Source organism: Globicephala melas, chromosome 2 (genome assembly GCF_963455315.2).
Source record: "Globicephala melas chromosome 2, mGloMel1.2, whole genome shotgun sequence".
Classification (NCBI taxonomy): Eukaryota; Metazoa; Chordata; class Mammalia; order Artiodactyla; family Delphinidae; genus Globicephala; species Globicephala melas.
Genome location: NC_083315.2, coordinates 61,066,038 through 61,277,647, shown reverse-complemented (window position 1 = coordinate 61,277,647; position 211,610 = coordinate 61,066,038). Strand labels below are relative to the sequence as shown.

General features: G+C 39.4%; 3 protein-coding genes and 1 pseudogene across 5 annotated transcripts; 1 reads left to right on the top strand and 3 right to left on the bottom strand.

The window, feature by feature from the left end:
- Positions 1-742: 742 nt before the first annotated feature.
- REC114 (REC114 meiotic recombination protein) lies at positions 743-126,987 on the top strand. The gene is made up of 6 exons (XM_060294016.1): positions 743-811; positions 58,936-59,025; positions 107,440-107,523; positions 114,262-114,474; positions 123,829-123,915; positions 126,373-126,987. The coding sequence occupies exons 1-6, from the start codon at positions 758-760 to the stop codon at positions 126,535-126,537; spliced, it is 693 nt and encodes a 230-aa protein (XP_060149999.1). The 5' UTR covers positions 743-757; the 3' UTR covers positions 126,538-126,987.
- Positions 54,619-54,977, bottom strand: LOC115862822 (small ubiquitin-related modifier 1-like). Of its 2 annotated transcripts, XM_060293550.1 has the most exons (2): positions 54,762-54,977; positions 54,619-54,689 (listed from the first exon to the last, which is right to left on the bottom strand). In XM_060293550.1, exons 1-2 carry the CDS (start codon positions 54,922-54,924, stop codon positions 54,619-54,621), a joined length of 234 nt encoding a protein of 77 aa, XP_060149533.1. In that variant the 5' UTR covers positions 54,925-54,977. The 2 variants fall into 2 exon arrangements, with proteins under 2 accessions (XP_060149533.1, XP_060149531.1); XM_060293548.1 differs by having other exon boundaries at positions 54,619-54,977.
- LOC115862820 (eukaryotic translation initiation factor 5 pseudogene) lies at positions 64,320-66,118 on the bottom strand (annotated as a pseudogene).
- On the bottom strand, positions 126,637-182,426 carry NPTN (neuroplastin). Of its 2 annotated transcripts, none has more exons than XM_060294015.1 (9): positions 182,128-182,426; positions 158,277-158,624; positions 153,006-153,177; positions 149,236-149,330; positions 138,489-138,622; positions 136,086-136,359; positions 129,099-129,108; positions 128,177-128,251; positions 126,637-127,643 (listed from the first exon to the last, which is right to left on the bottom strand). In XM_060294015.1, exons 1-8 carry the CDS (start codon positions 182,216-182,218, stop codon positions 128,191-128,193), a joined length of 1,185 nt encoding a protein of 394 aa, XP_060149998.1. In that variant the 5' UTR covers positions 182,219-182,426; the 3' UTR covers positions 126,637-127,643; positions 128,177-128,190. The 2 variants fall into 2 exon arrangements, with proteins under 2 accessions (XP_060149998.1, XP_060149997.1); XM_060294014.2 differs by having other exon boundaries at positions 129,099-129,120; positions 182,128-182,425.
- Between the last annotated feature and the right edge of the window lie 29,184 nt (positions 182,427-211,610).

Genomic DNA, 211,610 nt, shown 5'->3' with positions numbered 1-211,610 from the left:
TGGATGAAATGGTGTCTAGGATTTGCTTTATAACACTGCAGCAAAAAAAAAATCATGGAGATAGATGAAATAAGATTGGCAAAGTATTAATAGTTGTTGAAGCTGGGTGATGATATGAGGGTTCATTTCACCAGTCACTCTACTTTTTATATGTTTGAAATCTTTCCTAATACAAAGTTAAAAATAATAAAATGAAATGAAAAAGGATAGGAAGATGGGGGCGAGGCAGAGACATGCCTGCCTCCTGGGAGGGTGGCCACATGCTTCTCCCGGAGAGTGCAGGAGGAAGGCAGCAAGAACACCCATGAAGGGCCCCAGACGCAAGTAACTTTCCTAACCAGCTCCATAAAATTTGGATAATAGCACTTGAACCTGAAATAAAGGACTAATTAATCCTTTCCAGGATTCCAACTGTGCATGCAACACATGGTATGGCTACTTTGATGTGGACTGTTCCAACCCTCCCTTCCACAAAGACGGTTCTATTTAAGGTCCGGTTACACCAGGAAGACTGGGGATTAGACGATCAAGCGTGACTGGGATGACAGATGACAGAAGAGTTACTGAGAATTTATAGCTTGACTTGTATGGTAGCTCTTTTCCATATAATTTTAAAAATTAGGAGATAAGTTCAGGAACCAAAAAAAGTATATAAAATAGTTGAACAAACATCCATGTACCTACCACTCAGCTTGGCAAATATTAACATTTTGCCATCTTTGTTTCAGACCTTTTTAATAAACTGAAATAAAATATTATGGATACAGCTGAAGCCTTCATGAATGGTCTGCAATTCCCTTTCTCCTCAGAGGTAACCACTAGCTTCAATTTGGTGTTCATCATTCCTATGAACGTTTTAATATCTAAACTACAGAGGTACGTTATCTGTAAATGATAATTAGTACTGGATTGCATATTTTTATTTTATTTCATTTTATTTTTTAACATCTTTGTTGGAGCATAATTGCTTTACAATGTTGTGTTAGTTTCTGCTGTATAACAAAGTGAATCAGCTGTATGTGTATATCCCCATATCCCCTCCCTCTTGCGCCTCCTTCCCACCCTCCCTCTCCCACCTCTCTAGGCGGTCACAAAGCACTGAGCTGATCTCCCTGTGGACTGCATATTTTTTAACTTTATATAAATGGTATCACACCTAAGTATCCTTTGGCAATTTGCTTTCTTTCACTCACATTTTTGCAGGATTTATCTATGTTGAGCCTGATTATATCACACTTATTCATTTATTCTTCTGTTGATGGACATTTATGTCGATTCCAACATTTCTCTAACACAAACTATGCTAAAATGAAAATTTTTTATGTTTTCTCATGCACATGTATATAGCTGGATTTCTATATAGCTGGTAATAAAATAATTGTTGATTTCTAGGGTGTACACATCTTATATTTAGTAGCTCCTCTCCAAAGCAGTTGTATAAGAGTCTGTGTTGCATCAGACTTCTTTTTTTAATACATCATTATTAGAGTATAATTGCTTTACAATGTTGTGTTAGTTTCTGCTGTATACATCAGACTTCTTAATTTTTACCCATCTGTTGAGTATGAACTGATACGCCATATTGTTTTAATTTTGCATTTCACTGATTATTTGTGAGGCCGTGCATCTTTTCCCTTGTATTGGCCACTGAAGCTTCCTTTTCACCTTTGCATTGTTGGTCCTTTTCTCATTGATTTGTAGAAGTTCTTTGTATATTCTATATACTGACCCTTTGTTGGTTTTATGTATTGCATAGCTCTTCCCGCAGTCAAAAACTTGATTTCTCAGTAGTTATCTTTTTTGTGCAAAAGTTTTTATTCTTAATGTAGTTGAATTTATCTGATTTTTATTGTTGTTGATGCCTTTCTTCCCTAACTTAAGACATCCTTTTCTACTCCAAGGTCACATAGATATTCTTTTATATTTTCCTCTGAAAGTTCTACGGTTTTGCCTTTCACAATTAGATCATTTAATCCATCTGGAATTTATTTTTGTGTATGGTATGAGCTACAGTTCTAATTTTTTACATAAGTATAACCAATGTTTTCAGCACCACTTACTTCTGATTCAAAATTCTACTCTATCATATAAGACATGAAACATCCATATAGGCACAGGCATGTTGGTGGGCTCTCTATTATGTAGGGTTTTCAATTTGTCAATGTTTATTCCAATAACACACTCTCTTAGCTACCATTGCTTTAGACTAAATCTTGATATCTGGTCAGGGGAGTCTCTCCTTCAGATCTTTCTTGGCTGTTTTTTATCCTTCACTATTCCAGGTAAATGTTAGGATCAAATTGTTTTGTTTCACTAAAAACCTTATTGAGATTTTGCCTGAAAATATATTGATTGTAGATATTTATTTGGAGATAACTGCCATCTTTACAATTTTGGGTTTAGTCAAATATAAATATTATATATATATATAAACATATATATAAAACATATCTCACACACACACACACACACACACACACACACACACACACACTTAGGTCTTTTTTAAAATCTTTCAATAATGTTTTGTGATTTTCTCCATTAAATGCCCTGAATGTTTTGGTTAGGTTTATTCTTAATTATTACTTTTGTTTTTGTTTCGCTGTTTTACTTGTATTTTTAAATTATATTTTATAAGTATTAATGCTACTGTATATGACTGAAATTGATATTTGAGCATTTTCATCTTCTATTCTTAGTTCTAATAATTTTACTGTGGATTGTCTTGGATTTTTCTATGCAAATAATTTTCTAATGCAAATTTCTCGGTAAATTATGATGGTTTTGCTTCTTTATTTTTAATACATTTTGACAGCTCTGTACTAATTGCCTTATGCTTTATTAGAGGTATGTTTTTTTCTTTCCAAGATCTTTTTTTTTCTTCTGCACTGGCTAGGAGCTCACAGTACCTTATTGAAAAGAAGTCGTATTGGTGGCCATTCTTGTCTTATTCCTAACTCTCAAAGGAATGCTTCTAACACATTTGCTGTAACTTTTTGATTAGTATCCTTTATCAGGTTGAGGATGCTCCCTCCTAGTCTTATTGCACTAAGAGGTTTTTTGTTTTTAATCGTGAATGGGTATTGAATCAACTGCTTTCTCTGCATCTCTTAAGAAAGTCATATGAATTTTCTCCTTTAATGTGTTGATGGTTCTGAGTTTCAGCATGGGCTTGTATGCAGGCTAGATTCATCTAGAGAGGATGCAGGAGGATGGTGACCACCACTATTAGAACAGGGTGCATTTCCTCTTTGTCCAGCTGCAGTTAGAATTCATGATGATATAGATCAGGCCCCACTGGGACAGTGTCCTCAGGATTTACAGCTGCCTCTCTGACAAGCTATTTTTCCTCTCAGAAAATGGGAGAATTTCTCTGAGGAACGCTCACACAAGCAGAAGACCCACATCCAGGGGTCCTTCTGCAAGTGAAGGCCCCACTGTGTCATGGGTGGCATGTACCTTCGAGACAGTAGGTCAAACTGATTTGGAGGAAGGCTGGAATGGCACAAGAGAGGTGGTCAGTAGGTAGATGGCTATAATGGGTGAGTCAATACTCCATCAAGAATAGCAGTGCAGGGCTTCCCTGGTGGCGCAGTGGTTGAGAGTCCGCCTGCCGATGCAGGGGACACGGGTTCGTGCCCCAGTCTGGGAAGATCCCACATGCCACAGAGCGGCTGGGCCCACGAGCCATGGTCGCTGAGCCTGCGTCTGGAGCCTGTGCTCCGCAACGGGAGAGGCCACAACAGTAAGAGGCCCGCGTACCGCAAAAAAAAAAAAAGAATAGCAGTGCAGGGACTTCCCTGATGGCTCAGTGGTTAAGAATCCGCCTGCCAATACAGGGGACACGGGTTCGAGCCCTGGCCCGGGAAGATCCCACATGCCGCGGAGCAGCTAAGCCCATGCTCCACGACTACTGGGCCTGCGCTCTAGAGCCCAAGAGCCACAACTACTGAAGTCCGTGTGCTCTGCAACAAGAGAGGCCACCGCAATGAGAAGCCTGCGCACCGCAACGAAGGGTAGCCCCCGCTCGCCACAACTAGAGAAAGACCGCACAGCAACGAAGACCTAACGCAGCCAAAAATAAATAAAAATAACTAATAATAATAAAAAAAGAATAGCAGTGCAGGAGACGGGGGACAGGAAAAGATGCAGGAAGAACCGCGTTAACCACATGGGGCTGAGGAGCGGACTCCAGATAACCCTTCGGATCCAAGTACAGCCCAATAGTGAGGGAAAAGGAACCAAAGCACTGGGGTAGACATGGTGAGCAGTTCTTTGTATGTTAAAGGGTTGAGGTGCTTCAGAGACTGATTTATTCTGGCCTGTGAAAATAAAGAAATGGGAAAATTCCCGCATCTGAGGACTCTCATTTATATCATGACTGACTCTCATTTCCATCTATCATAAGGGCAGATATTCTTGTTTCCTTTGTTCATCTAGACCAGAGCCTACTATACGAAAGGCATTCTACCTTTCCCATGTTTGTTAAATGAATGTTTGTCGACAATTGAATGAAACCCATACACAAAGCAGTCAGCACAGGGCCTGGCACACAGTGTTGCAGAAGCCATAATGGCAACTCTGGGCGCTGGTTGGAGAGATGCTAGGTGAGTAGAGGCCCTCACAGAATTTCCAGAGAAGTCTCAGACAGGCAGTGTCTCCCTGACCAAGCCCAGGATGAGAGAGCATAGTAAAAGGGCAGCTCCAGCCTCTCTCCCCTCCCCTGGCTTCCCTTTGCAAACCCTCTAAAGGGCAGTGGAGCCAGACAAAAGAAAAGTGACAGGAGCATGTCAATTCACAGAGGCTGCTCTCCTCGGTATGGCTTCCCCCAGCTCATGCTTATTTGTTTCTGTTTCACTAAGAGAATGAGACACATATGAGCATGTGGTCTGCTTTACTCCTTTCCCAGGAGCTGTCAGCTGGCCTGTCAGAAGTTATTCTTGCAAAACCATCAGTGATTAGAAAATACCATGGTTGGTCCCCTTTCCTTGGTGCCTCCAACAGAACTGCAGGAAAAGCACAGATCGCAGTTTCCCTCCCTCCCCTCCTATTACCCCTCTCCTCTCCTCTCCTCGCCATGTCCCTGCTGGGGAAGATTGGCCTCTCAACTTCCATTCTACTTTCTAGTTAGATTGATGAAAAAGATAAAAGCTACGTTTCTTAGACTCCTTTGCAGCTAAGCTCCTGGATTCAAAGTAGCTGTCGCCAATAAATGCTCTCAAATTATACTTGGAAATAAGAAGTGAGGGGGAGGCCATCTTACAGCTGCCGGTGGTAAGCAAGGTTGATAGGGTTTAAAGGCTATGGCAGCAGCTAGACTCAGGCTTCCACTGTCCAGTGCCCAGCTTTGTGGTCCAGTGGTGTCTGTAGAATTGGCAGCAGTAGTGCATTCCTGATAGCTTCAGTGGTGTGTTCATTTATTCAGCAGCCTGGTGGCAGAACCCTGACTTCTACACCACAAATCTCTTCCCAAAACATACCTAATTCCTTGTGTTAAATCTCCTTCTGCACAAAATACTTAGAATGATTTATGTTTGTTGCACTGAACTGCTTGATGCATCCACCCTCTGCTAGATCCCCTAAGTATAGGCAGACCTCAGAGATTCTGTGGGTTTGGTTCCAGACCACTGCAATAAAGCAAATATCGCAATAAAGTGAGTCACACGAATTTTTGGTTCCCCAGTGCACATAAAAGTTATGTTGACACTATACTGTAGTCTACTAGGTGTGCAAAAGCATTGTTAAACACAATGTTAAAATTGTTAAAAACAATGTACATACCTTAATGAAACATACTTTATTGCTAAAAATGCTAACCATCACTTGAGCCTTCAGCAAGTAGCAATCTTTTTGCAAAATAACATCAAAGATCACTGATCACATCACAAATATAATAATAATGAAAAAGTTTAAAATATTGCGAGATTACAAAAATGTGACACAGAAGACATGAAATGAGCAAATGCTCTTGGAAAAATGGTCCCAATAGACTTACTTGACGCAGGGTTGCCATAAACCTTCAATTTGTAAAAAATGCAATAAAGCAAAGCCCAAAACAGGTATATCTGTATGTAACATTTTGCCCAAGAGAGAGTTCATTTCAGTTCAGTTCAGTTCAGTCTGTATTTACGTCCACTGTGTGCCCAGTGCCTTTTCTTGGGCCTTGTCTTCGGGAAGTTTCTAGTCTGTTAAAACAGCAACAGGCTCACACGCAGGGGTCTGTGTTAATAGTTGCAGAAGGTACTGTTGGGGCTTTCCACACACTGCCTTTGTTTCTCATCACAACCCTGTGATATAAGTGTATTAAGAATGCTTTTGGCCATGAGCATTAGAAAACCCTTCCACTTAGACAAGTAAGGAGTTTATTTTTTTCCTGTATGAATAAGTTCAGGTTAGAAAATTCAGGACTGTATGGCTGGTCAAGGTCATTATGAAGAACTAGTTTTCTTCTCTCCACATGTTTTACCACCATTAGTGTGTTTTTCTTCCTTGAGTAAAATAGAATGGATGCTGCACCTCTAGACATCCCATGTTCCAGGCAGAAAAAAGGGGATTGAGGGAGATAAAAAGTAAAGGGTATAATCAACAGCCTCCTCCTTATCAGGCATTGCCTTTTATTCTAGAAGGGAAGGCCTCCCTGGGGCCTTCTGCCTGCATCTCATCAGCTAGAGCTGTGTCATGTCATGGCCACCTCTATCTGAAAAAGAAACTAAAATTTAAGTATTTCACTTACCAGCCTCTGTGGTACAGTGAGGCAGGAGATAATATGGTTGAAATGAATGCTGAACCAGCTGATCTACGGTATTTGCCAGGGCAGGTGTTATCCCAATTTTACAGATGAGGAAACTAAAGCTAAAAGAAGTCACATGATGAGCCTGAGTTAACTAAGGGAATGTGGACCACATACAATATGTCAATCTGTCCTGTAGAGAATTTGTGCATTGCACAGAGAGAGGTGAAGGAGTACCTTCCATCAGTGTCTATGCCAGCCTCCTTGGCTCCAGTGCTTCTTGTAGGCATCCCCAGACCTTGGACAGGAAATGTAGACTTGTAGAATTCTTGAGGGCGCTGAGTATCTCTTGAGAAATTGACCTTTCTGATGCTGGAGCATTACTGTGGGGATGTATACGGCCAACGTATCAAGGCCACTCGCCAGCAACTTTGTGTGGCACCAGCAAGGAGCATCAGGGCTAACAGAGAATGTTGCTCATTGTTGAGTTGGTGTAGAGGTTGGTTACAGCATGTGGGATAGCTTAAAAGAGAAATGGTGAAGAGGTAGATGGCTTGGGAAGGTAGAGGTGGAGGAAGAGTCTTTATCCCTGTTGAATTGGCTTGGGCTTGAGTGGAAAGAGAAACCTGGGGTGAATGATGGTGCCAGAGAGGAGCACTGGGGTAGTTCTGAGGTCAGCAGCTGTTGTGGATGCTTCAGCACAAGACCTCAATGAAGGTAACTGTAAATTTTTGAGAGATTTAAGGAAGGCCTAAATAAATAGAGGTATATGCCATGTTCATGGACTGGAAGCCAATATTGTAAACATATAAATTCTCCCTAAATTGATCACTAGATTCAGTGCAATCCCAGTTAAAATCACAAGATGCTTTTATACAACATGACAAGATGATTCTAAAATTTATGTGGAAGTGTAGAAAGTGAAGATTATCCAAGACATTCTTATGAAAGAACAAGATAAGGGAATTTGTTCTAGCAGATATCAAGATTTATTATGAAGTTATGGCAATTAAGACAGTGTGGTCTTTTGCAAAGATAGAAAATTGAGCCAATGGAGTAGAATAGAGAACTCAGGAATAGACTTGTGCATAGATAGACACTTAACATATGAGAAAAATAATATTGCAGATTATTGGGGAAAAGATATGAGAAATGGGAGGTGATCATATAAATGGGTATCCATGTGGAAAAAAACTGACCCTATTACCACATCATCTACAAAAATAAAGTTTTTTGGATGGATTGGAACATTCTGGGTAGATTGGAGTCCTAAAAATTAAAGGTAGAATAATAAAGTCTCTAAAAGATAATATGGGAGAATACCTTCATGACCTTAGGGTAGGAAAAATTTTCATAATACACACAAAAGGCACCACCCATAAAAGAGAAAATTATTCAACATTAAAAACTTTTGTTTATCAAAAACACTATTAAGGGCTTCCCTGGTGGCGCAGTGTTTGAGAGTCCACCTGCCGATGCAGGGGACACGGGTTCGCGACCCGGTCCGGGAAGATCCCACATGCTGCGGAGCGGCTGGGCCCGTGAGCCATGGCCGCTGAGCCTGTGCGTCCGGAGCCTGTGCTCCGCAACGGGAGAGGCCACAACAGTGAGAGGACTGCGTATCGCAAAACAAACAAACAAACAAACAAAAAACACTATTAAGAGAGTGAGTAAACAAGACACAGAGTGGAGGGAGATATTTTCCACACTGACATTATATAAAGAACACCTACAAATCAGTAAGAAAAAGACAACATAATTTTAAAAATGGTAAAAAGTACTCGAACAGATGCATTGTAAAAAACAGGAGGTCGAAATGGTGAATATACTTAAGGAAAGGGATTCAATCTTATTAATCATCAAGGAAATGCAAATTAAAACCACAATGAGATTCTATTACACGTCCATCAGATGGGTTAAATAAAATTCCAAAGTTTGGCAGCACTAGGCATTGGCTAGGGTGTAGGGCAAGGGGAACTTTCTTACACTGTTAATGAGAGTGTAATGTGGTACAACCACTTTGGAAAACTGGCATTTTCAAATAAAGTCGAAGATTTGCTAACTCTGTGACTCAGAAGTTCCCGAATAAGAACGTACATGGGCAAGAAAGTTCATAGCAGCATTGCCAGCAAAAGCATCAAACTGGAAACCCCCATGTTCATCAACAGTAGAATGGATAAACTGTGGTATATACACACAATGGAATATTATACAGCAACAAAAAGGAACCCAGCTATATTCAACAACAGATGAGTCTCACAAACACAATTTTGACCAAAAGAACCCAGAAACAAAGGAATAAACACTACATGATTCCATCCATATGATGTGTAAAAACCAGTAAAACTAAACTACCTCATCTAGGCTTGCATACTTTGGTAGGATGTGATTACTGTACATATCAGGATAGCATACACCTCTCGGGGAGAAAGGGGGTTGTGATTAGAAAGGGACACATAGAGGTGCATCAATGGTGCTAGAAATATTCTTTCTTGACCTGTTGATTATCTGGTGTTCACTACATGACAATGATTAAAATCTACATTCGTGTTTTATGTACTTCCCTGGGTATTATATTTCAGAATTGTACTCGGAAAGAACTTTAAGAGACCTTCTGATTTAGGCCCATCCCCATTTTCAGATGAGGCAACTGAGTCTGAGAGCTTTAAATGACTCATCCAAGGCTCAATCATCAGCACCAGGAATAGAATCCAGACCTCCTACTTCCAGTGTAAAGACTCTTCTCAATCTACTTTACATTTGTCTCAGCCCACGCATCGATAGTTCGAATCAGAAAGGATTAGCAGCACAGCTGAGAGAAGACCATTTCCGGGTGACCTCGGTCATCACTAGGGCAGGTAAAAAAAGCCTTCTCCTTCTCCTAGGGTTCCAGCCCCATGCTGATGGTCCAGGGAGTATTAGGAACTGAGACTGGAGACTTGACCCTGATTTCTCTAAGATTGATCTCCTCTTATTTCCCTGCTCTGCTCCACATTACCTGAATGGCCCTTTTGGACCTAAAAGTCCTGGCTGGTGTGACCAGCTCTTGTGATTGTACGTTTTATTTCCTCTCAGTCAAGAAGAGAATGACCTAAGAGACATAGAGTATAAGCTCTGAGAGGGCAAGAACCATGTAAGTCTTGTCTGCTAGGCACTATATTCTCAGCCCCTGTGCACAGGGGCTGGCACAAAGAAAGAGCTCAAGCAATACTGACTGGTCATTTGTTAAATGAGGGTTGGGTGGTCATTAATTGAATGGCCAGCCTAGGAGGGCTGTTGAGTGAGAAGGAGCTGGGAGTGAGATGGGGATGGGTGGAGCTGAATAAAGGTCCCATTCCCTACCCAAGACAGTCCATGATCAGTATATGGACTCTGTAAGCCACCAATGCTTGGGGAAGGGAGAGAGCAATTGTGGGCTATCTGGTCCAAGAAATCACATTGGAACTGAGTCTTGAAGGATAAACAGAAATTGATAAATGGAAAAAGAATGGAAGATATTACAGCATGGAGAATGGCAGTGATGTGGGTAAACTCCAGCCAATTGGGGGGACAACGATGGGTTTGCCCTCAGAGAATCATTCAGGTTGGAGTGTATCAATTCAGTCAGTGTGTCTCTCTGCCCTTTCTGATTTGGCATTCAGGAGAGCTTCACCCCATGGCTCATCACGGCCAGGGCTTCTGCACGGTAAGGTCATGCTTCCTCTATGGGGCCCAGCCCAGAGATCTGCACTCGGTGGCTTTGCCGAATCCCCCTTTAATCATTGGGTTCTCTGTCAGCAGTGTTCTTCCCTGTGACCATCTGGGTTCCAGATGACGGTTCTCCCAGATGTCCTGGTTTGCATTTTTTCAAGTTGAAGTACACTATTCCATCCTGGCTATCCCAAAGGCCCCAATCCTTCTTCATTTGGTCCCCCTGCCCCCCCCCCGATATTTTCAGCAACCAGTGTAATTAATGTGCTGTCTAATTTGTTTTCCTGGAAGTGTGATTATGCTCAAGGTATCTCAAAGCTTTTTATAGTAATTACTGGGAAAAGTCTTGGAGACTATGAACTGTGCATGTGGAGTGAGCTGTTATTTGACCCTTGGACACTTAGATATTAAAAATCTCTCCAACTGTGTCTGCCTTCATTTGCATTTCCAAATTTTTAGGTTAGAGGGACTTTCAGTTGATTGAATAATGGGTTAATGGCATCTTTGCTCTAATTAAATCGAGATTGTCTCTTTGTGAAAGTGCACACTTGATAGTCTCTATCTGGATCATTCTAACTGCATTCTTAGAGCATGCCATGGGAGCTTTAAAGAAGTGACTGTCCTGTGTGAGGGTAGAAACTCTGTGCAAGAGGGAGAGGGGCAGGTCCAGGAATGCTCAGAGGCCATCTAGTGCTGTGTATTTGGTGTTGCTATAACATAAGACTCAGGAGAGCAGGGACCTGCTCTGTTTTGTTGAGTCCCATATATCCTGTGTCTGCCACTGTTCTCAATGCTGGTCCTTGGTGCTCGAAAACTAGTTCTTGAATGAATGAGTGAATCAATGAATGAATGATTTACAGCTGTGTTGTCATACTGACAACCCAGTGGGTAATCTGGATGGTTGCTTGGATACAGTTTAAATCCCAAATTTCAAAATATGGTTTTAGGATCTAGAGCTTGAGAAGGTTCTGGACATAGGAGAAGCTAGGTTTGAGCAGTTTCCATGTCTCTCCAAATATATGCTCCCATAATGAGCATTCTGTTGTAATTGGAGAGGCCATCTCCTCAACAAACTCTTGCCTTGCCAATAGCCATCTCTTTTCTATGCCAGTTACTCCATATGTCAAAAACTTTTATGTGAAATCCTCTCCTGATACAAATTCTGGCTAATCTAAAACATACTGCTCCCTCTAGCCGTGCATCTCTATGCTTAACTCTAATCTTTTTTTTTCCTTAAGCCGAATAATCCTTGACTGCAGAGAAAGACTCTGTGTTGTGGTGGGAAAAGTATTCTGGGGATGTCCACTACAAAGACTTGGACATAAAATATAACAACCATTATATATTTTTTAATGTGTGGTCAAGCTTACAAGCAAGAAAAGTGAGTCTTTCATTAGCCATCAGGGAAATTCAAATTAAAACCACAATGAGATACCATTTCCCACCCACTAGGGTGACTATTAAAAAAACAAACACAAAATAAAAAGTGTTGATGTGCATTATGGTAATTACACCCACATTGTCTCTGAAGTTATGTGCTGCCTCCTGACCTCTCTATTCCAGAATTCTATCATCCCGTTGATGCTAGGGCTGCCAGATCTGCAGCAGCATCTCGTACCATCAACCCTGGCCTACAGAAGGCAGACCACACTGAGCCCCCTCACTAGGATATTCCTCATTGCCTTAATGAAAGTGTCTTCCGGGCCTTCCCAGGGAACACAGTCAACTGGAGTGCTCTCTGGTATTACATAATAAGCCCATTCTAATACTTACCTCTTTGAGGGTTTTGACCTCCTCCTTAACACTCTGCTAAGGCACCTCCACCTTATTTCCTATAGACCATCATTGGTTCCAATCTTCAAGGAGCCATTCCAACAGCTTCTTAGTGCCAGCTCCAGGCACCCTTGCCATGATATTAAAGACAAAGTAATGGAAGTGTCTCCATATCATTAAATCTTCCATACCAGCCTTATATTCAAATCTTTTTGTCCAGTAATCTTGAGGTCCATCCCCATATATGTTTTTTCACATATTTGCTATGTTCTGCGGCTCTTTTGGGGAATAATCTCTTTTATTCCATAGGAAGGACAATATTTTCCCCCTGAGCCATGCTGAAACCTGACCCTAGTTATCAATCTAGGGGTGGCAATGGAAGGCTGCTCTCCTAGAAGTTGGTGGGGGGCACCCCTGCTGGCCCAGTGGATTCCGGATTCTCAAAGGCATCTACCCAAATATCCCTATCCCATGTGTCAGGGTCCTGATCTCATCTTACCAGGGCCCTGAGTTTAGCATAGATTTGTTAGGGCTATGAATTCATTTTCCTTCACAATCAAATCTTGGCCTGATTTTTTAGCACAATCTGTTCTCTAGCTGAAGGAAATGAGGGTCACTTTAAATATTGCCATGCAGGCCCAACGGCCTTCACAACGTGTCTTGATTTGATAGTAGGCTGCTTTGAGCTTGCTTTTTTTTTTTTTCCTTTTAGATTTCTATGGCAGTTAACCAACAACTATGCTTTGAGTTGCAAGAAATAGAAAACCCAAATCGAACTGGATTGAAAAATACAGGGGATTTATGGGCTCACATAACTGAAAAGGACAGGGGTGAGGAGAGCTTCAGGGCCGATTTTGTTCAAAGGTTCAGCGATGCTGCTCCCCTTCAGAGACTGGTTTCCTTCCCTCTTTCTGTTCTGCCTTCCAAGGCTCCAGCTTTACCCCAAGGCTGGCTCCCTTCATGGTGCCAAAGTGGCTACAGAAGTTCTAAGCTTTGCTGATACTTACCATGATGTCCCAGGGAGAGGACCTCTCTCCTGGCAGCTCTTTCAAAAGAAGAGGAAAATTTTTTCTCATATGGCCCAGACCACTGACACTTGAGTCTCCTTGGTCATATTGTGTCACGTCTCCATTTGTGAATCATTATCCTGATTATCTCGGGACAAGCAAGGCCCACCCAAAGCAGATGGGCTACCATGGGGAGGGGTAGATATCTGAAAAAGATCTTGGGTATTGCTAGAGTCCTGGCTAGGCAGCTAACAGATAAATGTATTTAAGTGTATTCCAAATTTTTACTTACAATGAACTAGTATTTCTTTGGGAATTTAGAAACCATAAATGTAAAAATGCTCTTTGATATTTATAATAATAGTGTTCTAAATGCAACAAAAAGTAGCAAACTCCTTTCACTAGACTTTTTCATAGTAATGTGTAGAATGAGGCCAGCATTCTGAAATCAGCCTTAATTTAATAATACAATTAGGGGTGATATTCAAAATATTTAATGAGGGCTTCCCTTGTGGCACAGTGGTTAAGAATCTGCCTGCCAATGCAGGGGACACGGGTTTGAGCCCTGGTCCGGGAAAATCCAACATGCCGCGGAGCAACTAAGCCCGTGCGCCACAACTACTGAAGCCCGTGCACCTAGAACCCGTGCTCCACAACAAGAGAAGCCACTGCAATGAGAAGCCCACGCACTGCGACGAAAAGTAACCCCTACTCACCACAACTAGAGAAAGCCCGCGAGCACCAACGAAGACCCAGTGCAGCCAAAAGTAAAATAAATAAATTTTTAAAATGTTTAATGAGCAGTATGGCACAATTATTAATCAATCAGGGTGGTCACCCAATCAATCAGGTGGTCAGTGGCTCTTACACTGCAGCAGTGACCTCAGCCACAATTATAGTTATTATCATTTAGCAGACACCATCACATACAGCAGTCTGGTCTACCTTCAGTCACTGGTGCTGGGCACCCCATAGCCCAGGGATCCTCGCTGACACCCAGCCCATCACTGTACATGGACAGGGGGATTCCCACCACCAGACACACAGCTTCAAGGGAGGTCAGGACTGTCACTGTCAAACACCAAGGGAACCATGGACTAAAGAGAACAAAAATAAAACTCAGCAAAAGCCTTCCTGGTCATCTGTTGCGATTAGTGAAGAGAGACAGCATCGGAGTCAAGACAAGCCAGTGTCAAAATGAGCTTGATCATTTGTAGCTGTGTAATGCTGGGCAAGCTACTCCACTTTGCCAAGCTTCAATGTTCACATCTATAAAATAAGTAATATAAGAATTGCCCTGATAATTGGTTATGAACATTTAGAGGTAATGTAAATAAAGTGTTTAGCTCAGTGCTAGACACTTTAGTTAATCACTGAGTTAATCTAACATAAGTGTCTGTTATTACCATCTTGAAGACACTGGTTGAAAAACTTCAGACAACCCAGGGGCTTACAAACATCCTTGTAGAAAGATTAGCTCTCTGATTTCTGAAGTAAGGAAACTCAGCCACAGACCTCTCCATCATTTCACCCCCATTTTGGGCTTGAACCATCCATTCGTCCATGCTGCCCCTGTCTCTATAAATATAATGGGCTGACAGCCACTAGTGCTGGAAACAGCTCTTCCTGAACTGGAATTTCTGACAGCTAACTTCCACAAGCTGTTCATGAGTTATTTCAAGGGACATTTTGCTGTCAATCACTTACCCCTGAAGTGGACTGCACAGTCTGCTCTGCACCCAGGATCATGAGAGGGGTGGGAGCAACATTTGCTTCTTGGAAATTAGAACACTAGTTAGTGACCCAAAAAAGGAAGTTGAGAAAAGGACTGCAATGCTAAACAAGGAAAGGAAACTAGTCTTACCAAGAACTCCATACATGTGAAGCATTATGTTACCTTGCAGAATCCTTGTAAGAATCCTGGGAGGCGGGTAATAGATTCCTATCTTACAGGTAGAGAAACTGAGGCTCAAAAATGATAATTTGCCCCATCCAGTAAAGTGAGGTGATGAGTTTCAAACCTAGGGCTCTTGGACTACAAAGTTCTTCCAGTATTTCTCAGAGGCGGTGCTGTTGGTATTTGGGGTGAAACAGTTTTTTATCGCACAACGTTTAGCAACTCTGGTCCCTGGATATTAAAGGTCAGTAGGATGTCCAGGTCATTGCAACAACTAAAATTGCTTCCACACATTTTCAGAGCTCCCCTCATGGAGGGGTGGGATGCCCCAGGCTGAGAACCACGCAGATAGATCGATCTATGACGAATCTATCTGTAATAGAACAGCAATTTCAGAACAGGATCCTGACAGAGAGTAAGAGGAGGAAGGGAGCTTTGCAGATTTCCACACCTAGTGTGGAAATGCATTTGTGAATCTGAGTATGTGTCTTCCTACCTGGAGTTAATAATGCTCCTCTACGCATAGTGTGTGCATGCAAACCAATGTGCACATGTATGAGGTGTGCCCTTGAGTATGGAGTATCAAGTCCCAGGCTCCCAGGCCCCCTACTTCCTTCCTTCACCTTCCATCAGTCTCTTCTGTCCTGTTGAGTCCCCCTCCTAAATACATCTCACACCCATTCCTGCTACCCTGCTCTACATCAGACCTGTTCACCTCTCATCTGGACCACTGCCATGGCCCTGCCTATGGTTGCAGATACCAACGATTCATTCTCCACACCGATGCCAGCTTGATCTTTCTAAAAGGCAGATCAAAAGACCACCTCACTCTCTAGCTCAAAATTCCTCTGTCACCGCCATTGCCTTCACAGTTTTAGAAGCAGACCCTATATCTAAAGGAAATCTTCCAACAGAAGTGCAATATGTAAAGCAGCTAAATGCAGGACTGCTCTGTTGAATTGTACAGACTCCTTAGCAAGGCATACAAGGTCTTTCATGATCTGTCCCCTGCCTACCTCTCCAGCAACATCTCTTAAGGCTACAGAATGGGTGTGGCTTGGTGGCTAAGCCACCAAGGACTCTAGAACCAAACTGCCTGCCTTCAAATTCTTTGCTCTCTGTGCACTTACTATCTGTGCAAACTTGGGGATTATTTTTTACATCTCTATCGCTGGGTTTCCTTACTGGTAAAATGGGCTAATAGCACTTCATGGAGTTTTTTTAAGAATTAGGTTAGTTTATATTGTGAAGCACTTAAAACCGTCCTGGCATATAGTAAACACTCAGTAAATGTTAACTCTTATGACCTTTCTTATATCTAACCTGGAGTTGCCCTAGACTACAGGTTCCCTGAAATGTTTTGCTACCCACTCCATTACTTTGCACACTGTATATGTGTGTGAGTAGCTGTGCAGGGCTTGGCTGCAAGACCTGGAGTTATGAGACTACTTGAGAAAGGAAGGGACTTTATTGTAAGCACACGTGTGGACAGGATCTAGCATCAAGAAGCTATCCAGTACTCAAGGGGACTCCAGGCACCAGAGGCTCTAGCCAGGTCCCCTCTTCTCTCCGAGCACAGGCTTCATCATCCTTCTACTCTGACTGGACAGCCCACGCTGCATTCTCTAAATTCTTAAGGGGTTCAGTCTGATTGGCTAAATTCAGTTTCCAGTGCCTCTTAATTGGTTAAAGCACTTTGTGCCCAGTTACTTCACAAGACACTGTCTTCCTGTCAGAAGGCCACCTCTCGTCCAATCAGTGGCCTCTGTACTTCAGAGGATGCTTTGCTTTTCTTTGAATTATGTGCTGTGGATGAGGCAGTACAGCTGGAAGGGAGGTTATGATCAGTCTTCTCACATAACATCTTGCGACCTCCACTGGAATGACCTCCTTCCTACCTCTCTGCCTGGCAAACTTTCTATTTACCTATCAAGTTTGAACTCATGGACCACATGCTTCCCTGGTTTCTCTTCCCTGATTCTCCCAAACAGAATTGGGTGCTGTCTTTACACGTGTTGGACCTGGGTACAACTCTTCACTGGAGGATCTATCTTATCAATGTGTGTATTCCTGACTGCCTATCTATTTTTAAAAATACAATTCATATATAACATTGTATTAGTTTTAGGTGTACAACATGACCATCTTTTCACAAGAATTTCTCTTGTGTCTCTAGCACCTGGCACACAATAGGTGCTTAACTGTAAACTTTATTAGTGAATGAAAGAAATCTAGATATTTATTCAAAAGAAGGTAAATTTCAGCCCATGTTTGTTCTCTTTGCTGACACTGTATCTTTTCTTCAGAGCTAAGACAAGTTCAAATCAGAGAGGAAAAAATAGAAAATTGGGAGAAATAGATGTTGTTTCTGTGACATTTTCAAACCCACCCTCACTACCTGGAGGCAAAATTGCCTCTCATATCTGCTTTCTCTGCTCCCTCAAATTGGAACGTCTTCCAAAGGCTCCTCATGTCCATCCCTTGTCGACCTAGTGCACAGCTGTTCACCTCTGAATAATCTCTCATGTGTTAGCTTCTCTAGGAACATGTCTTTGACCTCCTCCCCTTCCGGACCTAGATACATCATTCCTCTGTGCTCTGTGCTAAGTTTGTGTGGTGCCCTATAGTTGCTTTTGTTACATTTATCACATAGGATGGAGATTTATTTCCTTATGTATTCGTCTTTTTGCCTAGAAAGGAGCTCACTGAGGGCAAGGAGAGGGATTTATTCATCTCTATAGCTCACATGCGCCCAGGATAGTCCCTGGAATGAAGTAGGTGCTCAATACATGTGTGTTAAAAAAAACAAACAAGGGCTTCCCTGGTGGCGCAGTGGTTGAGAGTCCGCCTGCCGAGGCAGGGGACATGGGTTCGTGCCCTGGTCCGGGAGGATCCCACATGCCACAGAGCGGCTGGGCCCGTGATCCGTGGCCGCTGAGCCTGCGCGTCCGCTGAGCCTGTGGTCCGCAACGGGAGAGGCCACAACAGTGAGAGGCCCGCGTACCGCAAAAACAAACAAACAAACATGTGGGATGAATGAATGAATGAATATAGGGTGTGTAGCTATTCCAAAATAGCAGAACATTCCCAAACCCTTTAGCTTAGTCCTTGAAAAGTGATCTTCTTGCTGCAGACCTCCTTTTTTCATTGTGTTTGGTTCAGAGTGAAACTACTTATTTTCTCTTCTCATAGTTTTCACAATCTCCCTGAACGTATTTCAGCTGACTAGAGGGTGTAAGGGGCTGGAAAAATATTCACTAATGTTCCACTGAGACCCACTGTAAACATTTTCAAAGTAGTTTTTGTATGATCGCTTTGCCTAAACAAGGTCTCAGCACTCACATTTGGACGCTATGTGAAATGCCTCTACTATCCCTAGTTTCTTCATGCTTCCTCCCTCCTTTGCTACCTTTCTGCCATTTCTAGGTCTGACAAACGTGCATTGTGCAAAATGCCAAGATGTTTCTGCAAGAAGCATTATTTAAGGAAAAAAAAAAAAGCTTCTTCTCGATGCTTATTAACTCAAAAACACTGATTCCTCACACCATGCATGAAAATTAATTTCAGATGTATTAAAGACCTAAATGTGAAACCAAACTGTAAAACTGTGAGAGGGGAAAATAAGTAAATATCATTATGAGCTTCCAAGAAAAGAAGGATTTCTTAAATAAAACATAAAAATTACAAACAATAAAGGAAAAAATAGATTTGAGTCCATTAAAAATAAAAAACTAATTATCATAGGGAAAGTTAGAACACAAGTAAAACACTGGGAGAAAATATTCACAACATATCTAGCAGATAAAGGATGGGTATCTAGAATATATGAAGAACTGCTATAAATTAATAACAAAAAGACAAACTCAATAGAAAATTGAGTTTCAAAAGGATATAAATGAGGAATTCATATAAGAAGAAAACAAAATGGACAGTGAGCATATGAAGAGATGCTTAATTTCACTAGTGATCAAGGAAATGGCTATCAAAACAATAATGACTGTTACTTGCAAGAATTAAAATCAGACCACACCAGTATTGAAGAAGATGTGGGAAAATGTGAATTTTCAACAGCATGGACAACAATGTAAATTAGTACAACCACATGAGAAAGAAAATTGGCAATTGCTAATAAAATTGGGAAAATACATACATGTGACTGAGCAATTCTATTTTTAGGTTTACACCCTAGAGAATAAATTATACATGGTTACTTGGAAACACATAAAAAAATAAAGCTGGATTTTTTTTTTGTAATCATGATAAATTTGGGAACATTTTATGTCATAGTGTAGATTCACCCCCAAAACAGAGACCAAGACAAAGTCTTGCATGTTTATTTTGGGAAATGATTCCTGGAAATAGAGGTGGGGGAACTGGGAAGAATGAAAGAGGGAAGGAGAGAAAGCCAGTCCAAGAATAGGTATCTAACTGGTTACCATTGTAAGCAACTCTAGGGGGGCTCCATTCCACTATAGATTTCTTTGGGAACCACAGAGAAAGCACCATGAAAATGTATTCTCCAGGGATAGAAGATGAGCACATTTATCCATGGTCTTCCAGCTTCCATTGGTCCAGGATTGTCCATATGTCTCTTACTTTTCCATGTTGTATGCTTGTCAGAATGGCTGAGTAGGATCTACTGGAACTCCCAGATTGTTCTTATCTTTTCTTTCACATGCTCTACCTCTTTGTCTTTTTGTCCTACTTTCTGAGAGAGTTCCTCAACTTTATTTTCCAACTCCTCTACTTTCTTTTATATCTGTTCAACATATCTTTTATTTTCTGAAAGCACTCTTTTCTCTAATTGCTTCTTTTTTCATAGCAACCTGTTCTTGTTTTACAGATGCAATAGATTTTCATGTCTCTCTGAAGATTTGAATTATTATTTTTCTTTTCTTCTCTATGTTGTCTCTTTTCTCTGTGGTCATTTATCCTTTCTTGTTGTCTCTTTTTTATGGTGGATATTTTTCTCAAATATCTGATAATATTGTGGGTTTTTATTTAAGAGTGAGGCACTAAAAAACTGATTGCAGCTATAAAACGGGTTGGGCTGTAGAATTGGTGAACTTTGCTTTATGTTATCAGATAGGAAGTTCACTTTTACTCTGAGTAGCCCCCAAATGACAGATAAATAGGAGTTATTTAATCTCTCCATGAAAGAACCTTCTGCTTGAGGAGACACCCTGTGGCTAGGTATTTTACATTCAAGTAGTAAGAAGGTGTTCCATTCATAGACATTCCGTTAATCCATCTGTTTTCTGCCCCACATTTTACTCTGCCTTCTGGGGATACATGCCATCTCTGCCGGGCATGTTGGATTTCTTCTAGGCTATATCATCCTTCTAAGATTCTCCAGGCTGCAGTTTCCTTTGATCTACTCTATCAGTTACCCTTCCTCATGTAATTTTTTTCTCTTCAGAAACTTGTTGAAATGTGAACAAAGTTCATAAAGTTCTCCTCTACTTTACTTTGAGATCATAGTCTTTTTCTCCAGGTGAGTTGATATCTACATTTATTAATATGAAAATACATTTGGTCTTTCATATTTCTGTTTTCAATACTTCTTTTCTGATATTTTGCTATACTGATATTTCATTTTATAATCTGCGATTACTTTTCTTTGTGTGTACCTGTGTGTGTGGTGTTTTCATCTGATAATTTGAACATTTTATAGTCTAATGATCTTCTAGTTGATAATCTTATAATTCTAACTTTATATAATGTAATTAATTTTATCATATAGCTAAACTTGAAAAGTATGATTTGAAAATTTATGTTTTTAATAATCTATTAAAAATCGATTACATTTTTGTGAGTGTCTATATGTTTGAATTTTCAGTACCAGGTTACACATGATTTCTCTTTACCATTTTTCTTTATTTTTCCTTTTTATTGATAGGTTTTTCTTTATCCCAACCCTCTTGTTTTAGTCTACTCCTTTGGAACAAAGATTACACTTCTATTTTTTTTAGTAGTTTCTCTAATTTGTTGAATATATACACACTAAACTAACTTTTCTAACAAAATTGATGTTATCAAATATTTTAATCCTACTTTCAGACATTGCCATAATTTAACTAGTTTTTGAACATCTCGTCCTCCATCTTGTTGCACTTCTTTAGAATTTCCATTTTACATTTTTACACAAAAAGTATTTTTTACCAGTCAATTTCTCTGCATTTTAAACAACTTTCTGTGTTATCATTAAATAAATCCTTTAATAATTATTTTAATGAGGGTCTGGAAGTATAAACTTTCTTAGTTTTTATTACATTGAAAATGTATTTATTGCTTAAATTGAACACTGAATTCACGAATATTGAACCATTGCTCCTAGGGGAAATGCAGGGTTAGGTTCCTGAGAGCCTCTGGTCACCACATTTCATCAACTGATCAAAGCCAACAGCACTATAACTCATGTCTGAAGGAGGCTTATCTAACACATATATTTTCTCCATAAGGCATGTCACAGCTTGAGCTTAGGAACACCAGCCAGAACTTCAGCATTATGCTTGGGAGCCATTTTAAACAGTGAAATCACCAACAAAAAAGATAAAAATGTGAAAAACATGGCAGCAGGTAGACTACAAAAAGGACCCTAGGTTATGGTATGAGAGCTGAAACAAGAAGGCTGAGTGTTGCCTTGTTCCACTTAGGTGAGACCACAAGTGTCTGATGACTCAGAATTTTCCCTTCAATGCATATGTCTATGAAGGACCAGAGAGGTGTAGCATGTATTGATTGCGGTGGGGGGGAGGGGTTACAAATAAATTTTAGTGAGTAGGCAAATTTGCAAACATGGAATCTGCAAATAAAGAGGATTGACTATATATGTAACACAATGACTTTTCACAAAATGAAGGCATCCATGTAACAAGCACCCAAGTTAAATAAAATATTTCTAGCATCCCTTTGGGCCCTCTTCCAAGGGTAACTACTGTCCTGACTTCTAACATCGTAGATTAGTTTGTCTTGATTTTTTTTTCACATTATGTCAATGTAAGCATTTGTTATGTATTCTTGTGTCCAGCTTCTTTTTTCAATATTATATTATCTGTATTGTTATATATGACATATAATATATTCCATGAATTATATTCACCCATGTTGTTGTAGGTCATAATAGTACTGATCATTTTAAAACATTTTTGTTAGTCTATTTTATACAATTCAGTTTTTCAGAAGTGAGTTTGTATTGCTATTGTTGCTTTTGTTGTCTTTCCTAGAATTGTATTTCCTCATGTATTTTAGACTTTTGATTTTTTAAAGTCATTTTAAGTGGAAAGTTCTCTGCTTCTTCATCTTTCCTTTACTTTCTTTTCTTATTTTTTAATTAAAACAATTTTTTTTGGAGTGTAGTTGATTTCCAATGTTGTGTTACTTTCTGCTGCACAGCAAAGTGAATCAGTTATACATATACATATATCCACTCTTTCCTTTACTTTCTAGTAGTGGAAGGGATGTGTTGCTGCCTTCCTCTAACCTCCCAGGCCCCAGTCCAGAACCAAGTCTTATAGGGGTGTTTCAGCGCCCCTCTTCTGCTGCAACGTTAGGGCTATCCCGTCACAGAGGCTGCAGGAGACTTGGCTCAGTTCCTGCTTGTGAGGTTGTGTCTGTTCAGCTGCCTCCTTAGGTTCCTATTAACCTGGAAACAATTATACCAAGCATCAGGGTGGCAGCCTTGTTAGGCCCCCTTCAAAGAAGGGGCACTGACTCTCACTCCTGGCTTCGTGCAGGGAACCTGACTCTATTCTGTGCCTGAGCTGTTTGGCTCCTGTTTCTCTGTTGGAATGAGTCTCCTGGACTGTCTGGGTCCAGACTTGGAGCCCAGCATGACCCTGGCTTCATCCTTACTCACTGTTGCAAATTTCTGGCCCCAGAGTTGCTTGCCTTGTCTTTGATCCCAGTTATCTCTTTTTGGTTATCTCTTTGGTTATCTCTTCTTATATCTGACCTGTCATTGCTATGTGTTTGGAGATGGAAGAAGCTGTGGAGTAGTAACTTAACTATATACTATGGTGCCTGGAAGTCTGTATTGCTTTGTTTTACAAGGATAGAAAAGCCATTTTTAAAAATTTATTTATTTATTTATTTTTGGCTGCATTGGGTCTTCTTTGCTGTGCACAGGCTTTCTCTAGTTGCGGCGAGCAGGGGCTACTCTTTGTTGCGGTGCACAGGCTTCTCATTGTGGTGGCTTCTCTTGTTGCGGAGCACAGGCTCTAGGCGCACAGGCTCAGTAGTTGTGGCTCGTGGGCTCTAGAGCAGAGGCTCAGTAGTTGTGGTGCATGGGTTTGTTGCTCCACGGCATGTGGGATCTTCCTGGATCATGGCTCGAACCCGTGTCCCCTGCATTGGCAGGCGGATGCTTATCCACTGCACCACCAGGGAAATCCCATGCAAAGCCATTTTTATTCAGATAAATAAAGCACTGTTCAAGAGTCCCCACCCAGGTGGAGACAAACCAAATGTCCATCAAATGATGAATGGTAAACAAAATGTGGTATATCTATATAATGGAGTATTAGTCAACCATTAAAAAGAATGAAGTACCAATGAGACATGCTATTTACATGGATGAATCTTGTAAACATTATGCTAAGCAAATGAAGCCAAACATGAAAGGCTGTCTATTGTATGATTCCATTTATATGAAATATCCAGAACAGGAAAATCCATAGAGATGGAAAGTAGACTAACGGCTTCCAGAAACTGGGGGAGGAGAAAATGGGGAATGACTGCTCCTGGGTATGCTGTTTCCATTTGGAGTGATAAAAATGTTCCAGAACTAGATAGTGCTGATGGTTTCACACCATTGTAAATGTCCTAAATGCCACTGATTGTACACTAAAATGGTTAAAATCATGAATTTTATGTTATGTGAATTTTACCACAAGACAAAAAAGAGTCTCCACCCTTCTGCACACCTTCCCTACTGCTCCTTTTTGAATGTATCACTCCTACTTTGCACCAACAAAATACCTGGTCTGTACCTTTAGGGAGCATCTTCCACATTACACTGCAAATTAGTTGTTTTTGTGTCTGTCCCTCTACCAGACTATAAGCATTTTCAAGAGAAGAGCTGTGTCCTATTCAGATTTGCTTCTCTGTTACCTTTCTTAGTGTCTGGCACAGAGTAAGCCCAACAAATGCTAGCTGAATAAAGGAATGAACGGATTAGCTGAACTCACATGACCACGAAAAAAAAATCACCCTTTCTCCCCGTCTCTCAATTTATTGTTAGAATGATCCCCTGGGGAAAGGATTTTCATTTGGAAACATATTGTGATGCACTCAGGGCTGCAGTCTTTGGCATGAGAAAACAGTACAAGCAGCCCTGACCATTCCCTGGGGTCCCCCTAAAATTTTGACCTCCCAGCTTCTGCCAGTCCTAACCTACCATCTGCTGGAGGTGCAGTTGCAATGGCTGCAGGCTCAAATATTCAAAATATTCTCAACAACTAAGCTAAAAAATGCTTCTGCTGAGTCACCCTCCGGCACAAAGCGTTTTCTTTACAATGCTCTCATCTGTCCTCTGAGGCGTAAATTGTAAATATTGCAGCCTCACTCGTAAATTGTAAATATTGCAGCCTTACTCTTCAGAGGTGGGTTAAATGACTTCTCCTGGGTCAGGCAACAAATGATGGAATAAGTGGTGCATCAAATTGGAAGAGACTTCAAGGGGGTCTTCCTGTCTATGCTCTGATATTTGAGTATATATTTGTAGGCTTCAGGGTTGTAAATTTCCTGAATATACAGCTCAGAGATTAAGATTTTGAGATACAAAAATTTCTTCCTCAGCTTTAGCTTCAGTTCTTTATGATATGGCTGAAGATGTTTCTTCTTGTTCCAACTTGTGTGGAGATAAAGATAGGAAAGGGTTACTAACCACCTCCCCGTGTCAGCCCTTTATACCCTCAAAATGATTTTTAAGTTATCCATTTCACTCTTCCATATTAAAAATTGCAATCTTTTTGTTAAAAATAATTGAGGACCTACCATGTGCCAGGAACTCTGGATTCCAACATAAGTACAATATAAGCCTTCCCTTGAAGGTATGAGTTCATGACCTTTCTTTAGCCTTTGCTTAAAGTTCCTATTTCTGACTCTAATCCACCTTGGTAAAATGTGCCCCCAAATCTACCAGAAGGCAAACATTTTACTAGCTGATTAGTATTCTCTGTGTGTTTAACAAGTGGAAAAAGTCTGTATTAATCTCTCTTCATGTTGTACCAGTGATCAGCAGCCTGTGGACAGGTTGGAATTGTCTGTGCTCAGTCACGTGGAAATCCATTCAATTACCTGAAATGGAGCAGTTAGTTTTGCCTGCGAAAGAAACAGAGCAGAAACTTGAAAATAATTGCTTTCTAGAAGTGAGTGTAGAGTTCCATGGAAACATCCCTTTCTTACACAGCATCCCCAGGTCTGACATCATGGAGACACCTCACCTGGCTTGACTTATGCAAACAGGGCTTTTCTGGGAAACCCCACAGCCGCCAGCAATGCCCTGCAGCTTCCAATCACTGTGTGGTCCCCAGAGCTGTTGCTGAGGGACATGGCAGGCGAAGTAAGGGTGCATATTTCTCTATCATCTAGGAGACCCAAGGAGACTGAAGCGATCATTTCCTTTGCTGACTCAGCATCCTAGGGAGAGGGGTTGGATGGGGTCCCTGGCCTGCTCTGAAAGAGACGTGTGAGGATTCCAAAACCAGCCCTGCAGCCTGCCTCCAACGATTATGCTGACTACTCATGAAACCAGCATCTCTGTCATTTGTGCCACCTGCAAAATAGAGTTACACAGTAAAAGGATTTGGCATCAAAAAATGTTCAGTGAAATAAATGACTGCTTTTTTATACTTTGGGGTTAGGTTTTAAAAAGCTGGTAACAGTCTCCTAAGAGGGGGATGGAGTAGTTCATAGTCACCTGTTATTCATTAGTCCTGATCACAAATGCTGTTGTTCTACTGCTGCTGGTCAGCAAGGCATTGGAGCGTCTGCTTTCGATGTGAGAGTGACTTTTCCCTCCTCTTACTGCCTTTTATGCCATCTTCTTGCATGTGACTATATTATAGCTAAACGTATGAAGGCAGGGAACTTCTGCCTTGTTTGTCCCTGTCTTAGTTTGGGTTCCCCCAGAAGCAGACCCTGAGACAAAAATTCAAGTGCACGTAATTTATTTGAGACGAGATCTCAGGCAACGCTGGTAGGGGAGGGAGACAGGGAAGAGAAGTTAGCCAAAAAAGAATCATCACCAAGCAAGTTACATCATGGGTAACTAGAGCCTGATCCCACGGGTGAACTCTGGGGAATGGGGTATTACACAAATCTCAGAGTTGTCCACTTGAGAAGTGAGGAAATTGGGGTATGTATATGCCAGTTTCCATCAGCCATTGGTTGAGGGCTGTTCCTGTGTAATATTAATTTTATATCCATATAAGAAAATGAACCTTAATTTTTACTTCACTTTATACAAACAATTTAATGCAAGGAGGATCATATGTAAAAGACAGAACTATAAAGTTTCTAGAAGAAAGCATAGGAGAATATGTGTACAACCTTAGAGTATGCAGGGATTTCTTAGGTAGGACAAAAAAAGCACTAAAGAAACCCTGAAAAATTAATAAATTGGACTTCATTCAGAATTAAATACTTCTGCTCTTTGGAAAACATTAAGGAAATGAAAAGGCAATAGAATGGGAAGAATATTTTCAATACATATATCTGACAAAAAACTTGTATTTAGAATATGTAAAGAACTCCTACAAATCAGTAATGGCAAAAGTTTTGAACAGATGCTTCATGAAATAAAATACACAAATAGCCAGTAAGCCATTTGAAATGGGGCTCAACATTATTCATTATCAGAGAAATGCAAATTAAAACCACAATGAGATACCACTATATATCCACTAGAGTTGCTAAAACTGAAAGGACTGGATGATGCAAATGTCAGCAAGGACAACTGGAACTCTCATATTTTGCTGGTGGGAATACAAAATGGTACAACCACTATGGAGAACTCTGGCAGTTTTTATAGGGTTAAACATATCTAGCTCTAGAAACTAGCAATTTCACTCAATAGTTATTGAAGATAAATGAAAGCACATCTCTACAAATAAGACTGGTACAGAAAAATGTTCATAACAGCTTAAAAGGCCAAACAAACAGAAAACAACTCAAATGCCCATCAACAGGTGAGGAACAAATCGTGATATAATCACACAATAGAACGCTTATTCATCACTAAAAAGGAATGAACTACTGGTACATACAACAACATGGATGAAGCTAAAAGACAAAATAACACTGAACAAAAGAAGCAGATATAAAAGAGCATATTCTGTATGGTTTTATATATATATTAAATCCAGAAACAGGAAAGCTAATCTACAGTGATTAAAATCAGACAAATGGTTGCCCTTGGGAGTTGGAGACTGACTGGAAGGAGGCAATCCTAAGGGAACTTGGGGCTTTTGGAAATGTTCTGTATCTTGTTTGGATGGTGGTTACATGAATGTATATAGGTGTCAAAACTTGCCTAATCGAACATATAAGATCTATGCTTTTTATTGTATAAAATTACACCTTAATATTACAGATTTCTCTTTAACAAAGAAAACACAATGGCCATTAAAAACATGGAGTAATTTGCTCAATGTTCTGTCTACCTCCCCGTCTCGCCCCCAGACACTAGATCATATGCTTCAGGAGGGCAGTAGCCACATCTGTTTTGTCATCTACTATATCCCCGGCACCTAGTACAGTGTTTGGGACCTCTTGAAAGCTCAAGTTACATTTGTTAATATCATAGGTTTTTAAGAGCCTCTGTGCACTGAGCTGTGGCTTTAATCTCCCTTTGCAGACGTGATCTGTTCTTGGCAGACGTTGGTGGCCCCAGAAGCTTGAGCACTGTCTAGGAAGGGAGCTTGCAGGTGGGAGCCCAGCAGGACCCTGGGTGTCCTTGGGCACTGACAGGGTCCCAACTGTGAGCACCATCTGCTCCTGTGAAGGGTTCTGACAGCATCCGCAGCCCTGGATCTGGAAGGTGAGCGCCTCTGAGACCGAACGTCAGGCTCCCATTCCCATCCTCCTGCCTATAGGGAGCCCACGGAAAGTCACTTTAACCCTGCAAATAGAAAGTACCCACAGTGTACCGCTTTGTAATTTACCAAGAAATTTCCCACATATGATCTTATTTTATCCTCCCTAGGACCCTGTAAGGTGGGTATTTGCTAACCCTGTTTCACAGAGAAGTTAAGTGATATCCCAAGGTCACACAGCTGGCAAGTGCTGGAATTGGGATTCAAACCAAGTTTCTAACCATTTACTACTATATTAAATACAGTACTACTGTGTCATTTAAGGATCTTCAGAAGCCATTTCTAAAATCTGACCCCTTCAAGCTCTACTGGACTAATGGAAAGATAACTAAAATATATCCCTTGTCTTGAATGCAATTTATTCTACATGTCCCTCAAAGATTAGTCTGCCTGGACCACCATTATGAGAGTGTCACTCCCCTATGCCAATTTTCCATGCTCCTCACCATCTACAAGTAAAACTCACTCTCCTTAGCTGCTGTTCAGTGCTCTTCTGCCTAACTCACCTTTGTAGCCTCATCTTCCTTAAAATCCCTTGCATTCTGGCTGGTTATGTCACTATCCTCATCTCTGCAACTTTGCTCCTCAACTTGCCCTCCATTTGGAATACCAATTTCTTCCATCTTCCCTTGGGATGCTTTTTCTCACCTTTCAAGTTAGGACTGAAATGTCACTGCCATTCCTGTTTGCGGACTTTTACCCTATCTGAATCCTTAGAGCACCTTTCACTTGGCATTAACTGTCAGGTATCATAGGTACCTCTCTTTGTCTTTTTTATTAGATCCTGAGGTCCTAGAAGGATAGATGCTGCCTTACCCATTTCCATAACCCCTGTGGTGACTAACATAGTTATATACTGTAGATATTTAATGGTGCTTTGTTGAGTGAATAAATTACCACTTCTCCAACCATTGTCTATACATTTAGTACCCTTTGAAATGCATGGTTTTAAAAATTGTTTACATTTTAACTCTATTAGTTTGGTTAACATAGCTTCCATCTTCCATACACAATGCTTCTGATTTGACACAAACTGGACAGATACCCAAATTCTTTGCAAGTGGGGTGGACACATGGAGAGATTGCAGAGTCCACAGTTCTACTCTGGCTGTGCAACCTTATACAAGTTGCTTCTACTATCAGGACATTATTTTGCCTCCATCTATTCAACGGGGGTAAAAATCTCTGTCTTGCTTCTTTAATTTACCACAAGGTTATTGAGAGGAGAAATGAAATAACAGGCGTAGAAGTGCTTTGTTGATTATAAATCACTCAGGCCTGTCACTGAGTTGCACCTGCTTTTGATTGAGGTACACCTTTCACTGTCGGCAACATCCCACCCATTCTCTACCTTCTTTAAAAGAGAACTTGCCCGTGTGGGGGAATATGTCTAGCGGGCTGCAGGATGATGAGGAAATAACCCTACTTCCTGAATGGTGGGTGGAACTGGGGCTGTGCTGCGGTGGGGTTTAAGTGAGCAGCGCCACTGTCATCTGAAAGTCTTCTGTGAGGAAGGAAAACACACTTGTCCAGACAGCCTCAAAGAGCCGGCCTAGCCCCAGCACGTAGAAGTTACAGGGAGTCGGCCAGTTTTCCCAAAGGTCTCAGAGCAGCCGGACAATGACCTGGGCTGCCTGAGGGAAGGGGAGGGCCCGAACGAGCAAAGGCAAGACCAACTACCATTTATAAGCGTCACAGTCCCACTTCAGGATGGAAGTCACCATCCTCACTTTGTCCAGCACGACGAGAAGACGCCTAAGGCCCACCGCTACGACTTTAACCCCAAGAGCACCGCCCCCAACCCCTACTCCCCTCCAACTCTCCCACCCCGCTCCTCCTCACCCCGCTCCCCGTTCGAGTCTCCGGGGCCTGTCCATTGGCTTCCACTCTTGGGGAGGGTGGGCCTTGGATCACCTCGCTTCCTGATTGGTTAGTTGAGCCGATTGGCAGGCACCAGCGAGCTGCGGCTGCGCTAGCCAGGAGGCCGAACATGGCGGAGGCGGGAAAAGAGCACGCGGGTTTCGGGCTCCCGGGAGGAGGTGCGGCACAGTGGCCTCTGCAGCGGTATGCCCGCTTCATGCCCTCGGGCACTGGAGAGCCACCTGGGCCTGGCCAGGAAGCTGGCACAGCCTCTTCCCCAACATGGAAGGTGAGGCCTGAGGGCGGGAAGGGCCGGGAGGCTCTCACCCACCGCGGGGAGGGAGGGGAGGCTGTGGCCTGGTACCTGAGTGCCATGCCGAGAGCCACGGCGACAGAAGGAGAGGACTGATAGGGGCGGTTAGCCGACAGCTAACGTAGGAAATACGTATAATGATTGGAACCCAGTGCATTCTCAAAATAATTATGCAAGGGAGTGGTAAACATTCATATATTCGACAGATATTTACTGAGCGTCAGTTATGTGTTAGATTTTATTCATTGTGCTCGGGGATGTATATCAGTGAACAAGGTATAAATGATCCCTACCCTTGTTTGTTTTTAGTCTAGTGGAGGACATAGTATTTATGCAGATACTGTATAATTATGTAAACTAGTTTCACCTCCCTTATGTGGAAGGGAGGGTTGAATAGTCTTTAATCAAGTTGTCTTTCTTCAGGCAGCCAAGCGTCACACAGAAGAAGGACTAAATTTGAATCCTAGCTTTGCCACTGAATTTCTGTGACCTTGGTTAAGCTACTTATTCTCTCTGTACCTTATTTACCTTATCTTAAAATAGGGATGATAATAGTATCTACTTGGTAAGATTGTTGTGAGCACTGATTAAGTTAATATATATAAATCACCTGAAACAGTGCCTCATATAAAGTTATGTAAGGGTTTACTGATATTATCCTTTTTTTTTTTTTTTCTTGTCCTGGTGATATGTTTTAATGCCATGGGTTGCTGATCATTCAGTTCCTTTTGGTCTGGCTTGACTATTGGATGTGGACCCTGGGGTTTTGGATTGTGCGTGTGTGTATATGTTGGTGTGGTTTGGGCAGCAGCGGGTAGGAGAAAAGTAAAAGAAAGAGAACAATTATTCCAGGTAGAGGATGCAACGTGTGCAGTTGCCCTGCACCTGGAAAACCTCAGCATGTGTAATGTGCAGACAGAAAGAGTAAGGCTGGTACTTAGAGAACAAGGAGACTGATAACATGGAATGAGGTTGTCTGGAGAGGTAGGCAGATGCCTTGTGAACAGTGTCCTAAAACCAATAGGAAGACACTGAAGGATTTTAAGTTGGAACATTTTCATCTTTGAAAGTTCACTCTGGTTGAAGTGTGGAGACAGAATTGGAGAGGAATATGAGTAGAGTCAGGAAGATCACATAGAATGCTTTTGCAGTGTGGCAGGCACGAGATGGTAATGACTTAGATGGGAGGGCAGGGGTGGGAGGATGGCAGTAGAGATGGGGAGACCGGGCATGTTAAAGCTATATTTTGGAGGCCAAAATGACAGGACTTGGAGATTGATTGGGTATAAGTGGTGAGAGTAAACAACTTTTGGGTTTCTGGCAGGATCAACTGGGTTGGGAAACATTGGAAGAGGAACAGTGAAGGAAAGATCCAAGACTTCAGTTTCAGATGTATTGGGTTTCAATGTGTTTATGCAGCATCCAAGTGGGGGTATTGAATGGGTAGTTGGGTATGCTGGTCTAGACTCAGAAGAAACATCTGGGCTGGAGATGTAAATGTGTCATCAACACGAAGGTGACATTTATAGTTATGAGATGATACGAGATTCCAGGACCAAGCCCCAAGGTAGGTCAGGAGGGGACCGACTTCCTAAAGAAGATTGGCAAGGGACAGAGAGTTGGGAGGCACCCAGGAGAAAGCAGGTCCATCAAAGCTACAAAAAGTTACTTCAAGAGGGAGAGAACAATTAACTTTGTTGAATAATGCCGCAGAGTGAAGGATAATGACAACTAAGGGGTGTCCATTGGATTTAGCAACATGAAGTTCCTTAATGGTCTTTACCAAGAGAAGTTTCAGTGGAGTGAAGGGGGTGGAAGCTAGATAGGGGTGGGCTGAAGAGTGACTAGTAGGTGAGGAAGTGTGGCCAATGTGCATGGACACCTCTTCTGAGAGACTTGGCTGTGAATGTGAATAGAGATGGGGCATAATGAATTGTTCATCAAATCTAGACTGTTAGAGCTAACACCATTAAAAAAGGCATTAAATACTTAGTTGTACTCTTGTGGAACATGGTAACCTGAGAAATTGTATAGGCTGCAGATGCAAAATGGGGTGAATAAAGAGTTAAATCGAAGAATGACTAATCTATAATAGGATCTTGTAAAACAAACTGGGAACGTTTGAGGACATAATTAATTTTTGAAACTGCCCAACAGGTTCCTTGATACCTTCTCTTAACACCCTTTAAACCTTTTCACCTCAGGCATCTTTGTTGGATGCATGGCCTCAGATGCAACTGGGTAACTATTAGATTCCTATATTGCAACCCAGAGGCCAGGGACATTGACCATCCTAAGGAACTGTTATTACTTTTTTTCCCTTTTCTTTGCAAAGCTCTTCATAATTGCTTATAAGGACCGGCACTTCTCAACAGTTTTCTGATGTTTGGCATAAAGCCACAGCTACAGTGACAAGGGATGAGGTTTGGCTTTTGCAGTGCTTTTGAAAACTGAACATTTGTACCTTCCTTTGAATCTGTGCCGAACCATCCTACCTGCTGTGATCAGTTTCAGCCCAGGTCTGTCATTTGGGGAGGGAAAAACGAAAGAGAAAACAAGATTTGTTCTATTTTATGAGTTCTGTGACTATTGTGCAATAGTAGTGATAAAAGATGAGCCATCTAAAGAGCTTCACCAAGTCCCATGTGAATTTCTCATTTTAAAAATATGTGGTACCTGCAGTAAAAAAATATGTGTTAGGTAAAGCATAAAAATATATTATTGTGGAGAATAGAGTCATTCTGGGCTTTTTTTCTCTAGGGGACTTTTAAGTTCAACCTTGAAATCTATTTTGAGTTTTTTCATTTTTTCCTGAAATTGTGGGGACAATCTGATTTCCTGGTACTGTTCTATATAGTTGTTTAATTACAGAGAAGACTTTCATCACAGTGGCTACATGCTAAGGCAAAAATGTTGACTTAAGAGAAAAAATGAATAGTACAAGTCTAGTACTTCTAAGACTTGAAGTCCTAGTTGAGAGGTAAGGTCAAGTCTAAGACATCTTATATATAGACTATGGAATGTATATATTGATTTATTTGTCTGAGTTGAATTATTATGAAAAGTTACTATCTGTAGATAAGTTAACCACAATTTGGAAGCAAATACACTTTTTGTAATACTGTAAGAAAAAAAAAGTGTGAAAAAAATCAACAGTTTAGAACTGTGCTACTCAGATGTCAATGTGCATGGAAATCACTTGGGGATATTTTTGAAAAATGCAAATTCTGACTTAGTAGGTCTGGTATGGGCAGTGAAATTCTGTAGTTCTAACCAGCTTCCAGGTGATGCTGCTGCTGTTGGTCCAAGGACGAAACTTTGCGAGGCAAGAGTGTAGAAGACCTTGAATGAAATGGGCAGCCCTATAGTAAAATTAATAAAATGAATTTGTGGAGTCATGAGGTAAGGCAATCAGATTCATAATGAATATACAAACATTTTATTAATAGGGTTAATATTTAAACCGTCTGTCATTTAAGTGGAATGAGCAAATGAAATACATCTTGAACTTGATTTTAATTCCTTACATCTGTTAGCCCAGGCTTTCTGAATGGATTATCATAATAACAGATTGGTCCATTTTATGTATTTTATGGCTGAATGTAATTTAGTTTACTAATTTGAGAATAATTTTGAAAGGTGATGTTAATTGCAGGTTGCTTTTATTTTATTTATTTTAAAAACGTCTTTATTGGAGTATAATAGCTTTACAGTAGTGTGTTAGTTTCTGCTGTATAACAAAGTGAATCAGCTATATATACATATATCCCCATATCTCCTCCCTCTTGCGTCTCCCTCCCACCCTCCCTATCCCACCCCTCTAGGTGGACACAGAGCACCGAGCTGATCTCCCTGTGCTATGCGGCTGCTTCCCACTAGCTATCTATTTTACGTTTGGTAGTGTATATATGTCCATGCCACTCTCTCACTTTGTCCCAGCTTACCCTTCCCCATCCCCGTGTTGTCAAGTCCATTCTCAACATCTGCGTCTTTATTCTGCTCCTGCCCCTAGGTCCTTCGGAACTTTTTAAAAATTTTTTAGTTTCCATATATATGTGTTAGCATATGGTATTTGTTTTTCTCTTTCTGACTTATTTCACTCTGTATGACAGACTTTAGGTCCATCCACCTCACTACAAATAACTCAGTTTTTTTCTTTTTATGGCTGAGTAATATTCCACTGTATATATGTACCACATCTTCTTTATCCATTCATCTGTCAGTGGACACTTAGGTTGCTTCCAGGTCCTGGCTATTGTAAATAGAGCTGCAGTGAACATTGTGGTACATGACTCTTTTTGAATTATGGTTTTCTCAGGGTATATACACAGTAGTGGGATTGCTGGGTCGTATGGTACTTCTATTTGTAGTTTTTTAAGGAAACTCCATACTGGTCTCCATAGTGGCTGTATCAGTTTACATTCCCACCAACAGTGCAAGAGGGTTCCCTTTTCTTCACACCCTCTCCAGCATTTATTGTTTGTAGATTTTTTGATGATGGCCATTCTGACTGGTGTGAGGTGAAATTGTAGTTTTGATTTGCATTTCTCTAATGATTAGTGATGTTGAGCATCCTTTCATGTGTTTGTTGGCAGTCTGTATATTTTCTTTGGAGAAATGTTTATTTAGGTCTTCGGCCCATTTTTGGATTGGGTTGTTTGTTTTTTTGATATTGAGCTGCATGAGATGCTTGTATATTTTGGAGATTAATCCTTTGTCAGTTGCTTCATTTGCAAATATTTTCTCCCATTCTGAGCGTTGTCTTTTCGTCTTGTTTATGGTTTCCTTTGCTGTGCAAAAGCTTTTAAGTTTCATTAGGTCCCATTTGTTTATTTTTGTTTTTATTTCCATTTCTCTAGGAGGTGGGTCAAAAAGGATCTTGCTGTGATTTATGCCATAGAGTGTTCTGCCTGTGTTTTCCTCTAAGAGTTTGATAGTGTCTGGCCTTACATTTAGGTCTTTAATCCATTTTGAGTTTATTTTTGTGTATGGTGTTAGGGAGTGTTCTAATTTCATTCTTTTACATGTAGCTGTCCAGTTTTCCCAACACGACTTATTGAAGAGGCTGTCTTTTCTCCATTCTTGCCTGCTTTATCAAAGATAAGGTGAACGTTTTTTGTGCATGGGTTTATTTCTGGGCTTTCTATCCTGTTCCACTGATCTATATTTCTGTTTTTGTGCCAGTACCATATTGTCTTGATTACTGTAGCTTTGTATTATAGTCTGAAGTCAGGGAGCCTGATTCCTCCAGCTCTGTTTTTCTTCCTCAGAATTGCTTTGGCTATTCGGGATCTTTTGTGTTTCTAAACAAATTGTGAAATTTTTTGTTCTAGTTCTGTGAAAAATGCCATTGGTGGTTTAATAGGGATTGCATTGAATCTCTAGATTGCTTTGGGTAGTATAGTCATTTTCACAGTGTTGATTCTTCCAATCCAAGAACATGGTACATCTCTCTATCTGTTTGTATCATCTTTAGTTTCTTTCATCAGTGTCTTATAGTTTTCTGCATACAGGTCTTCTGTCTCCTTAGGTAGGTTTATTCCTAGGTATTTTATTCTTTTTGTTGCAGTGGTAAATGGGAGTGTTTCCTTAATTTCTCTTTCAGATTTTTCATCATTAGGAAAAATGATATTTAAGAATGCAAGAGATTTCTGTGCATTGATTTTGTATCCTGCTACTTTACCAAATTCATTGATTAGCTCTAGTAGCTTTCTGGTAGCATCTTTAGGATTCTCTATGTATAGTATCATGTCGTCTGCAAACAGTGACAGCTTTACTTCTTCTTTTCTGATTTGGATTCCTTTTATTTCTTTTTATTCTCTGATTGGTGTGGCTAAAACTTCCAAAACTATGTTGAATAATAGTGAGGAGAGTGGACAACCTTGTCTTCTTCCTGACCTTGGAGGAAATGGTTTCAGTTTTTCACCATTGAGAACGATATTCGCTGTGGGTTTGTCATATATGGCCTTTATTATGTTGAGGTAAGTTCCCTCTATGCCTACTTTCTGGAGAGTTTTTATCATAAAAGGGTGTTGAATTTTGTCGAAAGCTTTTTCTGCATCTATTAAGATGATCATGGCTTTTCTCCTTCAATTTGTTAATATGGTTTATCACATTGATTGATTTGCATATATTGAAGAATCCTTGCATTCCTGGGATAAACCCCCACTGGATTTTATCCCAGCATAATTGATCATGGAGTATGATCCTTGATCATGGTGTATGGTCCTTTTAATGTGCTGTTGGATCCTGTTTGCTAGTATTTTGTTGAGGATTTTTGCATCTTGTTCATCAGTGATATTGGCTTGTAGTTTTCTTTTCTTGTGACATCTTTGTCTGGTTTTGGTATCAGGGTGATGGTGGCCTCGTAGAATGAGTTTGGGAGTATTCCTCCCTCCACTATATTTTGGAAGAGTTTGAGAAGGATAGGTGTTAGCTCTTCTGTAAATGTTTGATAGAATTTGCCCGTGAAACCATCTGGTCCTGGGCTTTTGTTTGTTGGAAGATTTTTAATCACAGTCTTAATTTCAGTGCTTGTGATTGGTCTGTTTATATTTTCTGTTTCTTCCTGGTTCAGTCTCAGAAGGTTGTGCTTTTCTAAGAATTTGTCCATTTCTTCTAGGTTGTCCATTTTATTGGCATATAGTTGCTTGTAGTAATCTCTCATGATCCTTTGTGTTTCTGCAGTGTCAGTTGTTACTACTCCTTTTTCGCTTCTAATTCTACTGATTTGAGTCTTCTCCCTTTTTTTCTTGATGAGTCTGGCTAATGGTTTATCAATTTTGTTTCTCTTCTGAAAGAACCAGCTTTTAGTTTTATTGATCTTTGCTGTTGTTTTCCTTCATTTCTTTTTCACTTATTTCTGATCTGATCTTTATGATTTCTTTCCTTCTGCTAACTTTGGGGTCTTTTTGTTCTTCTTTCTCTAATTGCTTTAGGTGTAAGGTTAGGTTGTTTATTTGAGATGTTTGTTTCTTGAGGTAGCATTGTATTGCTATAAACTTCCCTCTTAGAACTGCTTTTGCTGCATTGCATAGGTTCTGTGTTGTTGTGTTTTCATTGTCATTTGTTTCCAAGTATTTTTTGATTTTCTCTTTGAGTTCTTCAGTGATCTCTTGGTTATTTAGTAGTGTATTGTTTAGCCTCCATGTGTTTGTATTTTTTACAGACTTTTTCATGTAATTGATATCTAGTCTCATAGCATTGTGGTCAGAAAAGATACTTGATACGATTTCAGTTTTCTTAAATTTACCAAGGCTTGATTTGTGACCCAAGATATGATCTATCCTGGAGAATGTTCCATGAGCACTGAGAAGAAAGTATAATTTGCTGTTTTGGGATGGAATGTCCTATAAATATCAATTAAGTCCATCTTGTTTAATGTATCATTTAAAGCTTGTGTTTCCTTATTTATTTTCCTTTTGGATGATCTGTCCATTGGTGAAAGTGGGGTGTTAAAGTCCCCTACTATTATTGTGTTACTGTCAGTTCCCCCTTTTATGGCATTTGCCTTATGTATTGAGGTGCTCCTTTGTTGGGTACATAAATATTTACAATTGTAATATCTTTTTCTTGGATTGATCCCTTGATCATTATGTAGTGTCCTCCTTTGTCTCTTGTAGTAGTGTTTAATTTAAAGTCTATTTTGTCTGATATGAGAATTGCTACTCCAGCTTTCTTTTGATTTCCATTTGCATGGAATATCTTTTTCCATCCTCTCCCTTTCAGTCTGTATGTGTCCCTAGGTCTGAAGTGGGTCTCTTGTAGATAGCATATATATGGGTCTTGTTTTTGTATCCATTCAGCCAGTCTATGTCTTTTGGTTGGAGCATTTAATCCATTTACATTTAAGGTAGTTATTGATATGTATGTTCCTATTACCATTTTCTTAATTGTTTTGGGTTTGTTATTGTAAGTCTTTTCCTTGTCTTGTGTTTCCTGCCTAGAGAAGTTCCTTTAGCATTTGTTGTAGAGCTGGTTTGGTGGTGCTGAATTGTCTTAGCTTTTGCTTGTCTGTAAAGGTTTTAATTTCTCTGTTTAATCTGAATGAGATCCTTGCTGGGTAGAGTAATATTGGCTTGCAAAGTTTCTGCTGAAAGATCAGCTGTTAACCTTATGGGAATTGCCTTGTATGTTAATTGTTGCTTTTCCCTTGTTGCTTTTATATTTTTTCTTTGTATTTAATTTTTGATAGTTTGATTAATATGTGTCTTGACGTGTTTCTCCTTGGATTTATCCTGTATGGGACTCTGTGCGCTTCCTGGACGTGATTGACTATTTCCTTACCCATTTTAGAGAAGTTTTCAACTATAATCTCTTCAAATATTTTCTGAGTCCCTTTTTTTTCTCTTCTTCTGGGACCCCTATAATTCGAATGTTGGTGTGTTTAATGTTGTCCCAGAGGTCTCTGAGATTGTCCTCAATTCTTTTCATTCTTTTTTCTTTATTCTGCTCTATGGTAGTTATTTCCACTATTTTATCTTCCAGGTCACTTATCCGTTCTTCTGCCTCAGTTATTCTGCTACTGATTCCTTCTAGAGAATTTTTAATTTCATTTATTGTGTTGTTCATCATAGTTTGTTTGCTCTTTGGTTCTTCTAGGTCCTTGTTAAACGTTTCTTGTATTTTCTCCATTCTATTTCCAAGATTTTGGATCATCTTTACTATCATTACTCTGAATTCTTTTTCAGGTAGACTGCCTATTTACTCTTCATTTGTTTGGTCTGGTGGGTTTTTACCTTGCTCCTTCATCTGCTGTGTGTTTCTGTGTCTTCTCATTTTGCTTAACTTACTATGTTTGGGGTCTCCTTTTTGCAGGCTGAAGGTTCGTAGTTCCCGTTGTTTTTGTTGTCTGCTCCCAGTGTGTAAGGTTGGTTCAGTGGGTTGTGTAGGCTTCCTGGTGGAGGGGACTGGTGCCTGTGTTCTGGTGGATGAGTCTGGATCTTGCCTTTCTGGTGGACAGGACCATGTCTGGTGGTGTGTTTTGGGGTGTCTGTGAACTTATTATGATTTTAGGCAGCCTCTCTGCTAATGGGTAGGTTTGTGTTCCTGTCTTGCTAGTTTTTTGAGATAGGTTGTCCAGCACTGTAGCTTGCTGGTCATTGAGTGGAGCTGGGTCTTAGCATTGAGATGGAGATCTCTCGGAGAGCTTTCGCCGTTTGATATTACATGGGGCTGGGAGGTTTCTGGTGGACCAATGTCCTGAACTTGGTTCTCCCACCTGAGAGGCTGAGGCCTGACACCTGGACAGAGCACCAAGACCCTGTCAGCCACATGGCTCAGAAGAAAAGGGAGAAAAAGAAAGAGAGAGAGAGAGAATAAAATAAAGTTATTAAAATAGAAAAAAATCATTAAAAATAGAAAAGTGATAAAAAGAAAGAGAAAGAAGAGAGCAACCAAACCAAAAAACAAATCCACGAATGATAAAAGCGCTAAAAACTATACTAAAACAAAAGCAAAAAACGGACAGTAAGAACCCTAGGACAAATGGCAAAAGCAAAGCTATACAGACAAAATCACACAAAGAAGCATACACATACACACTCAAAAAAAGAGAAAAAAGAAAAATATATATATATGTAAAAACAATTAAAAAAGGAAGAGAGAAACCAAATCAATAAACAAATCTACCAATGATAATAAGCTCTAGATACTAAACTAACATAAAACCAGAAACAAGTTAGATGCAGAAAGCAAACCCCAAGTCTACAGTTGCTCCCAAAGTCCACCACCTCAATGTTGGGATGATGCGTTGTCTGTTGAGGTATTTCAGAGATGCAGGGTACATCAAGTTGATTGTGGAGAATTAATGCACTGCTCCTGAGGCTGCTGGGAGAAATTTCCCTTTCTCTTCTTGTTCACAGAGCTCCTGGGGTTTAGCTTTGGATTTAGCCCCGCCTCTGCATGTAGATCGCCTGATGGCATCTTTTGGGAAGTGTGAGGTCTTCTGCCAGTGTTCAGTAGGTGTTCTGTAGGAGTTGTTCCACATGTAGATGTATTTTTGATGTATTTGTGGGGAGGAAGGTGATCTCCCTGTCTTACTCCTCCACCATCTTGAAGGCACCCCCGCAGATTGCTTTTCAATTAAAGTTTTACCACGTTTTTCAGATTCCAAGGATTTCTCAGACATGCCCTAATTGGTTGAACCTGACAACTTCTTATTTTTTCCTTTCAAAGGGAAAAAAATCCTTTAATTTTTATAGAAGGAACTTAAAATAATTGCCCTACTTAGAAATTAAGAAATACAAAATGAAGTTTGTACTTGAACTGTTAAATGCAGATTCAACATAAGATATACTTTGGGTCCTCTTAACAGTGTCCTTTTTTTCTTTATATTCCTTGTGCCTACATATTACCTAGCATATGATAGGTGCTCAGTAAATGTCTGAGTGTGTGGTAACTTTTCTGAACTTTTCTTATGATAGTGTGCTAATTATGATATGATAGCTACTATTTATTGTTTACTTCAGGATATTTCTTATAGCAGCCCTATGAAGTAAATATTATTATCCCCTTTTATAGATAAGGGAACTAAAACTCAGAGAGGTTCAGTGGCTTGCCCAGGAACACAGATAAGTTAAGAGAGAATTCAGACCCGTTTTTCATGCCTCTAAAGCTTGTTCCTTTAACCACTATGCTGTTTGTCTTAGAAGTGTTAATATTTCATTCGGGGAATAGCAGTTCAGTTATGTAGATGAGGACTTTTGAGATTAACACACAGGGTGAAAATGATAAAAATGATTGTAGGTTTTTTTTTTAAGGAAAATTTAAGATTCAGTAAAAGCCCAAGAAAATTATTTTTGAAAATAGTGAAGTAGTAGTTCTTCTTTGCATACCTGGTAATTTTTGATTGGATGCCTGATATGAATTTTACCCTGTTGGGTGCAGGATATTTTTGGATTCCTATAAATATTCTTGAGCTTTTTGCTGGGATAAGTTATTTGGAAACAGTTTAATCCTTTCAGGTCTTGCTTGAGCTTTGTCAGGTGAGAGCAGAGCAGCATTTGATCTAGGGATCATTTTTTCCCACTCCTGAGGCAAAATTCTTCAGCATACGTACTCTACCCAGTGTCCTTAAATTATGAGGTTTCTCACTCTGGCTGATAAGAACAGACCCTATTCCCTGCCCTGTGTAAGCGCTCAGGATTGTTCCTTTAAGTCCTTTCAGGTGGTTTTTTGCCCAGCCTCTGGTCATTTGCTCACACATGTGTGTATGCTGAAGATTTGAGGAGGGATCTCTCTTGGTACAGCTCTCTCTTCTCTGGTATTCTGGCTTGCAAACTCTAGCCACTCTGACCTACCTGGACTTGGCATCTCTCTCCCCTCTACTCAGGGACCGCTCACCAGGTTCTGTGCTCCTTCTTCTTGTACTTTGGCCTGGAAACTTTCCCCAAGAAGTAACTAGGGCAACAGTAAGGCTCACCTCCTTTGTTTCTTGTTATTTCTCAGGAATCATGTCCTTTATTACTTGATATCCAGTGTCTTGAAAACGTTGTTTCCTCTAATTTGTCCAGTTTTTAGCTGTTTCCGGCAGGAAGGCAAGTTTGGTCCCTGTTACGTTATGTTGGCCAGAAGTGGAAGTCCATAGTGGGTCATTTAATCCTGTCCCATTTTGTCATTTTCCACTTCAGTTCATCAATTCAACAAAAATTATTAAATTATCTATTTGGTACTTGGCATTTAGTTAGGCACTGGAGAAGCTATGGAACTGTTCTTGTGTTTCATCACAATCTTAAAATATTGGGGCACTTGAGCACAGGATTACAAAAATAATGTAGGGTCTGATCACTAGAGTGGTGTTTCTCAAAGTGTAGTAGGCAGACTGCTTTCCACAGTCCCTTGGGGGTGCTTGTTGAAGCTGCAGATTCATGGTTCTTGTGCTAGACCTAATGAATCAGAATCTCTGAGGGTAACTGTCTAGGTGATTCTTATGTACTGCAGTCTGTCTTCATGCCCCAATTCTGAAGGAAAGGTGGGGGAGAGGGAACAATTGACAAAGTAATACTGATACTATTTAATAATTTATGAAGTATTTTCATAAACCTCTTCACACTAATTCTCACATTTAATAGCTCTATTTAGATCTAATTACCATTTTATATACAAGAAGCTTATGCCTGGCTACGTTAAACAGCTTGCCAAAGGTTTACATAGGAGTGGAAGAACTGATTCTAAAAGTTTTGTCTTCCTCAAGCCATTCTGCTGTACACTGCTGCTACTGACAGTGGTATCTTCTCTTATGAAGATGTACAGGTGTCAAGAGTTACTATTCTTTCATGCAGCTTGCTTTTTTAAAGAGTTAACAGGTTATGTTGCTTTATCGATTAGGATTAAGATTGGCTCTGAGTAATAGAAAATGCAAAATAACAGTGGATTAAATAAGATGCAAGTTTATTATTCACATAACAGTACAGGGCTGGTATGACACTCTACAGTGTCAGGAAATGAGGATCCTTCTATTTTGTTCCTCTGCCATGCACGGCCGTGGTCTCATAGTCCAAGATAGAATTGATATTCTAGACAGCCTGGTGGAGGAAAGGATGAAGAAGTAGACAAAAGATTCACACCTGCTGTCCCCTAAGGAAGTTTCTGGTAAGTTGCCACATGACACCTCCTCCTGTAGTCAGAACTTAGAGCTGTGGTCATCTTAACTGTGTGGACAGCTGGCATATGTAGTCTGAATTCCATGAGATCATGTGTCCAGCTAAAAATCAGGGGTTCTATTACCATATAAGAAAGAAAATGTTTATTGGAGAACAAGAGAACAAGTCTCTTCTGAATCTGGAGACTGCTAAGAAATGAAGGCTTATTCCTGGGGGTCCTGGTTGGAATTCAAAAGGCATTTCTAATAGCAACAAACAAAAAAACTTATTTAGTACATAATTACTATATGTCAGTACCTAGAATGGTGATTGGCAGATATCCCCAAATATTTATTGAATGAATGAATCAAGGTCAGGTATTCTGGTTAAGTATCTGATTTTGCATTATGTCATTTAATCTTTCTGATGACCCCATAACGTAGTTATTACTATTTTTATTTTTAAGTATACTTCTAAGTTGCAAAACAAGGATTTGATCCTAAATCCATCTGATTCCAGATGTCTTTTTTAAAGTAATAGTCATTGGTGGTGTTCACCAGATATACTAAGATTGCATATCCCTGGCCTCTTTGAAGTTGTGTGTCATGTGACTGGTTTTGGCCAGTGAAATGTGAGCAGAAATGACCTATGTCATGGACAGGAGCTTTAGGAGCCAGTGTATGATTCATTGTCATCTTTCTCTTTGCTACAGTGTTGCAGGTATCTGCCGCTCTGTCAGCTTAGGTCCTATTGTGAGAAGGATGGGCAGTGTGAGGTAGAGTGGGAAGACAGGTAGAAGGAGGATGCATAGGTAGTGTGAGTGAGAAATAAAACCTTTGCTTTGGGGGGTTGTTAATTTCTACCGCATAGTCTAGCCTACACCTGACTGATATAGAAATCATTTTTATAATTGTTATGTTTAATTGAATTATATGTCACATACAGTGACATATTGTAGATTGCTTAGGCTTTTGAGGAAGAACCTTCTAACAGATGTTCTAACATTTTTTTTCCTATGACAAAATTTTTTTTCCAAAGCACCAGATTATAAATACATATTTCCAACTCTTTTCTCCTTCAGTAAACAAAAGGTTCATTTTATTGTGTAACAGACATAGTTTTCATAGAGGCTATGCCTTGTTTGCATAACATGATTTAAGGTAGAATTTCTCTAGACAAATAATAGTGAAGTTTTTGTTTTCAGTTTAGTTGTTGAAGGAGTCTAAGAACTTATAGTTTAAAATGAGGCTTGAGAAAATTAAAATTCATTCATGTTTAAGATTGTTCCCTGCCTACCGTGTGCTGGACACTATTCAGGGCTCTGTTTAGAGATGACTAAGGCATCACCATTGGAAGAGCTAGACAATTAAGCTCAAGTACCTGCTCATTTGGAATCTAGGGTGCTTTTCACCTAAAAAATGACAACATGGCATCCAAGAAATAAATTAGAGTGTTTCTTGAACTCATATTTAGAAATATAGTTTGGATATTGGAACTGTTATGGGCGTAAGTGAACCTTGTTTGTGAATAAATAGAAGAGAGTGACTATGAAGGTAGCAAGGCAGGTGGCAGGTATAAGAGTTGCAGTGACCTAGGGTAGGTGTGCCAATGGGAGGTACCACTTTCTGGTATACTTGGTGATTTTCATAGGATTTATTAGTTTGGGAGATTTTTAAACGTATTGGAGAAATGTCTTAGGACTGTGTTTTATAGAAAGAACAATAACCAGAGGGGCCTTGATTGGTAATCAGGGCATAAAGAACTTATTCCTTTGTTGCATGGGAGGTATTTTGAGTAAATATATTTTGCTTATGGCTACTAATCAAGGTGATCAAGTTAACTCCAATAGCTAGGTTTAAAAGGATTAGATAATTTCATGATTATTAATCTTATTTGGATATATGTGGTAAAAGAAGAGGAATCACATCTCATGCTCTGATGCATGAGATGATATTTTTAGATTCTAAAGAAAGAACAGATTCCCCAGGTATATATAATTACTTTTTTTTTTCGCTTTGGGTGTTATGCTCTTATAATTGTGTTTATTATTATTGTTACTGTTAACACTTTGCATTTCCGTGAAACATCAAAAGCAAAATACTGAATTTTACAGTTTGGTAGTGGGTATGTAGCAGGGCCACTTATATTAGCCTAATATGTCCTACAAGTTTGTTGAATTAATTTATGAAGCTCTTTAGCTACCAGGAGTAAGTGAGGAGGCAGCTAATAGCCTACTTAACAATTTTGCACATTTTTCATATTTTATGATGAATAAGTCAGCAATTTGGGCCAATATATAGAGTGCTGACACTTTCTGAGGTGTCTTAAAAGCAGGAAAAAACTCAAGTACATAATTTGTCATATCTGACAAGTAACACTATTTTAGCCTTTCATGTAGGTATAAGTTACTTTAAGGTAAGTACATTTGAAATACTTTTCTATATTTTCATATATTTCTTTTAACCTTTTTCCTAATTAATTTTAGGTTAGTCCTATAGTACATACAGTCTTGCACAAATACATGAATATAAAATAGAAGGCTCTCTGACCATTTAACCAGTGTATAAGCTGTGCCTGAAAAGCTGTGCCTGTATAAGCTTGTGATAGGCAGGCTCTGTATCTCAGAGTGTGCTACTGTGTTGATGGCAAAATACTACAATAGCCAGAGCTCAGGTTGATGTAAATCTTTCCCCAGTTTTATTGAGGTATAATTGATATTTGACATTGTATAAGTTTAAAACGTACAACATAATGATTTGATAAATGTATATATTGCAAAATGCCACAATAAGTTTAGTTAACCATCTGTCACCTCACATAGTTACAAATTTTTCTTCCCTTGTGATAACTTTTAAAATCTACTGTCAGCAACTTTCAAATATACAATACAATATTGTTAGCTATAGTCATGATGTTGTACATTACATCTCCAGAACTTATTTATCATATAACTGGAAGTTTGTACCTTTTGACCACCTCCACCCATTTTGCCCACCCCCGCCTCTTGTTTTCCACCAATCTGTCCTGTTGCTATGAATTTGTTTTTTCTTTAATTCCACATGAGTGAGATCATCCAGTATTTGTTTTTCTCTGACTTATTTCACTTAGTATAATGCCCTCAGTGTTCATTCATGTTGTCACAAATGGCAAGATTTCCTTGTTTTTTTTTAATGGCCCAATAATATTCCATTGTGTGTTTGTGTGTGTGTGTGTGTGTATACATACCATATTTTCTTTATCCATTCATCTGTTGATGGACACTTAGATTATTTCCCTGTCTTGGCTATTGTAAATAATGCTGCGGTGAACATGGGGGTACAGGTATCTCTTTGAAATAGTGATTTCATTTCCTTATGATGTATACCCAGAAGTGGAATTGCTGGACCATATGGTAGTTCTACTTTTAACTCTTTTTTAGGAAACTCAATACGGTTTTCCGTAGTGGCTGTACCAGTTTCCATTCCACCAGCAGTGCACAAGGGTTCCCTTTTCTTTACATCCTTACCAGCACTTGTTACCTCTTGTCTTTTTGATAATAGCCATTCTGACAAACGTGAGACAATATCTCATTGTGGTTTAGATTTGTATTTCTCTGATGATTAGTGATGTTGAGCACCATTTCATGTACCTGTTGGCCATTTGAACATGTTCTTTAGAAATATGTCTTTTTGGGCTTCCCTGGTGGCGCGGTGGTTGGGAGTCCACCTGCTGATGCGGAGGATGAGGGTTCATGCCCCGGTCCGGGAGGATCCCACGTGCCGTGGAGCGGCTGGGCCCGTGAACCATGGCCGATGAGCCTGCGTGTCCGGAGCCTGTGCTCCGCAACGGGAGAGGCCACAGCAGTGAGAGGCCCACGTACCGCAAAAAAAAAAAAAAAAAAGGAATTATGTCTTTTTAGGTCCTTTGCCCATTTTTAAATTGGATTATTTGGTTTTTGCTGTTGATTTGTATGAGTTCCTTATATTTTTTGAATATTAACCCCATATAAGATAGGTGGTTTGCAAATATTTTTATCCATTCCATAGCTTTTCATTTTGTTGATCATTTCCTTTGATGTGCAGAAGCTTGTTGGTTTGATGTAGTCTGCTTGTTTATTTTTGCTTTTGTTGCTTGTGCTTTAGGTGTTATATCCAAAAAAAAATCATTGCTGAGACCATTGTCAGGGAGCATTTTCCCTTTGTTTTCTTCTAGAAGTTTTATGGTATCAGGTCTTACATTTAAGTCTTTAATTCATTTTGAGTTAAATTTGTGAGTGATGTAAGATAGGGATCTAGTTTCATTCTTTTGCATGTGAATATCCAATTTTCCCAGTACCATTTATTGAAGAGACTGTCTCTTCTCCATTGAATATTCTTGGCTCCCTTGTCAAATATTAGTTGATTTGTATATACATGGGTTTATTTCTGGGTTCTCTATTCTGTTCCATTGGTTTATGTGTCTATTCTTTTGCCAGTACCATAATACTGTTTTGATGACTTAAATCTTAAGCAACATTTAGGTTAGCAACTAGAAAGAAGGTATGAACGTGGTATATGTTCTGACACCTTAAAATAATCTTTTTCTTTGAAGACTTTGTCGTTAAAAATAACTTTTTTGAGTTTTTTATATTGTGCTAATGTGAACATTCCAGTAAAATGCTAAATTATCACCTATTAAATATATTTCCCAAGAGCCAGAAATAAATAATTTTTTTCTCAGCTTCTTGGATTATATTAGGCATTATGATGTTTGGAATTTCTCAGAAGAGTTAGGATATTTCATGTAGCATCCTTTGTAGTAAGCTGAATGCTTTTTTTACCCTTCTACTTAGTCAACAGAAAAGCCTTATGTAAAACTTTTTGATTGTCCTTGAATTTCTGTATAATAGAGGTAGACGGAACATACGGTAAACCCACATATACATATCAGCAGCTTCAACAATTACCAACTCATGGCCAGTCTGGCTTCGTTGCTACCCTATCCATGTCCATCATGTTATTTATGTATTTTTTTTTCACGGTATGCGGGCCTCTCACTGTTGTGGCCTCTTCCGTCGCAGAGCACAAGCTCTGGACGTGCAGGCTCCGCGGCCATGGCTCACGGGCCCAGCCGCTCCGCGGCATGTGGGATCTTCCTGGACCGGGGCACAAACCCGTGTCCCCTGCATCGGCAGGCGGACTCTCAACCACTGCGCCACCAGGGAAGCCCCTGTCATGTTATTTTGAAGCAAATCACAGCCATCATACCATTTCATCAGCTATTTCAGTTGGTATCTCTAAAAGATAAGAACTTAAAAAAACAATCGTAATATCATTTTCACCCTAAAAATATAATGGTTCCTTAATACCATCAAATAGTCAGTGCTCAAATTTCTAATAGTCTCATAAGTTTCATAATTCTTTTAAACAAGACCATACGTGGATGATTGATTAGTATTTCTTTTATTCTTTAAGGTTTCTTCTATGTGATCCACCTCTCTTCCTTCCTTGCAGTTTATTCGCTGAAGAAACCGAGTTCTGAAGAATTTCTTACAGTATGATTTTGCTGACTGCATCTCTGTGGTGCAGTTAACGTGATCCTTTGTCCTCTGTATTTCTTGTGAATTGATAACTGAATCTAGAGCCTTGATCAAGTTCAGGTTGAGTTTTTTGTTTTTGTTTTTGGGGTTTTTTGGCCAGACTGCTTAGTAGGTGGTTTAGTCTTCTTCCCATTGGAAGTGTGTAATGCCTATTTATCTCTCCGGGGAGTTGCCGCTATTGAAGCACAATGCCTAGAGCCATTAATTAATTAGGAGTTGCAAAAATGTTGATATTCTAATTTTATCATTTTTCTTAATTTATTATCTGGAATATAAAATATTTTATATTCTTTACAAAAGTAAAGAAATATTTCCTCATATCCACTAGAATTTACCTGGAGGTCAGTTTGTATAGGAGAGGTAAGATAAATGCTTGATTCTTTGCCTTCATTTACTAAAAAAACATATGAGTTTGTTCTCCAGAATCTTCTGGTGTTGGAGAGTGACTTTTTTTTAAGACTTTTAAGATCTTTATTCTTTATTCTTTAAATTTAGAAATTTTATCAGGGTGTGTCTAGTTGTTGATTCCCCCCTCCCCCCATCAAAGCCTGGAACGCGAACCTTTCCATCTTCTGTCTCATATCTCTGCAGTTGTGGAATAGTTGTTCTGCTGTCTGTTTAATCATTGCCTTTGCTCTGTTTCTCTCCTTACACTTTAGCTCCTGTTAACATTTGTTCTCCTGGGGCTGAGTCTTTGCGCCACATTATCTTGTACACATGATTTCTACTTTGTAGTTATGCTCTGCGTTTCTGAATATTTCTCCTACGTGATCTTTCAGACCATTAATTTGGTCTCCAGTTCTTCAGTTAAGCTATTGAATTTTTATATGTTTTTAGCTCCAAGTCTCCTTAAGTGTTCTTAATAATAATTATTATTGGGACTTCCTTGGTGGTCCAGTGGTAAAGAATCTGCCTTCCAACACAGGGGACGCAGGTTCCATCCCTGGTTGGGAAACTAAGATCCCACATGCCGCGAGGCAACTAAGCCCACGTGCCACAACTACTTAGCTCGCGTGCCTCAACGAGAGAGCCCGCGTGCCACGAACTACAGAGCCCACATATCCTGGAGCCTGTGCGCCACAACTAGAGAGAGAAAACTCGCATGCCACAACTGGAGAGAAGCCGGCGCGCCGCAACTAGAGAGAAACCCCTACAGACCACACCATAACAAGAAAGATCCCGCGTGCCTGAACAGAGATCCCGTGTGCTGCAACTAAGACCCAATGCAGCCAAAAAAAATAAGGAAAATAAATAAATAAATATTTAAAAAGAACTAAAATAATAACAATTATTATTATTTTTTGGCTCAAGCTGATGTTGATCTCCTCTGGCAGTTTTGTTCTGCTAGGAGCCACCTGTTCTGGGTTTTCTGTTTGTTCTTTATTGCTTTAGCCTATTTGGTATGTTGTCGTTTTCCTTTATCTAACTTATGCCTCTTCTTACTTTTGGGGCTCAAGTCCAACATACCTTAAGTGTTAAGTGTTGGGAGGTGCATGAGTCTCAGCCTTCTAGGTCTTCTGTAGAAGAGTAGAAAGGACTCAGCTAAGTAAGTTTCCCAGCTCCACTATGACTCCTTAGAGGCTGGGAGACCAGTAGGAATTTCAGAATACACAGGCTGGTCTTCTTGGGGCGGGGGGGGATGACCAATTTCTACGGGTTAGGCTCTCTCCCAAGAACTGGGGCATTCCTGCCTTTGCCCTAGGGCTACTTGCTTAGGCTAGGGCCTCCATTCTCATCCAGGGGGAAAACTCAGCTCTTTTCATCTGGATCCTGAGACTTCAACCCACCCTTCTGGCCCACTTGGATGCTGATTTTAATAACTGCTCAAGGAAAGGTAATTGGTATTTGGATTGGATTTAGGAAGGGAAGACTGCAGGGATGCAATCAAATTACATTTTTTCTTGAACCTCTTGGAAGTCTTAAATTAGACATTTTCAAACTGAGCATACCATAAAGATCTTTTAGGTGAAATATTGCAACAAATATATGAAAAATAGTAACTGTGGAATTCCCAGATACCTGGTATCCTTCCCATGCGATACCTAGTAACCTTCCCATGCCATCAAGTCTTTGCTCAAGCCTCACCTCAGTGACGCCCATGCTGACCACCCTATTATATTTTAACATTCATGCCCTGTCTTTACACTCCCATTCCCCTTACCCTGCTTTGTTTTTTCCCTAGCTCCTAGCACTTTCTTATATACTAGATAATTTACTTATTATGTTCAGTGATGTGCCTAGAACATATGAAACCCAAAATGGATAATTTTTAACACTTTCCTCCCCTAAATGATGAAATTATTTTCATAAAAATTTCATAAATGAAATTATTTATTATGCAGACTGAAATTTATTGAGATTCATTACTATAAGTATGGCAGTAAGATAAATAAGAAAAAGGAAATGCACGCTATAGTATAAGGCAGGAAAAAAAGCACAAATGTTTAGCCAGTTTTTTATATCTAGGTAAATGTCTGAACTTTGCTTCTTTGGTTAGAGGCTGATATTTTATGTAATTGATTTCTCTTTAACTAATAAGTGATTTAAAAAAATAATACTGAAAATCTCCAAATATACAATCTAGGCAACTAATGATAAAATTGCTGATATGTTTTATTCTCTTTTTTGCTATTTAGTTTGGAAACATTTAACAGTTTAAAAGAATAATATTTTAATATTAAAGGTATTATTCAAATTTAGTAACATATTTTGAGTGTGAACTAAAATTTGCATTTGCCAAACAAAAATGTTCCATCCCGTTGCTTGCACTTCCGTTGTTTTAAAATTTTAAGCACAAATATAAAGGCCGAAAAGAAGGTCCCATAAAATGACAGCATTGTAATAACTCACGTTCTGTTTCTTGGTATTTACAGTCCCTGTGCTATCATTGTTTATTTTGAATCTATGGTTTAAATGCAGAAGAGTGTCATACCACAGGGTTGAAGTGAAGTGCATCCTAAGAAAGGGTTTGAGACAACAACTTTGCATTAGGCAAGCTTGAAGTATGTCAAAGCCTTATGAGCTTCTCTTGAAACAGAGGTATGTGGTTAAGTCTGCGTGTATGTGGGCCAGCTTTATAACTGGGAGTTTTCCAAATGAATGTCTATGTAGAAAACAACGTTTATTAAAGAATAAATAAAAATCTGATAATTTGAAACTTACATGTGTATTATTTAAACTCAGCAGTAACTGTAGCAATTGTTTAGAACTTAGATCAACAAAAGATTTTTTTCAGGGAGGGGTATTTCATCAGTGACATTGATTAGAGTTGCCAGCTCATGGTAGTAATAAAAAGCAGCTGATTTTTAGTCAGTTTGACTATTGTTTATAAATTCTCAACAAAGCATTCCCTTATTGCCTGTACCAGGGTTGACTGCTCCCACCATTTCACCCTTAGTGTGCCACTAATTATATTTATTGTTTACTGTTTTCTGTACCCTTGCCCTGCATCCCATCCCACATTTGCTCCATGAGAGCAGCTAATGTTTTGTTCAGTGATGTGTCCCATCTAAGAAAATGCTTGGCATGTTAGGTGCTCAGTAAATATTTGTTGAATGAGCAAATGAATCAATGAAGCTCATGGTCAGGGACATTCCCTTCTATGCTTTTTTTTTTCTTTCCCTAACATTTAGAAGAGAGATCAGTACATAGTGAGTACTTTGTTAATGTTAAATGACTTAAATGCTCGGTATGTGGTCTCTTTTCATGAATTTCCACGTGAATTTTAGAATCAGCTTGTTAATTTCTACAAAAGAATTTAGAATTTTTGATTATTACTGCTGTAACAAATTGCCACAAACTTAGTGGCTTACAAAAACCCAAACTTAGTTTGTTTACGCTTTGCACACAGTTCTGGAGGTCAGAAGTCTAAAATAGGTCTTATGAGGCTAAAATGAAGGTGTCAGCAGGGCTGCATTCCTTCTGGAGGCTTTAGGGGAGAATCCGTTTCTTGCCTGTTCCAGCTTCTAGAGGCTGCCTGAATTCCTTGCCTTGTACCACCCTTCCATCTTCAAAGCCAGCAGTCACATTTCCTTCTCTGACTCTGACTCTTCTGCCTCCTTCTTTCCCCTGTAGGGACCCTTCGGATTCCATTGGAACCATCTAGATAATCCAGCTCTCCTAGTCTCAAGATCCTTAACTTAATCACATCTGCAAAGTCTCCTTTGCCATGTAAGATAAGATATTCATACGTTCCAGGGATAAGGACAGGAACCTTTGGGTGGGGATCATTATTCTGCCTACCTCAGCATCTTAACAATATTAAATCTTCTATCCATGAACAAAGTATAACTCCATATATTTACTATGTATTAAATTTCTGTCAGTTTTCAGTGTGCAGATCTTTCACTTCTTTTGTCATATTTATCTCTAAATATTTCATATTTTTCATGCTATTATAAATTTTGATGTTTCTAAAATTCCAAATTCCAGTTGTTCTTTACTAGTTTGTATAAATTTAGTTTTCATTTATTGATCTTGTATCCTGCAATCTTTCTAAAATTCATTTATTAGTTCTAGGGAAATAAATTGGATTTTCTATATAAATGATCGTGTTGTCTGTGAATTAAGACAGTTTTTCTTCTACCTTTCCAGTCTGGAAAGGAAAGGCTTTTTACTTCTTTTTCTTGCCTAATTATAGTGTTTAGAACCTCCAGTACAGTGTGGAATAGAAGTGGTGATATTCTTGTCTTGTTCCTTATCTTAGAAAGCTTTCAGTCTTTCACTATTAAATATGATGTTAACTATAGTTTTTTCATAGATGCCCTTCATCAGCTTGAAGTTCCTTCAATTCCTGGTTTGCTGATTTTTTTTTCACTCAGGAATGGATGTTGAATTTTGTCAAATGTCTTCTGTATATTCTTTCATCTAGTGAGGTGATCCTATGATTTTTCTCTTTTCGTTTGTTGACATGGTGAATTACATTCAGTTCAAAATACTTCCTGATTTCTCTCTTAATTTCTTATTTACCCATGGGTTATTTAGAAGTACATGATTTAGTTTCAAAATGTTTGGAGACTTTTTCAGAGATATTTCTGTTATTGATTTCTAATTTAATTTATGCTCAGAGAACATACTTTAAAATTTACTAACACTTGTCTTATGGCCCAGAATTTGGTCTCTCTCAGTAAGTGCTCTGTGTACACTTGAGAAGAATATATATTTTGCTGATATTGAGTGGAGTGTTGTATAAATGTCAGTCAGGTCATGTTAGTTGATAGTGTTGTTCACGTCTACTATATGCTTGCTGATTTTCTATGTTTATCAATTATTGAGGGAGGGGTGTTGAAATCTGACTATAATTGTGGATTTGTCTATTTTTCCTTACAGTGCTATCAATTATTGCTTCATGTATTTTTTATGGTTTTTACAAATATTTTGTTTATTTTAATGAAGCTGGTACTGACGATGTCCATTTAAAACCTATATCCCAGGCCAAAAAGTACAAATAAAGCCAAAAAGAGCAGTGTTCTGTTGTATACACTTCTGCATGAATAACTTTTAACTGCTAAGGAAAATTAGAACTTTTCTGGGATCTTGTGACAAGGTGTGTCCTTCATCTTAAAATGCTTTCTCTTCAGTGAAGCCATCTTTGGAGCTAGTCATTTATTCTCACCACCTTTGTCATCTTGACTCCAACCTGATATTCCTCTTCTTTTGGTCCAGACCCTCAGATTTTAAAAGTAGCTTCAAGTTAAGGAAAGGTCATTTTTCCACAGTTCAGTTCTCTGAAAAACTTCCATCTCCCGCTGAAAGTCATAGTCCAAGAGTGAAGCAGTCACATGCTAAAACTTCAAGGCCAGCTGGAAAGTCATTATGATTACTTGCATTAGTCAATCTTATCACAAGCCTGAAAGTGGACAGTCCTGGAAGGCGGCCTTTCTGTGCACATATGTAGTTTTTAAAAAGGAGGTGGCAATATGAAGGGGGCTGAGGTTTGATCACCAAAAATCAGCACAGTAAAACAAACAATAATGAATAATAGACACTAGAATGCAAATTACCAGATGTTTTAAAGAGATGCCAGTTTTCAATTCTGTTTTGAACATCACGTTACAAAAGAACTATTTTTAAAAATAAAGGATTAGGGAAAATAAAAAAAATAAAAAGAATATCTAAACTGTTGAATGACCCCCTGTTTGTTCCTGATAAACTTCAATCACATCTTCTCCCTCTATTCCCAGTTCTTTTGGAGTATGATTATCAGTAATTCTCTGACCTTCAAGGAGAAACCTGAGTGAATTCATGGGAACTTCGTGTCTTTGACAGTATGATTCTTTGAGTTTCTTGAGATGTGTTGTCATTTTCACTCTGAAGTAAATCTCATTGCTCTCCTGTCCTGTGACTTTGAGTTTAATATATTCTCCTTCCTTCTTATCCCCCAAATCCTCAGTTGAAGGTTTTGCCTCCTGGTCAGACATGGTGACGGTGGCTTCCCCCGGGGTCTCTGCACAGCAGCGGCCTTGGGTAGGCAGAACCTTGCCTGCTTCATGTATTTTTCAGCTCTTATTGGGGGCGTGAATGTTTAGGATAATTATGTCTCTTGATTAACACCTTGTCATTATGAAATGACCTTCTTTATGCCTTTTGGTAGTCTTGCCTAAAATTAATAGCTATTCCAGCTTTCTTTGACTAGTATTAGCATGGTATATATTTTTCTCACCCTTTTGTTTTCACCTCTTCATATTTTTATATTTATATATAGTTGTGCCTTGTCTTCTCATCCTGTTGTCAGATTGCCTTTCCTTGGGATGTTTAAGCCATTTACATTTTTAAAAAATAAAATAAATTTATTTAAATAAAATAAATAAATTTTTAAATAAAATAAATTTATTTTTAAAAATCTCTTTAGAGGGCGAAAAAGAGCAGGACGTGTGTAAAGAATACATAAGGAAAGAGAAAAGGATTCTTAGTAATTTTTCATGTATTCTCACTGAAAAATAATGAAGAGAAAATGGGTAGCTGAGAAGCAAAATTAATCCTGATTAAGGCCATTTACATTTAATGTGATCATTGAAAGGGTTAGGTTTATGTCTGTAATCTTCCTATTTGTCTTGTGTTTGTCCCACCTGTTCTTCCCTTTATATTCTTATTCTTGCTTCCTTTGGATTCATTGAGTGTTGTCTTTAATCCCTTACATCAATCTTCTTTTAAAGAAGATACGTAGACAGATAAACAAATAAATATAAAGAAACAAAATTGGAAAAGGGAACAGGAACTATCTGGTTTAGGTAATGGGGCAGGGAGCTGGTGGCAGTTTTCACTAGGATGGTCAGGAAAGATGACATTTAAACACATGACATTTAAGCAAAGACCTGAAAAAGATCAAGGAGTGAGTCATGTAGATCTAGGAGAAGACAATTCCAGATAGAGAAGCCCTGAGTTTTATAATCATGAATGTGCCTTGTAGGTTCAAAGAGCAGCAGAGGCCAGTGCGGCTGGAGCAGAGTGGCCAAAAGGGGCGATGAGAGCAGAGAGGTAATGGATTGTGGAACACCTTGCATGAGTCTCTGAATGAGATGGAAAGCTGCTCTAGGGCTTTGAACTGGAAATGGCATGACGTGACTTAGGTTTTAAAAGGATCACTCTGGTTACTGTATTGAGAATAAAATTTGTTGGAAAAGGGGAGCAAGAACAGAAGCTAGAAAGCCAGTTAGGAGGTTATTATAATAATCCCACTAGAGATGATGCCAGCTCAGACCAGACCTGGGAGAAGTGTTACATCCTGCATATTTTGAAGGATTTGCTGATGGGTATGTGTATGCAAAAAGTAGAGGATTCAAGAATGATTCCACAGTTTGGCCTAACGAAATGGAAAGATAGAATTATATTCTGAGATGGGAAAACTGTGGGAGTCAAAAGCCTACAACAGCCTGGTCCATGGTAGGTGCTTTGTGTTGTGAAAGACAATCTTGGGCATGCAGTCTTGCAATCCCCTCTCTCGGCTGTAAGAATGGGCCTTGGGCCTGGAACACTTACTTAGCAAGAAATAGAGTCCTCACAGCCTGTGCTCCTGTGTTCTGCTTAAGCATCATATGGCACCTGGCCAGCCCCACTGTTGTATCTGTCCCCTGGGGGGAGAAGGAGGAGTCATTGTGCTGTAGCCATGAGGGCTGAGTGCAGGCCAGCTGCCCTGCATGGCTGCCTAGGTTCCCCCTGCTGGCCATGGGGGAACCAACCCCCAGTACTGATACTGATCTTGCTCTGTTTCTTCTGTGTGAGTCAAGTGCTGTTCCCTCCACTGCTTGACTGTGTTGTTTTCCATGGTGACTCCAGTACCAAGATGTAGTGAGCAGAAGTGTTTGGACTTCTACACCTGGTGACAGGCCACAGATGCCACTTGCCCGACACTTTGTAAATATTCAATGAATGAATGAATGGGAAGGTTTGGACTTCAAGTTAGGGGCTGTTAATTTTGAGATGACTATTAGACCTTTAAGTAGAGATGTTGAGTGGTCAATTAGATGTAAAAGTTTGGGGACTTCCCTGGTGGTCCATTGGCTAAGACTCCACTTCCAACTGCTCGAGGAGCTAAGATCCCACATGCCGTGCGCACGGTGTAGCCAAAAAAAAAAAAAATGAGATGTAAAAGTTTGGAGGGCAGGGGAGAAAAAACAATAAAATTATTTGGAAAGAATTGGCATCTCCATAACGAGTGTTTCTACCCAACAAGAGACATATATAAGAATGTTCATAATAGCATTATTTGCAGTAGATTTAAACTGGAAAACAAGATTCATCAACAAAAGAGTGAAAAAATAAATTGTGGTATAATCATAGAATGGTATTCTACAGTAATGATAACGAATGAACTGAGGTATATGCAACAACATTGATGAAGCCAGACATAAAAGAATTCTGTATGATTCCATTCATATAAATAAAACTAAACTATGGTGTTAGAAGTCAGGATGGATATTAGAGGGAGGAGGGAGCAGATAGTGATTGGGAGATAGCACTAGGGTACCTTCTGGAAGGCTTCTGTTTTTTTATCTGAGTGGTGATTGTGTGTTTACTTTGTCATCACTCATTGAACTGTTCATTTGAGTGTTGGACACTTTTGGAGATATATGTTATATTTCTAAAAAAAAAAATAGTTAAGCTGTTACGTTAGAATATTGCCTCCCAAAGAATTTGCTTAACAGACTCCAGTTTCTATAGTTATGCTTCATTCCTAGCTATTCTTGAGGTTTTAAGTGGTCATGAAACATACACGATAATCTATTTAAACTATAATGGGAAGAGTGTTGTACAAATAACTGAATTCCTAATATTGGGAAAGAGGATGAATAACAACCACTGAAAGAAATAATGCAGGGTTTAGCATACCCACCTTGACATCTAAAATGTTATTCGATTTTTAAGTTTGGAATTTAAAGTGAATTAGAGAAAACTCAGTAGGAAATCTTGAGTTTAAATATAGCAGTGAAGCTTCAAACCCCGCATATGGAACTATAAGATAGAACATTATTTCTCAATAGAATGCAGTAACCTTATAACGGTATACTTGAGTTAGGTATGTGTTAATTATTTTGAGCTTTGAGCATTAAGGTGAATCTACAATTTCATCCTATCTGTACAAGGATGTTTACCTTTACAGTGTTTATCAATGATATTAAAGACACCTATACAGTGTAGTCACTTAAGACCCAAACCCCACTCTTAAGTATCTATGAGTCATGACCTCCATGACATTTTGCTTTAATTGCCTCAACTCCCCACCACAACCGTAGACCAAATCTAACAAGATAAAATATAATGGGGGTAAGTGCAAGGTCTTATGTTTAGGTTCAGATGCAGAAAGTAAAAGTATGATTTACCAACATAGGTGATGAAATTTCAGGGAATTTTATTGATGTAAGATCACTCTTCAATGGGACTACCCCCTCAAAAGATAAATGTAATTGTAGGCTTCATTACTGCAAGTAATGGAGATAATTAGATCACACCAAGAATATTATGGTCAGTTTGGGGCACCCTATTTTTAAGAGTGACATTACAAATTAAAGCTCATCCAAAGGAAACACCAAGTTTTGAGGGGTTATGAAAAATGGATTATGTGGCAAAGAAACTGACTCTGTAGTCTGACAAGAACCTGTAAAGCATTATCCCCATTTTACAGAAAGGAAACTGAGGCTCACAGATAATTCATGATTTATTAGAATGTAATTCAAAAGTGGTTGGCTCAGGCCCCATGTCTCTTGATTCCTCATTTACTATTTTTGTTTCAAAATATTGGTTTTAGTTATATTTTATAAAAGCCTGGCTGTTAACCCTTATATGAGGAAAACTTGAAACTATAGGGGAATGATTACAGATTAAATGAGGGAAAGGGAACATTCAGAGTGGGAAGATCAGTGTGAGAAGATAGTTTGTTTATAAGTTTATTAGTATTACAGAAATATCTTATACACATTTCTCTCTTTTTCAAGGTTTTTGACTCCAGTGAAGAATCTGGGCATCTTGTTCTCACCATAGTTACATCGGGTCATTTCTTCATTTCCCAAGGACAGACACTGTTGGTAGGTTTTATGCATACAGTTTAATATGTAGATATATTTATCTTTGTAGCTTTACATTAATTTTGTATCATCAAGGTTCTTCAGTCTCATTGAAATTCATCAGGTTCAACAAATTAAGCATTTATTGAATGTTCTATAACAGTGGAAAATAAAAAAACATAATGAATATTTCCTGCCCTAAAGGAATTTAGGGTTTTGTTGGGAGTCAGAGTGGATCAAAGGATTGAGATTAATCGGTGTTATAAAGGATTCTTCATTGGGGAGATTGGGTTGAAGACAGGTTAGATTTATAGAGAGATGGGTGTGGGTTTTCTGGATAGAATAAAGAGCATGTGCAGAGGGATAGATTTGAGAAAATAGCTAAAAGAAAACTTGAAGCATGCTATTATCAATTGATAGAGTCCTCTATAAAACTCTAATTTTATTTTATTATTAAAGTATAGTTGATTTACAAGGTTGTGTTAGTTTCTGGTGTACAGCAGAGTGATTCAGTTGCACATATATATACATACTCTTTTTCATATTCTTTTCCATTATAGGTTATTATAAGATATTGAATATAATTCCCTGTGCTGTACAGTAAATCCTTATTGTTTATTTTATATACAGTAGTTTGTATCTGCTAATCCCAAACTCCTTATTTATCCCCTCACATTTCCTCTTTGGTAACCATGAGTTCGTTTTCTGTGTCTGTGAGTCTGTTTCTGTTTTGTAAATAAGTTCATTTGTATCATATTTTAGATTCCACATATAAGTGATCATATGATATTTGTCTGATTTACTTCACTTAGTATGATAATCTCTAGGTTCATCCATGTTGCTGCAAATGGCAAAATTTCATTCTTTTTTATGACTGAGTAGTATTCCGTTGTGTGTGTGTGTGTGTGTGTGTGTGTGTGTGTGTGTGTGTGTACATCTTCTTTATCCATTCAGCTGTCGATGGACATTTAGGTCGCTTCCATGTCTTGGCTGTTGTGAGTAGTGCTGCTATGAACATAGGGGTGCATGCATCTTTTTCAATTAGAGTTTTGTCCAGGTGTATGCCCAGGAGTGGGATTGCTGGATCATATGGTAGTTCTATTTTTAGTTTTCTGAGGAACCTCCATACTGTTTTCCATAGTGGCTGCACCAACTTACATTCCCACCACCAGTGTAGGAGGGTTCCCTTTTGTCCACAGCCTCTCTAGCATTTTTCATTTGTAGACTTTTTAATGATGGCCATTCTGACCGGTGTGAGTACCTCACTGTAGTTTTGATTTGCATTTCTCTAATAATTAGTGATGTTGAGCATCTTTTCATGTGGCTACTGGCCATCTGTATGTCTTCTTTGAAGAAATGTCTATTAAGGTGTTCTGCCCATTTTTCGACTGGGTTTGTTTTTGTTGTTGTTGAGTTATATTAGCTGTTTGTATATTTTGGAGATTAAGCCCTTGTCAGTCACGTCATTTGCAAATATTTTCTCCCATTCCATAGATTGTCTTTTTGGGTTTTTTTTTTTATCGTTTCCTTTGCTGTGCAAAAGCTTATAAGTTTGATTAGGTCCCATTTGTTTATTTTTGTTTTTATTTCTATTGCCTTGGGAGACTGACCTAAGAAAATATTGCTACAATTTATGTCAGAGAATGTTTTGCCTATGCTCTCTTCTAGGAGTTTTATGGTATCATGTCTTATGTTTAAGTCGTTAAGCGGCCTTTGTTTTAAAGTCTGTTTTGTCTGATATGAGTATTGCTAACCTTGCTTTCTTGTCATTTCCATTTGCATGAAGTATCTTTCTCCATCTCATCACTTTCAATCTATGTGTTTCCTTCGCCCTAAAGTGGGTCTCTTGTAGGCAGCATATTGTAGGCTCTTGTTTTATTATCCAACCTGCCACTCTATGTCTTTTGATTGGAACACTTAGTCCCTTGACATTTAAGATAATTATTGATAGATATGCATTTATTAACATTTTAAACCTTGTTTTCCAAAAGCTCTAATTTTATAAAAATGCATACATTCTTTATTCTGAATATACATAAACACACACATATTGTAGGAAACTTTTAGAATGAAGAAATATATAAAGGAGAAATGAGAATCTCCTTGCTTGAAAGTTCATTTTTTTAATTGAAGTATAGTTGATTTACAGTATTGTGTTAATTTCAGGTGTATGGCAAAGTGATTGTTATATATATATATAAATAAATATATATATAATAAATATATATACACACACACACATATTTTCAGATTATTTTCCATTATAGGTTATTACAAGATATTGAGTATAATTCCCTGTGCTATACAGTAAATCCTTATTGCTTATCTGTTTTAAATATGGTAGTGTGTTTATGTTAATCTCATACTCCTAATTTATCCTCCCCTCCCCCTTCACCTTTGGTAACCATAAGTTTGTTTCCTATGTCCGTTAGTCTGTTTCTGTTTTGTGAATAAATTCATTTGTATTATTTTTAGATTCCACATATAAGTGATATCATATAATATTTGTTTTCCTCTGTCTGATTTCACTTAGTATGATATTCTCTAGGTCTATTCATGTTGCTGCAAGTGGCAAAATTCATTCTTTTTATGGCCGAGTAATATTCCATTGTACATACCACCTCTTCTTTATCCATTCATCTGTCGATGGACATTTAGATTGCTTCCATGTCTTGGTTATTGTGAATAGTGCTGCTATGAACATTGGGGTGCATGTATCTTTTCAAATTAGAATTTTTGTCTTTTCTGGATATATGCCCAGGAGTGGGATTGCTGGATAATAATGGTAACTCTATTTTTAGTTTTTTAAGGAAGCTCCCCACTGTTTTCCGTAGTGGCTGCACCAGTTTATATTCTCACCAACAGTGTAGGAGGGTTCCCTTTTCTCCACATCCTCTATAGCATTTGTATTTGTAGATTGAAAATTTATGTTTGAATTGGTATTTAGAAACAAAATGAATAAAGAAACAAGACAATTATTAGCTTCCAATCAGAGAAATTGTACAAGAAAGGAAATGTAAGAGAAGGTTATTACATCATTTACATTGACATAATGGATTTGTACAAATATTTACTGAATATCTACGTAGGCATAATTTATTCACTTAACAAGTACTGTATGCTTGGCATTGTACTAGGTGCTAGGGATATAGCAGTGAACAGTAAAGACAAAAATCCCTGTCATCATGGAGTGTCATCATTCTAGTGGGGAGAAACAGTAATAAACAAATAGGTCAAATATATTTAAAAGACATGAATTTTTGGTGAATCCCTTACACATTCTGTTATAATATGGCAGCATCCCACAGTTGTGTATTGTGATGATTCATCTTTCCACTCTAGTGGAAGATAGCCTTATCTTTGAATGTGAGATGACCTGCAAAGTCATCTTTGCATTCCTTGTGACTTTTAAAATTTAGCACTACTTGTACAGTTGTGCTTTATCTGCCACTGTTAGGGCTTGTATCAGCTGCCAAGAGGTAAGATTTGTTGTTCAACTTCGAATGTAGAATCCCAGATGGTGGACTGACGGATGCCTAGCACATAGTTAATTCTCCTTGTCAGTATCATGGGTCTTTGCTGAATGGTGACATTAATGCAGTTTGGCTTCCTCAGACATAGGGGCCCACCCTGTTCCTTATCTCTGCTCCATTCTTTTGCACCAATGGTAGATGTTGTTACAAACTTGGTATCATACATGGAATGATTTTTTGCACTGCAGTAACAAAACCAAGTTTATTAAATTCCAAGACATCACTATTGAGAAATATTGTAGCTCTACAATTTGGTGCATGTTGCATATACATAAATAACTTGAGTAATATTTTTAAAAATTTTCTTTAAATTCTTTTTATTTTTTATTATACCAAATGTTTATATAATTTCAATGTGAAAAAAGCTTACATACATTTGTTAAGGTCTCATTGTAATCTGTGAGATGGATCACAAAGAAAGAGGTGAATGTTATAAGCCATACTCCCCCAAAAATGCACTCCATGCATTTTGATTCCCACAGTGTACTTTTTGTGTAAATTTGTATGTTCAAGATGATTTCTCAGATGTAATCATAAGCCCGTCTATCAAGGGAGTTTACATCAGCAGATTGGGCAAGCACATTACAAGGAAGTTATTTCCAAATCTAAAGCCCAGGATGGGCTGGGTCAGGCCCTAGGCACCTGCTTTCCGTTGCCATCATCACAGACTTCCTGGGTATCTCACAATATTCAATGTGAAAATAAAAAACACCCTAAGTCTTAAAACAAAATATAGGCTCTTAGAAGTATGCTTTGGGCTTCCCTGGTGGCGCAGTGGTTGAGAGTCCGCCTGCCGATGCAGGGGACGCGGGTTCGTGCCCCGGTCCGGGAGGATCCCACGTGCCGCGGAGCAGCTGGGCCCGTGAGCCATGGCCACTGGGCCTGCGCATCCGGAGCCTGTGCTCCGCAACGGGAGAGGCCGCAGTGGTGAGAGGCCTGCGTACTGCAAAAACAAAAAAAACAAAAACAAAAAAAGAAGTATGCTTTTAGCTTTTTAAAAAAATAAGACATTTTGGGGGTGTGGGGGGGAATTTGAGACATAGTTAACACTTATTTTGGCAAGATAGCAATGAAAACCTGAAAAGCATAAGCTATGTCTCCAAATGCAAAAGTCATCAAAGAACCATAGTTTATCAGGGGAAAAATCCACACTGAACAAAAGATACAGTATGTCTAAATATTTTGAAATTGTAATTTGAATCAAGAGTAAATGCTGAAAAATTATGCTCAGTGTTTGCTAGAGATTAAGTGTACCTTTTCCTGCTTCCCCCAAATAAAATCGTAGAGCTTACTATTTAATCACTCCCCAGAGTTTCAGTTTTCTCTCAGTATAAAGCAAGAGCTACATACACATAATAAAATGCTTATATGTTAATGTAATAATTCCCCTGGCTCATCCAACGTGCAACTGCACATGACTTCAAAGACTACAATTTGGGGCAAGTATAGAAGAAATGAAAAAAACACAATTCAAGTTTCAAAACCTGTTCTTAAAATTTTATTTATACGACACTCAGGTCATTTTAACTTCTCAGTAAGTTAAAGGTATTGCACTGTCATTTGATTATCAGTCCACCTTGGCATGGGAAGAATGTACATTACCACATGCCAATCTGAGGAACTAGAAATAAGACTTAAAAGTACTACATTTCTTAATGACTGCGTAAGGTATTTATAAGTAAGTTTATGTTCACATTCTGCTGAGACCTCTTTATAGTCTCAGCACCTGACAATATCTAACAGGCTCCAGTAATCCTATCAGGTTAAATAATGATGCAGCATTTTTTAAAGGAGCCAATTATTTCAGCCTACTTAAGTCATTCAGAGCCAAAAATCTGAAGAACGAGCAAAATGAAATCTTTACTTTTATAACTATATAAATGTGATCCAAATGTGTCCACCACTAAGTTTTCAAAAAGAAACATGCTGTAAATAAGCACACTGCATGTGCTCACTGATATGTGTATGGACTCCCTAGATGTCTTGTTGGGTTTAAATACAGACCACTCACAGCAATACATTTTTAGTAGAAAGTGTAGCATGATGTTAAGCCATTTTAGCTTTTGCACATACATGTTGCACTTCTGGCTGATGATGCAGAAAGATTCTCAGCATTAAACTGTTAAGCTGGGCTGCACCCACCCCTTTAAATGGCATCAATATCAATGTCATCGTCCTTGTTGTCAGACTTTACAGCTTCAACTTTCAGTACACTGGCAGTCTTTGAATACATCACCTCAATATTCTCATCTTCATCTTCACCAGCACAAGATTCTTCCTCTGCTTCCTTCAACCATTTTATAAAAGGTTCCGCTTTGACACGAATCTCTTTGGCAAGTTCTTTTGAGACATATTTCTTAGAGGCCTTTTCTGACCAGCTAATGATGACTTCTTCCTCCAAAAGGTCTGCATAATACATCTCCTTCAAGATGTGTGGAATCTTGGAGATGAGCTGAGCTTGGTGCATTGCTACCACACACTCCAAACAATGAAGAGGGTACCATTGAGCTTTTTTGTTGTTGTGACAAAATCGTAAGAAATGGTGCCTGTATTTCTTAATTTGTTCTCTAATCTTCTTATTAAAAAGAACTTCAGTCAAAATAAGAGGGCCCATGGCTTTTACATTCAGTCTTTCTGCTTCAGCTACAATTTGTCAGATGGGTCAATACTACCGTCTTCTTTCTTTTTCTTAACAAAATCAAACAGGATATTGACACGCTCTTCAACAGTCCTTTCCAAATCATCACTGAGGGTTAAAACTTTTGCGTGGTCACTGATTTCATCCATTCTTCCCCTTTGAGCTTCCTCTGTTGTATCCTCCCCCCAGTCATCATCTTCCTCTTCTTCCACAGCATGTGGAGGAGGACAGATTTCATTGGGTGGTGGTGGAGGTGGTGTCTCACTGCTGGACACGGAGCCATTTTCCTTGTCTTTGCCCTTTCTAGTTTTCTTTTCCTTTTCCTTCTTTCCTGAACCATTGTCACTATTCTCAGGTGGCATTTTGAGAATGAACATGCAGAGTTTATGATGTGTGTCAAGCATGCCTCGATAGCCCCAGGCTTTACAAGAATTACCTATCGTTTGCTTCTTTGGATTGACATGCACATCCATTTCGGGATTCTCACACTCAGGACAGAGAACAAATTTTTTAATGAATCCATCCAACATGCCTTGCAGCTTATTCGCCTCATGAGATCCACTGGCAGTGTAACGGTCATTCTTAACATCAAACTGGGTCTGTGCTCCCAGTTCACAACCTAAATATTTGGTGGGATACGTTGGACGCTGATTAAGCACTTTGGCTATGTCACCCGTGTTGACTATAACTGTCTTGATTCCATTTCCTTTGCCCTCAACTTTGGCAATCAGACGAGGCATCTTGTAGCGATAGAACTGGTCTGACACGCTGCGGTTGACGTTGACAGACATTTTGGCTCATTAGTGGCTTTATCAATAAGATGAAGAGATCTTTGATTGCAGCTTTTTGGTATCCCCTGTCTGGAGAAGAAGGGATGACATAAACGACTGCAAGAGTTCTCGGTCTCTGACATGAAAAATTTTTCGCCACTGAGGCTGTAAGCTTCTTGCTTGTATGCTGTGTTTCCCCAATACGGTACCAATGGCTGTGCAACAGCTCGTTTTCATCAAATAAAGACATAAACCCAAGGTTGCTCTCCCGGGGCTGGGATGAAGTGAGACATGCGCGTACCCGAGTCCGAGGAGCGCAGCGGAGGCAGCACAGCGAGCAGCGGCTGGGCCAGGCGCCACCAAGCAGCGGGGACAGGCTGTACCTGTGACATCTGGGGTCCACACCCTTCACTGCCTGGGGCCTGGTGACCTCTGGAATGTTCTCGCTGTCTGGAATATGGTTGTTTTCTTACTCCAGTTTCCCTAGAAAGGAAAACCTGAAAGCAAGCTTGCGTGCTGATGCTTTATTAGGAAGAAGAATAACCCCAGGGCAGTAAGAGTGAGGGCAGGAGAAAAGAAAGTAAAGAAGGAAGCTGTACTAGATTGAATAGGGTCCCCCAAAACTCATGTCCATCCAGAACCTCCAAATGTGACATCATTTGGAAATGGGATCTTAATTAGGTAAGATGAGGTCACACTGGACCACTTAGGGTGGTCCTTACATCCAATGGCTGGTATTCTTACAAGAAGAGAGATACGGAGATACACAGACACGCATGGGAGAAAGCATGTGAAGAGGGAGCCAGAAATCAGAGTGATGTGTCTACAAGCCATGGAAAGTCAAGTATTGCCAGCAACCACCAGAAGCTTGAAGAGACAAAGAAGGACTCTTTCCTAGAAACAGCAGGGGGAACCTGGCCTTACGGACACTTTGATTTCAGACTTCTGACCTCCAGAACTGTGAGAGCATAAAGTTCTGTTGCTTTAGGCCACCCTGTTTGTGGTCCATAATTATGGCAGCCCTTTCACACCCATAGGACTGAACTGATGATGGATCAGGGCCAACCACAGTCACCTGGGAGAGGAGTGCTCAAAATCACTGCTGAGCAGGGCACGTCTTGGTCCAGCACTGTATGCTCAGAGCAGTGGTCCTCGGTCCTGGGTGCACCAGAGTCACCTGGAGAGTCTGCAGAAAATGCATGAGTTCTGGTCTCACCCCCAGGGATTCAAATTCAATATGTCTGGGGCAGGTCCTGGTCCTCAGACAGGTCCCTCCGTGCTTGCAAGATGGCTACTACAGCTCCAGGTGGTGAGAGGTGTCCTATACAGTTCTTGGGGTCTCAGAACACTCTGGGCTGTGTCCAGAGGCAGGAAGCAAGAAGTCCCTTCTCCACACAGTTTTTTACGAGCAAGGGATCCATTCCCAGAAGCTCCCACAGAGCCTCTGCTTTCTGTCCAGAACTGTATCACGGGGCCCCTTCTTGTCCACCACTGGCGGTGGACTTGAACAAATCTCTCTTTACTCTTTGGGGCAGAGAGGGACCCACACCGCCCCTTAGAGCAGATGCTCCCACTTGGCTCTGCCAGCAAGGAGGGAGCAGAAGGGATGCGTACTGGATAGGCCACTGGCGGGTTGGCCCCTGACCTCTGTGCTGCGATGTGGGAGAGCGTGCGACTGTCTAAACTCTTTTTAAAAAGATACCTTTATTGAGGTATAATTTACACAAAATAAAATTCACTAATTTTATGTGTTAGGTTTGATGGGCTTTGATAAATGTGTATAGTTGTATAACCACCACACAGTCATGGTATGGAACATTTCAATAAACCCAAAAAGTTTCCTTGTGCTCTTTTGCAGTCCATCTTCTCTGTTCACCCTTGGCACCTAGCAAAACCACTGATCTGCTTTTTGCCAACCATAGTTTTGCCTTTTCTAGAATTTCACATAAATAAAATCATACAATATGTAGCCCTTTTGTGTCTAGCTTCTTCCACTTAGCATAATACTTTTGAGATTCATCCATATTGTTCATTTCTTTTCATTACTGAATAATATTCTGTTGTGTGGATAAACCTCATTTGCTTATACATTCAGTTTTTTGATAGACGTTGGGTTGTTTCCATTTTTTGGCTGTTATGAATGATGCTGGTATAAACATTCGTATACAGGCTTTTGTATGAACATATAGTTTCATTTTTCTCTGGTAAATTCCCAAGAGGGGAACTGTTGCTGGGTCATATAGTACATCTATGTTTAACTTTATAATAAACTGCAAAACTGTTTTCCAAAGTTGTATTCCTACAAGCAGTGTGTGAAGGTTCAGCTGTTCCATGTTCTCACCAACACTTGGCATTGTCAGTCTTTTTAAGTTTAACTATTCTTGTGCATATGTAGTGGTATCTCATGGTGGTTTTAATTTGAATTTTCTTAATGGCTAATGATATTGACCATCTTTTTGTGTGTTTATTTGCCATTTGTGTATCTTACTGAAGTGTCTGTTTATATCTTATAACCCTGTTTAATTGAGTTGTCTGTCTTTTTATATTTGAATTATGAGTTCTTTTTCTTTTCTTTGCATTAAAAAAATTTCATTTTATATTGGAGCGTAGTTGATTAACAGTGTTGTGTTAGTTTCAGGTGTACAGCAAAGTGATTCAGTTATACATATACATGTATCTATTCTTTTTCAAATTCTTTTCCCATTTAGTTTATTACAGAATATTGAGCAGCATTCCCTGTGCTATACAGTAGGTCCCTGTTGGTTATCTATTCTAGATATAGCAGTGTGTACATGTCAATCCCAAATCTCAATCTATCTCTTCCCCCTCCACCCTTCCCCCCTGGTAACCATAAATTCATTCCCTACGTCTATGAGTCTGTTTGTGCTTCGTAAACAAGTTCACCTGTATCATTTTTTTTAGATTCCACATATAAGCGGTATTACATGATATTTGTCTTTCTCTTACTTCACTTTAGTGTGATAATCTCCAGGTCCATCCATGTTGCTGCAAATGGCATTATTTCATTCTTTTTAATGGCTGAGTAATATTCCATTGTATATATGTATCACATCCTCTTCATCCATTCATCTGTCAGTGGACGTTTAGGTTGCTTCCATGTCTTGGCTATTGTAAACAATGCTGCAGTGAACATTGGGGTGCATGTATCCTTTCAAACCATGTTTTTCTCCAGATATATGTCCAGGAGTGCGATTACTGGATCATATGGTAGCTCTATTTTTATTTTCCCAGGGAACCACCATACTGTTCTCCATAGTGGCTGTACCAGTTTACATTCCCACCAACAGTGTAGGAGGGTTCCCTTTTCTCCACACCCTCTCCAGCATTTATTGTTTGTAGATTTTTTGATGATGGCCATTCTGACTGGTGTGAGGTGATGCCTCACTGTTGTTTTGATTTGCATTTCTAAGAGTTCTTATTCTGATTACAGCTCTTTTATCAGAAATGGGTTCTGCAAATATTCCACTCAGTCTGTGGCTTACCTTTTCATTTTTTAGCACTGTCTTTTGAAGAGCCAAAGCCTAAAATTTTAATGAATTCTGTTTTTTTCTCTTTGTATGCTATTTAAGAAATTTTCATCTACTCTATGATTGTAATGATATTTTTCTGTGTTTTCTTCTGGAAATTGTATAATTTTAGCTCTTACATTTAGCCCTGTGGTTCATTATGAATTTTTAGTAGTATTTAATAACATTAATGTTTATTATTATTTGGTATAGAATCCCTTCTTGTCTTCTACTAAGGCAATGTGGTATTGAAAAAATTACTATGTTATGGACATAATCATGGACCTTAGAGAATCTACTTCTGGAACCATTGAATTAATTTTTCATATATAGTGAGGGTTAAGGGTCTGGGTTAATTTTTTTGCACATACATAACAATTGTTCCAGCATCATTTATTGAAAAGACTAACTTTTTGTCATTGAATTACCTTGGCACCTTTGTTAAAAGTCAGTTTGCTGGGCTTCCCTGGTGGGGCAGTGGTTGAGAGTCCGCCTGCCGATGCAGGGGGCACGGGTTTGTGCCCTGGTCCGGGAGGATCCCACATGCCGCAGAACGGCTGCGCCCGTGAGCCATGGCCGCTGGGGCTGCGCGTCCGGAGCCTGTGCTCTGCAACGGGAGAGGCCACAGCGGTGAGAGGCCCGCGTACTTCAAAAAAAAAAAAAAAAAAATCAGTTTGCTGTGTATGTGTGTGTCTGTTTCTAGACTCACTTTTCTGTTCTGTTGACCTAAATGTCTATTCTTAATCCAGTAACTTACTGTCTTGATTACTTTAGCTTTGCTGTAATTTTTGAAATTGGTAGTGTAATTCCTCCATATTCTTTTTCTAAGTTGTTCTGTCATTTGCATTTTAGAGTCAGCTTTCCTGCAAAAAAAAGAAAAAAGAAAAAAAAACCTGCTGGGGTTTTGATTGGATTCCTTTGAATCTATAAATCATCTTGGGGAGAATTGACATCTTATTAGAGTCTTCTGACACATGAACATGTTATAACTCTCCATTTATTTATATCTTTTATTTATTCCATGTATTTATAAACTTTCAGCAGTATTTTGTAGTTCTCACAATAGGTCTTATACGTATTTAGCTAAACTTATCCACAAATACTTTATAGTTAAGTTATTGTAAATAGAATTTTAGAAATCCCAATACCTAATAATTTATCGCTAAGGTATAGAAATACAATTGACTTCTTTTTCATGTTGACCTCGTGTCCTGTGATCTTGCTGAACTCATTTATTAGTTCTACAGCTTTTTTTAGATGTTTTGTAGTTTTTTCTACACAGGTGATCTTTCGTCTGTGAATAGACAGTTTCACATTCCTCCTTTCATTCAGTCTGTATACTCTGTCCAGCTCCCTGCTCTTTTTTCCCCAGATTGCACCAGCTAATACATCCTTTAGTGAGAGTCGACATCCTTGCCTTGTTCCTGATCTTGGGGGAAAAGCATTCAGTCTTTTTACCAATAAGTATAGTGTTAGCTGTAGGGTTTTTGTCAATACCCTTATGAGATTGAGAAAGTTACCTTCTATTCTAGTTTGCTGAGAGTTTTCAGTCATGAATAGGAGTTGAATTTTGTTGAATGCTGTTCCTGCATCTACTGAGATGGTTTTTCCTTTTTTTAGTACTGTTCATGTAATAAACTTTAAAAATATTTAGTTCTTATGAATCAATGTTTATTATACAAATATTTGGTGTTTTAAATTATGTGTATGTGTAAGTGTGATAAAAATACATAGTTAAAAAACATTTTGCCCCCTGAATCAAAGAACAGTTCTGTCAGTTTATGCAATGTAGTCACAGTATTTTCTGGGTTCCACAAGAACCAACACATAGAGGAGGAAACATATTTAGATTATAGCGCATTTCAATTGCAATTTTCTGTTGCTATTACATTTACACACCCTGTCCCTTCATACTAATCTGGGTTGTGATATATTTTTAGAATTTTTCCCATAAAAGGGAGGGACAGGATAGCCATGGAAAGTTTTAGCCACTTCTGTTTTAGTATGAGAATCTAATTATTGGCATGGATTAAAGTATGCTGTATTTGTACTATCAAATTTTGTAGAAGCTGCACAACCAAAAAAAAACAAAAGTACAGCGTCATTTCTTTCGGAGAAACTGATTGCTAGGGCCCAGTAACAGCTCCCTCTGTGATGTTTTTGTTGAAATCCAAGCAAGCTTTGGGTTCTCTGCTTGGACCCGGGCAGCTATTTAAACTTGATTTCCCTTAAACTTCATAATTCTCTGCCACCTCCTTTGAGGTCCATGGGAACTCAATGCTTCAGATTAAACTGTAGCTTGGTGTACAGTGGTACCATAGGTTTCTATTTTGCTTGTTAAATTAGCACCTGCATGGAGGTGAGGACATTAGTGTCGAAAGGCTCCATGCAAAACCACCACTAGGTCATTCTGTTATTTCTTTCAAAGGGTTGGTATAGCCAAAGGCCCTGGAGACCTTGACTCCATCTTCAGTCTACCTTGGCCCAAGTTCAGGTGGCTTCCCCTTTCCAGTCTTGGCATTTTGAACAGATTCTCTCTTACCTATGGTAGGCTTTTAAAATTTGTTTTTAATTGTGGTAAAACACACATAACATAAAACTTAACATCTTCACCATTTTTAAGTGCACATTTCAGTGGTATTCAGTACATTTACATTGTTGTGCAGCCATCACCACTGTCTGTCTCCAGAATTCATTTCATCTTGAAAAACTGAAACTCTATACTTGTTAAACAACAACTCCTTATTCCCCCTCTCCCAGCTCAGCCCCTGGCAACAATCAGTCTACTTTCTGTATCTATGACTGTGACTACTCTATTTACCTTGTGTAAGTAGAATCATTCAGTATTTGTCTTTTCGTGTCTGGCTTATTTCACTGACTACAGTGTCTTCAAGATTCATCCGGTTACAGCCTGTGTCAGAGTTTCCTTCCTTTTTAAGGCTGAATAATATTCCATTGCATGTATATACCACATTTTATTTTTTCTTCTGTCAGTGGACGCTAGGGTTGTTTCTACCTTTTGCCTATTGTGAATAATGCTGCTATGAACATGGGTATATAAACATCCCTTTGAGACCCTGCTTTCAGTTCTTTTGGGTATATACCCAGAAGGGTTTTTGGAATATATGGTAATTCTATTTTTAATTTTTTGAGGAACTACTACGCTTTTTTTCCACAGTGGCTGTCCCATTTTACACTCCCATCAACAGTGCACAAAGATTCCAATATCTCCACATCCTCACTAATGGTTGTTATTTTCTTGCTTTTTTTTAATTGAGGTGTAATTGACATATAACATTATTAGTTTCAGGTATACAATGGTTCAATATTTGTGTACATTGCAAAATGATCACCACAATAAACTAGTTAACATCCATCACCTTACATAGTTACAATTTTTTTTTCTTGTGATGAGAACTTTTAAGATCTGTTCTCTTAGCATCTTTCAAATATGCAATATAGTGCAGATCTTCCTTAATATGGGATTATGTCTCGATAAACCCATCATAAATTGAAAATACTAAGTCAAAATTCATTTAATACACCTAACCTACTGAATATTATAGCTTAGCCTAGCCTACCTGAAATGTGCTCAGAACATTTACATTAGCCTACAGCTGGGCAAAATCATCTAACACAAAGTGTATTTTATAAAGTGTTGGATATCTCATGTAATTTATTGAATAGTACACTGAAAATGAAAAACAGAATAGTTTTAAGTGTATTGGTTGTTAATCCTCATGATCCACTCGGTAGCTGGGGGAGCTGCAGCTCACTGCCACTGCCAGGCATCACGAGAGAGTACTGTACAGCATATTGATAGCCCAGGGGAAAAGATCAAAATTCAAAGTATACTTTTACTGAAGTTTATCGCTTTTGTACCATCATAAAGTTGAAAAATTGTTAAGTTGAACCATCATAAGTTGGCAACTGTATGTATTATTAACTATGGTCACCGTGGTGTACATTACATTCCTGTGACTTATTTATTTTATAACTGGAAATTTGTGTCTTTTGACCCCTTTCACCATTTCTCCCAGCCCCCACCCCTACCCTGTCAACTGCTAATCTTGTCTCTATATCTATAAGCTTGTTCTTTTGTTTTTGTTTTTAGATTCCACATATAAGTAAGATTATACAGTATTTGTCTTTCTCTGTCTAACTTATTTCACGTAGCATGATGCCCTCAAGGTCTGTCCACGTTTGCAAATGACAAGACTTTTTTATGGGCTGAATAATAGTCCATTGCGTATGTATACCACATCTTCTTTATCTGTTCATCCATTGATGGACACCTAGGTTGTTTCCATACCTTGGCTATTGTAAATAATGCTGCAGTGAACATGGGGTGCAAATGTCTTTTCAAGATAGTGTTTTAATTTTTCAAATAAGTACCCTGTAGAATTGCTGGAGCATATGGTAGTTCTATTTTGAATTTTTTGAGGAACCTCCATGGTGTTTTCCATAGTGGCTGCATCAATTTACATTTCCACCAACAGTGCACAAAGGTTCCCTTTTCTTCACATAGTCGCCAACACATGTTATTTCTTATCTTTTTGATAATAGACATTCTAACATGTGTGAGTTGATGTCTCATTGTGGTTTTGATTTGCATTTCTCTAATGATTAGTGATGTTGAGCATCTTTGCATGTACTGTTGGCCATCTGTATGTCCTCTTGGGAAAAATTTCTATTCAGATCTCTGCTCATTTCTTAATTGGATTGTTTGGGGGGGGGTTGCTATTGAATTGCAGGAGTTCTTTATATATTTGGATATTAACCATTATCAGATATATGATTTGCAAATACTTTCTCCCATTCAGTAGGTTGCCTTTCCATTTTGTTGATGGTTTCCTTTGCTGTGAAGAAGCTTTTTAGTTTGTTGATATAGCCCCACTTGTTTATTTTTACTTTTGTTGCTTTTGCTTTTGGTGTCAGATTCAAAAAATCATCACCAAGATCTGTGTCAAGGAGCTTACTATCTATGTTTTCTTCTTGGAGTTTTATGGTATCAGGTCTTATATTCAAGTCTTTAATCCATTAGAAGTTAATTTTTGTGGTGTAAGATAGTGGTCCAGTTTCATTCTTTTGCATGTGTCTGTCCAGTTTTCCCAACACCATTTATTGAAGAAACTGTCCTTTCTGCATTGTATATTCTTGGCTCTTTTGTGGTAAATTAAATGACCATGTATGCCTGGCTTTATTTCTGAGCTTTCTGTTCTGTTCCATTGATGTATGTATCTTTTTTTATGCCAATACCATACTGTTTAATTACTATAGCTTTGTAATATAGTTTGAAATCAGGGTGCATGGTATTCTCTAGCTTTGACCTTCTTTCTCAAGCTTGCTTTGGCTATTCACGGTATTTTGTGGTTCCATTTAAGTTTGGGGATTGTTTGTTCTGCTTCAGTGAAAAATGCCATTGGAATTTTGATAGGGATTGCATTGAATCTGTAGATTGCTTTGGGTACTGTGGACATCTTAACACTGTTAATTCTTCTAGTCCATGAGCATGGACTATCTTTCCATTTATTTGTGACTTTTTTTTAATTCATTAATGTCTTACAGTTTTCATTGTACATGTCTTTCACCTCTTTGGTTAAATTTATTCCTGGGTGTTTTATTCTTTTTGATGCAATTGTAAATGGGATTGTTTTGTAATTTCTCTTTCTGGTAGTTCGTTATTAGTATATAGAAATGCAACAGATTCTTGTGTGCTGATTTTGGTATCCTCCAACTGTATTGAATTCATTTATTAGTCCTAACAGTTTTTTGGTGGAGTCTTGAGGGTTTTCTGTATAATATCATGTCATCTGCAACCAGAGATAATTTTACTTCTTCCTTTCCAATATGGATGCCTTTTTCTTTTTGTTGCCTAGTTGATCTGGCTAGGACTTCCAGTACAGTAAGTCCCCTACATGCAAACCTTCAAGTTGTGAACTTTCAAAGATGCAAACATGCGTTCCATCAGTGTCAGGTGTGAGTGAAATTGCAGCTTGCCCTCTGTCTCCTATTGCTGATGATCCTTCAGCTCTACCATTTCCCACCTCCTCTCCCTCCTCCAGTCAGTAACTCCTCTTGCCTGTTCACTCAATGCCACTGTACTACTGTACTTTTCAAGGTACTGCACTGTAAGATTAAAAATGTTTTATTTTTTCTTTGTTTTTTATGTATTATTTGTGTAAAAAGTATTATAAACCTATTACAGTACAGTACTATATAGCTGATTGTGTATAGGCTAACTTTGTTGGACTTACAAACAGATTGGACTTATGAATGCACTTGGAACAGAACTCATTCGTATGTAGGGGACTGTGCTATTCAACTGTACCATGTTGAATAAAAGTGGCTATAGAGTGGGTGCCCTTGTGTTGTTCCTAATCTTAGAGGAAAAGTTTTCAGCTTTTCACCATTGAGTATGATGTTAGCTGTGGGCTTGTCATATATGCCCTTTATTATGTTGAAGTATATTCCCTCTATACCCACTTTGTTGAGAGTGTTTTTTTTTGTTGTTGTTGTTTGCAGTATGCAGGCCTCTCACTGTTGTGGCCCCTCCCATTGTGGAGCACAGGCTCCGGACATACAGGCTCAGCGGCCATGGCTCACGGGCCCAGCCGCTCTGAGGCATGTGGGATCTTCCTGGACTGGGGCACGAACCCGTGTCCCCTGCATCGGCAGGCGGACTCTCAACCACTGCGCCACCAGGGAAGCCCTGTTGAGAGTTTTTATCATAAATGGATATTGAATTTGTCAAATGCTTTCTCTGCATCTATTGAGATGATCTTTTGATTTTTATCCTTCATTTTGTTAATGTGATGTATCACATTGATTTGCAGATGTTGAACCATCCTTGCATTCCTGGAATAAGTCTCACTTGATCATGACGTATGATCCTTTTAATGTATTATTGAATTCAGCTTGCTAATATTTTGTTGAGGATTTTTGCATCTCTATTCATCAGGGATATTGGCCTGTGATTTTCTTTTCTTGTGGCATCCTTGTCTGGTTTTGGTATCAAGATAATGCTGGCATCATAAAATGAGTTTGGAAACATTCCCTCTTCTATTTTTGGAATCTCTTCTTCTATTTTTTTGGAAGAGTTTGAGAAGGATTGGTATTAATTCTTTGAATGTTTGCTAGAATTCACCAGTGAAGCCATCTGAGCCTGCACTTTGTTTTTTGGGAGGTTTTTAATTACTGATTTGATCTCCTCACTAGTAGCTGATTTGTTCAGATTTTCAATTTTTTCACGACTCAGTTTTGGTAGGTTGTCTAGGAATTTAACTGGCTCTTCTAGGTTGTCCAATTTGTTGGCATATAATTGTTCATTATATTATTCAAGTGTAGTTCTTATAGTCCTTTATATTTCTGTGGTGTCAGTTGTAAGTCTCTTCCTTCACTCATATTCTTCGAGTACTCTTTTTTTCTTGTTTGAGTGTTGAGTCTAGCTAAAGGTTTGTCGATTTTGTTTATCTTTTCAAAGAACCAGCTCTTGGTTTCATTGATTTATTTCTATTGTCTTCTTAGTCTCTGTTTTCTCGTTGTTGTTTTTTTTTATAGTAGCCATCATAATGGGTGTGAGGTCATATCTCATTGCATTTCCATAATGGTTAGTGATGTTGAACATCTTTTCATGTGCTAGTTGGCAATTGTTTATCTTCTTGGGAGAAATACCTATTCAGGTCTTCGTGTATTTTCTGATTGGGTTTTTGGGGTTTTGTTGTTGTTGAACGAACTGTAGGATTGAGTGTGTGTGTGTGTTCTCTTAAAACTATAACACATCTCCAAACATACAACACAAACACACACACACATTCCAGCTAGTGAATGCGTTTTGTTTTTGCTAGGTTTTACATGATTTTCATCTTCTTTTAGCGTGTGCTGAGTGTAGGATGAGCATTGTGAGCCTTTTTTAATCTGGGGACATGGAGGCATGGCTCTTCTGGGCCACAGGGTTCTGTACCTTGCTGTGCCCTCATGCAGTCACCCTTAAGTATAAGATTGCTCTCACCACCTGCTTCTTTACTGCCTGCCCAGTCCTGCTTGGTTTCTCCCCTCCAGGTGCTGGAGCTCCTGATCATAGTGAACTTATCCTTCAGTGAGCTGCCATCCATTTCCTTTCACTCAAACCCCTTTTTAAAAATGTGGAATTCATAACTCCTTTTGGAATATTTCTCTAAATTTAAAAACATATTCTGTTTACAATTATAAATCTGTAAAGATCTACCTTTTATCAGTATCTCCCTTCTTGACTCACAAGTAGTTGCAGAATCCAGAGTCTTAAGCGAAGATTCTTAAAGATTAGCCAAATGGGGGAAATTATTTCCTAAGACCTTAGCCTCTATTTCCAGGTACTCCTTTTTATCTCAGCTGGTTCTGATCCAGCACAAGTGTCTTCACCTAAATAAAATTATGTCTGAAACGCAGAAGTTAAATGGCCTTGAGACAATTTTAATTCTATTTTCTTGAGAAATATGGGTCATCCTGGAAATGGGGTTTATAGTTTTTGGTTTGTTTTACTTTTCACACTCAGCCCAAATATTCTTCCAAAAGAAATAGTATGTTTACCAGTGAAAATGTTATATTCCTATTTAAATGAGCTCTGGAATCTTCCAACACTAATTTTAACCCAGTTAGTTTAAAAATATTTGTCCAAATCATAGTCTTAATTTCAGAATTTTCTGAGAGGAAAGATTTAGCACAAACTTTTAAAATCGAGTTATTCTATTCACACAGTTAAATTCTTTAGATTAGAACCAGTCTTTGGTCACTTTTGCAGGAAGGATCAAGGAAGACAAAGCTCTTCATAACTTTATTATTACCCCCTTCCCACATTTAAAACCACTGGCATCAATTAATATCACTTTTTTGTGTTTTGTTATCCTCCTACAGAGAGAGTTGGGTTAGCAAGAGTTAAAGCGTTTTACTGCTCTATTTTTATACTTTCCCACATCTAAATAAACTTCAGCTCTTACACATTCCTGGCCTGAAAAGTTGCTGTCTACCCATCTGAGAGGCATGTGAGGGGGTCCTCTATCGTATCTCCTCTATCTCCCCTGGCTTTTCAGCCCTTTGGGAATCTGGATCATCCTCCCTACCTTAGTGAGATGTCAGTGAGTTATGCCTTAGACTATCTTGTCTTTCCCCTTTTGAATTATCCCTTGGGCTCAACTTTTCAGAGGTAAAGAGAACAGTTTGTGAACTACACTGTACGACTACTCCAAGGGAAAAACTCACATAACTGCTCTCGTCTCTCTCGTCTCCATCCATAACTCCCTCAGGCAGCGTTCCCTCACTTGTGTTCCCAACACTCCTTCCAGACTCTTTAACGAGGCTGGTGGTGTGTCTGTGCCAGTCTCACTTCTGATGCCAACTGATGTATTTCAGGTGGGTGGAAGGAGAAAGCACATTCATACACAGTGGAGTTAGATTAATTTCCTTGCTTAATTGGCAAAGGCAACAGAATCTTATTAGAAGTGAGGTGAGCACTCCTGGCAGCAATAGATACAGTGAATCTCAGCAGAGCTTTCCCTGACTGTGTTGTCTGATGACACCGTTTTTGCCAGGCTCTGGAAAAACTCACTTTTTCCTAAGCCATAGCCCATTTATACTTGGGATTTATGTTACCATTCCAGAAAAATTTATCCGTTAGCTTCTGACTAAGGGAATGTTTACAAGCATTGGATTCACATCTAAATCTTTTTCTAAAGTTGAAAGCTGTCAGTCCTCAGGTGTTTCTGTAAATTTTTCAGCGTTCTGGAAATCCACAGTGTCCTTCACATTTTTTATTGAGTTACTGGGCTTTTGTTGTTGGTATTATTGGCATTATCTCTCTAGAGTAAGAATATTACATCTTTAAACGTATGTTGAAATAGAAAATGAGTTTTATTGGAGTATAACTTACACACATTAGATGTACTCAATTGAGTTTACTTGTGAGTTTTGATAAATGTATACAAATGTATAAACTACCATCACAATCATGATATGAAACATTTCTCTTATCGCCAAAAGTTTCTTCATGCCCACTCACCCCCATCCCCAGGCAACTGCTTTGTCTTTTTACTCTGCTTTCTATCACTGCAGATTAGTTTTGCCTTTGCTAACAATTGATATAAATGGAATTATGTAGTACATACTCTTTTGTGTCTGGCTTCTTTTACACAGCAAAATGGTTCTGAGACTTGTCCGTGTTGTTGTGTGTATCATGTTCTCTTTTATTGCTGATTAGAATGTCATTTTACGGGTGGTATCACATTTGTTTATCCATTCACCTGTTGATGGGTATTTGGGTTATTTCTAGTTTGGGGCAATTATGAATAAAGCTGCAATGAACATTTATATACAAGTCTTTGTGTGGACATATGTTTTAATTTCCCTTGGGAAAAACCTGGGAATGGAATTGCTGGGTTGCATGGTAAGTGAATATTTGACTTTATAAGAAACTGCTGTACTCTTTTTCAAAGTGGTTGTATGATTTTGCTTTCCTACCAGCTCTGATAGTCCATGTTGTTTTGCATTCTTGTATTGTCAGTTTTTTATAATTTTAGATATTCTAGTGTCTGGGTAATGGTATGTCATTGTAGTTTAATTCTCATTTCCTAGATAACTAATGAAGCACATCTTTCATATGCTTATTGGCCAGGTTGAGAAACAACATTTTATTGAGGTATAGTTGACATTGTAACATTATATCAGTTTCAGGTATACAACATAATGATTTGATATTTGTATATATTGTGAAATAATCACCACAATAAGTCTAGTTAACATCACTCACTATACATAGTTATAAAATATTTTTTCTTGTGATGAGAACTTTTAAGATCTACTCTCTTAGCGACTTTCACATATGCAATACAGTATTATTAACTACAGTCATCATGCTGTATATTACATCGCCATGACTTACTTATTTTATAACCGGAAATTTGTACCTAAGAAACAGAACATTTTGAGTACACCAGAAACCTCTCTCATATTCCCTTCCAGTCACTACTATGGACCACCACTCTCCCAAAGGCTAACCACCATTAATGACTTCTAACAGTTCAGATTAGTTTTGCCTGTTTCTGGACTTTGTGTAAAATGAATAATACAGGACTCTCCTCTGTCTGGCTTTTTTCACTCATTATTATATGTATGAGACTTGTCCTTGTTGTGTGCAGTTATAGATTGTCTATTCTCATTTTGGAATATATCACAATTTGCTTATCCATTGTATTGTTGATGGGTGTTTGGGTAATTTCCAATCTTTAGCTATTAGATATAGTACTGCTGTGGACATCCTGGTATATACATCTTTTGGTGAACACTTGTGTGTATTTTTCCAGGAGTGGAATGGGTGAGTTTGAAGCAAAATGGATGAGTTGTAGAACAACACTTCTCAAACTTTAATGTGCATATGAATTACCTGGACTCTAAGGAAAATGCTGAATGTGAATCAGTAGGTTTTGGGTGTGGTCTGAGATTTTGCATTTCTAACAAACTCCTAGGTGATGTGTTGCTGCTAATCCTTGGACATACTCTGAGGGACAGGTCAGAGAGTATGCCTACATGAAGCTTTGGTAGATACTGCCAAAGAGTTTTCCAAAGCGATTATGCCCAGTTTACACTCCCACTAATAATATATGGGAGCACTCCACATTCTTTACAAAACTTGGTATTTTCTTTTTATTTTGGCAGTTTGGGTAGGTGTGTGGGGATATCTCATTTTGGATTTAATTTATATTTTTCTTATTACTAATGAAATTGTATACTTTTTCTTATGTTTATTGGCCATCTGGATATCCTCTTTTGTGAATTGTCTGTTGAAATCCTCCCATTTTTCTATTAGGTTATCATCGATATAGTTTTTACTTCTGTTATTACATTTTTTTATTCTGTTATGTTTTTTATTCTGCTATCACATTTTTTTTTTTTTTTGCGGTACACGGGCCTCTCACTGTTGTGGTCTCTCCCGCTGCAGAGCACAGGCTCCGGACGCGCAGGCTCAGTGGCCATGGCTCACGGGCCCAGCCGCTCTGCGGCATGTGGGATCTTCCCGGACCGGGGCACGAACCCGTGTCCCCTGCATCGGCAGGCGGACTCTCAACCACTGCGCCACCAGGGAAGCCCTCAGCTATCACATTTTTATTCTTCTTATTTATTTATTTCTTATTTCTTCCAACTCCCACTTATTTCTGTCTTACTCTTAGCCAAACCTCAGTCTGTTACCTGATACTGGATCTTTCATCTCTTGTTTCAAAAAACCTGTTTTTAAAATTTTTATTAAATTTCACACAGGTAGTTTTAATTAAAAATTTACTTCTGTTTCTAGGTTTTTTCCAAAATGATATGCCCTTTTTAATCTTGAGTGTTATATTTCCCTCTTTCATTTTTTTCGCAGAATGATTTCATAGACATGATGGTGTCTTCTCCTCCTCCTCCTCTCCCCCTCCCCATCTTCTTTCTCCTTTTAAGCCCTCCTTCTCCTCTTCTTCCTTTGCTCCCTCCTTCTCCTCCTCTTTCTCCTCCTTTTTTCCATTTTATTCATCCTTATGCTTGGAGAAGTCTCATCAAGAGACCTGTGGGTAGAGTCATCTATAATAACCTCATTGTCCTTGGATACTCGTAGATTTTCCTTTCAAATATTGTGTAACAGACCTGGCTAATAGAAATCTACATTTCTGTTCATCCACCCAAAAGCCTGAGAGGAGTGGGTTAGGAGCCCATCCTAGCAGGAGAGTCATGTCTCTAATTTCTCCTATGAGGAATGGGTATTTTGCTAGCCACAGGCCAGTTGTATGCTATAGTTACTCATCCACCTTCCTGCTATATCTGCCCACTGTTTACGGGAGAAATTCTTAGATTTCCTAGATCATCATTTGGTATACTGCAGTATATGTCCGGGGCAGTTGTTTCCAGTGCTCTTGGTTGGTAGTGGTAAAACAGATTCCAGATGGAGGGTTTCTTATTTTTTTTCCTATGGCCCACCTATTCCCTAGCTCTTGTCCTCCTTATTAATGGTGTTTTTGCCAGTATCTCCTCTGCTTTCTCTCTGAGTCACAGCACTTCTTTCTCAGGAAGATAAGTCACTAGTTGACTCTTGACATCTTTCTTCCATCCAGATCTATCTAACATGTCTTGCAGAAATTCTTCAACAGTTTTGTCATGTGAATGGCATCCATTCCTAGCTTCTATATTGATGTAGTTCTCTCCTATTTTAGACTTGCCTTGGCATTTTAATTGTGATGGGATGAAGGTGTGAGTTACATGCCTATATTCAAGAGGTTCTCATCCCCGAAAGTATAAAACCTTTTAGATTATTTTCCTAATGTTTTTTCCACTAAAACACTTTTAGTATTCTACCAGAATGTACCTTTTCTCCCCACTGGGTAACAAACAGTTAATGTTTTGAAATTTTCTGTGAGATTTGGTTGTTTATGGTATCTCAGATGAGGTTATGTCTTAGTAGTTGGATGATCTGCTGTCAGTGGGCTAGAATATCCAAATACAAATCAAGAACATTTATGTAGATGAAAGTAATTCACTTATTATAGTGGATCAGACAAATGGGGGACTCTGATTGGGTGATCTTTGACCTAAGCCTGAGCTACTTTGTTATACTAAGTGTTTTGTGGAAAGTGAGTATATATCTCTAGCTTGACTGATACGGTAATGGCTCTGATAGGGAATTTAAGGCCTTATCTAGCCTGCTTTGCTTTTAAAACTATAATTATGTTTTTGTTCTGTTGCACATCGTAGTGGCCTTTCTATGTATTCCTTATCCTTTCTTCAGGGACTAATTATTGACAATAATTTTAAAAAGAGCTTCTATTTTATATTTAGTATGAAAATCTTAAGCATATGAAGCCACTAATATTGACCATTTCATTTCTTCTGTTTCTCATCTTTTCTCTTTTCTCTAAAGTGAGTCATAATTTGGGAATAAAGCTTTTGAAAGAATATTAGCTACTCACAAAGAGAGTTATTTTGGCACTTAAAACCCAAGTGCCTTTTTCCCCCCCCTCCTTTTTTCATTTCCTAACATCCCAGAGTCAAACATATTTCCCAGGTTTTGTAGATTGTGTCTTTATTTTTAATGCTCCCATTTAGTTTACAAGATTTGTAGTTTGGAAGAAAAAGTGCCTCTTGGGGGCTAAATTCTGGTTGATTCTTTTTGTGTGATGTTGAAAGTTTGCACCAATATGTAGCTCACCAGTTACCTGTGATATGTTTTACCATCAATGTCATAACTTCAAACAAAACATTGTAAATACCACGGTCTTAAAATTTCTTTTATAGTACTAAAAGAAAGTCTTCAAACGAAAGTTTTCTTCTCATGATTTTTGAATGCAACAAAATAATTCTTGGTTTAATTTATGTCCCTATTACCCTCTTGTCAAATTACATGGCATGAGTTTAGTCATAGTTCTCAGCCAGGCTTCTAGATTCCCTTCTCTTGTTAAGAGGTCATAGAATTTAGTCTTTCCGAAAACACATCTTTGGTAAAAGATTTTTTCCCACAGTGTTCAAGTCTACACTAGTTTCAGTTGAATCAGCTTTACTTAGATTCCTTTAAAATAGCAAATCTTTCATTATTATTGGAGACCAGTTGTCATTTTTTATTTTATTTTATTTTATTTTTTTTGCGGTACGCAGGCCTCCCACTGCTGCGGCCTCTCCCACTGCGGAGCACAGGCTCCAGACGCGCAGGCCCAGCGGCCATAGCCCACGGGTCCAGCTGCTCTGCGGCACGTGGGATCCTCCTGGACCGGGGCACGAACCCGCATCCCCTGCATCGGCAGGCGGCCTCTCAACCACTGCGCCACCAGGGAAGCCCCAGTTGTCATTTTTTAGATCACTAATATTAACAAAGAGGAAATGAGCAGATTTTACTTTGACTGTTACTACTTAAACTCTTCTTTTTAAACCTTTAAAGTAATTTAATACTTGTAAATGTTTAATACTTTGGTGGAGCTTATTGAGGAGACAAAATTCATATCCTTGAAACAAAGAAAATGCAGTTCCAAATGATGAGGTTTAGATTATAAGCACCAGCACCATAATCTTAAAAAAAAAATCTTTTTATTTGGAAATAATTTCAAACTTACAAAAAAGTTGCAAAAATAGTACAAGGAATTTCCATATACCCTTCACCCAGCTTCCCCAAATGTTAACATAGGACAATGATCAAAAGCAGGAAGTTGACCTTGACACAATACTGTTAATCGACAGACCTCATTCTTATTTCACCAGTTGTCCCACTGTCCTTTTGTTAGCCCATGATCTAACCCAGGATTCCCAAATTACACTTAGTTGTCATGTCTCCTTGAGCTCCTCCAGTCTGGGACAGTTCTTCAGTCTTCGTCATTTATGGCTTCTACCGGCCAGTTATTTTGTAGAATGTCTCTGAAAGACAGAGATTTGACCTTTCTCAGTTCATCATCCTAGGGAGTACATGATGTTGATATGTCTCATTACTGGTGATGATAACCTTGACTACTTGGTTAAGGTAGTATCTACCAGCTTTCTCCATTGTAATGTAATTGTAACATTATTGGTTTTCCCTTTGTAATTAATAAGTATCTTGTGGGGAGATATTCCGAGGTATGCAAGTTTCCTGTTTCTCATACTTTTGCCTACTCATTTTAGCATCTGTTGATGATTCTTGCCTGCAACAGTTATTGCTCTGATGTTTGTCAAACGGTAATTTTCTATTTCTATGATTCTTTCTACATTTATTAATTGGAATTCTGTTATTTAAAAAGGGTTTTCCCTTATTTATTTATTCATTTATTTGATTATATCAGTATGGACTCATGGATATTCACTTTATGCTATAGATTGCCATTCATTACTATTTATTTTGCCACTAACACCATTTTATGAGTTAGAATATCAGGGTTTTAAAATTTCCTCGTGTACCATGAAATTCAACTTCAGGCAAAATATCTAACTATTCTTACCCTCAGTGCAGTCAGTTGTAAAACGGAAATAATACCTGCTCTTTTGTACATAAAATAGATTTCCAAACTATAAAATGTGATACAAGTGGTAACAGTGTCAATTATTTTTTGTCAAATGCTGATGAGTATTTATTTATTTATTTTAAATAAATTTATTTATTTATTTTTGGCTGCATTGGGTCTTCATTGCTGCATGCGGGCTTTCTTTAGTTGCGGTGAGCGGGGGCTACTCTTCGTTGTGCTGCGCGGGGCTTCTCATTGCAGTGGCTTCTCTTGCTGCGGAGCACAGGTTCTAGGTGCACGGGCTTCAGTAATTGTGGCACGTGGTCTCAGTAGTTGTGGCTCGAGGGCTCTGGAGCGCTGGCTCAGTAGTTGTGGCGCACGGGCTTAGTTGCTCCACAGCATGTGGGATCTTCCTGGACCAGGGTTTGAACCCGTGTACCCTGCATTGGCAGGCGGATTCTTAACCACTGCATCACCAGGGAAGCCCCTGATGGGTGTTTAGAGATCCAAGTTTGTTTTCAGGGACAGACTTGAGAGTTAATTCTTTTAGAATGTTGACTTATTTCTATAGGGAGGCCCAAGAATGGAAATGGCCAGAAGAAAGCCAAAAATAAATCATAGAAATACAGAGCAGCAGGTATTCTCACATTCTGCTGTACATTAAATACCTTCTGAATTCCCTAGAATATTATGCAATAGTAAATATATTTCTTTGACTATTAGTTTTGAAAACTCCCTTGTTTCATATAACAAAATATATTACCAAATTAAACATGGCTTATAAAAACAACATTAATTTTTTCCTGTACCTCAAACTGTTGTTTGGTTTGGAAATGTTATCTCTGGTGTACGTTATTAATGGATGTGTGAAGCACACAGAGCCATAAGGTGTTGTGAATGTTATTACTCGGCTTTTTTTATTTTCCAGTTTGCCTTGTGAGTCTTTTTAGGTACTAATGACAATACTGTGTGCAGAAGTCCTTGATGTGACTTTCTTTTATTTAGTTTCTGAGTCAGTATATATGTCCAATGCTCAGGATCATTTATTCCGCCATCCTGTTTGCTCTAGGATTGGAGGATCTATTGAGGAGGATCTAATGAGTGCTAAATTTGTGATTTAAGATTTTATTTTTGTCTTTGGGGATGAAGGTTTTATTTCTTCCTGTCACAACAATCAGGCAAAAAATAGTAGACTAAGCTGCTAAATAAGTAGGTCAGCTTGCCTGAGCATGGTGAGGTGGCAAATTCAAATGAGATTTCCTGACTTCAGCAGTTATTAGTGCTGGGAACAGGGAGTAGAAATAGCAATATTTGAACTGCAGATAGTCAAGGAAGAATAAATGTTTCCACTTTGTTCAAGATTTGTAGCTGAGGAAACAGAAGATTTCACACCATGGAGTGTTTTTTCTATTTCATGTTAATAAATATTGCCAAATGAAGGCATGAAACCAGAATGAAATGAAGAGATTACAGTAAATGATTATATTAATGGGTGTAGGCTATTTCAGTTGGCATCGTCTGTGTTCTGGTGCAATAAAAGACTAGACTTGCCACATTGTTGTATGTATATGTTTATAAGAGCTAAAAAGAGTACTGAAGGTATCAAAGATTGCTGTTTTGTGCCAATTATTTGGGGGATGGATGTTTTGTAAAATCCACAGAGACCTCAAAATCAACAATAAATGCTATGAACTTCGAACTGTGGTTTAGCTTAGCTTTAGGTTTTAGTTTGGAATTTCATCTTTTTTTATTGGTCTTTGGCTATTGACTTGTTTGCACAGTGGCACTCAGCTGAACTCTCCCTATTGTCACTGCTGTTCTAATCTGGTCTACCAAGTACCTAAAACTCTGCTGTTGACAGTGAGGACGTCGGGCTCTCTCATGGAATACCTGCAAGGTGTTAGTACTTCTAAGTCAATTTACTCTGATTCCTTTTATTTAGTGGAACTGAAACCCCTTATGAGGGGGAAGTACTGTGGAAAAATATTTTTAATTGCTGCAAGGCCAAGTGGAGAATTTTTAAATAGAAAAATTAAATGTTCACCAGAATTCAGTTTGACCATTACTATGGAATGCAGCCCTTTATGCTAAATCATTCAGCTTGATGAAGAATCACAGGCTAATTTTTAATAAATTATATTTAAAAACAAAATATCTTCAACACTCATGTTCCCTTCATCTTAATTACCATCACCTCAATTTAGGCCCTCATTATTTCTCTTTTTTTAATTAAAATTTTATTTTGAAATAATTATAGATTTTAGGCCCTCTTTATCTCCTTGCCAGGGTTACTTAAGTAACCACCCACCGATCACTTCTCTTCTTTTCTTCTCTTATCTGTATTGGTATCTGAGTGATCATTCTAAAACACAAATCTGATCAGATCATTCTCTTGCTTAAGGTTGCTTCAGTGGCTACCAGTTGCCTTAGGATAAAGCCAAACTTTCTTAGGTAGAATGCAAGGACTTTAATGATCTGGCCCCTGCCTGGCTTTTCTGTCTTTAACTCCTACACTTCCTCAATGACTTGTGATTCCATGAAAACTGTAGTTCTCCTTCTCACCTTTGCTTTTAAAATTTCTCTGCCCGGCATGCTCTTGTCTCATTGCCATATCGATTAGCTCCTATTCATGCTTCAAGACACAACTTAAACTTTTTATTATAGATATTGTCAAACATACACAAAAGTAGAGAGGATAATATAATGAACCCCTGTGCATCCATCACCCAACTGCAGATTATCAACAGCAAATCTTTCAGCTTTTTTTTTTCCAACTCAGTCTTTATTGTAGTCTTACATGACCTCCCTAGGCAAAGCGAGCCACTCCTGTCCTGTGTGACCATCCTTCTCTTAGAATGCTTGTAAGTTGATGTAATTACTCATTTACCTGTCTCCCTCTCTAGATCTTAAGTCCCTTAGGATAGGTACCAAGCCCTCTTTACCTGGTGTTCTCTGTGCCTAAAGTAGATACTAACACGTATTAGGTGTTTAATAAATATGAAAAATAATCAGCCAACTTCATATCTTCCTCATCCCCACTTACCATCACCCCAACCTCCCCTGCCTCCCAGAAATACATACATAAAAATACTTTCCCACCAAAGAAGCCAGATACAAAAGAGTACTTAAATTCAAGAGGAGGCAAAACTAATCTATGGTGACAGAAATCAGAGTAGTATTTACCTTTGGCAGTGGGTAAGGTGGGGACATTATTGACTAAGAGAGATCATGTTCGAGGGAGACTTCTAGATCCTGGATGTGTTGGATGATGGTGTATGTGTGTGTGTGTGTGTGTGTGTGTAAAATGTATCAAACTGTAAACTTGTGTGCTTTGCTATATGTAAGTTTCACATGAATTTTTTTTAAAAAGCCTGCTCTCCAATTATTTCTTTTCTTTTTGTACCACCATTTTCTTGATTACTCAAATTGGAAAACTGGGAGTTGCTCTGGATTCCTCCTACCCTCTCCTCTGAGTAAGTAACATTTGAATCCTTCCCTTTCTGTTTATCCCCAGCACCTAGAATGTCCCTAGAATGCAGACCAGCCTGTGGATGGGCCCACTTTGTGTTAGGTGTCCCCTGGTCTTATGGGTTGAGGGACAGAGTCATTGGACTTAACTACCATTTAACAGTAGTTGTAGTTCGGGAAGACGATGATTTACTAACCACTCTGGATTATGTGCGAATTTAAGGCATGTCTGTGAAGCCATTTTCAGTACTTAGATAGGACGTACTGAAAGGAGGTATGATATTTGAAGTGGAAAAAAAAAAGCCTCCAAAGCTACTTATGCTTATTGCAGCACATCTTCAAGGGTGTAATATTCAGTGTAGTTGAGCAAATGTTAATTGAAGTTTTTAAAATAGTTTTTATTACATGTAGTGTGGAAGTATATAGTAGAGTTTAAGGCAAGATACATTTTACACAAGTATTCCTTGTCATTTTTCCTCCATTGGAGGAAGGGTAGTAAGAGTAAAAATCTATAGGAAGGTCCAGGATAAATGGTGAGAGTTTATCCTGTGGGTCTTTGCCAGTCTTATTATTGAGGAACTACAGAATTGATTCACTTTTAAACAAGCTGATTTCATGTTTTATTTTTCAGAATAAATGTTTCATTAGGTAGAGAGTAGATACAAAGATGCAGTATAACCATTGGAGCAGTAAATACTTAAATATATACAGTTCAGGAATAGAGTTTATTTTCTTCTGAAATGAGTTTTGTTAAGATCATATTCTGTAAATAAGCTCAGGACTTAAGAGAGTTCTGTTGTGAAAAGTACAACACTAAGAGTGATCTTAGTAAGGAGAGAAAGCAGTTTTGGTTTATACAGAATGCAGCACTTTGTATACTTTGTGGTCTCCATGTCATCATTAAATAACAAATATTATGGAAAAAATGAAAATAAAATATCAAGCTGAAGACCAAATTTCCATAGTAACATTTTATCACACTAATTAAGGTTAGATTCTATTTAAGGAAGTTTTAGTACTGAAAATCTGCTAGTACATAAAAAAGTTGAAAAATTTGTGTTGATTTTGTGACATTCTGGCCCATTCTGTAGATTACCATTACCTCCCCCAAAAAACCATTTGCAAACTATTATTTGAAAAAGGATGATCTCTTCAAGGCATGTATTGGTAGTGAAGTTAAATAATCTTGTTTTTGCCATTTATAAGGAATTATAAAGGAAGATTTAAGGGTTATTTAAAGATACTTTATTATGAAAATATTTCAAATAGAAAAACGTAGGGAAAAAAATAAAATACCTTGCACCCAGCTTTAACCAGTCTTTAATGTTTTTCTACGTTTGTGTCAATTCTTACTGAAATCAATTGCATTGATTAGAGAAATGCAAATTTAAACTCCAGTGAGATACCACTATATGTCTATTAGAATGGCCAAGATTAAACAAAAGCTGCAATACAAACTGCAAGGATGTAGCGTAGATGGAGTTCTCACGCTTTGCTGTTGGGAATGCAAAATCATACAGGCACTAGGCAAAGCATCTGGCAGTTTCTTGTAAAGTTAAATATATGCTTACCATATGACCTAGCAATAAAGACCCTTAGATATTTACTCAAGTGGAATAAAAACCTACTTTCACATGAAAATTGGTTCACAAATGCTTATAGCAGCTTTATTTATCACCCCAAACTGGAAAGAACCCGAAGTCTTTCAATCAGTGAATGTATAAACAAAACTGTGGTACATCCAGGCAGTGCTCTCAGCAATACAAATATATGACTGCTGGTACACACAGCAACATGGATGAATCTGAAATGCATTTTGCAAGTAAAAGAAGCCGACTCGAGAGGGCCTACTGTATCATTCCCTCTACCTGATGTTCTGCTGTGTTTGTTTGTCAAGCTCATAGAACTGTACATTACAAAAATGTAGATTTTACTGTATGTGAACTATACTTCAATAAATGTGACTTTAAAATTTCCCCCATCTTTTAAGGATATAACAAAAATATTTACAGAAAAAAGTGCTGTGATGTCTGGGATTCACTTCAGAATTATTTGGCAGTTGAACTACAGATGAAATAAGATTGGCTATGAATGAATGGCTGTTGGATTGGGGGATGAGTCCACAGTGTTCGTTTTACTGTTCTCTCTACTTTCATATGTGCTTGAAATGCCCTATAATAAAAGTTTTTTAATGTTGCTAATCTGATGGATGTGGAATGGTATCTCATGTTTTAAATTTTTATTTTTCTGATTATAATGAGCTTTCGCATTTTTGCATATTGGCAACTCAGGTTTCCTCATCTCTGAGTTGCTTTTTTTGTCCCATGCCCATTTTCCCATTAGCTTTGTTTGTCTTTTACTTATCAGTGTTAGACCTTTATGTATTCTGGATACTAGTCCTTTGCCATGGACTAGTATGTGGGTTGCAAATCTCTTCTCCCAGTGTGTGGTTGGCATATTCTAATTAGTTTATGGTGGCTTTAGCTGTATGTAAGTTTCTAGTTTTTATGTAGATGGATTTATCGATGTGTTTATTTGTGTTTTGTGCTATTATCTTGTTTCAGAAATGCTCCCACAGAAATATTTTCATATTCATTTGTTTTTCACATTTCTGTCTCTGATCCTTCTGGAATTTATCTTTGTGTATAGTGTGATGTAGGAACCCAGTGTTTTTTTTCCATATGGATGACCAATTGTCCTAACACTACCCTTTTCTTACAGTTCATCCCTGGGCTGCCTGCTGATGCTGGTTCCCTTCCTGGGCTACGGTCCTGTCTGGCAGGAAGAATCCTAGCCTTACCTTCCTGCTCACAACTAGCAGTTGTTTCCCCTTCCCTTGAGTTTCTTTAGATAACTTAGGATTTACGATCTTTAGCTTTGCTTCCCCTCCAAGTTTGGAAATTGGTCGTTTAAAATTCTTCCTCAGAAGTGTACTTTTGGAGGAGGGCAGAGAGAAGAGCAGACTACTGCTGATTTTACATGTTGGGCTGCCCTGGAATGAGCTGTTTACATCGTTTTTTTGTTATTTATTAAAGCATTAATTGCACACATATGCTGCATAAAAATCTTATGAGTTTTGTTTTAATGGATTTTGTTAGAGAATATAAACCTTTTATTGTATTCTATTTTAATTTGGATTAAGAAACCCTGGACCTTGAGTTGTCTAAATTTCTACAACAAAATTTCATCCTTTTCTGTAGCCAAACTAAATTATATTATGTTCCTTGTTCATGTCATATTCCTCTACTCCTCTGTACATTCGTATTTCTTATCCTCGCTTTCTAGAATGACTTTTTCCCCCTTCTCTGCTTCATGTTATTTTCCTCACTGGTATGTGAGTTCTCACAGTCATATTCATCTTTTAACCCCATTTACTTTGCACTGTTCTTACAATGTGGTAGAAGCCCCTGTAAATGTTTGTGAATGACCCTGCCTTCACTGTGGTATTCTTCATGTATCAGACTTTTAAATTTCTCTGTAATTTTATTTGGCATTTGGTCAGTCTAAGTTTACCAATTAAATATGTGTGTTTTGTTATTAGTCAGGTCCTCCCACGTGTACTCAACCTATTTGTCTCAAATTTGCTAAATCCACCAAGATTCTTAGGAAAATAGTTTCTGTTCCTATTGCTGTATATGTAAATTTTCTGACCATCTCTTTGGTGCAGGCTAGTTGGGATCCTTTTGTTACTATTATTTTTTAACCAATGCCCTTTGCCCTAAATAGAGTCTTTTCTTATCCAGTGTTCAGCTCTGGGTCTCCTTAACCTGGTTACAGTTCATAGAAAATTCTGATTATAGCTTGCTTATTGTAGCTCTTTAGTGTTGTACTCTTAATTTGAAAAGGCTTTCTTTTTATTTTTATTCCTGCTGATGGAGCATTTGAGGAGGGCATGCCTGAGAAATGTGGTTTGTGCAGAGAACATCCTTTCCAAACTGACAAAGAATTAACGTCGCACTGCATTTTTTTTCTTTTTATAAATAAATGTTTTCGGATTGATTTAGTCATTTTATGCAGAAAACTTACAGTAGGCCCCATAAATTAAAGTTAAGGAAAGCTTTGTTATTTTTTAGAAGCTGAAAGCTTTCCTTTTTGCATTTGGGCTTTTGTCACACACATTTTTTAATAATGGAAGAGAGAGAACTGAGAATAGGACTCTGAATTGTGACCCTTCTCTTTTTTTAAAAGCTTTGCCATGTTGTCTTGATTCTGCTTTTAATGTCACATAGTATTGTCTAAGCTGTACTGAAATAGCAAGAGGTGGCATTATACCTAGCTCAGCTGGTTCACTGCACTGTTATAATTACTACTACTTGTGAAATCTAAAACTTAAAAATTTAAAAAGATGCCTGTGGTGCTGATATAACATGGCTGCAGTGCCACTAGGAATGAATGCAATGGAAGTGCTGTATTTAATACTTCAGGAACTAGATCAGAAATTAATGTCAACTGTGAACAGTGTGGATATACTTGGTTTGATAAGGATTATAGTTTAATTCAGCCATACTTATTTCTTGATGAAAACTAAATTCAGTTATTTGTAGAATCATTGTTGTTACAACTGTAAATCTTTGGGGGGGATAAATGTAAATGAATGAAGGGGTTTTATAAATCCTGTCTTACTTATATGCCTGAGAAACCAATGACCACGTCAAACTTAGGTACCCCTTAGGAGATCAAAAGCAAACAGGGTCTGAGCGAAGGTACTTATATAAATTTGTGTACTAACTTCATAAGTTAGAAACTTAGAAAGGATTTTCTAAATTACCAAGGAAAAGATCAAGAGATACTGACTATATAAAAGTGGAAAATTTTGGTATGTCCAACAAAATCCATAACCAAACTAGAAAAATTTTAAAGTGGAGTAGAAGTCCTTTCTAAATCAGATATAAAAACCCAGAAACCCAGAATTGATAATGTTTGCCACATTAAAAAATCAAAGTTTTCTGCATGGAGAAAATACCATAAAGTTTTTTTTAAAAAAGGAGAAAAAAAATTACAAACCAAAAAAATTTCAAGTCAAGACAAAGTGTTCATTTCTTGGATTATATAAAGAATGTCTACAATTCAATTAGTAAATTATAACTCAACTTAAAATGGGCAAAAGATATAAAAAGATTATCCACAGAAATGGAAACTATGTATGTGTATAATTTAGATAAAATATATCATGTATGTATATCTGCTTGTTTATATAGAGGCTTTACAAGACCTTGGTTTCAGTGATTGCTCAGGGAGGGTAACTGGGTGGCTGAAAGACAGAAGAGGACTTACTCTTTTTTTGTTGTTTTTTAATTTACCACTTAAAAAAATTTGTTTTAAATGAGTGTTAGCATAGACAAGCACAACCCAATAGAAATATCTGTGATGATGGAAATCCTTACTGTAATATGGTAGCAGTAATCACATGTGCCTATGCCTGTTGAGCTTTTGGAACGTGGTTAATTTAACTGAGGAGCTGAATTTTTAATCTCCTTAGATTTATTTATTTATTTATTTAAATTGAAGTATAGTTGCTCTACAATATTATGTAAGTTAAAGGTGTACAATATAGTGATTCACAGTTTTTTAAAGGTTATATTGCATTTATAGTTATTATAAAATACTGGCTGTGTTCTCTGTGCTGTACAGTATATACTTGTAGCCTATTTTATACCTAATAGTTTGTACCTCCCACTCCCCAACCTCTGTATAGCCCCCTCCCCCCTCCCCACTGGTAACCACTAGTTTGTTCTCTATATCTGTGAGTCTGCTTGTTTTTTGTTATATTCACTAGTTTGTTGTATTTTTTAGATTCCACGTGTAAGTGATATACAGTATTTGTCTTTCTCTGTCTGACTTTATTTCACTTAGCATAATACCCTCCAAGTCCATCCTTGTTGCTGCACATGGCAAAATTTCACTCTCTTTTATGGCTGAGTAGTATTCCATTGTATGTATATGTATATATATATATATACACACCACATCCTCTTTATCCATTCATCTTTTTATGGACACTTAGGTTGCTTCCATATCTTGGCAGTTGTAAATAATGCTGCTATGAACATCGGGGTGCATGTTTCTTTTTGAATTAGTGTTTTTGTTTTTTTCGGATATACACCCAGGAGTAGAATTACTGGGTCATATGGTAGTTCTATTTTTAGTGTTTTGAGGAACCTCCATACTGTTTTCTACAGTGGCTGCACCAATTTACATTCCCACCAAGTGTACAAGGTTTCCCTTTTCTTCACATCTCGCCAACATTTGTTATTTGTGTTCTTTTTGATCATAGTCATTCTGACAGGTGTGAGGTATCTCATAGTGGTTTTGATTTGCGTTTCCCTGATGATTAGTGGTGTTGAGCCTCTTTTCATGTGCCTGTTGGCCATCTGCATTTCAAAGAGGATCTACTCTTTACTTTGAAATAGTGTTTAAGTTTTAGAGTATCTATTTAATAGATACTCTAAAAGTATGCATATGTATATTTTTTATTTTCCATTACATATTAGATACTCTAAAAATATGCGTATGTGTATTTTTTATGTTAAAAGTAGAGATATGGAAAGGTTTCCCAGAGAGGTAAGATTGCTTCAAGGCTGAGTCCTGAGGAAAAGTAAATTAAGGTAGATCAGCAAAACTTTGTCTCGCGAGATCTTCTTTGCCGTGTGCAGGATCTTTTTTAGTTGCGGCATGCAGGATCTTTTAGTTGCAGCATGCAGTCTTCTCTGGTTGCAGCATGTGGGCTTCTAGTTGCAGCACACAGGATCTAGTTCCCTGACCAGGCTTCAAACCCGGGCCCCTTGCATTGGGAGCACGGAGCCTCAACCACTGGAGCACCAGGGAAGTCCCAGGGCCAGTTGTGTTTTTTAGATAAAAATGATCTTCTCACAGTAGTGTAGAGAAGAGGTGGGGTGGGCAAGAAGATACTTTAGGAGGCTAGTTAGTAAATCAAGAAAATGGTGGCTTGTACTAGGATAAAAAGAAATGGATTGATTGAAGAGATATTTAAAGCTAAAATCAGTAATTAGTGGCAGATTAGAAATGAGAGTAGGAGAGACCAGTGTGAAGGGAAACTTCCAGGTTTCTGGCTAATGCAGGTCAACTGAAGTTAGCATCCTTCATTGTGGTTAGGGGACTCCAGAGAAGAGCCAGCCTGGCAGCTGCGTGTGTGTGATGACCACGGCTCTAGTTCTGAACAGTTGGAATTTGAGGTGTCTTTGAGACACTCAAGCAGAGATGTCAGTTCCACATGTCCTCTTTACTGTTTAACAGCCTCTGGTTCTTTGAAGGTCAGAGGGAGGTCTGCACTAGAGATATGATTGGGGAATCATAGGCATTTAAATAGTAATTGAGACTGTGGATGTGGTGAGGATAGCCTCGGGAGGGGATAAAAAAAATGAACAATGGAAAGAGGAGGTTGAGGAGAATAAGATAGCAAAGGAGGTGGCAGAGAAGGAGCTGTCAGGGGTAGGAAGAAAGCTAGGAAGAGTGTGGGGTCATAGAAGCCAAGGCAATCGTGTTTCAAAAAGGAAAAAGGGGTCAGCTATGGTGAATACTGCTGAGACATTGAGTAAGAGTAAAATTTTTTAAATTAGTTAATTAGTATGTTGTTAAATGAGAATATGTAGAGTTTTGAAAATGGTATGGCAGTTGGACAGGGAAATCTGGATAGATAATTGAACTCTTAAAAAGTAAATTATGTTTGCTTTAATCCATGTATTAATTAAATTCTTTGGGTTGCAAATAACAGAAACCCAGTTCAGTTTCATTTAAACAAAATCACTTATTGCCTCGTAGAACTGTAATGTCCAAGGATGGGAGTGGCCCCTGGGACCACTGAACCCAGGGGCTCAAACAGTATCATTAGCTATGTGTCTCTGTATCTCTGTCTTTATCTCTCAGCTTCGCCTTCCTCTAAGGAAGGATCTCTCCTCGTGGTCCCTGGCAACTTCAGGCATTTTTTATCCTTAGAATCCTAACGGAAAGAGTGTTCCTCCTTCCCAGTTTTAGCAACCATCTCAGGACTTACTTGGATTTTTAAAATTTATATCACATGCTTATCCATAAACTAATCACCTTGGTTAGAAGCAATTAGATATGCTGACAGGCAAGACCTGAGTCACCTCCTCTCCCCTGGATCTGGGCCAGGTAAGAAAGTAGTCTTGTCTGAATCACATGGGCTGTGAATAAGGGAGAGGTGATTTCCCAAAGGAAAATCAAGATGTGTTCCCAGAGAAGGAGGAATGTGTGCTGGGCAGGTACAAAACAAGAGACATCTATTTCAACTGTAAAATAAGCCTTTGGCTCAATATATTTGAGTACCCGCTTCTGCAGTGTACTTTGTAGGCAATCTTTTGGCCTAAAGGATGACTGGATCTCTCTGTTACTGTAACTTATAGAAAGAGCCCCTGGGTCTGATTCTTATGGCTAGAGAAAGGTAATTATTCTTGCTGCATGTACTGCTACTGGTTCGGGAAGCTGAATAATAACTAATCTTCAACAAGTACTTGAAAAGATGCTCAACATCACCAGTCATTAGAGAAATGCAAATTAAAACCACAGGAGATATCACCTCACATCAGTTAGGTTGACTATTATAAAACAACAAAAACAGAAAATACTAAATGTTTATGAGGATTTGGAGAAATTGGAATCCTTGTGCACTGTTAGTGGAGTTGTAAAGTAGTGTAAATGCTATGGACACTCTTATGAACTCTTATGTGTCTGGCTTTTTTCACTTAGTATGTTTTTGAGATTCACCCATGTTACAGTAGCTCATTATCTCTTATTGCAGAGTTGTATTCCAGCTTATGAATATTCCACAAGTTATTTATCCAGTTACATGCGCCTGGACATTTGAGTTGTTTCTAGTTTGAGACTTTTCTGATTAAAGCTATTATGAACATTAGTGTACAAGTTTTTTTTTTTTTTAAGTGTACTAATTTTGGGGTAGACATGTATTTTCATTTTCCCTGAGCAAATTCCTAAGAGTGAAATTGCTGGATAGTATGGTAGGTATATTTTTAACTTTATAAGAAACTGCCGAGACTTTCCTGGTGGTGCAGTGGTTAAGAATCCACGTGCCAACACAGGGGACGTGGGTTCGAGCCCTGGTCGAGGAAGATCCCACATGCCACGAAGCAACTAAGCCCATGTGCCACAACTACTGAGCCTGTGCTCTAGAGCCCATGAGCCACAACAACTGAAGCCTGCGTGCCTAGAGCCCGTGCTCTGCAACAAGAGAAGCCACCACAACGAGAAGCCCACAAGCCGCAATGGAGTAGCCCCTGCTCGCCACAACTAGAGAAAGCCTGCATGCAGCAACAAAGAGCCAACGCGGCCAAAAATAAATAAATAAATAAATAAATTTATAAAGAAAGAAACTGCCAGACTGTTTTCCAAAGTGGTTGTACCATTTTAAACTGACCAGCAATGCGTGAGCATTCCAGTTGCTTCATATCCTAGGCAACACTTGGTATTGATAGTCTTAATTTTAGCCAATCTGTTGGGTTTGTAAATGGTATCTCATTGTGATTTTAATTTACATTTCTCTGAGAATGAATGTTGAGTATCTTTTCATGTGTTTATTAGCCATTAATATATCCTCCTTTGTGAAATATGTCTTTTGCCTATTGAGTTGTCTGTCAGAGGTTTTTAAAAAATACATATTCTGAACATAAGACCTTTGTCTGATATATGTACTGTGAACATTTTCTCCCAGACTGTGGCTTACTTTTTCATCTTCTTAACATCATCTTTGGAAGAGTTTAAAGATTTAAAATTTTCAGAAGTTCTCTTTATGAAATGTTTTCTTTATGGTTCATACTTTTTGTGTCCTGTATAAGAAATCTTTGCATACCCCAAGGTTGCCAAGATTCTCTGATTTTAGAAGTTTTATAGTTGTAGCTAGTGTGTATAGGTCTATGATTTATTTTCAGTTAATTTTTGTATATGGTGTGAGGTAAGGGTCAAGGGTTTTTTTTTCCCCACATGAATAATTCAGTTGTCCCAGCACCATTTGTTGTACACTATACTTCCTTCATTGAATTATTGTAGCACTTTTATTGAAATCAATTGCCTATGTATGTGAGGGTCTGTTTCTGGAGTCTATTATGTGACATGGATCTATATGCCTATTCTTATGCCAAAACCACACTGTCTTGATTACCCTAATTTTATAATGCTCTTGAAACTGGTGGTATAAGTGTTCCAGTTCTGCCATTTTCAAGCTTATTTTGTTTATTCTAGGTCCTTTGCATTTCCGTATGAATTTTAGAGTCAGATCTGCAAATTTCTACGAGATTTTAATTGGGATGTCCTTAAATCTGTATGTCAACTTGGAGAGAATTAAATCTTAACAGTATCATAATCCAATCCATGAGTATGTATATCCCTCCCTTTGTTTAGGGCTCACTTCATTTGTTACCCTTTTATCAAGTATCACAGTCGTGCACGACCTGCTTTCCATTGTCTGACAACAGTTGTTTCCAGTAGTTTGTCCAGGTTTCTAGTTGTTTATGACAGAAGTATAATTTTTGATCCTCTTATTCCTTCTTGGCCAGAAATGGCATCATAGCTTTTGAACTCCTCAAATCTCCCCATAAAAATAGATGAAATAGGAATGCAAAGCCAAAGACCCATGGATAACATCTACAACAAAACTAGAAGACTAGGCATGTCTGTGACCCTCCGAATACAAGTGGGTGAGGCTAAATCACTGACAGCTGAAGACCTGTGTGATCTCATCATCTGCACAGGAAGAAACAGGGAGGCAGCTGAGATTCTGATACCTTGAGATTACTAAAGGCATGTCAGAACTCAGGAGTCAACTTGAAAAGGTTCTCATCAGCCAAAGAGAGACAATTTCAGGATCAATAACTGCAGTGGATTGAAACAGCAAATATATTTAAATTTATGAGTTTCAAATGATACTTCAGAAAAAGAAAACTCCTCATTGTCATCATTGGAGTGTACTACGGAACCACCTCATTATTTTGAAAGCTGCAAATCAAAGAAGCAAGCATTTATCCTGCCTTTCCTATTTTTACCTAGGGTAACAAAGTATGATAGTTGATGGAGCAGTGTTTCTCTGTAGATGTATTTCAGCTCATAAATGAAGAATGAATGAAAAAACTAACACATCATTTTGCAACCACTGATGAAATTAAATGAGTCTAGGCAGTGATGATCAATGGCTGCTAACTTCACGAAAAAAGGACAAGAGGACATTCCTGTGGAATGACACACCACCACATAGGAAGTAGGTACAAAATCTGGGGGGAAAAAATCAAACCTGAACTGATCAAGCTTCTTGATCTGATTACCAGTCCATAGGAATTACAAGAGAAAGAGGTACCTAGTAAAAAAAAAACAGTAAGGATACAATAACAAAATTTAGCGAGGATAACTCTACAGTAGGGGTCGGCAGAGTATGGCCCATGGAACAGATCTGACCCATTGCCTGTTTTTTTTGTGGCCTGTGAGCTAAGAATAGTTTCTACATTTTTAAATGGTTGGAAAAAAACTAAAAGAATAATATTGTGCAAGATGTGAAAATTATATGAAAATTCAAATTCCAGTGTCCACAAATAAAGTTTTGTTGGAACACAGTCATGCTCATTTGCTTATGGCTGCTCTCGTGCTACAGGGGCGGAGTTGAGTAGTTGTAACAGAGACTATAGAGTCTGCAAAGGCTAAAATATTTGCTCACTGGCCCTTTACAGTAAAAAAACAAAACAAAAACCTGCCAGTCCTTCATCTAGAGGACTAATGACCCAGTTTCTTCAACAGAAAAAAAAAAGGGGGTGGTGGGGAAGAGATGAAATGAAGAACCAGTAGTTTAAAAGAGACTTACGAGACATATTACTTGTCGTAATATGTGGATCTTATTTGGCTCCCTATTCAGAAAAATGAAGCAACATAAAATAAAATCAGAAATGTGAACAGGCAAAGATATTTGATGATACTAAAGAATTGTGAAATAAGATTGGCTATATTATGAAAATTGTGACTGGAAGATGGATGCATGGTAGTTCATCATACTGTTTTACAGTTTTCTCTACCGTCATGTATGTTTGAAAATCTACGTCGAAGAGTTAAAAATAAAAAATTATTTCAAAATAAAAGTTTCTTAAAAATCAGTTCAGGGGTCATTTCCTCTGGGCCTTGTAATCTAATGCCTCTTTTCTGTGCTTCTGCAGAAACATGGAACTTGCCACATTGATTGTTACTGCTAAATGGTTTATTTGTTTGATTCCCCCAGACTATCAGTCCCTGAGTGTGGGGAACGTGTGTTATTTGACTTTGAGTCATAGAATCTGGCACATAACCTGGTATATATTAGATCTTCAATAAATATTTTTGGAACAGATTGTGACTTTTCACAGCATATTGTGATTTCTAGATGTTAAACATTCTAAAACATAGTAATCTTTATTTTCTTGCTCAGTTCTTGCTCTCATGGAGTTTGCAATAAAGTGGGAACTAGAAAAGGAGGGATAGAAAGGCAGATGTGTACATAGATATTACAGTGCACAGGACCTCCCGACTGCTGAATTCAGTGCAGGCTTTTAGCCTTTATTTTTTACTCCATCCTGGGCATCACCTGACACTGTTGACCATTCTCTACTAGAAAGTCTCAGTCCTCTAAGCTTCCATACTCCTCTATCCTAGACATGATTTCTTGGTATTGGCTTCTATTCTTTTTGTCTGATAGTAAATTTGGTATTTCCTAGAGTAGTCCACTCTCTCTTTCTTCCTATCCTGTACTATCAATTCCAAACCATTTTTCCACCCCAGTACCTCCAGGGCATGTGACAGACTCATCAGTTAACAGTGGCTTCTTAGGCAGTGATTTTTGGCCAGGTCGGGCAACAGTATCCCAGGCACTAGGGAGAGAAGCTCCTTCGGTGAGTGTGATTCATTCTCCCTTCCCCTTGGGCAGATTCCATGTCTTTTTTAACGCCTAGCGCAGTGGCCGGCCATAGTAGGAGCTTAGTGATGGTGAGTGTTTCAATAGCAGCAGCTACAGTGTGCTGTGGGAGCACAGAGCAGGCCACTTAACTGTCTGAGAAAGTTAGAAAAGGCAGCACAGAAGAGTCATCAGTTGAGCTAAACTGAATTCACCAGAAGGACAAGCCTTAAAGGAGATTCTAAGAGATGGATTTTCAAAGATAAGGAGCTCAATTATTAAAATGTAGGAATATATGAATGGTAAGTGGTTAGGTACACAGAATTCTTTACTAAATCCCCACATATTAGGATTAAAAAGTTCTTTCTGCATCTTGAATAAGATAAGTGTAAGTTGGGAATTCCCTGGTGGTCCAGTGGTTAGGACTCTGTGCTTTCACTGCTGAGGGCGTGGGTTTGATTCCTGGTCAGGGAGCTAAGATCCCTCAAGCCACATGGTGCAGCCAAAAAAAAAAAGTAAGGTGTTCTGCATCATCGGACAGGTAACAAATTTGTGGACCTCACTGTTCCCAAGAAATGATATTGGCATGAAGTATTTTGTTAATTTTCATAAAGTTCCATTCACTCAAAACTTACTGAAACATGTTCAAGTGTCAAAGACTCTAATAGGTGTTGTATGTTTAATGGTAAGCAAAACAAACATAGCCCCTGCCTGTTACATGGGGTTATAGTCTAGTGAAAAAATAAACATTAAGTAAATAATCACTACAGACACACACACAAACTGTGATAAATGCTATGAAAGAAAAAAGTACAGGGCTATGGGAAAGTGTGATAGTGTGTCCCAGTTGAGATTAGGGTGAAATGAAGAGTGTTTAGAGGTTAATTAGGTAAAAAGTCAGAGGGCAAAGGCAGAGGGAAGAGATGTATGAAGTTCTAAAGAAAGATGGTTTGGACAAATTGAAGAGGAGGAGCCATTAAGTGGCTCACCTCAGAGGCGTTGCTGGAGAGGAAGGCCGTACCCATTCCCGGCATAGCCACTGCAGAGTCCTGAACTGAGGGGCTGCTGGAGCTGACCTAGTAGCCTTTGCTGAATATTGTGACAGTTGCTGAGGATTCAGGGGGTAATAAGACACATTCTAGAACCTGCCTTGCCCTGCCTAGGGATTCTTATTCTTATCAGGGACAAAGAAATGTAACTAGTTACAATACAGCATGATAAGTACACTAAGATCCTGAGAGGGCATAGAATTCTGAGAGGTCAGCCAGCTTTGCCTTGTGGGGAATGGTTGAGATACAGCAGGGTTTTCAAAGATCAGTGAAAAAGGAAGGCCATTTTAGGAACAAGCTATACAACGAAATCAAGGTGTGAGGAGCCGCCAGATGCAGCAGTGACGGTGTAAGTGGAGAGGATGGTGAGATGGAAAAGGCTGGGGATTGGATCTCTAGGAGCTGGGGATTGATTGGTATTGAGGGAGAAGTGAGGAAAGGAGTCCACCAGGATACCAGGTTGATCACTTGGGGTGACTGGTGAATGATGTCGTTCACGGGGGTGGCAATGTGTGTGGAGAAGAACTGTCCCAATCTGGGTGAGTTTACATGGAGGGATCTGTGAGCTAGCCAAATGGAGATGCCTCATAAGACACAAAGTGGACTAGAGGTAGGAGGAGGTGAGGCCAGGCCAGGGCCAAGAACTGCTCATTTCTTTTCTAATAAACTTTTTATTCTAGAATAGCTTTGGATTTACAGAAAAGTTGTAAAGATGGTACGGAGTTGCCATAGACGTATCATTTATTTAGGTCCTGCTTTCACCTCTTCCTTGAGTTTATGCCATATTGGAATGGGAATCCTTGTTTGCCTAAATATTCCCACATGCATGCATGTCGGGTTTAATGTGGTTCAAAAATCAAAACAATATAAAAAGATATATAGTAAAAAAATTTTACTTCAACCCCTGCCCCATCTGCACTGTTCATTCCCACTCCCTACAGATAACTGTTTTTATTAGTCTCTTGTGTACTAATCCTTCCAGTTTTTAAAATGTAAATACAAGCAAATAATAATTGTATGCTCTCTCCCTTTCTTATACAAAGGTACCACATCATGGACATTGTTCTGCAGCTTGCTTTTCTGCTGAACAGTATATCTTACAGATCAATACATATAGACCTGCACTGTCCGGGAAGGGAGCTACAGGCCGTATGTGGCTACGGAGCACTTGAAATATGGTTGATGCAACTGAAAAACAGAATTAAAAAAAATTTTTTTAAACATCTTTATTGGAGTATAATTGTTTTACAATGGTGTGTTAGTTTCTGCTTTATAACAAAGTGAATCAGCTATAAATACACATATATCCCCATATCCCCTCCCTCTTGCGTCTCCCTCCCTCCCACCCTACCTATCCCACCCCTCTAGGTGGTCACAGAGCACCAGGCTGATCTCCCTGTGCTATGTGGCTGCTGCCCACTAGCTATCTGTTTTACATTTGGTAGTGTATATATGTGCATGCCACTCTCTCACTTTGTCCCAGCTTACCCTTCCCCCTCCCCGTGTCCTCAAGTCCATTCTCAACGTCTGCATCTTTATTCCTGTCCTGCCCCTAGGTTTTTTTTTCTTTAGATTCCATATATATGTGTTAGCATACGGTATTTGTTTTTCTCTTTCTGATTTACTTCACTCTGTATGACAGACTCTAGGTCCATCCACCTCACTACAAATAACTCAATTTCATTTCTTTTTATGGCTGAGTAATATTCCATTGTACATATGTGCCACATCTTCTTTATCCATTCATCTGTCAGTGGACACTTAGGTTGCTTCCATGTCCTGGCTATTGTAAATAGAGCTGCAGTGAACATTGTGGTACATGACTCTTTTTGAATTATGGTTTTCTCAGGGTATATGCCCAGTAGTGGGATAGCTAGGTCATATGGTAGTTCTATTTTTAGTTTTTGAAGGAACCTCCATACTGTTCTCCATAGTGGCTGTATCAATTTACATTCCCACCAACAGTGCAGGAGGGTTCCCTTTTCTCCACACCCTCTCCAGCATTTATTGTTTGTAGATTTTTTGATGATGGCCATTCTGACTGGTGTAAGGTGATACCTCATTGTAGTTTTGATTTGCATTTCTCTAATGATTAATGATGTTGAACATCCTTTCATGTGTTTGTTGGCAATCTGTATGTCTTCTTTGGAGAAATGTCTATTTAGGTCTTCTGCCCATTTTTGGATTGGGTTGTTTGTTTTGATATTGACTGCATGAGCTGCTTGTAAATTTTGGAGATTAATCCTTTGTCAGTTGCTTCATTTGCAAATATTTTCTCCCATTCTGAGCGTTGTCTTTTCGTCTTGTTTATGGTTTCCTTTGCTGTGCAAAAGCTTTTAAGTTTCGTTAGGTCCCCTTTGTTTATTTTTGTTTTTATTTCCATTTCTCTAGGAGATGGGTCAAAAAGGATCTTGCTGTGATTTATGTCAAAGAGTGTTCTTCCTATGTTTTCCTCTAAGAGTTTGATAGTGTCTGGTCTTACATTTAGGTCTTTAATCCATTTTGAGTTTATTTTTGTGTATGGTGTTAGGGAGTGTTCTAATTTCATTCTTTTACATATAGCTGTCCAGTTTTCCCAGCACCACTTATTGAAGAGGCTGTCTTTTCTCCATTGTATATTCTTGCCTCCTTTGTCAAAAATAAGGTGACCATAGGTGCGTGGGTTTATCTCTGGACTTTCTATCCTGTTCCATTGATCTATATTTCTATTTTTGAGCCAGTACCATACTGTCTTGATTACTGTAGCTTTGTAGTATGAAGTCTGAGAGCCAAAAACAGAATTTTAAATTTTATTTAATTTACATTTAGGTTTATAAATGGAAGCACTGTAAAATATTTTCCCATTAAACTCAACTCTGTTGTTTTGGTAGGATTGCATTTCACTTTAACCATTTAAAATACAGCATCTAAATTGAAATGTGGTATAGTGTGAATGGTGCACTGAATTTCAAAGACTTAGTACAAAAAAAACTATTTTAATAATGTTTTACAATGTTTGCATGTTGAAATAATAATGTTTTTGATATATTAAGTAGTAAAATTTTACCAATTTCTTTTTGCTTCTAAAATGTGACTACTATTAAAATCACACATGTGGCTCAAACTGTCATTTCTACTGGACATCACTGATACAGAGCTGTTTTTTTTACAGTTGTATAGTATTCCATTGCATAGAGTATCATACTTTATTTAACCAGTCCCCTGTTGATGTATACTTGTTTCCAATCTTTTACCATTAAAAATACAGAAATGCTTAACCTTGTCCATGCATCACTTCATATGTGTGCAGGTTGATCTGTGAAGTGAATCTCCCATATTGAGGTTGCTGGGTTAAAGAGTAAAAGCATTCATAATTTTGATATCACCATATTGTCCTCCATAAGAGTTGTACCAGTTTGCACTCCTACTAGCAATGTGTGTATGTGCACTAGTTTCCCCACATACTGCCATTTTAAACCACAGAATCTACATGTTGGGGATGTAGTAAGGAACATGTTTCTTTTTGCTAATTCTGAGAGTTTTAAGAAGAAATCACAGATGGTTTGCCTAATTTATTTTTTCATTAAACCTCCTATTGATGATAAAACTTTTAGAATCACCATTTTAGAATGGACTCTTTTTTTCCTTTTGTTACTGAAAAATGTGAAAGAATTAACCCAGTTTTCCTGGACTACAAATTTCTTTGGAAGTTGTAGCTTTTGTCATATTCAGATCTAGGAAGAGAGACTTTGTGAGAGTTCAAAAAACTTTTTGTTTTTTAAAGAGCTGTAGACTTCTCACATCCCTCCAGCAGCCTCCGCTGACTGTGGTGGACTAACAGTACAAGGCAGATGCAGTTGCATGGTTTTGCATACTGTCCGTTTATCAGTTCCTTGGATGAGTTCTACTGAATTGTAAACACATTCTAACTTAATGGGCTGCGTAACTGAGCTTATAAGTAGCCATAATCATTAGACAGTCCACTCCATTTACTTTATTAGTAAACTACAGAAAAAGTTTATCTTTACACCTTTAGGATCCAGCAGTTGTCCCTCTTTTGAGACTTGTGTGCCCTCTACTGCCCTCTTTGCCTTTTTGTTTTTTCAGATTGAAATGAAGAACTAAGCATTCAGCATCCAAAACCAAATTGCTTCAAGTTTTCCATTCATAGGAATCTGAAAATAAGATTCTCATGAAATCTCACTATATAGTTGGGGATATGGCAGATAACTTAATAAATGAGTATAATGGAAACTCTTGGCTTCCAGAGATTATAAACTCACATTTTGGCAAATTCTAGAGGCATAGAAATGTATCTTATAGCAAATATGACTATGGGCATTTACTATCTTTAATAGTTTATTGATTTTCAATATGAAAACGTTAAGAAAAGGAATAAAAGCTGAGACTATTAATGTTGATCGTGATGTAGGAAGAACACTAAGGACACTGGGACTCACTGGAAGGGTCATCTTTGGTAATTGGTAATATTGAGTCATTTCTATTGTGCTTAAGTTACAGAATAAATTAATACACAACTTTCTAATAGGAAGCAGCTGCACCACAGCTATTCTTCGTGTCCCTTTTTGCTTCTGTTGCTAATTTTGTTTAATTATTTTGTTTCAGGAAGGGTTTTCACTCATTGGTAGCAAGAACTGGTTGAAGATTGTAAGACGCATGGATTGTCTGTTGTTTGGAACAACGATAAAGGCAAGATGCTTTGTGGCCAACTGTTTTTTTTGTTTGTTTTGTTTTTGCGGTACGCGGGCTTCTCACTGCTGTGGCCTCTCCCGTTGCGGAGCACAGGCTCCGGACATGCAGGCTCAGCGGCCGTGGCTCACGGGCCTAGCCGCTCCGCGGCATGTGGGATCTTCCCGGACCGGGGCACGAACCTGTGTCCCCTGCATCGGCAGGCGGACTCAACCACCGCGCCACCAGGGAAGCCCATGGCCAACTGTTTATAAGCAACTGATCATACCCTTCTTATCTGCTAAGTGTGTATGGGAGTGGGTGCAGGATCTTCTCTTTGCAGGTGAAATGGTACTGGGAAGAACACGTTTAAGAAAAGTTTGCATTATGAGCAAAACATGAAACAAGGAGTGTTAAGAGGCAGAAGCATTGTTAGTAAGAGGATGTTGCTGAAGAGCCAGGGCTTTGATTGATCTTTCAGTACCTGTCTGACAGAGCTGTGCAACCATTTTCCATCCCCCAGCACAAAATGGGAGGAGGTGGACTTACATCATTGTTTGTCTTGCTATTTAGATGTTTAAAAGGTGTGCATTTTCAAATACTTCACTAAATATGTCTTTTCGTTTTTTCTCTTTAATACTAAATAATAAAATTCCCTTTTATTTGCTTCCTAGCTGTATTAAACGTAAAGAATGATCCTCATCAAAGCAACATGAAGATTAATCACCTGGATTCTTTTCTTTCAGAAATAACTATAAAAACCAATCTGTTAACATTCACTGACTAGATAATATTGAAATTTAGGTAAAAGATCATAATTTTTAATGGTCTATAGACTGAGTTGAAAGAGGTGTTCAAGAGCATCTAATAGGAGGGTCTTTATCAGTCCCTCCAAAGGATCCTCAGAGAATTCAGAAGGTCTGTGAACTCCATGGATTTTCACTGACTTTTTAAAAACATTATTAATTTATTTATTTTTGGCTGCATTGGGTCTTCGCTGCTGCACGTGGGGGCCACTCTTGGTTACGGCACACGGACTTCTCATCGCAGTGGCTTCTCTTGTTGCGGAGCACGGGCTCTAGGCCCACGGCTTCAGTAGATACGGCACGCCGCCGGCTCTGTAGTTGTGGTGCATGGGCTTAGTTGCTCCGCAGCATGTGGGATCTTCCCGGACCAGGGCTCAAACCTGTGTCCCCTGCATTGGCAGGCGGATTCCCAGCCACTGCGCCACCAGGGAAGTCCCTTCACTGACCTTTAACTGAAATATATCATTTCCTTCAATTATAAATGTTGACATCAGACCACATTTGCACCAGTAGAAATCACATATCTTCATATCACGTTTCAGTTGTTTAAGATATCTTAAATGTCACTTATGCTCATCACTACCCCAGTATTATGGTGGTTGTTAGTCCTGCTGCTAGATCTTTTTATTGAGTACATTAATAAGGAAGCATGTATATTATTAGTTTACAAATTAGTGTTTTAATATTGTAATGAATTATTTCAGTATACTTGGTTTCTTTTGTACTCTTATATATTTTATGTGATTAAAAACATTGTTCTGAGAAGGGTCCTCTGGCTTCACCAGACTGCTGAAGGGGTCTGGAGCACATACTCAAAACATTCAGGAGCCCCTGTTTTCATTTTACATGTGAGGAAACTGAATTCAACATAAGCCAATAGCCAACTAGCTGTCAGAAAACTGGGCCACCCATTGGTCTTCTGACTTCCAGCCCAGGACTGTGTCATGCTGCATGAATGTAGGTGTCTTACAAAGTTACACCATGCCATATGTCTGATATTTGAGGTTTAATTTTTTCCTGATTATGTTAAATTTTTAAATTAAAGAGAAAAATAAAAAATAATTTGATCACTCAAAAATAATAATTAACATTTTGAAGTTTTTACTAGGCATATATATTGTATCCATTAGGATAGTGTTCAGATGCATGTGACAGAAAATCCACATATAATGGCCCCCCAAAATAGGGGGTTATTTTTTTGACTATATATGAAATCCAGAAGCAGGCAGTAGCTAGCAATTGGCTCAGCAACTCCACCCTGCTGAGGTCAACACCTTTGCAATTCCCTTGGCCTCTCCCTCACATTTTCAAAATGGCTACTACAGCTCTGTTGTATTTCCATTCATAGGAGACCAGCTTCATCTGTTCCTTTTGTAAGGAAAGTATAAACTTTCCTGTAAGGCTCTCCACCTCCCACAACCCCTGACAGATGTCTGCTTCTGTCTCATGGACCAGAACAGTGTACTGTGGCCATCCCAATCTGCCACGATTAGCAAATGAGTGTTTGGCTTTTCCAGTCTCTGGTGTGGATTGGCTCATGGCAAATGAACAGTGTCTGCCATATAGATAATTCATAAATTTGGGATTGTGGTACACAGAGTGCTTTGTATCCTGCTTTCCTCATGTAACGTTATATCTGGAACATTATACCAAGTCATTTCTTAAGTCTTTGAAAACATGATTTTCCATGACTACCTAGTATTTTTACTATTTGGATGCACCATGAGCCAGTTAAGTAATTCCTGATTTTTCACTACTGTAAAAATGTTTTGATTTTCGTAAGGATTTATTTACAGGGTTCTTGAGATAGAAATACTAAAAGTATGAATGTTTATTTTGTAAATGTGCCTTCCAGATAGGTTGTCCCTGTTTCTGCAGCACTAATGATATGTAAAAATGCTCATTTATCCACATCCTCTCCAACTGGATGATATAATTTAAATTTAAAAACAAGTTTCCAATTTGATAAGCAAAACTGAGCATCTTCGTTTAATTTGCATTTCTTTGGTAACTAATGGGAATGAATATTTTTTGTGTTTCTTAGCCATCTGTATTTCTTCTGTGAATCACCTGTCTACTGCTTTTGCCTAATTTTCCTCTTCAAAATCTTTATATATAGAGATTACATATAAAATACATGTATAGATGTTATATAGAAAAAAATGTATTTTGTGTAGTTATATAATTTTATATGTGATATTTGTATATATATCATATACTTCATATACAGATTTTTAAATATTTAAGTTTAGGATCCTTTTGTTATTGTAAATGGTATTCTTTATCCCAAACATATTTCTAGCTGCTATTACTAGATTTTTTCTGAATTATTTTAAATTTAGCTTCCTAACTAAACTTTTATTAGCTCTGATAATTTAATTTTTAGGAAAGTAATTTTATAATCTGCAAACAATGGTAATTTACTTCCCATAGTTTGTACTTACTACTTTTCTCACCTTACTGAATTATCTAGACCTTCCAGAACCCTGTAATTAGACAATTATACAGCCATCCTTGACATCTTACTGACTTGAATGGGAACCAGTATTTAGACATGAAGAATATTTCTGGCTGTTGATTGGATATTCTTTACCATGTTAGGGAGATAGTCTTTCAGATATAGTTTATTTACTAATAGTTTTATCAGGATTACCAATTAAATTTTAACACCTATCAAGATCATGATTTGTTTCATTTTTTTTAATCCTTTGATCTATTGATATATTAATACTGAGCCAACAGATTCTTCTTTTTGCCTTACCTGGCAAAGGGTACACAACTTTAGTGCTTCTTGCCTTGGATAACTTTTAGTTAACCAAGTATTACATAACAAATATTCTTGTTTAAATTGACAAATAGAAGTATTTTGAAAGAAAACTTTCATTCCTTTGACAGAAATTTAAAACTTAAATTCAGGGGGCAATAAAGATTATATTTCTTTTCTCTCTGTCCAAAATAAGTAGATTGTGTAAGATCTGCCTACTTGTAAGGTGGGCTTCCTTTTTTGCAGTAATTGTAATCAAAATGGTCTTGGCTGATTGGCTAACATATCTGAAGAGACTTTGGTTCCAAGGAGTAACCCTAAACCACTGTCCCCACCTCCAGTAACTCACTGAAGAATTTTTTCATGGTTTTGTCTAGCTTCAGCCTTGAGTATCACCTCTTTGTTTCAAAGCAAAGGATCAAAGAAAATATTTGTCCCTTCTCTGGTGAAGTCCATATAACCCCAATCCCAATTTCTACATAGAGGAATTCACTTCTAGTGGTGGGGAAAACTGCTCCGGTGGGCTCCTAGTGGTGATGGGAAATTTCTTATACATCTGGGTGATGAATCTGAAACCAGCAGGAAAACATGCCTATGTTTGTGAGGATTTTCATGTCTCCTTGGCTGTCTTCCTACATGGTACTAACTGGGCCCTGCGTCTTCCTGCATGCTATACCCTGTAACATTAGCTATCTGCATGGAGATGCCATTCACACTTGTGAGTCAGCATTTAATTGGCCCAGTGCTTCCCAGATTTCTTGTATGTACGTGAAGATAAATGTACAGAGACAGGCACTTACCCTTAACTTGTTTCCTCAAGGAGTTTTCTATTAGTTGTAAGAACTTGAAATTAAGTGTTTTGAAGCAGAGTGGGAACAACTTAAAATATAGTAATTTGGGGAATTCGCTGGTGGTCCAGGGGTTGGGACTCCATGCTTTCACTGCCAAGGGCCTGGGTTTAATCCCTGGTAGGGGAACTGAGATCCCACAAGTCGTGTGGCGTGGCCAATGTGTGTGTGTGTATTATTTTGAGCTAATCTCCATAGATGATAGACACTGGAGACTGTTTATTTGGGACAGTTCATGGCTGTTAGTATATACTTGAAAAACTTTCATTTCACAACAAGGAGCTCTTTCTGACTTTTAATTATGGTATAAAAATAAATCTCATCAAGATTTTCAACCTAGGAGTCCTTTGTGTTAACCATGTGGCAGGTTTTCTATTGTGACACTAAGGATGTGGGATGAAGATATCTCATTTTCAGATTTTTCCTGATGTACCTTGGCTTTATCTTGGGTCCACATGTATTGAAGTGGTATTTCTGGTTTCTGATGATAAGCTCAAATTCTGTCCGAGAATTTTACAGAAGCAAACATGGAGCAAAACATCAGTTAGGCTATCAGACATAAAACCTTCCCTGTCATTTCTTGGAACTACACTTCAAAGAAACCCTTAACTGTCTGAACTCATTCTTAATGTACACTCACATATATATGTATATAGATACCTCTAGACAAGTGGTCTGAGATTTCTGCTCTACTTATATACTTAATAATTGTTTCTACATATAGCTTTCATCTAGCTATGAGGCATAATTTTTTATGTGATTATTTCTCAAAAGGTTAGATAATTACAGAATCATCATGGAAATAGCTAATATAAAGGTATTTCATATAGATGTACCCAGGTACAGTCTAAACTAGGGTGAGCTGGAAACAACTAATTAATTGTAAACAAGAAAGCTCAGTTTCACAGAAGACTAATAGAATTACCAAAACCTGAATGTAGAGTTCTCTTATCAGTTCTTTCCCCTTCCTTACGGAAAGTTAGCTTTCAAAGACTCTTGATAATTTGGGGATTATTCATCCAAGAGAAAAATGGCTGAGGAAGTGAATAGGCAATACACAAAAGAAAAAATACGAATGACTAATACACATAAGAAAAATATTCATATTTTTTCATTGTTGGAGGGGGCAGTGATAATGGATTACTTTTATACTCAGGAGAAAAAAATTAAACGTATTAAAAAATGAAGAGAACCCAACAGAGGCAGTAAAGGGGGAGTGGTGTCTATTCTTCTAGACATGATACCTTACCACTACTTAGCCATGCCAAGTTTTCTATATCCTAAAGATGTGGCTTTGCTTGATGGCTTTATCTAAAAATTTAAATAGGGTAAACTGTGAACAGGAAAATCAAGGATTTTCACTTATAGGAACTTTCATGATTTTGTTAACTGTGGTTAGAAACATTTTCCAGTTAGCAGTGTGACTTGTGTATTTAATAAATGAAAAATGCTGTTACTGTTAGCATCTGAATTTCTTCACAGAAGAAATTGAACAAAGGTACACAATACATACCACCCATTTGGGGTGGCTTTTGTGTAAGCGGAGTCCTCTAAAACTAGGCAGGATATCAGACTAGAAAAAGGAAACTAATTCTATTAAAATAATAGGTTTATTGTTGTTATTGTTACAATTTAGTTCTATTTTTAAACTTACAATTAAATAAATTTGATGTAGTTGCCACTTCTAAAAATTTGAATTGCATCTCTCCCATATTTGTGGACTTGCCAGGGGATGTAACTCATACAGCAAATTAAAGGCAACATGTGATTCATTTGTCTGTGTGATTTGTACATTAAGTCTGGCCTCTTTAAGGATAAAGGGCACTACAGATTATTAATATGCGATACATTAGCTCTCAGCATTTGCCTGTCCCCTTATCCCGTTTTGTTTTTCAAATTCACTGGCTTGTTTAATGTGTACCTACCTGGTTAGCTCTTTTATATACTCAGGTTTGGAAAACTTTGTTGAGCCAGGACTATTAGCTTCACTGATTTTCCACCTGAGGAATCAGATGGTATGAAACCTTTGTTCCAAAGTAAGACAAAACATTGATCTTTTACTGCAGTCAGTATAGTGACCTTCCTGGTCTTTATGATATGGGCTTTTCCATTTTTGCTAATGTCTGCCAGTTCCTTGTGGGAAATGAGTTTAGTATGAGGAACAGCTCCCAAAAGGGAGAAGAAAACTAATGGCTTTTCTATACCCACATCAACAATCTAGGGTAACTACTCCCTTATTCATACCTCTTCCCCTTCAAACAAAGGGAAGACCTCACAGTAAATAAAAGTAAAGTGATAGGACACGAGGGTCACTGAGGATATCTTCTGATTTGTCACACAGAACAAGAGTCGTATGTTCCGGGTGCAGTTTAGTGGAGGCTCAAAGGAGCAGGCGCTGGAACACTGCTGCAGCTGCGTGCAGAACCTGGCCCAGTACCTCACTGTCCAGGTGCCTGACGGAATCAGCCAGGAGCTCAGGCTGGGTCCTAGCCCACTGTGGACAGGTGAAAGCCAACGGAAGGGCTGTGTGCAGAGCATCCCACCACAGCATGATGTAAGTAGGCGAGGGTGTGGCTGTACGAGAAGCCTGACAAGTTAATGCTCTATGGGGGCCAAAATCACAGTGGCATTTGCTGAGTCCACCAGGTTTGTAAGTTAAGGATATCTAATGTTGATTGACTTATTTTTATTGATGTATAATTAACTTATAGTATGTTTCAGGTGTACAGTATAGTGATGATAGTTTTATACATTACAAAAGATCACAGTAAGTCTAGTTACCATCTGTCACCATACAAAGTTATTAAAATATTATTGACTATATTCCCTGTGCTGACATTAGGTCTGTGACTCATAACTGGAAGTTTGTGCCTCTTAATCCCTTTCACTTAGTTTGCCCATCGCCCCCCACTCTGCAACCACATTTGTTCTCTGTATTGATGAGTCTGTTTGTTTCATTTGTTCGTTTGCTTTGTTTTTTAGATTCCACATATTTTAGTGTGTATATATACCTCATTTGTGTATATATTCCGTTGTGTGTGTGTGTGTGTATACATATACACACACAGACCTCATCTTACCCAGTCATTTATTGATGTACACATAGGTTGCTTCTGTATCTTGGCTACTATAAACAATGCTGCACTGAACACAGGGGTGCATATATCTTTTATTAGTGTTTTTGTTTGCTTCGGATAAATACCCAGAGTGTAATTACTAGATCATATGGTAGTTCCATTTTTAATTTTTTGAGGAACTACCATACTGTTTTGCATAGTAGCTACCAATTTACATTCCCACCACCTGTGCATGAGTTCCTTTTTCTCCACATCCTCACTGACACTTATTATTTCTTGTCTTTTTGATGACAGCCATTCTGACAGTTGTGAGGTAATATCTTGTGGTTCGATTGCATTTCCCTGATGATGAGTGACGTTGAGCATCTTTCCATGCACCTCAGGCAAGGGCAACAAAAGCAAAAATAAATAAATGGGACTGCATCCATCTAAAAAAAAGCTTTGCACAGTGAAGGAAATCCTCACCAGAACAAATGGGCAACCTATTGAATGGGAGAAGGTATTTGCAAATGATACATCCAATAAAGGGTTAATATCCAAAATTACAAGAACTCATACAACTCAGTATCAAAAAAGACCCAAACAATCTGATTAAAAAATGGGCAGAGGACCTGAATAGACCTTTTTTTCCAAAGAAGACACAGTGATTTATTTTTTTTTTTAATTTGAGTCTCACTGTAGCTACCTGTAATACTAGGAATTAGATTAGCTGGGAGTCCCAGGTGTATTATGGGTGTCACTATAGAACAGTGGTTCTCAAAGCATGATCCACAGACCCTTCCCTGAGACCTTTTCCAGGGTCCACAAAGTCCACAGTATTTCTGATATTAAGATGTTAGCCCTTTTGCTATATGGATATTTGTGTTAATGGGACAAAAGCATTGTGAGCAAACCTGCTGTCACCTTAGCACAGATCAAGGCAGTGGTATCCAACTGTACGCAGTCAGGTTTTTCACTGGTCACTGAAGTAAGAACCAACTAACAAAACCATCTGTATTCTGAAGCACGATGGCTTTCTCCTGGAAAGCACCTGTATGAATGCATTGGGTGCTGAACCACCTCTTTCTTCATGGAACACCGTATTACTTGAACGGACAAACTCTGGTTATTCAGATTTGGGTGTTTGGTGACATTTTCTCGAATGAAGTGAGCCTGTCATTTTAAGAAAACAACTGATATTATTTATCGATAATGATGAAATAAGCTGTTCGAGTGAAAATTAGAATCCTGGAAAACTTGTATCTGCCACTTGAGCTTCACAGCTTCCTAACCCAGAAGACCTTCCTGATGGTACTACTAACGAACGTGATCTTTAAAATAATTAAGTGCAAAATGTTTCAACATTTGGGAGATCTGTATAGTCCAGCGAAGCAGTATTTTTCAAGTGACGAATATATGATGCTACAAAATCATGCATGGATGAAAGACCCAAAGTGCAAAATAGGGACTTCCCTCGTGGTGCAGTGGTTAAGAATACACCTGCCGATGCAGGGGACGTGGGTTCGATCCCAGGAAGATGCCACGTGCCACGGAGCAGCTAAGCCCGTGCACCACAACTACTGAGCCCGCGCACCGCAACTACTGACCCCACGTGCCATAACTACTGAAGCCCGCACGCTCTAGGGCCTATGTGCTGCAACTACTGAGCCTGCATACTGCGACTGCTGAAGCCCACGCACCTAGAGCCTGTGCTCCACATCAAGAGAAGCCACCACAATGTGAAGCCCACGTGCTGCAATGAAAAGTAGCCCCTGCTCGCTGCAACCAGAGAAAGCCTGCACGTAGCAACAAAGACACAACGCAGCCAAAAAGAAATTTAAAAAAAGTAAAAAGATCACAAATTTTTCAAAGTGCAAAACAGACTAATGGAGTCTATTTATTTACTTTTGTACCCCTTAATCTCCCTTACCTATTTCACTCATTCTCCTTCCCCATCTCCTCAAAAAATACCTAGAGACAAATGACAATGAAAACACGACAATCCAAAACCTATGGGATGCAGCAAAACCAGTTCTAAGAGGGAAGTTTATAGCTATACAAGCCTACCTCAAGAAATAAGAAAAATCTCAAATAAATAATCTAACCTTACACCTAAAGGAACTAGAGAAAGAAGAACAAACAAAACCCAAAGTTAGCAGAAGGAAAGAAATCATAAAGATCAGAGCAGAAATCAATGAAATAAAAACAAAACAATAGCAAAGATCAATAAAACTAAAAGCTGGTTCTTTCAGAAGAGAAACAAAATTGATAAACCACTAGCCAGACTCATCAAGAAAAAGAGGGAGAGGACTCAAATCAATAAAATTAGAAATGAAAAAGAAGTTACAACAGACACCGCAGAAATACAAAGCATCCTAAGAGACTACTACAAGCAACTCTATGCCAATAAAATGGACAACCTGGAAGAAATGGACAAATTCTTAGAAAGGTATAACCTTCCAAGACTGAACCAGGAAGAAACAGAAAATATGAACAGACCAATCACAAGTAATGAAATTGAAACTGTGATTAAAAATCTTCCAACAAACAAAAGTCCAGGACCAGATGGCTTCACAGGTGAATTCTATCATTTAGAAAAGAGCTAACACCCATCCTTCTCAAACTCTTCCAAAAAACTGCAGAGGAAGGAACACTGCCAAACTCATTCTATGAGGCCACCATCACCCTGATACCAAAACCAGACAAAGATACTACAAAAAAAGAAAATTACAGACCAATATCACTGATGAATAGAGATGCAAAAATCCTCAACAAAATACTAGCAAACAGAATCCAACAACACATTAAAAGGATCATACACCATGATCAAGTAGGATTTATCCCAGGGATGCAAGGGTTCTTCAATATAGGCAAATGAGTCAATTTGATAAACCATATTAACAAATTGAAGAATAAAAACCATATAATCATCTCAATAGATGCAGAAAAAGCTTTTGACAAAATTCAACACCCATTTATGATAAAAACTCTCCAGAAAGTGGGCATAGAGGGAAGGTACCTCAACATAATAAAGGCCATATACAACAAACCCACAGCAAACATCATTCTCAATGGTGAAAAATTGAAAGCATTTCCTCTAAGATCAGGAACGAGACAGGGATGTCCACTCTCACTGCTATTATTCAACATAGTTTTGGAAGTCCTAGCCACGGCAGAGAAGAAAAATAAGTAAAAGGAATACAGATTGGAAAAGAAGAAGTAAAACTGTCACTGTTTGCAGATGACATGATACTATACATAGAGAATCCTAAAAATGCCACCAGAAAACTACTAGAGCTAATCAATGAATTTGGTAAAGTTGCAGGATACAAAATTAATGCACAGAAATCTTTTGCATTCCTATATACTAATGAGGAAAAAACTGAAAGAGAAATTATGGGAACACTCCCATTTACCTTTGCAACAAAAAGAATAAAATACCTAGGAATAAACCTACCTAGAGACAAAAGACCCGTATGCAGAAAACCATAAGACACTGATGAAAGAAATTAAAGATGATACCAACAGATGCAGAGATATACCATGTTCTTGGATTGGAAGAGTCGATATTGTGAAAATGACTATACTACCCAAAGCAATCTACAGATTCAATGCAATCCCTATCAGATTACCAATGGCATGTTTTATGGAACTAGAACAAATCATCTTAAAATTTGTATGGAGACACAAAAGACCCCGAATAGCCAAAGCAGTCTTGAAGGAAAAAAACAGAGCTGGAGGAATGAGACTCCCTGACTTCAGACTGTACTACAAAGCTACAGTAATCAAGACAATATGGTACTGGCACAAAAACAGAAACACAGATCACTGGAACAAGATAGAAAGCCCAGAGGTAAACCCACGCACCTATGGTCAACTAATCTATGACAAAGGAGGCAAAGATATACAATGGAGAAAAGACAGTTTCTTCAGTAAGTGGTGCTGGGAAAACTAGACAGCTACATGTAAAAGAATGAAATTAGAACACTCCCTAACACCATACACAAAAATAAACTCAAAATGGATTAGAGACCTAAATGTAAGACCGGACACTATAAAACTCTTAAGAGGAAAACATAGGAAGAACATTCTTTGACATAAGTCACAGCAAGATCTTTTTTGATCCACCTCCTAGAGTAATGGAAATAAAAACAAAAACAAACAAGTGGGACCTAATGAAACTTCAAAGCTTTTGCACAGGAAAGGAAACCATAAACAAGACGAAAAGGCAACCCTCAGAATGGGAGAAAATATTTGCAAATGAATCAACGGACAAAGGATTAATCTCCAAAATATATAAACAGCTCATGAAGCTCAATAGTAAAAAAAAAAACCCAATCCAAAAATGGGCAGAAGACCTAAATAGACATTTCTCCAAAGAAGACATACAGATGGCCAAGAAGCACATGAAAAGCTGCTCAACTATTAGAGAAATGCAAATCAAAACTACGAGGTATCACCTCACACCAGTTAGAATGAGCATCATCAGAGAATCTACAAACAACAAATGCTGGAGAGGGTGTGGAGAAAAGGGAACTCTCTTGCACTGTTGGTGGGAATGTAAATTGATACAGCTACTATGGAGAACCGTATGGAGGTTCCTTAAAAAACTAAAAATAGAGCTACCATATGATCCTCCAATCCCACTCCTGGGCATATATCTGGAGAAAAACATAGTCCTAAAGGATACATGCACCCCAGTGTTCACTGTAGCACTGTTTACAATAGCCAAGACATGGAAGCAACCTAAATGTCCATCTACAGGGGAATGAATAAAGAAGATGTGGTACATATATACAATGAACTATTACTCAGCCATTAAAAAGAATGAAATAATGCCATTTTGCAGCAACATGGACCTAGAAATTGTCATACTGCGTGAAGTCAGAGAAAGACAAACATATGATATCGCTTCTCCAATATAAAATAAAAAGTTTGAAAAAACATTAATGACTTCAAAGTTAATGCTGTTTGTTATTATCTTAAAATCAATAGTGGATACTCAAATGATCAATGTACCATTATTTATGTCTTCATGTATTTCATATTATTTTGTACTTATTCATGTTTGAATAAAAATAAAACGATAAAAAAAAAACCCACAATGAGATATCATCACACCTGTCAGAATGGCTATTATCAATAAGACAAGATGTGGAGTAAAGAGAACCACTGGTGCACTCTTGGTGGGAATGTAAATTGGTACAACTGCTATGAAAAACAGTACAGAGATTGCTTAGACCAAAGGATTTTAGTATAACAGAGTATAAAAAATTCCTTGCTGTGATTTCAGATTCTACCTTGAAAATAACCTTTAAGAAACTACCACTTGTTGAGTTTTGGTGTCATATCAAGGAATATCCACAATTAACTGAAAAACCCATTTTTTTAAAAAAACTTTCCATCTATATATCTCTGTGAAGCCAGATTTTTTTCATATACTTCAACCAGAACAACGTGTGTCAGCAGATTGAGTGCATAAGGGGATAGGAGGAGAGTCCAGTTAGATATTAAAGAGATTTGCAAAAGTCATTATATTTTTGTTAGGAAATATAGTTTTCATTAAAATGTTTTTAATATAACATATAATGGTTTTATAAGATTTAAATGAATATTTAAAATTTTTGTTTTAATTTCTAACAGATAAATATCACATATAACTCAAAACAAAAGCCGTTTGTAAGTGTAAAGGAGTCTTGTGATAAAAGTTTGGGAATCTTTATTACAGAATTTCTCCTCGAGGTACATATTCTAGCATTTCTTTGGCATAGTCCCACATGCTGCTAGCATAAGCTACCTCTGCTCCTGGGATGAAATTCTAGTTTCAAGCTGGGTTTTCTTATTGTCTATTTTGAGTAATGATTTTCCAAACCTGGCTTTCCATCACTTCATCCTGGAAGTTCCCCTTAAACTCACTGGGCCAAGACATTTCACCTTTACACCAACTTTCTTTTCATAGTTTATCTGGGGTGAACATAGATTTACATTATTTATCATAAAGTGTTTTTCTTTAAACAAGTACTGTATGATTTCTTCTTGACTATGTTTAATTTGCCATATCAAATTTTTTTTTTTTTTTTTTTTGCGGTACACGGGCCTCTCACTGCTGTGGCCTCTCCCATTGCGGAGCACAGGCTCAGCGGCCGTGGCTCACGGGCCCAGCCGCTCTGCGGCATGTGGGATCTTCCCGGACCGGGCACGAATCCATGTCCCCTGCATCGGCAGGCGGACTCTCAACCACTGCGCCACCAGGGAAGCCCTGCCATATCAAATTTTGATGACGTTTTAGAATTCTTCTTCATTTGTTTCTGCATGACTTTTGTTGTGAACATGTCTTAACACTAAAGCTGGTTTTTTTTTTTTTTTTTTTACAAACCCTGGATCTAGTTTAAAACATTTTTGCCTCATCAGCTGCTGCTGTATTCTTTAAGAATCCCCTCTCTACAAATGGGATGGAATGGCTTATTATAAGGTACTTTCTTGCTTATGACAAAACTTTCATGTCTTTTCTTGATTCCATATTCAAGTCTTCCTCTGATCTGTAGTTTGGTGTTCTGAGTAGATGAGATGGCACAGTGTTGTGCAAAGACCACAGGCTTTGGAATCAAAATGGATCTAGGTTTGAATCCTAGCCCTAGTAGTAGCTACGTGATCTCATGCAAGTCACTCATCTGTAAAATGGTGAGACTGAAATTGTCTATAAGCAGCTAGGACAACATCTGGCAAATACCTAAATAACATGATCCATTATTACTATTACTGCCAGTGCTGTTACTGTTTCAGATCTGCCTTCCCTTGCAAATGAACGAATGAGCATCCTAGTCAGTTATTACTGAGGGTAAGAACTCATGAGTCAATAGGGCCATGATAAGACAGAGTGTCTGATGCTGCAGAGCAGGAGACAAGATAAAGCTACTGGGTTAATTCACCAGCATGCAGGCATTGTGAAGCACTACCTAGAATATTCTAGTCTTCCTAATGCCAAAAACTCCTAAGGCTTGCCCTTAGCTGCTGCTGTGCAAATTTGCTATCATGCTCCCTTTTTCAGAATCCAATTCAAGAGGTGCAAGCTCTGGCCTATATATTTTCTTTTGTCTAAAACAGTTATTCTCTTCTTTGCAAATAGAGATAATTCCATGTCTTTCTATTTCAAGTTCTTGAGTCACTTCCTGGCTTATTTTTTTACTTTTCCTCAGCCTTGTAATTTTACTAACTGTGGCCTAACCAGGTATTTCTCAACCTGAGGGCTTCCAAGGCAACCCAGTGTACTCAGAGAGGGGGGCAGTTCCTAGGTGAACGCTTTCCTCTGTTAGCACAGGAAGTCCAGCAGAAAGCAGCCAGGGGCTCATTCCTGTGTGCACAGAACCTTCCATCTCTCTGCACTTGGGCAGAGGACTGTCCAATCCTTAGGGCCACCCCAGTAGCCTCAGCTGCTTCCATCGCACTTGGCTATAGGTCAGTGTGGATGGCATATGAATTTTGGTTGATGTCTTTCCCAGTTGTTTGAAGAACACAGTGTGAACTGAACTGATGCGTCTCCTAGGAAAACATCAAATATCAGAGCTGGAAGAAACACTAGAGTCTGACTTTTCCAGATAAGGAAACTAAATAGAGAAATGCGGCTTGCCTAAGGATTCTAGACTCATTAAAGTCCCTTACCTTTTTGCTCATTTTTATTTTAGTATTCTTGACTAGTTTTCTTTTCTCTTTGTTCTTTCCTTCCTCTCTGTCCTGCCACCCCATTTTTGATGCTTCCCGATATGCATTTCTGCTAATACGCACTAACTAGCAACAGTCAGCTTCCATGTAGAACATTTACTTCTGGCAGTCAGAACATGCTGCTGATAGAGACACCTTCCAGGGAGGGTCTTGGATTCTCCCTGAGTGATACCACTAGCTCGCAACTGTCTGGAGATTAGCACTACAAGCACCACATATATCCAAAACATAACGAGGCCTGCAGACATGTGGCTAGGAAGGAGGAGTGATGGGGCTCTTGGAAAAGTTTGTGCTTTTAGGTAGAAGCAGCCCTCCGAGCCTCTTATGCCTCCAGGCCTCCTTCTATACCTTATTCACTCTGTTTGCCTAGAAAACATCCCGTGTGTTCTGCTAGAGAACAAACCCTCCTATAGCAGGTTCCTTTGAAGCAGCTTGGACTCTAAAGCATTCCTACCCTTCATGCTTAGCGCACACACCCCTCCTGTACTCCCCTCCACTCTAAGCCTTAAGTCTTATATTTACCTCCATTCCAGCACTTCCTGACTTGCTAAGTTCTTACTGGGCTGTAGGTTCTTGAGGGCTGGACCTCTACCTTGTTCTTTGTGGCTCCCTTCCCTTTATCACCCCAGTGTCTAGTACACAGTAGGCACAAAACATTGTTGAATGAAGATATCTAGGAATTTTACTAACAGAAGAACTCATTCCCTCAGAATGTCTAAAATGAGATTTTTTTTAACTTTTATTAAAAATGTGAGATTATCTTGCAACTATAGGGTTTTTTCCCTTTTTCGCAGTGAACATGTATTACTTGAGTAATAATTTTTAGAAGGTGACAAATCATGATTATCAGAAGCTGGGCAATGTCCACTGCCCTCCAGTACCAGCACATGGTCCTGGGCTGGGCCTCTGAAGACAGAAGTACACCACGGTGTCAGACAAGAAAAAGCACTGCCAGCCTATGAGACATAAGGAACAGACATAAGGAACATAAGGGCAGGCGCCTCAGATTTAAACTCTGTCTGTACCTCTACTGTGGTAAATCAAGCAATAGCCAAGCTTAAACCAGGACAGACTACACCAACAATGATCTTACCACTTTTACTGATGTTTTCTTTCTTTGAACATGAAAGCAGTCACACCAGAACCTGGAGCAGCAACGGTGGGTACCAGCTGGCACAGGCACTCCAAGAGGAAGGACCTCAGTGGCCTGGTTAGCTCAGGTAGGGCCTATTTCCATGTTCAGTTTTCATGTCAGGAAAAACAGTGATCCTGAAGAATTTGTATCCCTCTGTTCAATCCATTGTTCTAGAACAGTAACTTAAAGTGTTGCTATAGAAGATGGTAGAGACAGGCCATCTCCACCTACCCTTGTTGTAAGATTAAACACGATGACACATACTGAAGAACTATTCTCCTGAGGAAATAAAAGATGAAGAGTGGCCTATAGTGTTAGCCTTTAAATGTGTGAGATAAAGAATTTATTCACCACCTATCCCAGAAAGAGGAATACAGGTAAGAATTTCAATTTAATTTTGGAAACGAAATTTGGAAACTCTTCTAAGATAAATATCAATATGAATTCGGAGTCATATCAAGATAGTTTCTGTAGGGGCAGATATTCAGTGTGAGGATCTCAGCTAAGGATGTGTGGAGACCCGGGAGGATTCAACTCTTGTTACCACAGAACTGCTTTCAGACATGCCCTCTCCCCTTGCAGTCTGCTGTTACCACAGACTCCTGCAGAACTATTCATTCAGGCTCAGGGTTCCTGAGGCCTGGTCTGCTGGAGCTCCTGGAGGTGGTCTCCTCCTCACTGCATTCCCTGCTGTGCTTGACAGCAGGCTCTCAGCCTATGCTTTCCACAGAGTTCTGCATGGAATTCAATATTCAAGGATGAATTTCCTCTTTATCTATTAAACTGTGCTAACAGTGGTATAAGAAACAGGTGTTTTCTCCATCTGGCTTACCACTCACTCAAAATAAATGGACAATCACAGGGCAGACGTTATAGTGCCCAGTTTGTAGCCTCATATCTGCACTGGGGTTACAGTGGCTGAGCCACAGAAAAAAATTCATGAGCAAGGCAGTGTGTGACATCCTTATTCAGGAAGTATCAGTTGCTATAAAAGGTGTACCTCAGCCCAGTTTATTTACATCATATAGAAGAACCATGTATAAAGAAGAAGCAGCACCAGGCTGGGAGCTCAGATATGTTACTTGTTTGCTCTAACCTTCTAGACAAGTTGTTCTTTGAATATAAGTTTGGTAAAACTCTTTGAAAGCAACTCAGCAATATAGATAAAATTTAACTTTATATCTTATTACCTATAATACCATTTCATCTACACAAATATACATACAAGGATGTTTTTCAGTGTTTTTTATAGTAAAACTGGAAACGTAATTATTCACTAATAGGATACTGAGTGGTTAAAGAGTGCTATAACCATAGGCAGGATAAAAATGTAGTCATTAAAAGTGATGTCTATATCTGTTGACAAGGAAAGATATTCATAGAACATTGTTTTTTAAAAGGCTACAAAATAGCATGCATGATTTTTGTAGTAAAAACACAACGTAAGTTTGGAAGGAGATACACTAACATGTTAACAGTGGCTCTCACTGGAGAACAGGGCTCCATTTTACTTTCATTTTCTTCTTTCTACCTTTTAGATACAGTCTGGTTTGAATTTAGAAAGATCAATTTCTATTATAGATAGTTCTTAGAGAAATGTCAGTTGTATACATATATACCAAACCATGCCATGGAAAGGGTAGAAACCACCTACCTAAGTAGAATTAACATGAGGAGAGAATAAGAAGGCTGAGTCAAAGGCCCAGACGTAATTGAACCACGTACAGAGCTGGAGCCATCTTCGTCACGTGGGACTGTGGATCCAATGTCACCTTATCTTCCAAATAGCCAAGCTCAGTCAGACTTTTATTTGAACTCTCCTAATATTTAAATATTGGCAGCTTAGTCAAATGGTGTTAAAATACAAGTTACCAAAGAAGGCATACAAATGTCAAATAGCATGTGAAAAACACACATTATATGACGTTCTGGAAAAGGCAAAACTATAAGGTATGGAAAACAGATCATGGTTGCCAAGGGTTGAGGGTCTGACAAGAGCAGGTAGCATGAGGGACTTCCTGGGGGTGGTGGAAATGTTCTGTCTTGATTGTGGTGATGGATACATGCCTCTACTTGTCAAGCTTCATGGATAGGACCAGAAAAAGCGAGATAATTGTGTCCTTGGGATGGTCAGTTTGTGACCTCTCTGTATTACATTCAGAACCCAGTTTCCATATGATGAACTGCTCACACCCATTTTTCCACCTATAAGGTGGGAAGGATGAAGTAAGTTAGTGGCGTCCATTCATCAACAGGCTTTATCAATCAGTCCACAAACTTATCAGCACCATACTCTTCACTGAAGCAGAATCTTAACTTTGCAAATCGTTTCATTAATATACTTGAAATACCTAAGGATACAAGTTTATCTCACTTTGTATATTTAGAAACATTATGTAAAGGAACTCTGCAAAGCTAATTAACACTAATTTTTGGTGTCTATTTCCCAAATCTTTCCTTAAGGCAAAGTTTGTGTTCTATTATTCAGGCTGTTGCTTTCTCCTGTAATCTCTAATAAACTACTCTTCTGGAATCCCCACAGTCTCTCCTGGCATCAGAGGAGCTGCCCGTGGTCTATGAACAATCTGCATGGAACACGGAAGAGTTAGGCCCCTTTCTACGCTTGTGCCTCATGGATCAGAATTTCCCAGCATTTGTGGAAGAGGTGGAAAAGGAACTAAAAAAGCTGACAGAGCTGAGCAACTAACATTCTATATACATACAGAACTGAGGAACTTCAGTGCAATGGAAAAAATGCTTCCTCCTAAGACTAGAGAAGATACTAGAATAAAGAGTATTATTCCAACACCTTTTATCAGTTTTATTTTTAAAAACAGGTGAATCCACTTTTTTATACATCATTGCACTTCAACAATTACACAAAACACAAGTACATGCATCTACCATTACGCACCGTGTGAGAACCCTGCCGGGTGTGAAAATCTACACTCAATCAATGAAAAAATACAGTGTCAACCTCAAAGTATAACTAGTTGCATAGAATACCATGCTGTAACATTTCAAGGTCATTGAAAACAAAAGGTAAATTATAAAAGTTTGCCTTAATTGAATGTACAATCAGGTTCAACACATCAGTGCAAAAGGATCTAAATTTACATGATTTAACAAAAGAAAAAATAATCACTTAAAAAGCAATCATACATATATACTGCAGTTCATTACATCCATTCAGTGGACTGTTCCAGCTTCTTATCAAAGTCATAGGTTAAGCCCTTAAAATTATAGATTTCAGTTTATATTACTCATCTTTATGTACCAGAACTGAACAGTTTCCTCATCTGACAACATACAGTAAGGAATGAGTATCAGCAGCTTAAAAATGAAACAAGCATTTATTTTATTTTGGATTTCTCCCACCCCAAAAATATAAATATATATATATATTTATATACTGTATATATCTGTAGGTTTTGCTGTACTTTACAAAAATGTGTCACTAGATGGCAGCAGTGCATTTTAGAGCTTTGCCAATTTAACAGCTGCATTAAGTAAAAAACGGTGCATGCATGATCTGATCCTCAGAGGACCTTTTTACTTCTATTTAAATATTCTACCAAAGGGGGAAAAAAAAAAGCAACATTCACAGCACATCAAGCCCAAAATAGTTTACACCTTCTACACTGAAGCATTGTTTAAAATGTACCTGGCTAGGTCACCCTTACAGGAGAGGCTAAATAAGGCATGCTTTAGACAGTCATCATGGTGCTGCTCACTTGAAAGGGAAAGAACCAAAGAGGTACAAGCAGAAAATTTAGCAGGTCATGTTGCCACCAGTTTCAGGAACCTAAGGATCTGTGAAGGAAGAGTATTTAGAAATTAGAATATGCACTATTACTTAAGACTACACCAAGTGCCTATAAAACAAAGCTTTGGTTCAAACAGCATGCTCAGGGATGCGGTGAGGAATTCAGATCTCCACGTGCCTAACCAGAAGGTACTCCAGCCCAGCTGTCCCTGGCCACCATTCTTGCCTTGCCCTCAGAAGCAAAGTGGGACCAACTGGCCTCAGAATAATCCACCTAAGGTGACAATTTCACTTTTACCTCTTTTTAAAGATGTAAGTAAAGTGGTAAAGTGATGTTTTGAAACATCATACATACTCTGAAAAGCATTTATGTAAATAAGTGAAAGAGCTCAGCTGAAAATCTTCCTTTCCAGCTGCTATACTGGACAGACAACTTGTTCCACCAGTATTGGCTGCTCTTGAAATCAACTAAAGGATCTTGCAACATAACACCAACTACTGAAGAATTTTTAATAAGGTCAACAGAGGCACATTCATTTGAATATAATTTTTTAAAATTTCTAAAGAAGGCCATACTTACGTTACAAGTAGTACTTAATTTGTGTTTCTCTGGCGCAAGTTTTTATCTTTGTGATTGTTGGTAGAGTTGGTTTTCCTTTGGAGGAAAAATTGCATTTACAAGAGTTAAACTCAAGGTCAGTAGCAACTTTTGAAAGTATAACACACGGAAATACAGGGAGTCTTCCACTTACTGCCATCCCTGGTATAGTAAGTTTTATTGCACAATATTAATACACAATTAATATTCCTGTGTAAAGTGCCTACATACCTTAAATTAATAGATCCTTTTGACTCCCAAGGCAGACAATATACCGGTAACTTTCCCTTTGACTTGTAAACTATAATTACTATAAAGGTGAAATAGTAGTTTTTTCTCTACTCAACACCACTGTCTCTTCTCAAATGATAAAAGATACTCAATTATATACAGGCAGTGCTGTGCCCTCTGGCACTTAATAATTTGGCCACTGTTTGCCTGCCTCTGACTTAGTCCCCAACTCTAGGAGATTCTGCTAATCTTGGATTGATTCAAAATTTGCAATTTTGTCTCTTGGATACACGCAATTTAATGGAGCCAGGCAGTTTATCCATGCTACAGTCGAGCTTGAAATTAACTTTAACAAAACCTGAAGTCTCAGATATACTGGTGATTTACCCCACATTATCAATTTAAACATATGGGGTGTGCAAAATTTTAAACATTTTTTTTGCATGGTATTCCACTTTGTATTGCTACTAAAAAAACTGTACTGCCTGTCCTGGGAATCAAATGGCAATCAGTCAACTCTCAGTCGACTCCATGTCTGGCTAAGAAGTCTACACTGCAACACTGTTTCCACTCACTGTCTTCCCCTACAATCTTAGCTAGCCCTTTGATTAAACGGCAAATACATAATAACCCAACCAGAAACTACTGAATCAATGTCGAATAAACTACTTACATTGGCCCAGCTGGTTCATCGTCTACACAGGTGTTCAGGTTTTAATAATCCATTGAGAGACAGAAGAAGAAGGGAGAAAATTGTGAGACTCCGCACAGGGATTAACAGAACAGCAAACGGCAAGTGGCAAACATGGCTATTCATAGCATTTATTCAAGGCCATTCCATCTGGAGGTGCAAAACACTCATGGAGTTATTATTTCTAGATTCAGGTTTTTAATGGCAGGTATGTTGTTTCAATGATTTTAGTTAACACTTTGAATGCTTGTCATGAAAAACTGCAACTGTAGCGGACAGATAGGCTGCAATATCATTATACTCATCTTGTCCCCAAGTTCCAGTGGTTCACTCTTAAGTAGATGAGAAGACAAACCAACATTTCAGTTGTAAAATCCTGCTGTTTGTTTTCTTGTGGTGAATGCATGTATAGTTTTGGCTCAATCCTGCAATGCAGATGGATGTGTAATCTATATGTTTACACACATCCTCACTTCCCCAAAGGACACTGTTCTTGCTGTTTTGTTATCTTTAGGAGAGTCTTTAGTCTGGAGAATGAGATAGAGGAAGCCACAATGGTTCAACCTAATACTGGGTCAGACAGGCTAGGCTATGCCAGCAACAAGTGTAGGTAGACCAGAGGATGTTCTGTGACAGACCAGGGAAAGCTGAATGGTGCTGACATCCCTCTAGAATAGACTTCAGATAGAAAAACTGGCTCACTCTTGTGCCCTGGCCAAAACCAGAACCCAAACCCAGATGAGCCATGAGTTATCTTTTTTCTTTTTAATCGAAAAGCTTACATTATCTGAGTTTAGGTGCCTTCTTAAATTGGTATTTTCTGATTCTGATTTGTAAGTTTTTCCTTCCTGTTTCAACTAAGGGCAACTTGGTCCCCTTTAACCAGGGATATGTGTGTGTGTGTGTGTGTGTGTGTGTGTGTCTGGACACACACACACAGATTTTTTTTAAGGCCCACAAAGGTGGGGAAAAGCAAGTTAAGTGCTCTTAGTTTCTTTTTATTTTACAAACGTCAGGTAGACTAAATGATTTAGAACTGAAGGCTTCTAGAAAAACTCTCAGCAGGATTCCACAAGGGGGCTTGGTGCACATGAAGCAGTTATGGAGATTACAGTCTCAGTGTAGGCATCTGCAGGAGCACACGTCAGGAGTAATGTCTGTCAGAGGGAGACATTGCTCCACCTGTTCCTTTGAGGCAACGGAGAGGCAAAGCCACCGCCAGCACACACAGTGACTGGAGCAAAAAAAGATTTCAAAAAAAAGAAAAAAAAACAAAACAAAACAGAAACAAAACTAACCACAAACCAGTGACTTAGCCAGAACAATAGGCTAGCAACACACCAGTGTCCACAGGATTCTACTACTAACAATAGTACACTATCGAACAGTACAGAGAACAAACTTAAGACTCAGACACCCAAGACATCTGTGTACTGTGTATACAGTGGAGATATACAAAGACATACCAGGTACTGAGACCCACGAGCCCAGCCTAGATCCTCCCTCACCACAACACCCTAACGCTCTCAGCATCCTGGCCAAACCAGCTCAGCTACATGCTAGGAACTAAGCACTTCTGGGACTTACAGGAAAGGACACAGGAGCAAACTTAGAATATTTTTAGTGCTCTGGCTGTGCACCCGAAAACACAAAATTCTAAAGCAAGGTAGCTGATTCAAGAATATCACCAATCTACTCCCAATTTTAAGAGAAAAAAAGGGGAGAGGGAATCGCGATAGCCAAGCTAATCTTTTCAAAGCGTGACACTTCAGCACTAACCCAAGCACTTCACACCATGAGCTTTTCTTTCTTCAGTAATTGGGATATATGTACGCCCTGGTGTCTGACTAATAACGTCATTTTCCAGCCCAACAAGGCGATAACGTGCAAAGGGCTGCATGAGGGGTTTTAGCAACAGTGGCTCTGGTGTAGCTGCCATGCCTGCAAGTGGGAGCAGTTGCTGTTCACATTTGTGCCTACGTCTCACGAGCCCCTTCATCTCTCTCCCCGAATCCACTTCCACATTTATAAGGAACAAAGAGCAGAGCCTCAAGTCTCCCACTTTCCTGGACTGAATCACTATCTGCAGCACCACTCTCCCTTTACAGGTCAAACAAAAACAACAACTTGACCTCTAACAAGGAAATCAGGAGAGAGGGAAAGAACAGAACTACAGATAAAAGGTAAGAAAATGAAAGTAAATGAGGATTAAACAGCAAACTGAAATCCAAATTAGTTGTGAAAGTGAATGAAGTAAACTTGAAGAAAAGTGTTAACATTATGAACTGTGCATCGTATAGACTGAAGCGGAGATTAAACAAACTCCAAAAGCATGCATATCGCTCACTTACCACCATGTTTTAAGGGTTTGATGCAATTGAGGGGGGAAAAAAAAGAAGTCATAGTAACCGACAAATATCAACATACCCCCAAACCCTCAGGGCAAAAGACAGCCGCTTAAACAATGACTGTTCTCTCCAGCTGGGTATTACTCACAGCCACTGACTAGATGAGAGGAAGAGGGCTGGGGGAGAGTGGAAACAAGATGCTTCTGGAATCCATCTTATGAGTGAAGTTCCTGGTGGACCTGTTGCACACACTGATTGATTCAGCTGAATGTTGTCTTCCCAACCGAATGCACTTAGAGCCCTCATTCCCCTACATCGCCTCAGAATCTGGAAGGGTGCTCTGCAATGCCTAGTAAATAACAGATTACCTGATACAACACCACCTCCAAAAAGATGGCTTTAATGTCAAAGTAAGTTGACTGTCTGGTCAAAGCTCCTTTTTCACTGCCTTCATCTCACTGAGGATGAGGATTTATGGTTTCTAAACCCACTTAAATTTTGCCTGATCTCAGCAGAGCAGCATTAAACCCAAAAGAGAGTAACAATTATTTTCAATTTCCTTCCTTATTCAGTCCTATTGTATTTTCTTCCTAAGGTAGCTTGTTACTGACCCAGATGACCCCTGGTTAAGAGACAACACATGTGTTTCACATATCATTTTTAAAAGTCACATTCCTTTTCCAACATTCCTGTCCTCTTGTAAAGCTTCATATGCTACCAATGTTTTGACCATTTAACTGATTTTGGAACATTAGACTAGCTCTTAATTCTAAAGTGTTAAAAAGAGTTTGGATACATCACAGCCACTAAAAATGGTTCCCACAAAACCTCAAGTATCTTTTATACCAGTAACTTAAAGGAAGAGTGCCTATACTTGCTTATAAAATTATCTCCCTAACGTGATAATGGAAAACTCTTTTTGATGCCAGCACTTCTCTTAAATCAGCTCCTACTGTTTTCAATCGAGGTCAGTAAAATGTGCAGCAGAACTGAAGGCCCCAGCAACTAAGCAGGTTCACTCCCGAGAGGCACACTAATCACTCTCTGGGTTCAGTCAGCAGGGAACCAACACACAAGGTGAGCTCCAAACGTATGTCCAGCTGTAAGGTAGATGGAAGGCTAGAGGGATGCTAGTTGTATCTCGTCTTTTTAGAGAATTATCATTTAACATTTCCAGAGAATGTAGTCAGAAGGTGAGTAAACTGAAAAAACAAAGCCCTTACTTGGCTCCACAATTCACCTGTTACTAAAAACATTGAAGGTTAAAGGTGATATGCAGATAATCTACCTACAAGACAACCCACTGGGGCACCAGTCCTCAAAGACACTGTAACAGTGACTGAAAGGGATTTAGATGTAAGTTTCACTTACAAAATGTCCTGAGTATACTCCAGTAGACAAAAAGTCATGGGCCTTTTTTACCCCCTGGAAGCAGCTAAACCTTAACCCTAAGTATTTTCTATGTGAGAAATCTAAAGCAGTATTTGCTCTTCTAGTGAAACATACTCAGGCTAAACTATATAAGTTTAAATTTGTGTTTTTATACTTTTGTATTGTTCCCTTAGTGCTTTTCTAGTACAGCACCGAGTTACCAAAAACTCACAGACTGCCCAAATATGAATACTATGAGTTTTATATGAACTTTTTTCATATAAAAAAAGGTCCAGTGAGTCAGAAATAAATCACTGCTATATCTTGATAATAGTGTATTCATTTGGCAGAGAAGAAGCATGTCAGGCTTATTTTTTTAAAAAATCAATTTTCACAATGGTATAAATAAGTCAACACAGAATTACGAACGGTTGTCTGACAGGTAAAAATTCATCACCCCTAAAACCCCAAATCTGTATAAGGTACCCGCTCATTCATTCCAAAAAGGAGCGTATGCATATATCTATATGTAAATTTGAAGAAGGGCATATGGGAGGAAAGCATATGAAGTGAGTTTGCTCTTGTGAATTGCACAGGAGTTGAGGGGAAACTGGCTAAAGAAGAAAAAGACACGGCATAAGGAAAACTCACGGAGGAACAATCAAATTTTCAAAAAAATTACTTCCAGGAGAGAAGAAAAAAGGGGAGGGCAGGACTAGGGAGGAGTCTGAGAAAAAGAGGCAGAAAGACAAAGAAGAAAACTATGGGATGGAAATGCTCAAGCAAGGGCATGTGATAGAGAATGGAGCCTGGACAGTGCTGGCTGTCAGGAGGGGAACAGAGAGAAGGCAAACATTGCAATAATTCCAGCATCCCAGATTTTTTGCCCCAATTCAATAATAACAACAAAGTAAAAGCTGCTTGCATTACAGTATTCTTCTAAGACACTAGAGCAAGAAGGTTTTACTTTGCACTTACCCTGCAGTCATCTCTTTTACATAGGATTCATTCACTGCCTATAATAATTTATCTTAAAAGAGTATTTTCCCTCCAGGAAGCTGTTCAGATTTGCTGGCCACAGGTGTCTTGTATAACTCGTCCCCATTTGTGTTCAACAGCCATGGAGCTCTTAAAAAAAAAAAAAAGCTGCTTTCCCTGGGCAGGTGCCTGCACTTGTCAGATAGAACCAATACTAACCATTCCTCAAATCTAACCTGACGCTCTCTTCCACATATGCTGGGATAGCAACCTGGTAAGTGAAACGGCTTCCTGCAAAGACAACAGGAACCTCCAACAGGGACAAGCTAAGCCAATGTGTCACTCTGCCAAGAGAGGGGCAGCCAGCCTTGTCTTAAAGTAAAGAGTCAGGTTTTGAAGCCCATTTTTACCTTTTCCTACTGACTTTTTGCATCTCAATTTTTCCAAAGGGAAAGCTGAGAAAGGCGATATTTAGCAAAGCAAAAGCATTCAGCCCTTTTCAGGAGTGAGGCATGACTGCTCCTAATAAGCCAACGCTGAAAACACACTGACAGGCAACTCTCCCCCTCTACTCTCAGATCTAGACATAGGTACTCAGCCTTGGAAGTCCTAATTTGCAACAAGAAAGAGAAATTTAGAAAAGCATTATGCATATATGAAAATCCTAAGAAAGCACTTTTGCTTCATAGAATAGCAGTTCTGTGGACCCAAGAGAAAGAAAGTAAAAATCCCAGGACACTCTTATGTTGCAGGGCACAAGCCCACGTATTTACAAAGGCCCATCTGCTTCCAGCTGACGTCCATCCCATTCCTCCATCTAGTTCACTGGTGAATGTACATTTGGATGGAAGTCCACCAAGTCTCCCCACATACATCGCTAGTGTCACCAAATAACCTTTTCACCAGCCTCACTATAATACTCGCTCTACCTAGTGCAGGCAGAGAGACTTAGGAGCTGCTGAGAAGAAAGGAAAAGAAGGCGAGGTGGCTGCTGCTCTCAAACATGTCCTTCCAGAGACTCTTGAGCCACTGGCATGCCTTCAGGGCTGCGCTCTTCCTGAGGGAGCACCAGACCTCCCTTAGCATTCTCTGCTGACACACATGGCTGGCACTGGGTCCTGGCCAGCCACAGGGACACAGACAGCTCTCTGGGGCAGGGTACAGCACCACAGTGCACAAGCACAGGCCCAGAACAGTCAGACTAGAGTTGGCATCCTCCCCATCACCCAAGGCACTGAGTTTACGTGCATACCCTTCCAGTCCAATCAGTGACAGGCAAGTGGTGGTGATAGTTGGCTGGCCAATTAATTTGTTTTCGCTGATGCTATTATAGGGTAAGAGGATGGGGCTGGGGAGCTAGTGAGGAATCTGAAGTACTACTGGTGCAAGTCTCCATCAGTAGTCCCCCCCACATTATAATCACAGGGTTAGAAATAGAACATCCGTAACAAAAAACATAACTTCCAGGACCTTTTCTGACTCTAAGCATGTCTAACCATCTAAGATTCTTATTCTTTCCAATGCCTAACAATTGGCTTTGGTTCTGCTGCTATTATCCACTCCCTTCTGGGACGCTGGGCCAGCTTGAGGGTGCCACGTCAGGCAGGGACTCCAGGTGTTACTACTTAGCTATCTGTCTTAAACTGGGGATGGTAATGCATCAGATGCTCTCCGCCATTCTTGTCTGTGAGACAGACAAAAAAGCCAAATGGCAGGGGCCTGCTTCACCACAAACCTTGAAAACCTTCTGAAGGGACCAACCAAGGGAACCAAAAAGTGGCTTGTTCCAATGGCTTTTCCCAATAAGAGTCTGACTGGACTAGGGCAGTTACCTACAGGGGCTATACCAGGCAACCATGTGACAACCAATTAGATACCTTAAATCTGCCTGAAAGGCCAGGTGGCCTGCGATCTTGGGGTGGCTTCTAGGCTTGACTTGGATTCTCCTCAAGCTCAATCTGCCTGATGATCTGTATTGAAGGAGGACAGAGCTGAACAAAGAGACTGACAACTGCCCATTCCCCACAAGGGGCCTGAAGGGCAGATGGGACTGGGGTTGGAGAACACCCACATGGAGAACAGAGCTAATAATTATAGCTCAAGGTGGCTAATCTTAGGGGTAGGGGGTGAGGAACCAGTATAAGACTTTTTCCTTCTCTCCTTTTGGGACTGAATCCCAACATTCTTATAGTCCTCTTTGGGTGCTTGGAAACCACCCCACGGCTTGGAAACCAGCCCCAACAGCACAGCTATTTTGTAGGGATGTTCTTACCGTCAGGAACTTCATCTGGCCTCTTCCTCTTTTCATACACAACAATGATCACCACAAGGATGATGATTTCCGCCAGAATTCCCAGGAAGGGCCAGAGTGGGGCCAGGTGGCTCCGTACCCTGAGGATGGTGACAACGGAGGCAGAGCCAATGGAGTTGGTAGCATTACATTCATACTCGCCAGGATCTTCTGTGATCTGCAGGTTTGTGATGCTCAGCTCAGTGTAATTCTCCCTATTGATGATGATGAAGCGGCCAGAGGTATTGACAATCTCCTGCTCAGAAGCAGATAAAGTGATAACACACAAAGATCAGAGTAGGTGAATTAGTGCCCAATACAGGGCAACACTAACATCCTTAGCAAGACACTGGACGGGATCAGGGAGCAGTGTCTAGTACCATCTTTGTCCAAGGGACTTTGAGTACTTGATCACTGACTGCCCTTCAATCTCAACAACCAGTCAACAATCTTCTAGCAGAGCCAGGGTAAAAGTCTTCCCTGCTGTTGGTCCTCTGGACTTCTCCAACTTGTATGAAGTGAAGGGAGGTCCTACCCTGTAGACCCAGAAAAGACCAACTCAATTTAGAAGATGCTGCTCCAAACACCAGGTAAGAAACCGTAACCAGGCAGAGGATGGAGAAGGGGTGTGAGCTCCATGGTCAGGCATGTATCTCGTAACATCAGGCCTATCTGATGCCTTCAGAGTCAGCATATCTACTTCACGCTTGGTGAATTCTGCAAAGTCTCCCTAAACTTCCTCTAGAAACAATGTTAAGAACTTGCTCCTGGTCAGAGTGGGGGAAATTCGTAACTTCCACTTCCTTTCAGAATTACAGGGTTAAAGGAAAGTTTATTCAGTCAGTCAACAGATATTTACATTAGCATGTTACATGTTTTATATCCTACCTAAGGGGAAGGTGAGATAGAAATGGAAAAGCATGACACAAAAATGAACATGGAGATTGACCTCAAGAGGGAACCAGACCCCCAAAGGGTTAAAGGGACGTGTAAGAAGCCCCAACAGAGGGTACGTATAGAGAGAGCCACATTGCACCGAGGGAGTGGACACTGCTGGAAAGAGTCAGGGAAAGTTGGAGAAAAGCTAACATTTGAACTAGGCTGTGGGGGAGGAGAGCTGCTCAAGCAAGACAGGAGTGCTCCAGGCACGTGTGGGAAGGCAGAGGTGAGAGTATGACCAGGGGTTTGGGTGGAGCTGGGACAGGTTTGCAGCACTGATCTCATGGGCTACTAGCAGAGGAAAAATCTGACTCATGTGTCAGTTCTTATGCAGCAACTAAAGGGTAATCAGAAATAGTAGAGAGGAAAGGCAAAGATAATCCCCAGAATGATGTCTAGCTATAGCATAAATCATGTCTGTGTTTGAGTGTGGGTATGACTGGAATGGGAAACTCACAGCCTTCAAAATTAGTTATTCTGTGAAGCTTCAACCCTAGGACTTGAAAAGCTGCCAACTTCTCTAACTCCTGCTCTACTCACTCACTAATTCCATGTTTTTCACTTATGACCTGAGGTGATTAGTGAGTGTGACCTTTGGTCCACAAGCCTTCAAAGGGTATTTTAAAAATACCATCATATGCAAGAAACTTCCATGGTCTTGCCACTAATTTACCTTAGTTAATATGTATAACCTTCCCAAAGAAGCTGGATTAAATGATCTCTAGGGTCCCTTCTGATTCTGAAGACTGGCAGTCAAAGAGGATGCCTGAAAAGTAGACTGCTAGGCATACAAAGCCTGGGGAAGAATGTATGACAGCCCCTCTGATAGAATAGGAGACCGGTCAAGCATTAATCAGAAAGTGAGAGTCGAAAGGTTTGACTCTCCCATACCATCAAGAATCATCCCACAGATTGGAAAAGATGTTTTCTTTGACCTTTTCTGGAGCAGATACTGTCAGATTTCCAATGTCTAAGGCTGCCCATGGGCCTCCTTAGATTGTCTCAATTCCTAATCACTATTTCATGTGTTCCAGGAATATACTATTAATTGCTCTCACTGCCTTGCCTTCCCAAAAAAACAAGAAAAGTACATTAAGACCACTTTATGAGCAATATTTTCTTTGGGATAAATGTATTAGAATAACAGTAAAATTTTAAGATTGGGGTTAGCTCTTCTTGGTGTCTTATCTTGAAGGTAAACAGCCAAATCCTTTACCAGACAGACAGCTTTAACAAATCACGTACAGGGGTTCCATGCTGGTCAGAAACTGCCAATGACCTCCAGATTCATGATGTAACCACCAAGACTCTAGAAAGGGTGACCCAAGCCACGGCAGCCAGTATGGTAGGTTGCAGAAACTAGTCCAGATGTCTAGAACTCCCCAGGAGAAACTCCAGCAACCACAGAGACCCACGTATAGAGAACCAGGGCTGCCTCGTACTCACCATAGGCATACCGTTCTCCTTCTTGCGCCAGATCCACTCTGGGTGGGGGTAGCCAACTGACTTGCAGTACATCATGGCATCCTGTCCTTCATTCTTGTTCTCACTCCGTTTATGGCCAGTGATGTCAGGAGCAGCTGTGAGAAAGAGTGTTGAATACAGTTACCATGGGAGCATAAGCTGAACAGGATACAAAAGGCCCCAACTATTGGCTCAGAGCCCTGCTTCTCCTTTGACCCACTCTCATATTCAGCTTTGATAACATGCATTTCAGGTCAGAACACAGCAATGGAACCACTCCCTTGCCCTAACCTCCCACCCACCAAAGCAGACACCAGGATTACTATATGCGAAGTTCTACTAATAATGCAGGTGGTTCTCCAACCTACTGGAAGAGAGCACAGGTGCAACTGCATAAATTAAGCCATCCTTTAAAGAAAATGCAAACAGAAGCTATTACCTTCTCTGCCAGTCATGGTTTTTTCTTAATACACCTACGTTAGCAATAATTATGTATTGTATCAAATGCCATATATTCCCTTAAGGAAATGAGAGATCCCTGAGATCAAACACCTAAAATCAAGTCCTACTGCAAGGTATATAAAAACAATGAATGCTTGGAGAAGCTAGGTGATGAGTATCAATGGCCAAGCCTCTCCCAGAAAAGAGGGAATGAAGCAAACTGGTCTTCACAAGGGAAGAAAGAAATGAACAGGAAATTCAACCAGCGTCCCAAGAGATTTTATTAACGGCTTAAGAATCTGATTTATACACCTGATTTGCAGTCATCTCAATGAACCCAATCTTAGGGGAATTTCTAGACATGCCAGAAGCTGCTGATTTTCTCTGCTTTTAGGGATAACTTAGAAAGAAATAAACAGCACCTGTGGTTTAAATATTAGATAAGTTTCAAGGATCCAATTAGCCTGAGATAGGGGCTAATTCTTTGAATTTGGCCTTCTTTGATCTTAACTGTATTTTCCACCTTACCGCATCAGTTATACTAATCCAAAAGCAATAAAACTCCAAAAGCAATAAAACTCAAAGTAGGCCAGACGTCACTTTGCTGGCGAAGATGGGAAGGAGAATCAATAGGCCTGGTCCAAATTCCAGTTTTGCTGGTTATTTAATTATTCTGTGCTTGAACTCTATACTCCATTATCAAATGGAGTTATTTCTAGCCGCTGCCTATATCCAGTGTCTTGCATAGATAGATGTCAAAATATTCATTTTGAGACTGTAAAAGCCTGTACAATTGTATTATATCATGGGCTGACCCCATGTTTCCCTTCTGACTGGCTTGGCTTTTCTTGGCTTAAAAATAATCCAACATCCTGCTACTCCCAGACTGTGCTTCCCAGACCACCTCCTGAGGCACCTGGATAGGAAAAGAATGAGCAAGGCCCCAAGCCATTTCCACAACCTGCCAAACTAAGGCCTGCAGTACTACTCAGCATGAGGTGTTTTCTAGATAGGACATTATAAAGGAAATATCTGTTTTTCCAGGCACAGTTCCTCACTACAGAAGGGAATGAGTCAGGCTGGCTCAAATTCCCATCACACCAAATTTCTCCCACAGCCAGTCAGTCACTGTTCAACCTGGTCACCTTCCTCAGAGCTTCCTTCAATCAGTAAATATTAAGGCCCATCTTAAGCACTCCAAGGAAGGAACACACTCCACAGCCATACTTAAACACCATCATGGGGGAGTAGGGAGATACAACAAGCAGAAGAGCTACATTTTGCCTCTAGTTGTGTTTCATTCATTGGACAAACATCTGCTGAGCACTCGTTACATGCCAAATACATCAGAGTGGTAGGGGAAGGCCATTCTGATGAGGTGAATTTTAGCACAGTCATGAAGAAAGTAAGGGCGTAGGCTACATATATCTGCGGGAAGAACACTCCAGGTAGAGGGAAAGGCAAAAGCTCTGAGGCAGAAGCGTGCTTGTTATGTACAAGGACAGCATGGAGGAGTCTGGCTGAAACACAGGGGGACGATGGTAGGAGACCAAATCAGAGAATGGAGCCCAGATTGGATAGGACTTTGTAGGACAATGAAATTACTTTGGCATTTACTCTAGGTCAGCTGGGAAGCCACTGGTGAATACTAAGTGCAGGTATGAAATTATCTGTATGCTTTAACAGGCTCCCTCTGGCTACTATGTGGACAAAAATTGTAGAGACGATAGTGGAAGCAATCCAGGCAAGGGGGAGAGGGTGGTATGGATGAAGGCAGTAGCAGTAGAAGTGAGGAGATTCTGGATATATTTTATAGGTTAAGTTAATATATTTGTTAATGGACTGAATGTGGAAAGTGAGAGAAAAAGAAGTCAAAGATGATCCCAAGGTTTCTGGCCTGAGTAACTGCAAGAATGGAGTTGACAGTTACTGAGATGAGGAAGACTGAGAAGAATTAGCATTTTTTTTCATTTGCTTGTTTTTGTTTTGTTTAGGGATGGAGCAATCATGGTAGTAAAAAACCAGGAGTTCAAAGTTTAGGACATGTTAAGACTTATTTAACATCCAAGTGAAGTTGTTAAGTAGGCAGCTGAATATCAAGTCTGGTGCTCAGGGAAATGGTAGAGACGTAACTTTCAGAAATCAGCTTACAAGTGATGTATTTTTCCACTTTCATTCTCCTTTGCCCCACAGAGAATACTCACTCTATTTACTCTGGCCCAGTTATTTGACTAATTCCAATGTATTGTGAATTCACTAACATCAGCTTTTGCCTTGGAGACTCATCCCTAAGATTACACATAAGAACCACCTAGAAGGCTAAAAGCTGAGTTGGTTTATGGCTCCACAGTCTCTAAAAAGCTACTATTCTTGAAGGCCAAGACCTGGGGAGACAGGTGGGGATGGCCTTCACTCCTGCCTTGGTGCTCAGGAGAACACCAAGTCCTCCTTTCATTCATCTACTTCCAGATTCTATAGAGGCTTCTATTTACAGATAGGAAGGCGCCTTAAAGGCTACTGTGTGCAGAGACTATACAGGAACTTAGTGTGCATCCCCACTCCGCAATTTATTGGCTATGTTTACATAGTGAAGCCTGTTAAGAGTTTTCAATGGTTATTACATCTACTGCTGCTTTCTCCTCAACTCAGCAAAGAATACTGAGTGAAGCTTGGGAATGATGTCCTCAAAAGAATAATGCCCTGATTATTCACCCTTGAACTGGTGGAAGTATCACTAGTGTACCAGGAAGACAGAAGATTAACCCAAGTCACATCACTCTAACCTGATAAGGAATGATTATAACAACCATCACTTTAGCCTCTGGGTCAATGAAGTTTTTTACTTCTCTCTGTCCTTTATGGTTGCCGCTCAATCAGAAAGCCTGTTCCTGCCCCACCAGCTGAGCAACACAGCAGACCCACAGCAAGAAAGGTAACTAGGCTCTCAGAGCACATGTCAGCAGTGGTCAGAGAGGGGGGGCCCCTTAGGGCTCAGAGTCCACCTCTTAAATAGTACACAAATTCTTTGATATTCTTCCCTTTAAGAGGTAGAGCCTAATTTCCCTCCTCTTGAGTGTGGGCTGGACTTAGTGACTTGATTCTAAAGAATAAAGTATAGCATACATTTTATATATTTATAAAATATGTATTTTATATATTTTTCATATATAGAACATGAATCAATATATAGACAAAATATATCTATATGTAAAAATAAAGGTGTGCAAATAGTTCACAAAATACAAAATGGCTTCCCTTGCCCTCCTTCCCTCTCGCGCTCTCTCTCGCTCTCACTCTCTCTCTCGGAACACACGCTCTGGGAGAGGGGAGCTGCCATGCTAGGAAGACACTCAAACAGCCTATGAAGAAGCCCACGTAGTGAGGAATTAAGGCCTTCCGCCACAGCCCGAGGCAGCCATCTAGCCCCAGCCAACTGGAGAGACCCTGAGCCAGAACCACCCCACTGATCTGCTCCCCAATTCCTGACCCACAGACACTATGAGGTAATAAGTATTTGCTGTTTTAAGGCAATTTATTGTGCAGCAACAGGTAACAAATATAACCACCCAATGAGGCAGACATTACCCAATTTTTATAAATAAGAAAACTCAAGTTTGGTAAAGTTTGGTAAAGTTATTTAACATCTAAAATTATGCCGCTAGTAAATTCTGGTATAGCCAGAATCCAAATTCAGGGCTATCTGACTCCAGAGGCCATGTTTTTTGAACTTTACCATATAGAAGGGGAAATAACCAAACTAAAACAGAGTCCATAAACAATAAAAATATACAATATGCATTACTGGTAACTGCACAGCAAACTGCCCAAATGTTATCTTTGCTTGTAGATGTACTAGAACGCTCTAGACCTAAGGTGGGACTGATCTATCTGTCAGAGTTCAGCTACTTCATATACTATAATGTAAAGAGTTTTAGACTTAAGTTAGAGAAATTTGGCTCTACTGAGACTCTATTACTCACTGAGTAACCTAAGGTGGGTCATTTAAAATCCTTTGGGTTTCAATATTTACTTTTGTAAAATGGGAATAAAATACCCACACTTCATAGAGGTCTTACGAGGATTAATTTACATCTCTGTATCAATCTAGCACAAGATTGGAGCCCAGGGTCAAAAATAAACATTTAAATTGCATTATTAGTTAGGGAAAGGAAAGGTTAGGCTAAGACAAGCATTATGAGTTCTAAGAAATCAAAAAGATGCTGATTATTATGTGTTTTCTCCCTATTTGCTAATATAAACAGGACTTTTGTTTGTGGCTCTAATAAGGTTTACTCAGGTCAGATACTGACAAATTATACTGATTAAAGGCCTATTTATACTGATTATGGTGCCTCACCTTATGTGGGCTTGCCACTTAATAAGGACCTACTTAACTAGGTCCTGTTGGTCTGCAGGTAGGTCTGAGGAGTCGGACAGAGCAAATACTGCTTAATTCCCTTTACCTTCTCAGGGAGGCACAGACTGGGTAGCAAAGAAGTAACAGAGATCCTTAGAAGAGATCACACACCCATTTGGGAATTAACTCATGATCTGGCCTTGTTAGCTACATACTCTAATCTCATGAGTTAATGGATGGACCCTTCCAGTATCCTAATAAATGGCAACACCGGGGTTCCAAAACAGTCTTAAGTTACCCACCAACACCTGACCCAATGTCATTATCTAGGCCTTTGGCTGAGGACAAAGGCATGTTCCTCAGTACCCTCTGCTGCCTAACTTGCAGGCATTTACAGAGAAGCATCCAGCTTCTCTGCCAGGCTGGTGGCTGTAGAAAGTGCCAGCTTAGGCAACGGAGGCATGTTCAGCTGAAGATGATGTTAAATAAAGTTAACACAACAGAGCTGAGACAGGATCAAGGTATGGGGCCTCTTACCTGGACTGCTTATTTAGTGCTCACTTTTCAAAGCAAATTCATAATCTTGCAACTCATTTTCAAAGAAACTCCATCCTTAAAGATATAGCACAACGTCTCATCATACAACACACTGATAATGTAGAGATGGTCTCTTTGCTTCCTTCATGCAACCTATCAGATCCCAGAGACACCTCATATTTTCTATAGGCAAAAATAGAGGCTTGGCTGAAGGCAGAGGGAGAGTTAAGATTTACTGCTAGCCAAGGGCCAAGCCCAAGAAACAATATGAGACTGGCTGAGACGGAAGCAAGAAAGATGTTGGGGGACTTCCCTGGTGGTGCAGTGGTTAAGACTCTGTGCTCCCAATGCAGGGGGCCTGGGTTCCATCCCTGGTTGGGGAACTAGATTCCATATGCATGCTGGCTGTAACAAAGAGTTCTCTTGCCACAACTAAGGAGCCCACGTGCCACAACCAAATAAATAAATAAATATTTTTTAGAAAAAGGAAGATGTTGGCTTTTTGGCTCAATAATTATACAGAATAGATTAATCAGTGGTTGTAAAGACTAGAGCAGTCTGGGACTTGTGCTGCCTTCTGCGGAAGAGGCTTTTCCCTCTCCTGCAGGTGAAACCACTGAGTAGGAGGCACTGAAGTCTCCACTAAGAATGATTCTAACCTTGGCTGTACACTATAATCATCTGGAGTGCTTTTAATAAGCCTGATGCCTAGGCCACATTTCGTATACCTTAAATCAAGTTTGAGAACCACTGCTCTAACACTTTTCCTAGCATCAGTGTTTGAGATCAGGGGACTACAGGGAGTGTCTCATAAGACAGGGAGATGAACGCGTGGAGGTGTGGGGGGCACTGAGGTGACAGTCTCAAAGTTAAGAACCTGACAGTCACTATTACTAGGAAAAGAAGCTTAGAAATCGTTTCCTTCACTAACCCAACTTCTCATCTGTGTTCACATAAGGGAACCACAGACCTTTAGAGCCTTACAAAACCTTCAAGATCATCTATCTCATCTTACTTCATCATACACTTGGGGAATCTGAGGCCCAACGAAGGAAAGTGACTGGTCAGGGCCACAGCAAGTTTATAATGGCAGGGCCAGGATTAGAACCCATTTCTTCGGTCAGTCCAAGACCTTTACACTGTTACATGCTGAACACAGCGGTGTGGCTTAGTGCTTAGGAACATGGGCTCTGGTACTAGGGTGCTTGGGTGAGAGCTCTGGCCCCACTGGTTGACTATGTCACACTGAGCAAATCATTCAATTCCCTTGGAGCCTCAATTTTCTCACCTGGAAAGTGGAGATAATAATGGCATTTACCTCAGAGTTGTGAAGACTACAGGAGAGGAAAGGGACAAGTAATGTGCCTGGCACATAGTAATAAGCACACAATAACGTTAGCTGTTCTTATTCTTATTAAGGTAGGTCAGAGTAGCACCCTGAAGAGAGGAAAAGAAGGAACAGGTATGGTTATTTGGGCTATGGTTCATGTTCAAAATGTTCAAGCAGCTTCAAGATATTACTGTTATGCTTTCAGAGACTTTTCAAGTCAGGGCAATTCTGAGACAGAACCAGCTTTGACATCAGCTCGAATTTAAACTATGTCACAACCTCTAAGCATCTCCACCTGTCAAACTAGCTGCCCGTCAAACGAATAAATGAGCACAAAAACACTCTGCATGCTGAAAGTGCTGTACAAACGTGAGAGGTGTATTATTACTCCTAATAATGGTATCTGTCACCATCACTATACAGTCCGCCTCAGCCAGTCTGAACTTTGATATATCAGTTGTAAGGCCATGCAACAGAGTAGGAAACAGGGATGCAGGGCAAGGTCACTTCTAGAAATCCTAACATTTAGTCATAATATTCAAATAGCAAGAAAGCTAATAAGTAGGGAGAAGAAAAACAAGATCAATCTTGGCTCTCATAGCCACCAAAAGACTGAAATTCAATTGAAATGCCCAATGAGCAGGGAGACATAATGATGGCCCTAATAAAACACCAGACTCAAACCTTCCTGGGGCTGGGATGTACCTTTCACAAGCGGCAATGGCATGTCTGTCGCAGAGGACTTGCTGACCACCAAAATCCTTTTCTAAAAACAGCAATAAAACTCAAACTCCTTGTTTACTGGAGTCACCAAAATGATTGAAGGGTGAGGATAGGGTCTGGGAGTCATGAGAGGTATTTTCTTTTCAAATTTGTCCATTACATAGAAAACTTTAACTTGTTTTTGTGAGCACATTTTTTAATTTTAGAAAAGGAAGAGGAAGAGGGAGGGACTAAGGGCTAGAAAAGTTGAATAATTACAGGGATAGAAAATTCAACACCTATTCTTTCACAAATGCTGTATGGTAAGGTGTGGAGTCTCCAGAAGACACAACCTCTGAGGAGTCTAAAAGGAAAAAGAAGCCTCCCCAGAGTTATCTAAGCAGATCCCTGGAGAGGCTGGTTATAGGACCGAGGTCCCACAAGGTCTAGTCATTGCTGTTTCCTCTCCCCCTGGCCAGCCCTGCTCCATCTTCCTCCCCCAGCATCTGCTCAGGTCACCTGCCAAATACCTAAGAAATGTAATCCTCAACAGTAATAGTATCTTCCTGTTTATACTGTGCCTCATTCTTGTCCTTTAAAAAAAGAGAAAGAAAAAACAAACCAACCTTACTTCAGGTGCAAGGCCTTCCCTACCACATGTATATACGACCACCCTCAAAATTCCTTTCTTGACGGGGATCTACAGGCTAAGGTGGAAAAGCACTGCCACCTCAGGTCTGTTCCCAGATATGTGTCCCTCCCTCTGATTCCTTCAGCCTTCTTTTCTTTTGTACATAACAAGTAACTCAAGATTTAGTCATTTGACATATAATGCCCAGTCTCTGGCTAGTCTAAGTCCTTCACTCCCCACAGTGCTGAGCCCAAACAACACCCCAGGGAAGTTTTCAACTGCAGGGAAAGCCAGATGGGGAAGAAAAGGGCTGAGTGTAGAATAAGTGCTAAAGAAATATGTATGTATGGTCTGAATTATATTGCCTTGAAATGTCGATTTAGTTAAAACCACAAATGGAGACTCTCAGAGACTCCTCCTGGCAGAGATCACTTATGTTCCTGAATCCCCTGAATTTCTCTGTTCTTGAGTACAACCACCTCTTGCCTCTCTATTACTCAGCAGAGTTTTTAAATCATTATAGCTATAAAAAGATAACTGTCTCTTACCCCACCCTAGAGGAACTGAGGAAACAAGAGTTTACATGAAAATGCTGTGGGAACAACACATATAACGCTGTAAATTCAAGGCAGTTTTCTACCCCAACCATAATCGGGAGCTAGCTTAGAATGTGATCCTGGGCCTATGGCAAACCCTCCTAAACTTACACAAGAAAAGCCAAGTGTTCAGTCTTTACCAGACCAAACTATCTCTAACCTAAAAGACATTAAGTTTTCAGCTGTTCTCTATCCAGGTGTCAGGGGAGAGAAGGAAGAAAGACTAGAATTCCATATGAATTTTCTTGACAGACTAACGTATCTGCCCAAGCTAGTCACAGAATATGTTTTAGGATTATATAAAACAGAATTCTCTTAAGGTCTACTTCTTTAAAATGAGGATATTAATACCACCTGTCCAATCCACCTCACAGGGTTATTGTACAGTACAAATGCAACAGAGCACAGTACATGCCTTCACTATGGTGAGATACTGTGCCTGTTGTATCTTCCTCGGAAGACACTCCTGACTGCAGCCTCCAGACCACTTCTCATTTGCTAAAAAGAATGTGAGGAAAGATGCCTTTGGGGCCATCGGAACTTCACTTTCTTGAGCAGACAAACCAATGGAAAAATAACTCTCTTTCTACTCCTGAAAGTGCTGCTTAGAAATCATTAGCGCTTGATCAATACGATTAGAGTTAGTCAAGACTTCGAATTATATGTAATTATCCTTTAGGCTTGGAGACCTCGATTAACTAGACACTAGACACTCTCCCTCCCTCACCCATCCCATTCCCTCTGCACTTGAACTTTGTGCCAAAAGTTTAGCCTGGAATGTTGCAGGGCCTCAGATCTCATATGAAGGAGTGAAACGTCTCCCCACGTAGCTCAGCTCATCCAGGGCCCTTGGCTGGCTTAAGAGAAAACGCTTTATCACACTTTCATCCTCATGTTGAATAAATATGGCACTCTTCAAAAACAGTGATAAACCCAGAACTCTACAAGAAAAGCCACGGAGTTAATCAAATCCTAGGTTCTCTGGCCTGTGTGGACTGTAACCATGCCACTGTGACTCCACCCCTTCAGGTATTTAGAATCGAATCTGGCCACTAGAGGAGGCACTGGCCGTCCTTATGTCAACAAGGACACAAGTTAGGGCAAGTGTCACCAAGACACTACTTTCCTTTAGTAACAACATATAATAGAAACTTTGTGTCTAAGATTTTCTTGAGTCTGAATTTTTAGTCTTCCAAATATTTTAAGGAAAATCTGAATACCTGCTATATATGCCATTCCCATTTCCTAAATTTATCCTTCCACCTTCTAGGGATCACCCTATAGATTTAGAGAACAAGTTTGTCCTTCCTAAGCAAAATGAAAAGGACTAAAAAAGATCCTCACCTCTTCAGTCTGACCTCAAACAGTAGCCCTGCCTCCCCATGGCCATTTTATAAAATGGAAAAACATAGGGATGGCAGTCAAGACCTGGGTTCTATGCTAGCTCTGCCACAAACTCACTGTGTGACAGAGAGCTAGTGGTTTCACTTTTCTGGGTCTCAACTGCTTCTTTGAAATAACACAGGAAAGCTGGGTTAAATGTTAGTCAGCTCTGACTCTTACAGTTCTATTGGCCTTTCTTGCAACCTTCAGCTACAATCTCATCTTTAAGATGCCGGGCACCCAGAGTTTTTATTACAATTCTAATGAATTACCTTACAAAGAGCTTATATTCACCCTGCACACTGTACTTTGCCAAATCCTGGCCCATTGGAGATACCTACATAATACTACTTCAAAGGCTCTATTCTAAGAGCTTTACCTAAGGATGAACCATTATGAAGCTACCAAAATTGAAACATTTTTTGAACTACAAAAACAGAAATTTCATATGGTTCAACCTACTATATTAACTTATTTAATTCCTCTAACCTACCCATGTGCCACGTGTTAGGTTTTACAAATGAGGCAACAGAAGCATAGAGAAGTTAATAACTCGCCACGGTCACACAGTGAATGATGGGATTTGGATTTAAACCCTGGCAGTTGAGCTCCTGACCCTTCAGTCCTATCCATAATATTATACTGCCTCCCATTATGAAAACAAGAAAAGCTCAAAGACTGGAAGCCCAGACCAAGTCAGTGTCTCAGAAGCAGAGTGAGAGGCTCACACCGCAGCCTTTGTTGGTTTGTACCTTTTACTTCAATGGTGGCATTTGCTTTAGGAGCACTGAGAAAGTGATATACACAGTGGTATTCGCCTGAATCCTCAGCTCTCGGTTTATTGATCCTGCAGAGATGAGAAGAAAAATCAAGTAAGGAAGCTGGGAACAGTCAAAATACACAACAAAAGGAGAATCAAAGGGGCAACCAGGGACCCTGCTCTCCAAGTCGTGCCCTGACATGCAACTCACCTCCTCCTAACTAAAAGCAAAAACCTCCCTCTGTGTATTAATAATTTACTTCTTACTGGGTGTCAGGAATACAGGTCCCTAACATTAAGATGCTCCAGTCTATTGGGAGAAATAAACTACAAAGCAAGTAATCAAAAGAGAGGGCTGTACAAACTACTATAATCTACACTTAGATACAGAAGATGGAGCCATCACCAAAAAGTTCTTGCTCACCTGGTGGTTCCAGTCAAATAAATAAGAGCAGAAAAAAAGCAAATCTTTTTCTGCGCTTTCCTGAAGACTTTTAGTAGTAGTGTTCTTCCTACCCTGCATTTTAGTAGCATGCCTTTCAATAAGTCTACTAACAGGACATAGGAATACTGGGGGAAAAAATCTGCCATCAGAGCATCAGCCACAGAGATGCAGCTCAGTTCTCAAGACTTTTAGGTGCAGCTAGAACTCAAGGGCCCTGCATGATCTGGCCCCTCCCTAGTGTCATCTCAGCCACTTTCTAGCCCTACAGGTCTCTTTTCAGTTTTTCAATGTGCTGAACTTGTTCCTACCTCAAAACCCTGACACAAGATGCTCCTTTATATAGAATGCTCGTCCCATCACTCTTAGCCTCTTAAGTCCTTTTCCATTGGTCTTGGCTTACGTGTCACTTCCACCCCCCAATCTAAGTGACATCCCTCTCCCTGACATTCTCTCTCATACTACACTGTAATTCTTCACGACCCTTATCACAATATGTAATTATTTATTTATGTGATTGCTTGATGAATGTCTGTTTTTCCCTACAGACCAAGTTCTATGTAGATAGGCACTGTTTATTTGGTACACAATTCTATACCCAGCACATACCCTGGTGCCTGGAATACAGTAGAAAAATGAATAAACACATGAATGAACACAAACTTAGACCAAGTTAAGCAGAGTGAAAGGACTGCAAGAAGTATGTATGAAGAGAACAGTACTTCCTCTGAATCCTATAGGGTGATCCTATACAAGCTTTCTTGGCCCTGAAGGTCAGCTTCATATCAGCTCAGTTCATGCTGGCCTAGACACATCCCCCCAAACGTGCAGAAAGGCTGGTGTGTAATTACAGAAAACAGAGAAACATCAGCTTCCAGATGAGAAAATAAACATTATTTCACTCCTACTCTTTTTTTTTTTTTTTTTTTTTTTTTTTTTGTGGTACGCGGGCCTCTCACTGTTCTGGCCTCTCCCGTTGCAGAGCACAGGCTCCGGACGCGCAGGCTCAGTGACCATGGCTCACGGGCCCAGCCGCTCCGCTCCACATGGGATCTTCCCGGACCGGCGCACAAACCCGTGTCCCCTGCATCGGCAGGCGGATTCTCAACCACTGCGCCACCAGGAAAGCCCCCGCTCCTACTCTTTTGCTCAATGGTTAAAATGTAGTACTTGCAATGGTCAAATCTCCACTGCACTAATGTCTGAGAAAAACGCCTGACCTCAAACACTGGCCAAATGCACTTACTCATCTTACTGTTCATCCCAAAAAAGACTTGAAGAGAGTATGGATGAGGAGAGACATAGCCCACCCACAGGACTGTCTCAGCATACCCACGGCAGCATAAGATTCTAAGAGGAGCTGTCAACAGTCTTCTCAATTTGAACCAAATGCCTATTCTTATATCAATATGCTCCCAATAGGGAAACAGACACCAGTTAGCTGCTCTTAGCAATGTTCCAGAGTTAGGAGGAGCAGCAGCAGCAGCAGCAATATCTTTAGGGCTTAGACTTGACTACAGTAAGTTCCTTGAGAGATGACTCCCAAACTTGGGGCCATGCCTATGGGCTCAAAATCTCCCCACAACATTTCCTTTGACTAGCTATTGGGAAGTAACTAAAGCAAATCAAATATGTCCCCTACAGGCTAAGCAGAAGCAGGGTCTGACACTGGCTCCATGGTCAACTTATTAGGTGGCCCAAGGGACTTATCAGTTGTTACTCTACAAAATGTGAGTTGTTACTCTACAGATTCCCTGAAAAACTCTGACAATGCAGAACACCCCCCGGAGAGCTTCAAATAGGCTGAGGAAAAATACACTACCATGTCTAAAATAGATAGCTAGTGGGAACCTGTGGTATAGCACAGGGAGCTCAGCTCAGTGCTCTGTGATGACCTAGATGGGTAGGAACTGGGGGGTGGGAGGAGGAGGTCCAAGATGGGAGGGGATATATGTATACATATAACTGACTCACTTCATTGTACAGCAGAAACTAACACAACAATGTAAAGCAATTATACTCCAATTAAAAAAAAAAAGAGTCGTTCTATAAAGTTAGGTTCAAACTTTACATAAAGTTACAGTTCAAAGCTTTGGGGGGTAACATAGTAAAGACCCAAGAGAAACAAGATTGGACGTGTAGTACCTTGAAAGAGGTATTATAAAAAAACAAACTTGTAAAACTAATAGACCAAGAATAGATGCCTTTTATTCCACTCAGCATCTCTATTTGATTAACCTTTTCCAAACTATGAGGATACAGCTGAGGCTATATTTCCAATTTCATATCAAAAGAAACTACAGTGGAGAGAGATTAACTACCTTGCCACGAAATGGTATAATACAGCAGAAGAACAAACAAACAAACAATAAAAAACAAAAAAAAACCAATGACCTAGATTCTAGAAAGTCAGAAGACCTGGAACCTAGCCTTGGTTCTGCAACTTATTAGGTACAGTATGTGGCCTTGAAAGCAGTCAAGCATTATTACTCTTTGAGTCTCAGTTTTCTTATCCAAAAAAAAGGAGGATCCACAAATTAATGTGGGTCAATTAAATAAGGGGTATGAAATGATTTCAATTCTGCAAAATACTGCAGAATGTCCTTGCTACTACTAGGTACACAGGTTTTCCTGGTCTCACTCCAGTGCACTCTTTCTTTGCACTGCATCATCCTGCCAAATAGGATTAGCTGACCCTTTTCAACTAGGAACAAACTATTCTGAAAGGTGAGGTACCAGGTGTTCTAGATATTCCAAAAAAGTACCAAATCTTCAGGTGCTGGGTAACTTCTGCCAGCAAATATCCCCCTTTCATTAAAGGGTATTTCCAGGCTACCATCCTTTTCCAGATCAGTAATGAGCTCTGTACCCACTGGTCCTGATCAGGTTATGGTCATAATAAACACTCCTAAAAGGTAATTCACTAGGAAATCTACTCAGTGGAAATATCACTTAGGGTGATATTGCTCTAAGAGTCCTAGATCAGATTTCAATCTGATTCCTCAAACCACTGGATTTAGTCAAGAGACCTGCATTCTAATTGTGGCTTTTTTATTGACTAGCATTGTTACCCTAAGCAAATCACTCCCGATGCCCTCAGCTGCTCTATCATCATAGTGAAGGGATCTTCTACGGCTCTCAAACCTGGCCACTCATTAGAAATCCTTTCTAGATTCCTGGGCCTCACCCCAGATATACTGGATTAGAGTCTCCAGGGGAGGACCATGTCTCTCCCACATAGCATAATTACAGATTATGAATGTCAAGTAAACTCAACCATGTTCCCTCCCATCTTCCCAGGAGTTGCTAGCCCCTCTCACCTGTATTCCATGTTGCTGGCATTCTTACGAGTGGCAGTCAGTTCTACCCCATTCTTTGTCCAGTAGCTGTATGTAAGGGTGTGAGAGTTGGAGGTGAGGTTACACTGCAGGGTGACAGGGGGCGCAGGGCTTTCTCGAATAATGACTTCTTCACTGGTGACAATCCTTGGCTCTGTAATAAGAGTGCACAATGATAGGGAGCCACAGTTCCATGCTCTGCAGCCCTGGCCTGAGAGTTGGATGGGGTAGGTTGGGGAGACTAGAAGAGGGAGGGCAGACAGGACCACATGAGGAATTTCACTTTGCCACTTTGGAGGAAGTCAAGAAAGGAAAAACAATGATTATAAGCAAATGACCACTAGCGCAGACAACAGCCTGAAGACCAGTTGGCCTAGACGTGAAAAGAATGGGAGTATTATGGATGCTTGCACTGGCAACAGTACGCTTTTGAATACCACCATTTTATGAGATAAGAACCACCAACCAATTCGGCTTCAATTAGAAAATCAGGCTCCACTTTGCAGTTCTGAAGACAAAGGCAATAGGCAATATCATTTAGATAACTAATAAACTTCCTGCCTTGAAACAGTAATAGTTATAATTAGGCATATATGGCTTTTCCCACATTTATATCTGATAAATCTATGGCAAAACAGCCTGGCCATTAATTATGCAGAAAAAGACAATGTAGATCCTAAAAGCAAATTTCCTATTGAAAGTCTATTGCATTTTCCAAATTTTGCTGAGAGAAAACTGTTAAGGAACCATAAGTTCTTCTCTCCAGCCCATATTTTACTCCAAAGACAAAATTTTTTCAGAATTGCACTTTAAAACACTTTCCATTCTAAGATAATCATAACTAGAATGTGGTATATGTTGGTATGATGGGCTCCTAGAATTTTAGAGCTGAAAGGCCCTTAAGAGTTCAATGAATCCCACTCTTTAAGAGCTAGAAAGGTACAATGACTTGTGAAAGGCCATAATTATCATTAGTGACAAAGCTGGGCCTAGAAAACACATCTGACCGAATTCTTTATCCCTCCTCCTCCAACCCAAAAACATCCCCATACACCTTCCACCCTAGGGCAAGTTATATACTTCATCTTCTGGTTCTACCTGGGCTTAGATAACCTGGGATCACTCATTTGGTATCTACAAAAATAACCTATTTGAGTCAAATATTATAACACATTGAGCAGAAATTTTTTAAGGCACACTATATCAATACTGTTACTGGAAGGTTCATAAAGCACTTTGAATTCCATCACTATATTAAAGTCTTGAAGTTTGTTTATTGTCTTTTGTCGTTATTTATCTTTAATCATTTCCCATGGTTAGTTCTTTTTCTACTCTTGGTCAAACATTTTCAGGTAAAGTCTAAACTAGCCATCTTTTCCAATCCACAATCAGAGGTATTTGCTCTTTTACTTTTCTTCCAATTCTTTCTCAGAAATCCTTGACTAACTTCCCATTTCCCTGAACCTGGCTACTTCCTGTCTACAAGTCTGTAGCAGCTCCCTGACAACATTTTATAAAGTATAGTGCTGACTCTTAACTCTTGAAGACAAAACTCTCTCCCTTCACTGGAACTAAGCTTTGTTCATTGTGCAGGAAGCAGGAGAGGACGGAGACGTCATGGGACACTTGAAAAATGTAATGCCCAAGCACCTCCTAATCAGTGTAACATTGTAGAGTTCATATCGTCAAAGAAACTTGTGATAAATAAAGCAAATCCTCAAGTTTGCTCAAGTAAATTCGTTCTAATTATTTTCCAACTCTGGCAAAAGGATAGTGGTTATCTTTCATTCAGCACTGGTCCTTATCCGTAACATCAAACAGGGTCTCTATGTACAGATAATGGAGGCATAGCAGCTACTAAGACAGAAGCAGATGCATGTAAACATTAGAGCAGTGGTGTCCCATGGTTTCCAAAACACACTGGACAGAAGCCAAATCCCTGGGCCTTAAGTCGAGCAGAACAGCTGCAAACCCTGCAATGGAAGGCGCACACACACCATCGGCAGAAAGCACCACAATTTCAGGAAAATCAAAACCAAGCAAAAACAAAAGCAATAAAAAGAGAGAACCAGTACTCCACAGAAATTAAAAAAATATAAAGGCAACATTAAAACCCAAACACACTTTTAGGTTTTTACTGAATTTTTATTATTCAATTTTATTTTCTGTCCCATTTGGGACTCGCCTTCTGGTTCTTCCTCTCAGACTGCACTGAGAAAGGGTAAACTCTGAGGCCAAGAGCTTCCAGATGCTTAAATTACAAGGAGGCCAAAGCAAATGCTACTCTTACCTGTGGTGATGCAAATGACCACTGCAGCTCAGTGAGATTAAGAAGGTGATGAAAGCAACCTGGTAGACTTTCTGCCAAGAATTCTCAGAAGGCAAAGGAAAGCACTTTTTCCCTTAAGATCCAGGAGAGAGTCAGCTGGGAGCAAGTCAATAATTTTAATAGGTTTAAATATGATTCTGCACCATAGGAGGGCTGTGGGGTGGGGTAACCTTCCTCCTGTAATTGCCGTATACGGAAACCAGTGCTAGACCAAGCTCCTTGGCCTCGGTGCCACATCTGCATTCTGCACCAGGATGAAGCTGGGGGGGTTTTATTTCTGATCGAACACTGGTGGTCGAGCATTGCCCATGATAGTCCAAGAGAGATGAACATTTAGGAGAAGCTGAAAAATTCTTACCTGCCACTTACTCCTATTTAGAAGCACTGGTTAGGAGACCCTTACTTACCCTAGCCATCATTCATATGTAGAACATGCTATGGACAGAGAGAGAACCTAAAAACTGGGCACGCTTCTCTTCCTGCCTTACATTACTGCCAGGAGGTCATTTTTTTTTTTTGCGGTACGCGGGCCTCTCACTGTTGTGGCCTCTCCCGTTGCGGAGCACAGGCTCCGGACGCACAGGCTCAGCGGCCACGGCTCACGGGCCTAGCCGCTCCACAGCATATGGGATCTTCCCGGACCGGGGCACGAACCCGTGTCCCCTGCAACGGCAGGCGGACTCTCAACCACTGCGCCACCAGGGAAGCCCAGGAGGTCATTCTTAGATAGAAAATTTCAACTTCCCCTTGGAGACAAATGTCCTTGAGGGCGCTGAAATCATAAAAAAATCCAATTAGAGTGGCGTTCAGGGTGTTGAAAAAAAAAAAGAAGCCTGGCTCTCTAAAACAGTTAACTAGCGTCAACTGATTGACGGGGAGGTCTGGGGAGAGTCTGAACTAGCCAGGGTTTGTTTCAACCACATGCAGACACCCCAAAGTTAGGAAGCTTATTTCTAAGTAAACTGGGAGACTGCTGTATACTCTCGAGATTGAGAGGTAGGTACCCCAAAGCCGCATCTTCTTCTAGACCCAAGGCATGACCTTTTAACTATGAGTCTACCTGAGTCAGGCTCCTGCAAGTACAAGTACCAAATGCCCAGCCCAGTCCATGCCTACAAACTTCTGCAGAGCTTTGTGGCCGTTTGGGTAATTCTGCTTTTACAAGGAAAGGAGCAAGGGGGCAGGAGAAGGAGGCGTGCAAGGGAAAAAATCGTTAAATAAAAGAAAAATCACTGGGTTAATGTTCCCCATTTTCACATAGACAAGGTTTTCTTTTTCCCTTTCCAGAAGCAGGTTCTCTAATTCAACAGTGCCAACTGCAGCAGCCTCTAACTCTACTCTAAGTCCTCTTCATAGGCATCTTCTGAGTTGCTATAAAGAACAGACAAGTAACTTGCTATTTTCCATAGAAATATATAGATTCAAGGCCCATGTCAGATTACCTCCTGTGCTATTACCAATATCCTCATAAATGTAATTTACTATTTTTATTTACTCTCTAAATCCATCAGTTCTTTAAGCCTGAACTGACTCTAGGGACTCCTACTGAGTCCTTGACAAGAAGGTGAAAAACCCAGAAGATCTTTCCATTAAATGGAGAATGCTTCCTCAACTATACTAAGGACAGATATGGGCTAGAACTCTTTCTGGCCAGAAGCACTGGCTCTGTGGTGGCTTCTCCCTCCCTCTCCTTCCCACCATACAAGCAGCAAGACACTATCCAGAAAGAGGTGGCCACAAAAGCTCCTGTGTCTGATGTTTTACTTGTACCCGCTACTACAGATGAAGGGAAGGATTCTGACCCAACTGCTCAGCTCACTGTTACCACACAGAGGAACAGGGTTGGAATTTAGTTTCCTTTTTTAAGACACAAGAAAGGCCAGTGTGAATGGCTTCCAAACTATTTCTGGGGTTGCCAGCCTCTGGAATGATAGTGTGGCAGTGACTGCTGTGCCAACAGTCAGTCATCAGAGTCAAACTATCTGTCAACAGATCCAACTCTGACTTTGAAACAGCATGATGGGGTTTTAAAAAATACTTTGCAGCTTAGAGTCACCTGGCTCCTAACAGCAAGACATAAGGAGGAAATCTCAGGCTGCTGCTTTCAAGAGAATAGGAGACTAGCTGGGCAGGACCAGTGAGAAGTAATACTGCTGCAGTGGAGGGCTGTTATCAGAGAAGCACATGCCACTGTTTTAGAAAAGAAAAAGAGCTAGAACTATGGAAATATCCAAGCTTACATGCCACCCAACAACCAAAACACATCACCACACCACACTCATGGCAACATTCCCATCACAGAACAGGATGACACTAAGTCACAGTGAGGGAAGAGGCTGGGCAGACACAAACTTAAAACCATAGAGGTGAAGGCAGCTACTCAGAGAGCTTCAAACAGATGAACAGAAGAAATAAAAAGTAGTTAGACTGGGGAGAGAAATAAAAATAGAAAGGCACCAAAGAATAAATCAGCAAAAGGATAGCAGAAAACCTACTACAAAATTAAAGTAGAGGGAAAGAAACAATTCAACACTATCCTGGTTTGACTGCCTGGTTTTGTGAGTTTTAAGTGTTTGTTTGTTTTTTTTCTTGTTGTTAGCCTCCCCAGTTCTCCCTCCCCACCTCTTCCCAATGCAGATGATTTTGGACAATCACAGATTTCCCCAAGTTCTTTGTTCCTGAGGAGAAAGACACAGAGAAGGGTTGGGGGATAAGGGAGGTAAAGAGGACAGCAAAGAAGAAAAATAAAATTTGCCACAAATATTTTCATACACTACAACCAGAAGGATCGTGGGTTTGAAAAAACGAAGACAAGGGGTGGGGTGAGTGATCGTACTGGGGAAGAGGGAAAGGAAGCAGAAGGGAAGGGTCATCGGGCCACCTCTAGTGACTACAGTACTACTACTGTAGGGTGCTGGACTCACTCTGAAGGACGCTTATGGTGGCCTGGGCTCGAATCCATGTTATGGAAGGGTTTTGCCTCAAGTCATTCCTCTTGGGGTCGTTGCTGGCCCTGCACTCGTAAGTCCCAGAGTCCTCCAAGGTGAGCCGGGTTATTCTCAGCACACTCACGCCGTTTGACCCGTAGGCGGTGTTTACGGTGACACGGCGCTTCCGAGCACCGTCCCACAGCTGTCTGAAAGACTCTGCCCGGTTGACTTCTGCGTACCACCACTGGATCTCTGGCGTGGGGCTCCCGACCACGTCACAGTACAGCTCAAAGGCGTCCCCAGTGAGCTTAGTTTCTGACATGGGCGACTTGACAAACCCAGCTAGAGGGAGGGGGAGCAGGAATGCAGTGACAGGCCAATCAGAAAAAAAAAAAGAATCAACAGGTGTTAATAGTAATTTAAAGGAAAGAAAAGAAAAGAAAAGAAAAAAGCAAATGAGCTGCAAAGAACAAAAAGGATTCATTTTTAAACTATAAAGAGACAGTAAACAGCATTTCATACAAGCTTTTAGAAGAAGAACCACCCTGGGAAGCTTATGAAGCAAAGGCAGGCTAATTACAAGCTGGGGCAGCCCAGGTGCTGGCCAGGCAGAAGCAAGCCCACTGGAAAGCGTTTTAGCAATGGGCCCAGCCAGTTGGAATGAGAAAGCCTCAGGTCTCGGGGAAATCTCTTTCCTTAGAGCACAAACCATTACCTTTCCAAACTCAGGCAAGTGATGAAAGATAACCGCAAGTGGCAACAGGTTATATGCAAGTCAGGATCTCTCTTTTGGATGGGTGAACACTCCGTTAGAGATGCAATGTCTTTTATGGGTCACAACAAGAAGTGTTAACTGACCTACTGACACCTTATTTTGGGAGTCAGAGTCCAAATTTCAACTGAAAGGCTAGCAAATTTCTCTCATGCAGGATCCTATCCTGAATTCAGGTTAGACTTTCCCCACATCCTCTTCTTCCCTGGGCCCATGGCAAACAACCCAATTGTCTGTGAAGCAGCCTCTACCTGAATGCAGACCCTCAGGCACAGGAGAGCAAGAAAATCTGTACTTCAGAGTAAGAAATACTATGGGGGTCAGCTCAGGAGTAAAACCAACAGTAACAGTAACTCAACTCATTGCCAGTGTCTGGAGGGACTATGCCCTCCATAATCCCATAAATTTATACAACGAGAAAAATCTTCTGAAAAGTCAGTCTTAAAAATAACCATGGGATAAAAACAAAAATAAAAACAAAACAAAACAAAAAAATAACCATGGCATTTGACAGGCTCTCTTCAAATAATTTAGTTGCCTGGCTTCTAGAGGCCAGATCAAAAAGAATGAGAACTGTACAATGATGAATTAAACTAAACTCTATGGTGAAGGCTAGGCTTCAACAACATTGCCAGGCACTGCCCAGGAACTAAAAGTTGATGCCTACTTCCAACGGCCCATAATTTGCTTGAGGTTACACTTCCATAAGACAAGGTGGCAATGGCAAAAAGAGAGTGAAAAAAAAATCCAGACTTACTGGAAGAACTTGGAGTGGGGTCCATATCACAGTGCAAGCATACTCTCTCTCACCCATTTACTCCACCACCAAGGGTTCATTCCGCATTTTTACCAATTCAGGCTAAGGTAATTCAGTATCTAAAGTACAGGTGAGAAGCTAAAAGAGGGTACTCTGAGTCACTCTTGGGACCAAGCCAGATCCTCTGCAATGAGCAGAGTGGGGCCAGTATCTACCAACATCAGGTTGAGAATATTTCACAGGAGAGGTATGAATTCAATGGAAGTTTTCCTACAGACCAAAAGCCAAGGATATAATGGGGCTGGCTGAAAATGCAGGTTGCTAAGTGGAAATTTTTCTGTTTATATCCACAGAAGTATTTGCCTTTGGAGATAAACTCTACACCAGGGACCTCAGAACCCTAAGGGAGGTACTACACTTACTCAAGTAGAGGTCAAGAACTCCAAATTCATACTAGTCTTTCAATTCATAAAAGATTCAGAGTCTGGGAAGGACAGGAAGCAGTAATTAACAGCCTTAGATTAACTGTTCTGCCTTCAAATGCTACTCTAAACTACCTTTTGAGATGCAATGTCAGTTCCTTGAAAGGAACTAGCTATGAGAGGCCCCAAGAAGCCAAAAAGATATCATTCTCAGATGCAGGGGAAGTTTTAGAATTCCAGCAGGGAGACACCAAGCCCCTGCAAGAAAAGCTGAGCTCACTTCCAGATAAAGGGGTACCCAAGAAGCTATGTTTTAGTCTTACAAACTGCCACCTGCCCACCTGTCAAAGTCAATGCCAACTAATATACAGAGAGAAGGAAGCTGGTTTTGTTCATTTTACTACTGGTTCAATCACTAAAGAAAACTGGTTATCAGTAAATCCCTAGAGAGCAGTAAAAAGTATTACTCTGTTTTAATCATATTCTTGATCATTAAGTGGAAATCACAAATGCTTATTCTCACATTCTCTGTTAACTGGGGGAGTTTATGTCCTCTCGAATGCTGTGATTATGTGCTTGATTATGCTCTAGAAATATGCTGCTAGTGGATCTGTTCTGTATTTTTTCTCCCTTCTTCTGAATTGCACTTCAAAACAAGCTTAGATTTAAGCCTGTGCATCCAATATACTAACCACGCTAACATAAAAGGAATGCCTGCAAGTATGTCCAGAAACACCAAGAACCCATCCGATTCCAATATAATCACAAATCCCAACGCACCACAATTCAAAGGTAGCCGAGAAACAGTCTGAACACAATTCCCCACTGCAGAGAACCAAGAAAGTCACTCAAACTGACACTGCAACCCCTGGACAAGACACTCCTAAGGAAGAAGGAATGCTGATCTGATTTATTTCAGTTTTCTACTTGCATACAGGACAAGAGGACCAAGTTGAAAATGTCCTTTGAATTAGTAAATTATATGATATATATTTACGCAAACTCACCTAAAAACAAAAGTAAAAATCCCTTAAACACTAACAGACATCTATCTGTGCTCTCTTTGACAGCTATTACTAGTATTACTTATCATTAGACATGTATATCAACAGGTAACATTTTCTAAGTATGTGTTATGTGTTAGACGATGTACTAATAAGCACTTTTACATGATCTCATTTAATCCTCACAACATGACATAGGTGCCATTATAATCCCCTTCAAGATGTGGAAACTAAGGCCCAAAAAAGTTGAGTACTTTTCCCACAGTTATAAGCTAATAGTGAAAGAGTCTGGACTGGAATCCAGGTGTGTCCAAAGCCAAAGCATGGTCTCCTAACACTTTCCACAACTGCAGTCAATGCGCCTCACTGGGCCAGGAAAGTTTTTTGTAGTTAAAGTTACAGATATTTTTGTCACCACTTAAATGTAATTAATTAATTAATAATTTCTGGCTATGAAAAGTCAGGACCCCTCCATCTGAATGTGCAGCACACTACAATCACTAACTCCTTAAAATTATAATTCTATTAAAGAATGGAGATAGAACTGCACAGAATCAAAGAGGTCCTAAAGCAATTCTGTTTGTGTGTGCGTGCGTGCGTGCGTGCGTGCGTGTGTGTGTGTGTGTGTGTGTGTGTGTGTGTGTGTGTTGGGGAAGGGGGAGAGAAGAGTGAGAAAACAAAAGATGGTTCAGAAGCAAGACTTCCCCATAGTGCTGATGATTCCACCACTCTTCTCTTGAAAAGCCTGGCTTCATAAGAAAGAGTTTAAAAAAGACATTACAGACAATTCTCTGGTGGTGTGGTCAGTGGCCAAATTAATAAAGGGCAGCACCTGAAATTTTTATAAAACTTAACAGTTTAACATACATTCAATCTGTTGTTAAAAAGAACTAAGATCCTTCTTGTGGTAAATTTAGTAAGCCTATCTAGAAACAGCCTATCAATAACACTTTCTTAAAATTAAATATACTTCCAGACAATGGAATATTATTCAGTGCTAAAAAGAAATGGGCTATTAAGCCAGGGAAAGACATGGAGGAACCTTAAATGCACAAAGCAAATCTAAAAAAGGCTACATACTATATGATTCCAACTATATGACATTCTGGGAAAGGCAAAACTATGGAAATGGCAAAAAGATCACTGGTTGCCAGGGGCTAAGGGGGAGGTGGGATGAATAGGTGGACCTCAAAGAATGTTTAGGGCAGTGAAACTATTCTCTAGTAATAATGGTGGATATATGGCATTATACATTTGTCAAAACCTGTAGAAGGTACAACACCAAGAATGAGCTCTAACGTAAACTACGGACTTTGGGTGATAATGATATGTCAACGTAGGTTCATCAATTGTATCTAATGTACCACTCTGGTAGGGATGGTGTTAGTGGAGGAGGCTGTAAGTGTGCGTGTGGGCAGGGGATATGTGGGAACTCTACTTTCTGCTCAATTTTGCTGTAAACCTAAAAGCACTCTAAAAAATAAAGTCTATTTAAAAAATTAAATATACTAACTGAAAATACTTATAACTATGTACACAGATTTATTTGCCCTTGGGATTGAGTGTATCTGACTGCAGATAATTTTTTTTTTTTTTTTGCAGTATGTGGGCCTCTCACTGTTGTGGCCTCTCCCGTTGCGGAGCACAGGCTCTGGACGCGCAGGCTCAGAGGCCATGGCTCACGGGCCCAGCCGCTCCGTGGCATGTGGGATCTTCCCAGACCAGGGCACGAACCTGTGTCCCCTGCATCGGCAGGCGGACTCTCAACCACTGTGCCACCAGCGAAGCCCTAAAATTTTTAATGATACATAAGTGCACAACTACCTTTGAGCAATGAGAATTCAGTTTTGCCCAGACAAGCTAAGTAACATCCACCTATGTTGTGTTTCTGATGCAAGCACAGAAAACACAGGGCTCTTTTCTAGCCTATAAATTGTCTTAAACCTTGAGATCACCCTGATCTCCACTAGGCTATCTTTATTAATGCCCTCCTAACTCCACTGAACAGAAATCTCCCAGCTTAAGGAAAAGAATCTTACCCAGTACAGGAGGAAGTTTCATATGTGTTCATCACATTAAGTACTCGAGGGCAGATATTACATTTATGGGTAAAGTAACCACATAATTTATCATCAAAACGAGAACACTTTTAAGAAGGAAAGGGATGTTATGAATAATTTTGTTGCAATAGGCACAAACAGAATTATGATCACCCTACTTCGGGAAACCTGGAGGTTGTGTTGTGTAAGATCAAGCAATTAGAGTGGAGTTATCCCAGAGTAAAACTCTAGGTCAATTAACTTCCAGTTCTAAACACAGTATATTTGTGATTTACAAACTTTTCCCAAAAACTTTAAGCAATAATTTTCTAAGAACCCCTTTGATTGTTAAATAGCTATGCCTCAAATTTAAATGTATCTAGTCCTACAAAAGCACCTCCAAATTCCTTAGTTTTTTTTTTTTCCTCTGTCAAAACTGATAAATCCTCAACTCCATTCTCCAACCATTATTTGGTAGCTATGCCACCCTTGGTTCAGATAATTTTCCCATTAACCAGAATCTCTTGCCTTACTGTAAAGTATGCAGTATATAATCAAACCCTACTGCCTTGATTTCAAAAGACAGTATACGAAGATCAATGAACCCTAGTATTTGAAAAAGGTAGCTCTATACTCACTAGTCTGAAAGTATTATCATATCTAGCAAAATTATAAACCCTGCTACAGAATAGGCCAAGATTGACTCTCTAGAATGTGTTATCAGGTACTCTCTGATAGTGTTTCAAAAATGAATGCCAAACTGCATGGTAATAAAATGCTAGACATATCAATTTAAATTGTGACTTTAAAAAAAGCATAAGAATGTGTAGAGGGTCTTCCCTGGTGGAGCAGTGTTTAAGAATCCTCCTGCCAATGCAGGGGACACAGGTTCGAGCCCTGGTCCGGGAAGATGCAACATGACACAGAGCAACTAAGCCTGTGTGCCACAACTACTGAGCCCGCAAGCCTAGAGCCCATGCTCCACAAGAGAAGCCCGCGCACCACAACGAAGACCCAACGCAGCAATAAATAAATAAATAAATTTTTTTAATGAAATATTGTATAGAAATCGTTCCACTTAATAACATGGGTTATATGTAACACTCTATATAATATTTATATTAAATATGAAACCTCAGTTCCCTTGTGTGTATAATTAGAAGATTGGAACAGATGATTTCTAAGGTCCTTTCTGCTCTAATATTCTGTAAATCTACATATTATAAATGCTCAATTAATTGAAATACAGTATTCTATAAATCCATGAAGACGCATGAGGCAATAATGTGTTTGTGAGAAAGAGTATATTTTAACAAATTATAAATCATCTAGAAACCAGGATATGTCTCTAATTTTGTATCCCCACAATTCCTTGCTATACATATTATACTCAATAATATTTGTTAAAAGAATGCTGAGAAACACAATTCTCATTAACCAAGGATTAAGCTTAAAACCCTTTCATTAAATTTCATCCTATTAACAACTTAAAATGTACTAGTAATTATGAGTACTTTAATGAACAGTATAATAAAACCATCTTTCTTTGACTAGGGGAGTTTTTCATATCAGAGCCATCTTTCTGAATATCAAGAGAATCATAAATTCTAGGAGACCAGGCTATGGCATATTTGAATTTACCAGAGATTTCGTAGAAGTTACTTTTTATTAAAAAAAAAAAAATCAAATCCCTAATGTCAGTTTGTTTTCTTGCTATGCATCCATTAATAATAATAGGCAAAGAAATAAAAATTGAGTGTAAAACAGATTTCTAATTTGAAATTTTACTTTACAGTTAGAATGCAACTTTCCCATTCTTTTTCAAATTAGGTAATGATGCTACCCATCATCAATTCTAAAAAAGAGGGAAGTTCAGATTCCCTGTAAACCTCCTAGAATCAAAAACATACAGCCTAGAAATCTCTTTCTTTGAAAAGATAACCTTTAAGAAAAACATCTGTGGGGAAGGGGCAGGGAGTAGGACATTTTCTAACTGTTATTATTTTTTTTTTAAAGAACATTCCAAAAAGATTACTGAACGCATAACTGAACGTCTCTGAAACCAAATTATTATAACAGCAGCTAAGCTTTATTGATCATTCATATATGTCAGGCATAGTGCAAAGTATATTATATAATTTAATTCACTACCCCTTAAGGTTGTACTGTCACTCTACAGATGTGCAGAGGCAGGATGCACACCCTGGCAGTTATAATTCCAGAGCTCAAATACTACCTCACTAATAACAATGTTTTGTTTACTATGGACAATTAGAACTATCTTACATACATTATTTAATTCAAAAACATTTTATCTCAGAATGACTGTCACACAGCATGTTCTATTATACTTCTTTCTCATCACCGTTACCAGTTCAGGCTTTTATCACTACACCACCATCCGCAATTATCTAACTTACCTCTATGGAACTTCTGTGTGGGCCTGTGAGTTTCAAAAGTATTTGACATTACTAACTATGACTTACTGTTTTAAGCTGGCATTGCTTACTAGTAAACTGGAACTTAATAGTAGATCTCCAGTTCTTACTGGCAGATCTTCAAGGTGGTTGCTACCCCTAAGATTTTCTTCCCACCAAGCGATGAAACGTAATAGTACTTTCAATCCTTTTCCAAGCAGGGTCTCAACAGCACACCTATGTTTTCTCCTATCGAGTGCATATTCCTGGATTTCAAAACTCAGGACACATGACAGGTAGCTCTTTCTCACAAAGAAGCTGACAAACGTTGCAATAAAAATTAGTTTACCAAGTCCATTTTGCATAGGATATTATCTTTGTGCTATTTGATAGATTCTGCCTTAAAGGGATCATCTTTCTTTTGGTCTTATTTTCAACCGTGGACACATGTATTAGTATAAATATTTTAATCATCTACCTTGCAAAGTATCCACAAGACCTTTTTCAAGCAGATATCAAGACTGCCCAAGTGGACTGTGAACCAAAAACATCCTTGTGCAAAAACTTCAGAAGTAGGTCTACAAAGGGGTCATTCATTTCATTAATTTTAAAACCCTGCTCCTTAGGCCCTAAGGATTCTTTGGAACAATTAGAGGATTCCCTCTCCCCCAAACAGCTCTACATCTATCTAATTAACAAATTAAGATTTGACTTATTTTTTAAATAAAAAGAAAAAACTTTCTACTGCTATAGGTTGAAAGTTTCTAAATCTAATTCTTGCCCCAATCTAACACTTAGATATACCACGGTCCAAAGAGGCTGTAATGTAGTTTCGAACCCTCACCAGAATTCAAAATTCCTGATTCCTGTTCACTAATGTTCCATCTACTAAAATCTGTTCCTTCCTCAATTCCTCAGGAAATCCCAATATTCAGTCAACAATCTAAATCTATTCTCTTCTTTCATAATTACTTCTCATTTGTACTCTTATCTTGTTTCGGGTCTTCATTATCTCATAATTCCACAATTAGGTAGTACCTCCACCTCCACGATGAGGTGGAGGATCAGGTTATATTACTTACCTACTGCCCCAAACACCAGCAAAAATTATTGCTGCTTCTCTTGAAAAGGGATAGCAAAATTGTATACAGAATGCTTCTATTAAAAATTAGTGGAGTGGTCCCAGGAATTATTTACATGGCTGAATAGTAAATGTATAAACATTTAAGATTTCCACCAAAAAAATATGACTGAGGATAAAAATACAGCAATATATTGTTCTTTTTCCATTTAATGAAGCTTTTCCCTGTTTGGAATGAGAAAGGTCCTCTCAGTGTGCCAATTTCTATATCAAGAATTCAGTCATCAACATAATTCCCTTCAGTGACAGTAACAACAGATGTATCCTAGAGGCTCCATACACTTATATAAATGAAAATATCTGTCACTCCTATTACTATACTCAAAAAATGAAGGCTATAAATATCACAATGAATTATAACATAATTAATACTACTAGAGCATTACAGCCTGTTAATGACATATCTACAAAGAACAAGCTTTGAAAAGATACACAACTACTGACAGTGCTTATTCCTGAGGAGTGGGAAACGAGGGGTAAAAGGGGTTAACTCTAATATTTTACTTAAAACACCTAAGTATAATCTGAAATTATCATGTTAAGCAAGTCCTTTCCTAATTTTTTAAAATCCAATAACTTTCCTTCTTTTTCAAAATTTTAAATTAAATAATTCCATGTCAAAATGTTGTTTAATCACTATCCAAGGTAGGAAGAGTCATGCCCTCTGCCTGCTAATATTGCCTCCTGTAGTTAGCTATACTTACTCTTTTAAAGTTCAACCTGATGAAAACTTCATTAAACTCTAGGCAGAGATAGCTGACAAGCTTATGTATCTGGTTACCTCAGGCTCACCTGGTACTACCAGGCCTGTCAAGTTTTTCCAATGGTGTATTTTGAGAGTTTAAGACTCGATACAATTCTTGAGCTTTTTCAGTGACAAATGGATAGTGTTGCAGAATGGTAAGGTGACACTCTTCAGACACTACTAAAAACACATTCCACTCAAATTCTTTCCCATTCTGACTTTAAATAGCTGGTAAAATATACATACCTGTTACTGAAATACAAATGCCAACAAGCTCGTACTTCTGGCTATTTCTGAGCAGTTTTCACTATAGCTTAATGCTGTTCCTAGAGTTAAGAACTACTACTCTGTATACTCTAATGGGTTTTTTTTTCCTTTAATGCTTATCAAAGTTTGCCCTTTCATCCTACAGCTGTAAAATCTGATTTCCCCTAACACTATCCCCACCCTATAAGTGAATTTTAATGTCTACCCGCCACGGAGTAGCAAATTATATGCTCCATGGGCATACATTTCAGAATGTTTCATGTGCACTCCACAGTAAGAGGTAGCCTTGCAGGGTTACCTCTAAAGCACTAAAATTTACCAGCCCACACCAAGTACCTCACAGTTCACAATCAATATTCATTACTAGCTGCCTGCCTGGAATTCTTTCTGCCTTGATGTCCTCAGTTCCTTCAGGAATTAACTTCCTTTGTAACTAGGCCTTGAAGGCTAGCTAAGCTGTTTCTGAGAAATATGGACATTATGACCCTGTGGGGATTAAAGGATTTAAAAAGCATGTTAGAAAAATCTCCATATAAAGAAAACCATTAAACAGCTACTAGGAAAAGCAAAAATACCCAGAAGTCACAATATGCAAACACATGAGCTCAAAAATATCAATCAATTAAGCTAAATTTTGTCTATTAGAAGTATAATAGAATTTGCTACCTCTCTGCCCCTCAAAAGGATTCAAATAAAACAGGACAAAGAATTTAAAAGTGCCAAATGTTTATCTAGAAACAACTGAAGATACCAGAAAGGACAGGACCAAGTAGATATGGGTAAGAAGAAACTAAAGTTGAGATAGGAGAAACTGGGGGTGGGGGTTAGACCTTACAAAAATAATATATACATTATCACTAAAACATAGGGCTCAAAATCATATTGTAGAGGAAAACAAAGATGAACAACAGAATCTGAGGATAGGAACAAAGAAATAAAGCACAGGCATTGCTTTAACCATTTAGATCAATTGTGTTAATTACTAAAGAAAAATGAAAGTTAAAAAAACAGTTTCTGCTGCTAAAGTATGAAAACAAGATGTACAACAAGATGTATATGCCTCTAAAACATTTTACACGAACCAAGAAAATGTAAAGCTTTCAAAACATTCACTGGGCAATTGAAAGAAAATCATACACCAGAGTTTCCTAGTAAAAATCATGTTGCTAAATTTCTAACTCAAGTAACAACTATAAAAATATGTCACTTCTATAGCATAATCTAATTTTGAAGGTGCAATAAAGTACTGCAGTACTAGCAAAATTACCTGCTCCAACGTTACTTCAAAAATAAATAAATATGCTAAATAAAGATCATTGCTCTGCTAAGATTGAAAGCTAACCTCAAAGACTAAGGAGGCTATTCTACTGAAATAGTTTGGAATCCGTAAGTTTAGTGTTACAAGCGTCAGGCTCCAAATAGCTTAAAATGATCAGGCTCCAAATACCTTAAGTGGTAGGTAGGTTGTGTGTTAACCTAAAAATTTCATTTTAATTACTTCCTTGTTTCTGTTAAAATTAAGAAGCAACTAATATCCCCCATATTAGAGATTTCAAATTTCATAACCATTTCACTATAAAGCATAGCTAGCTTTCAAACAGATTAAAAAGTAAACCAAGATAACTGAAAGGATATTAGTGAAGAGAGAAAATCTTATCAAACATGCATCTTGTGTCAGCTATCATGCTAGTTCATTTATGCATGCAATCTCATTCTAACCTGTGAAGGTGTGTATTATTCCAAATAAACAGATGAGGAAACAGAGTAAGAGGCTTGGCAAAAATCAAGACTCCAATCCAATCTCTTAGGCTTCAAAATCCATATCATAGTTCTTTGGTGAAGAGGACACAAAATGCGGGCCCACTGACAGTTTTATTTGACCAGCACAGTATTTTTAAAAGCCCAGCTTTCAGTGTTTTCAGTCAAAGCATGCATTATATTCTCCACTTTAGCAAAAGGTACTTGCCTAGCTCCTATGGTAAACGAGTTTGCAATCCCTGCTTTAATGCATGTCAACAAAAAGAATAAAAACAAGTGAACAGCTGCTCTCCTTGCCTGTCCGTTCCTAGAAGAGGTGTGGCTTTGACCAGGGGTTGTGCCGGGAACTAGGTGCTATAATCCTTTATCAGAGGATACTTACAAGTGCAGACACAAAATGGAGATATTCTCAACAGGTGCTGCTCTGACTTTTATGGAGCATTCTGAAAATTTGTGGGTATATTTTTGGTTAACACAATGATTGAGATAGCATTACCAGCCTTTAGTGGGCTGGGACCAGGGATCTTCAATATCCCACAAAGTAGGAAAAGTCTTGCACAACAAAGAATTGTTCCTCTTCCTACACAACTTTCAAATGACATTCAAGTTGAAAACCTGGTCTGAGCCTAGACCATAGCTCTGTTTTAAATACACCACAAAGTACTCTTGCATGGTTTTAATCATCATTCAACTTTCCAGGAATGCAGTTACTGTGTAAAGTGAGGAGAGATTGTACTTTTGCTTCATTTGGAACTTTACCAAGAGTTGTTCACCTTTTCAGAAAATCACATTATCAACAGCAATGTCACCTGTGATATCTGAGTCACTAGTACAGCACAAGTCTGCACTTGTAACTGTCACATTCCTGGTTATTCTACATATGGACAAAAACAGCAGACTACTTCATTGTCTTCCTGTGTAGTCATGCCTGAGCATTTAGACTGAACTACTGAATAAACATTTTACCAAGTTATTTTCTCCTTTATATTACATTCAAGGGATTATATATATATATTTTTCTTAATAGTGTGCATGTAGGTTAAAACACCTATGAATTTCACTTCAGGACAGCAAAGGCGAGTTACAAAAATGTGTTAATAAAGAGAGGATACAAGAAAGATACCTGACATTGCTTTCTGTCACATACCTGGGGGAGGGAAAGGAGGAGGATGAAGGGTAACATGGTGTCCCTGTAACTAGGTTTAACTTGAGAACAGTACTGGGAGGTACGTAACAAAGATTACAAAAAAAGTCAATACTGACCTTCCCTAGTAGAGGGAGATAATTCAGTGAAAAGGCTAGTCTGGTAACAACCATCTAAAATGCACATTATGATATGATATAGTCATAAAACCAACCCTGAAATAATCTGGCCCTTCTCACTAGAACTTTATTTTCCTCTTCACTTTCCTATGAACTACCAGAGTTGTAGTTAACCCATTAAAAGTAAACACTTTTTAAGTACCAGGCCCTATAATTCAAAGCTATACATACATGCCACTCTACAGTAAAGCAGTTTATAAAGCACTTTCCATACATTATCATCTAATCTCAAAAAAACCCAACAGATTAAGTATTATACTAATTTAAAAAATAGAAACCACAGGAAGTGAAATAGAAACAGAATTCAAGGCTACTGCCAAATCCAGCGCTCTTTCCATGCAACTACATTGCCCCACAAAACGACCTTCTGAACATAGTTTTTATTTACATTTTACATTTACAAGGGTGACAGACTGTATCAATTTACTTATCCAGTACTATTGTCTTCAACTCAGTTTAGGCATCAAAGTTAAACTATACTAATTTTCTAGTTTCATAAAAACCATGAGTTATTTTTAATACTTCTTAAAACTGCCTTAAATATATTTCAAATAAGTATGTTTAAGTATAGTTATGATTATGCTTTATGTTACTTAATATCATTCACCCTGGGGCCTATCACACTGTTCAATTCTTATTATTCTTATAGCCACCTCACCCCAGTCCACACCAAAAGAAAAGAAGGTAGATCTCTTATACTGAATGACTGACACAGTGACATACCTCTGATCAAAGACCTTACAATAAATCTCATGAAACCATGATTTTTTCTTAGTACTGAAATTTAACAATAAAGAAATTACATCCCTCATTCACTTTCCCTGACTCTCTAAATCCGGTGTTTATAATTAAGCAAGTTAAAATTATTCTGAACCCACTAGGAAGAAAAGGGTGTGGTCAGTCACATCTTCATTCATTCCTTTTCTTCTTTCAAGACAAAAATGCAAATATGTTCCAAGCCCCTAAGCAAAAACTAAAAAAGGACAATCCTTGAACCAATAGCCCCAGAAACATCTCTATCATATACCCTCAGACAATAGTGCCCTAAATTTTAAAATATTTTAGGTAAGGAGAGAAAAGGGGAATTGCTAAAAAACAAAACAAAAAGCCAGAGGCCCTCTCCTCACACCCTTCTTGAAAATAGCTTTAATTTTTAGAGAATAAATGAAAAACTTACTCTGTCAAATGTAAGGTAGCAGAATTGAAGGGAAAAAACCATATAGAAATGTGATGTAACCAGAATAAAATAATACTACCCTAAACTACACTTACTCATACAAAATTTTCAATGTAACATGATTTTGCTCATATTAAATCTACTTTTTAAAGGTTTCTTTTAATACACAAAAACTAACCAAATTACAAGACTCTTGGTTAAGTTCTAAACGGAAGGTCAAAACAGCAAAAAAGACATTCTTCTAGGATCACCAGATGTACGAAATAAAAATTCTTCGTTGTTTATCTGAAATTCAAATATATATGGGTGTCCTGCATTTTACCTAGCAACCCTACAGTCTTCGAGCTAATTAAAGTGAGCTCCCGTCTCTACCAAAGCACTGCAGCACCAGCTCCACTCATAAAACAGGCTGGGGCTTTTGTCACAGCAGTATTTTGACTGAGAAGCCTTAAGAGTTAGTCTGGAAGTGCTCATTTCCTGATGATAAGCCTTTCTTAATAGCTAAAATTTACCACACAAAAGAAAAGTCTAATTTCTTAAAGCCAAAGGTTAAACTTTTACTAGGTTCCATCCAGTCTAGTGAATGAACTCTTACAAAGCTTATGCTTCTGTGTGTGAAACAGAGATTGGAAAAATTTCAGTGTAGATTTTTGATAACTAAACAAAAAAGCTGTTTATGAAGGTTACAATAAACAGAATCCTGTTTAAAGTATTATAGGCAGGTCTTAAAAGCTACTTTAATGGATTCCAAAGTTAATCTACCATTTTTCTTGAATTCATAATCATAGAAATTTAGAGTTAGAAACAAACTAATTTCTGACCCTTAAAAACTTCTGGAAAGGGAATGCCCTGGCAGTCCAGTGGTTAGGACTCTGCGCTTTCACTGCTGAAGGCCTGGGTTCAATCCCTGGTCAGGGAACTAAGATCCCGCAAGCTGAGTGGCATAGCCAAAAAAAAAAAAAAAAAAAACTTCTGGAAAGCCCATCACATTTCCTATTCATTCCCATAAAGGTTTTTTCCTCCTCTTGAACTCCTAAATGAGTAATAGATACAACAGAAAGAGATATTCTCTTGTTTTATGAAGTCCCTGTCAACCAGCTCTTTGCCCTACTTATAATGGCTCTAACTATGAGTGACTGCAAATAACTCTATTCTTCTGCTAGTTTCATTTAAATCACCTTTTCAATACTATACCTATGCTTTTCTTCCCAGTGGTCTAGGCCACTGCTCTTTGATACAGCCCATCCATCTTTGGAGACTGCCTAATTCCCTTACTTCATTTACACTGCTACCTTGAAGGTATTAATAGATAATCACATCCCCCTAGTGCTCCCTTTTCCTAATTTTAGCTCCTTCAGGCTTTTCTCCTAAGTCTCATGCTACCATCAATGTAGAACTATCTGCATCTTTTCCTAAATGTGGTTGGAAAGTGTTCGTCATTACTTGGAGTTCAATCCTAGTAAGAAAATAGAAACCATAATTTTGATATGTGATCACTACTTCTTTGTCTAAGGGTAATTCAATGACAGTTCACTGCAAGTTATCTGAAACCTCTTTATACTTTCTCTTTTCCAGCTTCCTGGTTTGCATTAAGGCCATTTATTTCATCTTCCTTGATGAATTATTTGAGATTAAGCATAAATGATATTAATTTCCATGCTGGAGCTGCTTAGCTATTTTTTCCAGGTGCTCCACAATGGTTTCCAACCTGTTAAACTTGTATAATCACAAAAAATCCTAAATTAAATTTAACGTATTCATTCAATCTATAGATTGAAAATTATTTCACAGATAGTTGCCAACACAGTACAGGACATCTTGCCTTTGTTTCCTTCAAGAAGCAATGTCTAAAAATAAGAAAATAAAGTTGCTACTCTAGGATCTTAAACAGGAAAGGCAAATGACTCTTCAGTGATGGTTCTGCTTTCCATCTCTTCCCTTGGCCAGTGTTCAAGTCATTCTGTACTCACCAGAAATGTGTAAGCATTCAGCTCAGAATAAACTGTAGTGCTCCCAGTCCTGTACTCAAGCAATAACTCAAAGGTAGGGCCAGGGAATAATGACTATAAGTGCTAATTTAAAAGAAAGGACAACTAAACATACTGGGAAACTTGTGCTTTGCTTATGATATGCAAATTATTGTAGCTTTCCCTTTTTCTGAAATTCAAATGGAGAGGGGGAACCAATATTATATAAGTAATGGGTAACATATTAATTAAACAATGCTATATTTTCTTTACTAAGGATGACTAATAACAGTACATGCTGATATTACTGATAAATGCCTCGTGAAAGTCCTTATGTTTACAAAAATCATCATATTGCTTCAGACTACATAGTATATAAAAATAAAACAAAACTACTCCATACTTGAAAATGCTGTTTTTCAAACATGAGTTTCATAGCCTGTTAATGAATTATGAAATCAATTTAGAAGGTCACAATGGTTTCCTTCAAATACGTTACAGAGTAAGGAAAGGTATTATTTCACGAAACGTTACATATTTCTGCATATACTTAGTCACAAATAAAGTCTATTTCTTTATCTGGGTCAAGACAAAAGTTTGAAAGCCTTTTGCTAAAGGGCTTTTATATTTTTAAAGTCATTACAACATAATTACATATGAACCAAATTATTTCTATTTTACTAATGTAAGTTAATCCCTAACTAACTACATTTCAGCACCTAGAAAATTTAAGTTTGCAATGTTAATTTTTCAGGTTATTTTTAAATTAATAAGCAGCAAGGATGTGGCTAATAACTGTTGACACATGATGGTTATATGGGAGTTTATTACATTATTCATTCTACTTTCGTACGTTTGAAATTCTAACAAAATGTAAAAAGGAAAAAATAGGAAATGGACCTACCCAATAAGGTAGTATAACGAATAAATTTATAAGCTGAAACTTTGACACTCTGTTTCTAAGGAATATCAATCTACAAACTTGCTCAGATTTAATTCAGGTAACCCTTGGGTTGCCCTGTTCAACTATAATGGAAGGTTTAAAGGTCTTTAACAAATACATAGGGACAGGAGAAATTAATTCATAAACAGAAAGCAAAACTTCTCAAAGGATAACATAAAAATACAATTAGTTAAGTGCGCTTCACTGCCTCTTCAACAGTCAACTACTTTTCAACCAACAAAGAGAACACAAAATATCTACCTACCTGGCAGTGATTTTCATTTCTTAATTGTTTAATTCACACTGGCAATTTTCCTAGCAAGCTTAATATGCTATCTCTATAACAGACACCATTCTGCCTTCTTTGAAACATGAACTACAAGTGTTGTCTGAAGTAAGTTTACAGGCAGTTGGATTTCAAAACAGTGCATGGCCTCAAAGTCAATTTTCCTTAATTCCAAAAAGTTAGTTTCAAAAAATTTATTAAAACAAAGTATTCTCTCTCTAGGCCTTTTAACCATTAGAAGCAGTACCTACCTAAACTGTAAGGTCCATAGCACTGTGTAATTTTAGAACTGGAAGGGAATTTACACATCACGTAGTCTAGTGGTTTACAAATACTATCATCAGGAAGAAAAATCGATGACATAATTTATATATGCGAGCACACTCTCACTTTTTTTTTTAAATGTATCTTACTGCATATGGAACATTTTGCCTTGTTAGTATTCTGTCACAAAGGACATACTGTCTTGTATTTTATATTTAATCACTTTTAGAATGTGAGTATACATTTGGATAGGATTAAAACTATGGGTGCAATTTGGAACTTTGTTTTCTAATAATAGAGCCTTACATAATATACAGAATCCTGACACCTTCAGAGTGATCTCAAATCATCTCATTATATTTCACTGTCTAGTCAATTTGAAGCAATAGTTGGGTGTAACAATAATATAAATCAAGACAAAGCAAAGGGAAGCAAAGCATATCCAAATTGACATACTTCTGGAAAAAACCATAAAGCGTACCCTAAGTTTCCAGTAAATAAGATTATTTAGAAAGAAAGTTAGTCTTTTTTTTTTTTAGAAGGTTAGTCTTAAAACATTCCATAATTGTTTCCAGAAATGCAAAAGAATACCATTCAGTACTTTTTAGTACAAGGAACTTAACACAATATTTTTCCATCAAAGCCGGCCACAGCTTTAACGAAGAGATAAGACTAGGTTTTTTAAATCTGAAACACAACGAAAACGAGAAACAAAACAAAAAAAAACAGTAGATGTGTGAGGAACATCAAATAAATCTACCACTGACTTACTGTATGCAAATAAATGTAGATAACTAGGGGAATACTTTAAGTATTTAGTAAACCCCCATTTCCACACAGACCAATTAAAAGTTCTCAACAATAACGAAAAAGTAACCTCAAGTTAATTAAGTTTGATTAATAAACGTCTATTTTTGCATATACACAAAAGTAAGCAACAACAAAAAAATTAGGCCTACTTTCAATTTTAGACGACATAGTAAACTGGAATTGTACAAATCCTGACTCTTGAATAAACCTGAAAACCATACAATTTACTTGTGTATTCAAGTTTTTAATGTAAATATCAATACCTTTGGAATAATGTTTTTACATAGGATCAGTACAGTATTTTACTTTAAATTCAGTGAGAAGTTTACTTCTATATATATAAGCCTATAAAATGCAACAGTTTATATTCAACTAGTTTTACTGGAGAAGTTTCCTGCTTTCACAAAGCTAATCCTTACCAACTAAAATTAGGAATTCCGGGGGAAAAAAAATCCACAAGAACCTCACAATTTAAAAATGCATTATCTAAGGTGCTTAAAATTAAGCTCCATATCACCAATGGCATTTATAAAAATTCATGTAAAATGATAGTGTTTTGTTTAAAGAGGAACACTGAAAGCAAGGCCGACTGTTCACAGGCAGCGATTTTGCATCATTACATATTTTAATTTTGATGTTCGGATATACTTTAGAGGACCCTGGTCTATTTATTCTTTCTAACAGATTCTATTTTTCCAGATGCTTGTCAAAGGAAGATTCATTCCTCATTCTCGCTTCCTGTTTTTCTCCTTGTACAATTACTATAGCCTTTCTTCTGTCTTTTCTCTTAGAACTTCATTCTTTACTTCTGATCCTGTCCAGACTGTGCTCACTGTAAACAAACTGAATAGACTGCCTCAGAAATTTTTTCACACAATTCACTTCTTCCAAAATTTCTTTGCATAATTTTATTCAAGTTTTTATTGAACATCTCCTGTGTGATATCCAAAACAGTCTCATTCATTATTTTCCTACATGCTTCATTTGTATAGATATTAACACCTTATCTCCTTCCCAAATTGTCTTGAAAAAACACCTTTACATAGACCCAGCAAAATTTCAGATTTTAAATATGAAACATCTTACTCTGAAAAAGTAGCTCAAACTAAATAAATGAAAAACAATGTCCAAATTGACAGAGCACTTTTCTAATCGTATCCGGTATCTCTGCCAGCCCAGTTATTTACTTTTATTAAAAAAATTAAAATAAAGACAATACAATTACATTTTGTCTTTTATTAATGTCTAAAGGTATACTCCACAGGAGGAGAAAATGTTTCACATTAAAACTGTATTAATGAGAAAAATCAAGGGATTCCTTCAAGACAAAACAGTCTAATTTTTCATGAGGATCTGTATAACTCACACAAAGTCAGATCTGTAATGAACTTCAATCTTAATTTATGGTGAATGTTTGGACTGTAGGGTACATTTACATATAAATACTTTTATTGCCTTTTATTGTTTTAAACCTTGGTATACTAACACGTTAAGCTCTGTTATGTCTGACAACACAAAAACCTACCTGCATCTTTTTCTTATTTGGATCCAGGAATCTTGAAAAACAAAGACTAGAGCCCAGGAACACATCCTGATGTTGTAACATGGCCTTACCACCCTGGTCCCCTGACCAATTTCTCATGCCTGGGTGCTTCATTACATCAGTAGTGACACTGTTGTCAGTTGTCTGAGAGTCTGGAGGCTTATGATCTCCTTAGGAAATGCTAATAAATTCCAAGGCAAATAGTTTCTTCTGGTCATTTAAAATCTTATTTGGACTAATTATGTTAAGATTTGCTGCTTGATATTTGGCATGTCATTTGTGCCACAGCTGCTATAGATAACACGTCTTCCATTGCTCATTTTAGTTCACCCAAAGGAAAGATGCACTATCAATAGCAAACGTCTAAAAACATACTCAGGGAGAGAAACTGCCAAACCACTGAAGCAAACAGCACTTGACAGAAAAGAAAAAGATTCATGAATCATCTAATGCAAATACTGGCACTGTTACAAAGCACAATGTTCACAACTATCTAGTATCACCCAAGCAAAATGGTTTCTTAAAATTTAGATCATTAATAAACTCATTTTAGATCATTCGACTCATCTTCTCCCCCTAAACAGTGTTAATTGTCTATTTTTATATTTTCAGTATGAATATATTACATTTTTACACTTCACATTCATTCATCAGTTAACATCTCCAACACTTCACTGTGTGCCAGGCACTACATTCTATTTCTCTTATTCACAACAATGAGATGCTATGAAAAGGTGCTACCTAGCCATGAAAAGATATTTAGTTCACTGAAAGAGAAAGAAAACCATGAAACCTCCCAGACAATTAAATGGAAGTATGAACTTCCTCATCAGAATCTACAATTGCAGAGGCAGCACAGCTGGTCACTTCTATAAAAAAGTTACATAAGCAAAAAGCACAAATCTGGGGCCTTCAAATGGCCTACTTAACTTTTTTCAAGATGACAGTGAGCAGCATTAACAATTAAATGCTTGATATATACATGAAGAAAAATAATTAATAATGGTATTTTTAAAGGATAATAATAGTAATAGATAACATTTACTCACTATAGTAAGCAAACATTTAGTACATATAGTATTGTTATGCTACATATAGTAATGTAGCATATGTTACATACAGTAACATATGTTACATATAGTAACAAGTGTTACATATAGTAAAAACTTACTCCCTACTGAGACTCACTATATACCAGGCAGAAACCTAAGTGCTTTATGGTCATTGTCTCATTTAATTCTCACATCATCCCTAGGGGATGGGCATTATTATAAACCCCATTTTACAGATGATAAAACTGACACTTGGAAGTATTAAGCATCTTACTCAAAGTCACTCAGCTACCAAGAGATGGGACTCAAACCCAGGTCTATCAGGATCCAGAGTCTGTGCTCTTGATCATCATATAATACTGTCTGGTTTATACTTATTCAATTCTAATTTCACTCTAAAGCTTTCAAAGTCTTACCAGGAAGGTTATATTTTAGGACAGTTTTCTTCCTTTAAAATGACACGTTAAAGAGGATTTTACTTGAAACTATGGTCCTACAAGTTTAACTGTTTGTATGGGAAACAAATTCTATCTGAATGAAAAACCCTGAATCTCTATGGTAATGGGTCACAGCTAAAAGAGACCTTGAGAGTCATCTAGTCCAAATTCTTCATTTTAGGAATAACGAAAAACATCTATACTCAGTCTAAACTACCACATAATCCAGAAATACTTCGGTTTGGGGACGTTTTTTAAAAAGTCATCATTTTAAATAGATAATCCAACTTTTCAAGATCATCCAGAGCATAGTATCCATTTCTGAAAAACACTATAAGAAAATACAAACTCCATGACATGAGGTCAGACAATTGTAGAGCTATTACCAATTGAAAGCTTTCATCTTACAGACATGCTATAAAAAGCTATAAAATGGCATCCTTACCTACATGGACTCAAACTCAAAAAAATAGCCATTTCTTCCTTGAATTAAATTTACATTCATTTGGGTCAACTACAAGCTCAGCTTCACTTCACCAGTCATGTCATGTGACTGAATTCAAGCTCATTTCAAGGAAAAGGCTGCACTATGCTGTATTTAGAACACATATCACTGAGAATAGCCAGATGAGTCTTTGTAGGCCCATCCAAAAACCTTGCTTTAGTTGCTAAGAAACTACAATTTCACTGTATTATAAATTTTTGAAGAAGCTATGCCAGCACAGAGATTGAACATGTTGAGATCAAAAATCTCTCACCTATTGTGCCAAATGAAACCTTGCTTTTTACACAAATTGAATAGCTGAAATTAGTATTAGGCTTAAGTCATATTGTTAACACAGACTAAAAACTGATAAGACAAATCAAACTAACTCTACCTTGCCTTCCTTAGTGGCCTCATGCTTTGGAGGAAAATAGGGAAAATACCCAATATGCTTCGTATATCCAATGCTAGAGACAGAAAAATGTTTCCTTCCTGACCCCTGCAGTGATAATTCAAGGCCATGAAGCATACATAAGATTTTATTTATACAATTTGGTATGACACTTACATTTAACTGATGCTTTTTCGATCTTTACTGATATATTTTCACTGTAATCTTCAGCATTTTAAGCCTAGATTCTCCTTAGAATGCTTAACTCCATTCGTTTTTGTTTTTTTTTTAATGAAAGCCATTTTAATTTCAGCTATTCCAACAAGAGTAATTTTAAATTGTTCTAGCATAACAAACAACAAAGAAACACCGAAGAATTAACAAAAGAATTTATAGTTCACTCTTCAGTACAGTCATGTATGAGTTCACCCTCATAAATTTTTTCCTATAAAAATATTTTTTAAACCTCTTAAAGGTTGTTTCCACAAGAGCGGAAACGGGTTCACAATACTTCTAATCTCATCTCTGAAAGATCAATTCAGCAGCTGAATTGTAACACATACCTTTAACAATCGGAATCTTTTTTGTCTAGATCCCCCCTCACCATACTTCCCCACCATTTCTCCATCTTCTCTAAACAGCTTCAGTTCAAAACCCAATTCTCTCCTTTCCACTGTATCCTGCACATATCCCAGGGACTACTTTTATGTTCCTCAGAAATAATGTCTCTTCTGTCTTGAAACTTTTCGATCTTAAAAACCCACTTCCTCCATCTCTCTCTCTCTCCAGTGACTGCTCTCAATCCCACCACTGCAGTTTCAGCTGTGTGTCCCTGCCTTCCCAGAGGCCCCAACCAATATCAAACAGCACTTGCCAAAACTCTGCTCCTCCCTTCCCTAATATATCCTCCACACTGCAAACCAACATTACACCCCCGGCTTCCTGCATTTTACTCCCTTCCCTTATTTTCTGTCTTACCCCACCCCCATCTCTATAGCCAGAAACCCTTATTTCTATAATAAATAATTCCCCCTACCTCAGTTTCAACCCTTTCTCCCCATCCTCTTCTCCTTTTTCCTCTCCTTATTTAGAAACTCCTTCTTGCTCTCCCAACCACTACCCTAGAATGCCCAACACTCCACCCTCCTTAGTAAACCCAGTTCTCTTCCCTCATCTCGTTTAGAGCCACTGCTGCTCCTCTTTCCAGATCCCCTACTGCAGTCAACCCACTATCTTGGCTTTCCACCCACCTTCTCTCCACCTCCACAGCCAAGGCTCCCTGATTCTTTACCCCCTCCTTAAGGCTCTAGTACTCTGCTCAGTATTCTTCAGTACTCCCTTCCCCCCACGTCGCTCTTATTTTTAAGGATATCACCAGTCTTACGGGGCCCCAGTAGAACCCTGGACGACCCCAGTGACCCCAGTGTTCTCTTGGGGAGCCTGACACCACTCTCCGTCACCTTAAACACAAATGCCTGTCTTGTGCCGCCTTTAAACGCTGCGCCCCCTCCTCGCCGCCCCCGCTACGCCAGCTCCTCACGTCGGCTTCCTTGGGGTCCCCTCCCCGACTCGGAGCGACAAGCCCCAAGACGTGGAGCCTCTAAGTCAACAACACCTCAGGCTCTTATCGGACGCCCCCACCTCTCGGATAGGCACCTCCGGTTCTCACACCAGCGCCTCTTCGAACTCCCGACCGGCATCTGCTCGTCTCGGGCCCGCAGCCCTCCAGACTCCGATTGCCGGCCCCCCTCCCCTGGCTCCACCACCTCCTCGGGCCCCGAACGGCCCTCTCCGGCCGCCAGCTTCCCTCAGCCCCCGCCCGGCCCGCCCCCGGCGCCCCGCTTACCGTTCTGAGCGGCGCCTGGCCCTGGGAGGAGGGAGCCAGAGACCAGCAACAGCGAGAGGGCCAGGGCGCTGGGGAGCGACGAGCCCGACATTCTCCCTGCAGAAGACCGAACAGCGAACGGGCCGAGGCCGGAGCCGGGGCCGGGGAAGGGAGGGGAGGGAGGGAGGGGGCGGGCGAGCGCTCGAGGGAGAGAGCGAGGGAGGCAGCCGTGGCTCGGCTCCGTCCTTCCCCGTCCTCCTACCGCCGCAGCGCCCAAGCCTCGCGAGACCTTCGCTCCCGGCCGTGGGCGGCTGAGGAGCAACGGCGTCAAGGCTCGCGAGAAGAGGCGGTCTCAATCGATCCTCCTGCCCCTCGGACTCCGCGTTCCCGCCCCTGCAGAGGCTGATTGGCCTAGCGCGAGATAGGTCACGTGCCAGGGACGCCTCTGGCCACGTGACGGGGAGAGGCGGAGCTCCTGTTCTCGGCCCTGGGGAAGAGAGAAGTCTGCGTTCTGCTTATTACTCTGTGAATGCGGGGAGCGCACATAAATAAGAGGAAGCTTTGGGAATATATTTCTCCGCCCATCCTGCCTTTCAGTTGTTGGAGCTCTTGGCTGCAAAATTTAATGCAACATGGGCTCTTTTAAGCCTTCCTCTCACTGTTCCCTATCAAAGTCCTGCTGTTTCTTCCTTCTGGACTTTGACCTTAGACCCTCTACTGGCATGTGGCTTCAGCCTCCCATTTTAACCCCGTGTATTAACCTTCTAGGCTAAATGATGCACTCCCCGTGCCTGGTATTACCTTGTGCTTTACTGCCTCTACATCTGCTCCCTCAGCGTGGAACGTCCTCCTTTTCCTCGCCCTTCTATTCCCCCTCCCCCATTTTGGCCTTATTTTAGCTACTTAGAATCTCAGGCCTGAAGTTCAACTAGACTAATTGTTAGTTAGACAATCTAGGCACTAAATTCTACAAGGAAGTAATCTTATATGAAGAATCTTCAGAAGCATTTTTGTGCAGCGAACATTCATTGAGTACCTACTGTGTACCAGGTTTTCACATCCGATGTGAAACCTGCATGAAAAAGTGGTCCCCACTCTCACAAAGTTCACAGCCTAGTTTATCAGAGGAGGGAGGAAGAGGACAAATGACTGCATAGCAAAACGACCCATAGGAAAGGAGCCAGCTGAGTGCTCCGGCAATGTGGTCACAACTGTTTGCATGGAAGTTTGGGAAATGCCCTTTTTCAGGGTATTTTTGGTACTACCCTGAGCGCCGTCAATCCTTGGTTGGCAAAGGATTTCTGTGGCTTAGCTCATCGCTGACTCAGAACAGACATCTTGGGGAGTGTCTGCGGAGTGAAACTGAGAGGAATCAAGTAAGTAGTCCTGGTGACCTGACTCAATTCGAAGAGAAAACTTGAAGAACCTAGAAGAAGGAGCATTCACCATGACCCTCACACTCTCAAGCTAAAGTGGACTCAAGCTTTCAACATGAACCAGATAGCTGATGGTTCCAGACTGAGCTTTCTAGCAAACTACAGCTATGGCATGTTGTTGATTGAAATGAAACTACATCCTTCAAGACTTCAGGTGTGTGAGTGACAAAAAGGTTGGCATGTATCTTTGGACAAAGGCCATTCTGCAGACAGCTCTGGATGGAGGGCTACAGGGCTGCCTGTGGTGGGACCAAGATTTTCAGCTGATGGAAGCTTCAGTCGGATGCAGCCATCCTGCCTCATCATCAAAATCCCCATTTGGTTAGGGGTCCTTACAACAAGGAGTCCTTACAAAGTGATTGTGCTCATTTAGTGGATAGGGAAGCTGAGGCTGAGAGAAGCATAAATTACCCAGGGTCTGAATGGTTTTGGTAATCATTAATACCAAAAACTTTGGTTTGCCTCCTTCTAGGCTCATGGCAGGAGTGCCTTTCCTTGTCCTCTTGAAGTTGGGAGTGGCATGTGACTTGCTTCCACCAGGCCAGTGAAAAGTGACATGCATCATTTTCAAGCAGAAGCATTTCATGTCAGTTGCAGAAACCATAGCATACTCTTTTCCCTGCATGGTGATCAGTGATTATGATCACTGGCATGTGTCAAAATGAAGCCTGGGTCCCTAAGTTAGCACGATAAGCCCAGGCCCACCATGTACAATTGGTAGTGTCTGTTGACTTAAGCTACTGAGATTCAGAGGTGTTTTCTCCTGCATAACTTGTACTATTCTGGTTAGGGGTAAGATGAAATTCAACTCCATCCCACTACTACCACCACCATCTACTAGCTGTGGCTTGGACAAGTGACCTGTCTCTCTGGATCCTATTTATCTGTCAAATGATGCTAATGATAGTACATACTCAACTCATAAGATTATAAGAGCAATAAATGAGTAAATGTATGTACAATGTTTAGATCAGTTTCTATTTCATGTAGACGCTCGAATGTTGATGATAATGATAATAAATACTGTTGCTGCTGCTGCAACTTTAACTCCAGCACTGTGCTCTTCCCACTACGTCATGCTTCTTACAAAAAGTGATTCAGGAAGAAAATTTTAAGTACAATGTTACCATCAACTCTCAAAACCTGCAGTTATGAGGAATCTTTTTACCTAGAAGAAAACGTCCTCAAATCCCATGTGCTAGTAGCTGTACTTTTAGACCCCCTTTTAGGGGAAAACCAAAACCTCATATAACTCAGTAACTTCTTTAAAGGAACCTAAGAATTTAAATTTTTTCTCTTTTTTAAGGTTTACATGCACTTAAAAATCTCTCTACAGTTAAGTGCAGCTGTGCGGGAGGATGGCTGAGCTCCTTGTAATATCTCATAAGATCCCTTAGAGGTCCTCAGTGGTCAGGCGGAGACACATTTTCCTGGCCTCCAGGGACTGCTTGGAGGTCTGGCTTTCCAGTATTGATAGTGCCTCCTGGTGGCAAGACCTGTAATAAAGCATTCCCAATTGAAAGGCTTTCCTGTGTGGGTTGGTTGGTTGGTTGGTTGGTTGATTTGTTGGTGTGGTTCATTGTCTTTGGAAGGATGCCAGTGAAGATGATAGTAGTGTTAATAGAGTTGACTTTGAACTACCTTATGGTTTCCCTACTCCCTCCTCTGCAAACATCTGCTCCTTTGAAGTTCTTTGCATTCAGATATACCACCCTGCTCATCTTGATTGCTGTCATCTGACCCACCAACATAATTTTTTTCCCTGCTCCTTCCAACTCTTAGCACCATCCTTGAACTCTATGGGTGACTTCAGCATCCATGTTGATGATCTAGTCAATACCCTAGTCTCTCATCTCCAAAAACCTACTCAACTGAGCCACCCTTTCCAAGGTTACACTCTCAACACCCTAATCACCCATAAAAGGCTCCATCTTAGGAATATGAAAATACAATACCTCACTGTCCATTTACCCTCCTATCCTTTCAGTTCCATGTGCTAGGACCCCATTTGCTGTGATTCTTCAACCTCATTGAGACCTCTAATCCATTAATCCCACAAATTCTCATTGTCCATTCCTCATTTCCTTTCTGGTCCAGTTTAGAGCCCAAGATTCATCATTATAATCGTTTCCTTACCCACCTCTATCTCTGATATACTTTCCTGGAGAAACCACAACCTAGTTAAGCACTACACTCTGAGATGAAGTTTCACACCCTGCACCTGAGCAGCTGAATGTTGCCCGAGAAAAAAATCACACAGACAGGCTGAATGACATCATTTTAAATTCATGGTCTCAAACCTCAAATCTCAAACCTCAAAACTCAACACCACCCAGCAACCCTACTCTTTCATATGAGGTAAACATGAATTTGCAATTGCGATGGTCACATGCAAGAAATGCTCATTTCTTTCACTTCTTTAAATCAGATTTAATCCATTCTGAGCACCTTTTGGCCAAGATGACAAGAAATTCAACTTTGGTCATTATGAGCCTCCCTCCCTACTTCCCAGAGTAATATGAAATTCCAAGGGTTTTATGCAGTCCAGGACATTACTGGTTGTTTGGTCTGGACTTTTTTTTTTTTTTTTAAGTTCACTCTGGTTGCTGCTGGTGTGTGCATGGCCCAGACCCACATGATCCCTTGAAGGTGAATGGTTTGGTGCTTCCCACCACCTCCCTCACCAGCCTCACCCTACACCCCACTCGGTTTCTGCTCTTTGTGATTGCTGTGCTCCTTCTCACCTTGGAGCTTTGCACATTCTGTTCTCTTCGCCTAGAATGCTCAACCCCATCCTCTTTACCTGGTCTACTTCTCATCCTTCAGATGTCAGCTTCAAATCGTCCCTCCTTAATATGAAAATTAAAACCATAACGAGATACCACTTCACGAACACATGCAATTTAATAATTTAAAAAAAAAACTGACAATACCAAATATTGGTGGGGATGGAAAGCAACTGCAACCCCCATACACTGCTGGTATGCATATAAAAATGGCAGAACTACTTTGGAGAACGATTTGACAGCTTCTCATAAAGTATATGTATCTAATCTGTGACCAGGAATTCTACTCTTGTATCCCCACTGCCCAAGAGAAATGAAAACATATTTCCACAAAATAATTTATACAGGAGTGTTCATAGAGCTTTATTCATAATACCCAGAACAGGAAACAATCCAAATATTCATCAACAGGTGAATGGATAAACAAACTATGGTATATTCATACAATGGAGTACCACTCAGCAATAAAAAAAAAATGAACTGCTGATACATGCAATAAAAAAATGAACTACTGTTACATGCAATAATATGGATGAATTCAGAAGCATAATGCTTCTGAGAAGTGAGAAAGAGAAGTGAGAAAGAAGAGAAAGGAGTGAGAAAGAAGTGAGACGCCCCCAAAAAAGTATGTACTATATGATTCTACTTATATAAATTTTTACAATAGGCAAAACTAATATATGTTGATAGAAATCAGATCAGTTTCAGTGTTTTCCTGGGAGACTGACTAGAAAGGGTCATGTTGGAATTTTCTAGTTATGGAAACTTTCTATATCTTGATCTGGGTGATGGTTAACATTGGGTGTACATTTGTCATTGAAATTATACCTCAATTAAAAATGTGCAAAACAAAACCGTCCCATTGTCAAGGAAGACTTTTCTGGGGTCCATAACTCAATTAAGCCTTGCTATTGTATACACTTATTGCTCCATTTTCCTTTCTTTGATATCACTTGTCACAGTTGGGATTTTACTTTTATTTATGTGGTTATCTGACTCACATCTGGCTCCTTTTCTAGACCTCCAGGAGGAGGAATCCATGACCGACTTGTTCACCACTGAATATCCAGTGCCTAACACAGTATTTGGCATGCAGGGGGTATTTAGTGAATAGCTCCTGAGGGAATAAATGAGTTACACAGCTGGACCCAGAATCTGAGACTCCTGACTCTCAGTCCAGTCCTCGTTCCACTCTACCATCCCAAGGAGACTCTAGCAATTGCCAATGATAGATGACCAGCCCTCAGTGCTTCCTTTCTCTGTACCGTTAAAAATTGTTATCAAGCCTTGTATGATGGGTTAATTTAACATATCTCCATATCCAGTCTCCCCATCTAGAATAACCTCATTATAACAACCTCTCCTCATTATAACAACCTCTTATATTTCACAGCTTTTCACAACTTACAAAGCGTTTTCACATTAGATATCCCATTATTTCACTTGATCACCAAAACTCCATTTCATAAACAAGATAATGGAGGCTCAGAAAGGAGAATGACTTATTCAAGATCCTCAATTGGCAGGTAATAAAACCAAATAGAATTTGAACCCAAGTCCTTTGGACTGCAAAGGGAAAATGCTGAGGGTGGCTGTCATCATCTTGAGGAAGACAGTCTCCTAAGATGACCCTCTTCAAACAGCATGAATCATATCTGAAGATGAAGCAATCGCCTTGGGCAGGGTCTGCTGAGGTTGGTATAAGAATGGCTCATCTCCTGGCCAGGAGTTTGGAGTGCTCATCATTTCTTCAGAAAGCGCTTTGGGTACCATCTCTACTATGACAGCCAGTGCAGGGATAGGACAGGGCAACTTAACAGACAAGTCAGGCTTGTGTTAGAGTCAGGCTTGTGGGCTTTTAGGGGCTAATATCAATATATAACTGCCTTTTAATCCCTGCTCAAGTATAGACACAACTGAGACAGACATAGGAGTCTGCATCCCCCTTTATTTTATATATATAAAATATATGTGTACATATTTATATATAATTATGCATATAATATATATGTATATAAAATCTCTGGGGCTGTATAATAGTGTATATATATATATATATATATATATATATATATATCTCCAGGACCCATCTTCAGAGATTTCGACTTAATTGATCTGTGGAGAGGCCCAGCATGTGTTGCAGTGTAATGCACTCTAATGTGCTGTAATGCCCTGCTTCTCAAACTTTGATGCCCATTAGGTCACCTGGGAACTTAAAAAAAATCCCAATCCCTAGACTGCACCAATTAATTCAGAATCTCTGGAGGGGAGACCCAGGCATCGGTTTAGTTTTAAGACTCCTCAGGTGATTACAATATGCAGCTAAAATTAAGAACAGATGCTCAAATGCAATCAAAAAATTTTTGAGTATGCAGCAGAATGATAAAGAAGATTGTTAAAACACAGATATCTGGGCCCTACTGTGTTGGGGGGGCTGTAGCTGGCTTATTAAATTAAGAAATGCAGATTATGACCTGTGACTGAGGAGGCACAAGCCACCCACACAGGGGCAGCAGGCAGCTCCCTCAGCATCTGAGCTCCCACTACCCCAGGTAGTTTTGATTGAAGGCACAGTTTCAACATACTGACGCAAAGGAAGTAAAGTTACAAGGTTTAATACTCACAAATTCCAGAAACAGGGGGTGGGGGGTATGATGAGCTGGAGGAAGGGCAGTCCTCCATCTCAGGTCACAAGGGAGCAGGAGATAGAGAGCACGGCAGCAAGCACCTATTACATATAAGGTGATTGGGGTAGAGGTCGCTAACTTTTCTTGGGCTCAAATCTAAGTGGTTATTTTTTTTCTTATTAGTTATTTATTTTATACATATTAGCGTATATATGTCAGTCCCAATCTCCCCTCCCCCCTGCCACTTTCCCCCCTTGGTGTCCATATGTTTGTTCTCTACATCTGTGTCTCTATTTCTGCCTTGCAAACCTGTTCATCCGTACCATTTTTCTAGATTCCACATACATGCTTTAATATACGATATTTGTTTTTCTCTTTGACTTACTTCACTCTGTATGACAGTCTCTAGGTCTATCCACATCTCTACAAATGACCCAATTTCATTCCTTTTTATGGCTGAGTAATATTCCATTGTATATATGTACCACATTATTTTAAAAGGTGCCCTGGGAAAAGCAAAGTGGGAACTTGTGGCGGGCATCCTAAACTCAAGTCCTTATCTAAATGTCCAGACTCTGGGTGTGAGCACAGTTGTTATACTGTAAAATGCTTAGATGACAATTCAAAATAGCTGTTTTCTCATCACACCCACCCTCAGAGTCAGTAACGGGGGTGGGTCGCTGACAATTTGCATTTCTAACAAACTCGCAGGTGATGACAATTGATGCTCTTGGCTTGGAGACCACACTTTGAGACCAGTCCCTCCACAAAGCAAGGCAAAGAAATATTTCCTTCATCAGTTGACACAGCGATGAGGAAGGCCTGATGTGATAACTTTCATCCCTGAGGGTCCATGGGAAAATAATTATGCCCAAATCAGCCCAATTAGCCTACATGTTGTTTAAAAGAGGGTTAATAGGGCTTCCCTGGTGGTGCAGTGGTTAAGAATCTGCCTACCAATGCAGGGGACACAGGTTCATGCCCTGGTCCGGGAAGATCCCACATGCCATGGAGCAAATAAGCCCGTGCGCCACAACTACTGAGCCTGTGCTCTAGAGCCTGTGAGCCACAATTACTGAGCCCACATGCTACAACTACTGAAGCCCGTGTGCCTAGAGCCCGTGCTCCACAACAAGAGACGGCACTGCAATAAGAAGCTCACGCACCGTAAGGAAGAGTAGCCCCTGCTCGCCGCAACTAGAGAAATTCCACGCGCAGCAGCAAAGACCCAATACAGCCAAAAATAATAAAATAAATAAATTTATTAAAAAATGTAGAGGGTTAATAGGTTCTGATTTTAAAAGGGATAGAGTCTGCAACACTGTAGCTAGCATCAGAATGCCCAAGTTGCTTCTAGGTCGGTAATCTTCCCACCATTGGGAATGAGCTGGGAAACTCATTTCTGGTGTTACCATGTTAATGATTAATTATAGTTGTAACAGCGGTGTCTTCTTGGTATTGTCCCTTTCTCCTGAGAAATGTTCTGATCCACATGGCTCTAATCAGACCACTTTATTCTTGCGAGACCCTTTTCCCCTGTTTTGTTCAAGGGATGTCACCAGACTCCAGCCAGTCCACTCAGAAGCCCTGGGAAGTTTTTTGGATTAAAATTTAGGAAGGTCAGTCTCTCTCTCTTCAGTGATCTAAACTATGAGATATGAGACTTGAGGTGTCAGTGGCCAGAAGTCCTTCCATGTGCAAGAAACCAGTCTGCAGAGAGAGGATGAAGCTGACAAACAAGAAACAACGATGTTACCTTTCCAATGTGAGCTCTTCAAGGAGAGGCATTATTTACTGTTTTATTCCCCAATGTCTGGCATAGTATAAATGGCACAAGGAAGTGTGTCAGTAAATGTTGTAGACGGTTTTATTAAGGTATAATTAACCGACAACAACCTGCACATATTTAAACTGTACAATTCGATAACTTTTGACATATTTATACACTGGTGAAATCACCACCATTCGTCACCCCCAGAAGTTTCCACGTGCCCCTTTATAGTCTGTCCTCCCACCTCTCCCCACCTGCCCCCCAGCAACCACTGACCTCCTCTCTGGCACTGTAAGTTTGCTTCTTCTAGAGTTTTATATAAATGGAACTATGCAATATGTATTATTTTTTGACTGCTACATAATTATTTCGAGATTCACCCATGTCGTTGTTGTGTGTCAATACTTCATTTTTTACTGTGAGTAGTATTTCATTGTATAGATAAATCACAATTGGTTTATCCATTCACCTGTTGATGAACTTTTGGGTTGTTGCCAGGTAATGCCTATTACAAATAAAGCTGCATGAACATTCATGCAAGACTTTGTATGGACATATGCTTTCATTTCTCTCGGGTAAATGCCTAGGTGTGGAATGATTGGGTCATATGGTAGGCATGTGATGAACTTTGAAGGAACTGCCAAACTGCTTTCCAAAGCTACCACTACGTGGTATTTTTGTCAGGTACAAAATTCCAAATTGAAAGATTTTTTTCCAATTAATGAAAGATGTCATTGCATATGTTCTAGTTTGCATAGTTTCTGATGAGAAATCTGTAATTCTTGCTATTTTCCCTCTAAACATAATGTGTCTTTTTGTTTCTGGATGCTATTAAAATTTTCTCTTTATCACTGTTTTTTCCAGCAATTCAATTATAATCTGTGTTGCTGTTTGTGGCTTTGTTTTTTATACTTGGAGATCATTGAGCTTCTTGGATCTATAGGTTTATATTTTCATCAAATTTGCAAAATAAGCCATTATTTCTTCTAATAAGTTTCTGTCCCTCCCCTCAGTGCAGCTCAAATTATACCTATTTTAGATCACTTATAGTGTCTCATAGGATTACTAGGCTCTGTTTATTTTTTCCCCCAGTCTTTTCTTTTCTCTATATGCTTCATTTTGGATAGCTTTTGTTGCTTTCTCTTCACATTTGCTGATCTCTTTTTTTTTTTCTGCAGTGTTTAATCTGCTCTTAATCCAATCCTGGACAGATTTCATTTCAGATCACTGTGTTTTTCATCTCCAGAAGTTTCATTTGGATCTTTTTATATTTTTCATTTGTCTCTTTATTTTTATATTTTCCTTTCCATGTTGAACATATTTATAAGATTTAGAATAGCTATTTTAAGGTCCTTGCCTGCTAATTCCATCATCTCTGTCTTTTCTCGGTTTGTTTCCACTGATCAATTTTTCTCCTGGCTTTGTGTCATGTTTTCCTGCTAATTTGCATGCCCGGTCATTTTCATTGCATGCTTTACATGGTAACTTGTTGTATGTTGCATTTTGTTGTATTTCTTTTAAGAGTGTGGGCTTTGTTTTGGCATGAAGTTAAATTATTGTGGATCAGTTTGATTATTTTGAGGCTTGCTTTTCTGTGTTGTCATAGCATAAGAGCAGCTGTTTTCTCAGGTTTATTTAAACCTTTTATTAAGGTGTTCTCCTTCTGAGTATGAAGTCTTTTATACTCATATTACAGTCTTTTCACTCTGGCTGGTGGGAACAAGAACTAGTCCCAGCTGTGTGTGAGCTCCAGGAACTATTCAGCCTACTGTTTTCCAGTGGTTCTTTCCCCAACCTCCTGGAGTTTCATCCCAGTCATGTGCAGATTAGACTCAGCCAAAGACTAGATCCTTCTGCTGATCTCTAGAGCTTTCTGTTTGCACAGCTTCCTCCTTTCAGTATAGTGCCCCACAAATTCTAGCCGTGACAGCCTCTCCAAATTCCAGTCTCTGTCTCCTCAACTTAGCAATACAAATTCTGGTTGGGTTCTTCCTCCCTGCACCCAGAAAACTTCCTCAAGGCAGTAAGCTGGGGCAATTTTAGGACTCACAATATTTGTTTCCCTTCTCTCAGTCCTGTGCTGTGTGTTCAACTCACATTTCCTTCTTTACAGGATCAATGATATGACCCTGAGATGCTTGAAAGAGTCCAGGTCAAATAGATTCTCTTTTGCTTCCTATTTGGACCATGGCTTTCTTATACAGATTCTTTCCTAGAATTTCTAATTACCTTCCTCTCTTGTTGAGAAAACAAATATGGCCACAGCACTAAGCTCTTCCAGCTTCTTATCTACCATTTTTGCTTGGAATCTACTCTACTTTTCTTGTGGAATACATTCTATCCTCTTGAACTGTTATTCTAATATGAAGTGGTTGGCTTCTAGATCTGTCACTGTGTGGTCTTAGTAAGACTCCTCTACCCTGGTGAACACTATAGGAAGTATTGTAGTGAACACTGGTAGATTACTCAAATCACATCCCACCCAGATAATCAATCTAGGTCAACAATGATAATCCCATTCACTTTGCTAGTGATTGGCTCAGCAATGTGACTCAATTCTGGGTAATGAGACACAAGATAATTAGCAAAGTGTTTCTGGTAAAGGTTTTCTTGTTCGTAAGAGGGAAGAAACACAGAAAACACAGCCCTTTTTCTTCTTTTGGACATTGTCATATGTAGATATTACACCTAAAATTGTAGGAGCCATATTGCTATCAGCTTGAGGCTGAAGCCAATGCTAAGAGATGACAGAAGACAGATATGGAAAGAACCTGGGCTCCAGATGGTGTCACAGAGTTAATGAATCAGCTAATTCTGGAACCCCTACATCTGGACTTTCCGTTTCCTTATTGCTTAAGCCAGTTTCTGTTTCTTAGAGACAAAATAATATTTTATATGGAAAACACTGTTGGATGGCTGTCCAATATTTTTTCTCCTTTTAAATAAATGTCAATATTTGTTTTGTTCTCCTATTACTACCTTTTCAGAGTAGGATATTCTTACTTTATAGATGCAGTTTGCCTGATTATCTTCAGGAACACTAATTCACTTAAGATTTTTCAAGTCCTGTTTCCTGAATTAACTTTGTTTCCTCTAGGGTTGAATGTCCTATTTGTTCATCTTGGTTCTCCCATGCAGTTGGTTTTCCTAATGTCTGATGATTCTTAATTGCCCATTTATGTTTTGTAATGCAAGACTATGTGGATATATAGCTTATATTCATTCTCTTAATACTTAAGAGACTGACTTCTCTTCTTTATTGCAGGATTGATGAAAGGCTCTAGGTCAGGAACAGTCAGAAAAGCTCATACAGTGGCTAAAAAAAGGAAGACTTTAAAGGTGAGTCCTTTATTTTACTCATGAGTGGGCTGCATTTTAAATTTTCTTTCTTCTTTTCCTGCATTTATGTTGTGAATTTAAAGAATTGTCTTTGACCTAACCTGATTCTCTGATCCCAAGATCTGACTGAGAGTCCCCCTCAGGCAGATTTTCCAATTTGATTAGAGTGGTAATCATGGCTTTATCCTGAGGCCAAACATTGCAGCCAGCTGCTCTATATATAGAGGAGATGATGACTGGCTCAGTCCTCCAGGGCAGACCTTTAATTAGTTATCCATGGTCCACTCGTGCTCCCTGCCCTTGTTAACTCCTTGAAGCTCTTTGGGAAAAAGCAACTCTAATATATGTTTCAAATCTCTGCTATATTCGTTTAGGATGCAATTTGGTCTGCTGTGCTTTCTCCATCAATTTCATGTCATTTTCATTAATCGATCTTTGCTTTTGTGGACCTCTGGTGCATTGGATTGAATTAATCCTCAGTTCACAGTAATCAATTATCATCAGTCTACAATGCTCCATTGTCATCATCATCATCATTATTGGTACTACTATTACTATTTTTTATTTTGGTCTTCATGCACCATTTCAACTCTTATTCTTCTTTATAGAAAGAATGTATTTTTACTTCATGTATGTTTGTATTTTTAACTTATATAAATGGTACTAAAAGATTTGTTATTTTTTTTAGTCAACATTGTGTTTTAAATATATATCCACAATATTCTATAAATATACAATTAATACCTTAGAATGGAATCTGGTAGTCCATTATAATCCTCCACTACATTTATTTATTTATTTACTCTCTGGTGTTGGATACCTAGCTTACCTCCAACTCTATACTCCCACAAACACTTCATAGGGATTCTTATTTCCCCATATATTTCAACACTTGCTGTTTTTCTACTTTCTAATTTTTGCCCATCTGAGGGACATGAAGTAGTATTTCATTGTTTTAATTTCTATTTCCTGAGCATCTCTTCCTAGCTACATGTTAACCACTTGGATTTCCCCACCTGCAAATTGCCTGTTGGGATATACTAGATTATGCTACATTAACAACCAAAAAATTTTGTTGCCTTAAAAAAAGAAATGTTTATCTTTTGTTCTTGCTACATGTCCATAGTGGCTTGTCAGAGGGGCTCTAGTTTTTAGCCACTCGGGGACCCAGGATGATGAAGCAGCCATAATCTTGGACACTGCCAGTCATTATCCCAGAGGAAAAAAGAACATGATGAATCATGCATTGGCTCTGGAGCTTCCACCCAGAAACGACACAAATCATTTCCACTCACATTTCATTGCCATAGCTAGTTACATGGCCACATTTAACTTCAAGAATATGGGAAAGTACAAGCCTACTGTCCAGAAGGAGGAGAACTGAAAATATTTGGTGAACAACCAACATCTGTCCTTCTAGTCAATAAATATTCAGTTGATTTTTTCCCTTCATAAAAAAAATACACCCCGAGATTTCCCTGGTGGTCCAGTGGTAAAGAATCCGCCTTCCAACACAGGGGATGCGGGTTCCATCCCGGGTAGGGGAACTAAGATCCCACATGCTGCAGGGCAACTAAACCCATGCGCCACAACTGTTGAGCTTGTGCGCCACAACTACAGAGCCCACGCACCCTGAAGCCTGCGTGTCACAACTAGAGAGATAAAGCCCTCAGGCCACAGCTAGAAAGAAACCCAAGCAGACTGCATGCCTTAACAAAAATATCCCACATGCCTCAACAAAGGTCCTGTGTGCCGCAACTAAGTCCCAATGCAGCCAAAAAAAAAGGAAAATAAATAAATATTATTTTTATTTATTTTTTAAATTTATTATTTATTTTATTATTTATTTTATTTATTTATTAAGACAACTTCCTACCTAAGGGAGTTGTCTAAACATTGTAGGGGAAGGAAATTTTTTCCTTTTACTCTTCTAGGTTCTCTGCTGGGGCCCCTATAACAAAAGACAGATTAACAAGAGAAAAAAAACAGAAAGTTATTCACATGAATATTTCATATATACATGGAAGAAACTCAGGGAAGAGTAACTCAAGGAGGGTGCTTAGAACTCTGGTTTATATAGCATCTTCAACAAAGGACAATAAATTCATAGAAAAATGACAGGACAAAGGAAATATTATTTTAGGCTTCCATTTTCTTAGGCTTCCATGGACAAACTGTGGGAAGGTAAATATATAGGTAGATAATGGTAGATAGAGGCTAGTTAGTAAATTTGTTATGTAGATTCGTCTGGTGTTTCCAGGCTGATAGGGTCTAAAGTTACCTCTGGTGATTAACTTTTGTCCTTTCTATAGAGAAGGGAAGGGGGACACCTTTAAAAATTTATGTCCTGCTTTAAGGCAAATAGGAAGAGAGCAGGCAGCTTTTCTTTTATTTGCTTCTTCTCAGTTGACTTCAGCTCAATATAGTCCTTATGCCAAAGTGTCATATTTTGGGGTAACATATTTTGGTTTTCTGTATATTCCATGCAGTCATCCCCACCTTCTATCCCGAGGATGCATATATTCCTTGCTTTGACCCTGATTTCCTTCCCTGGGAGCAGCTACCTTGTGCTTTATCCTTTGCAACCCCTGGCTCTACTTTCTGGAAGACTGTTTACTCTTCATCATCCCCTTTGGCCTTATCTAATGTAGGCATTACCATATTTCCTGCCCATTGATGGTTGGGGACCCCGGAGTCCTTTAAAGGCTCAAAGGGTCACAGACTTTTAAAGTTTATACTTAAAATTGCTTTGGTAACATAATGCTCTTCAAAAACTTACTAGTCTTATTTATTTGATTCCAGTCAGTTCCGTATGACAGAGCTCATCCATAGTTATTTTCTAAATGAACTTCTTAGATTTGCTACATTTCTTTCCCATCCCATTCCCCCACCCCTTCCCTTTCACTTAGTTGCAGGTAGGTATTCAGTTTTTGTGGAAGACCTGCACATTTAGACTCTATCCCAAGATCTCTTTTGTCAAATTAAAAGGAATTACTGAATACCTCACCTTCAGCTGGACCCTCACTTTGAGACAGCGTAATCCATTCAAAAGTTTTTATCACTGGATGAAATAGCCACAAACTTGACTTGATCCTTGAAAAAAGGCTGAGATTTTAATCAGCCTTTGATCTTTCAAGCCCTTCTCACTTTTCCTTTCACTTGTTAGGGTCGAGAAGCAGTTATCACTTGCAACTGTGCAAGACCCCAGTTTTCTGGTCCCTCTCAATTTCCTTCCATTCCCGCTTGGAAATGTGCCAGTTATTTTCTGAACTTATTTCAAATGCAGTCAACAGAAACTAATGCTCGCTACTATCTTCTTCTCCCCTAGGGTTATTGCAGGTGGCAAGTTTATCCAATATTTTGCCACAACATAACATGAATTGTTGTCCTTCCAACAACTGCTCACAGTTTTCTCACCACCTGATGACCAGCTCCTAATCACTGCCACAAATTTTAGATACTGTTCGGTAGGACCCCACTTCTCTATCAGTCAGGATAGACTAAATTATGCTAGGGTGACAGATGACCATGAAATCTTAACAGCTCAAACCTACAAAGGAGTATTTCTGGGTCACTGTGAGTCAGCAGGAGTCTCCACTTATCAGAGCCACTCAGAAACCCAGGCTAATGGAGTCACCACCATCGCTAACATTGCTTGTCACTACACCAAAGGGAAAAAAACGTGGTAAGCTGCACAGTGGCTCTGCTTCTGCAGAACCATTTAAGAACTTTAAGCTTCGGCTTAGAAGTGTCACTTCCACTGAAATTTCACCGACTAAGCAAGTTATATGGCACTTCTAACTTCATGGAGACAGGAAGGTGTAATCCTACCACATATCCAGGAGGAGAATCAGAGATATTGGGGGAATGGAACTAATGACTACCAGTCTCACATACTTTGTCCATTTTTATTGTGGCTCCTGTCATTTTCTTGTTACTTGTTAGAGTTCCTTGTAGGGTCTGGAAGGTATTGCTCCCTCATCAGTTTTCAGTGTTGAAATTATCTTCTCTCTGCCACTGATCTGTTAACTTTGTCTATGGTGTCCTTCACTGAGCAGAAATTCTTTATGTTGATGTAGATCAAGTCATCAATTTTTTCCAGATGAAATTTTCTGCGTTGGGGGTCTTGTTTAAGAAATCCTTTCCCATCCCAAGGTCACAAGATGTGATCATATACTTTCTTCTGTTAACTCCATATTATACTTTTCACATTTAGATTTTATATATATCTAGAGTTCACATTTATTTATTTATTTATTTATGGCTGCATTGGGTCTTCATTGCGGTGTGCGGGCTTTCTCTAGTTGCGGCAAGCGGGGGCTACTCTTTGTTGCAGTGCATGGGCTTCTCATTGTGGTGGCTTCTCTTGTTGCTAAGCACGGGCTCTAGGCGCATGGGCTTCAGTAGCTGTGGCACGCGGTCTCAGTAGTTGTGGCTCATGGGCTCTAGAGCGCAGGCTCAGTAGTTGTGGTGCACGGGCTTAGTTGCTCTGCGGCAGGTGGGATCTTCCCGGATCAGGGCTTGAACCCACGTCCCCTTCATTGGCAGGTGGATTCTCAACCACTGCACCACCAGGGAAGTCTAAGTGTTCACTTTTTAAAAGGTGTAGAGATCTTTTATTGTAATCCTTACAATGAGCCAATATTCTCAATATCATCAACTATAAAATTCATTATTTTTCCTCTGATTTCTGATTCCATGTTTATCATATTTCAAGTTCATTAACATCTGTTTCTCTTCCATTGACCTATTTATTTGTTTCAACTCCAGTTCTACACTACTTTTAGCACTATGGTTTTGTAGAATGTGTTAATATATATTAGGGAGAATCTTTGCTTTTCTTCGAAGTTTTTTTAGTGATCAGTGATCTTCTATTCTTCCCTGTACATTTCAGAATCAATTTGTAAAGTTTCTAGATTACTTTTGATAGAAATTCTACTAAGAGTATCAATTAATTTGAAGGATAATTTACATCTTTGTGATGTTAAAATTTCCCATTTTTAACATGGTATATCTTTCCATATATCCTGGTCTTCATTTATGTCTTTTATTAGATATTTAAAGCTTTTCTAGTATATTCTTTGATAGGTTAATTTCTATATATTATATAGTTTCTATTGCTACTGTGAATGGTATCTGAGTTTACATTACATTTTCTGGTTGTTAATAAATGATGTAGAGGAAGGCTCTTGATTTTTTAATTTTGTTAATATTGCAACTGGGCTTACTAATCTAAAAAATTATCTGATATTCTCTTGAGTTTTCTCTTCATATGATCACATTTATCATTTGAAAATAATTACATTTTCTTCTCTTCTTCTCCAAACCTTAAATCTCTTTCCTCACTTTTTAATTTGTATTATTATAATGCTAAGGTTGAATAGTGCTGGGGATATTATTTATCCTTGGCTTGTTCATAATTTTAATACCTTCATTAAGCACGATGGTTTTCGAGGTGTAAGTTATATTCAGCGAAAATCATAGATCTTCAATGAACTATTTAATCAGTTTTGGTGGACACAGACATTTGCTTCACCTCAGAATCCCCCCTTGTGCTCCTTTACAACCTCTCCCCTCTCCAGAAGCAACCACTATTCTACTTTTTATAATTATGTTAATTTTGCCTATTCTAGAATTTCATGTGAATGGAATTATAGCAGAATGTATTTTTATATGCCTGGTTTCTTTCAATCAGGATAGTATTTTAGAGATTCATCTATGTTGTCACTTGTATCGGTAGCGTGTTCCTTTTTACTGCTTAGTAGTATTTCATTGTATGACTATACCACATTTTGTTTATTCTCCTTTTGATGGGCATCTGGGTTATTTCCAGTTTGGGACTATTATGAATAAAACTGCTATGAACCTTCTTACACAAGGCTTTTTGTGGACATATGTTTTTATTTCTCTAGGAGTGGAATTGTTGAGTCATAGTGTAGTTGCATATATAACTTTTTAAGAAACCACCAGTTTTCCGATGTGATTGTTTCATTTTATACTTCCACCAGCAACATGTGAGAGATCCAATTGCTCCACATCTTATACAACATTTAGTATTGTAAATTGTTGTAAATCTATTCCATTTTACCCGCTATGTCAGGTATGTATTGTCCTTATTGTAATGGTGCCTAATTGTTTTAATTAGCATTTCCATGATGACTAACCTTTTGAGCCCTTTTTTTTCATCTATGTATTGACCATTTGTATATGTTCTTTTGTGAAATGTTTGAGTTTTTTGCCAATTTAAAATTTATTCTTGTTGTTTTTATTTTTATCATTGTGTTGCAAGAGTTTTTTATATACTGTGGATACAAGCCCTTCATCAGATAGATGTGTTGTGAATATTACTCTCAATCTGGCTTGCCTATTTTTTTTTTTTTTTTTTTTTTTGCGGTACGCGGGCCCACTGTTGTGGCCTCTCCCGTTGCGGAGCACAGGCTCCAGATGCGCAGGCTCAGCGGCCATGGCTCACAGGCCCAGCCGCTCCGCGGCATGTGGGATCTTCCCGGACCGGGGCACAAACCCGTGTCCCCTGCATTGGCAGGCGGACTCTCAGCCACTGCGCCACCAGGGAAGCCCTGCCTATTTTCTTGATGGTGCTTTCTGATGAATAGAAATTTTTAATTTTGATGAAATCCAACTAATTAGTCTTTTTTTTATGGTTTATACTTTCTGAATCCTCCCTGAGAAATCTTTGCCTACTCAGAGGTCACAAAAATATTCTCCTAGTACTTCTAATAGCTTTATTATTTTAGCTCTTATGTTTCAGCCTGTGATCCTTCTCAAATTGGTTTTTGTGTATAGTGTGAGGTAGGGGTTGAGGTCCTTTATTTCTCATATGGATATTCAATTTTTCCAGCACCATTAATTGAGGATATTTTCCTTTCTCCATTGAATTTCTTTGACATTTTAATCAAAAAATCATTTGACTGTATATATGTGGGTCTATATCTGGACTCCCTATTTGATTTGTTGGTTTATTTGACTATCCTTCCTCCAATAGTACATTATCATGGCTACAGTTTTGGTTTGGATTTTTTTGATCTGAAAAATGTCATTATTTTGCTTTCATATCTTGAAGAGATAGAATTATGATAGAATTATTTTTGCTTGAGATAGAATTATGTTTGCAGTCTTTTTTTTCTTTCAGCACCTTAAAATGTCATTCAATTTCCACGGCTTCCAAAATTTTGATGCAAAATTATCAAATCTTATTGTTGCTCCTTTGAAAGTACATATGTGTCCTTATTCTCAGGCTGCTTTTTGCTTCTTAACTTTGGTGTTCAGCTATTTGATTATTAAGTGTTTAGGCGTTATTTTCTTTGTATCTATCCAATTGGTATCTATGCTTTCACCAAGCATCTTGAATCTGTACATTGATATCTTTTATCAGTTTTGGAAAGTTCTTAATCTTTCTCTCTTCCAACTTTGCTTCTATCTCATTCTCTCTCTCCTCTCTGCTTGGACTCCAATTGCACATAAACCTTTGATCGTGTCTCACATGTCTTTTGTGCTCTCTTCTTTCCATTCTTTTTTCTCGGTGGGCTTCAGCTTGGATAATTTATTCTTTTATTTAAAAAAAAATTATTTAGGGCTTCCCTGGTGGCGCAGTGGTTGAGAGTCCGCCTGCTGATGCGGGGGACACATGTTTGTGCCCTGGTCCGGGAAGATCTCACATGCCGCGGAGCGGCTGGGCCCATGAGCCATGGCCGCTGAGCCTGTGCATCCGGACCTGGCCTGTGCTCCACAACGGGAGAGGCCACAACAGTGAGAGGCCCGCGTACTGCAAAAGGAAAAAAAAAAAAAATTATTTATTTTGTTGGGCCAGGTCTTAGTTGCAGCATATGGGATCTTCACTGTGGCATGCAGGATCTTTAGTTGTGGCATGTGGGCTCTAGTTCCCTGACCAGGGATCAAACCTGGGCCCCCTGCATTGGGAGCACGGAGTCTTAACCATGGGACCACCAGGGAAGTCCCAGTTTGGATAATTTATATTGACCTTTGGGTTTACCAATTCTGTCTGTTGCTTTTAAACCCATCCAGTGAATTTGTAATTTCAGATATTGTACTTCGCAGTTCCAGAAAATCCATTTGATATTTTTATAGATTACAATTATCTGCTCAAGTATTCTTTTTAACAATTTTGTCATATTTTCCATTTTCCTCTTTAACATACTTGTAATAGGTATTTAAAATGCCTTGTCTGGGGCTTCCCTGGTGGCGCAGTGGTTGAGAGTCCGCCTGCTGATGCAGGGGACACGGGTTCGTGCCGCGGTCCGGGAAGATCCCACATGCCGCAGAGCGGCTGAGCCCATGAGCCATGGACGCTGAGCCTCCGCTTCCAGAGCCTGTGCTCTGCAACGGGAGGGGCCACAACAGTGAGAGGTCCGCGTACCCGCAAAAAATAAAACAAAACAAAACAAACAAACAAACAAAATGCCTTGTCTGAGGCAATAGAAATAAAAGCAAAAATAAACAAATGAGGCCTAATCAAACTTACAAGCTTTTGCACAGCAAAGGAAACCATAAAAAAAAACAAAAACAAAAAGACAACCTATGGAATGGGAGATGATTAGAAATGCAATGTGATTAGAAAATGATCTAGACTGAGGTTGGGTTGTAGTTCTTTTTGACTCAGTCTCCCTCTGGTTTGGTTGAGAGCTAGTCAAGTGTCTACTTCCTTAACCATAAAGCACCATGGGAAATTCATTTATGCCTTTCAGATGTTTGAACTTAGCTCTTTAGCCTCCCAACCAATACAGCTTCAAAATTTGGCAAATATCATGAGAGGGAGGGGACCAGCTATGTGTTTAACACAAACCTTCCTCCCTCTAGCAGGACTTTGTCTCCTAAGTACTATGAGTCTGTGGGAAATTTCACTTTGTCATTCTGCCTTATTACACACACCTCCCCCCAGCCTCCTGTGCCACTCAAGCACATAGCAAATGTTCTGTGAAAGAAGACTGCCTATGCTTGAGGGTTCTTTTCAATCAAAGGCCCCGTATCTTTAACTATGGAAAATAATTGGACATTGTATTTTAAAATACTTTATCTTCTGTTTCTTTTTCTTTTTCTGAGACTCCAGTTAAATTCATGTCATCCACTCCACTTTTGTCATCCATACCTCTTAACTTTACTTTATCTTTTCCATCTCTATATCCTTCTTGATATTTTTTATGTTGGTTTTTGTCCTCTGCCTAATCTTCCAACTCTCTCATCTGTTCTTGGACTGAATACATTCTGCTATTTACCCCCATCTACCGAGTTACTTGTTTCAATGATTATATTTGTCATTCCCAACATTTCTAGTTTTTTTTTATAATTGCTTTTGTTGCTTTATATTTGCAATGTCCTCCCTTATGTCTTGAAGGGAGACATGTATTGTCCTTAATGTAAATTCTTCTTCTGCCCAGTCTGTTCACTTCACTTTTGCTATAGTCATTCTTTTGTTGGTTATTTTTGGCTCTGAGCTCATGTTCCCTTGGAAGTGTCAGCTCTCTTGGCCAATAATGTGTACTCTGGGAGGAGGAGTGAGATTAGAGACTGGGTTCCACCTTTGGCTCTTCCTGGTGAAGTTATGAGGGGAGTGCCTCAGGGTGTAGAGCCTCTGAGCATCTGTTCCCTGTTTGTCAATGACCACAGAGAAGCCAGAGAACCCTGCCTTCCAGGGAACATCTCTGAGCTTTGGCCTAGTCGCTCCTCTTTTCTAAGAGCTGCCTCGCTCTGTGTAGTCATTTATCCCAATCAGGGTGTGGGAGGAGAGACTGCTCAGTGGCTGGCTGGCTGCCTGCCTGCCTTTGTTTGTTGAATCTATTTCTCATCCTAGCTGGCTCCAAAACTGCCTTGAGGTTACCTTGCCATTTGCAGCTGGTGCTATGTTGATGTTTTCTGCCCACAGACGTGAAAGGGCAGGCTACCATATATCTGGAGAATTGTGGAGGAGAGAAAATCCACAACTAGAAAGCCTTCCCCCAGATTCTCATCCATCCATGATATCTGACTTTCTCCACCTCTGATCTGCAGTATTCTCCCAGACTGGGATCCGTCTGGCTTCTGTTTCTCCAGAGTTAGGTTCTGGGATACATCACCCGTCTCTCACTAATACAGTGTCTTCGGGGTTAAGTTTGGGGGAGGGAATCTTCAGTCTACTTAATTCAGCATCAAGATGGGACTCTGAAACCTCCATCTGCTTTTCATTATCTAGAAATTTCCCAGGATTTCTGGCCTGCCAATGGCTCTTCATCTTATTTCCTATTCCTGTTATGTATTGGTTATTTTAAAAATTGATTATATATCTGTTCTGTCATTTCAAATGCAAGACCGTGTTCTGAAAGCCTTCCTCCTCTTCTTTTGAAGGATCTCCTACTTGGTAAGAAGCTGGGGTCTCATCTTCCTTCTCCCTAGCTTTTCCGTCTGTAACACGGGAGCAAACGGACTAGATGGTGTTTGAGGGCCTTCCTCCTCTCATGTGCTGTGACTCCAAGGATCGGGCCCAGCTGTTGTTTGGCTCATTTTCTTCTTTACATTCCACATTAGTTCAAAAATGTGGGTGGAGGTGCCACATTCTCCCTGACCTCATTCTGGTCATGAGTAGTCAGAGAACAAAATGGAGAGCCGAGAAATGAATACAGTTTCCTGTTAGAAGAAAAGCATAAACCATCTACAAAAACAATTCCAAAAATGAGCAGCTGAGCTAGGTGAACAGAGGACTATCCTGAGAAATGTAAACCTGGTGGCAGGGGCTGGGGCATATGGAGTGGAGGATAACTTAAGGATTTCTTATCATTCCCAAAGCAAAAGCAGACTTCCAAATCACTTTTATCTTGTTCTCTGGTCTTTCAAAGGCCCTGTCGCCCCCAGGAGCTGCTAATGACTAATGTGAGATCATAACCTCCTAGGAGATAGGGGTGTCTCTATGTGGCCTATGATGCCAGAAAACAGGGTGGTAACCTGAATGACCTCCAAGTATCTCACTTATCAAATACTCTGTGTTGTCTCTTTGTAGGGGCAGAGACCATGAATACTTCTGGGAAGAGCTAAAATCCACTTTCACTCTGAGAAGCCTTGGGGGAGTTGGGAAGAGCACCAGGATGCTCACTGTCTCTTAAATCTAACCTTGGACTTGTATTTGATTATTCAGCCCATGGTCCCTGCCCATAAAGACCTGAGTCTGACAGCTCTAGAAGTGAGAGGGATAGGGTGGTGGTATGGCCTTTGAGGTCCAAGAATGAGGCATAGGCACTGTGCCATCCAAGGCACTCCTTGCCATCCATGATTTTAGGCATCATAAGGCCATAGACTATTGATCAAGGACCTCAGCTCAAGCCTCACATACATATGGGAAACTCAGGCTAAGAGAGGTCAGAGACTTGCTTGATGTCACATAGGGAGTCGACAGCTGACTTAGAACCCAAGGCCTCTTATTCCCATGCAGGAGTCTAGTACCTGTACCCAGGTTCCTCAGGTAAGTTCCTGAAACTTCTCAGACCTCACTGAGTTTGAGGGATACCCTGGGTCAGGCATAGAGCAAGGGCTAATTAAACATGTATTACTACTAATGGTATGGTGGATGCTGTGGTGTGCTCCTGGGATCCCCCTTCGTGACTGAAGAACTTGTTCCCCCAGCTTCTAGCAGTACTGCAGGAAGATGGCTCTCAGCTGTAAGTCTTCTTTGGAAACTACTTCTGCCAAAGAAAGTAACATGGATCAGGCCATTCCCCCTTCCCAGGAGACCCACATCCAATGGTGGAACAGTGCTTGGGTACAAAAGGCCAGCCCTGACTCCAACACAGGACAATGCTAAAGAGGTCATCTCAGCTTCAGAGTGCCCCATGGGGTTGGCTCAGGCCACTCCTGCAACTGTATTGTGGCCCGAAGTCTCTCTCTGCCCATTTCTTTTCTTCCTAAGGCATTGAGCCCAAGAGCATCCCTAATAAACGTCCTGCATCCTAATCTCCATCTTCGAGTCTGCTTCCCAGTAACCTGTCCTGCCACACTTGGGTTGAATTACAGTCATGAGGAAGCTAGACCTTAGGAAGGAGCTGGGGTCAGGTGGCTTCAGTCATGGAGCGGAAGCCCTGAAAAGAGATGGCTCAGGAGGTAGGGCACAGACTCTGAACCTGGAGACCTAGATTCCTGCCTCCACAGAGCAGCTATCTGCCCTACTGTGATCTTGCCTGCAACCCCCCAAACAGATGGGGGGAAGAGGACATGCGATTATTGCTGTTCCAAACTGTGATCTTTCATGACTATTTAAAAACCATGCTGTGTGTCCCAGAGGATCAATCTCTCTCATTCTCATTGCCGCTAACCCAAATCTTTACCCTTTTCTCAGGCTCCGTCCACTTACTTCCCTTGCTCTTAGCAGATGATCCTGCCTTCTACTTCACAGGAAAAAGAAATGAAGCCTGTGGTGGGGCCTCCATTGATTTCCCATCTCTCATCCTTATTACCCCATCGTCAGCTCCTTCCCTCCAGCCCAAGGAAGGAGTGGGTCTCCTAGGCTCTGAATCCTGTGCCTTTCCGCCTTCTCAGAGATCGCTATGAGCCAAGTATCATACCTCTTCTCCCTCATGGGACTTCTTCTCTCTTGGTACCTTCCCACAGGCATATAAACATGCTCAGGTCTCTCATGTCTTGAAAAAACTGCAATCTTTTCTCATCCATGTGTTCTTCAACTACTGGTCCTTCCATTCACCCAACCATTCACTCAACAAACTTTAATTGAACACCTACTATGTGTCAGGCACTATTCTGGGTGCAGGAATACAGCAGCGAACAAAAGAAAATCCTGATTCTCATGGAAATTATATTCTATGGGGGGAGATAGAAAATAAATGTGTAAATGAGTATAGAAAATAAATGTGTAACTGAGTAATATTATAATATTGTCAGAAGGTAAATAAATGCTAAGTGGAAAAAATCAAGCAGAGTAAAGGAATTAAAGAATGACTGGGGAGGGGGGATTGGTGGATATCACTTTATATAGGGTGGTCAAGGAAGGCCTCCCTGGTAAGGTAACATTTGAACAGAGACCTGGAGGAAGTAAGGGAATGAGTTATATGGACATCTGGGGGAAGACTGTCCCGGTCAGGGGGAATGGTAAATGCAAAGGTTCTGAGGCAAACATACCTTGTGTGTTCAAGGAACAGCAAGGAAAGGTTGATGGAGTAAAGGAAGCAACAGGGAACATGGTAGGAGATGAGATCAGAAGGATAGCAGGGAGCCAGGTCATGTAGGACTTTGTAGGTCAACATAAAGACTCAGCTTTTACCCTGGAGAACTCTAAACAGAGGAATGACTTAATTTGCCTGTGCTTAAAGGATTACTCTAGCTTCTGTACTGAAAATAAACTACAGAGAGAAAGATAGAAGCAAAGAGACCGATTAGGAGGCTATTGCAATAGAGGCAAGTGATGGAGATGGGTGGTAGCAGTGGAGATGGAGAGAGTTCATCTGGTCTGAAGGTAGATCCAGTAGGATTGGTGATATGGGGTGTGCAAGAAAGAGAAAAATTAAGGATGACTGCAAGATTTTTAGCCCGAGCTACTGGAAGAATTGCCGTCACCTGAGGTGCAGACCGCTGCAGGAGAAATGGTTTGTTTTTGTTTTGTTTTCTTTTGTTTCATTGGCAGTGGGGAGCGGGGGGAATGGAGATCATGATTCTTATTGGAGACAAATGGAGATGTCAAGTAGGCAGTTGGAAATATAGAATTCAAAACACAATCCAAGCTGGAGATTTTCTTTGGAGAGTTATTGGCACATAGATAGTATTTAAAGTGATGAGATGACCAAGGGAGTGGTTGTAGACCCAGAAGAAAAGAGTTCTGAGTACCAAGTCCTGGGGTTCCCCAATATTCAGGGGTTGTGGAGAAGAGAAGGACCCAGCATAGGAGACTAGAAGGAGGAACAAGTCAGGTGAGAAGAAAAGCAAGAGAGGGGAGTGTTCTAGAAGCTGGAAGTGTTACAGGAAAGAGAGGGAAGGAATCAGGGGAGAGAGTGAACAGACTGATGATCAGGAGACAGGCAGAATGACTGGAGTGATGATGCCCTTGAGTAGGAGAGAGAGCACAAGAGGAGGGCCAGCCTCAACACCCACCTTGCACCCAGAGCACTGGCGGGGGGGGGCAGGGTGTGTGGCAGGCAGAGTATGTGGGCCCAGGTGCTCTGTCTCCCCTCCCAGCTCTGCTCTTCTCAAGGGTTTTCCCCCTTCTGCCTCCATCACCTGACCCCTTTCCTCCTCTCAGACCCATGAGGCACACAACTGGGGTAATCAGATCAAGGTCTTCCTAACCTGTGCATTGTCTTAGAGAAGTGCTAGACCTGGGCAGGACCCTAATGCTGTTCACTTGTCAAAATTAGTCCCTTCCCTCAAGGTCAGCTAGAAGCCCACCTCCCCTGGGAACCCTTCCCTGACCTCCACAGCCCCAGTCCACTCTGCTTTCTCCTCTTCTCTCCTCCCACTTCCTCCTCCAGCTCCAAGCATTGAGGAGCATCCTTGTGGCCCCAGGGTGAAGTGGGGATGGAAGCCCTATTCAGCTGCCTTTCCACTTATCACCAGGAGGGGGGCTCAGGGCAGCAAGTGCTTATATGTCAACCATGGAAGGAAGGAACTTGGGGGAAAACAAGCATGGAATTTGGAGGCAGATTTACTCCCTTCCTGGCTTTGCAGACCACTTGTCCATGGTGGTAGTTTGCTTCATTAGTCCTGCCCGCTACAGGGCCGAGGGGGAAATCCTGGTGCTCTCAGTGAGAAATGGCCAGCTGCAGGAGAGCGTGGGGTGGATTCTTTTGGAGGAAAAGGAGGCAGAGACCCTGAACAGCTGACCCACTTCCCCCCCACCACATGGCCAGTCCTTGGCAGGGCTGGGAGGTGAGCCCGGGTGTCCTGGCTTCCAGCCTACTGTACTGTCTATACCGCAGTCCTGCCAGCCAAGGTTAAGGCGTTCCTTCCAGAGGTCAAGTTTTCTTTCAGTTACAACATGTGGGAAGCATGGGTGAGGAACCTGGAGGAGAATGAGCCTGGGTTCCTGCCCCAAGGGAGCTCTCAAAATGCCTATGGAGATAAGGCATGAGACAAGCAGAGAACACGGTTGACAGCACATGTCAGATCAGATCAGGGTTGAAGTAGGCACCTGCACCCTGAGGGGGACTTAGGGAAGGAAGTAACCGATTTGTCCAGTTTGAGAGAACCACTTCTGATAGACTCCCTTTCCCTGAGGGGAGGGGATGCAGCTGTGTGAATATCTACCGAGGGTGGAGAGTGTGGAGTGATGGAGAGGAACCACATTTTGACAGCAATGCTGACCCCATCAGAATGGTGAAGGGCTGGTGGGGAAATTTCTAGGGTGAGGGGAGAAACTTGGCGGCTGGGGTCATTCCTCAGAGGTGGCCACACATCTCTCTGAGTGGACAGTCATTGCTACTGCTAAGGTTCCCTCTCAGAAACCCGAGGCCCATCGCCATTTGTCTGTGGAGGTGCTGGGTTTCCTCGGAAAGTCTGGCTGTAGAGATTTCTTCAGAAGTTGTGTTTGTGATGATCTCATCATGGGAAATGAGGAAAGGAGGAGAGGTGCCGAATATGTTATTGTGCTGAAAGTCCTGTTTTAAGAAAACAAATGCAAGATTGTATTCATTAGCAAATGCCAGCCACAAACGTGGGAAAAGCAGTTAAGCCAATGAGGCATAATACCCCACATCTGATGCGGGAACCTTGGGTGAAGTGGGCCAGTAGGAAGAAAGCCTGGTTTCCAGCTAGTAGGAAGAAGCAGGGAGGGAGGTGCCCTGTAAGAGGACTGAGCCTTTGATCACTGACTGGAGATGCTGCAGCTCACACAACTTGTCTCGGATCATCTTCCCCAGCAGCAGGGATCCAAGTGGAGACCTGGCAGTGGCCAAGACATGGTCCGAGAGAGCTCACTTCCATCACACATTGTATTTCTTCCAAAGGGAGGGACAGTGGCCTGAGAGAAGACAGGGAGGGAAAGGGGGCCAGGACTGGCAATCGGTGGTCCTGCCCCAGAAATTAGAGATTGACATAAAGAACTGGCAGGTTAAGAATGACCCATAAGGGAGGACTGAATAAATGGTTCTCAGCACTGGGGCAGTGAAGCCTTCCCTTGTGTCCCTACCAGGATTGAGGCTATGGTAAGATGTCCTGAAGACACCCAGGCACACTTTCTCAAGCCCAACTAAAACCAAATGACCATACTGAGAACATGTGACTGAAAACAGCAATATTAGTACTTAAGCTTTAGCACCTGGATTGAGATTGGGGTTTCTGGATTTCAAGAGGTTTATCCACTGTCTTCCTCACAAGGATCTCCACTGCCGACTTCAGATGCTGGACCCCTTGTTCTCCGTGCCTTATTCTTCTAGCTGGAACTCTTTGTCATCCTGTTATGTGCTCTCTTCTCTGAATCTGTCATAGGCCAAACCTAAGAGCAGGACTAGGGTGAGGGTGCCGTAAATGAGACATCTATGATGCAAACTTGAAGGAGGTGCTTGCTCTCAGGGCCCTGCAAGTGCTAATAACTCAACTACTTTCATGTGATTAGAAGTCATTAGAAAAAACCCAACTCCCATTGTGATGACAGATTTCCCTTGGCATTATGGTACAGTTTTTATGTTCTTGTTTTGTTCTTTAATTCTGGCCTAACCCTCCTATTGGGAGGACGACCCTGACCCTCCAGCAGCAGGATACAGGCTCTGAGATGGATTCCTAGGACTGGGAGCATTGTAAACCTGGGTTATGGAGAAGGGGGAAGCAAGGGGGAGGGGGCGGAATGGCTCCAATTGGGACAGATAACGAAGAAGGGATGGTGGGTCGGATAGAGGTAGCTAGTTATACAAGCCTGATTAGGGGTTAGGGGGTGTTTTGTTATTTTGGAGAGAGAGAGAGAGAGAGAGAGAGTGTGTGTGTGTGTGTGTGTGTGTGTGTGTGTGTTGGGGGGTGAAGTGTTCCCAGATGATCCTCCCAGGAGGATTCTTATTTTAATAATCATTTAATAATAAATGTTATTATTTTATTTTGCCAGCCAGAAGCTTCCAGCTGGAAGTATTTGGATCTAGACACCTGAAGTCTACTCCAACACTCAAGTGCCAGAAATAAGAAACTTTCTAGCAGGAACCTGCAGTAGTCACTCTACACCATATTCAACTCTACACTGGATCCCTTCATTCAGGGAAATGGTGTTGACATAGACAGTCTGGGCGGGCTGGCTGGATCCAGATCGGCAGCCCTGGGAGCCCTAAATGAGTGAGCGGGGCAGGTTGGGGGATGTGGCCTTTGCCAAGACATTAAGGACTTGAGGCCTGAAGATGCAGACAACTCAGGAGGTGATCTGCAGCAACCAGCCTGAGTGGAGGTAGGCCAATGCCAAGATATTGGTGTCACAGGGATCCTCGGAAAAAAACGCTCAGATTGGGCCTTAAACCCCCAGTGCTACCAAGAATTGATTTTTCTTTCTTACAGACATGAAATATTTTGAGTATTGGCCTTAGGTGAGGCATGTCAATGTCTCTAAGCTGCTTTCTGAAAGATGGAC

Bases quoted from the DNA above. Each gene is read 5' to 3' on its own strand.
- REC114 (XM_060294016.1), top strand. From the start codon at position 758: ATGGATACAGCTGAAGCCTTCATGAATGGTCTGCAATTCCCTTTCTCC. The intron at 812-58,935 runs GTAACCACTAGC...CTCTTTTTCAAG, and splicing joins AATTCCCTTTCTCCTCAGAG to GTTTTTGACTCCAGTGAAGA. The intron at 123,916-126,372 runs GTAGGGCCTATT...GAATCCCCACAG, and splicing joins CAGTGGCCTGGTTAGCTCAG to TCTCTCCTGGCATCAGAGGA.
- LOC115862822 (XM_060293548.1), bottom strand. From the start codon at position 54,924: ATGTCTGACCAGGAGGCAAAACCTTCAACTGAGGATTTGGGGGATAAG.
- NPTN (XM_060294014.2), bottom strand. From the start codon at position 182,218: ATGTCGGGCTCGTCGCTCCCCAGCGCCCTGGCCCTCTCGCTGTTGCTG. The intron at 158,625-182,127 runs GTAAGCGGGGCG...CCCTCCCTCTAG, and splicing joins GCCAGGCGCCGCTCAGAACG to CTGGGTTTGTCAAGTCGCCC. The intron at 149,331-153,005 runs GTGAGAGGGGCT...TCATCTCTGCAG, and splicing joins GCCAGCAACATGGAATACAG to GATCAATAAACCGAGAGCTG.